The following is a 243793-nucleotide window of genomic DNA, read 5'->3' on the forward strand; positions in this document are numbered from 1 at the left end:
CAGATTTTGAAGCATCTTCAAACTGTTTTCCATAATGATTATATCTGTTCACATTCCCACCGACAGTTTGTAAGGATTTCTTTCCCCCTAATCCATGTCAACATCTGTTGTTCTTTGTAGTCTTGATGATGGGCGAATGACCATGGTAAGGTAGAAGATAGTGTTGCTTTGATTTTCTTTATGGCTAGAGATATTGAGCATTTCTTTGTGTGTCTATTAGCCGTTATTTTTCTTCTGAGAAGTCTCGATTTATCTCATTAACCATTTCCAATCAGGCTGTGGATTTTTGAGGGTTTGCTTTCTTGAGTTCTTTGTATAGTCTGAATATTAGTCTGTCCCGACCCAATGAGAGCAGCGAACCTAAGCTAGAAGGAATGAAGGGACAAGAGACACAAAGAATGACAGCAAGACAAGGGTTCTGATCAAGCTGCTAATTTTTATTTTTCACACAGGGGTATTTATATGCTTGGAATAAGGAAGCTTTTTCATTGGCTGTTAAGGAAGCTTTTTCATTGGCCGTTAAGGAAGCTTTTTCATTGGCCATAGCAGTGCAGGATGTTTGCTTAAGGCAGGGGGAAAGGGTGGGCATTAGCAGTTGCAGGATGTTTACTTAGGCCAGGATGAGGGTAGGATTCTGTAAACTCAGCCTCAAGATGTTCCAGTGAGATAGTCAAGCCTATCATGTTGAAAGACACAACTTTTGGCTCCCAACATTAGTCTACTATACAACTAGCAATGATCTTCCATTCTGTAGGCTGTCTTTTTGTTGTTTTTTTGTTTTTTTGGTTTTTTTTTGCCAGTCATGGTGCCTGAACCTCAGCTCTTCAGCTCAAGCTAGTGCTCTACCACTTGAGCCACAGCACCACTTCCAGTTTTTTCTGCTTATGTGGTGCTGAGGAATCTAACCCAGGGCCTCATGCATGCAAGGCAAGCACTCTACCACTAAGCCACCTTCCCAGCCCCTGTAGGCTGTCTTTTTAATTATTAACTATTTCCTTTCTCATTTAGAAACATTGTAGTTTGGTACAATCCCATTTATCAATTCTCCGCTTGATCTGCCGAGCCCTTTGAACTTTACTCAGAAAGTTCCTGCATGTGTCAGGAAATTCTGTTCCTTCTACTCCTTCCTGTAGTAGCCTCATACTTTTAGATGTAAGATTGAGGTCTTTGATCTATCTGCATTGATACTAGTACAGGGTGACAAATAGGGATCCAGTTTCATAAATTAAAGAAGCTGTCTTTTTTCCAATCATGTTTTTTGGCTCCCTCGTCTATTATTAGATGGCTGTAGATCTGTTGGTTTGTTCTGAGTCTTCTATTCTATTCCATTGGTCTTTGGGCCTGGTCTTGTACCAGTTACCAAGCTGGTTTTGTTGCTGGAGTTCTGGAGTAAAGTTTGAAGTCTGGAATTGTGATACTTCCAGACATTTCTGTTTTTTTTTGAAATTTTTGAAATTTTGTGGCCCCATAGGAATTTTTAGATTGTTTTTTCTACCTCAGTGTAGAAAGACCTTGGGATTTTTATGAGTACTGCATTGAATTTGTAGATTGCTGTTGGCAGTATTGTCATTTTCATGATATTGATTCTGCCAATCCAGGAACACAGGAGGTCTTTCCATTTCCTAACGTCTTCTTCATTTTCTTTCTTTAGCTGTCTGTATTTGTCAGTATAAAGCTACAATTTTATTTTTGTATTATTCTCTTTAAGTAGTTGTACAAAAGAGTTGCCATTCAACAAAACAGTTTTTGAGTACAATGCCTCTTGATCAATGTCATCCTTTTCAACATTCTCAACCATCTGATGTTTGACAAAAGAGCCAGAAAGGAGTGTTGGAGGAAGTATAGCCTTTTCAACAAATAATTCAAGGAAGCTGAAAATCTACATGAATTAGATTGAAATGGAATCCATGTCTCTCACCCTGCATTAATATTAATTCAAAGTGAATGAAAGTTGGTGTAGAGGTCTTACACTTCCTTGGCTAGGTTGATTCCAAACTCCCTTTGTGGGTGATACCAAATCGTTTGAGACTGCCCATAGGCTTCTCTAGTGTGGGTAATTGTATTAATTATTAGTCTGGAGATGGTCTATAACCCTAATTATTGGTCGAATCTGGGACATTGAGTGTTTATGAGTCTGCCTTCTCAAAGAGGCGTGGCCCATAATATTTCCCTGTTCCTGCCTAGGAGCATTTCATCTCCTCAGTTTTGCAAGATCAAAAGGGATTGACCTAGAGGGGGACTCTTCCCGCTACATGTGTCCTTCTCTTCTACTCCTTCCTCTCTGTGGGCAGTATGGCTCACTGTGCTGCCAACTTTAGGTACAGAAGCTCACTACATATTCCTAGAAGGAAGACTGTAAAAGAAACCTTCCAGGCCTGATTCTCATGGGAATGTCTGGGGCTGGAACTCCAAGCTGCCTGCCCATCCTTCCTTACTATGCTAAAAAAAAAAGCCTGAGAAATTGTCTTTTTCCACCTTATTATTGTTTTTACTGAGGCCCTTTTTGTCATTACAAAGCCAGATTTATAATCCTTATTCTCTTGATAAAGATTCAAACAAAAAAAAACTTATTTGGACAGTCAAACTGGAAACAACAGGTTAATTGTTTTAACAGGTTTGTTTTCTCCCTTGAAAGCCTTTGAAACTCATTTCTTGAATGAAGATGAAGCCTTCAAGGCAAAAGAAAAGTCTGAATATGGAAATACATTTAAAAATGTTTCTAATGATACATACTCTTGATGCATCAACACAAAAATGAATATGAAATGTTTGTCCTTCTTGGTGCAAAAACTGTTCTATGCATCTGCAGTGAGGGTGGATATCACATCCTTCAATACTCCAAACAATGTTAAGACAGCATAGCAGCATGTGATTATCTTTAGAAAAGGTAAATGGACAAGCAAAAAGCCTGAGTTTCTTGCCAATAAACTCTCACCCAGGCAGGACTGGACCACCGTGGCACCCTCTACCCTCACATAAAGTGTAAGCCCAAACCTCAGCCTCAAAACTGGTACTCTTCAGAGCATGATATGAATATGGTATCTTCAGATAGATAATTTCCATCAGAACATTTTCTTTGCTACCTCAATATGCATTCCTCAGTGCAAAATTATAAATGTATGCAATCAAATATAGAATTAGAAATGCATGCATCTCTTTCTTTTGTTGATATGGTATCCAGTTTCCCCTCAGACTCATGTCAGAATGGTAGACTAATGCTCTTACACCAGAGATATTCATATTTTTTCCCTATCCTCAACAGTTGTGATGATGGAACTGTGGTATCCCAGGTTCTCCCAAATACCAAAATTCACCAGTGTCCAAGCCATTCTACAAAACCCAGAGGCTCTCTAGTATATTTAAGACATAAGCAGGTTACTCAGAATTTATAGTGTTATCTAAATAGTATAGTATTATATGAACACTTGTTATACTGTATTGTTTAGGAAATAATGACAAGTAAAAGTAATCTTGACAATTTCAGTGAAGATATAAACATTTTATTAATAGTCTCAAACTGGATATGTTGAATTGTCAGATGGAGAGCTCATGGAGTTCAACTAGGGTGGAACAATGGCATATTAGATGTAAGGGAGGAATTAAGATTGCAAAAGTGAAATAGTCAGCTACCTTGTTAATGAGATGATCCAACATCATGGTGGGAGAGACAATATAATCCCAAGGCATGCTGGGAATGTCACAGCTCAGGCATATGTCTGGGAAGTAGAACAGCATATTGCAAGCAGGTGGTAAAAGGTGATTCTCACACAGGGGAGAAGGTTCCCAACTTTCCTGCCACTCCCACCCCTATTCTCTTATAAATTCAGCTACACACACACACACACACACACACACACACACACACACACTGGTTTTGCACTCCTAGCTTGCATTATGAGGGAATGGACAGCTACTCTTTCAACTCAGTGCACCCTTCTTGCCCAGGATCTGTAAGAAATCATTCATTTCATTCCTTATCTCCTGTGGTACCATGCCGAAATATGGGCCCTCCACCTGAAACACAGGGTCCTCAAAGAAGGGCATTTGCTGAGCCAGTGGGAAGAACATAAGGAAACTTTCTAGTGCCACAGTCATGATCAGGCAGCATAAACTGAACACACAAATCAGAGGAGATCAAGGACCACTGCAGAAACACATCTACAGTGTGAAAGATGCTAGGCATAGCACAGAAAATGGACATTGGGCTGTTTGGTCAAGTAGAAGCACTCCAGGAAAGGCACACTATGGACACTCTTATCCAGCCCCTTCACCTCCTATTAGGTCAACATTGCTAGTAGTGTTATACTAGAATGCCATTCTCTCAAAATATAAAGACCCTTTTGATGTACAGAGAAAGACAAGAATTAGCATCAAAGTTGACTCAATGAGAAGATCATCCCTGAAGGTGGAAGAAGGGAAAACAAGCCAATTGAAGTACAGGCAGCTCCTGGAGGGCAGGAGAGGCAAGGCCACACTCATTCTTCTAGCGTACCCAAAGGATTCAGGCCCATTAGCACCTTGATTTGGCCCACTGAGTCCTATGTCAGGCTTCTAACCTCCAGAATCACAAGTTACTACATTTGTGCTGCTTTTAGTTAGCAGGTGCATGGGCCTGTTTTATAGCAGTAATTGGAATCTGGTGTGAATAATTGGAGGATGAAACTCAACACTCGGTGTGAGTTCTAGAAAGGCAATGGCTGTAGATTTTTCTTCAGTGCAGGATCATGAGCTCTGGGTAAATAAGAACCTGACCCAAGATGGGTACAGGTGGTTCATGCCTATAATCCTAGCTACTCATGAGGTTCAGATCCAAAGGATTGAAGTTCCTGAACAAAATGGGCAGAAAAGTCTAAAAGTCTCCAAAATAACCAGCAAAAAGCTAGGCTGCAGGCATAACTTAAAAAGTAGAGCCACCAGTGAAGTAAGACAACTGAGCAAGCTCAAGGCTCAATGTTTAAGCACACAGATAACAAAAGAATCCCTTGGCACCTTTTCAGCTAGATACCTGCTTCCTGCCTGTTGACCCACAGCCACCAAATTTATTTGCATCTTCTCTGTGCCTCACCTGGTAGATTCTCTAGCCTATAAAATGTGGTCTCTGTTTCCAGGTGATATTTATTTCAAGGTTAAGTGTAGTGATGAAAACTTCCTGCTCACAATCCATCAGTAGATATGCAACCTCTCTTCCAAATCCTCAGAGCAGACTCTCTCTCTCTCTCTCTCTCTCTCTCTCTCTCACACACACACACACACACACACACACACACACACACACACACACACACACACACACAATTTGTGCTGGTACTGAGGCTTGAGAGCCTTGAACTCTTACATGGCATTTTTGCTCATGGTTGGCATGTTATCACTTGAGGCACACCTCCACTTTCAGCTTTTGGCTGGCTAATTGGAGATAAGAATGTTCCACACTTTTCTGCACTGGCAGGCTTTAAACCTCTGTTCTTCAGATCTTGAACTCCTGAGTAGCTAGGATTATATACATGAGCCACTGGTGCTCAGCCTCATTCCCCCATTGGCCATCATGTACTGTTGTAGATAGGAAGTATTACTCATGTGTGGATGGCCTAGTCCCAGCTGGTGACACTATTGCAGATTCCTGGAAGATGAAGACACCAGTTTCATCAATGACTAACCCAGTGGTGAGTTTATATTGAATGGGCTATTATGGGGTAGGGCTGGGAGGAGGAGCAAGGTAAGTGAAGGATGTGCCTTTGAAGGTGATAGCTTGCTCACAGTCCCTTCCCACTGCTGTTTTCCAGCTGCCGTGATGGGAACAGCTCTCCTCCCCCACACATTATCCTCCATAGTGCTCCACCTCACCTCAGACCAAACACAACAGAGCCAACTGATCGTGCATGGAGCGCTCTGAAGCTTTAAGCCAAACAAGTCTTTCCTCCTTGTCACAGCAATGGAAAAATTGACTAATACATATACCCAAAGCAAGTCTCCAGCTACTGCAATGTGATGCCCTTGAACTCCCTGCTGAAGCCCCTGGCACACCACAGCCCCCTTCCTGTCCTGTGTCTAGAATCTCATGTACCTCCTAACATTTGTTTCATGACACAGAACCCTGCCTCACGCCAGAATCAGCAGAGGTAAAAGTAGACCCAGGCATCTGTAGTCCTGAAGGTACGCCAATGACAGACAAGTTTTGAGGACTGCTGATTTAGTGCTTATCTCTCACAGACTTTTCTGTGAAGATTTCCCTAGCTGAGAAGTTACATGAAATTTAATGATACTTTAGTTGTACTTCTAGCTATTGGCACTTCAGGTATTTCTGCTGCTATTATAGCTATATAAGCTGTTTTTTCCTACAGTAAGCACCAGATTTCAAGCCCCTGTGGGCAGGGACCTTGTATATTTCTGCAGTGATATTTCCTTCCAGGCACAAAAACACGTTCCCAGGCTTATCATTACATTTCACGCCATGTCCACATTGAAGTTGACTAAAGAGATTTCACATGTCCCTCTTACGAATTTGTCCTAAATCATACATAAATAATAGCATTTAATGATTCCAAAAAGTAAGTTAGAAGAGTGTGATTCTTGTCTAATTGTCTAGATATCTAGACTACTTATGCCATTTGTGTAATCTGAGGCAGTATTCAAACTTGAGTCCTCTTATGCTCATGGGATAGTTTCCCCAGTGTTCCAGGCTGACTCTTTCCTAGCCACACAGACAAGTGAGAACAGCTGGACAAGCTGGATGTCATGACTTCTGTCCTGCCTAGGAATATACAAGGAGCTCCAAATTCATTATTCCACACTTGCAATGTCTTCAGGCTCAATTTCTATTCTCCTGACTTGAACTTTTGACTTAGCTTTCCATCTTTTTCTCCTCCTCAAGAATACAACCAAGACCTCAGAATCATTTTTCACAGGGTGATCACATTGCTCTTAGGTTAGTTTCTAAGGTTAGTTTCTGCCATGTAGTCTCTTAGTACCCCATTCAATCCTCCCAATCTTGTTCCTGAAAGATTAAAAATTAAAAACCTCACTTTACCATTACGATTACTAACTTGCTAACTGCTGATTTTGCTTCTGTAAATATGCTTGCATTCAGACCCCCTTTTCCCTGGGAAATAAAATTGGGCAGTGACTCAAGGATATTGGCCGGCCCAGATGTCCGGATATCAGCCCACCCAGGACAAGGACAGCGTTATAGATAGTACATGTTCTTCAGTTCCAGTTTAGTTCAGCAATCCCTGGGACGGACCTTGACAACGACCACCTGGCAAGACCACAAGCTGAGCCAAGTGTCAACCAATCATGGGCCTGTAACCATGTAAACCCCCCTTAAACCAACCATGGGCCAGTCATTTTACAAAGAATGTTACAAAATTTCCCGCGAGGCAAAGCGATTGTTGGTGTATATGGTGACCTTTAAATGGACCAATCATGGGATGCTTTGTGTTATGCGTTAATCTTGTGGTTTTTGCCTTTAAAAAGGCTTGTACCACTGCTCGGGGCTCCGTCTGCTTGGGACAGAGAGTCCGTTTGCACAAACGTCAAATAAATTCCTCTTGCTTATTGCATCTCCCGGCCTGGAGTCTGAGTTTCCTGGGGCGCCCTCCCATTGACGAAAGTAGCCTATGGGACTAGGGTCTTTCATTCCCACACAGCTGGTCTAGCTTTACCCTTATTCTCTCAGGAAAAGACTTAACCAAAGACAGCTTCTTGCACCAATAGGCACCAACCGATATGCATTAACCTCATGGCTGAGATAAAACAACTGTCTGAGCACCATAAGGAACCATCCTCAATCCTTTACATAACACACTGTGGCATTAGATCCATAACCTCAAACTAGAGGGCCGGAAAAAATCGACAAAGGAATGGAGATTTGTAGGGTTATGAGACCATTGCTGAATAGTAAAGTTTAACTAATGAAATTTTACTGTCACAAATCTGGGAGCAAAATAAATGAAATCAATATCAAAGCAAGCAGTGAGTAACAGGCAATCCAGAGCTAGAAGTGGATTCAGCCTATATGCTCAGAGCCTCCATCCTGGGCTTCTTGCAGGGGAGGATTCCAATGGTGTAATTCCTTTGAAAAACTAATTTACAGTCTAACAAAATCAATACCAGAAAGCTGGAATTTAAGGTTTCTGTGAGAGGGAGATACCAAAGGGAAGAAGATAGACAAATGAGGAAAGGAAGGGTAAGTGGATATAGTCATAATATTCAATATATGTATATATGTAACAATAAAAATAGGAAAATTGAGAGATAAAAATAATGAAATGGGAGACTTTGATCAGGTGCATTTACTTATAAATTGACATATTGAATTGAAAACACTTTGTACAACTACTTCAAGATAATTGTTTAAAATAATAAAAGAAAATACGAAGAAGAAAAAAATGCAAAAGACAAAAAGTATGTACTTGCTCAACTTGATTTTCTCCCTTTCTTGTGAATCCTATATTACCATTGAGCCACTAACATAAAGAAGCATGCTTCTAGTTTAAAGCTTCTGTCTGCTCCATATGTGACAGGAGGGCTTCTGGGAAATCTGTACCCAAAGCCTGTTTGTAGAACCAACCATTTGCATCTTGTCTCTTTTCTTGCCGTATACCTCAGTCTTTTGTAATTTATTCACTAATTCATGCAGCAAACATTGAATGAGAGTTTTCTCTACCTCTGATGCACCCTTAAAGATTGCTCATGCCTAAAATCTTAACTACTCAGGAGGCTGAGATCTGAGGATAGTAGTTTGAAGCCAGTGTAGACAGGAAAGCCCCTAAGATTCTTATCTACAAATAACCACCAAAAAGCTGTAAGTGGATTTGCAGATTTGTGGCTCAAAGTGGTAGAGGTCTAGGCTTAGCACACAATTTCAGGGACAGCACCCTGACTTCAAGCTCCAATGGTGGAAAAAAAAAAAGATGGTAACAACAACAGAAAAAAAATGAAATATGTGGAGCCCCCTTCCAGGTCAAACTTGCAAATGATTTAGGGAATTAAGAAACCTTGTTCTCTCAGGAGTGAGGGATTTCCTCTGACCTCTCAGCACTAAATTCAGCAAAGCCAGGGGCCAATCAGGACACCTGACTACACTCCAGTAGAGAACAGTATGACAATGCGAATGTTCCCAGAGTGTTTAAGAGGTCACAAATCAACTCAGGATCTTCAACTTAACTGTAAGCTACACTTATGAAATTTCGATCCAGATACAATGAAGGGAGAAAACAAAGACTAAAAACAGAGTCGTGGGTCTGGAAAGCCCATAGTCAATGAGTATGTAAGAAGAGGTTTCTCAAAGGCTGTGTCCAACCTAGGGAAATGGGGGTAAATGGAAAGGAACTCCCAGGACAGGTGAGAAGAAAAGATACATGTATACAAGGCTGGCTGCCTACAGACAGAAACAAGAATTCAAGATTCATGAAGAAAAGGCTTGTGCATTAGCAGGACTTTAAGGAAAATATAGAAGAGTATTTTAGGTATAAAAAGAGACCATGAGCAATTGAGACAAGGAACGGAAGAGAGACCTAAGGACAGGAGACAGACAGAGAGAGAGTCCTTTCAGAAAACAATGAGTACAATGATGAGAGAGAACATTGAGGCAGATAAGACAGCAGTTGAAGGCCGCAGTGGAGGTAAAGATGCCCTACAGGTTGTTTTATGTCTTTTTTTCACTTCGACAGTACTGGGATTTGAACTCAGGGTTTCCTTTGCTGGGCACTTTACCACTTGAGCCATGCCTTCATTCCTTTTCATTTTAGGTTATTTTTTTCAGGTAGGACTGAATTTTTAGGTCCAAACTAGCCCAAACACAGTCCTCCTATCTCTGCCTCTTGAATAGTTGGGGTTAGACTTATATCCTACCACACTCAGCTTCTGTATTGAGATGGGATCATGTTAAACTTTCCATTGGAGTGGTCTAGAGTCCTAATCCTCCTAACCTCTGCCCCTTCTCCCACGATGTAGCTGTGATTACAAGGGTGAGCCATCATGGCATCTAACCTTGGGACATTATTCAGACCACCTCTCTAGTAGTTCCAAGAAATACACCTTCTTGCAAGTGTCATGAATATGGAACCATGGAGATGGCACCTGGCCTGTTTTCATTGCCTGCTGATAGTGATAGTATGGGCAGCACGTTGCACACTGTCCCCATCAACCAGGTTAATGCCACCTACTTCTCAAACTTGCTCAGATTTACCTGGAACCTGGCACTGCATAAGAATTACAGCTATAAGCCTTGGGGATCAATGAATAAATTTCTAGCAACACAGCCACAGGATCAACTTTTAATGATAAAGGATAATTCTGTCTGCCCAGCAAAGAATAGATAAGGAAAGAAAAAGGACATGGTTAGAAAGCAACAGCAACCGCAATGATAGGAGACCGGCTCTCCTGGAAGGATCATCAGGCATCTTGCAAGCTTTGGGAAGTAGCCTGTAGCTCAAACTCTGACCCTATGCCATTATGAAATACCAGCAGCCACATGTTGTTGGCTGGCTACAAAACCCAAGAGAGGCCCAAGGTCCCTCTCTTTACACAGAACCTATTCTTTGTGAGTTTCCAGGTATCAGTTCAGGCACCTCACAGCCCATTTCCTAAATCTGAGGTCACTGTGGATGACCTCTGGTAATATTTGCCCCTCATAATGCATGCCAACATCAACACCACCAGGAGAAGCAATTGAGAGAAGACAGAGCCAGTGGACATGGTCAGCCCTTCAATGTGCTGAATTTTCTTGTAAAACTGTGACTACGCAGGGAGTCTATGGCTGCCTATAGGAAAAGAAGAGGGATGTTAGCAGAATAGGAATGAGGTAAATAGTGCAGCCATAAAAAGCACCAGTGCCCATGCCTGTAATCCTATCTACTTAGCAATCTGAGATATGAGGATCAAGGTTCAAAGCCAGCCCGGGTAGGAAAGTCCATGAGACTCTTATCTCCAATAAACTACTTAGAGAAAGCCAGAAATGGCACTGTGGCTCAAGTGGTAGAGTACTAATGAGGAATACCCAGGCCCTGAGTTCAAACCCCAGGACCAGCAAAAAAAAAAGTGGGGGGAATTTTGCATCTTTATTTTATACTTTTTAGGAAACACAAGAAGCAATGATGAAAATACTGTAAACATCCTAAAAGAGAGAAATAAACTGGGTACCGGTGGCTCACACCTGTAATCCTTGGGACTCAGGAGGCTGAGATCTGAGGATTCAAATTCAAAGCCAGCCCAGGCAGAGAAGTCTGTAAGACTCTTATCTCTAATTAACCACCAGAAAGCCAGAAATGGTGCTGTGGCTCAAGTAGTAGAGAATTCACCTTGAGCTGAAGCGCTCAGGGACAGCCCCAGGCCCAGAGTTCAAGGCCCACGACTGACAGATAGAGACAGACAGACAGACAGACAGACAATATTTAACAAAGCCTGGAGGTATTGGTAAGCATTGCTGTTCCATGCTGGCCACTGCTGTTTGAGAATCTGTGAGAATATCTGTTGTGTTGTTAACAAACATAGGTGTCAGAGTCACCTGAGTTTACTCTGTCAGGCTCCTGCCACTAGAGACCACAGAAGTTTCTGGAACACATTGTATCCTCACTCTTGGGAAGGTACAAAGTATGATTGGTTCCTAAAGCAAGTTATTCTTTGAGATTTTCGTATAAATTGATGCTTCATCTATGTATCACTTTTGGTGTTTTATGATTGTCAATACCATGACCCTGTATAATTTGGTTTAGGGTCAAGAAAGTATTAAACCTGCCAGGCACTGGTAGCTCATGCCTTAATCCTAGCTGCCTAAGAAGCTGAGATCTGAGGACCCAGATTCAAAACCAACCAGAGCAGAAAAAGACTATGAGACTTTTATCTCCAATTAACTACAAAAAGTCAGAAGGGGTACTGTTGCTCAAGTGATAGAGTGCTAGCCTTGAACAAAAGAGCTCAGGGACAGCCCTTAGGCCCTGAGTTCAAAGCCTAGGATCAGAAAAAAATAAAAGGAAGTTTTAAATTCTACACAGAATGGCTGATATCTCTGGCCTGCTACTTGCTTTTATACTTTATTCCAATGCAACAGTTTCTCCTCATGAATCACAAACCTGAGCAATAACAATTAAAGTTTAGTCTAATATTCAGTCACTGTATAAACCTGACAAAATCCACAACTCAAATACCTATGACAATGGATAGCCTTCTAGCTTGCTCGCTTGCTTGCTAAGAGTCATTTGTCAAAAAGATTTCAGACTTATCTTTGGTCATGTTCAAAGGAAGCATTCCTTTAGGCTGTTAAGCATTTGTAGAAATTCTGAGGATGCACATCAAGTTTAAGCACTTTGGAAGCCTCTGTTCTCTTTGCCCTAGCTTAATGACTTAAATAGAACCTGGAGGAGCCTGAGTCAGGGATTCACGTAGACATCGAGCACAGTCAGGGGTAATTGAAATGAGAACCAGGAAAATTGAGGAGACCATGGCCCCATTTCTGATGGATCCTAGCCCAGCATGAGAATATCCCACATAGCGAGTGTGGTTGTGACTTCAATAAAGAGAGTCACTCATGGGGGCTTCTATGGACTGTCTTCCAGCTACCTATTCTGGCTCAGTTGTTTATTGAGGCACCGGGCTGCATGCATGGGTAGGGAGAGATGTCTTTCCTCTTTCACAGGAAGATAATTAGGTGCCCTCAAAGACTTGGCATGAAGTCCTTCTATTTGGACAAGAATCAGTCAATCAATAATTATTTATCATATAACAGAACTGGCTTACAGGAGAATTTGGAGAAGTGTGTTCAAGAAGATGGCCTATAGTTTGAAAAAGAGCACATAGGGAGGGAGGGAGTATTGTTCATTGCATAGACATATGGCTAGAGTACTTTATTTAAATCTCTAACATTATGGTGCTATCATTTCAGAGAGGCTTTCATTAGAAAGTTGCAGAACAAGAGATGCAGGCTTAAACTCTTTTATTTACTAAAGTGAAAAATTATACCATCTGTTGTACATGACTTTATGTTTTTTTTCTGGAAAGCAATTTCAAAATATGTTTTGAGAACTTAAAAATTAATGCACCCTGTCACAAAATATTATTTCTTAAATAAAAAATAAAATATATTTTAAGCCATTTTTCAGATTCACACATTCATCATATCTTTGGAATAAAAATAAAGGAGTAGCCAGGTGCATGTGGCTCACTCTTGTAATCTTAATGACTAAGGAAGCTGACAGTCAAAGAACTGAGGTTCAAACCCAGCCTGGGCAGAAATGTTCTTGGAGCCTGTTCTCCAAAATTACCAGCAAAATGTTGGGTTATAAGTGTGACTCAAGTGGTAGAATGACAGCCAAGCCAGCCAAGAAAGAGTCCCAAGTTGAAACCCCACAGTAATTGCCAAAACAAAGCAAAACCAAAAAGAAAAATATAAGTGAGATGTAATAGATGACTAATATAGAATAATGATAAAATAAATTGCATTAGATTCACAATCTGAAATCACAAAATGTAATTAACTGTTTTTTTAAGCAGTAATGTAGGAAAAATTCATCTGTTGAGACACTAACTGAAGAAAATTAAAATGGGGAATTTATAAGGTCAGGAATCCCATTAAAATTACATCTCTATTTCTGAGAAATGGAAATATGATTTTAACACATAATTTTAAATTGTATAAAGAGGAACATAGCACATTTATTTCTGGAACTATTGTCTCAGTTTGAGATAGATAGATAGATAGATAGATAGATAGATAGATAGATAGATAGATAGATAGATAGATAGATAGATGGCTTCCAAATAAAGTACAAGGACTACTTGGAAATGAAGCATCCAAGAGTGCACCATCTTCACACATCTGGGCAAGCTTTGTTTATTGTTTGTTGTAGGGTTTTGTGCATTTTTACAATGGCATAAAGTTGACAATGGCTTATGTTGAGTAAAGTGCATTATTTGAATTATCTGCTTGATGCTTAAGTTCTGCTTATGAAGAGGTTTAATTTAGATAGATGATGATTCTAGTATAATTGATCCCAGATTTATAAGAGCAGGTTCCTCATACCAAACAATTCTGCAAGAGTTATATTTGTGTAGTGAAGGATCTAATTGAGGCCTTTAAATTTAGGGGGAAAGTAGTGTCATTGTTTAAGCAAAATTTTAATATCTGTAACTATGATAGAAAGAATTCTTTTCCTGGTCCTGAATGTGTGCCAAATAAACTGCTATCTAGTGACAAAGCCTCAGAGAAATGATATGATTTTTCCAAGATGGCACACTATGTTATAGAGATGTCTAGCACCTATATCCTCCTGACATTAGTTCAGTGCTTTCCATATGCTATCTATTTAGAGAAGTCTATAGTCAGGAAAATAACATCGAACAAGAAATTATGTGTATAGCACACAATGGAATTCTATGCCTCCATCAGAAAGAATGACATTGCCCCATTTGTTAGGAAATGGAAAGACTTGAAAAAATTATATTAAGTGAAGTAAGCCAGGCCCAAAGAAACGTAGGTCCCATGGTTTCCCTTATTTGCAATAACTAGTGTATGTCTGATACAAGCAGAAACGGTCAGATAAGTTGATGTTAGGTGAAATGAACCCCAAGATAAGGATTCAAATGTTTTTTTTCTTTCTTGCAATTGTTTCTAGCATATTTATAAGATGATTTCTTTGCTGCTTTGTATGTCCCTCCCCCACAGTATAACCCCTGTTTCAGTATATTTGATGTTGGTATAATTTGTGGAGGGGAAGGGGAAAAACAAATTGTATAAATAGGGGGGATACAGGTGGACTCATTGCAACAATGAGATGTACAAGACATTATGTCAAAAAACCAACTTTAGAACTTTGGCCGGGGGCTCCCCCACAGTGTAACCCCTGCTTTCACTATATTTGATGTCAGTATAACTTGTGGAGGAGATGGGGAAAAACAAGTCGTTTAAGGATACAGGTGGACCTGTTGCAACAATGAGAAGTACAAGTTGTCATGTCGAAAACGAGCTTTACTACGTCGGTGGGGGGGGGGAGGATTGGGGGGAGAGGGGGGAGGCTGGGAAGGGATGTGAAGGGTAAACAAAGGAGGAGGCTGCAATGCTTGGTAAGAAATGTACTCATTATCCTGCCCATGTAATTGTAACCCCTCTGTACAGTATGTTCACAAATAAAATAAAATTTAAAAAAAAAAGAACTTTAGCAGGGGGGAGGAGGGTGCGGCGGGCGGGGGTGGGGGGGGGGGGGGGGAGATGGGACGGGATGGGAAGGGGAAACAAAGGAGGAGGTAACAATCCTTGATAAGAAATGTACTCATAAACATAGTTGTGCTGGTAGCTTTAGTATGGTCTTGTTTGTGATCATTTTGGGTAAATGCCCAAAAGTGGTATTGCTGGGTCATAGGGGACCTCTATGTGGAGTCTTTTGAGGAACCTCCATATTGCTTTCCAAAGTGGTTGAACAAGTTTACACTCCCACCAACAATAAAGTAAGGTTCCCTTCTGTCCATATCCCCTCCAGCATCTGTTGTTATTAGAGTTCTTGATTTTTGCCATTCTAACTGGGGTGAGGTGGTATCTTAATGTTGTTTTGATTTGCATTTCTTTTATGGCTAGGGAGGTAGAGCATTTCTTCACGTGTCTATTGGCCATCCTTCTTTCTTTTTCAGAGAAGTTTCTCTTTAAGTCTTTAGCCCACAGTATAACCCTTGCTTTCACTGTATTTGATGTCAGTATAATTTGTGGAGGGAAAAGGGAAAAACAAGTCTTTTAAATAAAGATACAGGTGGACCGTTGCAACAATGAGACGTACAAGACGTTATGTCGAAAACGAACATTGGGAGGGTGGGGTGGGGAGGATTGGGGGGGGAGGATGAGAAGGGATGGGAAGGGGAAACAAAGGAGGAGGCTACAATGCTTGATAAGAAATGTACTCATTACCTTGCCCATGTAATTGTAACCCCTCTGTACAGTATTTTCATAATAAAAAAATAAATAAAAATTTTAAAAAAGAGGAAAAAAAAGAAATGTACTCATTACTTTGCTCATGTAATTGTAACCCCTCTGTGCGGTATTTTCACAATAAAAAAAGAAAAAGAAAAAATATGAGCTCAAGCCAAAATAATAATGGTTTAATATTAGAGGTATTAATGTTAGAAATGCTAAATTATATTAGCACATAAAAATGTGAAAATAACCTGGGGTACTGGTGGCTCATGCCTATAATCCTAGCTACTCCCGAGGCTGAGGTCTGAGGATCATGGTTTGAAGCCAGATAAGGCCAAAAAAAAAAAAAAAGTCCATGAAACTCTTATCTCCAAAAAACTACTCTGAAAAAGCCAAAAATGGCATTGCAGCACAAGCGGTAGAGTGCTAGCTTTGAACACAAAGAGGCTCAGGGGCAGCAACCCAGGCCTTGAGTTCAAGCCCTAGGAACAGGGAAAAAATAAAGATGAGCAAAAATACCAGAATCCTGGAATCCTGTAATCATAATACCATAAGGAAATAGAAATATAAAATGCACAGCCTTTTTCCTGCTTCTTTACCTCAAGTTACATATGTGAGATTGATCCTGTTCTCACATTACCCATCATATCTATCATATTATTATTAGCACAGGCAGGAGTGCATTTTAGATCTTTTTTATGTTGAGAGCCACTTGTTTTTAATTATATGTGATTTTTTGCACTCTTTGCAGGAATTCTTCACTGCTCTCTTGAGACAGTTTTAGAGGTCTGCTTTGTTTATTTCTGGGTAATTTTCTTTTAGTTCACCTTTCATAATACTTTCTCACTATTTTCTTGTTTTCTTGAGAAACTACTTTTTTTTAGAACTTTTTAAGAAACTACTTTTCTTTTTTATATTTCTATTTTTCTATTATCTTCTATTATTATAGTCTCTATTTCTCTACATTCCTGTTTTTCCTATTTCTTAAAATTATGTTGATCCACTCTTAGTTTTATCTTAAACATCACTGATTAGCTTTTCTACAAGCTTAATTCTGCATTTTAATTGATTCCAAATCCAATTTATTTAGTTACTTAGTATTTTCTTTTCAGTACATTTTCTTTCTGTTTCTGCCTATTTGTTATAACACACAAATATTCTAATCTATTAGACAAGAGTAGAGTCCACCATTGTATAACCTTATTTCATTTCATGAAACAAGTATTTTCAAGTGAAAACATCATTTCAAATAAATGTTAAATCTAATTATTGTATTTTTGTATTTGATTATTTGTATTATTGTATTTGTAATAGTTATCTTATCATCTGTACAGGTACATGTTTTTAACAGGAACTTTACAAGCTCCAGGGACAAAGAAGTAAATCATACTCTAATAGGAATTCAGAATCATAAATGATTCAAGATGACACTGTTAGATATTACCTAGCTCACCTTCATAAGATCACATAATAGAGAAATCTTTTAAGTTCAAAATGACTGAATAAAATTGAGAAAGGTTGCAAATGTGTTTCTTAATTATCAAATCTCTATTAGTTTTTCGAGAGAGGTCTTACTCTATTCATTGTTGTTAGTACTGTGACTATTTCACATTGTCTTCTTCTGTTAATGGTTTTAATGGAGTAATTCGCCTTACCTCTCATTTTATCAGTATCAGAAGGATACTTTCACTATCTTGTATCTAGTAGTCTATATTACAATGAGTTAGGAATCAATCAGTGTTCTTGCTGACATATTTCACTGAAGTTTTTCCAAATTAGGTTTTGTGTCACTCACAGAGACTATTAAATAAGCAACTTGTAAGTACATATTAGAAATACTAGCTAAGCACCTGTTACAACAACATACCAATTCTTTGAAACAACTGAATGTTTTTCCCTCAAGTGAAATCCTGTATTAATATTACTGATTGCATTGCAAGCCGTTGCTGTGGTTAGAATGCCACATGGCTCCACTGACTTCAAAGAATGCTAACAGAGGTTGTCTTGTTACACACTCAGGTAAAAGGACACAGGATAAGAAAACGAAGGCAATCTCTGCCAATGTCTACTCTTCTGCAACTCAAATATTCATCCATATTTTCAAGCCAAGGAACGCTTGCTGTTTACCCAAGGAAAGCCTCTCAAGCTCTGTGCAAACCACACAACTAACTCATAGCAAATTTCAAAAGGATAAAAAAGCCAAAGATTCATCTTGAGTGCAAATGTGCCGTTGGGGCTGGTGACTCGTGGTGTAAGAGCCATGCTGTAGGGTGGGTAAAGGTGGACAACTGCAGCAAACACCCTCAGACCCTGGGAAAACACTGTCAAGTGACCGTGACATTCCTAAGGCCCTATCATGAATTGTGTCTCCTGGGATGGAGGAGTTTCCTTGATGAGTCTCTGTTTTTGTTTTGGAGAAGGATCCTTATAATCCATCATTCTCCATGTCTGTTGGCTCCACATTGTGGGGTCCCCCTTCGTTTTTATCCTGTAGTAGCAAGATTCAGGCCATCCTACAGCTGACGTGGACAGGATGGATTTGCTTTCTTTGGTGACTACCAAGTTTTCACACCTAACCTGTAGTTTGTGAACATGCTTTGTTTCCAACAGTTACAGAAAGAGGTGCTTAAGGCAATTAAGGAATATTTTCAAAGGGCACATGATATAATAAAAATAGAATTTTAAGAATTTTTTTCCTTGGGTCATTCACTGTCAGCTCTTATCTATAAGCCTATACATTCAGGAGACAGAGATCTGGAGAATCATGGTTAGAAACTAGTCCAGGCAAAAAATATTATGAGACTTCCATTTTAACCAATAGTTGTATGAAGAGGTACATGTTTGTTAAGAAGTGTAAGTAAGAAGATCCATGTAAAAGCCTTCCTAGGAGCAGGAAGATGATGCAAATCTCTTTGTAAAAATGGCTACAGGAATGGCTCAAGTTATAGAATGCCTGGTCGATAGATGCAAAGCCCTGATTTCAAACCTCTGGACAAACAATACAATGAAATAAATAGAGAAAGGAAGGAAGGAAGGAAGGAAGGAAGGAAGGAAGGAAGGAAGGAAGAAAAAAAGAAAGAATTTTCGGGGGGGGGAAGGTTCTATTGTACATGCATGTCATTTCAAGTATAAGGATGATTATAATCCAAGCCTGGTGCCAGCCAAAAATGCAAGGATAGCATAAAAATCTATGGGCACCGCTTAAGTAATAAAGCATTTGGCTAAAAAGTGCAAATTTGGAGGGGGGACCAAGATGGCGACGGGGCAGTAGGGAAACGCCACAGCTCTCTCCAACCAAAAAGAGAGTTCGAGTTCCAACGTTTAATCTCCCCAAGAGACCGACAACAACAAAAAGACGAACACTCAGAGAAAAACCAGAGGTGGAAAATAACAAAAAAAAGAAAGAGAGGAAAAGAAGAATTTCAGAACAGAGAAGAGCGAAGACCCCTCCCCCAACCTTTACTGGCCGCGCGGCAGTGCGCCAAGCCGCCGGCCAGCCGGCCCGGCGGGGGCTGCCGGAGCCACAGAGACACAGGGGGCTGCTTGCAGATCACCAGGTACCGGATTGCAGAACAGCGGATCGCCAGGAACAGAGAAACCTACCAGCCGGGAGTCTCCAGGAGGATCCCACCCCACCCATCACTCTCCACCGGAGCGGAGAGGCTCCATCCCGCCAAAGCCGCCCGGCACCAGCAGCGCCACAAAGGGACCTGTCCGCAGACCACCCGCCCGATCGGGATCGCAACGACCCGGCGGGGGGCCGCCCAACCCAGCCCGCAACCACCCCAACTGAACTCGGACTGCAACAACAACTGACGGACTGCAACAACAACTGACGACCTACAGGGTGAGTACCCATCAGGGGACAGGGAATCCATCAAGGGAGACCAGAGCTGGAGGGAATCCCCAGACCCTGACCTAGACTCCCTACCCCAACACCCGGACCACAGGACCCACTAAAACTGGGAACTGTTCGAGAGCTCCACCAGCCGGTAGAGCACACTCTGCTGGCCAGGCCAGAGCAAGAGCGCCCCTGGAAGGGAGCTTAAATGCTCAAGCCAGGAACAGTGCCCCTGGGTCAAGACTACCAACAGTAGAAGAAATTTGAACTGTGTCCTCCAGGCTGCATAACCAAGGTGGTATACACATTAGCACAGGCCTAACGAGCGCGCTCCAGGCTGGGGCCGGAACCAGGCCAGGGGACCGGCGCCTGAACAAAGCAAAAAGGGTCAGAAGTGGGGCTGTGGCTCAAATGGTAGGGTGCCAGCCCTGAGCTGAAGAGCTGAGGGACAGCACCCAAACCTAGAGTTCAAGCCCACAACCAGCCCAAAACAAACAAACAAAAACACATCAGGAGCCCATAGCAGACTCCAGTATTTGGGAGAGTGCATCCAGAGCATCTGATCTTCCCAAGAGCACCCGCAGGAGCAAACACAAGCAGTCCAGGCTGCTCAACCCTTCCAAAGGCGGGAATTGCTACAGCAGAGAGCTGAGAATCCTAAGTGAATAGCAGCTGGAAATAGGCTCCCAACAGAATCCAGATCAGGCACAGACTCTCTCTACCAATACAGAATCAGCAACCAAGCAAAGACAGACACACCAAAACAAGATTGAAGAGCAGTCTCCTGAACCCCCATGCGAAAATCACAGAGAAAAATCACAAGGTTTACCACTACCCAGGACAGCAAGCTCACCTCAAAAGCCAGCAGCCACGCAGGGGAGAGCCCCAGTGGGAGCAAAGCAGGAATGGAAGACAAAAACTACATCCAAGGGTTGCTGGAGGCAATGACTCAAGAAATAAAGCGAGAAATGGATCAGAAATTGAAAGAGCACAAGGATGAACTATCAAAAGATATACAGGATATCAAACAAAAATTGGATGCAAAAATAGAAGCTGCACAAACCTCAGTAAGAAGTGAGATAAACGCCAAATTAGAGGTAATGCATACTGATCTCACCTCATTGAGAGGTGAGATCAGTACTCTGAGAACCAACATTGAATCCATAAAGGGATCCATTTCCACCATGCAAACCACAATAGAAGCCACGGTCAACAGAGTGAATGAAATGGAAGGTAGAGTGTCAGATACAGAAGACAGAATACACCAACTGGACCAAAAAGTGACAGATATGGAAAAATCACTCAAATTAAACCAAAGGGAAATTCAAGAGCAAGCAGATAATGCTAAAAAATTTAACCTTCGCATAATCGGAGTGGACGAAGGTGAGGAATTCCAGAGCAAGGGAATGCAACACCTATTTAACAAGATAGTCAATGAAAATTTTCCCCACCTCAAAAACGACCATCTTAACTACATCACAAAAGCTTATCGAACACCCAACAAGCAAGATCCCAGGAGAAACACTTCTAGGCACATAATAGTAACAATGATGGATCTGAATAATAAGGAAACAATCCTGCATGCAGCAAAAATGAAGAAGGAGCTATACTACAACGGGAAAAAAATTAGAATCACTGCAGATCTCTCCACACAAACAATGAATGCAAGAAAAGCCTGGGAAAGCACCATACGAGCCCTGAGAGCCAATAACTGCCAACCCAGACTGATATACCCGGCAAAGCTAGCATTCACATTCGATGGAGAACTGAAAACTTTTAATAGCAAAGAAAAACTAAATGAATACATAAACATTAAGCCAGCATTACAAAGAATTCTAAGAGGGGGGACACAACCTGAAGAAAGCAACCAGGAACTGGGACCTGCCCCAAACAGGCATTACTCAAAGTCTAACTGAGCAAGCACAGGAGGAAAGGAAAGAAGAAAAACTTAGGAAAACGGAATGGCAGGGACAACAATGCATCTCTCTATACTTTCTCTTAATATAAATGGGCTGAATTCGCCAATTAAAAGAAAACGAACTGAGGACTGGATCAGAAAACAAGACCCATCCATCTGTTGCCTTCAGGAGACCCACCTCTCAGCCAAACATACAAACAAACTCAGAGTGAAGGGGTGGAAAAGGATCTACCAATCAAATTCCCCCAATAAGAAAGCAGGTGTAGCTATCCTGATATCTGACAAAATAAACTTTTCATTAAAATCAGTACAGAAAGACAAGGACGGACACTACATATTAATAAAGGGAACAATCCAAGAGGAGGATATAACCATCATCAACTTATATGCCCCAAATATTGGTGCACCCAGATATGTTAAACAAATGCTCTCAAACTTACAGAATAAAATAGATCCCAATACGATAATACTAGGAGACTTTAACACGCCACTCTCACCAAAGGACAGGTCTACCAACCAGAGGATTGGTAAAGAAGCTACCGAATTAAGTGAGGCCATACTTCAAGCGGAATTAACTGACATCTACCGAGTATTTCACCCTAAAACAACACAGTACACATTCTTCTCAGCAGCTCATGGAACTTTCTCCAAAATAGACCATATCATAGTTCATTCAAGGAACTTAAGCAAATACAAAGGGATCGACATAATCCCCTGTATCCTATCTGACCACAGTGGAATCAAGCTAGCTCTCAATAACAAAGCATACCGCAGAAATTTCTCTAATACATGGAAATTGAACAGCACACTCCTTAACAAGGCCTGGGTAACAGAAGAGATCAGAGAAGAAATAAAGCATTTCCTAGAACTCAATGAAAATGAAAACACCTCACAAAGAAACTTGTGGGACACAGCAAAAGCAGTCCTGAGGGGCAAATTTATTGCCCTCAGTGCCCACATCAAGAGAATGGAGACAGACCAAGTAAATAATCTCATGTTGCAACTAAAACAGCTAGAAAAACAAGAAAAAATGGGACCTAAAGCTACTAGACGAAGCCAGATAACCAAATTGAGAGCAGAGATTAACCAATTAGAAAATCAGAAAACCATAACCAAAATAAACCAAACAAAAAGCTGGTTCTTTGAAAAAATAAACAAAATTGATGGCCCGTTGGCAAGATTAATTAAAAAAAGAAGAAAGGAAACCCATATTAATAGGATTAGGGATGCCACGGGAAACATCACAACACGCACCCAAGATATCCAAACAATTCTAACAGACTACTTTCAAAAGCTATACTCTCTAAAGGAAGAAAATCTGGCGGAAATGGATGCATTTTTAGAGAAATACAAGTTACCCAAACTGAGCAAAGAAGAAGTTAACCAATTAAATAAGCCAATATCCTATAATGAGATACAGGAAGCTATCAAAAGTCTTCCAACAAAAAAAAGCCCAGGACCAGATGGATTCACAGCAGAATTCTATAAGACCTTTAAAGAAGAACTAATACCCATACTCCTCAAGCTCTTCAGAGAAACAGAGAAGGAGGGAGCTATCCCAAACTCATTCTACGAAGCCAATATCACACTCATCCCCAAACCAGGCAAAGACCCAACCAAAAAGGAGAGTTACAGGCCAATCTCCTTGATGAACACAGATGCAAAGATCCTTAACAAGATTCTAGCTAACAGAATCCAGAAACACATAAAAAAAATAATACACTATGATCAGGTAGGCTTCATCCCAGAGACACAGGGATGGTTTAACATACGTAAGTCAATAAATGTAATCCAGCATATCAACAGAGCCAAGGTCAAGAATCACATGATTATCGCCACAGATGCAGAAAAGGCCTTTGATAAAATTCAACATTCATTCATGCTAAAAGCTCTGGAGAAAATAGGAATAGAAGGAACATTTCTAAAAACAATAAAAGCCATTTATGACAGACCAATAGCCAATATTATACTTAATGGGGAAAAGCTACAACCAATCCTCCTAAAAACAGGAACAAGGCAAGGATGTCCACTGTCTCCACTCCTCTTCAACATAGTCCTAGAACCCTTAGCCAGGGCAATAAGGCAAGAAAAAGACATTAAAGGGATCCGCATAGGGAAAGAAGAAGTGAAACTATCCCTTTTTGCAGACGACATGATACTATACCTCCACGATCCCAAAAACTCCATCCCCAAACTTTTAGAAATCATAAGTCACTTCGGCAAAATAGCAGGATACAAAATAAACCCACAAAAATCAGTTGCCTTCCTATACACTGATAACGCACAGGAAGAGAGGGAAATAAAGGGAGCAACCCCATTCACAATAACCTCCCAAAAAATAAAATATTTAGGAATTAACCTAACCAAAGATGTAAAAGAACTATTTAATGAGAACTATAAAAAGTTAAAGAAAGAAATTGCAGAAGACACTAGGAAATGGAAAGACCTACCATGCTCCTGGATAGGCCGACTTAATATAGTAAAGATGGTGATACTTCCAAAACTAATATACAAATTCAATGCAATTCCTATTAAAATCCCAATGACGTACATCACTGAAATACAGAAAACAGTCCAAAAATTTATATGGAACAACAAAAGACCTAGAATAGCCAAAACAATTCTAGGGGATAAAGACAATATGGGAGGGCTATCCATGCCGAACTTCAAACTCTACTACAGAGCTATAATCACAAAGACAGCATGGTACTGGCACAAAAACAGACCCGAAGACCAATGGAACAGAATAGAAGATCCAGATATAAATCCACAGGCCTACAGCCAGCTGATATTCGACAAAGGAGCCAAAGACATACAATGGAAGAAACACAGCCTCTTCAACCGCTGGTGCTGGGAAAACTGGGCAGCCACATGCAGAAAACTAAAAGTGGACCCCAGCCTATCACCATGCACCAACATCAACTCAAAATGGATTAAAGACCTTAACATTAAACCTGAATCTCTGAAACTACTGCAGGACAGAGTAGGAGAGACACTTGAACTAATAGGCACAGGAAGGAACTTCCTGAACAGAGTCCCAGGGTCACAACAAGTTGGAGAGAGACTCGACAAATGGGACTACCTTAAAATAAAAAGCTTCTGCACAGCTAAATCTATCGCAACTAAGCTAGAAAGACAACCAACTAATTGGGAAAAAATATTTACCAGCAATATATCAGACAAGGGGTTAACATCCTGTATATACAGGGAACTCAAGAAACTAATCCCTCCCAAACCTAACAAACCAATTACTAAATGGGCAAGGGAACTAAAGAGGGACTTCTCAAATGAAGAAATAAAAATGGCAAAGAAACACATGAGGAAATGTTCATCATCCCTGGTGGTGAAGGAAATGCAAATAAAGACAACCCTGAGATACCACCTTACCCCAGTCAGAATGTCCCACATCCACAAATCAGCCAACGACAAATGCTGGAGGGGATGTGGAGAAAGAGGAACCCTATTACACTACTGGTGGGAATGTACACTTATACAACCACTTTGGAAAGCAGTCTGGAGGGTCCTTAGAAAGCTAAAGATTGACCTCCCTTACGACCCAGTCATACCACTTCTAGGCATCTACCCTGAACAACAGGAACCAATATACAAGGACACGTGCACCTCCATGTTTATTGCAGCACTGTTCGCAATAGCTAGGATATGGAAACAACCTAGGTGCCCCACCACAGATGAATGGATCCAAAAATTGTGGTATCTATACACAATGGAATATTATGCAGCCATTAGAAATGACAAAATAATGGCATTTGCAGGGAAATGGATGGAGCTAGAAGGAATCATGTTGAGCGAGGTAAGCCAAGAACGAAGAGACAAACGGTACATGGTCTCCCTCATAAGTGGATGCTAAATCCAAAAGGTTAGGTGATACGACAAAACTAACAGGACTTAAGAAACAAAGAACTCCCGCTCATCTGGTTGAACCACTACTAAATATCCTCATGCTGCTGATCACAAATATGGTATATAACATGTGAACACTGTTATATATTACAGACTGTGGTAGACAATTTGCTCCAGGGAAGTTAGAATGAACTTGTGACTTTGAAATTATGTAATCATTTAATCACAATCAAAAAAAAAAAAAAAAAAAAAAGAAACTCGGGGAAGGGAGGGAGGGAGGGGATGGTAGGGGGAAAACAATGGAGGGGGTAACAATGTTCAAGAGGAAGTGTACTCATAACCTCACTCATGTAACTGTAACCCTCTGTATAGTAGCTTTACAATAAAAAAAAAATAAAATAAAATAAAATTAGGCAAGGAACGATTCAGTGTCCTTGTATAAAGCCAAAAAAAAAAAAAAAAAAAAAATAAAAAGTGCAAATTTAAACTACAATACCAAGAGGCAACAAGGCAGGAAGGCGGGAAGGCAGGCAGGCAGGAAGGAAGGAAGGAAGGAAGGAAGGAAGGAAGGAAGGAAGGAAGGAAGGAAGGAAGGAAGGAAGGAAGGAAGGAAGGAAGGAAGGAAGGAAGGAAGGAAGGAAAAGGAAGGGAGGGAGGGAAGGAAGGAAAGGAAAGGAAAGGAAAAGGAAGGAAAGGGAAGGGAAGGGAAGGGAAGGGAGGGAGGGAGGGAAGGGAAGGGAAGGGAAGGGAAGGGAAGGAAAGGGAAGGGAAGGGAAGGGAAGGGAAGGGAAGGCAAGGGAAGGGAAGGGAAGGCAAGGGAAGGGAAGGGAAGGGAAGGGAAGGGAAGGGAAGGGAAGGGAAGGGAAGGGAAGGGAAGGGAAGGGAAGGGAAGGGAAGGGAAGGGAAGGGAAGGGAAGGAAAGGGAAGGGAAGGGAAGGGAAGGCAAGGGAAGGGAAGGGAAGGGAAGGGAAGGGAAGGGAAGGGAAGGGAAGGGAAGGGAAGGGAAGGGAAGGGGAAAGGGGAAAGGAAGGGAAGGGAAGGGAAGGGGAAAGGGGAAAGGAAGGGTCTTTTCTCAATATTGTCAAGATTGATGTAAAAACAAAGAAGAATATCTTCATTCATAACTGCAGTGAGAACTATAAGAATCAAACCCCATTTTCTAAATACTTAACAGTGTGAAGACATCTTATCATGTACTTTATCCAAAGCAACACACTAAAACTGAATATAAAAGCAGAAGTGTCACTTCAATGCTCTTCTACCAGCCCAGACCTTAGAGATTTGCACAGATGTGGCATTTATCCTTTCTCACTTTGGGAAAATACACTAATTTTCTGTGAAAAATATGCTATTTAGTGATGGATTCTTTCTTTTATATGAATTTAATATTTTAAATCCACTTCAATTTCTTACAGTAAATTTCACCACTGAGGACACTTACCGACCAAAGCACTTTTGTGGTCATCAACATTTGTTTCTAGGTATCAAGGGACCCTAAGACCAAAGTTAAAGTGTCAGTGGTGAAGAAATAAACTCAGAAAGGGACAGAAATAAGTTATTGATGAATTTACAAATGCCTTACTACAAACATCCTGGAATTCATATCTCCAAATACAATTCTCTCTTGAAAATAAAGTCACAGATTCTTGAAGAAAGCCAGCAACAAACACCTGTGATATGAGAATAAGTTAACTAAAAATAGTTGTTCTGGGTAAATTCATACAAGGTTTGTAGAGGGAAGGATTAGTAGAACATAGAAGCCATAATTCTTCTTAAATTAGCTAAGTAGAGGACAGATTGTCTCTGTACACTGCAGGAACAAAGATAGGAAGGGAAGAGGGGAATTTACAGAAGCCTCTCAATACAAGTGTTATGATTTGCATTATATGGCATGTTTTCAAAGTCCTGATATTTTTCATTTGGGGCTTTTAAATAGTTTGTCCGGAGATACAGTTCATATACATTGTGGTGTGTGTGTATGTGCATGCACATACGTGTATATATGTGGGGGGGTGGGGTACTAGCGCTTGAACCGTCCTGAGTGCTATTTCTAGCACTCTATCACTTGAGCCATAGCTCCACTTCTGGCTTTTTGCTGGTTAATTAATGATAAGAGTCCCATAGGCTTTTCTGCCTGGGATGGCTTGGAATTGCTAGCCTTGGACTTCAGCCTTCTGAGTTACTCAGGTTACTGGTGTGAGCCACCAGTGCCTGGCCCTTGTGGCTGGTTTTTCTAAATGGCAAAATATTAGTTTCAGAGCTGTTTCTAATTATTTGGAAGACAATGATATATACCTAAGATATTGTATTAACCAGGAGATTCATAAAAGAGTTGTCAAGGGCTGGGAAGGTGGCTCAATGGTAGAGTGCTTGCCTTGCAGGCATGAGACCCTGGGTTCAATTCCACATAAGCAGATAACGCCAGATGTGGCTCTGTAGCTCAAGTGGTAGAGTGCTAGCCTTGAGCTGAAGAGCTGAGGGACAGCGCCCAGGCCAAGAGGTGAGGCCCCAGGACTGGCAAAAAAAAGTGGTCAAATCACATTTATAGCCTATCAAATCTGTCATTTCACTGGCTTTTTCAGCTTCTGCTTAGATGGGATTCTTCTTTCTCAGGTACTTTCAGGTCATGGAATGTTACTACAGCATTAGAGATATGCTTGGTTCCTTTCCTATGGAAGTATCAGCTCCACATAGTTCTCAACTTTCATATTTTCTTAGAAATATGGAGGAAACAAATGAGTATCCACTCACCAGTGTGTTAATATTGTTCATCTGAGACAATAAAAATATATGTGTGGAGCTCAGGAGAGGAGGGTTGATTTTAACTCTTTTCTCTGGGTACCTGGATCGATGATAGATGAATGGATTTACAGGTGGATGGAGAAAAAAATATGATTAGATACGTTGATGGATGGATGGCTAGATGGAGAGCTAGATAGAGAAAGAAAGAAATATAAGATAAACACATGGATGGATGGATGGATGGATGATGGATGATGGATGAAGAGACAAAGAGAGAAATATGATTAGATACTTGGATGAGTGGTTGGATGATTTGGTAGATAGATGCTAGATTAGGATAGACAGATTACAGTAGATTATATATTTCTATTCAGGTCCCTACTTAAGTCTAGCCTTTCCATCTCTCTTATCCTTCACTTGTACCATTAAGTGGATATCAAAGGTAAATACCTGGTAGCTCATGCTGTCATCCTAGCAACTCAAGAGTCTGAGACCTGAGAATAGCTGGGTCCAAAGCCAGTCCAGGCAGGAAATTCTGTGCGACTCTTTTCTCCAATAAACCATCAAAAAAGTTGGAAGTGGAGGTGTGGCTCAATTTAGTAAAGTACCAGACTTGATCAAAAAGGCTAAGGAACAGTGCCCAAGCCCTGAGTGGAAGCCCCAGTACCCACACACCAACATGAAAAGTAAAGGTCAAGTATAAACTTGATCATGAAAAGCTCTTATAGAATGTACTGGTGATAGGGACTAGGCCCCATTCTCTGTGGAAGTTACATGTCATTCATGCCTGCTCATGATCCCCATTAGAGAGATGGTTGCCAGGGTCAGCAAGTGAGCACTATCTTCCATACATGCTGTCTAGGATGAAGAAGGCTGAAAGGAATAAATAATGAATACAAGCTAGGAAAAAATCAGTTTGCCCTTACAGCAACTTGGAAATAGGACAGAAAAACTATCTTTACACTACCAGTCAATTAAACTGTACAAAAGTTCATCTTGATTGTCATCTTACCTAGAAAATTAGTAAGGCATCACTCTTGATGGATTGGGAGAGCATGTCTATAGACAGCTAACTAAAGGAGGAAATATAAACGCACAAGGAACCATTCTACAGGCGGATGTCCTGGATGGATTGAAATGAGGAAAGGAAAAGACCCCATAAGCACAGGCATGCTTGCTTTTTGCTTCTTGGCTACCATGAAGAGAGCTATTCTGCCATGCCTTGTGCATCATGATATAACAGGGAGACAAATAATCCTAACTCCCGCAAGTTGTGTTACTCACTCAGCTATTTGTCACAGCAATACAAGGTCTGACTAAAACAAATTAAGAGACTCCCTATATCCATAAGCAATATAAGAACATGGGAGTGAGAGAAGGAGGGGAAGAAGGAGAGAGAGAATGGGAGAGAAAGGAGAGGGACAATGAGAGATATAGAGAGAGAATGAGAGAGAGACAGAGACAGAGAAAGAGTTAGAGAGAATAATGTCAGAATTTCACAAGCTAGGTTGTAGTTGAATGCTGGAATCTGAAAGCTTGCTAATTAAGTTTCTCTTTTTCCGCTTTAACTATTTTCATTAAACTTCCCTTTATTAAAACTGGATTCCGTAATTGAATATATGTATTCATTAAAATTAAGCAACATACAGACATTTGTTGACACAACAATGATCAAATAGGAACAGAAATTTCTGAATTAATCAAACTCCAACAAAGATTCAAATTAGAGGTTAGGAAGAAAAAAATAAGAGATACTTTATTGTTTACAGCATTAGCCTCTATGAAATAACTTATTTGTGCAGGTTCATTAAGCCTCAAAGAATTCTCAGTGGAGCATATTATGTAGAATAGAATTAGGATAAAATATCACAACCTCCTGCTTTTTCCATCCAGCTATGAAAATCACAAAGCTGTGTTTCCTTACCAGCTTATGCTCCAAAAATGTTAATCAGGCCCTCAAGAGACCATCACAGGCTGATGAATGCTGATCCACAGCTGATTCTCTCTGCCCAACATTATCAAAGGTCTTGTGTACCTGTTTGTTAGAAGCTATTTTTTTTAATTTAAAAGAAAATAAAACCAAAAGGCAGTCTGGATGATGGTCAGAGCAAGAATGGCTTCAAAGGATGTAATTTGATTAGAAGTCCTACTGTGTGCAAGATTTATGATACAAAGCAGTGTGCCTCCAGTCTTCATTTTCTTCCTCTTTGCTGGGGACCAAGTGATGGTTTTACATCTCACTTGTGAAAAAAATTGACTTGATGTTGTAATGCAACTACATCAAGAGCTCCAACATGAATGTCTCTGGTTGTCAAAGGAGAAAAGCCCAGACAAATACATGTGTCCACATGAAGACAGGCCCAGGGGTCGGCTCATGCCAGGGGTGTATGCTGTGTTGTCAGCAAATGCATGATGCTATTGAATCATTCAAGGATTTCCCTGAAGATTTCAGTCCTCATCTCCTTCCCCAAATATCACCTGCCCATCAATTTAGAAATTCTGATGCAGTACAAGATGAAACTCAATTATTTCACTTAAAACATTTAAGTAACAAAAAAGTGGGTACATATTAAAGGTTTTCAACAGGATGAGTTGATATACATACACTGGGTACTGTTTATGACAGACCAATTAATAACATCATCCCCACCCACAGTTGTCTTGGTTGAGTCAAAGTGCAGGTAAGGACAGTAAAAGGGTGTTTCAGTATTCAAATAGCACAATATTATTAACAATAGTCACCACACTCTATGTTAAATCCCAGAATGCATTGGTCTTGTAAGTAAAAACCTGTATCTTTCAACAAACATCTTTTGATTCTCAGACAGAACTGTGCCCTTTTGGGTTTTTTTAACCCTCAAATGGTACAAGAGGATTGCTATTTAACATGTCCATATGTATATGGACATATGCATCTTAGCCAGTGTCAGCCTGTCTATCAATTTCTTCCATCCCACCTCCTTACCTCACCAGTCCCGTCAAGTTTCCTACTTTACTTTCCGTATATGCACATTGAGTATTAGGACTGTATTCATCTGCTCCCTCTCACCAGCTCCCTTCCATTTAAACTATGTCCTAGCTCTTCCTGAGTGTGGTGTGTGTGTGTGTGTGTATATGTGTGTGTGTGTGTGTGTGTGTGTGTGTGTGTGTGTGTGTGTGTGTGTGTGTGTGTGTGTGTAGTGGACTTGAATTCAGGGTGCTGTCCCTGAGCTTTTCTGTTAAGGCTAGCGCTCAAACTGCTTTGAATCATGGTGTCATTTTAGATTTTTGGAAGTTAATTGGAGAAAAGAGTCTTACAAACTTTTCTGCTCAGGGGTTATACTGCGGGGAGGGGGGGCAGAGATATACAAAGTAACAAAGAAATCATCTTTGGGAAGGGGAAACAAAGGAGAAGGCAACAATGCTTGATAAATGTATTCATTAACTTGCTCATGTAATTGTAACCCCTCTGTATGGTATTTTCACAATAAAAAAAAAAAAAAAACCTTCCCTGCTCAGGCTGGCTTTGAACCATGCTCCTCAGATCACTAGCTAGGATTACATGCCTGAGCAACTGGCGTCTGACTGGATATTTATTTTAATAAACTCTCTGTCAGTTGTTGAAAAGGTTTATAGCATTGAGTTTCAGTCGTTTCTATACTCTATATTAGTCAGGTTTGAGTTTGTATATAAGCACATGCCTCTTTGTATGCTTATGGAATAGGTTGTATTTTGTGTCTGAGATACACATATGAGAGAAAATATATGCCCTTTGTCTTTCTGGCCTGGCTTACTTCACTCAGGGTAGTATTTTCCAGATCCATCCATTTCCATACAAATGATATATTTTCATTCTTTCTGAAGGTTGAATAAATATATGTATATATATTTATACCCACATATTACAACATGCATATACAGGAGTATATGCATATGTGCACATATATATACACATATACGGATATGCATGCATACATGTGATCATAGTTTTTATCTGTTTGACTATTGTAGGGCATCTGACTGTTTTCATAACTAGGCTATTTTGAACAGTAGAACAGTATATTTTTAATTCAATTACTTTGTTTTCTGTCTCTTGAGAAATCAGAATGGGTTTTTTTTGGTGTTTTCTTGTTTTTTTTTCCTTTGTGCTTCAGTATTTGAGGGACATACACTCATAACAGGTGTATAGTTTCCAAACTTTTTCTCTCAATTGATAGATGGTCTATCTTCGCCCTATTGACTAATCTTCCCTTTTTGTCTGATGCCTATTAATTTGATGGTTTAATTTATCTATTCTCTTCTTGCCTGAGCTTTGGGGATCTAAGAAAAACTTGATTTCCCAGATCAATATATTTTTCCCCAAGTAGTTTTCTAGTTTTTTGTTTAAAGTATAACATTCAAGCATTTAATTCATTTTCACTTGGTGTTTGTGTCTGGTGTGTGATAAGGTACAATCTTATTATTGAAGACGCTCTCTTTTTTTTCCATTTTTAACCTTGGCATCTATTTTTGAAAATAGTTCATTGAGGGGCTTTCTATTCCACTATTTGATTAGTGTGTCTATTATTATGTCAAGATCAGATTGCCTTTAATTATCAGTATAGTTTAAGTCACATTACATTAAAGCTCTAGTTTTGTTTTTCTTTTGTTTTGTTTTGCTCAAGATTGTCTTTGCTACTGGGATGCTTTGCATTTCCACACAGATTTTGTTATTTTTTTCTAATTCCATGAAATATGACATTGGAGATTTGACAGCAATTTTATTAAATCTATACATCATCTTGTGTATTATGAATGTTTTAACAATATTAATTATTTAATTCATGAACACAATGGATCTTCCCATTTATTTGTGTCTCATTTAATTTATTTATTTGATCTGTATTTTATAGTTCACAGTATGCAGATTTTCCATCTCCTTGGTGACTTTCTTTCTAAGTACTTCCTGTAGCTACTATACATGAGCTGTTTTCTTGATTATTCTCTCAGATCATTGTTGTTAATGCAAACTACCTGAACAGACATTTCTCCAGAGAAGACATACAAATGGCCAATGGGTATTTGAAAAAGTACCTAATGTCTAGTTTTCATTGGAGAAATGCACATGGAAACTTCATGGGATGATACCTTAGACTTGTCAGAATGACTCTTACCACAAAGATAAATGATAACAAATGTTGGAGAGGTTATGGAAATAAACAATTGTGTACTGTAGCCTTTACCCAAAGTGTTTGGAGTGTCTTTATGAAATCTAAAAGTAGCACTGGAGTCATGGCTCAAGTGGTAGAGCACTAGCCCTGAACAAGAAAGCCAAGTGAGTGTGTGAGGCCCTGAGTTCAAGCCCAAGTAGTAACAAAGACAAAGGCAGAAAAAGAGAGAAACAGAGACAGAGACAGAGAAGAAGAGAAGGAAATAAAACTAAGAATAATATTACTTCCTGACGAGCAGCATCACTTTGGGGCATATTCTCAAAGGATTTAAAATTATGCCAAGGAAATATTTGTACTCTCCTATTTATTGTAGCAGTATCTACAGTAGCTAAATTATGGAAGTGGAGTCCATCAACAGATGTACAACACACACACACACACACACACACACACACACACACACACACACACACAGGTATACTATTTAGCTTTGCAAAAAGAAAGTATCATTTGTGGTAACACAGATAAACCTTGAAGATATTATGTTGAGTAAACTAAGTCTGGTAGACAATGGCAAAACTATATAATCTCAATTTCTCACAAAATTTATGACAATTAAACCCACAGGATCCTAAAGAATCCTTTGACAGAATCTTTTAGGCATAAGGAGAGTCTAATTAGCAGAGCTGGCATGGGGTAGGTGGGTTTGAGCAGAATGGAGAGGTGCAGTCAAAGATGGTGAAGATGCAGTTAGGCAAAAAGAATCAATGATAAGTATTTCAGGTAAGTAATGTGCCCATTAGATTGATCCAATTATTCCATCGTGTACAAATTGATCATAACATCCTTTTGTGTCTTATAAATATTTCATTTGTCAATATAAAAATAAAAATAATTCAAAAGGAGCAGACAATACTTCCATCATTTATCTTTGCATACAACATTTTCACTTACCGTGTTTGGGAGCGTAAGGATTACACGTGCAAGCTAATTGTTTTCCTCACACAGTATTAACTAAGAGGCTTATGTTAATACATTTTGCTATTATGCTGGTGCCCAGATGTTTACTATGCCAAACAGTATTTCACATGCTTCATAAAAAAATACACAGGTATAATATTCAACTTGCATGGTCTTCTGGTCCTACGGCTATGCAGCCGTAGTGGGAGCTGCTTGTGCTACTTCCTGTGGAAAGCAGGAAGTGTGGGAAGACACCACTCTGATGATTCCCTGAAAGGTGAATAGAGGCACCAATGGCTCATGCATGTAATCATAGCTAGACTAAGACCTAGAGGACCACAGTTCAAGGTCAACCTGATCAGAAAAATTTAGCACATTCAATCTCCAAAATAATCACAAACCTTGGGGCTGGATATATGTCTCAAGTGATAAAGTTCCAGCCTAGCAAGTATGAGGCCCCAAATTCAAACCCAACTAGTGCCAAGAAAAATGATGAGTAAGCAATTTCCTAGAATGATTGAGACCAGACATTGAAATGAGTATGATATGTATTTAATCTTAAACTGATGGTTTCTAGACTGCTTTTTGTAAGCAGCTAACATATCCCCTTATCCCCCAATTAAATAAAAACAGTGTGGTGATAGTATAGAAATCCATAGAACATAGAACAGTGAAACATAGTCTCATTCTGGTTAAAAGAGGGAAAAAATAGCTGCATTAATCCAATTAAATCTGAAGATACCTAGAAACAGGCCACAAGGTAGTAATTCAGTAAAAATGACTTTCACCCAGGATGGATTCTGGGTGACACTGTTGTTGTTGTCTATCTAGAATGTTCTGAAGACAGCTCGGTTAGGTCCTGCTGAAACTCCATTTATAGTTTCCTTTTGGTGCTCTCTCCGAGTTTACATGATGTCACTCTGTCATTTCACACTACCTTGAGCCTCCCTGTATGCTAGCTCTGGTCATCTGTTTGACGTCTTCAAATTAACCCTTTTCTGTTTTAATCAAGAGCACTGTATGGGAGGTTTTTGTCTGCAAGTAACTTAAAATTCTGCCAGTGATGGCATACAACTTCAGGACCTCTTGCTCTTCCATTTCTCTCTGTCTTCAGCCATGCTTCTAACATAGGCATCATGGTTGGTGATTACTCTTCCTCTGCTGTTCTCTAGATAGTCATGTTGTGTCCTCATTTTGAATCTGCTTGTGACTAAAGTGAGATCTGGAGAAGTTCACAGTTTCAGTATGGTATGTCTTGTCCAAAATTCATGTTGAAATTCTTCAGGATTAATGTTTAAGGGAGGACTGAGTTCTTTCTGGCTCAGGACTGGATTGGTTACCTGCAGAGTGGTTTGTTCCCAGTCAAGGCTGTCGTCTAGGTTTTCTCTCCACGCAATTCCACTTGCCCCACTCTCCACTGTGAGATGAAGTGGCACACAACACTCCCCAGTAGCCAAGCAGATTCCACAGCCATGTTCTTGAGCTCTGGAACTGTGAACCAGAATAAACCTCTTGTCTTTGTAAATATTCCAGTCTTGAGTATTTAGTTACAGTCAGAGAGAACAGACTAAGAACACATCTATTTGCACAAGGCAGAATGAGGGCTTCATAACATTTAAGGTAAGACCTTAAACCGCACCAGGAGCTGTTGTGGCAAACCATTGCTTTTCTGTGCATTGTCCCCAAAACCATTGGCTTTGTGGGATCCAGATAACTTGATAGACTTAAGTTCAAATCACAAATTTTCATTTAAACTATTTAGTTAAAGATCAAAATAGGGATCCTCTTACAGGTCCTGTCAGAGGTTTTTTTTTCAACCTTAGCTATGTATTTGAATAACTTGGGAGAAGTTTTGCACAGTTAAAGTATCACTGTTGGGGGAAATAAATTTCCTCTGGGCATCTATTGCTTTAAACACCCACTCAGGTGATTCTGACAAAAACAAAGTACTGAGAAGGTGGCTCAGTAGTAGAGTGCTTGCCTTGCATGCATGAGGCCCTAGGTTCCATTCCTCAGCACCACATAAGCAGAAAAAGCAGGAAGTAGTGCTGTGGCTCAAGTGGTAGAGTGCTACCCTTGCGCTGAAGAGCTGAGGGACAGTGCCCAGACCCAGAGTTCAGGCCCCAAGACCGACAAAAAAAATACTGAATGCTGTTTGACCAAGAAACCTAAGTCCTCAGAAAGATTTTGCTTCATTTTTTCTCTTTTTATATATTTTTATTGTAAAAATACTGTACAAAGGGATTATAGTTACATGAGTAAGGTAATGAGTACATTTCCTATTAAGCATTACCTCCTCCTTTGTTTTTCCCCTACCGTCCCTTCCCTCCCCACTTCCCCAATTCCTTCCTCCCTCCCTCTACCCCAGAAGTTGTAAAGTTCACTTTCAACATAGTGTCTTGTACATCTCCTTGTTACAGTGGGTCAATCCATATCATTATTTCAACATTTTGTTATTTCCCTTCCTTCCCCAAATTACAAAAATGTATATACAAGATGCAGGGCACCAAAATCAAATACAGTATAAACAGGGGTTATACCGTGGAGGAAGAACATACAAAAGAAACAAAAAAAATCACATAATACATTATAAATATGTTTAAAAAAACAATAGCAAGAAAGAAAAAAACACTTGTGTTCCTATCTTAGGGTTCACTTTGCTTAACATCATCTTATATGGTCATATGTACATAGCTGTTAACCTTTTTTGCTTGTCCTAGACATATACCAGTTATTACAAATAAGTGAAACCATGGGACCTATGTATTCAATGGAATTCTATGCCTCCATCAGAAAGAATGACATCACCCCACTTGTTAGGAAATGGAAAGACTTTTTTTTCTCCTCACCTCTCCATCTTCTCAGGCATTAGAAGGGTTCACAGGTGACAAGGAAGGTGCAGTGTCTCAGCAGGACTCATGGCTCATTTAGACTGCCTGCAGTTTCAGGACATAGAAGAAAGTCTGTTGGTACCTCCCAACCTTGCCATCTCCAACGTGGCATCCTGAGGAGTAATTCTGGTCATTGCCATCTGGCTCCTAAATCGATTTCTGAACTGATTGAGAATCCATGAGCAGACAACAAGGGTTTCCCCCCAGGATGGAAATACACCCAAACCTGGTTCCTAGGGGCGGGGAACATGAGGATATGATCAGCTCTGTCTGCAGCAATCAAGAAAGAATGGAATAAGGGGATATGCTCAGCTCTGTCTGCAGCAATCAAGAAGGAATGGCAGCAGCGATGGAGATGTTTCCCCAGAAGAGAAACTGAGAGGACACATGGACCATAAGAGGGCAACACTGCTTCCTACAGGCTGAGCTGGGGATGAAAGAAATCGACACTGCTTGCCACATCGCATCACTCCACAGCGGTGTCCAGGAGACAGTACATCCCTAGAAGCAGACCCAGAAGTCACCTTGGGCTCACCCAGCCACCTTTCCAGCAAGGCATAGAAAGGCAGCAGAATGATCTCTCTCCTGACTCATCCCATAGTAGCTGACCACAAGAGTCAAGGCAGCAGAATATAGTCATTGAGGAATTCACTCTGTTGTTCTATAACCCAGTAGAATAACTACAGTCTGCAACAATTCATGGTACATTTTTAAATCACTAGAAGATTTCTATGGTGCTACATCAAAAAACGAACTTTACAACTTTGCCCAAGGTGGGGGTGGGGGGAAGATGGGAAGGGATGGGAAGGGGAAACAAAGGAGGAGGCTACAATGCTTGATAAGAAATGTACTCATTATCTTGCCCATGTAATTATGACCCCTCTGTACGGTATTTTCACAATAAAGAAAAAAAGAGTTCTATGGTCCCTGGCATACAGAAGTGATAAATGTTGAGGAGATAAAAATCACTCTCATTTAACCATTATGCATTGCCTAGAGGCATCAATTACTATACTGTACCCCATCAATACAGATATTCATAAGTCAACTAAATTTGCAAATTTAAAAAATAGACATATACTATTTAGCAAGATATCAGTAATCTGAGATCTTTTGCTTTATAGTCATAAGAGTTCTATCTATAATTTTATTAATGTTATTTTCTTGCCTGATTTAAAATATTTTTAAAGTTGAAATACATTTTTGATTAAATAAAATCAAAGACTATGCTTAAATACTATTTATTGGTTTGTATTTTCATTTTCTTTTTGTGTACAATGTGGAAGTTTTTCTTGTGATATTTCCACATGTGCATATAAGGTGGTTTGGTCATATACACTCTATTATTCTTCCTTTTAAATATTTGTTCATGTTTACTTCAGGTGATCTAGCTCTAAATTTTTGTTTTAGGTTAATGTCTTACAATTATGCACTTGGATGTTAAGATTTTCAATACACAACAGACAAGTGGCTCATATCTAAAATATACTTAGAATTCAAAAAATTAAATCCCCCGAAAAAAATCCTCAAAGAAGCAATTGCCCAATTAATAAGTGGGCTAGAGACTTAAAAAGAGACTTATCTGAAGGGGAAATAAGAATGGCTAATAAACACAGGAAGAAATGCTCAACTTCTCTGGCCATAAAAGAAATGTAAATCAAAACCACATTGACATTCCACCTCACCCCACTTAGAATGGCTATATTCAAGAAATCTAATAACAACAGATGCTGGAAGGAGTGTGGTCAAAAGGGAAGCTTACTGCACTATTAGTGGGAGTGTAAACTTGTTCAATCACTCTGGAAAGCAGTATGGCGGTTCCTCAAAAGACTACACATAGAGCTCCCCTATGACCCAGCAATCCAACTTCTGGGCATTCACCAAATGACCACAAACAAGGCTACACTAAAGCTACCAGTACAACTATGTTTATCTCAGCATTATTCACCATAGCTAAGATATGGAACCAACCCAGATGTCCCTCAGTAGATGAATGGATCAAGAAAATGTGACATATATGTATATATATATATATATGTATATATATATATATAAAATTACACACATGTACACACACACACACACACACACACACTGGAATTCTATGCTTCCATCAGGAAGAATAACACTGCCCCATTTGTAAGGAAATGGAAAGACTTGGAAAAAATCATATTAAGTAAAGCAAGCCAAACCCAAAGAAACATAGGTCCCATGGTGTCCCTTACTTGCAATATTAGTATATGTCTAGAATAATCTTAGAAGATGAGCAGAATAGCTTGATAGCTATGTACATATGACCATATAAGATAATGTTAAGCAAAATGAACTCCAAGATACGCACACAGAGGTTTTTCTTTGTTGTTGTTTTTAATGTACTATGTGATTTTTTTGTTTCTTTTGTATGTCTTCCCCCTATGGTATATCCTCTGTTGTCACTTTATTTGATTTTGGTGACCTGGTATTGCATATATGTGTATTTGAATTAGGGAAGGGAAGGGGAACAATAAAATGTTGAGACAAAGAACCAATACAACAGCACTATTCACAAGATTATATGTTGGAAATGATCTGTACAACTTGAGCAGGGTTGAGGGAAGGAGGAGAAAATTGAGGGAAGGGGTAACAAGATTGACAAAAAATGTAGTTATTCCCTTACTTATGTAACTGTAACCCTTCTGTACATCACCTTGAGAATAAAAAGCACAGAAAAAAAAGATTTCAATACAGTTTAAACCTATGGAGCAGCAGTATAGTAGGTTTTTAAGTGATTTTGTAAATTTATAAATTTTCCCACTTCACAAATAAAAAATTTTAAGATGAAGGTTTGTGAAATTTGCCCAAAAGACCAACTTTATTTTGAATATTTTTATAATTAATTTGTAGATAATATACTCTTTTGTTTGTATATGATAAATTAGGAATTTATTTTAAGTGGTATATATCATAAATATTTTAATATTAATGTAAACTCCACTTTCTCAAAATATACAGGTTCAGTGCATCATTTTCCTCTAGCATATGTTTGTTGTTTTTATTTTAACTCCTTTATTCATCATTGCTTGAGACTGCAGTTATAGCAATGAACCATACAAAATGTTCAGCCATGTGCTGCATCTCCTTCCTTTAATACTAGCTACTGGCAAGACAGATCAGTGGATCATGGAGTTCAAGACCAAACTGTCCATGAAAGTTCTTGAGACTCCATTTCTACTAATGGCTGTATGTAGTGGCACACAACTGTTATCCTAGCTGTGGGAGAAGCATAATGGCCAGATGCCATGCCTTTCATCCCCAGCAATACAGAGAAGCACCTGTAGAAGGATCATAGTCCAGATGGGTCTGGACATAAAGTAAAACTACTTCAAAAATAATCTGTGCAAAAGAGAAGTAGAGGCACATGACCAAAGTGGCAGAGCACCTGCTTTAGAAACAGAAGGCACTGGGTCCAATTCCTTAGTACTGCCAAAACATAAACAAAAATAAAAAGACCTCTCTGCCTCTCATTATTCTAAGTGAAGTTTACATTCCACTGGAAATGTAAAAAAAAAGACAGGTAAACAAATAACAAATGAATATAAATATAAACTTCTGTATAGTGGTAATCCTGATTTTGAAACTTTAAAAACGAAGACGTACTATAAAAGTTCAGATTTGGGGATCTCTGAAGCTAAATATAATTCCTACATCAACCCCATGTTAATGTAATGAGCATGGGCTGTGCCACCAGTAACATGATTTGAAACTCATCATGGCTACTCCTTAGCTATTTTTCTTCTTTGTTCATTTAACTTGTCTAGGAAACAGAGGTCTTACTGCCTTCTTTCTGGGATTAATGTGGGGACAAATGAAGTCATGACTATAAATTCTCCTGTTCTGTGGCTGGCACATCAGAGATACTAAATTACTCCTGCTGCATTTCTCCCTGCTTAATCATACATACAAATAATTTAAGTGTATGTAGCCAGGCTCTTTGCACAACCCAGTCACCACTCATTTGTCTTCCTAATCCCTTGACTCATGTATGAAAGATCGAGTTGAAGTTTATGACAGCCAAAGATTATCAACCCACCTCAAAAATTAGATGTCAAGAAGAATAACACATAAAAAGGTATTTTCCCCCAATAAAAGTACATTATGAGTTTTAGCCCCAGGAGACTACTACCTGCTACAGGTAGATGCCAACAGGCTAAATGATTCTTCACAAGGATTTCCTGCTCTCTCTTTTGGCAATTAATTTACAAAACACCTGCTGCTAGAGTCCTAGAGATGTGAATGACAAGTTACCATCAATTTCCAGAAATAGATTCTATGCAAAATGCTCTATCCCCTCGATATGAACAATAATAACATAACCTCACTTCCTTCCATATAGCCAATGACAGAAGAAATAATCCTGAGATTATTTCTGAGATTTCCTCCCCATAAAGTATTTATCAGACTCCTGTTGTCTTTAATTTTTTTCTGTTGGTCTTCTATTCATCTTTCTCAGGGTGATTCTGCACCCACACTTACACACACATACAAAGTTCCTAACGTCTAGCAGAATGAGACCTCACAAACTGATGGATTTTAATTCATTTTTAAACATTATTGTCAAGTAGTTGTACAAAGGGGTTTCAATTCCACATGTCAGTTAGTGAGTACAGTGCATCTTGATCAATGTCACCCTTCCATCATTCTCCCCTGTCTCTCCAAACACCACCCATCCACTTGATTCTAGTTCCAGGTTCACATGTGTACATTGAATACTATGGCAGCATTAGCCCCCTCTTCCTCGCTGCATTCTGCTGCACCCACTCTTCTGACACCTCAAACTCTAGCTTCCTGGTAATCAGTTTGTTTAATTGTAAGTTATTTGTTTAGAGGAGTTACACCATTTGAATCCATTTCTGCATATACAATACTTAGGTTAACATGTTTATGTATATATGCATAGGATCCTCCATACATTTACTTCTATATTTATCATTTAGACCTAGTTGCACACATGTCCATAGTCCCTCTAAAACTTATTTACTTCACTTAACATGATTTTTCCCCAACTCTGTCCATTTCCCTACAACCAACATGACATCATGTTTCTGATGATGAGGGAAAATCCAAACTGTTTCCACAGTGGTCACAATATTGTTCATTTTTGCCAACAGTGTAGAGTTACTTTCTTGCCACATCCATGGCAGCATCTGTTGTTTGTATTCGCAAAGACAGCCATTTTTTATTGGGGTGAGATGAAATCTTAGTGTCATTTGGATTTGTAGTTTCCCGATGGTCAGAGATACGGAGCTTTTCCTTCCATTGTTTCTAGCAACCAGCTTCTGAGTGTTGGCAGTGTCAGACACCATCCCCACAGCACACTGAGTGTGTAAACCCACGCCCTGTCTCAGAGCTCAGCTGAGCTTTCCGTGAACCATGCCACGTAGCAGACAAACTGCAACTGGTCACTTCCAGGTTTGATTCCTGGTTCCTTGAGTTCATGGGTCCTTTAAAACGGGTGCAAGTTAGTTGCTTTGAACTTTGCAATGGGTAGTAGGATCCGATCTACAGAATAGTTTTATTCCTTCTGTGATTTTTCTTTCCTTCCTGCATAGATACTGGCAGTTTTGCTCACTGGTCCTTCTCTTTCTTGGTAGTTACTGCTCCTCACCATTGTTTTTCTTCCATTGATGTCTTTCTCTTCTCCTGATAGCATAGCTAGATGATCATTTCAATCTTTTCACTTGGAAAAAACAACAAAGAAATTCAACTATCTTAGATCATCAGGGAGTTTTATGGGCTCAGTAATTGAGCCGTTCGGAGATTGGTAGCCTGATGCTCCATCTGCTCAATACCATCCACACTAATGAGGGTATTCTAATGATATTTCTCAGTTATTCTCTGGGCCACTTGTGCTGTACTCCCTGTCCCCCCACAAGGATGCCGTCTGTAGCATCACATTGGGGGGGCTATGTGTCTTTTCCAATAGCTCCTTTTTTATAGGGACAGAGGTTTCTGAGTACTGAATCCAGGGCATTGTATGCACAAAGTTATGCTCTACCTCCATCCCAAGTTTTTCTTCTAGTAGTTTCTCTGTCTGTTTGTGTGATACCTGGTACTGTGATTTAAGTTCAAGTCCTTATTCCTGCTCAGCTGTCTTGCTTGGTTGCTCATGGCTGGTGTTCTACCACTTGACCCATGCCTCCGGCCCAGCATTGTGCTTTCTAATTGGAGATACAATCATTTTTCTGCTCAGGTTGGATTTGAACTATTATTCCCCCAGGCCTTAGCCTTCTGAATACACAGAATACACTAGCTAGGTGCTAGTGGTTCATGCCCATAATCAGATCAGATCCACTGAACCACAGAACCACAGATTCCATGTTACGAAACCAAATATGACTGTGAGCATCTTCTAATAAATTCCAGAGAAAAGCCAGGCACCAGTGGCTCATGCCGGCAATCCTAGCAACTATTGGTTTGAGGCCAACCCCAGGCAGGAAAATCTCCAATTAACCACCAAAAAGCTAGAAGTGAAGCTGTGGCTAAAGTCATGGAGCACAAGCCTTGAGCAAAAAAGCTAAGGGTCCATACCCAAGTCCTGAGTTCAAGTCCTAGTACTGGCACAGTTCTAGAGTAACTCCGTTGTTAAAACTAGAGTTATCACTGGTAAAAAAGACACAGATTTATGGAAGAGAAAAAATTAGAGAGGAAATTCCACAGCAAGAGAAGCATCACACTAGGCTTTCAAACTCAATCCTTTACCACCTACTAGACAGGCATTGACAAAATACCATGAAATTTACTAGTGATGTGTATTAAGTTGATACATTTTGGTGAAAAGAATTATAATATGATCATACTTATGTGAAACAAACCAAGTCAAACATGTATAGGTGATAGACATAAAAGAATTAGTGTTCAACTTCAAGAAAGGAAATAACATTTTTAATAGTATAGAGAAGCATGAAATTTTAAATTATAGCATACTATTAACATATTCCAAATAGAGGTTGCTACTTATGAATGAATTATGTACAGCCTCTCAGTGAGAATGCTTTATCTGAGTAATATTCATTATATTTAGAAAAAACAAAGAACCAATAGCTAATCCCTCAGATATTCAACATAGCATCTGCAACATTGACCTAATTCATAATTGGACTATGCAGTGCTATTTCACATTCGGTTAGAATATTCTAGTCAACCTTGTCAGTTCTCCATAACATGCAATGATATACAGAAATATAGAAAACATTACATATATATATGCATACACATATGTATATACATATATATCCACTACAATGAACTTTAAAACTTCAAAAAGAAATAAAACTACATCCCTAATTTGAAGAATTCTCATTTTCATCAGTAAAGTTCCACCGAACAGTACCACCTACCAACAGGACACACCACAATTCTATTTTTCCCTCATGAAAACCTGGAGCTCTGAGTTCTCCTTGGCTGAATTCCCAGGTGCTGGAAGCTTGAGGTTTATTACAAACCTTGCCCATTTTAATCTGATTCATTCTTGGTGATACATGAGCCTCTCTTTGCAGGGTAAGTTCATTCGAGTGCAGTTCTCTCATTTTAAATTAATCGGCTGCTTTCCACATTATCTAGATTGAAGTGTTGATTGTGTACTATTTATCTTCTTAATAACAAAAAATTAATCTGCAAAGGAAAGATCAAAGGAGACGCTTTGTTCCTCAATGTGAGAAATAATGTTCTCCTAGAGAAGTGCCTCTGCCTCCCTGTATTTATTTCTTGGTGGCCATTATTTTCTTTAAATGTGTTTTCTTTCTAGACTTTGTATTTTTACATTCTCAGAATACCCATCAGAGTCATTTCAGGTCCCACTGAAGCCAGAGAAACTTGTACTCAAGGGACCCTACTAATCTCTTCCTAATCTCTCTCTCTCTCTCTCTCTCTCTCTCTCTCTCTCTCTCTCTCTCTCTCTCTCTCTCTCTAGTATTGGTTCTTGAGCCACAGCCTGAATAGTGTCCCTTAGCTTTTTCAGTCAACACTGGTGTTCTGCTGTTTGAGCCATAGCTCTATTTCTGGCTTTTTTGGGGATGGTGTAGTTGATGGGAGATAAGGGTCTCACAAATTTGCCTGCCTGGGCTAGCTTTGAACCCTAATCTTCAGATACTTTTCTCCTGAGTAGCTAGGGTTACAATCATGAGAGAACAGCACCTGACCCAATTTCCAGTTTTGAACCAATCCAGCATCCTCTCTAGATCCAACATATACTATCCACACCCAAATCAAAAGCTTCAAAGAGATATGAAGACCTACAAGGCATCCCTCTTTTCCTGCTGATCCATAAAAGCCTCCTCCAACAGTTCCTGGTTTTATTCCCACTTCATTATTCACTGTGTTGTGGTAAAATGTGCTCATTCATATAAGCAGAGAGAACCAAGGAATTCATCTACCCACAATGTCTATCAAATGAGATCAGATGCTCAGCATTGTGCTTCCCAAGATGCCATCTCAGTGGCTTACTGAAGAGCAGCAACCAAGGGTCACTTCAAGGGTAGGATGTAGTAGAAACATAAGTCTCTCTATTAAAGCTGGGCTCAGAAAATAAGTCAAAAGAACAAGACCATGGAGGAAACATCAAGCAGACCCCTGCAGTTGAGTCAGGGTCTAGGTAATCTCTTCAGTAAATTCTACAGTTATTTAATCAACGTGTGCCAAGTACCAATCATATAGCAGGTCCTAGAAAAGTGAGAATAAGGCATAAAGTCCCAGACTTGCCCTCATGTACTTAAAGGACATGATCCATGAGAAAAAAAAAAATATGGTCTTTCAGAGCTAGCTTGTTAGGTAACAAGGCACTGCTCTGTATGATTTACTACTTGGTTCCCATAGATATACTTTGTGAAAGTTATTGTTACTGTCTTGATTTTAGAGAAAGAAAGATAAGCATCAAGAGTCTGCATAAGTTGTCCAAGAACACACAGCCAGCATACTGCAGAGCCAGGCTTTGTGACAGGAAGGAGTAGTCCAGAGTCGGTGCTCAGAGCTTCCACTGTCTCCACAGGCTTCACCCTCCTCCACCCTAGTCCAATCCCCATAACTGCAGAATCATCTAGGGCTAGAAGTCACAGGACATAATATCTCAAAGAAACTCTTCTATCTGTGGAAAGGAGACTGAAGCCAAAAGGGCTTCTGACAGGCACTGAGTCTCATGTCCCAACATTTCTCATTGCCTTTCTTCCTCCTTTAAAATGATTTAGTGCTGAGCACCGCTAGCGCAAGCCTGCAATCTCAAGTATTCAGGAGTCTGAGATCAGAGGATCGTCATTCATCAGGAAAGTCTTACCAAGAGGCCCAATTAAGCACCAAAAAAGTCAGAAGTGGAGCTGTGGCTCAAGTGGTAGTGTCTCAAGTCCTGAGAAAAACAGCACAGGAACAGCACCCAGGCCCTGAGTTCAAGCCTGGCACAAAAAAAGATAGACAGACAGACAGACAGACATTGACCTATGGCCAAGAAGTAGGTCTGTATATGGCCCAGATTCCCAGCCCTATGTGTAGTAGAAGGAGAAATCTGTGGGGGAAAATTGCCTGGATCATAACAGCAGTTTCTCCCATTTCTTTTTCTTTTGCCTGAAGACTATGTACTTAAAACTGTGCATACTTCTATTTAGGCCACACACGGCAAAGGCTTTTATTCACAATTTTCCAAAGCTTCTGCCTGCTTAGCTGATATTTTTCTTTGCTTAGATATACCACAGACAAATCATAGCTAGCCTTCGTGACTTGAAGAACAGGAAGAAAACGTACTATCTGAGAACAGCTGATGAGCATTTCCAACAGTGCCAAGCAGTGGAACCAATCAGGGAGGGAATGGTGTGTCCATGATCAGAGATCTGGCAGAGAGATGCATGAATCTCACCTCTACCAATGGTAGCTTTGGCTCTGCATGTTCCTACCTGACAATAAGCATGCAATGTGTATAGTCTCTAGAACAATGGCCATATCTGAACAAGTGCTAACAAATAGAGTGGTTGTTTTCAGTCGATGAAATTTCATTGTCAGGGGCTACTTAGATGTTTTCACTGGTGAAATTTTTACTTTGTGTGCTTTCCAATATTTTTGACATGCAGCATAAAGGACTCGGAATCTGAGATCCTATCTAAGTCTAAATTTCAAGACATTCTTTTCTCCCTTTGGAGTCTTGGCAAGTCTCCTAATCTGTCGTGGCCTCAGAAATGTTTCTATTTCTATTTCTATTGTTTCTAATAACATTTTCCAGAACTCACTTGGGAAAAGTAAAGTAGCCGCATCTCAAACACTTAGAACACTTTGATAAATTTTGTAAGGAAAGAGCTTGTATTTTCATTCTTTTTTTTTATTTGCTCACATTTCTTGGATGGTTCTGGGATTCAAACTTGCACATCTTTGCACTACTATTGGATGCATAACCTCAGCCTGTTTTATTTTCTTGTAATTTTTTTTCAGATACAATCTAATGTTTATGTCCAGGGAAGGCCTCAGATCATGATCCTCATACCTATACCTACCACAAGCACATCACAACATGCCTCTCTTTGCCCAGGCTGGCTTTGAATTATCTTGCTCCCAAATTCTGCTTTTTCAGTAGCTAGAATTAAAGGTGTACACCACCACACACACCTGGCCATTTTTTATCTATTATTTTTTCACAAATGTCTATTGTGGTAGGTAAACAAAAGTTTTATTTATATTTTCTTCATTTATTTGCCTGAAGAGTAATAAACATACTCATTTTCCCCCAGGAAATAGATGGTTCTTACCAAGTGGATACGAGTTTTATGTAAGACAGCACTTAAGAATACATGAAGACACATACTCTTTACACAATCCAAGTGGTAGATAGAAAGATTCACTAAACAACTGTTTTGTCTCTTATCCAGGTGGAAATCACAAAACCCTGAGGCTTAATACAGCCCTTTAAGACCTGGCTTTAAAATGGACCATCTCTAGCCAACAGCCATGGAGTGAAGCAATGTGTATTTATATCTGTAATTACCTGATTTGCATAGCTAATTGCCCTCTACTGCCTGTGCAGCCTACACTGTGCCAGTCATCTAGATGTGGCTGAGAGCCAACAACAGCCTAGTACAAGCTCTCTTTCTGCAATTCATTTACTGAATGGCTCAGACAAATCATTTAGCACCTCCAAGTCTCAATTTTCCACTATCTTGTAAGTGTGGTAATGGTTTGTATTTATTTACCAATTAGTTGACTTTGTTAATAAATCTAAATTGCCTTGTGGATAGGTGAGATTGAGATTGAGGAAGTATTAATTATTGTGATTTGTGAACATTTCTCAAATAGTGAGTCTTATATGCAAATGAGGCAATAACTGGCCTAATTTGGTGCGAAAAGAAAATAAATGCTAAGTAGGAGTTGTGTCGGCAAGTGCAAATGTTTACATGAAAGCAGAAAGGAAGAATTAGAAGATGTGTTGGTGGGAAATTGTCCTTGGACTGGCAAATTAATGGGCTGCTTGCCGAGTCTAAAAGAGATTGAGAGAGGGAATAGGCTGGCAAGAGACCTCGGGCAGCCTCAACCCTTGGGGAAAGCAAGTAGAAATCTAAACAGTTAGAGCTGGGGAAAATAATAAAAATAAAGACAGTGACAAATGCTTTCCTTGATGGTAATCCATTAGCTATTTTACTCAATATATCTGGACTGGATGTGCACTTCAGTCACATCCTCTATTGGGTGATGGTAGGAAGTTTGTGAACTAAGAGAGTCAAATACTAATGCATTTTTCTCAGCCTTTGGTGAATCCATAAAATCAGAGAGGAAGATGCACATGCACACTGCATTGTGTGTACAAGTGATTAGGCAGTTTGAGTAGGCACCTGCATATGAAAATAGACTTAAAAATCAGGCTTGAGGAAGTGGTGCTATGGCTCAAGTGGTAGAGTGCTTGCCTTGAGCTGGAGAGCTCAGGGACAGTGTCCAGGCCCAGGGTTCAAGACCCACAACCAAAAAAGAAAAAAAAGCCAAAAACGGGCTTGAGAAGGGCTCCAAAGTACGAATTACCCAGAAAAGAATGAGTTTTTAACTTTTATTTATTTATTTTTATTGTTCAATTATCTTTAGGCAGTTTCAATCCAGCATGTCGGTTTAGAAGTACAAGGATGTATCTTGATCAAAATCACCCCTTCCCTCATTCTCCCCCAACTTTCTCCATCTTGTCCCTACTCACAAATTATGTAGTTTAATTTTTACATAATGTACATGGAATACAGTGACTGAATTCGCTCACCTTTCTTCCCTCCACTTTGTGTGCCAGCCTCTGGTTTTCTTCCCTGTCCCCAGAATATGTGTCAGCTTCCACGTACTCATTTTTAAATCTTTTGTTAGGTGTTCAAAGGAGTTACACTGTTGAACTCGTCCCCTATTTGTTTATATATATATATATATATACATATATATATATATACATATATGTGCATATGCATATAGTTCTGTATATGTTATCACATACATTTGTATTTTAGTTCTAATTTCCACATATGAGCGAAGGCATATCACTTGTCACTCTGAGCATACATACTTCACTCAACATAATTTTTTCTAAGTCCACTCATTTCCCTACAAATGACAAAATGTTATTCTTTCTAATAGATGAGTAAATTCCATTGTATGCTTGAAAAAAAAAAAGACATTCTCTTCAACAAATTCTGTTGGGCAAACTGGTACATTTATATGTACAATGAAATTTATATGTAGACTGAAATTGGACCTTGCATTAATAGCAACACAAAATAGATCAAAGACCTCAATCTCTGTCCTGAAACATTGAAAATACTACAGGAAGGAGTAGGAGAAACATTAGAACAAATTGACGAAGGCAATGACTTTCTGAGTTCCAGGGCCTCAACAAATCAGGAAGAGAACTGACAAGTGGGATTTTGTTAAACTAAAAAATTCTGCACAGCTAAGGCCATAGTAAGTAATCTAAAAAGGCTGCCTACAGAGTAGAAGAAGGTTTTTTTTTAACCAGTTATGCATCTGACAATGGCTTAATATCCAAAATGTAAAAGAAGCTCAAGAAACTAACTCCCCACACACAAATCAATAATTAGACTAATAAATGGGCAAAGGAGCTTAAAAGAGAGTTCTCAAAAGAAGCAAGAATGGCCGATAAACACATGAAGAAATGTTCAACATCTCTGGCTATAAAGGAAATGCAAATCATAACAGCACTGAAATACCATCTCACCTCCATAACATTGTCCAGCCTCAAGAATATAAACAACAACAAAGGCTGGCGGAGATTTGGGGGAAGAACGCAACCCAATTACACTGTTGGTAGGAATGTAAACTGGTTCACCCACTCTAGAAGGTGGTATGGAGATTCTTCAAAAAACTAAACTTAGAACCACCCTATGATCTAGTGATATCACTCTTGGGCATTTACCCAGAATATTACAGGCAGGATATAGTGAAAGCGTTTGCACATCCATATTCACAGTTGCACTATTCACAAGTCAAGGTATGTAAACAATCTAGATGCCCTACAATGGATGAGTGGGTCAAGAAAAAATTGTACATGCACAATGGAATTTTACACATCTATTAGAAATAATAATATGTCATTTTCAGGGAAACATATGGCTCTAGAAAAACTCTGTTAAGTGAAGTCAAGCTCAGAGAGACAGTGCATATTTTCTCTCATACATGAAAGTTAGGTCTAAAATACAAATATACACAAAAGCATATACAGCTGTATATACCTACATACATGAACAAATTAACTAAATAGTGGAATATGAAAGGAAGAAGTCCATTTTCCCTTATGCTTTCTTTTCCAGAGATTCAAATGTCTAGCACATAACTATTTGCTTCAGATATATCAAAAATTAATTTTAAAATACCAACATGGTTATTTCTTCAACATTCATAAAGAGAATTGATCCTGGATACCAAAAGATTAAAAGAAATTGTCAGAAGAACATGCAATGTGTTTAGATAATAATATCCCCCAAATTCTTAACCCAGTATTCCAGAAACTGATTGACTGTACCACTTAAAATCTACATTTAGCTTGGTCTTCTTTAATTCTTGTGAAATGTATTTAATCTTGCTTTTCTCCTTGGGAAAAGCAATACAATTAATGCACTGACAGTACCAAATAAAAAATAAATAAATAAAAGACCTTTCCATAGTAGAACAGGTGTTAAATTAACCACAAGAGGACTCTTGTGTTATTTCCCAAATGTAATACAAATAGAATTACAGGGAATGCATCATTAAAGAGGAAAGGCTTTCTAAACTCCTGTTCTCTAGTATAAATTAATAGCTACTAGTTTTATTGGCTCCCAGAAGGAAACAAGCTGAATTTGTTTACTCCTCCATATGAATAATCATGTCCATCATGTCCCAGTAGAAGAAAATGTGCAGAAATGATTAATGACTCTAGTCCTACAAAGTAAACATAAAACACAGAGAGGGGTATGGAAGGAGATGCTTGAAATGCAGCTCACACAATGGAGTTTGGATCTGCAGATAGACAACAATGCAAGGACAAAGTTCAGCCTAGTTACAAAAAGAATGTTACCCAATCCATGGACCAGCAAGCACTGAATAAGAAATACTATCCTGGAAGGGATGGGAGGAGGAAACAAAGGAGGAGGCTGCAATGCTTGATAAGAAATGTACTCATTATCTTGCCCATGTAATTGCAACCCCTCTGTACAGTATGTTCACAATAAAAAAATTAATAAAAAAAGAAATACTATCCTTCCTTACAATATTCAAGATCTCTCTACATCTCAGCAAAGTACAGATTTCTATATTTGGAGATCAGAAAGACCTTTGTAAAGAAAAATATTTAACCTATTACTAAATAATGTTGAGCTGATTAAATTGGTCACAAATCATGTAAACAGAATCTTTTTTGTATGAAAGTTTATGGGTTTGGGGACCGATAATGGGAAACACTGAAGTGATGGGACAAAGTATAAACAAATGCAGCAGTGATACTAGACACTATGTTGAAAATGAACTTTACAACTTGCGGGGCAGGAGGTGGGTCATTCCTCAAGAGGGAAAAACTAGGAGAAAACAAAAGAAAAGGTGACCCTGTTCAAAAAGAAATATACTTATTATGTAACTGTAACCCCTCTGTACATCACCTTTATAGTAACTTAAAACAAATTTTAAAAAATAAAAGCTAAAAACATTATGAAATACTGATTCTATATTTCCAATAAGAATCCTGAAGTTGGAACATTTATACACAAGCTTAAATAGTTGGGAGGGAGATGTCTTACGACAGGGTCTTGTAATTCCCAGAGCCATTTCATAGCCCTGTGGTTACCAGTTTCCCTGGGAAGAATAGGTAGACTAAAGAAAAATCACCCCAGGCATTTAGACCAGGTGTAAAGTGGCATGAGCCCACACTACATGCTTAGGATCTACGGGCCTGCAGAAGTCATTGGAGGAAAACAGTAACAAGTGAAAGGAGGAAAAGCAAAAGAAATTTGCTACTCAGGCCCAGATTCTAGAGTTTATAACAGCTAACTCTTGCTGTGTAACAAACATCCTCTAAAAGGTAAGGAATAAGCCAGGCACCGGTGGCTCACATCTGTAATCCTAGCTACTCAGAAGACTGAGATCTGAGGATCTCAGTTCAAAGCCAGACTGGGCAGGAAAGTCCCTGAGACTGTTATCTCCAATTAACCACCAGAAAACTGGAAGTGGTGCTGTGGCTCAAGTGGTAGAGCATTAGCCTTGAGATGAAAAGCTCAGAGAGGGCACCTAGGCCCAGAGTTCAAGCCCACACCAAAAGAAGAAGAACGAGGAGGAGGAGGAGGAGGAGGAGGAGGAGGAGGAGGAGGAGGAGGAGGACGAGGACGAGGACGAGGAGGAGGAGGACAAGGAGGAGGAGGAGGAGGAGGAGGAGGAGGAGGAGGAGGAGGAGGAGGAAAGGGAGAGAGAGATAGAAAGAAAAAAAGAAGGAAAGAAAGAAACAAACAAAAAACAAAACAAAACAAAGCAAACCCTTCTGATTGTATAGGCGTTCCTGATTGCCCACTGTTGCCCAGTGGACAGGCCCCAACACTACACTCTACAGAAAAATCCAGTCCTCTAATCACTTTATTCTTCATTGCTGATGAATAAACTGGAGTCTGTTGTATAAAATAATTTTCCTCTGCTTGGTTAACATGGGTCAACGGTCTTCAGACTTCATCACTTTAGGATTCTGACCATGTTGGGAATCCAGTGGCTCAAAGCCAAACCCCAGGCTTAGGGTACCTTCCTCCTGATCTGTGCCCCAAATACATCTTCAGCCAGACTGCCTTGCTGAGGGCCAAACATAGCACTTTCCTTAAAGTATCCACTGTTACCGAAAGATGGAAATAATAAATTCTGAGACAAATAAATAATGTTTACCCTGGATCAGTTCTCTCTAGAGAGGAAACTTCCTCTCCAGCTTCATCATTGTCCATCCCCCATCATCTGAGGAAGCAAAGGCCACTCAGCCAACTCCAAGACCTGAATTATGGAGAGTGCCTGGTGTTAACGACACAATGCAATAAAAGTAGTGATGGAAAGGCTGTAGGATTGTTCCCGCCAAAGGTATTATGGCTTCCTTCTGAAGGAGGGGAATGGCCACAGAGACATATCTGAGAAGAAGAATGGATGTGGCAAGAATCTGACTTAAACCCAATGCTTCCTTTGTTGTTGTTGTTTTTAATGTACTATTTGCTGTTTCTATTGTATTTTCTTCCCCCCTATGGTAAATCCCCTGTTGTCACTATATTTGATTTTGACACCCTGCATCTTGTATATGCATTTATCTAATTTGGGGAGGGGAAGGGAATAACAAAATGCTGAAACAAGGACACAGGATGACCCATTGCAACAATGATACTCATAAGACACTATGTTGGAAATGAACTTTACAACTTCAGGGTGGGAGGAGGAGTAGGGGAGGTAAGGAAAATAAGGGATAGTAGGGGAAAAACAAAGGAAGGGGTAACAATGGTCGACAAGAAATGTACTAATTACCTTACTCATGTAACTATAACCCTTCTATGTAGCATCTTTACAATAAAATAATAAAAAGAAGTGTACTGTCATTCATTCCTACAGTAAGAGGAGCAACCTCAGGGGAGGAGGGCATCAGATGTTCGTCTGTGTCCAGTCAGACAGAACCTCTAATTTGATCGCTAGTCAAGGCATATGTCTGTGAATGTGATGTCCATATGCCAGTTTTTGAAGGGCAACTTTAAATGATGCATGCAGCCATGACATCACTCCTTGCAGAAAAAGGAAAATAAAACACAAGAGTGATGATTGATGGTGTGAAAGTATGAGCTGCAATCACTGGAAAAATAAATACGGAGATCGGGAAATAAAATGTATATTCAGCAATGTTTCCTTTCTCCTTCTCAAGATGTAAGTTATAAAGTTGAGTATGGTCCGGGTGCTTCAGACATCTACTGTCCTTGGAAAAAAGATACTTTTTTGACAAGTAAGGCTAGGTACTGGTGGCTTGCGCCTGTAATTCTAACTAGTCAGGAGGCTGAAATCTGAGAATCACAGTTCAAAGCTAGCCCAGTCAGGAAAGTCCATGAGACTCTCATCTCCAGTAAACTACTCAGAAAAAGCCAGAAGTGGCTCTGTGGCTCAAGTGGTGGAGCACTAGCCTTTAGCTGAAGAGCCCAGGGATAGCACCCAGGCCCAGAGCCCCAGCAGCAGTGAAAAAAAGTTTTTGTTTTTTTTTTAATGTGTGCATAAGAAGGAGGTCCACAAAATCCATGGTCAATTACTTAGCTCAGCACTGACCTTCCTTGAGTTGGGCCTTTTGAGAAAGTGCCTTCTGAAAAGATACTAGGATTCTCTGAATAGCTTCCACTGTCCCCTGCATTTTCTTCCGATAACACTGACAAAGCTCAAATTGGAGCTCAGTTCCATTTTATCCATTGAATAATAACTACTGCAAGGCGTTGTAGACTTCTGAGTAATTTCCATGTGGTACTAATGAAAGGAGCCCATTCTAAAAGAATAAAATCTTGAGAATTGATGTATACAGGGAGAATGAAGTCTATAGTCATGACCTTTCTTCCAAGACCCCCAAGGTGTTCAGAATGAGAGGAGGATGACTATCTCATCAGAAACTAATAAATGGGTTAATATCTAAAATATTCACTAGGAAAGAGGTAAGGAAAATATGATATAAGGACAACTGAATCATAGGAAGCTATGCCATAATAAACTCAGGAGTGTCTATGTAAAATGAAATGGGAATAATTATTAGTTTGACTCTTTCAGAGACCTCACATAAACAGACTCATGTAATATTTATGACAGGCTTGTTTCATTTAGCATAATACCATCCAGGTCCAGCTCTGTTGTCACAAACAATCAGGTCTCCTTCTTTTTCAAGGGTGAATACTCCTTTGCATGTCTATCCCACCTTCTCTCTATCTGTTCACCTGTCATTAGGCAGCTGAGTGGTTTCCGTATGTTGGAGCTTGTGACTAATGCTGATATGACCATGGGAGTGCAATTATCTCATTAGGAAAAAAACAGAACAGTGATTTCCAGGACATTGAGGTAAGGCAGGAATATGGAATAGTTCCGTGGGTCCATAATTACAGCTATAGAAAATGAGTACCTTTTAGTACCTGCTATATAGCATTATGCCTACTGTCAACAACTTAGTGTCGTGCACTTAAATATTTGATCAGAGGTAAGATGTCATGTTAAAACTTTTCTTGCAATGATGGGGATCAAATCCAGGCCCTTAAACATACCAAGCAAATTCTTCACTACTAAGCTATTCCTATAGTCTGACATGTTAAAAATTTTGTCACACATACATACACACAAAAAAAACCTTTTAAAACCAAAGGGATGTAAAGAAACTTCTGGAAAGGCTGGATGTGTTTATACCTTGATTGATATCACAGATATATACCTATTTTCAAACTTGACTTTTATACATTAATTTCGTGCAGGTTTTTCAGTAGATCACTTATACTCTAATAAATCTGTAAAAGTGAAAGAAGAGCTACAAGAAGCAAAATGCAAACTTGTGTAAATCAGATGAGAGAGGAGAAATTACATGTTATTTTAACTAAGATACAGTGACACAGAAAAGTAAGCCATCTGAGCTCTAGAGACATGGACAGAAGGAGCTGTCACAAACTTTTAAAAAGAAAAATTAATATATTTGTCTTTTTCAAAATAGAAAAGTACTGCATAGAAAGTATAAGTTTTGAAAATATTTTAAAAATCTGCTACATAAACCAGAAACAAGGAGAAAGGAAAGAAAGAAAGAAAGAAAGAAAGAAAGAAAGAAAGAAAGAAAGAAAGAAAGAAAGAAAGAAAGAAAGAAAGAAAGAAAGAAAGAAAGAAAGGAAGAAAGGAAGAAAGAAAGAAAGAAAGAAAGAAAGAAAGAAAGAAAGAAAGGAAAGAAAGAAAGAAAGACAGCAGGAAGGAAGGAAGGAAGAAAGAAAGAAGGGAGGAAGGAGGAAGGCAGGGAAAGAAGGGAAGAAGGAAGGAAGGGAAGGAGGAGGGAAGGAAGGAAAAAAGGGTAGCATGTAGTATATTTGAAACATGCTAGTAGATATCCAGTGTTCGCTTTTAGCTATGTGGATTTACTGTTTTCTTTTGATTTTTAGTTGAAAGCTTGTTAATGCATGTGTACATTCCTCAGAAAGGGTAATTTGCCAATAACTGGGAATGCCCTGTATGCCACAGGTTTTGTCTTGCATTGGCCTAGTCCCTTACCAAATTTTAGCCTATGGTAGGAAAACTTCATTGGGATCCTCAGGGACAGCAAAGAGAAGGCCAAGACAGAGCAAGATATTTTTCCAAGTTAGACTGGGCCCAAGAAAGAGTGAGTCCAGGTTTGAAGAGAATGAAAAGGTTTGCACAATTTGCATGACATAGAACAATGGGCATGGTGGCTCCTGTACCAGAAGTGATAATGCCGGAGAGGAATATGCATCCGTGGACACTTCTAGAGAGGCAGAAGCACTGATGGTAACCAGAAAGTGGCTAACTATCTGTCATCCAGGGAAGCCACAGCAAAAATCACACTATGATTGGTGTCAACCTTTTCGAAAGCTCTTGGAAAGAGCTGACTAGGCAATTTCCAAGAGCTGTGGGAGAAGCTAACTGGAGAATTCACGTCTTAAACCAGCAAACAGTCAAGGAGGAGAAATAGTGGCTGAGTCTTTTCAGCTACAGCAAGAAAGACTGTGGGGAAGAAATGAATAGCAGGGTAATCTTGTCCATTTGAGATCAGGACCATCAAAATTTTCTTGAAAAGGATTTGCTATAAATACTTCAGTCTTCATGGGCCATAAATGTATGGCTGCTAATTACCTCTCTAATTGTCCCCACAAAAGCCATAGCCATAAATGAATGCAAGTGGCTGTATTCCAATCACATTTCATTCACAAAGTCAAGTGGCTTGATTTAGCTAATGGAGAACTTTGTTAGAATACCTTTGTATTTATGTTTCATTCATTCTTCAGGTTAAAAGAAGTAGATCATCACTGCTCAAAATTGAGGAAAAATAGATAAGCACAAAAATTTCTTAAAATTACTAATACATTACCATTCAGAGAAGCATTGAAATATTATGCTCTTGATTCCCCTCAGTATTTTCAGTATTTTCATCCAAAAATTTCTATGAAATTGAAATCTGAATGTAGAAATGATCCTGTTACTCTTTTTTTAGTGCACATGATCTAAAACCTTATAAAGATCTCAAATATATTTGGATCACTAATGTTCCACCACATGGATAGAATCATTTTTACTTAGTCTATAAAACTAATAAGGAGATGGTTTCCACAATTTTGATAGTATAAGTATTTTAAATTACAAATTTAATTTTAAAAAAGTTTTTATCCTTGGGTCTCTTTTACTTCTTGTCAGTCAATTGCCTGAAGAGAATGTTGAGTACAGTAGCTGGAAATGGCTCACTTCACAGAATTGCTCTGCAGTTCACTAGTTATTAGGACAGAGCAGAGGGCAACTGAAGAATTTTCTGCAATTAGTAATACAATTATGACCTATATGATAATTATCTTACTATTAAAATTGCAACCATAAAATTGAGCCATTTAATGCAGTTAATGCAGCCATTAACTAGAAACCATGACTATATTAAATCATTTCATTTCAATGCATAAATTTTAAATTTGAGTATTTGGGTGAAAAAAATCTTAGAATTCAAGAAACAAAACCATATTTTGAAAATAATTACAGTAATAATTTACCCTCACAATTGATTTATTGACTTTAAAAATCACTTCTGCACAAAGAAAAGGTGAAATGAAATTAGCTGTACATATGTTATTTGTCTCTAGAATCACCACTTTCTCCAGATGAGTGTTTTATGACTTAGATACATGATCCTATTTTTTAAAATTCAGAATTGAACTCTAAATCTGTCCTGTAAAGAGAAGAATTTGGGGAAGGCATTATCTCTAACTTTATTGAATTCATCTACAATGCTAGCCTAGTGTCTCATTGCCTGTATGGTCTCCTTCTCTTCCTTGTCCTTTCTCCTTTGTCTCCTCCTTCTCCTTATTTAGTACCTGGAATTGGATTGAACTCAAGGTCTTCTGTTTGCTATCCATGTGTTTCATCACTTGAGCCACTCCACCAGTAACTTTTTGCATTTCTTATTTCTAAAATATAGTCTCACTTTATGCACAGACTGCCGTGGACTACAATCTTTCTTTCTGTGTTTCCTTTTATGAATAGGATTACAGACACACCCAACCAATCCCAGGCACTGACTGAGATGATGTTTTATGCCCACATAGTTTTATGCTCAGACTGTCCTTAAATCACAATCACCCAATGTCCACATCCCAAATAGGATTACAGACTTGTGATACTGTTCCTGAATGTGTCTTCTTATTGGCATTTGGTTCTTCAAAAACACTCAATAGCAGCATTGGTTAAAAAAAGGCCAAATTGGCAAATACAGCAGTGGTACTCCCTAGACTTTATGTTGAAAATGAACTATACAATTTGTGAGGACAGGAGGGAAAAACTAGGAGAGAGTGAGGGAAGTGGTGACATTGTCCAAAAAGAAATATCCTATTTATTGACCTATGCAACTGTTAAACTTCTGTATATCACCTTTATAATGACAATTTTTAAAGGCCAAATTAGGGTCTCAACTAAATGATATATGTCACTTACATAACACTTCCTTTTACAAAAATCCAAACAAAAATGAAAACATGAGCCATTTAGTTTATGATTCCGGTATTAAAAGCAAGATATTTCTTTTGCTTGTTACCATAAAAATTTTAGTATTTTCTGCTCATGTTCCAAAAATAATGTTGAAATATGATTATGCAAAGTTGTGTATAAAAGCTTTTGTGTTCAGATTCACAGAAGACATAAATGTAATTCACCAAATGAACACTATTTCAAACAATCCAACAACAACACCTCAGATTTTGATTTGCTAATTATTTTAAATTGGGCTAACCACTAGTTAAAAGAAAACACAAGGTACAGAAAAACAGTATTTAGTCATTTGCACAAAAATGATGGATGGACCTGAAAAAAATTACATGAAGCAAAGTAAGTCCAGTGAGACTTATATGTAGAAGTTAGATCTAATTTATAAGTATACATGAAAACATATACAGGATAATTTGCATACAAATATATTGACTGCAGCACAGTCTGTGAAAGGGAGAATTCCAATGGTGTAACTTTTATGAACAACTAACTCATGGTCTAACAAAATGAAGACCAGAAAGCTAGATCTTGAGGTACTGGTGTAGAAGGATGAGGTCATGGCAGTGGAAGTCAAGTTAAAGGAGAGAGGAATGGGGGAATAAGGAAGTTATAATCTCCTACATATGCATCTGAAAGTGGGACTCGGGGTTGGGATAGGGTTGGGAGAGATGGAGGAAATAATGAAAAGGAGAACATTGATCAAGATTCGTTGTACTCATAAATGGACATGTTGAATTGAAACCCCTTGTACAGCTACTTAGTAGTAACAAAAATAAAATTTTAAAAGTGGCACTATCCAACATGTTGCAGTTGGTTTAATGAAGCAGTGGCCTAGAAAATAATGTAAAATTTCCCCTATATGATTAGATCAAAATACAATTATCAAGGACGAAAACAATAAACAGAAACAATTTAGTTTTGTAAAGTTTCAATAAGGTTAATAAAGTTTAAAAAACTCAAGAATCAGATTATATTAAAATTTTTATATTATAAAAACTGAAGCCTACAGGAATCAAAATTCTCCAAACATTTGCAAAAATTATTATGAGGTTTACATTATTAACTTTAATCTCTGTCTTAGAACTCTTGTTTCCAATTAAATGATTAACTTAATGAATTCACATCTAAAGCCCCACAGATCTCTCTACTTCTTACATTAATAGATCTCAGCTTGTATTGATGACCAAAGAAAACAAGTTAAAATAGCTCCTCTATAAACTTGACTGAAAAATTTGTTGGAAGGGCAAAGGGATTTACATCTAAGCAACCCAAAAGAGTTCAATGTAAACAGTCTTTTTCTTAAAAGTGTTTCTGCAAGGAACAGATGTCGAAAGCTAGAACAAGCTCTAGTTTGGGAGTCTAAAAGGTGAGCTATGTTTAGAGGTGAGACATGAAAATCACACCTCAAGTTACATGTTGCTTTTAAGGAAAAAAGAAAAAGAAAAAACAGAGGCAACAGGAAATGTGTTTATAGCTGATGGCTGAATGGAGAGTTTTCTTTCAAATTTCCCTTACCCAATGTAATGAAAGTTTTTAGGAAGAATTTGTGTTACATATATTGTCTAAGAACTTCAGATAGATAAGCTAAATTGGTTAGAGGAATTAGAGCTGATTGACAGCATCTTACCATGTTAGATATTGTAACAAGAATTTGCTAGGAAGATAATATTCTATCTAGAGAGTACCCCTGTATATGGTCCATATATAGATAGTGATGTTGATTTCACAGCTGTGCCCACTTCTTGGCCCTCACCACTTTCTGACCCCTACACTAACCATAGAAGTTTCCCAATGAGGCTCCTTTTTCTACAGATTGAATGATAATCCACTGATGTCATCCACAGGAAAAAAAATAACAGCAACGAGAACCAATGGAAGATCTGCTCATAGGAACTGGTGAAGAAAAAGCCCTCCTCACCAGAAGTTTCTTTTTACTTGTTTTTAATTTAAAAATTGTCCATTTTCAATAGGCTATCCAGAAATAAATTTAACCAACAATGTGAAAGTCATATGCACTGAAAACTATAAAAAATTGGTGAGAAAAAATAAAAGAAGACCAAAATAAATAGCTGTCCAGTGGTCATGGATTGAAAACATATTGTTAAAATAATACAATCCAAAAGGATTTACAAGTAGGATGAATGCAAGTGAAATGCCTACTATTTCCTATTCTATTTTATTTTTGCAGAGTAGCTGCTCTTTAAATTCATTAAGGATCCCTGTAAAATGATTTCAAATAAGAAATAACAACAACAAAAGAAAACCCAGAAGATTCCAACTTAGTTTTATTGCAGAGCTTAATGATCAAAACAGAATAACATTAACATAAGGACAGACATATAAACAATGGAACACAATGAAAATTCAGAATTAGAGCCATACATCCTAGGTAGCATGATGTACAAGTAAACTGCCAAATTCATTCAGTGAGGCAAAACATTCCTCTTCTTGACAAATGGAACTGAGAAGTTAGACATCTATAAGCAAAAAGAGTAAGGTTCAACCCTTGTCTTGCACTATATGGCATTCCAAAATTAATTCAAAATAATAATGAAACATAGAATAAAAATTAGAGCTAAATGTCCATGACCTTTCTTTATGAACTTGGGTTCTTAGATCTTGCCATCAAAAATACAAGCAACTTAAATAAAGTAAGAAACTTAATTGCACCAAAATTAACATCTTATGTGCATCAATTATTAAGAATGTGAAAACATAGTCTATAAAACAGCAAAGATTTGTAAAACCATCTAATGATGGTTTAATATTTGCCATCAAATGGCAAAATGTTAAACATTAATTTTACAGCACACAATGGAATTGAACAGACATTTCTTCAAAACAGATGTAAAGTGGGGCACTGATGGCTTACACCTGCAATCCTATAATAAGGAGGCTGAGACCCGAGGATCTTGGTTAAAGCCAGCCAGGCAGGAAAGTCTCTAAAACTCATCTCCAACTAACTAGAAGTAAAAAGCTGGAAGTGGAGAGTAGCTCAATTGGTAGAGCACCAGACTTGAGCAGAAAAGCTCCTGGGTCCTGAGTTCAAGCCCCAGTACTTAACACAGAGAGAAAGAGAGAGAGAAAGGGAGGGAGAGAGAGAGAGGGAGGGAGAGAGAGAGAGGGAGGGAGAGAGAGAGGGAGAGAGAGAGAGGGAGAGAGGGAGAGAGAGAGGGAGAGAAAGGGAGAGAAAGGGAGAGAGAACAAGGAATAACAACAACAGCAGATGTAAAAATGGCCAACAAGGATACAGGAAGTGTAAGATGTTCAGGACTGCTCCTGGCCTCTTGCCCTTTATATGAATCATGTATTCCTTTCACTCTGTTCAATGGAACATATTTAATAGTTTTTCCTCAATTAAAATTCAGCAAGCAAACTCATTGCATAACTACCTTTAGATATGCAAATCCAACATCAGAAAGAGTACATGCATGCATTCAAAATATTTAAGCACTTACCTGGAAGAGACACTGACCAATTAGAAACAGACATGATCTGTGAGCAATTGCTCTAATTCTCCTAAAATGGACTAGCTGTACTGCAGTCCTGTTACAAAGCAATTCTGCTCAGAAAGGCAGAGTGCTGACAAGGTAATGGGCTTACCTCCAAGCTTAGACTTTTGGTGGTACCAAAAAGCATGAATCATATAAAGTTCTAGATTTACCCAAGCACGACTTGGAGTGGTGTGCTTCAGGCTAAGTAGAAGCAAGTCGCTCAAGTAGTAAATCAGACCAACCCGACAAACAGATTTGCTAGCTCTTGTGTTGTTTCCAATTGTCTCAGCAGTATTGTTATCAAGTAGGTCACATGATGTAATGAATGCACAGCTCCACTTCTGAGTCATGCCCTCGACACTCGCCTTTCGCCAATTCCTGCACTCCCACCTACCTCTACTCACAGGCAATCATACACTTTACCACCATATCATACCATCCATCATAGCACGCCATCACTTCCTTTACTGTATGAATAACAAAATTCATTTGTATATCCCCAAACCCATCTCAGCAAGTAAATTGTCCAGAGAAGGGACAATTATTATTGCTATCATCATCATCATTACCATACCTAATACTATTCATACTACCTAAAATAAATGTGAAATGTGATTTTTAAAAAATGCATAAGCCTTTATTCTCCAAAGCACTAAAGATTCTTAACGATGTTTGAGGAGTTTTAGGGCTTTTTCTTTTTTCTTTTATTTACAGGGAAATGGAGAAAGGATATTTTACAATGCTTCTAATGTGGTGATTGAATAGACATTACTCATCTTAGCTGTGGAAGAAAAACAATTTATAGTTTGCAGTAGTCTATAAAATTGGTGTTTGTCAGATGTCAGATAACATTTGTAGATATCAGGATATGAATATAGAAAAATATAACGTCATAGCTTACTCAAGAAGAAACTTATGGCTTTAAACTATCAGCTTCAATTTTCATTCATTCTGGAGTCTTAAAGTTCAGAAATTGTAGTCTGAAAATTACCTAAATTGACATTTCAATTTATATTACATAATTCATGCTTAGGCAGACTAATTCAAAATTATGGAAAAAAATGAAAAATAACACAAGTGTACAAAAAGTATTTAGTAATGTAAAAGGCTTGTTAGATGCCTCTACAAGTCATTCATAGACAATTAAGGTTAAAATTAATAAATCTAACCAACATATTCATATTTCCTAACTGGATTCACTGTAGCCTGCTCTTTTTCCTTTTCCTTCTTTCCTTAAACCCTATCATCTTAGGCTGCATATTGCTCAAACCTCTATTTGGCAACTGCTTCTTTGCTGTTTCTCTTTGAAGGAACTAGAGGTTTTAGCTACTAGGTTGTTATGAAGTCTCAGCTTACTGAAGAAATGAACAAAAAAGGTTGATTTTGTAGGCTTTCCATTTTTCCCTTTGTTTCAAGGATTGAGTAAAAATTTTCAGCTACTTACATTTTAACCAAAAGCCAGAGAGGCCCTTTGAATTATTCTTTCATGTTCTTCATTTCCCAGAAGCCTTCCATAAGATCTCAGTGATGATTATATTGGCTTTCTTTTTTATTATTAATTTTTTTATTGTGAAAATACCATATAGAGGGGTTACAATTACATGAGCAAGTAATGAGTACATTTCTTATCAAGCATTGTTGCCTCCTCCTTTGTTTCCCTTACCATCCGTGCCCTCCCATTCACTCCCAACCCTCGCCAAAGTTGTAAATTTTGTTTTTCGACATAACGTCTTGCACATCTCATTGTTGCAATGGGTCCACCTGTATCCCTATTTAAACAATTTGTTTTTTCCCTTCCCTTCCACAAATTATACCAACATCAAATACAGTGAAAACAGGAGTTATACCATGGGGGAGGGACATACAAAGCCACAAAGAAATCATCTTATAAGTATGTTAGAAACAATAGCAAGAAAGGAAAACCATGTGAGTCCTTATCTAGGGGTTCATTTCTTTGTGGAACACCTGTTGTTTGATTTTGGACAGAATCTTTAACTTTCAAAACTTTTGTATTTTCCAGTTTTTAGTATTTTTTTAAATGTCCACAATTTTGTTGACATTAAGTTGCATTCAAATTTTTATTTCTACTCTTATGCATAACTACATGCTCTTTGTCAAATATCATACATGCAACATAAATGTGTTATGTATTATGCCATAGAAAACATGTATGAATGCATACATCATTCTTATGAATAATTTTAATTATCTATAATTTATATTTAATTATGTATCACATATTAATGTGTAATATCTTATTTAAAGGTCCTTCATTTATTGATGCAGTGGTTTGAAGAACATTAATTTTCATCTTAATTATATTTGCTTCTTCCAGTATATATTGTTTATCTCTTCCAAATTTTCATTCCTGTTATTTCAGGAAGTCTCTCTTCCATCATAAGAACTTTCTTCAAATATTAGATTATACATGCCTATCTCCTCATAGTTAGTAGAGCTCTGTACTGGCACTTCAGCACATATCTATTATCCTAACTACATAAGAGGCTGAAATCCATAGGTTTCAGGATTAAAGCCAGCCCACACAGAAAAGTCTGTAAGACTTCATCTCCAAAATAACTAGCAAAAAATCTTACCTGGAAGGATAGGTCAGGTGGTAGAGTAACAGCCTAGCAAGCATGTGGCCCTGAGTTTAAACTCTGTAATTAAAAAACAAAAACCAAAAGTAATAATTTTAAAAAGCTCTTTGGAGTTAACTATGTAGTTGAAGATACAGACGATGGACACAGTAAACACAATAAAAAAGAAGAGAAAATAGTAAGAAAAGAAAGAAAGGGGATACTGAGAAGCTAGTTGAACATTCTGAGTATGTAGGTTGGGTTCATTAATTTTGACCTTAATTGTACTTGAACTACTCGTGGGGGCATCTAACAAGACTGTTTTCAGGACCTTTCTACAACAGGGAAATCTTGATAATCTGGGAAGTGTTTTTTTTTTATCCCCTATAGAGAAGGAAGGGTCTGGCTTCCATTACCATTCTGGTCATTCACTGAGGACACGGGTCATGGGGTCCTAGCTCTCAGCATGTAGTGCACATAGCTTCTGGATCCTTTTTGGTGGTCAACTCATGGCTGTGTCCTCTCTTGAGCCCTGCACTCTTTCAGACATCCACAGCCTCTGTGAGTGAACAAAAGACAGAGCTCATGGAAGCATCCCAAGGAATCTCTGCGGAGCACTGTTTCTCATCTAGCCCTAACTCAAAGCTCTTTACTTTTGCCTAGCTCCAAGATGAATCATAGTTCCCTGGGCACTGAAGTTGCTGGCTCAAGTTCATGCAGGACCCTACTGAGGGTTTGGCTTTGTAGGGTCTGCTCAGCTAATCTCATCCATCTGATCCATGGCTTTGATAGTTTCTCCCTAGATTGACTGGTTGCTGTGGCTTTAAACCTCTTCAAATTAACCTTTATTTTAAAGATATATGGAGATGCAACTCAGTGTATTGGAGTTGCCATGGAATTCCAGAAGTCATATATAAAATGGTTAAACTTTTCCCTCTTCTTTGCCATTTGTAAAATATGTTCTGAAATGGAAATGATGAACAACCTGTACCATTCTTTACTGAAATGTAAATTGATGCTGAGAAATTTCAAATAAGCAGTGGAGTAGAAGTTCTTTAAAGTGGGCTTCAGTTCACATAGAAATACTGTGTTAATGTAATATCGCCAAGATATCCAGTTTAAATATGAATGTGTAGATGACTTAAATGTTAAAAGATGTAAAAAGAGACACAAATCCAAAGAAAATGAGAAAACCTATGTGGCTATCAGACAAAATGGCCTACATAAGAAGTGGAGTTGCTAGAGATTAACACTGAAAATCGAAATAGGGAAATGTACAATTATAATTGGTCCACTCAGACACCAATGAAACAAGTAGAAAATATGCATAGATATTCATGACCTGAACTACACGATCAATCACTTCAACCTAATTGGCATTGATAGACACTCCAACAATAGCAAAAAAAATCATACTCCAGGAGGAAGATCTGCATAGAGGAAAAGGTAGGTATTGTCAGGCATCAGAACGAGGCTTCAATTGTATATGAGGATCCTGGCTACCTAGGATTTTATCCTTCAACTGTGGTATAACTCCTATGGTGGCAAGAAATGGTGATTAATACATTGGATAACATGTGATTTTTATTTTGGACTATTCAGAGTGAGGCTTAGTACAGGAGTTTTAGAGTAGGAAGTATCTATTGACATCTCCAGAGTGAAAAACACTATTGCCTGTGAGATGAATGAAGATATATGCTGATTCCTTCCTTTGCAAAAGAGGTATTTAAATCAAGAATGGTAGTGCTGCCTTAAGTAGGCCACTTCAATGGGTGGAATAAAAACTCTGCAAGAATTTAAAAGAATGACAGGACACAAAAGGTTTTTCTTTGTTCTCATTGTTTTTAATGTACTATGTGATTTTTTTTGTTTCTTTTGTATCTTCTTCCCCCTATGGTATATCCTCCGTTGTTACTGTCTTTGATGTTGGTACTCTGGTATTGTATATACATTTATTTGAATTAAGGAAGGGAAGGGGAACAACAGAATGGTGAGACAAAGGGCAAGGGGGAACCAATGCAACAGTGATATACACGATACAATATGTTGGAAACAATCTTTACAACTTGGAGGGAGGGTTGGGGGGAGGGAAAGTCGGAGAAAATTGAGGGAAGGGGTAACAAAGTTGAAAAGAAATTTACTCATTACCTTATTTAGGTAACTGAAACCCCTCTGTATATCACCTTGCAAATAATAAAAAATCAAAAGAATGATAGGGCGAGATGAGTGTGTCTCTTCTACAGCCAGTTTAAGAGGGCACCACAGATGATGTTGCATGTTGCGTATCTAAAGACACTAAGATATTTCTTCATGGGAAACTTCTCTTCTAAGAAAATCAGTGGTTGGGAACACAGACCTCCCTAGGGATTCCAAAGTACTTACTCGTATGTTGGTAAGTCAAAATTTCCCAGAATGCATTTTTTTTAATTAAAAACACTTAGATGTGGCTTTTGGTTACTTCCCAGAATTGCATAAATTACAGAAGATGAAGTTGATACTAAAGCTTTTCTGATTCCAAACTCAGTCGCAAAGTTCCTTTCATTCTACACAAGTCTATCTCCCCTGTAGGAGGACATTACAGCCAGCAAGAGATGGCTAAAGCCAGGTGTCAATAGCTCACAGCTGTAATCCTAACTACTCAGGAAGCTGAAATGTGGAAAATGGAGCTTCAAAGCCAACCAGGACAGAAATATTGATGGGATCTATCTCCAACAACTATCAAAAATTGCTCATGTGTTAGAACACCAACCAACCAACCAGAGCAATCATGAGACCCTGAGTTCAAACCCTCATACTGGCAAGAAAAAATAAGAAAAAACGCAAGAGATGGTAATGAATGTACAGAATTCAGAAAACTGTCATTCCATGAAGGAACACTTTTAGTAGTTACTAGTTATTTTCCATTCACAAAATGTAACTCTACTTTCTGTCTCATGTCAACTCTGTCCTGATTATAAAGCCTGTCCACCTGCTACATGGAGATTTGGATAAATGTTCAAAGGCCAGAGCTTGCTGAGTTAGATCTTAGTATTTTTTCTATATTAGTGAAATGAAGGACCTAGGATCCCTTTGTAGAACTTCATGACAAGACCTAAGGGTCTTAAAAGGTAAGGCTGTCAAGAGAAGGGGCATGTTTGCAAACTCACAGCAACAGTATTGTAACAGCTCCAGCTTCTGTGCACCCATGTTCTCCAGCACCACAGGGCAGTAACTCCAAGTACCTTAGAAACACATGCATACGAGTAGCTAGGAATTTTCTATTCTTTTCTTCACTGCAGTCAAGTATTTTGTTTCCTTTCCCTTCTTTGCCTTTTCTGTAATCTCAAGAAATATTGGTTCATTGAGAAATAAGAAACTCAGTCAAGCAAACCTGAAAACAAAGTTCAACTGTTTACTAGAGGAAAAAAATCACTACTAATACATTGGGTTGTATCTTTCCAGTCTTATATTTGGTGCATGTAATTATTTTGCATGCACAAAAATGAACAAATTTTCTAATATGCATAGCTGCTTTTTCTTCTTAGAATGCAAAGTTTCAATGTAAGAAAAATTAACATTATTGTCTTTAATAGCCTATACTTTCTAGTTTGGTACAATTTACTTAAAATTTTTTAGGTAGAGTCTAGAGAAGACACTTGATCAGTAAGACAGAATTTTGAAGACATAAAATAACCAAAAGACCTTGGGAGATTATGTGGGCAAGTTATTTAATTTTAATAAAAGAATCCATTTCCCCAAAACCACTTACAGTGAATCTTCTGTGTGTGGGTGACCAACTTATAGCTCTGCGAAGGAAATAAAAATGAATCATGGGAAGAATCCGCCCTCATGAGGGTTCCTATGCAAGAGGAAAAGAACTCAGGTCCTCAAACAAGCATTTCTTCAATGAGCTACATAAAAAGCAAGAAAGAATATTAAGAAAATTAGATGCAAGTTCATGAAAAGTGTCATCTGTCACCTTTTATCTCCAATTAGAGTTACAAGGAGGTTTTGTGGGAATGGTGTCATTTTATGGAATGCTTCACATTGGTGAGTCATGGATCAACATTGAGTAGAAAAACAAAAACAAAAACAAAATTTAATAAGCCCCACAAAGAGAACACCAAAGGGAACTCTACAATAGATGGAGAGGCTAACAATTCCCGAGACAGCACCAGTTCCAGCCCCACAGAAGAGTCAGAAGTCCTGCACACAGAGATGCTTGGGTTGTAAACACAGGACTGAACCTTGCTCCTCAAACATTCAGAGAAGTAAAGAACACTGCCACCAACCCAAAGACAGTGGCCAGGCATTTCACATAGCCAAACATAAACTTCTTAAGAGAGATTAACCAGGGGGAAAAAAAAGAAGAAACAAACTCCGAGTGGATGAGAAGATAGATGCTTTATACCACATCATCTTCACAGCCACTATTATTTTTTTTCCTTTTTCCTTTTCTTTGTTCTAGTGGAGGGGTTGAACTCAGGCCTCACACTCACTCAAGGCTGGTGCTTTACTGCTTGTAATATACCTCCACTTTCAGCTTTTTTGCTGTTACTTAGAGATAAGAGTCTCATGACATTTTCTGCTTGGGCTGTCTCTGAACCATGATCCACAGATCATAGTCATCTGAGTAACTAGGGTTACAGGCATGAGCCATGAACACCGGGCTCCCACTATTGTTTTTCCTGATAACAACATTTGAACTCAGAGTCTTTTACTTCCTTGGCTTGCTTGCTCAGCTGGCATTCATAACACTTGATTCATGCCTCCTGCCTTGATTATTTTGCTAGTTACTTTTAGAGGTAGATTCTTGTGAGCTTTTCTACTTAGTCTAACTTTAAACTAGGATCCCACAGATCTCAGCCTTTTGAGTAGCCAGGAGGATGTATTGAAACTCAGTAATAACCACCAACTTGAGGCAGACATTTACTCCCTCTAGTTTTTGAATACTGAAAACTGAGATTCAGGGTGATCAATCTTGTCCTATAATGATACATTCATATGCCGGGAACTGTTGTAAAGTCAGGGGAATTTGATTTCAAAGACTTATACCTTTCAATACCCCACACACTGAACAGAGGATTACATGGAGCCAGAAACCTGAAACAAGCTTTAAATGAAAAAAATGCCCTGAGTTTGTTGAGATGAATAAAAGAGACGATGAAGGAAAAAGAGACACAGAAAAAAATTGTTTGACTGACTGGCACAAAATATTGAATGGTACTCTTCTCAACTCTACTGCCTGGATGGCAAGCCCTACTGTGTCAATACTGACTAGACATAGTAAATATCCACTACTACCTTTCACTTGCATAGATCTTCAGCCCTTGATTACGTGAGGTGGAGGATCACAGGAGTTAAGAAAGAATGGAATTCTGCCTACTTCGCAGCTTCCAACCTGAGGAAAGTTGAGCTTGGGGCAAATTCTGAACTCCAAAAGACAGCAGAGGAAGAAGGTAGGCAGGCAGACACCACACCAAAATCCTGAGGGCATTAACATGTACTTCTCATGCTAATGTCCCTTACCATCTTGGGCTAACTCCCCCTGAAGGCTCCACAGGGAAGGATAGGATCCAACAGCAACTCCTGCATTGCCCATAGGGCAGTTAGGTCTACTGCAAGTCCTTCCTTCCCTTCCAAAGCTGTACTATGTGCACATGGAAGAGCCAGCTCTGAAGGCTGGAAGATATTCACAGCAGGAGATGGGCAAGAGGCTCCGGTCTACATAAATGACAGGTGCATAAATATTTATCTAGTGAACTGGGGACCAACTGAAGAAATGCCTTTGCCTCCCTCTCTCCCCAGAAGCAGTATTATTGAAAGTTTTAAAATCATTTGAATAGAAAAAAAAAATAAATAAAAAACACGACATCCTGTTAATAAAGATGTTCACATTTAAACTCCATTTGGGACCCAGAGAAGGACCTTTTTTAATGTCAAGGTCTTTTTATCATGCTGAGAATTGTATCCAAGGGCTCAGGACTACTAGTCAGACACCTTGCAACCGAGCCATATCCCCTGCCTAGATTCATGTTGGAAGCAGGCTTTTAATTTAGGCCAGGTGACTCTTCAACATCCGTAATGGATTTTCTCTTGATGGGCTTTTCGAAAACAAAGAAATATATACAACCTGTCACGTAAAGATACTGATTTACTCTATGAACTGAGTTACTATGGAACTTATCCACCTATCAATCAATCATAAGGTCACAGACCCCTAGTTTGGCCCTACCAGTCTTTTTTATCACTGCAGTGAAGTTCTTGTAGTTGGCAGTTCATCTCCAAGTGAGAGGAAATCAGATTTCCAAATTGCTAAAATGGCCTAGACCTAATTCCAGCATTCTCCCTGCCTTAGGTCAGCCCTCAGCTATAGATGGACACCACTCAGATAACCCTTGCCTGTTTTGTCATGAGGTAGTAAAAACAGCTCTGCTGAGTGACAGAAGTCAACGATTGGCTGGGCTCAAAGTCACAAAAAAAATCAAGCAATGGATTGCCTGAGGCAGATGGTCATTCTGCTATAGGACAAAAGGAGGATGGTAAATAGAAGGTTGGAGACTACAGGTATCCTTCCAAAAGCAAGAAAACTAGTGCAACAATTGGGAGGACACAAGAGTCCTTAGGTCCTCAGAATTACAAATGTAAGTGCAAATGGAGGGATGGAGTTAATACTTAAAAGTTACTTTGCAAACTATTATGAAAACTCTTTCCTACAAATACAGCCATATTTAATTCTTGTGTACGAGACATAGGGCATATGTCATATGGTGTTAAACACACACACACACACACACACACACACACACATATACACACTTTTATGCTTATATCCAATAAAAGAAGTACATTAAATTGCAAAAGAACCAAGCATCAGTGGCTCATGATGGTAAATTCAGGAAACAGAAACTGGGAGGACCACAATTCAAACCACTATCTCCAATATAACCAAGAATAAAGGGCTTTAGGGTTTGGCACAAATAGTAGAGCACCTGTTAAGTAAGTAGAAAGTCCTGAGTTAAAACCCTAGTTTACAAACAATAAAAGAGGGTCTCTTGGTTATCACATTGTTAGTGATTATTTGTTTCATCTTGTTATAACTTTTGAAATTATATTATCCTTAAATGAGCCTTTTTTTCTTTGTCAGTCGTGGGGCTTGAACTCTGAGCCTGGCCTCTGTCCCTCAGCTCTTCAGCTCAAGGCTAGCACTCTACCACTTGAGCCACAGTGCCACTTCAGCCTTTTCTGCTTATGTGGTGCTGAGGAATCAAGCCCAGGGCCTCATGCATGCAAGGCAAGCACTCTACCACAGAGCCACCCTCCCCATCCCCTTAAATGAGCATATTTTATGAGTATTTTTGGTGGTACTGGGATTTGAACTCAGGGCCTCCTGCTCACTCAGCATGCTTGCTTGGCTGATACTCTTACTTGAACCACATCTCCATCCCTAATATTTGGTGGTTATTTTGGAAATAGAGTCTCACAGACCTTTCTGCCCAAGTTGGCTTCAAAGTACAGTTCTCCAGATCTCAACCTCCTGATTAGCTGGGATTACAAGGGTGAACCACTGGCATCTGGCATGTATTATGTTTTGTATTATATGCTCTTTATGTAAGTTTTAATATCAACAAGAAATGTGTATCCTTTTCCTCAAGGAAACAATAACAGAAGAAGAATAATATAAGAAACTTTGATTCCATGAATTATTACATTTATTTCCTAGATGTCTAGAACCCAGGTTCATAGAGGATTCCATTAACTACACTATAATAAAACCTCTCTCCGCAAAGCTCTGCTTACATTTAAAAGTAGATATTATTGCTTTTTGATTTACAGAAAATGGAAAGCTGTCATCATAATGTCTCGCAGAAAGTCTTTGCATGAAAACAGTAAGTTTCATGCAATGGAAATAGGGTTGTCAGCATAGCAAGTGAAAGTACAGAATGCCCCCATTATATTTGAATTACTAGCAAACAATGGACAGCATTTTTAATACTGTTACGTCCCATCCAACATCTTATGTACTTTATCTGGCAACCCCCAAAGGAACAGAATAAGAAACCTGAAGACATGCTTTGCAGTTCAGACACTACCATGGCCCTCAGGACCGGACTTCAGTTTTCTGGGGGAGGGGGGAGGGTCTAAACAAGAAGACAGACACCTGACTGTAGATCTGGGAAGGGACACTTACAAACTCACTCTCTCTGGAGGTTATAATCAATCAAAATATTTTCCCCAAATGGGACCTGAGGAATTAGGAGCATCTATTTTGAGGTCTTTCCATTGATTTTAAGATGTCCTAATTGTTTTTCTTCTCAGAGTGTTTTAAAGAATATGAGGCTCCCTTCTGTCCATATCCCCTCCAGCACCTGTTGTTATTGTAGTTCTTCATTATAGCCATTCTAACTGGGGTGAGGTAGTATCTCAATGTTGTTTTGATTTGCATTTCTTTTATGGCTAGGGATGTTGAGCATTTCTTCATGTGTCTATTGGCCATCCTTCTTTCCTCTTCAGAGAAGTTTCTCTGTAAGTCTTTAGCCCACTTATTTATTGGGCAGTTGTTTCTTTGAGGATTTGTTGTTGGGGGATTTGATTTTTTGAGTTCAAGATATATTTTAGATATGAGACCCTTGTCCGTTGTATGGCTAGTGAAGATCTTCTCCCAATCCGTGGGTTTTCTATTGTTCTTACCAGCTATGTTCTTTGCCATGCAGAAGCTCTGCAATTTCATGCAATCTCATTTGTCCAACCTTTCTTTGATTTTTTTGTGTTACTGGGTCTCTATTAAGAAAATTTCGGCCTGTGCCAAGGAGACCTAGGGTTTCTCCTATTCCATCCTGTAATGTTTTCAGGGTGTCTGCTTTGACTCCAAGGTCTTTGATCCATTTGGAGTTGATTCTGGTGCATGGTGATATATAAGGATCTAGCTTTAGTTTTCTACAAATGATTAACCAATTTTCCCAGAACAATTTACTGAAGAGGCTGTCTTTATTCCATTGAAAAAATTATATTAAGTGAAGTAAGCCAGGCCCAAAGAAACATTGCAATATCTAGTGTATGTCTGAGACAAGTAGAAACAAGCAGATAAATTGATGTTAGGTGAAATGAACCCCAAGTTAAGGGCTCAAATGTTTTTTTCTTTCTTGCTATTGTTTCTAACATATTTATGAGGTGATTTCTTTGTTGCTTTGTATGTCACTCCCCCACAGTATAATCTCTGTTTTCACTGTATTTGATGTTGGTATAATTTGTGAAGGGGAAGGAAAAAAACAAATTATATACATAGGGATACAGGTGGACCCACTGAGATGTACAAGACCTTATGTCAAAAAGCGAACTTTACAATTTTGGCACATGGGAGGAGTGTAGGGAAGAGATGGGAAGGGAGGGAAGTGGAAACAAACGAGGAGGCAACAATGCTTGATAAGAAATGTACTCATTACCTTGCTCATGTAATTGTAACCCCTCTGTATCTTATTTTCATAATAAAAGAAAAGAATATGAGGCAAGATCCCCTTTGGTTAGTATTAGGTATGAAGTGAAAAACAAAAAGCAATCCCATTTGACCAATTTTTAAAAAAAGTCCAGGATATATCCCAAATTCATTCAAGAGCTATGGATGCAAAGACATTGAAAGAAAATGAACTTTAAAACTTTGGTTGGGGCAGGGGCAATCGGATGGGGGGAAGGGGATGGGAAGGGGAAACAAAGGAGGAGGCAACAATGCTGGATAAGAAATGTACTCATTATCTTGCCCATGTAATTGTAACACCTCAGTACGGTATTTTCACAATAAAAAAAAAGAAAAAAGAAAATGAAATTCCAGAAGACAAGACCACCATGAATAAGCCACCTTCTCAGCCACCTGAGGTAGGGGCCTGCAGGATGGAGGTCAGAGAGAGGAAGCAGCTGGCAGAAGACCAAGTGGTCATACCACCAATCAGTTTACCAGCAGGGAGGTCTGCCTCCTATAAAGAACATATAACTCTGTCACCCTAGGTTTTCTGGAGGTAGAAAGAGTCTGAGTGGTGTCAGCCATAGAACCCAGGTATCGGCAGAAATGAACAACATTGTCTGAATCTCATACCCAGAGATACACATTTCAGAGTCTCCAAATCTGCAGCTCAGCCAACTCAAGTTCTCTCACTTTGAAGGGGTAGAGAGAAAGCATGTCTTCAACCCCAACATCCTAAAACTCTACAAGGTATAGAAGTCTGAACTCATTTGCAAATCATCTGAAGTGACAGGTGATCTAGGTTAGTTAGACAGGTGATCCAGATAGACCTGATTGGCTCTGTGTGTGTGTGTGTGTGTGTGTGTGTGTGTGTGTGTGTCTGTGTGTGTGTGTGTGTGTTTGTGTGTGTGTGTGTGTGTGTGTGTCACAATTTCAAATATTTTAGCTACTGTTTAGGCCAGTAATGAGGGGTCCATCATAACAAGGAGTTTATGTTCAAACAATGCAGTTCAGATCACAGCTGAAAATGTATGAGAGATGGGAGAGAAAACAAGAAGAGGGACTAGATCCCATGACATACCTCAAAGCCATGCACCCAATGACGAGGAGTCCTCCCACTTGTTCCAATTCTAGAACTTTCTACCACCTCCCAACTACACTAATATGGGGACTGAAGATAACACAGGGACTTTAAGGGGAGCTTTGAGATCAAGCTGCAGTACAGCCCTAACTACTAACAGAAGAAAGGATATCCCCTAAGATAGCAAAGATATATCATTTTCCTTTTTTATCTATATCTACCTACCTAAACACAAACACACACACACACACACACACACACACACACACAAACACAAGCGCACACCATGGGACTGAAGACTCAAATTTCAGCAGTTATAGGCTTCAAAGCGACTATGAGAGGATCATCTTCTTAGGTTCCTAAGGAAAGATGAGTAAAGGTAAAGTATTTCAGAAGACATAAGAAACTAAAATAATACCCTAAAACGAAAACATGGAGCATCTGAAATAAAAATTCACTGCAAATTGAACACACACAGGAAAATGAGAGGGACATGTAAATTTGTAATTTGTCAGTAGAAATCATTGAAATTCGACTATTGCCTAAAAACCGTATCTCTAAGATAAGTAGAAGCTGGGCAAGGTAGGACACATCTGTAATCCTAGCTTCTCAAGAAGCAGAGATCAAGAGCCTGAGCAAAAGGATTGTGAGATACCGTGTCAACTAGTGAAAATCTGGGGCAGTGCTATGTACTGTTCATCCCAGCCATGTGGGGAACATAAACAGAAGATCACCATCCTGGCAGGACTCTATTAGAAAAATATTGAAAACAAAAAGAGCTGGTGTCACTATTCAATGGTAGCATGCCTAACTACCAAATGTGAGGCCTTGAGTTCAAACTTGATATCAACAAAACAAAACAAGAATAGAGTTTCAATGGCCTTAGACCAGTGTCAAATATTCTGACAGCTATCATTCAAAACATTAAAGACCAATATTTCTCACAAATGCATATATAGAAAGATTAATTTAATATTAACAAACTGAATCCAACATCATGGGCTAGTAAAAATTTTCCCAAGATGCAACATTATGCTCAGCATTCAAAACTAAATCAATCTAATTCATACATCAAAAGAAAAATATATAGGCAGATTAATAGTTTGAGAAAGTAGATATCCTGGACAAAATTCAACACCCATTCATCATAAAAAACACTTAGCAAAGAATAAACAGAAATGAATTTCTTAGCTCTAATAAAATCTAGTGCCAGCATAATATTTACTCATCAGTTTTGAATGCTTTCCATGTGTGACACTAAGGCTGCTTGTTTTATACCTCATTAGATTGGAGAATCATAAAGAATACAATATTCAGTAAAAAAAATTTAAAGAAAAAAATTAAACAGAATGTGAAGCTCAATTGTTTTATTTAAAATTCCTTAAGAAATATACAGCAATTATTACAACTAATAAAAATCCTAGTCATAGGATAAATGATCAACAGGTCAAACCCAACTCTGCTATTTTATAATATCAGTAAATAATTGAGAAATAAACTTTTAAGCTATAACTTATAACAGCACCTAAGAACAGGAAATACTTTGAAACAAACTTAAGAAATTATGTGCCATTGAAAGTAGCACAGAAATAAAAAGGGAGCTAACCACAAAGAGAGATATACAATATTCATGAATTAGAGTCAATATTACTCAGATGAGAGTCCTTCTTTTAGTGAATCTGTAGAATTGACACCGTCTCTATTTCTGAAAAAAAAATGACATAGAGTTAACTACTCATGGAAATTCAATAGGTAGAAAAACTAACACAAAGTTTTTAAAGGTTACAAGTATTAACATTATCTGACTCCACTATTTAATTAGATACCATATATGTTGGCATAAGGTTGTATCCTTCTCTAGATAGAAATCCATGGAACAGATAAGAAACACACTGAATAAAATTGACAGAATTTTCACAAATTCTTAAAGGGAAGTCATAGTAACAGTTGATACCAAGAAGCCGGGGGGTATTTACATGGAAAATATGATAAAATTTTACCTTTAAATCTGGTAGTACTTCCTGTTCAGTTGTCAAGTAGATCATACATCTAAACATAAAAGATAAACCAAGAAACACCCAGGAGAAAACAGAAAGAACTGTTCCCAACCTCAAAAGAATCAATATTTTTAGAATAGATTTTTAATTACTAATTTGGAAAATACATTCATTAATTGGATTGTTCTTTTGTGTTTGATTTTTGAGATCTTCGTATATTTTGGATATTTGCCATCTGCTGAATCACTAGCACTAGTTTTTTGTAGCTTGTCTCAGTTCTGGTTATTGTACCTTTTGCTTTGCTGAAACATTTAAAATTTACTTCAGACCAACTTGTCGTTCCTTTTTAAAAGGGCAGGGGGAAGGATGGGAAGGGATGGGAAGGGGAAACAAAGGAGGAGGCTACAATGCTTGATAAGAAATGTACTCATTATCTTGCTAATGTAATTGCAACCCCTCTGTACAGTATTTTCATAATTAAAAAATAAAAATAAAAGAAATAAAAAATTATTTTATTTTTATCACCTGTTTGTCTTATTTACTTATTTGTTGTGCTTCACTCAGGGCCAGGGTACTGTCCCTTAGTTTTTTCTCTCAAGGCTAACCCTCTACAACTTGAGTTACACTCTACTACTCTAGCATGCTACCATTTTCAGCTTTGTGGTAGTCAATTGGAAATATGAGTCCTGTGAACTATCCTGCCCAGGCTAGCTTTGAACCTGTGATCCTCTGATCCCAGACTTGTGAGTAGCTAAGTTTACAGTCCTGAGCCACCAGAACTCAGCCCCATTTGTCATTCTTGCTTTAAAAGCTTTTTCACATAAGGCTCATTCTCTACTACTTAAGGTCCAGCTCCACTTCTGGCGTTTGCTTCCCTTCAAACTGCAATCCTTAGAGCTCAGTTTCTTGAGTAGTTAGGATTACAAGTGTCAGGTACTGGCACCACACTAAGTAGCATCAATTTTGACAAGGACGGGCACCACTGGAACGCTCAAAACTTGTTCATGAAAGTATAAAATGTACATAGCTAGCAATTTTGGAAAGTTATTTGATAATTTCTTATAAACTTATTTACAAATCACTGACATAGCAATTCCACTTCTCAGAGAGAATTTATCCATACAATTATATGTGGAAAAAGTGTTCAATCAGCTATAATTTTGATATATATAATGTGGAAAACGCCTAAATATCAATTAGCAAGTGAAAGAAAAACTGAATGGCAATAGCTATAAGGTAAACACTAGATAATGCAACAGAATAGCTTCTTGAGGTTCACAAGAATGAATCTCAAAAATATCATACTGGTGAACCTCAAAAACATTAAATGGAACAAAAGCAGATCCAAGAGAGATGACATGGTAATGCATTCCTCCCTTCACAGAAATTCCTTGAATAAAAGGGGGAGGGGGATTTCTTGGGCTAAAGTGTGTGAAAGGTGAGAAAAGTAGAATAGGAAATTTCTTCAAGAGTGAAAAGGTATAATTTTATTGCTGTGTTAGTTACACATATATGAACATTTGTCAATAACCATTAATGTTCAAGATCCATTTTAGTCAAAAACCACTTTGTGGAATGGCAACTCTTTTGTACAATGACTTAAAGATAAAAAATAAAGTTATTTCAAAAGTCTATCAGTGTTTATAAATAACTACAAGTCTGATGGCTTTGGAGCTTTCCTGGTAAAGCTATTTAAAATGAGATGAGCATATTTTAGTTCCTCAGAGGACCACCTTATGTGAGCTTATTTTCCACCATTCAAAAATGTTTATTATTATGCTGATATGACATTTGGTACCATTTTAATGGTCACAGACTCAGTAAGAAACAGCAGTTAAGTCTTCATAAATAACAGTTGTATTTGTATTAAGTAGAGGCCAGTGACTTTATGGGAAGTCCTGCTAATGAAGCATTGAAGTAGTTTAAAATAGAGAAAAATGTTGGGGAATCCAAGCCCCACTGGGCATAAATCCTTTGCCAATGCTGAGCTCAGAGGAACCAAGGTAATTAGAAGCGTGGGTTTCCCATGCTGGGAGCAGCCTCAAGGCCAAGGCCATGGGGAAACTTCACCCCTCCCCTGACTACTTAAACTAGTCTGACTGGTTTCAATTGCATGGTTTTTATAGTTTATTTTTATATCTTGTCTGCAAATTTATTTTTTATAATTGTCTAAGAGCTAAATGCCTCAGGATTTGTAATGTTTTATGTTTGCCTATGCTTAAGTAAAATTACAATAAAAAGAACGTAAGTCATCATGTGAATGCAATGTGAACAGTATTCTACTCTATGTGAATACTTGCTTCTAAAAGAAAGGCTTTTTCCCCTCCATTATTCAAGGCTGGAACATGCTGAATTTTCTTAATGGTGTTATAACTGGAAAAGACTCGGAAATCTTGATTAGATGATGGATCTGCCAGGAAAATAATTGTAGCTGAGTTGGCAATAACCAAATAACATCTAGACAACTGAAGACTCGCTCTGCATCTGACCATACATAGGCAGCTGTGCTGGATGACAGGGGAAAAATTCTTGTGTAGAAGAAAGCAGATTAGTTTGTGGATGACAGTAAATATAGGTCCCATGCCTGCCTACAGTGTCCTTGTTATGGTGGGATTTTGACATTAGCAGATATATTTGGGGACCGCAATGGAAATTATGATATGGCAGAATTTGGTTAATAAACTTAACGTATCATTTGATTTTTCAGGGCTTTTAATTTGCAGGTGACAGAAAATCTAATTCAAATCAGCTTGAGGTAGTAGTAGTTAGCAGAGAGACTCATAAGACGGCAACTACAAGAACAAGAGTCAGAGATTTCTTTGAGCGTTGGGAAGACTTCACATAGCATGATAGGATGTTGACTTGTCTCCTTCTCTGGTCTCAATTTCCTCTGTGCTATCTTCTCTTCAGGTGGAATCTACCACTTGTGGTGACTTTAGCTGATCAAAGTCATATTTTTTCTAAGATTCGAGACTAAAGGGGAAGGGAAAAGGAAATTTAATTTTCAGATGGGTCAAGGAAAAGTCCTAGTGCTGCCTCTCATCATCTCAATGGGAACCACTTAAAAATCTCTGCAAGCGTGAAGTAAAATACAATTATATGCCACTACAATAATGTCTTGATGGATGACAGATCCTATCACAATGGTAGTACCATCAGACTAGAATAGTGTTGAGTGAGACTAGAATAGTGTTGAGTGGAACACCTGTTATCCTAGCTATTCAGGAGACTGAGAAATCTGGAGAGTCATGGTTCTAAAGCCATCAAAGACAGAAAACCCTATGACTCTATCTCAAATTAACTAGCAAAATACCAGAATAGAGGCATGACTCAACTGGTAGAATGCCAGCCACTAACAAAAATGCCAAATGCAAGTGAAAAGGCCCTGCGTTCAAGTTCTGGTACCAACAGGTACACAGAGAGAGAGAGAGAGAGAGAGAGAGAGAGAAGAGAGAGAGAGAGAGAGAGAGAGAGAGAGGGAGAGAGAGAGAGAGAGAGAGAGAGAGAGAGAGAGAGAAACATTATCATGGAAAAATATATACTATTGCTAAACCACACATACACCTGAAGAAGAGGTCAACAAGAGAAGAAACTACAGAAGAAGAAAAAGCAATGCCAAGATATTTATAGAGAAGGCTTAGCAGAAGCTTTTACAGACCGTAAGAGCTCCTGAAAAGCTTTTGAAACATGGCCTCGAATGTTTTTATTATAGCCCGAGTGGAGCATTATCCCTTCGCAAACAAATCTGTGTTGTGAAAGGAAAATACTAAGCCAGATCCTCCAGGAAAGGGTCTCTGAAAGAAAGTCCTCAGGAGTGATCTAGAGGAAGTTCTTGTCAGAGGAGGGGACAGTGCCACAAGTCACTACCCCTGAAAATCTTCCAGGGGCTGTGATGGAGGCGGAAAACAGCAATATTGATGCCCAGGCCGGGATTGATCTAGGCTATTGTCTGTTTGTGTCTTAGGGGATGAAAAAGCTCGAAAAGTTTAAGAAATAGAGAAGAAAGAAACAAGAATATGGAAATAGTATATATTTTAAAGAAAATACATTTGTAAGTCTAGTCTTGAATTTATGGCCCTCCTTCCTTGGCCTCCGAAGTACTGAGATTAAAAGCACACAACTCTATGCTCAGCTGAGTTTGTGAAAGCTAAGTATTATCATAAAAGAATCAGAAAGTTGAAAGAAATTAAGTGACATATGTTATCAGAAGCTAAGCATATTTTTTTACTAAAGAGAGATAATTTTTTAAAAATAAATTTAGTATAGCCTAAGTATAGTGTTAAGAAAAGTCTATGGTAGCACACAGTATTATCCAAAGCCTGCATACCCAATTAGCAGGAGTTAAATAGTAAGGACAATAATAATAATAATTTCTCAGGCAAAGGAACCTGAGAGAATTTGCTGCCAGGAAACCTGACTTGCAAGAAATGGCAAAAGACATTCATTAGAGAGAAGGAACTTCAAAAACTTCCAGAAGTAAGGCTCAATGGTAGCGTGTCAGCCTTGAGCAAAAGATCTAATCGAGAGTGCAAGGCCCTGAGTTCAAGCCCCAGTATTGTCACACACACACACACACACACACACACACACACACACACACACACACACACACACCTTCAACATAAAGAGCATCAGAGAAGGAATAAATACCTAAAAGTATATAAAACCATTTATTTCTCTTCTTTACTGACCTGAAAGAATAGTAATGAACCACCGTTGCATGGTGAGAAATTCTGTGGTGGGTGACAGACTCTGGATATAAAGGAACTGGTGATTAATAAGCTAGAATGTTGATCATCAGAATAATAGACTGAATTAAATAACTTGATGTAAAGAATGAAATGAGAGGCCAATGATTAGCCTGTACTGTAGACCCAACATATATAAGGCAGAAAAGACTATTCTATCTTCTCAGAGGCTCGTGGACCCCTGAGCCCGATCTGCACTTGACAGTGGTGGAGGCTAGGTGCTGAGTGCCTCACTGGTCCCAGGAAAGATACATTTCCTTGTGATCAAGAGAATAGGAACAAAATCATACCAACTGAGTAACAGAACAGGAGTGGTCCTGAAGCAGAGAGGAATCTTGCTTTCTCTTATGCTTGGTACTAAAGGAAAAAGAGTTTCTTTCAATACCTAGAGATAAAAATCTAACTAGCATGTTCTTCAGTGAGGAACAGAATATTAAATGCCTGGAAATGTCCAGCCAGTAATAAGGAAATTCAGGAGGCTTCCGGGCACACTTAAATGAAAGTGCAGTGTGTTTCTGGGTCTGTTCTGCAAGAATAAACACAGCCTAGAGTTGAGCAAGTAATGAGAGATGTAAGAAAAAGAAAAACCACCTTATTTCTGATTCTTTGTTAATTCATCTGATAAGCCCTTGATATTATCCCTTTTATACACTACATATATGACCTGTGCTAGACACTAGAAATATAGAAGTGATTTACAGAAGTGATTTAGGGTGTCTGGGGCTTAAAGGGGGATGGACAATTAACCCATTACAGTATGTCCTCTATATGGATAGGTTCCATATCGGCATGTTCAACTCATTGTATATCAAAAATATTTAGTAAAGAAACTGCAATTGTACCAAACACCTACAGACTATTTTCTTCACATTATTCCCTAAATACTATAGTATTGCATATTAACATTTCCAGTGTAGTAGGTGTTTTATATAATCAAAAGAGGATGTAATGTATAAGGAAAGGCATATACATATTATATGCAAATAGTGGTTCCATTTTATAGAAGGGACTTCAATAGTGCAGATGTCTAGGGGAATTCTGGATCCAATTCGCTACTGATATGAAATTATGTCTGTATGTTTAACACTATCTCACAAGTGCCCAGTTTAGATTTGTATCCAAAGGATCATGAAGGCTCTTTGGATGATTTGATGGGCTTAGTGCTGCCCTAGCTAAGCCAACCCAGGTCTCTACCCAAGTGAGAAGGGCAAATGGGAGTCTTTAGAACACTCTGTATGCGGGAGGATTCTCTTCACAGTGTTTGGAGATCATCTTGAGTCCATTAGACCCTGACAAGTTTTCTCTTGCTCTTCAGCTTCCCTGGCTTACACATTGATCACCAATCATTTCCTTCATAGCCCAACCCTTCTGTTTTTGGGTTTCGCTTTTGTTTTGTTTTGGTCATGTGGCTTGAACTCAGGGCCTGGGCACTGTCCCTGAGCTTTTTCCTCTCAAAGCCAGTGAATTCTCATGTTTGAATTCCATGGAAAAGGAGTTTGGGGAAAAGGCCTACCTCCATGTGTCAGTAAGTCCATGTTTCTTGGCATATGCTGTCTCAGCCCATGTCTTCAGCCTGGTATTTGAGACCCAGGTAGTAACAGAGCAGTAGGTATTTGGTCATTTACACTCTGGTTCTGCCATTGCTCCAGTAGCTGGTGATATCTAGGAAGGCAGGTAGATGGCCCAGAAAAACTCCAAGTTCCTTGATACATATGAATTGTTGTAGAAGCCAAGCAGCTTATAACCACAGAAAGAAGTCATGCCTGAACGATGTCCATGTGCCACCCATTCATTACCAATTCTTGTTTAAATATCCTCATCCATTTGGGGGTATGGTTTGGGGGGATGGTTTTGACCCTGGGTTTGAACCCAGGGTCTAGGTGCTGTCCCTTAGCTTTTCCACTTAAGGCTAGTGCTCTGCCATTTGAGCCACAGCTCCACCTTTTTGCTGGCTGATTGGACATAAGAATTTCATGGACGTTCCTTCTTGTGCTAGCTTCCAACCACGATCCTCAGATCTCAGCCTCCTGAGTAGCCAGTAGTGTGAACCACAGGCACCCAGCTCTCCCCCTGTTTTTTGGCTGTGCTAGGGATTGAACTCAGCCTTGTGCTTTCTAGGCTGGTGCTACAACACTTGACCCATACAGCCAGCCCTCTTGCTTTCAGTATTTTTGGAATCATGTCTTTTTTCCTGGCCATCCTAGACTATGATCTTCCTTTTAACTCTTTCCACATAACAAAGATGACATATGGCTACTACTATACCCAGGCCTTTATTGCTTGAGATGGGAGTCCCACAGAATTTTTTGCTAGGCTGGCCTTGAGATCCTCCTGATTTTAGCTTCCCAAGGAGAAGTTGGCATTACAGACATGAGACACCATCTCTCTACCCCTCCTTACCTTGCTTTCAGCCATGTCCAGCCTCCACTGGAAACTTAAGACAGAAGGTCTGCATAATGCAACATCTGCCCTGGTGTCACAGCTAGGTCTAACATCTGGTTCCTGAGAAGACAGAAAATCAGTTGGGAGCATGTCCATCCCAATGCAGAAGTGGGATGATTCCAGATTCCCCTGATGAACTCTGAGGAAAAGCCTTCCCCTCTGTGTCTTCATGGGCCATGTACTGCTCATGTCTGCTGGATACCCAGCACATCCCAGAGGCAAATGCCTTTGGAGATTCCAAAAGTTAGAGGAAAGTGTTGGAAGACTCAATCAAAAGCTTTGGACTTTTGCTTGATGCTCACAGGACTTTTTCTACAAGAGCACAAGTGAGCCAGCAAAATTCTGAGCAAAATCTCTGACCAGACCCAGTGGCATAATGATTGTTTCCTTTACTGTTTCGGTGTTATTGGAATTTGAACTCAGACCTGCTATTTAAGCTATGTCTCCAGCGATTTTTATTTGACTTTAATTATTTTTAGAGTCTTGAGCTCTTTGCCTGGGATAACCTCAGGGTCATAATCCTTCTATCCCTTCCTCCTGCGTAGCTTGAATTACACATACACACTATCACTCCTGGCATGTTTGTTGAGATAGGGAAGAAGGGAACTCAACTTATTTTGGGCCTGGGCTGACCACAAGCTGCTATCTCCTCTATCTCCTCCTTTTGAGGAGCTGGGGTCTGGGACATGTCGTATAATACCTGGTTCTACAATAATTATTTTCAAAACATTTTTACCCCACCAATATGGATGAAGTTCACTCATTTAGGAATGGTTTTTATCACATGTTAACCATGGATGTGTGGAAACCCCTTACAAGAGGCAAGCTTTTGCAACTGATTTTAGAATATCTGAGTCCTCCATTTGGTGATCTGAACAGATGTTACTGACTTTTGCCATCCTAGCAGAAGAGCTGAGTCCTCACATCACATTGTAATCAGCCAGCCTGGGCAGCAGGTTGGCCCAGAGGACAGAAACTCTCAACCCCAGACATGCATGCAAAAGGTAAGCAATCACAGAGCTGTGGCTCCTGTGTGCTAGTTGTCTGTACCAGAGCCGATCTTTAATTAGTGGCTCCCTTAACTGCCAGGCCTGCCAGTGTATACCCATAAAAATGCCATCGGAGCAGTGACAGTGGCTTCTCCCACTCATTATGATGACTTCATAATCAATCTTCTTCCTGAACCACTATATATATATATATATATATATACATATATATATATATATATACATGCATACATGTGTGTGCATGTGTGCATGTGTGTAAATCAAGCTAACCCTGATTTCAGATAGAAGTGTCTTTTATTCCCTAATAGCCTTGACAAAGGAAGTTTACACTTCCCTCGTTGGTTGGCCCAAGTCCTGAACTCAAGTTGAATGTGGCTTTATCAAAGATGTGAACTTAAATGAAAGTGCATCTTGTTTATCCGGGCCCAGGACTTGAGCAACCAGCAGGATTAAGTGAGAAATGTCTGCATGTGTGACTGGGCAGGCTGCACCTGCTGATACAGACAAGCGTTCCCAGAGGCCCTCCTTCTCCTCAGAAGCGTCTCAGAGCCTCCTTACCCATTAAGACAAGTACACCTGCAGCATGCCAGGTCTCTCCACTGGCACTCCTAAGCGAGCTCACCTCTGCATCCCCAAGCAGTTAATTTCTTGCCAAGAAAATGCACCACATGCCTTTTCCCTCCCTCAATCTGCTCTCCACAATCCATAAGGGATTCTGTTTCTCAGCCATCATTTTCCGCCACTGCATGTTTATTTCAAAGTTTATTATCCACCATCTCTCTTTCCACTAGCCATAAACACCTGCTACCCTCAAAGTCTATCCTTCTTGCATCCTTCTCTGAGCTCAACTGAGCTTCCTTCCATCTCTCCTACATCCCTTGCAAATTCAATTCTCTGGCCTACCACCCACCCCCACAGCATCTTACCTAGCTCCATGATGAGCCTGAACTTTGCTTCCTCTTCTTCAGGTCCTGTTTCCCATCAAGTTATCCTCTCTCTACCAGGCATCTTTTCTTCGTGTTTCCAATTCATTGATAACAAACACCCTGTTAAAGCAAGCATTAAGGTGCTGACATAGACATGACACTAAGAAGGGAAGGTCTTGGGAACCCATCTCTAGGGCCTCAGTCTCCTCTCAGGGGTCACCACGGCTCTCATGAATGTAAGACTCAGGAGCCAAGGTTGTATAGTGTCAGCTGAATAGAGAAGCCAGGGAAAGCCAGGTTAATTGAGTACAGTGAGTAATTAACACTGAAGGGTGCTTCCAAACAGCAGCTGGGCTGGGCAGAAACACAATTTAACTCTGTTAAACTGGCTCTTCCCATTAGCTGTGCTATTAGTCACATCACAGACTCTTCAAAGTCTTTCCTTCCTTCTCTCCTTCCTTCCACCCATCCTTCCTCCCTTTCTTCATCCTTCTCTCATTCCTTCCTCTCTTCCTCTCTTTCTATCCCTCTCCCTCCTTTCTTCTCTGCCTCCCTTCCTCCCTTCATATGGTCCTGTGAGGACCCTGGGTGCTAAGGATGAAAATAACAAGAAGCTATTTCAAAGGTAAGAACAGATACCCTGGAGCTGTGAAGAAGCAGAGGTTACAAAGGCTGCAACTGAGACATAAACCATGCTCTCGTGGAGAAGAACTAAGATTGCTTCTGCCTAAAGGAACAGGACAAGGGAGTGACCTTTCAAGGTGAAGCTGCATCCTGCTTGAAACCCATTTGCTTTGTCATTTGCTGAGATCTGACCAGGAAATCAAGCACACGCCCTTAGCTTGGCTGGAAGACGATTGTACTTGAGCTGTGTATTGGAATGAGGATGTGGTGGCAGAAGTATGTCATATTCCCAGAATACCTTGGATTCCTATAAATTTGGAATTCTCTCTTGTTGCTTTTGTAGTTGCTAGTACTGATATTATTATAGGGTGGTACTGGGTAGGGGTGGGAGGAGATTGAACTCACTGTTTTGTGCTTGGTATGCAGGCACTCTACCTCTTGAGCTATATCTTCAACCTCTTTTACTTTCATTAGGTTTGAGATCTGGCTTCCCAACTAGACTCACACCTGGATGAAAATTGGTTTATTTTAGTCTTCCCAGTTTTTGATAGAATGACAGGTGTGTGCCACTGTGCCCAGTAATAGGTTGAAATGAGAATCTCCTAAACGTTTCTGCCTCTCAGGTAGCTAGGATTATGGAGTGAGCCACCAGCACCCAGCTTTTTTTTTTTTCCTTTTCAAGACAAGACAACAACCAATGCCCAGTAACACTAGGGGATTTGTCCCATCTTATCAAAATCAGTCCCTATGGAATCTGGATGAGACTCATGTCATCTTATTTCTCTTCTAGACGTTTTCCTGCTGCTGCTCTTTACTCTTCAGCCTGAAAGACAAATAAGAAAGTGAGAGAGGAAAAGAAAAGGGTGAATAAAAAGAGGAAGGGTAAGGAAAGAGGAAGACAGAATAAAGGAAGAAGGGAGGGAAGTAGATCAGAGCCCGGTTGCATTGGCAGTCAGTGAGTGCTATGCATCCTTCCAACACCAGCCAAGTCCTCTTTACTCCTTGGCTAATCCTTGAGTATTCTTCTTCAGGAAGGACAGGAGCCTTTGCATCTTGGCATCCCCCTCCCCCACCCATCTCATCAGCCTATCACATCATCTCTGAGAATGTCTGACAGATGAATTTGGACCCATGGTAGAATAATTCACCTTTAGTTTATCAATCCTCTTCTTGCAAACATAAATGTCTTCTTCCCAGCCCTATATTATGATCAGAAGGTGGGGATAAAATCTCATGTCCCCTTCTGATTCAAAGTGGCCTGTGATTAAAGGGAGACCAATATAGACATAGCCCCCTTTCCTTAAAGGACCCTTAAGCAATTTTTCCATTAGACTCTCACATATACAATTATAGGTTCTTATTTGTCCAGCTTTGGGGGTTTCTCCCTGGTAACCATAGGAGCAAAGAATACTTACTGGCAAGACAGAGCACATGGGAGATCCAATAACTGGCTCGGAGTTAGCTAATCAATAAGCCAAGAGGCAAAAGTTGACCTGATTCTATTAAAAAAAAAAAAACATGATAGTATCACAAGATCCCAAATTATATAGATCCATTACCCCCACACACCCATTGTAACTGTAAAATATGTATGATAAAGAATTCGTATGAGCCCTACATAAAAACACAGACACTGTAACTGATAGCAGTGTGCCCAAGACACTAGGAGAGCAAGCAGACAGGGCCGGGTAGCTGAAGCCTGCAAGAGAAGGCAGTCTTTCTCTTCTGCTGTGAGATACAGAAAGAAGACCCTGGCACTACGAAGGCCCAGAGCCAATAGAAACCTGGACATGGAAACCACATCCAACACTTTTTGGCATTTGTTTGTGCATGTGCTGTTTTTTGTGTGCAAAAGGAAAGAAAAGAATCTCCAGGGGAGATAAGGGGGAAAACCCCTTCCTTAGGACACTTCATTTATATATAAATTGATCACCTTTCAGAGATGGGTAAAAAAAATCATTTGTTCCCAAACCCACCCACCATTCCCACCAGTAGAGTGAAAAGTTATCTGTGTTTACCACTCATACATCTTCTAAGATTTTAAAATAACAGGGAAAAAACAAATCGTTTAACTAGGCATACAGGTGGACCCACTGCAACAATGAGATGTACAAGTCGTTAAGTGAAAAACGAACTTAACAACTTTGGTGGGGGAGGGGGATCTGGTGGGGGGAAGGAAGGAGTATGGGAAGGGATGGGAAGGGTAAACAAGAGGAGGCAACAATGCTTGATAAGAAATGTACTCATTATCTTGCCCGTGTAATTGTAACTCCTCTGTACGGTATTCTCACAATTAAAAAAAAGAAAGAAATTTGATGATAGCAAAAAAAAAAAAGATTTTAAAATAACAGAGGTATGGTTCATGATCTTTGCTTGGAAGAAATGCATTCTTAGAAAAATTCCATTTCAGAAGTGAGTGTGAATAGGTACCACTTTACACACACACACACACACACACACACACACACACACACACACACACTGGATCACAGAGGCCTGAGCTTAACAGTTTAGCATCCTAGCAAATTAATATTTTTAACAAAAGATTTATGATTGTGGTAGATGAGAGAGAATGCCAAGTGCTGTTCGGCATTATGTAAGTTTCCAACTTTTCTGGGTCTCCATTATAGGATTTCTGATTGAAAAGTTTAAGCTAACCCAGCCTTTGGATTCTAAACTGATGTGTTTTCTTTAGGTTTGTTTTCCACTGTAGTAAAAGCAAGCTGTCCCCAGAGAAAAGTCCAGAAGGGAGCCAAATTAGGGAGAAAGAAATCAAAGGAAAGAATAAAGGGGGGTGGGGGGGGGGGGCAAACAGGAAAGGTGCAGCAGAGTGGCCAGGCAGGCTAATGGCAGCGGGGCAGGGCAGGGCTGGCGGGCAGCCAGGGGAGCTGGGCAGGCGGCCGGGAGCGCGACTGACAGGTGGGCTGAGAGGCAGGAAGGATGCGCTTGCGGTGGGAGGCGGGAGGCTGGGGACTGGAGGTTCCCCCACCCGGGGACAGCGCGCAGCTATGGTGGCTACGCCTCCAGAGCAGGGACAGCCCAGGAGGAGGGAACGGGCTGCAAGTCGACCAAGAGGCAGCTGCGATCAGAGGCAGGAGGCCGGAGGCAGATGTGGGCTCGGTGCCAGCCTGCACACCACCGGGCTGCGGCTCTGCCAGCGGGACGCAGTGGGCGCTTCTCCTCTCTCTCTCTCTCTCTCTCTCTCTCTCTCTCTCTCTCCAAGGCTCGGCTGCTGCCCAGACATTCCTGCTGCTTGGTCTGGAGAAATCTTGAGCCCGCTCGCCAAGAAGAGCGAGACGGGACTCAGACTGACCCCCAAGGCGTCCTTCGTGGCCGAGACGCAGGCACAACACCCGGCGATGGGCAACAGAGCGACGCGTGGGCACTGGTGCAAGTTGGGGCCGAGATTACACCCTGCCACCTTGGGATGAGCCAGCCGAGTCAGACGCCCTAGCCGGGTGCACGCGCCCGTGCTCTCCGTGGTCCGCTCTGCGTGGGTTCCCCTACTGGCCAGAGGATGGACACTGGTGTCCCGGGGCCGCGCCCGCCGCGAGCCCGGTGTCCGGGCCGCGTCCTGCGCTCATGTATGTAGGCACGGCGCGGGGTCCTCGGGGAGGAGGGTGCATGTTGGGTGTCCACGTCCCAGCCCTCATTAATCCACTGCGGGACTCTTAGGGAAGACCCCCCCCACACCCACCCACACACACACCTCCCCTCCAAGTTCCTAAATATGGGCGATTCGCCTCTGACTGAGGTGGGCAGAGCCCAGACGGGAGGGAGCGTCAGGCAGGCAGGACCAGAGTCCTGACCGCGAGGGGGGAACGGGAGGGGGACAGATGCCCGCAGAGCATCCGAATAGACACCCCGGGGAGGTGGGAAACGGGGGGGGGGGGCTGGCGCTGAGAAGCTGTGTCCAGACACGGAGCGGTGTCTGTGACTGGAGGCTCATTTGAGCGGCAGAAACTTTGGGGTCTGGAAAGGCTGCCAGGCATGTTTTTAGTGATATAAACTGCTCCCCCCCCCCACCTCCCGCACTTCCCTACACCCCGCCTGCGCCCTGGAGACCCCCCCAAACTATGGCCTCCTCAGCGCTGTCCAATACTGTTCTGTTTCTTCATCGCCATAGACCCCTCTTGGGTAAAAGCAAGTCCAAGACTAAGCGTTATGGCTGGTGACCCGGCTTGAAGTCATCTCTCGGGGGGGGGCCTGGCGCAGGGGGCGGGCGGAAGAGCAAAGTCTCAAAAAAAAAAAATTCTGGGAGGGGCTAGGGGGTTCCTTCCGGGCAGCAGGGCCACAGAAGGGAGGGAGCAGGGGCTCCCCGCATTGGAGGCATTTAAGAAGTTACAAATGAGTCACGGGGACTTGGGAGAACCCTTGTTATCATCTACCCGCACAGCCCCTTCGGCCAAGGGAGGAAGGGTTTTGCTTGGTTACAATCTAACTCCACTGCGGAAATTCTGCATTTAGTAACCTTAGGGAAATAAGGCCAGGACCTAGAGAGGGACAGCCCGGGTGCCTGAGTTGAACGATTTCGGGGCAAGCTACAGGCCCGGCTCACTGCATCCCCCCCCAAACCCCCCAGCCCCTCCCCGGGTTGGCTGGCCTTTAGTGACCCTCTCCCACGCGAATGGTGACTCCAGAAGACCCCGCGATCGGTGTTCGCCCTGGATTTCCTTTGCAGGGTCTCCCACCCCAGTGTGTGATGTCTAAGGCCCTCGGCTGGGCCCCGACACTGGGCAGGCTGCGCAGCACCCCCCCAGCCGCCCCCCGCCCCCCGCCCCGCGCCGCCCCTCCAGGAGTCCAGCTCGTTAACCCAGAGCGATGCGGGTGCCGGAGTCCGGGCGGCGGCGGCGCCCGGCTGGGTGGGGGCTGCGACGGGCCTGGGCGCGCGCGGGCCGCGGGGCTCAGTTGTGCTGCTGTTCTCTCCGCAGGGACGCCGGCTCCCGGCTGGCCGTGGCGCGCCCCCGGGCTGTGAATGCGACTCGCCCCTCATCCGCGCTCCCCGCCCGCCCGCCCGCCCGCCGGGACGTGGTAGGGGATGCCCAGCTCCCCGGCGATGGCAGTTGGCGCGCTCTCCCGTTCCTTCTTGGTCACCTGCTGCCTGATGGTGGCTCTGTGCAGTCCGAGCATCCCGCTGGAGAAGCTCGCCCAGGCACCGGAGCAGCCGGGCCAGGAGAAGCGCGAGCACGCGTCGCGGGACAGCCCGGGGCGGGTGAGCGAGCTGGGGCGCGCCGCGAGAGACGAGGGCGCCAGTGCCCGGGACTGGAAAAGCAAGAGCAGCCGTGCCTTCGGCAGCCGGGACGCGTGGAGCAAGCAGAAGCAGGCCTGGGCTGCCCAGGGCGGGGGCACCAAAGCCGGGGACTTGCAAGCGCGGCCTCGTGGGGACACCCCGCAGGAGGAAGCCCTGGTGGCAGCCGCCCAGGACGCGATCAGCCCCGAACTCGTACCCACCCCCGAGCTGCCCGAGGAGTACGTGTATCCAGATTATCGCGGGAAAGGCTGCGTGGACGAAAGTGGCTTCGTGTACGCGATCGGGGAGAAGTTCGCGCCGGGCCCCTCGGCCTGCCCGTGCATGTGCACCGAGGAGGGCCCGCTGTGCGCACAGCCCGAGTGCCCGCGGCTGCACCCGCGCTGCATCCACGTCGACACCAGCCAGTGCTGCCCGCAGTGCAAGGAGAGGAAGAACTACTGCGAGTTCCGGGGCAAGACCTACCAGACTTTGGAGGAGTTCGTGGTAAGATGCGAACCCGCGACTGCAGGGCGAGTTCCCACCTTCCTAGAAGGGAGTGAGGCGGCTTGGGTTCTGTGTCCCCTCCCCCTCCCCGCCCACTTGGAAGAAGAGCCGGGGGGCGGGGGGGGGGGGGAGGGCGGGCGCTGGAGAGTTGGCCAGCGCTCAGCGCAGGTCCCTTTACACCACCCCACCTCTTCTTTAGGTTCCTGGGGCAGTCCTTCAAAGAGCTACCTTTCCATTCCCAATTCTGGAAAGAGGGGTTTGGACTCCACACCCCCCCCCCTCCGGGGCGTTCAGGGTTTCAAGTGACCAGCACTGCGTTGAGCTGGAATTTATTGTTCCGAATTTGAAAGTGTGGCAGTTGCTTTCAATTTGTTTCCAACAAACAGTATAATATATTTACCTTGCTGCTGGTTGTGGGGGCCGAAGGGGGCGTGTGTATGCTTTAGCTTTTGACTCATTAAGGGAAATCACTCATAAATAAGCCAGATCCCTAGATCCTATGTTTGGGCAGGGCCAAATGTTTCTGCTCCCTAAGTGCTGAAACACAGTGGATGACAAAATTAAGAGGTCTACCTTATGATTAAAAGTGATTTCATTTCAGATGAATAGTGATAGTATGTACACAGCAATAATTTCCCTGAGTTTCTCTGTATTGAGCTCCAGGCTGTTTTTCAAATGCCCTAGCTTCCTTTAACCTCATACCATCTGAGAGATAGGTTATCCTCTCTCTGTCCTCTCCCTCTCCCTCACCCTGTGTCTCTGTCTGCCTCTCTGTTTGTCTCTTGCTTTCTCACCACCACCACTCTCTCTCTTTGCACTGGTACCAGGGCTTGAACTTGGGGTCTGGCACTGTCCCTGAGCTTTTTTGTTCAAGTCCAGTGTTCTATCACTTGTGCCAAAGCTCTACTTGAGGGTTTTGTGTGTGTGTGTGTGTGTGTGTGTGTGTGTGTGTGTGTGGTTATTTGGATGTAAGAGTCATCTTACAGACTTTCCAGCCTGCACTGGCTTCCAACTTGACTCTCAGATCTTAGCCTCGAGAGGTGACCTAGGCTTTATCTATGTCCCTTTGTTGAAGAATGGGAAACTGAGGCACAAAATGTTGAAATAACTTGATGAAGGCAAGGAAGGTAGTAGGAAGCAGATGCATGTATGACACTATGCAATTCTACTTCCTCTAGTTCATACTTTGAACCCCTTCAGCCACTTAAACGAAAAGCCCAGCCTTATCAGGGCATGGGTTTGCCTGAGGGTGCTACCAGCAAACAGCTGCTAGCATCTGGTAAAATCTCCTCTGAGGCCTGGGACCTCAGAGGTGCACTGTTCAACGAGTGCCAGAAATATTTTTTCTCACCTGTAGAGGGCATCCTGGAGCCTGCAGTTCCTAAAGTGGAGATTGGAATCCCTTGTGAGTTCAGCTTCCTGGGTACAGGATGCAAATGGGCATACTACTGAGTTGTAGCAATCAGTTACTCCGTGCAAAAGAAACGAAAACCAGGAAGGACAGGTCTACAGATTAAGTAAAAAAAAGGTGACAAAAAATCTGAGATTTTGAGTCAGAAAAGCTGGGTTGGGATGTCTTCTCCCTGCTCCTTTTCTCTTCTCTGTGAGATGAGGGACGAACTTACTTCACAGAGCAGGGTATAGCTTCAAACCTACCTAATTACTCACAGTCTAAAACTGTAAACAACTTTGTTGAGAATCTCACCAGAACCAACCCCAGGTGAGATTTTAACCCCCTACAGAAATGATTCCCTAAAAATGACTCCTCTTTATAGGGGGCAATGGCAGATGTCTCTCCACATTTTCTAGTGTCCAACAAAACATGTGTTTAAAAATGTTTTAGGTTCATATGATAAATCGTACCAAGTTCAAAGATAGGCAATTGTTTGTGAGTTTGGTGTTTGTACTGTTTATAAAGTTCTACAGTCCTTTCTTAGAATGGTCCCATGCGGTAAAAGAAGTAGTTACAGCTTTAATCCAAGAAGCTTGAACCTCTCAGAGACACTACTCTTCTACCTGAGATCAGACACAGGTGGGAAGAATTCAAACTTGTGATTGTGTAACTCTTTGTCAGGTACTGAAGCAGAGACCATGAATCTTCCTTGGGCTGGAGCGGTAGGGAATCTCTTACTTGCTTCCTGTTTATGAAAGTCTGTAAATCATTAAGGCAGAAAGTGTTTTCAAACTCTGAGGCTGAGACATGATATTGACACAAGGGTGATTGAAAAGATGACAATCTTTGGAGAGCAGTAAAGCTCTGATACAGCATTAAGTGCAAGTTCTCTCTTCAAATACCATTACTTCCTTAACATCCATTCCATCATTACAAGGTACTAGGATGCACAGAGCCTTGAATGTGGCAAAGTTGCTAATAACTTTTAATTAGGTGCTCTCTCAACTAATTGGTAACCTACATGAAGATTTTATTGTAGTGGTATCATATTGGCTAGCTACTTTTACCTCAGACACATTTCTAACCGTTCCACTAATTTACTGTGCCTTGATGCAAATCATGTTGTCCCTATTTTTTTATTTTTTCTTTAAATTTTATTGTCAAGGTGATGTACAGAAGGGTGACAGTTTCATAAGTAAGGTAGTGAATACATTTCTTGTTGAACTTGTTACCTCCTCCTTCATTTTTCTCCCTTTCCCTCCCTCCCATGGCCAAAAAGAAAAGAAAAGAGAAATGATACGAGACATGTGTCTGAAGTGCTTGGAGCTTCTCTCTCTGAAGGAAAGACAAATAATACAAATGGAGATTAGTATTTACCTTAGCACAGAAGGTTCTAAGATAAATCCTAGGAGATGCTTGGCTCTGTGAGTCTGTCCTCTGCTTCCTGGAATTTACTATGGATGTGGGCTGGCCCTACTTGGGGTGTGTCTAAAGCCAGCAGCACACAAAACTCCAAAGCCAATAAGTGCTGGTGTTTCCCATCTGTAATCCTGAGATCTGAGGATAGTTGTTCAAAGCCAGGCAAGGCAGGAAAGTCTATGAGATGCTTATCTCCTGTTAGCTAGCAAGAAGCCAGAAGCGGATCTGTGGCTCAAGTGGGAGAGTGCTAAGTCTTAAGCAAAAAAGCTCAGTGGACAGCACGGAGTTCAAGTCCCAGGAGTAGTGTGCTCATGCACGCGTGCACCCCCACACACACGTGTGCACGCGCGCGCGCGCACACACACACACAGGAAGCTTCCTAAGCTTCCTGGTCCTTGGCACATGTTTTCTCCCTATCTTCAGAATCCAGCCTTGTCTTTCACTTCCTCCTTGGTCTTTCAGCTCATCAAAACTCCTTTACCTTACAGCTAGCTTAATCTTGACTACATGTCAGTAGAAGATTTCACTGACTGAACAAAACAAAATGCCATCCACGACTCAAGATAATGGGAGCAATACCCTTGTTCCTGAAGAATCTACATGTCCAAATATCAATGAGAATCATCAGTAGTAGCATTTTCTCCATTGCCTTAAAAGGTATATGTCTTATTCTTAAATGTATGGCAGCAGACATTCAACTTTGAACAAGGAAATGTATCTATTGCAGATGTGCAGTGAAAGAAAGAGGAGTCAGGTGGACAATATACATTAGTCAGCTAAGGCTCCAAATAAATACTGGATGCCTTAAACAACATAAATGTATTTCTGGTCTGACCTGGAAACTGAAGGTCAAGGTATGTGCTAGGTGGATTCTTTCTTAAGCTTCTCTCTTTGGCTTACAAGATACGCATTTAGTCTCTGTGGCTTTACTTGTTGTTTTGTCTGGCTACGGAATGTCCAAGCCAAAGTTTCTCTTTGGTTTATCCTTCTCACGTGCTGGTGATTAAACCCAAGATCTTGTGCATGCTAAGCAAATGCTCTACCACTGAGCTATATCCTTAAGCCTCATTTTCCTCTTGGTACAATGTTACCAGTCATATTAGGTTGTAGCCCACTCTCATTACCTCATTTTACCTCATGTCCCCCAGGACAGCTGCGTGTTGAGGACTTCACAATAGGAATTGAAGACACAATTCAACCTGTCACATAAGGTGTCAGTATAGAGTGTTATTCTCAGAGAAATGGATTTCAGGTGAAGCAAAGCAAGATGGTGTTGAGAAGAATGCATCAGATCAGCAGCCTGGTGCTGGTGGCTCATGCCTGTAATCCTAGCTACTCAGGAGGCTGAGATCTTAGGACGGTGGTTCAAAGCCAGCCTGGGAAGTAAACTCCATGAGACTCTTATGTCCAATTAACCACCAGAAAACTGGAAGTGGCGCTGTGGCTCAAGTGGTAGAGTGCTTGCCTTGAGCTGAAGAGCTCAGGGACAGCGCCCAGGCCCAGAGTTCAAGTCCCATGACTGACAAAAAAAAAAAAAAAAGAATGCATCAACAAGTGCTCTGGAAGGAAGAAAATGTTTCTAGCAAAAGCACAGAGGGAACAATAATAAACTCATTATTCCATAATGAGTGGGCTACTTTGCCCACTGGGAGCACTGCGTTAGAAGTTCTTCTACTACTTCTGAGAATGGATCCTTGTAGTACATATAACTAAAAGGTGACTATAAGGCTCCTCAGTTGAACCATTTTAAATCCCTCCTGATGGCTGCTATCTAATCAAATCTGAAATTCATGAATTAAAAATAATTCTATTTTTTTTTTTTTAGCAACAGGACAAGTTTTTCCCATAAAGGGAGTTCTGGTCCTCTAGGGAGCTCTCGGGGCCAAATGGGTGGCTGCAAGCTTACCCAGTAGGATCCATATGACTCTCTGAAGAGGTCTATGCAGGATAACTAAGACTCTCTTTGCTTTTGATCGGGATGATATCAATTCAAGGTGTCAACGTTGATGATCATAGCTGTGCTTGGAAATTGTATTTGCCTTTGAAGAAAGAGAGAAAATGAATTATTAATAAGTGCTGCATGCTAGACTATCTTTCAAAGTGTTGGAGCTATTGAAGGAGAGAGAGCCAACCGAATGGGGGGGCTGTAGACAAATTGATCTGGGACCACTGTTGCACCCAGAGCTCACCCGCAGCTTCACCATTAAACCATTGCAAACTCTCACTTCTAGACCTTTATCCATGGAAAAACTACAGTTACATGACATTTGCAACAGATACCTTCATCTGCATAGACCTCTGCTGCAGTTTTGAGAGAGGACAGGTCACTGTGCCTTCAAGTTGAATGGTATCTGTACTCTCTTGGACATGACTTCACCCAAAACACTGATGGGCCCATTCCCCTTCACTTGGGAACACACGTCACTTCCCAAGAAGTTTATACACTTTTCTGTAAGCCAATGGAAGCATGGGTTGTAGCTGTCTCTGCCTTTGTTTTGGTATAGAGACTTGTTCTTTTCAAATTTGGCAATTCTATTTCCTTGCCTAAAGCCACATGAACTCAGGGCCATCTACTTGGAAAGCAGGCACGCCTCCACCTAAGTGGACACCTCCAGCCCTATTTTGCTTTAGTTATTTTTCAGGTAGGGGTGCTAGTATTTCCCTGTGGCTAGCTTCAGATCACCATATTCCTGCCTGCAGCCACCCCTCCCCAACACTCCACCTCCCACCCTGCCCCAAGAAACTGAAATCGCATACACACACCACCAAGCCCAGCTTATTGATTGAGATGAAGAGCTTGCTGAATTTTTGCCAGGTTGATCTTGAACCATCATCTCTTTATCTCTGCCTCTCCAGAAGCTAGAACTACTTGCTTGACTGGCAGCAATGACTGGAAGGGGTACACTTGCTCACATGCTCTCCCCCAGTAGTTCTAAGAGGGTTGAATTCAGGGCCTGTGAGCTGTCTTTGACATTTTTTGCTTGTTGTTGTTGTTCAAGGCTAGCACTCTACCACTTGTGCCACAGCTTCACTTCCAGCTTCTTTGGTGCTTAATTAGCATGAAGATTCTCACAACTTTTTGGCTTTGAACTACAATCCTCGGATCTCAGCCTCCTGAGTAGCCAAGATTACAGGCATGTGCCCAGCTCAGTAATGACTTTTAAAAAGGAGAAAGCCATATGACTTCTTTGGAATTTGCAAATGTGTCCCTAATACAGGAGTGTATCTAGGAGGAAGGGTAACCTGATATTAAAGATTTCTATTTCCACACTCCAGGAAATATTTGGTACTTAAGTATAATGGAACAAGCCAGAAGTAAAGGTGTGCCTCAAGTGATAGAGTGTCAACATTAAGCAGAAAAAGCTCAGGGACAGTGCTCAGGACCTGAGTTCAAGTCCCAGTACTGGCACATGTGGACCCCCCCCCAAAAAAAAAATTGTTTTTTTTTTTTTCTACTGGTGGCATGAGCAACCAGAATCTGGCTGATGCATTATTTTTCAATGACAAAGGTGTTCTGAGTCAGGAGGCAAGTGTCTTAGGGAAGAGAAAAATGTATGTCCTAAATCAAACAATTGTGAGTTTGGGTGGAGGGTGTAATTTGCTGCCCAAGCCTGTAGGTCCTGTCAACATCCTTTTCTGACCACATAGCTGGAAATCCGTCTTAATGATCATCTGTTCCAAGGCTGAGATCCTGCCATCTGGATCTCACTTCTCATTCTATTTCTGTCAGGCACTGGGGTGCAGCCAGGACATAGAATGCCTTTCAAATCTGCAGGGGAAAAAAAAATCATGTCACACATCTGCCGCTGGCCCTGTGAGTTCTCTTGGAAGCCCCTAGGCCGGTGGCAAAGCAGAAAGATGGAGAATTAAAATGCCCTGTGGTTCCACACACAAGGATGGCAGACGTGGTGCTGCTACAAGCATAAAGAGAATACTCCTTTCCTTGGAACATGGAAGACAGCCTGAACACCCAAAACACCTTTTACAGATCCATTAAATCCTGGATATTATCTAAAGCACAACTGTATTTGTCAGTGGCCTGTGTCTATAACAAAATTCCTGATGTATATGACTTATAAAAGACAGAGATTCATTTTGGCTCTGACGTCTGGAAGTTTCTATCTACTGTTAATCAGCCCTATTGTACCAGGCCAATGGTGAGTCAACACGTCATGGTGGAAGCGTATGGCAGAGTATGAACCAGGGAATAAGAAGAGAGGAAAGGGCCCAGATCTCACAATCCCATTGAAAGGCACATTCCCCGTAACTCAAGGATCTCTCACCAGTCCCAGATCTTCTATCACACCTGGGACCAAGCCTTATACCTGTTGATATTTGGGGGATATTGAAGACCAAACCACACATAACTTTTATTTTTAAAGCAGAGCTGAGATGGGAAGGAAGTAAATAATTAATTCCTAGAAGCAGAAGTTATAATCCATAGAGCACTGTCTATATGTGGCAGATATCCAGAAGTTTCCATTAGCCTCTGCAGCTGTCCCTTTGGTACTCAACTGGGCCAGGCTAGGACATGTAACAAGTCCAGATCCATGCTCATGGATAAAGACCCATCAGACTAGGGTCTCTTAAAGGTCTTGTCCTACAAAGAGATAGTTTGGGTTCCTCAATGGACCTCAGCAAATGCGCAGAGGGGAAAGAGAGAAAGAGAGGGAGATATGCTGTCTTTGAGTATAAGCCTGTAGCTTGCATGGCTTCTTATGAACACAGAGAACAATTCTTGCTTCTCTACATGATCTGAAAAACCCAGTGGAATCCACAGATATCTTACTTAGCAAACACACAGTCAGAGGATGCACTTTGTACTTAGATGGTAAATTTCCTACAAACAGCATCATGTCTCATAAGCCAGACAGATGAGATTAAAAAGTAGCTAAAACAGTCCCAGGTATTAATGTAAGATAAAATAATTACCTTGCTCATGTAACTGTAATCCCTCTGTACAGTATTTTTATAATAAAATATATTAAAAAGGATGAAATATATTGGATACAAATAAGGTAATGAATGTGAGAATAAAATGCATGGGTAAAGAAGAGAAATGTAGCCCAAATTTTATTGCTAAAGAATTAAATACAACTTGTAGAAATGACTAATATCAACATATAAATCAACATGGGCAGACTTAACCACAATAGATGTTCTACTGATGGAGAACTAATTCAATGAGCCAGAAATTGGTTTGAAGAAGTTAGCCAGAGAGGTATGTAGACATACGGATAGACATAGAAATGACACCTTTCACACATGCACATCTGATGTAAATTCAGATGGAGATAATAGAGATGGAAGAAATCAGACAACAGGATCCAAGAAATACTAGTTCAAAGAACTTTTGCTGATTCAGAAAACCCAGCAAATCTAAAGAATGAAAAACAAAAATGCAATGATTCCTAGCCAAATTCTAGCAAGACCAGTGAGCACCCAAGACAGAAGAAAGATGCTCAAAAGCAACAGAAAACATCCGGATGGGCAGTGAATGGCTGACCTCAGACACATGGTCTGTAATAAAATATGGGTGCAATAGGAGAACAAAGAAGAAAGAATGTTAATCCATGTGATGTATCCAGCAAAACTATCTTCAGAAATGATCCTGAACAAAGACATAGTTGTAAATGATAATAAGTGGGCATAGTGGGGTGTGTGTGTGTGTGTGTGTGTGTGTGTGTGTGTCTGTCTGTCTGTCTGTCTGTCTGTATGTATGTATGTGTGTATGTATGTCTATATGTGGGGGGGGATGGGGGTGCCTATAGTCCAGGTGCTTGTAAGGCTGAGGCAGGATCCCTTGAGCCCAGGAGTTCCAGGCTAGCCTGAGCAACAGAGGAATTCCCCTTTGCACTTTTCTCAGGTCAAAAATTGGAAGAGGACCCCGGTGTTGGTGACTAATGCCTGTAATCCTAGCTACTCAGCAGGCTTGGATCTGAGGGTCAATCCTAAGCCAGCCTGAGCAGGGAAGGTGAGACTCTTATCTCCAACACAGAAAAAGCTGGAAGTGGCGCTGGAGCTCAAGTGGTAGAGCACTAGCCTTGAGCAAAAGAAGCTCACAGACAGGGCCTAGGCCCTGCATTCAAGCCCCAAGCCTGACAAAAATAAAGTGAATGAGCTCACTTCCCAAACTTCTTTTTATTGGAAGAACTTTAAAATAGAACCTACAAGATTATTTCCAAAGAGGGAACTTGGCTCCTCCCAGAAGGAAAGTCATAACTAAGGAACACATAAAATCCATGATTTCCTAAACTGAAGACTAGGGAGTTCTCAAGTGTGGGTGGGGGAGGGAAGGGCAGTGCCTGCCTTCCCGGGGGGGGGGGGGGGGGGGGGGGGGGGGAACACTTGAAGAATAGGAAGAATCTTTGACTATCATGAGGATGGCGGAGCAATGGGTGATGCGTCTGGTATCAGCAGGTATTCAGGGGCTGGAATCTGTTCTTGGGCACACTAGCTTTGTCCATGCTAATGTGCAGTGCAGAGGCAAATGAAGATTCAAGGATGTGGAATTACGAGGCCTGTCCTAGGGGTAGTTGTTTCTAGAAAGTGTTGCTGGGCCTCACAGGGGTTTGCTTTCTCCTGAGTTAAAGTTTGAAATGGGAAATTTAAGTAGAAAAGACCTCTAAATGAAACTTCCAAGTATTCATCAGAAACAAGGTCTGGGAGGCCAGCTAAGATTGAGGACAATGGAGGACATGTTCAAAAGTCCCTCCTGTCCCACCGGCCCAGGTTCCCTTGATTTTCCACAATCAAGGTCTGTTTCCTCTGTGTACAGGGCAGCTCAGAAGTTGATACTGCTTTCAGCCACAAAACAGACCTGTTCTTCTGTACTGACTCTTAGCCAGACACAAACTACATGTGCGGTGCTTTATGTGCAAGTTCTTTGTGTCTTTGCTTTAACAAAACAATTTCTGGTTCATTTTCCTTTCTAATTTTGTGTGTTCTGTGTGAGTAGTGGCCACGGGGTGGGGTGGGGAGACAGGAGTAAAGCTAGTCCTGGGGCTTGAATTAAGGACCTGGGTACTGCCCCTGAGCTTTGTGTGCTCGGGGCCAGCTCTCTACCATTTGAGCCACAGCCCCATTTCTAGCCTTCTGGTGGTTACTTGGACCTAAGAATCTCATGGACATTCCTGCCAAGGCTGCTTCCTACTGAGATTCTCAGCTCTCAGCCTTCTGAATAGCTAGGATTATAGGTGTGAGCCACTGATGACTGGCCTTTTGCTTTTAAAGGCCTCCGATAAAATATAACCAAGGAAGTTTCAAGTGAGCCATCACTCTGATTTATGAATTCCTTCGATTGTGTCAGGAGCTAACCCTTCCTCCTCATTTGGCTCTTCACACTCAAGACAATGTGGCTCCAGCCAGTGGGAAAGCTGACACTGGACATGTTTAATCCTCTTTAATGATGGACAGCAGGTAGCCTGCAGAAAACTCGCAAATGCTTTTCAAATGATGAGCGACTCCCTGAATCCCTTTGCAAACACTCACTAGTGGCTGGGATCTGTGACACAGGCAAACATATGGGTAAGCTAAAAAAGAAAAACATCCTGGCAAAGCTTTGCTTTCCCTTATGGAAGCAGTGTCCTGTGGCTACATAGTGCCCCAAAGGTGACCTCTGCTCTGCTTGGGGACAGCCTTCTGCTTTTGGCTGAGTTCACTTCTGAGTAGCTAGAGCTATAGGCCTGCCACCATCTGGCCTGGAAACCATTATTATCTCAAGGAACCCTTATTATCGCCAATGGAGAATGCTAAAAGGAGGCAGTGAGGCTCTGTTATTTTTATGCATGTGGTCACATGGTGTAAGCAAATGCAGATAGGTTTCAGGGTATTACAGTTTCCCAGTGAACCATAAATCCCACCATTCATTATCATACTTCCTCATTTTCTTATTTGACTCATCCATGAATTTGACTTTGTCCCCAAGAGAGAAGCAAACTCCCACAGCTCAGCCAGCTTTATAAAAGCCTACTTACTCTTTGGAAGATGTCTGTGTTTAGCTGTTCAAGTACTAAGTAGAAACTAAGTTCTCGATTTCATTCTCCTAAGAATTACTTCACTTCAGGGAACGACCCTTCAGATTTGGTTTAGGAATGAGAAAGGCTAGGTTTTTGACAAAATTTAACAGATTTCACTCACAGTGGACTCACGTTCAAGTCATTTGTCATACGCATAGTACTTAAGGGCTTTTGGTTTAGGAATTGGGGTGAGAACAGATTATCCATAAAAGCAATTACAGAAGAATCTCAACCCCAGCCGGGGGCCCTCCCTTCCCAGGCCCTCTGCCTCAGTGGAGCCTTGAGTCTGGCTGCCTATGGCCCCATAGATGTGCCATTTGTCTCTTCCCCATCTTCCACTGGCATGTCAGAGGGGACACCAGCACTGTCCACACCCATGTTCCCCTTGCCCTGGAGGACAGAGATGGGGGTATGACTCAGACCGCACCTGTGCAGCCTGAGTGTATCCTTTCTAACTGTACCCTTTCCAGCTTCCAGAGCTGGCCTGTGAACTGCACCACCAACACACCAAGATCTCCCCCCTGCTCCTTTAAGCTATTCACTTCTTTGCCACTAAATAAATAATGCCACCTAAATACAGACCACCTCCTCCCCCCCGCAAGTTCCCCTGCTAGTTCCTGCAGAATCTAGACTAGTCTGGTGGCAATATTCCCAAAAAGACCTTAGCAGATGAGCATCTGGACTCAGGCACAAAGTCAGCAATGTGGCCAGTCGGTGTCTGAGAAAAAGCTGGGCCTGTCACCTCCCAGTGTCGGGCTGCTGTTCACCGAGTGTGCAGTGTGGACCATGGGAGTTGTTTTCTTTCTGACACTTCCTGACAGCTTCTAGGGACAGTTCTTAATTAAGTCTCTTTGTGTGCAAATCAGTTTTCTGACTAGAGCAGGCAAAGACATATAAAGACAAAAGTACTCTTTTCTGAAGGGCATAGGCAGCCAGGCCCTTTGCTGTCTTTGTTGGTTTTGGTGTGTGTGTGTGTGTGTGTGTGTGTGTGTGTGTGTGTGTGTGTGTGTGTGTGTGTGTGTGTGTGTGTGCACATGCCAGTCCGGGGACTTGAACTCATGGCCTGGGCACTGTCCTTGAGCTTTTTGTTCAAGGCTATCACTCTACCACTTGAGCCACTGATCCACTTCCCTCTTTTTTTGGTGCTTAATGGTAGAGAAGGGTCTCACAGACTTTCCTGCTAGGGCAGGCTTTGAACCACCATCCTCAGATCTCAGCCTCCTGAGAAGCTAGGATTATAGGCAGGTGTGAGCCCAGCTTTATGGAAGTTTAGTCTGCATTAGAGGCATTGGCAAGGGAGGATTTTAGGACTGGTCCTGGTAGAGGAAGGAATCTTGACAACAGGGCCACCGGCTGGCCCTCAAGCCTTTGCAGACCCAGGTGTAGTGGGCAAGGAACCTCCCTGAAACAGGCATGGCTCCATGGCTGGCCCAGTTCAAAGGGAAAGTGTGTGATTCTTTGGAATAGACTGATAAAACAGTTTCTAAAGGCAAAGCAAAGCTAAGGAGAGCTATAACTCGGGTCATTGTTCTAAAGAAGGCTGAGACAGGTGGGTTGCCTTACAAGTACGTATATTACAAGTAGAAAGTACAGTGATGTGGCCCCTTGTGGTCCAAGATGCATGCAGATTCTTGAAGCTGGTAGCCAAGTTATTTTCTAAGTAAAGCTGACGGCTGGCTATCTTGGCAAGTCACCAGACCTGTGGGTGCATTTTCACTCTCTCATGGCTGAGTCAGAAGGCCTCAGTTCTGCCTATCAGAAGGCCTCAGTTCTGCCTATACCTACAGCTTTAACACAACATAGGTCCAGGTTATCAGATAGTAAAGAGACATTGCCTGCATAGAAGGGGTCTGGGTGACTTTCTGTGCACTATTCTGAGCACTTTGATAGATTAAGCAGTTAGAAAGGACATTTGCGCCCCCTGGTGACAAACCTCTGACATTCAGGTTAGTCCTCTGGCCAGGTGAAGGGGTCTTTTTAAAGTTCTTTTTGTTTAGTCTGTGCTCTTCCAGAGCAGGTTAGAAGAGACTATCACAAAATTTAGAGACATAGCAACCATTGTGTTTTTGTTTTTGTTTTTGTTTTTTGGGTCCGGTCGTGGGGCTTGAATTCTTGGCCTGGGTGCTGTCCCTCAGCATTTCAGCTCAAGGCTAGCACTCTACCACTTGAGCCACAGCGCCACTTCTGGCTTTTTTTTCTTCTGCTTATGTGGTGCTGAGGAATCGAACCCACGGCCTTAAGCATGCAAGGCGAGCGCTCTACCACTGAGCCAACTTCTCAGCCGAAGCATTGTGTTTTATTTCAGGGAATTTCTTCTCGATTCCTGGCTCTCAGTCTCTACAGAAGGCTGAAAACATTTGTGAAGGCTTTCTGAGTCATTTTTGGAATTGCCAGTCTTTGAAGGATCAGGAGCTGCACGGCTTTGGGAGGGTCACTACAGGGAATTTCAGAAGTTCTCCCCTGCAGACACCTACAGTTTATTCATCCCAAGTAGAAAGGACTCCATAGTGCCAGAGTGTGGGGAAAGGCACCATATCTTTGTGACAGATTTTTGTCTCGCCCCTTATTGCAGTTTGGCCCTGTGTCCAGGTGCCACAAGTCTGAGTTTCTTTGAGATCACTGTTCCAGCCCTCATGGCTGTGGGTGTGGGCCTCTGCTGCACCAGATGGGTTTTTACTCTCTCCCAAATCCCTCAGGACCTTTGGTCCCCCAGGGATTCTGCTATGTGCTATGTTCTGTGCCCCAGAGTTCTTGGACAGTACTGTCATCAGTCATAACACCTGCAGGACTTCTGTGCCTGCTGGTCCTAAAACCAAGCTGAAAGCCAATTCTCTGTCTCTGTCTCTCTGTCTCTCTCTCTGTCTTTCTCTCTATTTCTCTCTCTATTTCTCTCTCTTTCTCTCTCTCTCCCCCCCCCCCCTCTCTCTCTCTCTCCCATCCCCAAGGGTCCAGGGTCCCCATCCAGGAGACCAAGTCCTCAGACCCCTCAATCATAAGGTATGTTTCTGTTTGCTCCCTCCTGATTGACTTAATGTGGGAGGTCATGATGTTTGACTTCTTGCTCTTCCTTCCTACTTGGGTCCTTGTTTCTAAATCCAAAGGTGTTTTACCTTCCTTCTGATGTGGTGTTTACCTTCCTTCTTTGTTCTTTTCACTGTGCAGTAAGAAACTCCATCCTTTTTGACTCTTCTTTTTTGGCAGGATTGGGGATTGAACTCAAGGCCTTGTGCATTCTAGGCAGGCGCTTTACCTCTTGAGCCACACTCCAACTGCCTTATAGTTTACAGTTTTATTTCTTTTCAATACTTTTACTTTTTGGCAGTATGGGAGTTTGAACTCAGGGTCTTACACTTGCTAGGTAAATATTCTAGCTCTTAAGCTACATTCCCCAGTCATTAGTTATTTTTCAAAGAAGATTTCTCCTTTATGCCCTGGCCAACCTGAATCAAGATCTTCCTCCTTACATTTCCTGAGTAGTTGGGTTGACCGATGCATGCTACTATGTCTAACTATTGGTTTAAAAATGATTTCATAAACTTTTCACCCAGGCTGACTTTGAACCATGATCCTCTCAATCTTTGCCTCATAAGTATTTAGGATTAAGCCACTGTGTCCATCTCAGATTTTGACTATTGAGATGTGCAAACCCATCTCCAGAGGTATTAGAAGTGACCACTTTCCCCCTGGAAAGACTTACCTGAAGAATTCTTAATAAACAATTGGGTACTTATTTGACCTTGGGTCTGCTCTCTTGAAAACTAAGACTTGGCTATTCTAATGAAAGGGTGAGAGGAGGAGGGAGACGCTGGTAGAAAGGAAACAGACTGGCAGGGATGCAAATTCAGCCCTGTGTGTTGTGAACTCAGCATCTGTGGAAGCCACCACTGTGCATTGAAGAGTCTTGGAGAAACTACCAATTTTTTCTTCCAAATTCTCTAAACACGGTAGAATAATGACTCGCCTAGCATTTGGACTGTATTAGCCAGACGTGGTGGAGCGTACCTTTAACCCCAACACTCCAAGAGTCCTAGGCAAGTATAGACAATGTGGTGACATCCCATTTCAAAAGCAAAACAAACTAAACCAAATACAAGTCAGTTGGGTGCCTAGCTCCTCAGAAGTTGGAGACAGGAAGGATCAAGGTTCAAAGCCAGCTCTGACGTTAAAGTCCATTAGCTTCCAACCCAGACAACTAGTTAGCCTAAAGCTCTGAGTTCAAACCCCAGTATGACCAAAAGTATAAATAAATAGATTATAGGAAAGGATGTTGCATAGATTCTGTGCAAGCACTACACCATTTATAGATAGGACTTGAGCATCCATGTACTTGGTTATTTAGAGGAAATAATCCCATATGGGTACTGAGGACCATTGTGTCAGCCTTCTCTGGCTGATACAACTACTAGTAATTCACACCTGGTGAGGACCAAACTGTGTTGTCAACATTACACTTATTTAACTAGTCCCATTTTTCTTTAAAGATAGAGAGAGATTGAGGTACAAGTTCTAGCAGTAGAAAGGAGCATGACCCCAAAGGCTATTTGTCCACTCCATCAAACACTTTTACCCATGCGCCCCAGGCACTGCTTGGTTTCCTAGGTTACATTCCTTCTTCCCCATTGGCATTAAGAAAACATGAAGGCTCAAGGCGAGTAATAGGCTGAGATGATGATGAGTCCCTATGAAGGGACTTCTTTTCTGGGGCACTTCAGCCCTGTCTCCTCTACTGACATTCCTAGTCCTTGAGACTTAGTAGGAAGAGACTAGGACCCTCACAACCTAGTGGTCAGAGGCCTGCCCAAGATCATGGCATCCAGCTTTGCATTTGGCTAGACAATGCTAATATCTGGAACTACTGGAAAGCTCAATTCCCTGTAGGAATCACTGCTAGTTCCAAGGACAGAGAAGTACATGAAATTCTGCCTGAGAGGACAATCCTGGGATTGTTATATAATGGTGGGCAAATGAGGTCGGGGAGCAAAGTCTGGGAGCCAGTATCCTGTTTCTCTTTTCCCACTGCCTACCTAGATCTTTTTTGGAAGCATCCTTAATTTTTTTGTTTTTGTTTATGTGTGTGAAAGAGGGTCTCACTATGTAGCCCAGGCCAGTCTCAACCTCAAGATTCTCCTTTCTCAGCCTCCCAAATGCTAGGATTAGAGGAATGTGTAACCCTGCCCTGTTAATAGAGAACAGTTGAGTCATTAGGTCCTCTGTGCTTAGTGCCAAGCACACCCTCTGAGAGAACCCAGCAGAACAAGGTCAAAGGACAATGACCTCTCCCGCAGAGACCTCATCTCAGTGGAAGATTCAAGTACTGTGCCTAGAGAAGCATTAAAATACATCAGTTGAGCTGGACACCGGTGGTGGCTCACGCTTGTGAGCTAAGATCTGAGAATCACAGTTCGAAACTAGCCCAGACAGGAAAAGTCTGTGAGACTCTTATCTCCAGTTGATCACAGAAGATGTCAGAAGTGGAGCTGTGGCTCAAGTAATAGAGCCATGGCCTTGAACAAAGGAGCTCAAGGACAGCACAAAGGCCTAGAGTTCAAAGCTCCAGGAGTAGAAAGCAAACAAACAAACAAAAATGTCATCCACTGTTATGAATTTGGGGTGGTAGAAGAGACAAAGGGTGTGTTCTGGCATGCTTTATGTGTTTAGAACATACTGTTCAGTTAGTGAAGAACAAGTATGCATTTGAGAGTTTCTGTATAAGGTATAGCAGAAACACCTAAATAACATACAAATGTTCAGGAACTGTTCAGTGCTGTTCTTACCTACATTGGTTTATGATCCTCTACATCCGTGAAATGAAAGGACACAGATACAATTAAATCCCTCTTCCCCTCCACTCCCCTTCTCTCCTCTTCACACATCCCTGGCACAGGGAGGTGATCGTGCCAATCTCTCACACTGAGGGCTTTTCTCATCGGTCTCATGAGTGCACTGTGTGTGTGTGGCCAACACCTGTCAGCTGTCTCCCCGGGTTCTGCACAGGCATTGGCATTTGTGAACATCGCTGGATGTCTAGTGTGTGATATTGCAATTTACTGTTTTCCAGCGTATGCATTTGAGAGTCTTTGATTCAGTGCCACACATGGTCATTCATTCATTTTTGCCACTGTCTCACTCTAGCTGACTAGTACAACAGCAAGCTTACCAACAAACCGTGAATTGTTTCTAATTTTCTCTATGACAAGCCACTAGGTTTGCAATGAATAGCATTTAAATGGCTCTCATTATTACATGTCCAAGATTTTGTTCTGTTTTGACGGTACTGGGTTTGAACTAAAGGCCTGGTGGTTGCTAGACGGGCATCCTCCAACCCTATTTGGTTTTAGTTATTTTTTTCAGGAAGAATTTCCAAGTTTTGGAGGCCTTTGATTGTGATCCTTTTACCTGCAGCCTCCTGAGTAATGGGGAACTCAGGTATATGCTACTGTGCCCAGCTCAGTGGTTGAGATGGAATCTTACTAAGTGTGGCCTGGGGTCACCTTGAACTGGAATCTTTCCAATCTCTCTCTAATAGGTGGAATTACAGTCCTGAAACACCACCACTTACATCAATTGTTTAGCTTAGTTTTATTTTTTAAAGGAGGAAGCCCTATGGCTGCTTTGGACTTTATAAGTGTCGCTAACAAGGTAAGGACAACACATGTTTAAAACTTAAATTTGTATGATCCAGGGCTGGGAAGGTGGCTCAGTGGTGGAGCGTTTGCCTTGCATGCATGAGGCCCTGGGTTCGATTCCTCAGTATCACATAAGCAGAGAAAGCCAGAAGTTGCGCTGTGGCTCAAGTGGCAGAGCACTAGCCTTGAGCTGAAGCGCTGAAGGATAGCGCCCAGGTCCAGAGTTCAAGCCCCATGATTGACAACAATAACAACAAAAAATTGTATGTTCCAGGTAATGTAGGGTATTTAAGTATGCCAGAATAAACCACTATAAAAATTTGGGCTAATAGAGAGGGTAGTGGAAGCCAGAATTTATTTTATAGTTTTTTTTATACAATGCATTTTCTTCCTTTGGTAATTTACACAACGCGCACACACACATATGTCGTTGACATTTATTTCATGGTAGAAGAAAATGTTGTATAAACAAAGTTAGGTAACTTGAGCTAGGCCGTAGAAGAATAACTGGTAGAAGCAGAATTTGAGTCTTAGTTGGTTTTGCTCTAAGATTTTGCCATTCCATCCTCTGATGAAGTGGATGTTTTATTTCTGGCAATACTAGATTGAATTCAAGGAGTTCTTCCACTTGAGCCACACCTCCAGGCATGCATTTTGCTGGCTATTTGGAGAAGGAGACTAGTGAGCTTTTCTGCTGGGATGTCTTTTAATTTCAGTCCTCTAGCTCTCAGCCTCCTTGAGTAGCTAGGATTGCCAGTGGGGGCCACTGGGCCTGGGTATGCTTCCTAGTTTGTATCTCACTAGGAAATGACATCTAGGCAAAGAAGTGTCTTGAGTGGGTTGGATGTGTGGTTAGAAGTTGCTGTGCTCATAGACCAGAGGCTCGTCTGCTCCTCAGACATTTTAGCAACTACATTGATTCCCTACAGAGCGCTACCTGCAAGCGTATGAAAAAGAGAAAACAGATGCCCTCACCTTGTAGCTGAACTGACACGAAACGAAAGCAAGAGCAGAGAGGCCCTGTAGAGTTGGCCAAAGTCTCCTTGGATACCTCTCCTAGAGAGATGTGACTGAAGGCAGGAAGAGAAGCTACAAACATTTTTTTTTTCATGCTTCATTCTCCCATCATGACTTCTGTGCATTATGACCTAAGTAAAGCTGGGTGCTGATGGCTCATTCCTGTAATCCTGGCTACTCAGGAGGCTGTGAGACCTAAGATGCCGAGGGTTGTGGCCGAAAGGCAGCCTGGGCAGAAAAGTCCTATCTATCTCCAATAACCAGCAAAAAGCTGGGGAGGGGGACATGTCTCAAATGTTAAGGTGACAGACACACAAGCAACTGTGAAGCTCTGAGTTCAAACTCAATTGCTACCACTGACAAAGAAAATGTCTTTTAGACAAAATTTGATGCTGTTAGATATGCTCGTTTGTGCAAATAATTATTTGACTTGTGACTTTCCTGATTCTTAATGCAATAGAATATTCTTTCCTCTATTAAATTGGCTATTCAGATGATCTCTTTTCTAAATTTCCACGTAATAGACTTTGCTCATTTTTCTTCTCAACTGACAGAAATACTTTACAATTGATTCACAGAATTTATTGCACATTCTGGGTTGATGTTAGTTAGTGCCTGCAGTGACAACCAACCCTGATGATGCTTCTAATGTCTTCATTTCACCCCCAACAACAATCCCATGTGCTACATATGATTATTGTGTCTGTCATCTTTCCATCAGTAAAAGATACCTGAGGCAATCAACTTATGAAGAGAGAAGCTTACTTCTTTGGGCTCCTAGAAGTTCCAGACCATAATCAGTTGGCTACATTGTCTTTGGGCCTGGGGTGAGACAGTACATCACTGAAGGAGTGTGTGTCAGAGCAAAATGGCTCATTTCATGGCCAGAAACACAAGTGAGTGAGGAAGATACTGGAGTTTCACACTCCTCTTCCAGGACACAAGCCCAATGACCTAAAGTTCTCCTATTAGCCTCCACCTCTTAAAGGTTCCACTACTTCTCAATAACCTAACCTAGAATCCAAATCTCCAACACATGGATGGTCCTTTAGGAGACATTTAAACCCTCGCTTTTTTTTAAGCAGCTCTGATTTTCAATTCACAGTTGTAGACATTGAGGCAAAGCTGTGCTAAATGATTTGTTCAACACTGAGACCAATCAATATGCAGGAGATTGAAGCCATGCTGCTTGGCTGCCCTGTCTTCAATCCTTGAAGTTTAGTATGTGAGTTGATGAGGGTGCTTGCTAGAACTAGAAGCCAATGGGATAAATGTTGCCTATGATTTAACAGTTACTGCTGCTTATTGCAAAGAGCAGGTTGATCTTGTCTGATTATGCAAGGGCCATGGTGTAGGTCACCCATCCCTGCACACCACACCCTGCAGCATGTACAGAGTAATTGTTATAGTAATTAGCAATCGTTACAATAACTGAGCCAGTAAAGTGCTGAGCACACTTGCTAGAGTTTGGTTTTGGTTTGTTTCCCAAGTGTCCATGCGTTGGACTCATCAACTCCACAGAAGCACTGAGCTGGTGGAATCTTTAAGAGACAGGACCTGGTGGAGGGTGGTTAGGTGATCTACTGCTCCTGAAGGGAATAAAGTAGCTCAGTGGGATCCTGGTTCTGGTTAGTTTCCTTAAAAGTGACCTTTTTCACAAAAGAGCAAACATGCTCAGGAATTCCATTCCTCTCTGTGTCCCCAGTCTCCCCCTTCTCTGCCTGCTAATTCTGATCTGCTGCTCTACCTCATCATTGCAGTTATATTCTGCTAGGGTAGAATAAGCAGCTTCCTCTGAATATATGTCTCAATCCTCATCCTCTGTTTACACAGCCCTCTCCATTGCCTTAGCCCTCTTCACCTTACTTAACACCTTCCAGCATGTTCTCTGCCGTCATTCCACCAGCAGTGAAAACCTCACCTTTGAAACTTTCAATACACAGGCAGCTTAATGAATACTATATTTTCAGCCATATAGAAGCCAATAGCTTCTCTGGCATATTTCCATGTTCATCCCCAAGAAACAGGACCAAAATTAGAAACAATCTTGATGCAGCCTTTGTATTTCTAGCTCCATTTCCACAGGTAACATTGCTCATTGCCAGACCCCTTCCACAGGCAGCCATTTCACTGTTCACAGCACACTGATAACTACAGACTCTAATCCATGTGTGGAGTAAATGTCCAGTCTTCATCCCACTCAATGGGATATCTAATCTTTGAACACTTGATAGATTTCTTGGGGCAAGCTGTAGATTTCTTTTTCATCTTTTACTTCATCTCCTGTGCTACCTAATCTTAACTTTTGTTATATCCTTTCCAGTCATTTCTTTCTTGACTCTACCAATATTTATCAAGTCTATATTACCTTGTTTTCCTATGCTATAACAAAATGCCTGGGGGCTGGGAAATGTTTCAAGAAAATAATTTTATTTAACTTGGATGTCTAAGATCTGGGGCTCTATTGTCTAGCCTCTGACAATGGCTTCATGGTGGATATCACTGCTATTTCAAGAGTCCATGTGAGATAGACAGACAGACAGACAGAGACACAGACACACACACAGACACACACACATACACAGACACACACAGAGTTACCCTTGGGGTAGGCAGTCCCAGAGTAAAATGAAATTCCTGGGGCACATTTGCTTTTTTGTAAAAAGCTCACTGTTAAGAAGAAACTAACCAGAACCAGAACCCCATGGAGCTCCTTTAATCCCTTAAGGAGAAGTAACCCAAATGACCTAGCTACCCCCTAGGTCCCACCTCTTAAAGGTTCCACCAACTCAGTGCTTCAGTGGAGTCCATGGTTCCAAAACATGAGCTCCTGGGAAACAAACCAAACCCAAATTATAGCTCAGCATTTCACACTGACTGTTATTATAGCAATTACTAGGTATGAGCTAGATGATAACAGTTTATGCCTATAATCTTAGATACTTAGGAGGCTAAGATCCAGAAGGATTGTGCTTTGAAGCAAGTCCAGGCAAAATCCATGAGATTCCATCTCCAACTGACCAACAAAAAGCCAGGCTGAGGGTGTGGCTCAAGGAGTAGATCAGCAGTCATTAGCAAGCAGGCTTAGTGAGCAAAGTGTCCTGAGTTCAAGTCCTAGCACCAACAAAAAAGGAAGGAAGCAAGGGAGGGAGAGAGGGAGGGAGGGAGAACACCAGGAGGATTTCAGCATTCCACTTTGTTTTCATAATAATCTCATTTGGTATCATTTCAGACTCAAACAATTGGTGGTTAGAAAATAAATGGAATGTCCCTGCTGATAAAAAGAAATGGGGGAAAAATGAAATCACATTATTCAGAGTAGTTTTAGTGGAGAACGATTTAGGTCGAAGCCTATTAGCTCCTACGTTTCTTTCATCCCTGAGTTTAAACTAATCCCCTCTGTGAAAACATTACAGTGATTTGGGAAGTTGTTCCAGGATTTGCATGCCTCCAGTTAGCCTGTTATGGAGTTAGCACATACAAGCAACATGGTATTGCTCTCTAGCTATCAAAGGACATTGCCTGCCACCGCAGTGAGATTTTGTGGTACCCACTCCTGTACTTCACTGGAGCGATCTCCAGATTGGAAGTATGCTGTCAGATGCTCTATGGGCAATGGAGTTGTTGACAGGGCCCTCTCTCTCTTCCCTTGCATGTCAACATCCTTTCCTGACAGAATGGAAGAGGAAAGTGTGTGACGCTGGATTTGAGAAAAGTTATATTGCATTCCCAAGCAGGTGAGCACTGTGGAGGATGGTGAGGAAATGCTGTATATAGCCAGCAAAGAGCAAGAGAGAGTGTCCAGGAAAGAGTTCCTCCTTTCTGCAGGAAAGAGATTTGAGATAGGGAAGAGTGGACTGTAAATTCAACTAGCTTTCTGCAATAGTTAAGAGTCTTGTCCTTGACTTTCTTGAAGTTGTAATGATGATAATCACCTTGATGAATTCAACTAAGGCAAATCTTGGTATAGATAGTTACCTAGCGGTATTTGAGTTTGTTAATGTAGACTGTGGGCAGTAAAACTTACCATCCTTTGGAGTGCTGTGTTGAAGGTGTGGTCTCCATTGTGGGTATTTTTAGAGGTGGTGGATACTTTAAAATGCAGGGTCTAGCTGGAGATGGGCCTGGTGCAGGGAGGGGGGTACTTAATTTACAAATAAGACACTTGATTTAAACAGTATTCATTTTTATGGCTCTTGCTTTACATGTAAATTTTTTTTTCATATTTAAACTACATAGTCATTCCTACCTCATTGTTTAGAAATCGGTTCAATATTCTACAATCCTTGATGTCTATGTACGTATGATCATTTTATATATTTTATATACATGTATATATATAAGTATTGAGGATAAGGACCTAGATAATTAAGGCTAATTCCATTTTAATTACCTTCAAATTAGTATCATTAGTATCTTCATGTATTTCATTTATGTTGTAAATAGAATGATTTGTTAGGGTCTTTTTTGTTTTTTTGTTTGTTTCTTTTTGGTTATGGGGCTTGAACTCAGGGCCTGGGTGCTGTCTCTGAGCTGTTTTTTGTTGTTGTTGTTTTTTGCTCAAGGATAGTACTTTACCACTTTGAATCACAGCTCCACTTCCAGTTTTCTGGTGGTTAATTGGAGATAAGAGTCTCATGGACTTTCTTACCTGGGCTGGCTTCAAACCTCAAGCCTTGACCCTCAAATCCCAACCTCCTGAGTCATTTGTCTTTTTAAAAATTGTCTTGCTTCTTTTTCCTTAGCTCCAGCAAGAACTGCTGGTTATAAGCAGCAACTTAAACTTGTAAGTCACCGTGTAAGCCATGTGTATGAATGTCAGCTCAAATTTTGCAATCAGAAGCTAGGACCAGCATGCATCCCTTTGTTAATCATCCCTGTCACCCACAGAGCTCTTCTCTTTTTTCACCTTACCGAAAGATGGGCTCAGGACTGAACAAAAGAATAGATAGAAAACGTCTTTATTCTCACTCCCAACTGAGAGAAATCATATCCTTTTCATTCAACAAATTTTGACTGCTCTTCGAATATAGCAGGTGCCTTGGGGCCCTGCACTGGGCCCTGTGTTGGGATGGTGGGTACCAAGGCTGTATTGGACCCAGGACTGTGAGAGAGGCTGGCCTGCATCCTTTTGAGTAACTACCAGGTTCCCAGGAGAACTCATGGCTCCAGGGTCAGTGGTAACTTCTTTTTGTTGTTCCTGTCCTGGGGCTTAACCTCAGGGCTTGGGAGCTGTCCCTCAGCTTTTTTTGTCTCTCTCAAGACTAGCACTCTACCACTTGAGCCATAGCTCCACTTCTGGCATTTTGGTACTTATTTGGAGATAGGAACCTCTTGGACTTTCCTGTCTGGGGCTGGCGTTTAACCCACTATCCTCAGATCCCAGCCTCCTGAGTAGCTAGGATTACAGGTATGAGCCACTGGCACCCAGCTAGTCACTACTTTTTTTTGCACGTGGCAGGGTGAAGCTGAGCCTGAATGCTTCTTCCTTCAGGGTTTGATGAGTACATAGACACCTGAAGTTTTGTGTTTGCTTGATTATATTTTTAACTTAGCTACATTGTCTAGGCAATATGAGGGCCATGTGAGGCCTAGGTACCAGCTTAGGTGATGGTTTTGTGGAGGGACATCCCTCTGTCCATAGTAATGACAGAGGTAGCTGCCCAGATGAGCCTGTGTTTTAGCTAGATCTATATCCAGTAGAAATTTATCAGATGTGAACTTCACCAAGGACTTAGGTCAGTTAGAGGGGGCAAGGGAAAAGTCAGGGTGGGTTATGCCCTGTGGAACTGTGCTAGTGAGTTTTAGAGGTCGGACTTAGTGTTATTTTGGTCTGCTAGGACAAAGCAGGCCTGGTTAGTTGTATAGGACTCAGTAAGTGACCAAGGCCTGACTCAGGAGGGGCCAAGTGGCTAGTAGAAGTTCTGATCACAGGGATGAGGCTTTACTGGAAGCCATGGGTTAGGGTTGGGGTGTCTGGACCCTGGGCTATACTGTGGGGGCAAGAGACAGAACCATGGTGAAGGCAGATTCTGTTAGGTGGCTGAGTACTAGCAAGGGTGTTGAGAATGCCATTATTAGATGAGAAGACTTGTAGAAATCAACCGCCTGTGGTCATCAAGAGGGCTTTTGCCTGGATGAGATTAACAGGGCACAGAGCTGGCATCTGAGGGGTGGCAAGCTCTGTCACTTGTTCTTATGAGCCTTACTGTGGAGAAGCTTGGAGGGGCTGAGCCTGGCAAGGGAGTAAAGAGAAGATGAATGCAGGAGCTGATGAATGCAGACCCCAGGGACAGGAGAGGAGGGAGGCAGGCTCATGGTGAGCTCAATGGTAGATATCAACTAATGATTGTGGAGGACTCTGGAAATAGTCCAATCAGCGTTTCTCAATACTTAATGACTTTAAAATACACACTACTCGCAAGCTGGCATGGGAATACGCTTTGTGGCCTGGGGCCCTGAGGTTTCTGCTGGAGGAGGAGAGAATAGTAAGGAAAGTCCTTTCCAGGCCAGCAACCTCGGCCCCATTTGCCTGGCTGAGCCCATCTTGGGCTCTACTGCTGAGCTGCCTCAGGCTTCCGGCCCAGGTACCTGAAGCCTTTTGACTTGTCATGGTACACATTGCTCTTCTTCCTAAAGCCTTCCCTGGAGATATGACATCCAGCCCATTCTGCTTCCTTTCCAATTTCCAACTTGTTATGCTTGGTGCTTTGTCCCCCGTGGAGGACAGCCCAGGGGAGGGTGGGACCTAGGTTTCCTGCTCGAGGGCAGACCCCACTAGGCAACTATCTGAACTTCATGCCTTTTGCTGGCTCCACTGCCCATCCTGGAGGGCTTTTTTCTCCTCCGCTCCTCTTCCTTCTCTTTTTTGCCCTTTTGTCCCCTTCCCCTGGGGCAGCCCAGTGGCCTGGCTTTGTATCTTTAATCCTCACCATCTGGGCTTCCTGGCCTATGCCTGAAGTTCTTCCACTTGAAGGCTTAGGACATGCACTAGACTGTGACTCTTGCCACTCAAGGCTTTTCCCATCCTGCGTGCTGTGCATGTCTGCTCGTAAGGCAGAGGTGCTACAGTGTGAACAGGAGAAAGGGTGGGATATAGAGGGAAATAAAAATGAAACAACAGTGTAAGAGCAACACGAGGGTAACAAAGAAAATACTCAAAGCCTTATGGTAGCCAAAATACTTAAAATTAATGTTTTCTAGATAAGGGAGTATTGGCCCATGCCTGTAACCCCAGCATGCTGGAGGCTGAGGAAAGAGGAATATTCGAATTCCAGCTCCCTAGGGTTACACAGAGAGATTCTAACTCAAAACAAACAAGAAAAACAATCCAAATCATGTCTTTATATTGCTGGAAGATTGGCTTTCCCTTTGAAAGCTGCATTGCTAACCAGGTCAGTATTCTGTTCTGAGTGACTCTGAAACTTTTCCAAAGCTTTCTCTTTTTCTGCTCTCTTTCCTTTCCCCTTCTTCCTCTCCATTTCTCTCTTCCCCCATTTCTTCTCCCCCTTTCTCTTCCTTTCTCTCTTCTTGCCTCTCCTCTCCTTTCTGCCAAGTATATCCACACAGAGAGGCTTCTCCTAAGTCTTTTCCCTTTATCCTTTTCCTTTCTTGCTTCCATTTTCCCTTCCATTCTCTCTTCCCTTTCCCTTGTCCCTTCCTTTTCTCTTCCCTTTTCCTTTTCCCTTCCTCTTCTCCCTCCTCTTTTCCCTCCCACTTGGCTGCTCCCCCCACTCCCTTCTTCTCCATTCCTTTCCTTTTCTTTTCTCCTTTACTTTCTCCTTTTCCCTTTCCCTGTCTTTGCATTCCATTCTCCCTTCCCTTCTCCTTCCCCTTCCCATTTCCCTCCATTCCTCTATTATCCCCTTACTCTTTCTCCTTCCTCCCTTCTTCTTCTCTTCATGCTTCTCATCTGTCCTCTTCCTTCTGCCAAGGATGGACAGACAACCCCCCTCCTAAGTCCTTATCCATTATTCTTTTCTTTCCTCCCTCCCTTTTCTCTATTCTTTCTCCTTCCCCTTTCTCCTTCTCCTTTTTCTTTTCCTCTTTTCTTTCCTCTAAGTACACATCACATACACAGGTAGACACATTTATCTAAAGCCTGGTGCCCAGATAGCTTGACTATGGCCTCGAAACATTTATTTACTGTCTAAGGGAGTTTATTCTTACAATGCGCAGTCCTTCTTTTCCTCATTGCAAAGACAGAGGAGGCATCTGTGAGTTCTGCTAGTACTTTTTACCTGGCAAGTGACATTCACATCACGTTGCTGGGCACAAACCAGCTGGGGTCTCCCTGTTCCTAAGAAAGCAGAAAACAGCTTGACAACACCTTCTCTGCCATTTCTGCTACCTGTTAACTGGCAGATTTCTACTTTGCAATTTCTGGCTCTGTGGGTTGGGGATGCATCTGCTGTTTGTGACTTGCACAGATCAGAAATCACCTCCTGGGAGGTTTCTAGAAACATTCCCCGTGCCACACCCTGCATGAGGGGCTGGAGAGGATATGACCGATGCAGCTGTGCAGCCTTTCCAAGAATGGTAGTGGTGGTGGTGCTGCACTCTTAATGGTTCCAGAAGTGGAGTTTGGCCAATGGCTGAGAAGTCCAGAGACTAATTGGAGCCCCAAACCTACAGGAACATGGTATCAATGGCCAGGCCAAGCCTTGGAGGAAGGTAGATAAGTCACTGAAGCACAGACAGGAGTCCTCTGGAGCAACACATCTCATTTCTATATGGAACATCAGACGAAAAGCTTGCCACCTCAGATTTGATGCCTTTGGGAACATCAGACAAATCCTGGCTGTCTCACAGTTTCCTCCTCCCTAAACAGCTTTGATAAGGACTGCTTAGAGTGTTATGGGAGTTCAAAGACCGAATCTTCACCTTCTGGCAGAGAGCCAGGCTCAGAGAAGTCTCTATTTCCCCTTTCCCCTTCTCTCTGCTTCTCTGTTATAGCATCTTATCTGAAAACCCTGGGAAATCTCCATGGTAGATTGGGTGGCAACCTGGCTGGGCTACTGGAAAGGAATTAGAGTGGATGGGGTAAGAAATCAGTAGTAATTTATTATTTAATTTTATTTATTTTTTATTGTGAAAATACTGTACAGAGGGGTTACAATTACATGGGCAAGATAATGAGTACATTTCTTATCAAGCATTGTTGCCTCCTCCTTTGTTTCCCCTTCCCATCCCTTCCCATCTCTCCCCTCCTCCCGTCCCCACTCCTGCACCAAAGTTGTAAAGTTCGTTTTCGACATAACGACTTGTACATCTCATTGTTGCAACGGGTCCATCTGTATCCCTATTTAAACGATTTGTTTTTCCCCTTCCCCTCCACAAATTATACTGGCATCAAATACAGTGAAATCAGGGGTTATACTGTGGGAGAGGGACATACAAAGCAACAAAGAAATAATCTTATAAATGTGCTAGAAACAATCACATGAAAGAGAAAAAACATTTGAATACATATCTTAGGGTTAATTTCCCTAATATTATTTAATTTTAAAGCAAAAAAAATCCTTCAAAATGAAGCTTAAGAAGAAAGCTGATTAATAGATCATTGAAAACCAGAGCTGTGAGGCTGGGAAGGTGACATAGTGGTAGAGTACTTGCCTCACATGCATGAGGCCCTGGGTTCGATTCCTCAGTACCACATAAACAGAAAAAGCCAGAAATGGCACTGTGGCTCAAGTGGTAGAGTGCTAGCTTTGAACTGACGAGCTGAGGGACAGCATCCAGGCCCAGAGTTCAAGCCCCATGACCACTAAAAAAAGAGAAAAGAAAAAAGAAAAACAATACCAGAGCTTCCCTGGCTGGAACTGAGAGAGACAGCAGAGCCCTCTCTCCCCCACTGAAGGTCTACACACCCAAAGCAGTCTACTAAACACTCCAGATGCTTGGGGCTGAGCTGAGAAAACCAATGGCCACACCTACTTCCTTTTATATTTTTTAATAAGTTTTTTTATTGTGAAAATACTATACAGAGGGGTTGTAATTATGCGAGCAAGATAATGAGTAAATTTCTTATTAAGCATGGTTGCCTCCTCCTTTGCTTTTCCCCTACCATCCCTTTTTTATCGTTAAAACACACCTGGATTGTCCTGAACAAGAAGAGCTTAGCTGTAGGCATGTGAGAGGTTTAACTCTGATTGTGGCCCTGTGTTTCAGGTATCTCCATGTGAGCGGTGCCGCTGTGAAGCAAATGGAGAAGTGCTGTGCACAGTGTCGGCCTGTCCCCAGACCGAGTGTGTGGACCCTGTGTATGAGCCTGACCAGTGTTGTCCCATCTGCAAAAATGGTAGGTGGACTGGCCACTGGGCCAGGGCGGCTTCCAGCCCCCAGCCCATGGGTCCTGGAATAACGGATGGAACTTTTGCAGATCTGTGAGTTTGAATAGCTCTAAGTTGTGTGCTCTCTTTCTCTCTTGCTCCTTTGTACTCTCTCTCACACACACAGTCTCTCTCTCTTTCTCTCTCTCTCTCTCTCTCTCTCTCTCACACACACACACACACACACACCATCTTTAAGTCTTCCTGCACAGTTGGGAGTAGCTGTGTACCTTAGCATTTTCTATCTCATTGATGTTATCGCTACGTTTTTATATATATTAAGGAGTTCTTCGGAGAGAAATTCAATTTCCACCATGGAGAAGAGTTGCTTATTTTAATTTAACGCTGTTTGTTCTTACAAAGCTGTTTCTGTCTTTCCAAGACAAATCAAACACAGTGGTTGACCTCATTTACTTTTCATTAGTAAGTGAATGAAACTTGGAACATAATTGAATATTTTTCATAAGCGAATTAGGCAGGGAGCGAGTCCCCTGTTATTCCCAACTGAGTGTTAATGGTGAATCAAGAGCTGAGCAGGCTTTAGGAAATGAAATGGCAGGAGTTCTCAATCCTTATTTATCCAAGGAGTGAGTGTCTCCTCATCTAGAAAATGAAGCGTCTTCCCTACTGAGGTGCCTTGCTGGACATCACTTTCTAGCAGGTATTGAATAAAAGTGTTTCTTAGGTGACGTGGGCCTGCTGATTAGCCTCCTGAAAGTAATCTGGCAAAGAGGTTGAGAGGGTCTTGGAAGAAAGAAGAGTCAGGAGACAAGATCCCAGTCTTCACCTATCTGAGTATCTTTCCTCACAAGGTAGATGTCAATCTATTGCATAACATGTGTTTCTAGTTGCACGTTATAGAGCTAACTCATGACGCTACCACCTGTTAACTCTGAGCTGTTAGACCCAGGCTTTGAATGGCTGTGTGGTAATAAGATGATAATGAGAATTTGGGTAGATGTTTCCATCTGGGTGATAGTGGTGCCCTAACTTGGAACACTATGGACTAAGGAAGTCTTGAGTGTGGCATTCATGTCAGGAAAACTCTGTGTACTGTGAGGTACCAGGAACCATTATAAATCTGAGTTTTATTACAGGTCATTTGTAACTCTTTTGAAATATATAAATGAAAGGAAGAAGGCTGTTTCTATTCAATACAGTTAGTCCTGAAAGGACAAGAACACTGTGCTAGGAATGTAATCATGGTATGTTGAGTCCATAAATGTGGAAGTAGACAATGTCTAAGGAAAATTACTAGGAGTTAGGCTTTGCAGGGAGTTCTCTGTGCATGGCTGTTCATGATGTGTAAATACGTTGTGTGGCACTGGGAAGCCTTTGAACATGGAGTATGTTCTTTTTAAAATATAATGCTACCGTTGGCCACGGTGGCTCACCAGTGCTGAGATCTGAGGACAGTGGTTGGAAGCCAGCTTGTGCAGGGAAGTCCACGAGACCCTCATCTCCAATTAATCAGCAAAAAGCTAAGTATTAACCTTGAGCAAAAATGCTAAGTGACAGGGCCCAGACCCTGAGTTCAAGCCCTAGTACTGTCACATACAAGAAAATAATATACAATAGAATGCAAAAACACTCCCGTGATTTAGAAGGGAGTCAATATAGTTAAATTAGGAAAAATGGATGATTTGGGGGAAGAAGTGTGTAGGGAGGTCAGAAGAACCTCACTGGTGGGGGCTGGCATCACACCAGGCTGGTCAGGAGTGACGGTGACTCTGGACTGTCAGGAGCCGAGAAAGGCCACCTTCAGGCTACAGCTCCCCACCTGGGGAAGCAGGAGTGGAGACCAAACTCTCATTGGGTCGTGATATTTAGTGAGTCACTTGAATAGTGGCATTTGAAGTATTTGGACTCCTAAATACTTATGATAGTCTGTGATTAGGAGGGATGCGCTGGTCTTAGCTATCCCTAGAATCCTACTTTGAATAACTCTAGTGGGTGAGAAGTCAGGATTGCAATCTCTCAGTCTTCCTTGTGTGTGTGTGTGTGTGTGTGTGTGTGTGTGTGTGTGTGTGTGCTGGTACTGGGACTTGAACTACGACTTGCACATTCCCTTGGCTTTTAGGCTCATGACTGGTGCTCTACCACGTGAGCCACACCTCTACTTTTGGCTCTTGATTGGTTAAATGGACATAAGAATTTTTCACATTCGCCTGTCCAAGCTAACTTTGAACTGAGATACTCAGATCTCAGCCTCCTAAGTAGCTAGTATCAAAGGCACAAGCCTCTGGCACCTGGCTCCTCAGTTTTTCTTATGTGTCTTTTCCACTAGACAAAGTTCAGATCAACTGAAAAACTGAGTTGTAGAAGGACATGTTTTACATACCCTCTAATAATATGTTTCTGTTGTTATTTTGCTGTTATTTGCTTTATGTTTTTCATTCTCTGTGCTTCTTATAGTCCAGTTCTGCACATACAAATCCAGCTCCTCAGCATATTTACTCTTTCATTCTTTTCCATGGTATGCCCAGAATAACTTCTATTTGTCCCATGCTGATGAGAAACTTACTGAGTAGAGATCAAGATTTCCTGACAATTATTTTTCCCCCTTAGGATCAATATCAACAGCTATGGTGCAAGGTCATGTAACTTTTCTGTTTGCATTCAACCTTTTTATTTTTTTGGTCATAGACTTTAACTCTGGGCCTGGGTGCTGTCCCTCAGCTCTTCAGCTCAAGGCTAGCACCTACCACTTGAGCTACAGTGCCACTTCCAGTTTTCTGGTGGTTTATTGGAGATAAGAGTCACACAGACTTTTCTGCTTGGGCTGGCTTTGAACTGTGATCCTCAGATCTCAGCCTTCTGAGTAGCTAGGATTACAGGTGTGAGCCAATGGTGCCTGGCTTTGCATTCAACCTTTTTGACATTTGACATATAATCTCTAATTGTTCACCCCTGTAATTACCAGTAACTCAAGTTAAGGAAAGCATGATTTTTTTTTTGTGGTAACATGGTAATGATTTTTCAAATGGTGACTATTTTTAAAATTTAGATTTATATTCTAGAAGGTTTTGAGCTGGTTATATCAAAATATCTAGAACTTATTGTCAGGGTTACAACTAAAATATATTAAAATATATGTAACTATATACCTACTATGAAATTTTGTTTTATCACCTGAGAGAATTTTACTTTGAGCTATCTAGTGGTAAAGTGTTGGGTTTTTTGTTTGCTTTTTAGCTGGTACCAGAACTCCAAATCAAGGCCTCACACTCTTGCTTGGTCTTATTCATGGTTGATACTCTACCATTTGAGCTATGGCTTCAGTCTGGCATTTTTTTGGTCAGTCAAGGGGCATGAACTTAGGGTCTGGGCATTGTCCCCAGGCATTTCTGCTCAAAGCCAGCACTCAACCACTTTGAGCCACAGATCCACTTCCATTTTTCTGGTGGTTAATTATAGATAAGAGTCTCATGGACTTTCCTGCCTGGCTTCGAACTGTGATCCTCAGATCTCAGCCTCCTGAGTAGCTAGGATTATAGAGGTGAGCCACCAGGGTCCAGCTCAGTCTAACATTTTTATGGTTAATTGGAGGTGGAGTCTCCCAGATATTTCTGTAGCTGGCTTTGAGCCTCAATCCTTTGGACCTCAATCTTCAGAATGACTAGGATTATAGGCTTGAGCAGCCAGTCCTAGGTGAGTTTGTAAGGTTTCCTGACTCTGAATGAACAAAATGGGTGTCACACTCTGAGGAAAAGATATTTGCTTGGAAAAAAAAAAAGAGAATCATTTCTGGCAGAAAGAAAGCTCTGTAGAACTTGATGGAATTAATGGATAATTTACAATAATTTATCATGCTTCCCCCCCCCAGAAAACTATATTTTTGTAAGAAAAGATTGCCCGATATATTTCTGATTAGAGCACATTGAAAGCAGAAGTTTTATATGGAATTGAATGCCTGGGTAGATGTGGATGGGATGGAATAGGAAGGTTTTAATTTTTGATCTCAGCAGAGCTGCCTGCTTTTCACCCTGGCCTGCCTTGACCTATAGTATTAACTAGCTCTTTCTCCCAATCCAAGAAAATTTACAGTTCACTTGTTAACTGCCAAAGTCACTTGCATCAAAGGAGCAGAAGTTGAAAACCAAGAATGCCTTAAATATAAATAAATGATCACAAATCAAATACGGTTTAATATATTCACTTTGTTGATGGATAAAGATCAATCTCCCAAGGTTTTTCTTTTGATAAAATGAATGTTCTATAGCACTGGCATTCTTTCTTTTTCTTCCCCCACAATGATACTGTGAACATTACAGTGACTTTCAAGAATTAAAGTTTTCTCTAGTGATAGAGGCACTTCAGAAGTGCATAGCGCCCTTTCTTGACATCCCTGGATCTTGGACATGCTTGTCAGCCTCGTCAGCATGAAGCTCTCATTACTGATCACATCTCTGTTCTGCTGTCGTCTTATTCATGGAACATCAGTACAGAAATACAGGGGCCTTGTTGGATGAGCAGTGAGTCTCTTAAGGGGAGACAGGAATCTGTGATGAGAAAGAAGACACAAAGGCACTAGATATAAAACTTATATAACTCTCTGAAGGCTCCATGATACTTAATGATATTTCTTTGCAATTTTATTTTCGCAAGAAAATAAACATAGCCACTTGGAAAGAAAAAGCAACCAAAAACATTAACAGAATTTTAAGATAAACACCAAAATTTCAGATAATTAGATGTATTCTCATGGAAATATGAGAGAAGCATTAGCTCGTACTTAGGCAGAGTTTTGTTTGATTGTTTACTTGTGTACTTCAGAGTAGGACAAGATTGCAGTTAAAATTTATGGAGTGAGTTGGGCTAAGTTGAGTGGTATATGTGAGGGCAGAAGGTTTATGTCAAGATTCTCTCACAAGGAAAACTGTACTCCTATATGGCCTTACCAGTAAATTCTTTCAAAACTTTTGCCAGAGAAATACTGCCAATCCTTTGGGAACTCTGTCATTATTGGAGATGATATGGTTGTGATCCATAAAAATAAAGGAATTTCAAAATATCTGAAAGTTGACCTTAACAAGGTAAAGGTTATTGTTTAAGGCAAGATCATTGTTTAAAAGCCAGTTATTTCCTAAATATTATTTTAAAAAAAAGGAATGAATTAACAACTCCAGCTTTAAATAACATCATAGGTGACAAAGATGTAGAAATTTTGCTAAATTATACCAGCTCTTCATACTCAAAAAAAAATCACAAAGTTTTATTGACAGAGTGCAAGAAGATAAGTAAATAGAAGAAACAAAATGTCCACAAAGGTAGACTCAATAATGTAAATATATCAGCCCGCTTGCAATTGATCTATTGATTCAGTATAATTCTAGTCTAAAATTTAATGGTTTTTATGGAAATTACCAAGTTGGTTTTAAAATTCAAATGGCAACTCAAAAGTTAAAATGGGTCAGCCAAGCACAGAAAAGCTGGAATAATCAGATGATTACTAGACTCATATCTGTAATCTTAGCTTCTCAGGAAGCTGAGATCTGAGGATCACAGTTCAAAACCAGACTAGATAAGAAATTCCAATGGGGCTGGCAAGGTGGCTCAGTGGTAGAGCGCTTGCCTTGCATTCATGAGGCCCTGGGTTCAATTCCTCAGCACCACATAAGCAGAAAAAAAAAAGCCGGAAGTGGCATTGTGGCTCAAGTAGTAGAGCGCTAGCCTTGAGCTGAGAGACAGCGCCCAGCCCAGAGTTCAGGCCCACACCGGACCCCCCCCCCAAAAAAAGAAAGTCCAAGACACTCTTATCTCCAATTAACCAGCATAAATTAATTAATTAATTAACTAGAAGTGAAGCTGTGGCTCAAGTGGTAGATCACTAGCCTTGAGTGTAAAAGCCAAGCCTATAGCACAAGGCCCCTGAATTCATGCCCCATTACTGCTACACAAAAACAAGTACATGATAAAATACTGAGATTTATTGCAAGTTATTGTCATGAACCCCAGTCCTATGATTACAAATACAGACAGATGAAAACTGGAAAGGAATAGAGCAAGAAAAAAAAGTGGATTGAGATTACCAGTGTAAAAGTAAGCTGATAATCACAGCACAGTGAGCAGGAATTATCAACCCAATAGCTAGTGCACAGCCAAATCAATAGCAGATGACAGTGAAAGGTATCTCCACTTAATTTTTTTTTTTGCCAGTCCTGGGGCTTGAGCTAACTCAAGATCTGGCACTGTCCCTGAGCTGCTTTTGTGGTCAAGGCTAGCACTGACAACTTGAGCCACAGTGCCACTTCTGACTTTTTTTGTTTATGTAGTTCTGAGGAATGGAACCCAGGGATTCATGCATGCTAGGCAAACACTCCTCCACTAAACCACATTCTCAAGCTATCTCCCCTTTCTTCACACTCCACTAAGCAAATTAAAAAAAAAAAATCCCAACAGACTGCAGATTTAAACACGAAAGCAAAGTAAATGAGGATTGACCAGAAACCATGGGAAAGAATTGATCAGTTAGTCTTTATTACAGTTATGAATTATCATTCAGCAAGTAAAATTATTTAAAGGTGCCACATTATCCACACATTTGGAGAAAATATATGCAGTATATTCCAATTGTCTCTTTGAAGAATTCGGATGCACCAAAATAGAGCAGAGATACAAAGATGTAATGGAAATTTCCATTTCTGTTCACTTCTACCTTTTTCCTAATTCTTTTTTATTTAGGGGGGTATGTTTTCTCATTGTGCATTAGGTACCAGGCTGCCATTATTACTTCTGTCAGATTGCACTCTGATAGTGACCTGTCCTTTAGGCAGATAATGCAAAAAAAAAAAAGAAGGAAGGAAAAAGAGAGGGGAGAGGGAGGGAAGGGAAGGAGGGAAGGAGGGAGGAAAGAAGGGAGGGAGGGAGGAAGGAAGGGAGGGAGGAAGGAAGGATGGAAGAAGGGATAATTTCCTTTTGTAAGGCAAATAAATTAATATTAACCTGAGGAAGACTGTTGTAAAATGAAATACACCTTGTAATTCTAAGAACAATGAGTAGAAAAGTCAAGAAAAGAATTAAACATGATACATTAAAAACTGTGTAAAAATGTAAATGATGCTCAGGGAGAAAGAAAAAATACGCCAAAGAATACAAGAGAAAGCAAATGAAAAACATAGTTTTTCATTTTTACAAAGTAAAAATTTGGCAGAATTCAAAGGAGAAAGTAGATGCTAAATATTGCATAATTGGAAATTTAAATAAACTTTGAGAAATGCATAGACAATTCAGACAGACACTTAGCAAGGCTGTTGAAGGCTTGAACAAAAGCCTTGAACCAGCCTGGCTGAGGTAACATTAATACAGCATGTACAACTGAATTACTGCAAAGACTAATTCATGTCAACAGAAGGAGATATTCTCTAGCTTAGACTGAACACCACACTATAATACAATTCTTAATTCGTTCGGAACACTTAATCATACAAAGTCTTTTTTAACATAACAGAATATGATAGACTTAAGTGAGAATTAACGGCAGAAAAGATCTGAGGAGCATGAATATATTTGGAAATTAAATTAGTATCTTTTCAGTAATCCATGAGTCAAAAAAAAAGAAATTAGAGATTTTAGAGAAAAAAAATGGATAAAGAGTGAAAACAGGACTGGGGTGCAATTCGTTTTTAGAGTTTGGTATGAACATGTTCAAGGACTTGGGTTTGATCTCCAGCATTGAGAAAAAGATCATAATTGATCAGGTGGATGGTAAAGTAATGTTTCATAGGAGATTTAGCTTCTAAGTCAATAATGCATGCTTCTACCTTAGTGAACTGGTAAAAGAACAACAGATTACACCAAGAGCATACAAAGGAAAAAAAGAAAAAGAAAAAAGGGACCTAATGAAACTGTAAGTAGAAATCAACTTGAGTAAAAAAACATTGAAAAGATTAGGAAGAATTTATTACAATGAAGTTAAGTTAGTTCTTTGAATCTGACCAGGAAAAAAAATTCAGAGAAGCCATGAGTCAAGAATGAATGTGGGGCCATCACCAATGATACTACCAAAAAAGAAAAAGAAAAAGAAAGAAAAGAAAGAAGCCCTATACCAGCAAATAGAAAAGTTGGTTGATATTTCCTAGGAAAATACAAAAGAAAACCCTCAGGTTAATACAAAGAAGATCACCACCACCACAAAAAGAGGCTCATGACTTTTTGCTTTCCTAGTGAATTCTGTCAAGTATTTAAAAGAAGAAACTCCTTCTTCACAAACAGACTCAGAAAAGAGAGGCAAAGGGACTCTTCCTCCCAATGTAGTCTCCACATTAATTGTGACCTTCAGTAAAGTGACGCCAGAACATTATATATATATATTACAGATAAATGTCCTTTAGGAACATAGATGGAAAATATTTTAACAAATATTAGAAAAATCAGAATACATCATTAAAAGGGATACACACTTCAACAAGTAAGATTTATCCCAGAAACAGAAAGTTGACTTAATATATGAATTAAAAATTAGTGTAATATTTACCATAGTAATAATATAAAGGAAACAAAAACTACACATGATCTCAGTGGTGGCATTTGACAAATTCTTGTGACTAAAACTCAGTGAATTAGGCATAAGAAGGGACTTTTCAAGCTGATAAAGCATAACTGTTCATAGTCATAATTTATATGATTGTTCTCATAATACTTCCAAGATTAGAGAGAGAAAACAAAGATACACAGTTTCATTTCTTCCAGTCATTAAAGTAGGGGGGAGGGAAGGAGGGAGAGAGAGAGACAGAGAGAGAGAGACAGAGAGAGAGAGGGAGAGAGAGAGAATATGAATTAGGAGATGCCATAAACTTAAATGTGAAGATTCCAAGCATTACACATTCACACACCCTCATTTATGAGAACTAATAAAGACACTAGATGAAGAGCCAATTTATGTGGTATGTAATGAATAACAAAACTGAAATTTTAAAATAGTTCCATTAGAATAATATCAGAAAGAATAGAATACCAAGTGCAAGAAAACACAAATATTTAAAATATAAAATATGGGCTAGCAAGTATGAGACTGTGAGTTCAAACTCACATTGAACAAATATTGGTAGCTCAGATCTGTCACCCTAATGACTCACAAGGCTGAGACCTGGAGGAAAAAGGTTCAGCGCCAGCTGAAACATCTGAGAGATTCCATCTCCAATCAACCAGCAAAATGCTAGACCACAGGCATGATTTGGGTGGTGGAGTTGCTGTGAACAAGCAAGCCAAGCAACAGCATGAGGCCTCAAGTTCAGCCCCAAATATTAGCAAAGAACTGCTACAAAACCACCTAAGATATATTCAATGTCAGTAGACTTTTGGAAAAGAAAAATTAAAGGCACATTTAGATACTGCCATATACTACAAAATCGGTCCAATAAGTAAGACCAATAAAACTAATGTTGGAAAAGATAGAGTAAAACAAAAATCTTCAGCATAGCTACTGGGTTTGCCAAATGTACAATTTGACATGTTCCTAAAAATGTAAGACAATTCCATCTTAGAATTTTGTTCCAGAAAATTGAGAGCATATGTTTATACAACTGTTCATTGCAGGCTGGTTCTCTGTAGCCAAAGAATGGAAATCATCTCAATGTTCACCAATTGCTCAGCCTATTAAAACAATGTCTTGTGGCTTATGTCTATAATAGAAGTGTCTTCATACTAGTGAGCAATGAATGCACTGATGATACACACTACAGCATGAGTAAACCTCAGTAGCCAGTTGCAAAAGATCACGTATTTTATGGCTCTATTCACTTGAAATATCCCAAGAAGGAAAAGTTACAGAAAGGCATATTCCATTGGTAGTGGCCCATGGCTGAGTTCAGAGTGGAATTAACTTCAAACATGCATGGGGGGATTTATTGATTATATATCTGTGAGTTGTCATGATGTTATGTTATGAAATAAGTTTATCAACACTAATATATTATATAGTTCCAATGAAGGAGTTTTATGACTTGTAAGGTATGTATGAATAAAGCTGCCAAAACAGTGTTGATCTCTTACAAAGACAAAGGGAAATTCTGATAATTTCCTTTGATTCCTAAAGATAATCTTCCAGCTCCTTCCCATGAATGGTTCCCAAAGCTAATTGTGCATCAGACACCTCTGGGGCTCATTCCAGCACCCTGCTGGGCCCCACCTTAGAGGTCCTCCTCCTGAAGGTTCAGGCTGAGGCCTGAGAGTTTGTTTGTTTGTTCTCTTTATTCTGGGGCTTGAACTCAGTTTGTTAAGCTGTGTAGGATTATACAGTTGCTCATTGTTGGTGCTCTACCCTTTGGCCATTTCAACCACCACTCCAGTCTGGCTTTTTTCTAGTTAACTGAAGATGGAATTTTATAGACATTACTGCTCAGAGTGGCTTCAAATCGAGGTCCTCTGACCTCAACCCCCTGAGAAGCTAGGATTGTAAGTGTGAGCCACCAGCATCTGGGGCGTCTGGCACAAGTCTCAGTTTTAATAAACTCTAAAGTTTTTCTCTTGCTGCTGGGTTGGATCTTATCCTGTGAGGGCCTTTGCTTTACCCAACTCTTCGTTTTATTTTTGTTTTTTTTTTAAAGAGTTTTGGACATTTTCTCCTGGTTAGATTTAACATGGAATAGGATCTTTTTTACTCATTTTTCTTTTGGTTGGTATGGAGCCTGAACTCTAGGCCTGGGTGCTGTCCCTCAGATCTTCAGCTCAAGGGTAACACTCTGACACTTGAGCCAAAACACTACTTCTGGCTTTTTCTGCTTATGTGGTGCTAAGGAATCGGCCCCAGGGCCTCATGCATGCAAGGCAAGTGCTCTACTACTAAGCCACCTTCCCAGCCCTCTTTTTTAACTCTTGAATGTATTTTTAAGTGCTTCAAGTTACATTTATAATTTTTTCCAGAGATTTGAGAGTTTATAGCAATACGATTATATTTTAAAATGTGGAATTCATCAGAGCAGAGATAAATTGGTAGTTGAATACTAAATTAAGTCAGAAACAAGATAAAACAAAAATGTGCCCTTACTTCTGATGCAGAGAATCTACCTTTGAGCAAGCACGTGGTCCTGAGCTCAAACTTTGGTACTACAAATAAATAAATAAGCAAACAATAAAATGTGCTCTCTATTATCTATCATAAGCAAACAATAAAATGTGCTCTCTATTATCTATCTTGCAATTAAATATTTAAGAGCAAAAATAGAAAATGAGAAGTGTAATAAATATTAGGAACAAATAGAAATATTAGGAACAGATAGAAAAAAGAGTATGCTGGGCTGGGAAGGTGGCTCAGTGGTAGAATGCCTGCCGCACATACATGAGGCCCTAGGTTCGGTTTCTCAGCACCACATACGCAAAAAAAGCCAGAAATGGCGTAAGTGGTAGAGCACTAGTCTTGAGTTGAAGAGTTCAGGGACAGTGCCCGGGCCGAAAAAAATAAATAAATAAAATAAATCTAATTTTTTTAAAAAAAGAAATAGACTATGCTTTTCTTGGTACTGGAGACTGCAAGAAATGATTCATTAATGATCAGATGCCCTGAAACTTAAAACACAGATTTTAAAATATTTAAAAGCTTTATTCAACTTCTTCGATTAGCATTTTCGAACAGAAGAACTCAAACCCAAAGAGCTAACATACTTTCACATGTCTTAATTTGCTAGCATTTTGCGTTTGTGACAATAATTATTCAGATGGCATTTCATTAATCCTCATATAGCCCAGTGAGCAGCAATTTTCATTTTTATTTTTACTTAGAGAAGCACGTGAATGCCTTGGCCTTTCATACACTATTTTCATACACTATCTCACAATCCTCCAACTAGCATGAATTCTGGACTTACTGTTATCTGTTTCAAGCTTCCATAGTCAGTACCAAAAAGCCCAGCTAGTGCTTGGATATTATGAATGACAAACTAGGAGAGATGGAGAAAGCCTTAGAATTTCATCTCGTGAACTCAGGGCCTGGGCACTCTCTAAGCTTTAGGTGCTCAAGGTTAGCACTTTACCAACTTGAGTCACAGCACCACTTCTGGTTTCCTGGTGGTTAATTGGAGAAACTTTGCTGTCCAGGCTGGCTTTGTAATGCAATCCTCAAATCTCTGCCTCCTGAATAGGTAGAATTACAGGTATGAGCCACTGGTACCTGGTAAGTTTGATTTCTTAAATTCAGGTCTTTTGATTCATTTCCAGCTCTTCTAGAGGTTTTTGAATTAGCGGCTCTTTGCAAATTTGAGAATAATTAAAAATGATCTTTTCCTAGATTGTAACCTAGTTGATCAAAGGAATTATACAATTGGTCTCTTCCCCTGCATATACCATATTTAGTTAATACATCTGAGTATATATGCATATGACCCTATATATGTTTGAACAAATAAGTATATATACTTGTAATTTTAATCTAACTTCCACATATAAGAGAAAATATGTCTCCTTTGTCTGAAACTAATCCACTTCACTTGATATGATTTCTTTCAGATCCATCCATTTCCCTGCAAATGACATACTGTCATTCTTCCTAATAGATGAGTAAAATTCCATTGGGTACATATGCTATTTTTTCTTGATCCATTCTTCTACTAAAGAGCATCTGGGCTGTTTCCATAAGATATCTATGATGAACAGTGCAGGAGTAAACATGGGTGTGCAAGTGTCTTTATTGTATCCTGTACAGCTAACAAAATAAATACCAGGAGCTGGAGCACATGTTGTTGAGGGGGGGGGGCGTGGTAGGAGGGGTAGGGCGGGCATGGTGGGGGGAGACTGTCAAGGAGTAAGGAAGGAAGCAGGCAAATGGGGGGAGAGTAAGTGAATGAAGCTATTAATATTCAATGTACATATGTGAACATGGAACTAGGTAACTTGAGTGGATGGGTAGGATTGGGGTAGATGTGGGGAGAACGATGAAAGGGGTGACCTTGATCAAGATGCATTGTATTTACAGACATGTTGAACTGAAACTTCACTGCATACTACTTAAGGATAACTTCTTTTTTGGGGGAAGGGGGATAGTTTTGGAGCCTGAACTCTGGGCCCTGTCCCTCAGCTTTTCCGCTCAAGGCTAGCCACTTCTGGCTTTTTCTGCTTTATGTGATGCTGAGGAATCGAACCCAGAGGCTCATTCATGCAAGGCAAGCACTCTACCACTGAGCCACCTTCCAGCCCCGGATAACTTTTTTTTAAATGATGCTTTTTTTTTTTTTTTTTTTGCACACATTGCTGTTGCATTTTGTTTATGTATGTATGTATTTATTTATTTATGCATTTGGTCAGTTGTGGAACATGGACTCAGGAGCTGGGTGCTGTCCCTGAGCTCTTTTACTTAAGGATAGTGCTGTACCATTTTGAGCCACAGCACCACTTCCAGCATTTTGGTTGTTAATTGGACAAAAGTGTCTCACAGACTTTCCTCCTCGGGCTGGCTTTGAATGGTGATCCTCAGATCTCAGCCTTCTGAGTAGCTAGGATTACAGGCGTGAGCCACTGGCACCTGACAGAATTTAATTTTTTAAACAAATAAGTTTTTAAGACAGATGGCTTCAAAGTCGTTGCTCTAGCTTATTGAGAGGAAGTGATTCTGTGAATTAAGTGTACTTCTAGACTTGTATCCGTGTGTGTTTTTTAGGACTCGGTTCAAAGGTTAGCCTCCACTAAGCTCTTTCACAAGATGCCCTTTGACCTTATTGAGGACCAATCCTGGAGTCTGTTCCCAATTTCTGCCTCTTTGTAATGGTCTTTGAATCTAAAGTCATGTGCTCAAATGTCCTTGTGAAAACTTGCTTGGTCTATATTCTAAACAAGTTTGTCTTATTGTCAGCTACACTCAGCACCTATAGCTCCAGTCATATTGTGTTATGGGTGTGGGGATTATGGGAATAATATGTTCCAATGTTCCAATGTGGTTTTGTTCAAACTTTGGTCCTCCTTTTAAAGATTGTTGATACAAGGGTGTATGAAGGTGCACATTTTTATTATTACTAGAGAACACTTAGGTATTTGTTGTTTATTTCTCTGCAAATATGAAGTTGAATCAAGTTATGGTACTTGCCTCTAAAGAGCTCATAGACTAGAGGGGAGGTTTCTTCTGAAAAAAATAAACAAACACTTGTGTTTGCTGTTCTATTTTAATTAAGAGGAGAGTAGGGAAGAGAGTAGAACACAGTGAGCAAAACTAGAGTAGCATCAATTGTGTGTGGTACTGATTGACTTTGGAATTACTTCATTAGGATAAATTCTCAGGAGTGAGACCACCAGATCAAAGATTTGAAACATTTCTTTCTTTTTTATTTGGTCAGTCATGGGGCTTGAACTCTGGGCCTGGGCACTATCCCTGAGCTCTTCAGCTCAAGGCAAGCACACTACCACTTGAGCCACAGCGCCACTTCCGGTTTTTGAGTGGTTTATTGGAGAGTCTCAAGGACTTTCCTGCCTGGGCTGGCTTTGAACTGTGATCCTCAGATCTCAGCCTCCTGAGTAGCTAGGATTACAGGCATGAGCCACCGGCGCCTGGCTCTTGAAACATTTCTTATGACTCTGATATTACCAGACAACTCCTTAAAAGTTCTGGCTTTATTGTATAACCTTATTGAAGTTTTATTAATTTAATTTATAGGATATAATACCTTGTTATTCAATATTAAGCATATAAACTTTGAAATATCTTAGATGATATTTTTCTATAATTGTAATTATAATTTTTTAACTTCTTAAAGTGATTTTGGACATAATTGCAGTGATTTTGGTGACTAAATATTGACTGAACTGTAAAAACATAAGACCTTCAGAGTAAAGTTTTGATAAAGCAGCCTGATTTGTTTATCTGTACCCTTTATGTACTTGTAAAAGAGCAATACTAAACAGAGTTGTATCTGTGGATGTTTAGTGACAATTAGTATGGGAGAATTTGAAGCCTTGTGTTAACTCATTCAGCAGATATTGATTGACTCTCTGCTATGTGCCTCAGGCAATAATATGACAAATAACAAATTAGGTAAGAGATACAGTGTAAGAAGGGCTCAACTGCTGAGCACTGGTGGCTCATACTTATAATCCTCATTACTCAGGAGGCTGAGATCTGAGCTAGGCCAGGCAGGGAAGTCCCTGAGACTTTCATCTCTAATTAGCCACCAGAAAACTCAAAGTGGTAGAGTGTTAGCTTTGAGTAAAAAAGCTCAGGGATAGTGCCCAGGCCCGGAGTCCAAGCCCCATGACAGACCCCCAAAAACGGGAGGTGGGCTCAACACTATTCAGTGAGCATGCCTGTGGGATATTAAAGGTAACAAAAGAAAAGGAGGAATGAGCTGGCCTTTGCCTAGAGCAAGTCAAGCTTGGAGCTTTGCTCCATTGGTGCACTATAATAGTTCTGAGGTAGAAGAGACAGGACGTGAGAGGCAGGGGTGAGCATGGTCATAGGTGAGCAGAAGGGGAACTCAGAAAACGCTGAGGAAATTAGATTCAATTCTGAGGCGATGTTGAAGCCTAGTGATGGGACTGCCATTATACGTGAACCTTCTAGTTTTAGGGTTCAGGATAGAGGCTGTTGCTCTACCCATGAAAGGGTAATAGTACTGAGCTTAGCCAATGGACAGTGGCCATGAGGAGAAGCAGATCCATTATGGAGATGCTGCAAAGGTCAAGTCCACTGGCAGCGACGGGTTATTTGAAGTAGGGTGCATGAAGCATCCCCCACATTTCACATTTGGACAAGGGCAGCAATGCCAGAGTAGGTCCTTGAAGCAGGAGGAACAGAAGAGAAGGTCATCTTAGACTTGATGGGAGATCAAGGCTTGTAAATGCTATTTTTTTCAAATGCTCTGAGCTGTCAAGTTAAGCTAAATTTCCTGAAGCAGTGTGAAAATCCCTGGCTTTTGAGCTAGAGAGCTGTGACATTCTATCTGAATCTCTGCCATGTTGCCTAATTGGCTTATTCTCCTCACTTTCATCACCTGCAAAATTGGGATAATCATCTGTATATCCCTGGCAGGCTCACGATGAGGATTAAATAAGTCAAGTGCTTTCTATTGAGTCACACGTCAGAAGAGAGTTTCCTTCCTGTCTCTGGCTTTCTTGACCTCCATCAAAGAATTGAACTTCTTAAAAGCAACACTTAAGTTAGGACCAGCCTGGACCATACAATGAGACTCCATTAAATAAATAAACAACTAAGTAAATAAACAAATAAACATCCACTACCAAAATTTCTTCCAACCAGCCCCCAAAATCTTGCTCCACACACATATGGCACTTTGCCCAGCCTCCTGCAGATAGAAGCTGTAGACAAGGTTAAATTTTTAGCTGCATTTCACAGCCAAAGTCATCTTAGCCCTGCTCTATTCATGTTCTTTCACCATTATTCATCTGGTCAAAGCTGCTTGGTCATTAATACAGTGGCCTAAAAAATCCCTCCAGCCTATGTCCACAGAAAAAGGGAAATTGATTGTCACCGTATACAATAAAGCTATTCATCCCAAGGATAGCTAACGTTGCCACAACCACAGGATGATCAATGGTACCATTACCAGAGGTAACTTGAATTGTGTCCAAAATACTTGCACAGGATACATTCGGGTAGAAATAATCTGCCAGTGGTAGACGAGTGAAGACAAATAGGCTTGAGAATGCATTGCCCAATCTGTCTGTTTGCAGGAGAATGAGCCAATGAATAGTCTTAGGCAGGACTTCTCAATGGATGTAAAACACACTCTTTGTTGGTCGGAAAACACATTCTGCTCTTATGCCAACTGCAAAACCCATATCATGTATTTGTCTTTCCAAAAGATAAACTTAAGGTACAAATGAGTCCATTAACCCAGAAGGTATCCATAAACTTCTAGTTCTGAAAACTACACCTCATCCCCTCTAAAACAAATGCTTTTACTTAAGAGCTCCTGCTGTTTTGCTAATCCTGACAGCTGTGCACTGAACTTATTTTTAATCACACATTTGCTGAGAGTCTTCGAAAGCATGTCAGCCAGCATTGAGTAAAGCATTATCATATGGGTGAAAAACAGTGCCAATATTTTTAACTGGGAACTCTGAAGTTTTTTCCTCTATAATAGGGATTATATGCTTCTGAAACCAGTGTTTGTCATTACTATAAACTGACACTTCTATAGTAGTTAAGGATACTTGAATAACTATGGTTATTTGAGGAGCAGACCAAGGTAAGTACAAAAGAACATACTAGACTTCACTGCCAAGGCCAGCCACTACTGCTGGGCATGCCTGAATCCAGGTGAACTAAGGAGAAAAGGAAAAGGAGAGCTAAGAATGAGAGGAAAGTGAAAGAAGGAACAAATTTGTCATCACTTGCATTACTCCTCTGAAGTATGAAGACGGACAGCCAAATGGAGAGAAACATTTCTCCCAGGGTACACCAGCTGGCTTGAGTCCTTTAACACTAACAATTTATTATTCTTAGACACTAATGCATAAATATCAGAGTCGTGATAATTCAATGATCCATTCGGGCACGCACATAGACTGACTTTTCTGCAGTTCACAAGTTTCATTGTTCATATTCATCTTGTTGTACTTATCATCTTCCTCTAAAATAGAAGGAAGGGAAACACTAGCCTCCTCATAGAAAGAAAAGACCCTGCTGATGGATCTTCCCCTTCATTTTTGGGGCCACTTCACTTTCTTCTTCTGTAAATGGGATCAGTAAAATAAGAGACAATATATATGAATTGGCCATACCTTTTCTTAAGGGTCTTTCTATGGAAGGTGAATGCCTTCTCAAGCAAATGTGATTAATGTTCATGGAAAGTTTCACACATGTCACCCTAACCATAGCAAACTTTACTTATCTTGGGATTGGCCTTTAAAGTCCCTCTACCTGGTCCTTGGAGACGTGGGACCTTGGTAAACAAAGAGCTTCCCACCTGACCTGCAGTTTCTTCTGTCACCAACGCACCAGCCCTTCTTCCTGTCTTGAATCAACACATCTAACCATTTTTCTCAGTTGCTCATTTTACCTAGAATGAGTTGAAGTTGCTCTGGAACAAACAAACTTCAGTTGGTTTCCAGTCACAATCAATGTCTTATCTTTTGACTTTGGGTGCTTGGCCCCAAAGCCATCCTCATGTTTGTGTTCACAGGAAGTGCCTAAGTGGCACCTGCCAATCTCAGGTGCTGCCCATGTCCACCTGCTTTGTCTCCCAGGAGTCAATGAACAACTCTGAGGCCAGGAAGCTAATTTTCATTCCCCATCATCCACAGCCACATCCACCAAACATAATGAACTGCCCACAGGACATCAGGTACAAAAGAGATTGACAATAACTAATGTGTATATATGGAAACACCCTGGCAATGAGTTCTCAGAGTGGTGGCTTTAAATTCTATTACAGAATCCTCAACAAAAACAAGGGCATTATTAGAGAAGTGACAAGACAAAGGATATAAAGTTCGAGTCTCTGTGGATGGCAACTTAGGAAGGCAAATAAGTCCTAGCTGTTGACAAAGCTTCTTCCCGTAGATTCCTCTGAGATTTTCTCCATGTTTGTGGGGCTCTGGAACTGTCATCTGTGCTTAGCATTTGTCCTCTCTGATAGAGTTAGCCTGAAGTGTCTTTTGTCTATGTTCCACTTTTAGGCAAAGAAAAGAGCAAAGAGCTCTTGCATCTGTTTCTTATTTTTTGCTCAATCTTCCTTCCTATTTAGGAGCGGGTTCTGGTCTCTCCTAATACATTTCTAAGGGTTGAATCTCTTTTAAGTGGAATGAGGTGGGAAATACCAAGTTTCCTATCTTTATCTGGAGAGAGATTGGCCCTATTAATTGCCAAAGACTCGTTGAGGAATTTAGGCCCATTTACCTATTTCATACAGCCCAGGAACATTATACCTTGTAAGGTCTCTGGGACTCTGAGCCTAGCTGGAGAGACAGAAACATCTAGACAAGCATGGCCTTTGGCACATGATCACCAAGGCAGCCTGACAGTCACAATCTAAAAACCAGCATCCGAATAATGAAGATAACAGGATTTTTTCCACAGCTTTCATGGATAATGAAAGTCTAAAGGAAGGGCTCATCCATTCAGATTTGGTAAGCAGAGAACGAATGAAAGGATATTTGTTTTAAAGAAATTCATTTCTGTTCAGCCTATTCTTACTCTAGAAGAACTTGGTTAGGAATGTAAAAAAAATTAATTAAAATGAACTTCAGTTACTACAAATGAGTCTTTTAACTATTCTTGATAGTGTCATTAGTTAATGAATTCTAATCCAGAATTCTAATCACCTGAGAAAACTTGATTTTTTTGCTAAAGGAATACAAAAAGGATATCGTGTATACTGGGAATAAGAGAATAAAGTGCTCCTTGCACTATTGACTCTTCCCATCAGGTACTTCATACCTTTGTAATTCTCCATTGAATGGGTTATTAGTCATCATGAGACTCTTGGCAGAAAGCAGACAATCAACAACCATGCTCCAAAGAAACAGAGCAAGAATGGACAGAGGAAGTCAGAGGGACAGGAAGTCAGAGGGACAGGAGGAGTGAGGAGACAGGTACAAAAGAGATTGACAATAACTGATGTATATATTACATCTGTCTTTACAGCTGCCCTGAAGAAAAGGTTGGACTAGACTCCCAAGCTCTCCTAGACCAGGGTTCTAAATTAAAAGCTGATTTTTCTTGTTAGATAATAGCAAAAACAGCAGCAAGTATCACCCCTTGAGGGTAGGCACCAGGACCTTAAAATCTGCAGCTGTTCAAGTCATTTATATATAGTGATACATGATTTGATTATTATCTGCCTACTCCAATAAACCTTAAATCATACTTGTTATTGTTTGGGGAGTAATGTCAAGAATAATATCTCTATATGTAGAGTAGAGAGTCCATTTTCTAAGATGTATTTTGGATTTTAAATGTTCCCCAAAGTCTCATCTGTTGAAGCCTTGACCCTCAGGGAAATGGACAGTGAAATTCTTGAGGGGATGGGGCTTACTGAGAAGTTTTGGGATCTTTCTCTTTATTTTTGCTTCCTAGCCATGTGCTAATCAGTATTTTGCTGCATGCATTTCCCATTATTGCTGTCCAGAGCCCTAAAAGCAGTGGCTCGCCCAATCATGAAAGACACCTAATAAATAGAGCTGTGGAAACTCCCTAAACTGCAGACTGTGTTTATGAGTTGGTTTTCTCAAGTATTTATTCCAGTAACAGGACTGACACACCCAGGCTGGTGGACTCCATGGCTTGCAGAATGTTGGATAGGGTAACACATTTCATTTGTTATTTTCCCATTTTACTAGTACTCTTATCTTTGGCAATGAGGAAGGAAGAAAAGTGAGAAAGAAGGAAGGGAAGAAAAAAAGTGAGGGAGAGGTGGGAACATTCAATTAGTTGTTGTTGTTCAATTTTTCAAGGCTTCTCATGATAGAATGTCTAACTTGTACAAACTGTCCTTTTGTCAATTGGAAGTATAGTGAATTCACTGACCAGGTACAGACAAACCAAAAGACATACCCTGCTGACAAAGCATAGGTTTCTAGTTCAAAGACTGGTGGTCAGTTTTAAGAAGACAAAACATCTCTAACTTATGAAGCAGTAGGAGGCCCTCTCTCTTCTCTAAACTGTGCATTTCTCTAGGAGAGGACATGATTTCTTTTCTGGACAGTCTTTGTTCACTCTCAACCACATATTGTTTGAATAGTTATACACAAAGAAAAACAACAGATTTTAAAATGTTTACTCCTGCAGCACAAGAAAAAATATAGTAAAAATTTAAGAAGAATAATAATTAAATTAAATATCAGTGCCTCAGTTGTTTAAAGTAGAAACTCATTTCAATAAATGTCAAAAACAGAATTAGACTGAGCAGCAGTGGCTCACACCTATATTCCTAGCTACTCAGGAGACTGAGATCTGAGATCTGAGGACCATAGTTTGAAGCCAGCCTGGGCAAAAAATTCATGAAACTATTATCTCCAATTAACTACCAAAAAAAGTCATAAGTGGAACTGTGGCTCAAGTGGTAGCATGGCTAACCTTTATCCCAAAACCTCAAGTTCAAGCCCCAAGACAGGCAAAAAAAATCAGTTGTCATTTTTATTTTTTAAATTTTTATTCAACTCTTAGAACCAAAAAAATCTTTTGAATCTAATTTCAGTCTAATGCTATTGCTAACTCTATCTAATTCTACTTAATTCTGTTCTATTAAAAATCCAATTCTATTACGTTCTAGCTTAAAATTATTTAAATAATTCAACATCAAAATTAAAATTGCTTTTTGGTTGATATGGCTACAAACTTTTTGGCACAGCAAAGAGACATTGTAAACACTACAATCATTCTAAGTGAAATTCAAAAGTGTAGAAATATACTTGGATTTCATTGTGTTGCATGTATTATTACTGAGGGTAACCAAACAAATTGATATCTTAGAAATAAATATAGAAGCTATAATTCTCAACACTTAAAGCCTTTATGGGCCCACTAGGTGCCAGTAGCTCATACCTATATTCCTAACTAAAGAAACTGCGATCTGCAGTTTGAGGTTCAAAGCCAGCTCAGACAGGAAAAGTCTGTATGAGCCTTGTTTCCAGTTGGCCATAAAAAAGCCAGAAGCAGAGCTATGGTTAAAGTGGCAGAGCATCAGCCTTGAGTCAAAATGCTAAGGGACAAACCCTGGTTCTGAGTTCAAGACCCCAGTACCAGCACAAAACAAAAACAAACTTTAAGAGCCCATCTTGTGGAAAGTAGGGCGAAATTCAGCTTGAGAATAGTAGCTTCTACTTGGAAAAAATATACTAAATGAAGTAAGCCAGGCCCAAAGAAACATAGGCCCCATGGTTTCCCTTATTTACAATAACTAGTATGTGTCTGATACAAGCAGAAACGGTCAGATAAGTTGACGTTAGGTGAAATGAACCCCAAGATAAGTATTCAAATGTTTTTTTTTCTTTCATGTGATTGTTTCTAACATATTTATAAGATAATTTCTTTGTTGCTTTGTATGTCCCTCCCCCATGATATAAATGCTGCTTTCACTGTATTTGATGTCGGTATAATTTGTGGAGGGGAAGGGCAAAAACAAATCGTTTAACTAGGGATACAGGTGGACCTATTGTAACAATGAGATGTTCAAGTCATTATGTCGAAAAATGAACTTTACAACTTTGGCGGGGAGTGGGGGTGGGGGGGTGATATGGGGGGGTGAGGGAGATGAAAAGGGTTGGGAAGGGGAAATAAAGGAGGAGGCAACAATGCTTGATAAGAAATGTACTCATTACCTTGCCCATGTAATTGTAACTCCTCTGTACGGTATAATAATAATAAAGAATTTTTAAAAAGGATAGTGGCTTCTTTCTTATCAGCTCAGCTTTCCTTAGACCTGAGAACTAACTGAAACGGCTGGCAAAGTTTTTAACTACTGTTTTTGTAAGGGCATTTTGAGTATTTTGAATGCCTGGTTCTTTCAAATTCAATTGGAAATCCTTATTCACAGTCCTCAACAAATAGAAAGTTTTTCAGAAAGTTTCAGGAAGTTGCAATTATTGGACCAATTATAGGTTATCATATAGAACTTGTAAGGCATTTTAGTTCCTTGTCTAAATCAAACTTACTGAGTTATGAATTACATGTAATAAGAAGCTTCTCTGTTTACTATGAAATTCCTTTCTCAGACTCTCTTTCCTACGCCTTGGCACCTGCTGATCTGCTTTCTGTCGTGATGGATTCTTTCTTACCTGCCTTTTCTAGAACACCATGTGGATGGAGAGCAAGTTGAGCCTTTGTGTTTTACTGTGCTCCTGTGTCTGTCAGCCCCTTCATTTTCATTAGTGAGTAGTATTCCACTTGATGGATGGGACTGAGGGGTGCAGAACATGACACATAGCACAAACAAGACAGGCTGCCACTTGGAACTTCACATCCAGTGACAGAGTTACAGCAAGCTGGACCGAAAGGAGGCATCCAGGGATGGCAAATTGGGTTTTGAGAGTGTAGTGGAGTTTGACTAATTCTGAGTAAAAAAGCAATGGTCTGGCTACTAGGTATCATGGAGCCTCTGGCCAACTGGGCACATGTGTATTGTAAACTCAGAAATTAGAATCTAGCAGGGCAAGTAGGTGGGATAGGAGTTCAGCCAATCTGAGAAGTGGATTGAGTTTAGGAGGCAACACCAAATCTGGGAAAAACAGAATTTGTGAAAAAGTATATTAGCCAGTTACCCCACATCAGTGAAGAAGATTGCTATTGGAATTCTCAGTGATCTACTGGATTTTCGTTTGCATTTCCGTGATGATTGATGATGAATACTTTTTTTGTGGTCCGTGGCCATGTGTATAATTTATTTTGTGAAATCTCTATTCTGATCTTGACACATTTTTATTGAATTGTTTGGTTCTAATTATCGACTTGCTGAGGGTAATAAAAATTCCATCTTATGTGTGAGTGTGTTTGTGTAAGACTAGGAGAATGTGCCTTTGAGTGTGTCTAATATAAATACAAGCAAGCGAAGAGTCTGAAGAGGCAAATCCCATCAACAGAATTTAGGGCTCCTACAACAAAATAAATATAATGCAGTATTTAAATAAATTCCTCTTTAGAAGTAGAATGAGGGGCAGACAGTCTCCCATAAGGGAAGTCTATGGCGGTACATGAGCACACCTATTTTCTCTTCTCAGGCAGATGATGCATCTCAATGTGGGTTGGGAAAGCAGTCTGTTCACTTCAAAGTCTGGTCTCAGTGCAAGAAGTGAGTGGTGTGGAGCCTTTCTCTGCAGTAGGCATGGCTGGAGCGAAACCTTCAATTTTCTCTACACCAGATTATAGTAGTATGTTTACCACACTGTGAAACACTGTGCTGTTAGGATATCATTTCTCTGAACCTGAATAACATAGTCTCTATACTATGTAACAGTGTAGCTAGTCTGTTTTTGCTTTTATTTCTATGTGGAATGGAACAGTAGTCATTTATTTTTTATATCAGATGGAAAGTTGTTGAATTATTTCTAGAATTGAATTATGTTCAAAATAAGATGCTTTCTTCCAAGTACTATATCAGCTCATGACTGCAATCCTAGCTTCTGAAGGCACGCAGGCAGAAAAGTCTGTCAAGTCTTTCCATTTCCTGAGCAGTAGAGTGCTCACCTTGAGCTGAAGAGCACAAGGACAGCGCCCCAATCCAGAGTTCAAGCCCCATGACCAACAACAACAACAACAACAAAAAGAGTGCCAGCCTTGAGTAAAAAAGCCAAATGAGAGCTCAAAGCCCCAAATTCAAGCCCCAAAAGCCAAAAAAAAATAGATTAGATGCTTTATTTTCATTATTTTCTGCCAGTCTTAACATTATATCCCATTAGTTATAATCACCATTTTAGAAGTCCATATAAAAAGCAATTCTAACCCTTCAAAGTATTTCCCTATTCATTCAATACTTCCTACCCCTTATTCTGTGGTAACTTTGGAAAATTGGATTTTTGGACAGTTTGCATTGAACATTCTCGCTTACTTATTTAATTCCTTATATTAGGGTTTGAACCCAAGATATCCTGAATGCAAAGGACGGACCCCACTACTACTCTATCCCATTCTTCTGTTAAGTCTTGGTTGTTAATTATGTTACTTATTTTGAACTATAATATAGAATTCTTACACAATACTGTTCTGTCAATATCTCTTTTTCAGAATGAAATTTGTTTATCTTGATCAAGCCTTTTATGGAGGCATAATTCACATGTACAAGACTGCACAGATTATTTTGCTCTAAATACCATATTAGTCAATGTTACTGGACATATTTTCACTTCTTTCATCCAACTTACTACTACTGAGATCCATCCATGTTGTGCTTATTTGTATTTTGGATCCTTTTACTTGCTGAGTGATATTCTGTTGCACAGAGACCACAATTTGTAGATCATATTTTTGCTGATGGACATTTGAATTGATAATGAGTAAATTGTTATGAACATATTGATCTTTCAGTACTCTTAATTAAAAACTAAGACATGAGTCCCACTGTAGGCTTTTTTAAGGTTATATGTAACTGTCAGTTCCTAAAGCATTTGTTCCAATGTAAACTTCTCCCTGAAAAATGTATCAAAAGTCCCAGCTGCTGGCTTTCTAGCAGGTCTGTGGTGGAGTCTCACCTATACTGAGCTGGTTCTGGGATTTGTTGAGGCTTATTTTTTTATTTTTTTTTCTTTTTCTAATCTTTAAAAAAATTGTACAAAAGAGTTACCATTCAACAATATACCTTAGCCAGTGTCATTCATCCATTTCTACCTTAGTTTGTTTCATCTCTGTGTTTAGCATGTCTTTTATTTTCTTATCCTCATGTTTGGTTTTCAGAGGCCTTTCTTGCTAATCTGGAGGGACTGAACTTCTTGTGGGGTGTTAGGAAGTTCCAAGAGACAGGAAATGACATGTCTGTGATTGTTTTGCTCAATTACAAACCAACCTTTCAGCTCCTCTACAGTAGGTCTTCACAATCTGAGATATAATTTCCTTCCATATCTGTCTATGGCAGGAAACCAGATGACCAGTTAATGCCCCACCCCCATCCCTAATGGGATTCAAACTAGACAGTTTATACTGCCCCCCCCCCCCATTCCTTCCCTTGAAAACCACATCAAGGGATTCTGCCCACCATTGCTCCCTCTTATAACCTTCACCCAGTGTGGGCCCCCAGGGGTGGCAGAGCCCCTCCCCTCGGGAACTGTGAATAATGAACAACCTTTTCAGGAAGAATTGTCTCCTGATCTATTAGCCTTGTTGAGACCCAAGTTTCTATCAATACATTGTATGCATATGCGTGCCTATATTGATGGATGTGTGCTTGCTTGCAGGCTTGCATGTACACGTGTGTGTGTGCACACGTGTGTGTGTGTGTGTTTGTGTGTGTGTTTTCCAGACCTGAAAACTCAGGATCTGGGCTCTGTTCCTGAGCTTTTGTGTCCAGTGCTACCTCTCTACTACTTGAGCCACAGCTTTACTTCTGTCTCTTTGGTGGGTAATTGGAGATGTGTCTCATGGACTTTCCTGCCTCAGCTGGCATCAAACAAACATCAATCCTCAGATCTCAGCCTACTGAGTAACTAGGATTACACGTGTGAGCCACTGGTGCTAGACAATGCCCTGTGTATTAAAGCAAGCTCCCTACTGGCTTCAAATGTTTGCAGGGTTAGAGGTTTAGATCTGAATTTTCCCATTAGCAGTGTTTGGTAAGTGAACCACAATGAATTGAGATTTTTTTTAAAAATATCCCAATTGGCAGCTTCTTTAGTTATTAGAGTCTGTATAGGACTCTAATCTGGATATATCTAATCTAGTCTGTATAGGACTCTAGTCTGTATAGGCAGCATGTTGTAATTGGATCTCTGGAGCATTCACTTTGAGTACCAGCTGTGTTCCTGAGAAGGTTGGAGGTCGCACTCTGCTCTGCTTCCCTGGCAAGACAGACATCCCAGAACATGCAGTTAGGGTCCTCACAGTGTAGCAGCTATCTGAATGTCCCTCACCCTCCTCATAGGTCCCCTGTTCAGCTGAGGAAGCTCATACATAGGACCGAGTTGGTACCTATGTGTGGGGTCACTCCCTGGTTTGTGCTCCTGTTGGGTCTAAGCACCATGTATCTGTTCTGCATTCAAATCTTTAGTCATTTTGCTTTCTCAGTACTTCTGCCAGAATAGCAGCCATTTTCCATCACTCTCTGGCAATAAAGCAAGTGTGTATCTCTGTTCTCTTAGGAAGGCATTACCCCTTTCATTTAGGTTTCTGCATCCTTAGCTCCCTGTTGGTTAGATGTGTTAAACCAACAAGCAACAAGAACAGAAACCTATGGTTTTACAGTTACCCAGTTCCTGCTTGTGAGGATGGGGTTGACACTCACTGGAGAGACTTTCTGTGGGCTAACTAGAAGTGAGATTTTATACTGATTGATTTGTATACCATTTCCTATCTATAGGATATTGTCATCATCTTTAGTCAGTCTACCTGTTGATCACCATTGCTGCTGGTAATGAATTGGACAGCTTTGGGACTGTGGTTATAGAATTTTCTCATATCCTCCAGCTATTGAAGCTTTCTTCCTCCACCTTCAAAAGAAAACAACCTCACACCATACAGCAGTTGGAGCGATAACTGTCTTTTGACTATGCTGGGATCTTTTGGCTGCTCCTGACTCCTTTATAGTTTCCAGGACAAAGTCTGAGGCCTTCCTCTTACTCTTGTCCTTGGTATGTCATTATGTCATTTTTTAGTCTTTTTTATTTTCAGCACTATGAGACTTTGAACTCAGGGCCTTGTGCTTGCTAGGCTGGCACTCTTGAACCACACTTCTAGTCCTGCATTTTGCTGGTTATTTTTTGAGATGGTATCTAGTGAACTTTTCTGACTGAACTGTCTTCAAAGTACAATCCTCTGGAATGCAGCACCCTGAGTCACTAGAATTACAGGAGTGAGCCATAAGGATCTAGCTTCCCTCCAATGTTTAATTTGAAAATAAAAGTAAACATAAATTAGCAAATGGGAGTCCTGGAAAGCAGGAGTCAATTCTTTCTTCTGTGAGATATCAGGTGCCTTGCTTTGTTACAATTTTCCAATTTCTCTGGAACTTGATTACCTGGATAATATTTCAAAATATGTGGGTTTGCCTTCTCTCATTCTTGTTATGCTTATCCACTTGGCCAGTAGTGAGGTATATAATACAGTTCTCTCGTTCTTTCTTTTCATTGTTAAACTTGTAGAAAGTTCATGAGTTTCTAGTTCACTGAGAACTTGCTTATTGGCCCTGGATACATAGCATATATTGGTCTACTTCTTCCAAGGAGTTGACTGCTCTCATTTTGCCTTTGGCTGGGGAAGTGTCTGACTGAGCCCATATCCAGGGCTGCTGGCAACTCCTCTTGGTCAGTAATGTGATCTTGTCTGTTGTTATTGTTGTTGTTGTTGTCCGTTTCTCATTGCTCTTTGGAGTGGTTCTAATTTACTAAGACGTGGATTTTCTTTTTAAAGTGTTGCCATATGCTTTAGACTATTAATATTATTTTTATTAAAAATCATTGAGAGCAGCAGATGTAAACAGAATTATCAAGATACCAAGATTTATGAATGCTAGGACAAAAGTTGTATTTATTAGGATAATTATTTAATCAAGAACATAATTAATGTGGAAAAGAGAAGAGGTTTATGTTTCATCCAGAGATGACTTAAAGTATATGGGAGGGTACCATATGTTGTATGCAAAGCTATGTCACTATATTAGGGACTTTGGGCATCCATGGGTTATGGTATCTGCAGGGGCTCAGGGGCTGCTAGAGCCAGTGCTCCACAGAGACTTATTACAGCTGTTTGTTATACACAGCTTCTAGGGGCCATCACAAATTGGGGATACAGGGGATGTTTTTGTTTCTTGAAACAAGACATTCCTAATGGAAAGATTAATCCATTTGAAATGGATCTGACTTGGACAATGAAAATAAATATCATTCTGTTCAGAAGGAAGGAAGGAAGGAAGGAAAGTGAATTAGAGAAGACTTTTGTTCAAAATTTTATTGCAAAGTTGGAGGATGATTGCAATAAAGAAAGAGGCTATTGTGACTGAAGAGGGGCTGTTGCAGTAGGTGAGAGTCTGTTATAGTGTAGGAAGGTAAATATTGCAATAATATCTTGACCAAAGGATCTTTAAGCAACCTAAAGGAAGAAACAAGTTTCTTTATATAGATAGGAGATACTCAGATGGAAAAAAGTGGGTGTGGGTATGTAGAATGAAGGTGTAGCATAACTGGTTTTAGATGACAGTATTTTACCTGAAGCTACCTGTTCTCAGGTAGGTCGAGGCTCCAGGTTAATAAATATTCTTTCTTGGTTGACAGTGGGTACAAAGCAGTTCAGCTCACCACTTATGAGGCAAAGATAGGGGAAGAGAACGTATGGAATCAATATCCTGTCTTGTTCCAGATAGACAAAGGGGTATTCTAGGTCTTGTCTATGCCACATGAAGAAGCATGATTGTATGGTTGACTAGTTTTAGGAAGATAAAATGGTAAGAAATTTACTGATATTGTTAGATGATACAATTGTAACCAATTATTTGTTGATCTTAATATCTTTTACTCAACATTCTAGAATTCAGCTGTACTTTATTCTGTACAAGAGGTGTAATGTTCTCATCAACTAAGCTCAGAAGTTTGGCTATATATGCATGAATGGCTCAGAAAAGCACAGAGAACAAAGGATGGAATGGCTAATTTGAAATTACTTTCCTTAGATGGATAAAATAGGAAGGATTTCATTATCAGGCTAACATGGGGTGAATGCAGTTTCCTGGTTATTGGACAACTGACTCATTCTCAAATTCAATTTAATAACCTGCCACTTAGTTCCATTCTGATATGTTCTTGCCTACTGTATTTCATTCAAGAGCTTAGTCTAGAACAATGGCTGTCCATAAACTTTAATATCACCCAAGTAAAATTTAACATTGTCAAGACCTGTGTAGTTTTGTTTTTGTTTGAATGAGTTGGTGAGTTGCCATTTTTGTTTATTTTTTATTATTATTATTTTGTTTTTGAGACTGGCTATGTAGCTTCAGACAAGGGCTGACCTCAAGATCTTCCTGTCTCAGCCTCCTGAGTATGGAGATTATAGGAGTATACCTGCTCTCATGGCTTAAAACTGTCTGTGAGCCATGTGAATTTCATTTCCCTTGGTCATATGACAATGTCTGACCTGCCAGGCATTTATTTTTTATTTTTTTGGTCGGTGGTAGGTCTTGAACTCTGGGCCGGGGCGCTGTCCCTCAGCTCTTCAGCTCAAGGCGAGCGCTCTACCACTTGAGCTACAGCGCCACTTCCGGTTTTTCTGGTTGTTTTATTTGGAGATAGGAGTCTCACGGTCTCTCCTGCCCGGGCTGGCTTTGAACTGCGATCCTCAGATCTCAGCCTCCTGAGTAGCTAGGATTACAGGCATGAGCCACCAGTGCCCGGCTCTGCCAGGCATTTATTTAGGCCCTACAGTTTAAAATCTAGATCAAAAACTGACCTTGCTCTAAGGACATTAGAGTCTAATAACATTCATCATAGCTATAGACCATGTATGTTATGTTAGCAATTTGTGAAATCCAGTTTATCCAGATGACCTGGTTCTCTCATTACTGTTTTTCAAGTGGAGAGAGAGTTGGAGTCTAGAACTCAGAGATGGACTCCCCGTAACCTAAGAGATCAATGTGAGGTATGACATTTTGAACACCATACTTAGGGACATAAAGTTGCCAGTGTATTGGCTGAACAAGGCTACAAGTGATTCATACTAGTGGGTTCTAGGCTAACATGAGTAGGATTCAGATATGAGGGAAGACTATTCTTTTCCAAAACAATCTAGTTTTCCAAACCAGCTCTCTCAGGTCTCTGAGCAGGGACCACATTGGCTACAGGTTATGATGGCCTTTGGGAAAACTTCAAGGATGACTGAACGCAGTTCTTCACTAGGTTTTTTTGTTCCTGTAGTCATTGCACTTGGTAGTTAATTCAACCCTGGGGGACTCTGTGTGAATCAAATAGTCCATTATGGAGAAGGAATCTGAGCAAGGAGGTTTCGTCATACGTTTTTTAAAAAGACCATGCTATAAACAAGATACGTAACTATACAAGTAGGATTTTTAAACTATGTAAATCTATATTCATGCAATGAGTTAATATGCAAGCTGACTATATGACAGATTTATTCTACTGTTTTTACATTATATGTTATATGCTGATTTAGTCATACAAAGATGGGCTTGGAAACATTGTTGATGGACAAGACTCATGAAACCCTCCTCTTACATATACAAAACTCTTGACAAACACAGGAAGAGTCATTTTATTCTTTGTGATATGTATAACCTAGTTTGGGACAAAGTTAAACTAAGTTAAACTAAACTAAGCTAAATAACTAAAAATCCCCCAGGAGCTAAAAATGAGACAAAAGGTAAAGTCGAAAATAATAATCCCAGAGACAAAAATCTTAGGGTTCCCTAGAAGCCCTAATTATTAAATTTATGATTCCAGGGAAGGAATAAAATTTGTTAGATAGAAATCTGTGAAAACTTGTGAGTCGGAGGGCCTAGGAAACAAGCTGGGCATGAGTGGTTCATACCTGTAATCCCAGCTACAAAGAATATTAAGGTTTGAGGACCATCATTCAAAACTAGACTAGGCAAGAAAGTCCCTGAGACTCATGTCTCCAATTAATCACCAGAAATCCAGAAGTGGAGCTGTGGCTCAATAGTAAAGCTAAGGTAGAGCTGAGTTACAGACCTAGTACTTCCCTCCCAGCCAAAAACTTAGAACATGTCCCATGAAGATTCTTTAATCTAGATTATGTATACAATGGTGAAAGGGAAGTTTGCAGAAATGTTTACACTGGTGATGTGCATGGGTCTGACATGCATGGTGGAAATGGTGAGTATGGTAAGGCTCAGACATGTTCAGGAAAAAACAGCACTATACACTTGTTAAAGGGAATTAGGCCAATTTTATTCAGACAGGTGCCATAAGAGAAGAGAACTGAGTATAAACTGAGCTCAACTCCAAACAAGACACAGGGAAAACAGAGAAAGAATAGAAAAAGTTAGAAGAAAGTGAAAAAGGGAACGGAATTGGCCAGCAGGCTTTGGGGAAATGGAATTTCATCAAGGACTGACTGAAAAGGGATATGAAATGTGAGTGTGTCAATGTACATTTTAAAGTTTGATAGTAACGAGTTTTCTTGAGTAAAAGATCAACCATGGGGTCTGGGTTTATCTTTACAACACAGGTACTTCTGAAATCAGATCTGTTACCAGATCTAGAGATTTTAGATCCCAGGCCCTAACTCTAAGAGTTTAACATATTGGGGCCAGCCACTCTCCCCTATATACCAAATAAAGATACGTGCTAAAACACACAGAAAGGACCTATATTACTTGGCAGCCACAGAAGGTAGTACTTCAGTACATCTTCATCCATTTTCCATGTACAGACACAAGCTATAGATTTTATATACAAAGAACCAGGGGCAAAGGGAGAGAAGCGTGCACAATTATTAGTCCTAGTCAAAGCATGATAATGATAATAATAATGATCTTGGTGGATTAGTATGTCAGTCATTGTTTGGGGAGGTGTTCTGGAGAAATTATCAGTCTCCACTGGTCAGATGAACAAATCTTCATTTTCCAGTGGGTGGTCTATCCTGAGGAAGTTTTATTGTTCTTTAGCCTTTCCCTAATCATAAAGATGTTATGGATTTGTCTTGTCCTTGCCAGATTCCAAAGGTACTGCAAAGTGACTGTAGGGAGGATGTTTAGAGCACAAGCACATACTAATGCAGGTAGAGATGCCAATCTGTCCTTCTGCTTTTTATTATTTATAGGCCCAGCAAAAAAAGACATGCTTCTAAGCATCTCTCATATTACCAGAGAGTACAGTTGCTTGAGCATAAATATACTGCAGTAATGTATAGAAGGAAAAGAAGATCTGGAGTCTAGTTATAATTATAAACTAAAGTTCCTGTGTTTAGCTAGAAGAACACAATACACATTGAATAGTTTGGTCACGATACTGAAAAACTGAATGAAATAATTCTTGGATAAATGCCAAAATCTGAGAAAAGGCCAAAATTGATCCAATAAGAAAATAAAATCTAGGTAGTCATGTAAATATTAAAGAAATTAAATCATTTTTTAACTACAAAGAAAAGAAAGAAACCAACAAATTTTGAGCATTAAATGTTTATAAAGGGCTGGGAAGGTGGCTCAGTGGTAGAGCCCTTGCCTTGCATGCAGGAGGCCCTGGGTTTGATTCCCCAGCACCACATAAGCAAAAAGAAAAAAAGCAGGAAGTGGCGCTGTGGCTCAAGTGGTAGAGCGCTAGCCTTGAGCTGAAGAGCTGAGGGACAGCGCCCAGGCCCAGAGTTCAGGCCCTACGACTGGACTCCCCCCAAAAAATGTTTATAAAGTATATATTAAGAGTTTATAAAGTATATTCTTACTATTAAGAGTTTTAAAGCCAGACACTGGTGGCTCACGCCTGTAAACCTAGCTATTCAGGAGTCTGAGATCTGAGGATCTCGGTTCAAAGCCAGCTCGGGCAGGAAAGTCCTTGAGACTCTTATCTCCAATAAACCACTAGAAAACCAGAAGTGGCGCTGTGGCTCAAGCAGTAGAACGCTCGCCTTGAGCTGAAGAGTGCAAGGACAGTGCCCAAATCCTGAGTTCAAGCCCCATTACCAAAAAAAAAAAAAGTTTTAGCAGGGCTTTATTATAGTAAAATAGAGTTAAACTAGGGAGAGAGAGGGAGAGAAACATTTCTTACTTCATATGCAGGAAAAGGGAAGTTAAAAACTAACCATGGCAAGTTCTACATGTACCTCTCTTGCTTTCTGAGCTAGAGGAAGGCACATTAGTTTAGCAACTCATCCTTAGACAATGGTTTTGGATAAGTAAGATGGATGAAACCCACTCAAAACCTAGATGACCAGCAGGACATTTGGGGGGGGGGGAGGAGAAGACAAGTCTTTGCATTATTTCTGACTCTACGTGTTCATGAAGAGTTCCCAAATTTTTACCATTGCAAAGGGGAAGACAGAGGTAGTTAGTGTCTCCCTTATCTCCTATTCCATTAACTTCACATTAGAAAGAAGGTATGCTAGGAGAGGTGCTTACCTACTTTTTCAGTTTACTTCCTGCTTGTAACTTCTGAGTCTGACCTTTTTTGCTATTTATTAAAATAATACCATGTCCCTGTCTCCCTATCTATTCTTCATTTCTCCCATAAATGACTAAAGAACATCTTTATCAAGGATATATTAGACTTTGCTCGTCACTATAACAAATGAATGGCAGAAACCATTTCAGGAAGGAAAGATTAATTTTAATCATGGTTTAAGGTCTTGGTCCCTCATAGATAGAAGGCCTGGTTATGGGAGACAGAAAATATATTGGAGCTCCAACAGAAAGGAACCAAGACAAGATACACTTTCTGAGGATGTAACCTCAGTGACATGGTTCCTCCACCCAGACTTTTACTTTCCGCAGTTCCATCTCCTAATAGTCTGTTGAAATTTTGAATCCCTCAGTGAATTGAGCCATCATTAGATCACAGCCCTAAACATCTTATCACCTCTGGAAATCCCCCCTAGAACACCCAAAGATTTGATTCACTAATCTCACAGATATCTTTCAATCCTATAAATTGAAACCAAACATTATTTGCCTCAGTCTATTCTCCGGACGTGAGATGAAGACAATGGTCAAAAGCATGCAATAATGACTCAAAATCAAGCTGCCTTTCAACAATGTATTATAATGATTCAAACTAACATTCCTACAAACAGGTAGTAATCACTGCACAACAAGCAGGAATACGCACTAACAACAACAATGGGACAAAAACCAAGCAAGACAGCAGCCAGTCACCAAAGGGAATACATTGCTGCATGGAAGGAGGCTGGGAGAAGAGGCAGGCCAGAATGGCAGGAAAGGTTCCTTGATGCTAGAGTATAAGTCTGGAGTGTGGAGCTTTGAGTCCACAGAGAACCCAGCTCTGAGTTGAGCATCCACTGCTTGAGTCTTTATAGCCCATTGTCAGGGTCTGATCCAAGTCACTGTAGGGCTAGCATGTTAACTATCAAAACCACCACCTAGTCACCTTAGTGTTGGTTTATTAGCGTATCAGAGCCACCCCTCACCACTTTATGATTGGCTCATTAGCATCTCCAAGCTACTCCCAAACACTTTGGATTTTGGCTCCTTAACTATGCTCATGTCATTACACTGTCATGGATGCAGTGTGGGAAGAGGGAAGAAGGGGAGGCCCAGGATAGGACAATTGCTGTGGTCATCTAGCCATCTGATCAGCAGGACAGCTGGTCCTTGTGTGGAGTATGCAGACCAAGGGTGAAGTCAGTAAGTCCACAGGCTGGGTGTTTGTGAGTATTCCCTGTGTTCTGATGATAACAGACTTGCACTGCACCAATAACCGGCTCCTTGACTGTGAGAGCCATTATCACAGCTATAGAACCCTTCCATCGCCTTATGAGATCAATAAAAACTTTAAAGACAGGTTATGTAACCCAGTCTCACAGACATAGATAAAACAATTCAGAAAATCGCATCAAACTAAAACCATCCATATGAAACAAGCAACAAAAAATCCATTAGAATAATGCTAGAGTTTATCGATAAATTAAGTGATGGTCAAGATGAGAAAATCAATTGAAGTGATCAATCACATGAATAGCTTATGCCACCACGGTGACAACACTATTGTAGGCAAAAATAAAAGAAAGAAAAGAAGGAAGGAAGGAAGGAAGGAAGGAAGGGAGGGAGGGAGGGAGGGAGGGAGGGAGGGAAAGAAACCTCAGTAACTCAACCTATTTTTCTAAAACCAAACTGACAAACTTTCTACCAAAATGAAGAGGTAAATGTTTAGGTTGATGGATTTCCTCACTATTTTTACACTCAAGATTTTATCTCTAACTTTTACATTGAGGTACTATGTTAATCAATACACAGTTAAGTATGCACAGAATTTATAAAATTGCTTGATGCCTGGAAAAATCTTTCAAACATGTTTTATACAAAGAATGTAAATGCGCTGACAGGCTGCCAAGGCATATTCTGGTTATACATGTGTGTATCACATGTCCTCTTACAGATAGAATCTTCTCTGGAGGAGTTGGTCAAGCCAGAGTCTTACACCATCTTTGTCCTGACCTTCAAAAACATGTCAAAAGGTCCCGGAAATGTGTACATCACTGATTTCTATCATCCAATGTCACTAATTTCTTGTGCTTTTAACCTTTGATGTGTGGTATTCAAAGTTGAGTTCACAGAAGATAATACAAGGCAACTATTGAACTGAGTTGAGGACCTTCAGAAATGACTCAGCTTTTTGCAAACATTTGTATTAAACATATACCATACAGATATGGGCAGTTTAAATTAAGAATTGCCAGTCATGGCTGGGAAGGTGGCTCAGTGGTAGAGTGCTTGCCTTGCATGCATGAGGCCTTGGGTTCAATTCCTCAGCACCACATAAGCAAAAAGAAAAAAGCCAGAAGTGGCGCTGTGGCTCAAGTGGTAGAGTGCTAGCCTTAAGCTGAAAGGCTGAGGGATAGTGCCCAGGCCCAGAGTTCAGGCCCCACGACTGGACCCAAAAAAAAAAAAAAAAAAAAGAGAATTGCCAGTCATAACCAGCAAGAGATTACTTTAACTAACGCATTCTCCAGGACTTAGTGGTCTGTGTAAATATTTCTCATACCAGTTTGAGTGAGAGCTTAAATTACAGAGTCATTGCTTAAAATTGTGTTACCTTTTGGAAAATAGTATCGTTAAAATGCAAAAGAAAACAAAACAAAAAGTAACCTGTATTATGTGCTTACCTTGCCTGCTTAGCTAACTTTTCACTTCAACTACTTGCTTCAAAATTTATTTTTCTTTCTTCCTCCTTTCTTCCCTCCTCTTATCTCTCCCTCCCTTCTTCCCTTGTTTCTTCCTTCCTTTTTTTCTTCCTTCTGTTCTTTTTTTTCATTTTTTCCTTCCTTTATTTCATTTTCCTTCCCTCCCTTCCGCCCTCCCTCCTTCTTTCCTTCCTTCCTTCATTCCTTCCTTCTTTCCTTCCTTCCTTCCTCCCTCCCTCCCTCCTTCCTTCCTTCCTTCCTTCTTTATTTGCCAGGCCTGGGGATTGAACCTGGGTCTCATGCTCTTGCTTAGCATTCGAGTCCTTAAGCCATGCTCCCAGCCAACTCATTTGAGAGATGGAGTCTCCTAGATTTTTCTACCCAGTTGGCTTTGAACCCTGATCCTAAGATCTTATCTTCCAGAATAGTTAGAATTACATGTATGAGCCACAGGTGCTAAGTTCTTGAAATTTCTTAATGGTGGAAGAGCTAGTACTAAAGAGTACTGGACCAGGACCATGGAACTTACTCAGAGCACAATGGTGGTAGAAATCACATGCATTGGGAGGGATGCAGTGAAGTTATTGGACATTATTATAAAACCTATTTTACCCATGACATCTCACTTTATTTCAAGAAGGACTTGACTGGATGAGGTAAGACAAGGAATACATTGAGTTTAAAAATAGTTAAAGTTAATGTAATTTGAAAGGGATAATGGAAAGATAAATCCAATTAAGCTTATGACCCCCAAATGCTTTACAAAGCTTATATAGATGTATTGGAAATAAAATAGAGATTCCATTTTAATTTTTTCCTAAATCTAATCAATTGCACAGCTCAGCTTAGGGAAAACATGTTTATTTCCTACTTTTAGATTGGCAGAAAATTTCCCATTAGTTACTATGATATAATATGATGACATTATCTTTCTAAACCTTAGAATATGAATGTAAAAACTGTGTCCATACTTGATAATAATCAATGAGTGTATATATATAATATCAATGAACTATATATAATATCAATGAACATGGAAGTAGGAAAATTAAGGGGATGGGTGCAGTAAGGAGAATTAGAGGAGAATGATAAAAGGGGTAACACTGATCAAGATTCATTGTACTCACAAATTGACATGCTGAATTGAAACCCCTTTGTATAACTACTAATTAAAAAGGTTAAGTACCGACATCAAATACAGTGAAAGCAGGGGTTATACTGTGGGGGAAGGACATACAAAGCAACAAAGAAATAATCTTATAAATAAGTTAGAAACAATCGCATGAAAGAAAAAAAAACATTTGAATACATATCTTAGGGTTCATTTTCCTAACATCACCTTATCTGACCTTTTCTGCTTGACTCATACACATACTAGATATTGCAAATAAGGGAAACCATGGGACCTATGTGTCTTTGGGCTTGGCTTACTTCACTTAATACAATTTTTTCCAAGTCTTTCCATTTCCTAACAAATGGGGCAATGTCATTCTTTCTGATGGAGGCATAGAATTCCATTGTGTATATATACCACATTTTCTTGATCCATTCATCTACTGAGGGGCATCTGGGTGGGTTCCATATCTTAGCTATAGTAAATAATGTTACAATAAACATAGTTGTGCTGGTAGCTTTAGTGTGGTCTTGTTTGTAAACATTTGGGTAAATGCCCAAAAGTGGAATTGCTGGGTCATAGGGGAGCTCTATGTGGAGTCTTTTGAAGAACCTCCATACTACTTTCCAAAGTGGTTGAACAAGTTTACGAAGGGGAAAAACAAGTCCTTTAAATAAGGATACATGTGGACCCGTTGCAACAATGAGAAGTACAAGTTGTCATGTCGAAAAAAAAGAAGTACAAGTTGTCATGTCGAAAACAAACTTTACAACTTTGGTGGTGGGAGGGGACGGGGAGGATTGGGTAGGGGGGGTTGGGGGGAGGATGGGAAGGGATGGGAAGGGGAAACAAAGGAGGAGGCTACAATGCTTGATAAGAAATGTACTCATTATCTTGCCCATGTAATTGTAACCCCTCTGTACAGTATTTTCACAATAAAAAATAAATAAAATTTTTTTAAAGAGGTTAAGTAAACATTTAGAACGTTGCCCATAGGGTTGTCTCATGTACTTTGACGAGACAGTGTAGTGTATATGCAGGCTTGTGGATGGAAATAAAGGAAAGCAAGTCTCTAGTGGTCTAGCTAATAATGAGTAGAAATCCACAACAACTAGAAGACAGAGGGCCCAACATGGCAGACTTCCTATCTCTCACAAATATGCTAGCATCAATATAAGAATTGGAAGGCAGATAGAAGGGCATAATATCTCATAAGCAAGTGTCAGAAGCACAACACTGTGAAAGGTAAAACACTTTACAAATGATAGTTCTCAGCCAAGAATCTTGAACTGGATTGTGTGAAAGACTTAGTTAAGAAATTTATCTGTGAACTCTTTGTTAAGGGGTTTCTTTTTCAGGGAATTAATCTGGGTTTTCACATCCTGATGAAGAGCTGGTGGATTTTAAGGGGCATCTGTGTGCTGACTAAGGAATGTCAATAAGAGCTGGATTTTGTCAGAATCCATCTCTGCAGATTGAGTCAAGGAGGGAGGAGGAGCCAATAGACTGCCTGCTGCTGCTGGTGATTAGGCAACTCCCAACTGGGATTGTTCCAGCAGTCCTAGGATCCCCCAGCCCCTACTCCTTCCAAACATTCTGCCTTAGAAATTGGGGGAAAACAAAGGAAGGAGGAAACAAAGCTCAATAAGAAATGTACTCATTACCTTGCTCATGTTACTATAACCCCTCTGTACGGCATTTTTACACTAAAAAACATACCAAAAAAAAAAGAAATTGTGTAGCGTTTCTGACTGCTCTTAGAGGAGACTTACAGCAGGGAAGAAGCAGGTTTTGCTTTGTTTTGTTTTGTTTGTTTTGTGCCTGTCTCAGGGCTCGAACTCAGGGCTTGAACACTGTCCTTTAGCTTTTTCACTCAAGGCAAGCATTCTACCATTTGAGTTCCAGCTCTACTTCTGGGTTTTGTTTTGTTTTGTGGTTCATTGGAGATAAGAGTCTGATGGGCTTTTCTGCCCCCATCTGGCTTTGAACTACAATCCACAGATCTCAGCCTCCTGAGTAGCTAGATTACAGGCTACACTGGGGCTTGCCTCAAGCAGGTTTTGGAGTCAAGAACTAACCAACAACTTCACAAAGTTGCAATGTTCATAGTAATATTTGACCTAGAGGTTTCATGGATTTTCTAGGAGCTTTGAATCTATCATTTAAGTTTCAAAGTATCTCCATGAAATAAATATAAAGGACATTTTACCAATTTAAAAATCAAGGTTTTGCCAGGCAGTGGTGGCTCATGCCTGTAATCCCAGCTACTCAGGAGGCTGAGATCTGAGGATCAAGGTTCAAAGCCAGCCTGGGCAGGAGGAAAGTCCATGAAACTCTTAGCTCCAATAAATCACCAGAAAACCAAAAGTGGCTCTGTGGGTCAAGTGGTAGAACACTAGCCTTGAGCTGGAGAGTAGAGGGACAGAGCCCAGGCCCAGAGTTCAAGCCTATGGTCGACAAAAAAAAAAAGTTGTGGGAAAAAATTAAAAAATAAACAGTAAATCTTAAAAAAGAGTGCTGTGGACCGAACAGTTTCACAACAATTTAACCCCTTTTGTGACAGAATTTAGACAAAAAAGCCAAGCAGAAAGTGATCTCTTTTAAATGATATCATAAAGATGATGTTCTGGCCTGGTAGAAATGGGGTCCTGATGAGAGGAGGAGGAAACACTGAACATTCCCTCTGTCTTCAGGATGAAGGAAAATAAAGAGAAGGCTTCTGACTACAAACCAGTTGACCTGGTTTGTGGACTTCACAGCCCCCAGATCTGTCAATAAATTCCTGTTGTATGACCCACTCATTCTGTGGCATTTTGCCTTGGCAGCTTATAGACCAATACCAGAACTCAACGGCAGAATTTAAAACTCTTTTCCTTATGTGCCCTGAGGTCCAAATGATACGCATCTCTGAGACATCCATGGTAGAGTAGGTGGTACATCATCTAATCCTACCTTTTCAAACACACTCTATCGCGGTACTATCAAAGCTAGGGGTCATGAGGTTTTGCTTGTTCGGAAATATCTATGAGGCCACCAAATTTTGTTTGAGTTGCATTTCACATTCTCATGACAGAAGCCAAGAAAGACCAGCATAGTAATTATAAAATACCTAAGGAGTTTTTCACTTAGAGAGGATGTGAGTGGAGGATAATCACTTTTGAGCAAGAACAACAACAAAAATCCTTTCCTCAATGCCAAAGATCTGTTGTATGGGGGACTTTGGGTTAGAAAACAGCCACACAGTGACACTGAAGATTCCTTGAGAAGGATGAACACCCCAGAGAAAAAGAGTCACTGGACAAAGAATAGGATCTTTCACATTGGTGTTTGAATCATATAGTTGTGAATCCCATGTTTCTATGAAGGTCAGAAGCATCCTCAGATTTGGTGGTTCCTAATGGAGTTTGGGTTGATGTTGTTTTCCCAGGTGAATGATTTCCAGGAGTACATCATGTTTCTCAAGTCAGAGCCATGATGGATCCTGGAAGAATGATAGCCTTCAGCATCATGGGTTACCTCTTGCTCCACACATGGCTGTATGGGCTTCCTGAGAAGTCTACTTCCTCATCTTATTGTTATATGAAAAAGAGGTAGGATTAGGGGACTCTGTCAGCCTCTTGATTTCCATGCAAGTCACAGGAAGTTGAGACCCTTGAGGAAAAGAATTTTGAGGGCACTCCTGGAGCTGGGAAGGCCCCAGGAGAAATTTTCTGTCTGGCCATTAAGGATTTTTCACACACACACACACACACACACACACACACACACACACACACACACACACACACACACAAATTTGAGGATCTATTAAGGAAGAAATCACAACATTTTATTAGTATATCAAGCAAATGAAAAATAGAGAGATAGTACACATCCAGGAATGGGTACAGGCACATCTGATAAGAAGTAGAAGTACTTTGATGTTGGGTATTAACGTGGGCTGGGGGCTCAGCTTACATTGCCTTAGGAGTGCTCCTTTGTTCTGGACACAGTACATTTTATCTTCTTGTTATTACATTGTTTTATCAATTCAACACAAAGACATCAAGGTTGGCCTGTTTATTTAACTTGAGCCATAATGACATAGGTGTCTAAATATCTCTGGGTCTGAAAATCCTTGAGATAAATGTGTGTGTGTGTGTGTGTGTGTGTGTGTGTGTGTGTGTGTGTGTGTGTGTGTGTGTGAGTGCGCGCGTATTTGGCCGGTTGTGGGGCCTGAACTCTGGGCCTGGACATTGTCCCTCAGCTGTTCAGTTCAAGGCTAGAAACCTACCACTTGAGCCACAGTGCCACTTCCTGCTTTTTCTGCTTATGTGGTGCTGAGGAATCTAACCCAGGGCTTCATGCATGCAAGGCAAGTACTCTACCACTGAGCCACGTTCCCAGCCCCAATCTTTAAGATAAATAACTTTGAGATAAATATTTTCCTTGAAAAAAACACTTTTTGAGATAAAAAGAATAATTTTTCTTTAAGGCATCCAGGCTCATCTTTCATAATATAATAATTATCTGAGCAAATGGCAAGAATAGAGTCCCAAAGAGAAAGAGAGTGAGAGAGAGAGTTTCCTATTTTTTCTTTTTTCTCTTGTTCTCTCTTTTCAAACTATATATTGCAGCTTAGTGAGGGAATAGGATGCGTAAAGCATACAACAACAAAAAATAGCCTGTGTGTTTTTAATCAAGCTGCTCACTTCCAAATTCCTGGTTCCTGTTTTCCAAGCCTCAGTTTCATAGCTGCGAAAGATCTTTTAGAAATGAGAGTCTCACACAGTGGAAGACTATCAAGGATTTATTTAGCAGAACAGGGTAAAGTTGGGAGAAGCAGAAAAGAGGAGAATCTCCTGCTTGACACCCAGGGAATGTGAATGAAGAAGACACCAAATAGTGGTTCTTGCCTAGGGTTCTTCATGCTTTCTGGTCTGGGGGCTCCATCTTGACTTCTCATTTAGACACACAGTCATGGCCTGTACTCACCAGGGGTGACTCTGCTCCTTTTCCAGGCATGGAGACAATTGGTTTGGGTGGTCTATTGACCAGAGTAGGGCTAAGTGGGTCTTACCTGTATTCAAAACGCAATCATATCTTTTATTTTTCTTCTTCCTCTGCATTCAAGGAGTTGGAAATTGATTTAAAAACTAAATAGAGAAAGCAGACATTTCATTTATTGAGTCCCTCTGTTTATTACTTAACAACTAAAAGGAAAAGTAAAGGTGAAGGCAGGAAAGCTTGCTGTTTCAACCTTTAGTTCCTGAATCTGACCTTTGAAATCGTTTTTATTTAATAATTATTTTTCATTTCCTGTCTCCCAATCACCTTGCAGGTCACATTCCATACAAGGGGACTCTTTTTTATTTGGTAGAAAATATATAGGCAACAATTTCCTAAGATGAAAACGTATTTCCTTGTACACCAAACTGAAAACAATGATTAGCATCTAAAGCTACAGAAAAGGGAAGCGGGCAGCAGGGTACTTCCAACACTGATTATAAAGAACCTTCCCATCATAGTACGACATGTCTACCAACAGTGCTATGGCTCTTATTGTTTTCATGCCAGGTCTGCTTTAGGACTTCAACCAAGCTTGGAAGTGACTGATTTTTGGATATGGCCATTTCCTTCACAGAAGGCCTGGGTTGATCCTTTCACCATTTGGTGAAATTCAAATGCGGTGTGATAATATTTAATGGTGGAGGGAGAGATGATGGAATGCTGAATCCCAAATCAGTGAGTTAGTTTCCAAGTCAGAAAATGTCTGGAAACTCCTCTGCTTTTATTTCTTTTGTGAAAAGCAGGGGATATTGCTATCTACATTTTTCCTTTCTGAATCACAAGAAAATTGCTTTCGTGAATCATCAAGAGCTTTGTGTGGGGAAAAAAATGTGCTTATTCATGGTTTTATCAGACACTCAAGAAAACTCCAAAATGTTCACTTAGAGCATAGATGTATTTCAGGTTCATAAGGAGTCACATCTGTCTTACATCTTGATTGTTGTAATTTCTCTAACTCCTGAGGTATGGTATAGCTCAGACCCCGCCCCCACCCCTACCCGCCAAGGCTGATTGCATCTAAGTCCAAACTGGTCAGTGTGAATGAACCCTTGGGTGTGAAAAAGAATCACAAATTCAAGTGACATCAGGAGGAGGAAGGATGTGCTTCCTGATTAGACTGCACTCTAGGACAGAAAATTAAAATATTTGGTCTGATTAGTGTATGCAGGGAAGAATGTGGGCTGGGAGTCTTTCTATCCAAATTATAAGACATAATAGATTCTAGGGAAACTGTTCGGACTCTGAAGGGATTCAGGTTTTGGACTCCAGGTTAAGTAACCAAAGGCAAGAAAGAGCTAATGATGGTTTCTTATGGACAGAGATCCATTCAGCCACAGTATGAAAACCAGCATTTCCTGAAATAGCCTCAGATATTTACATAATACATTTTCTTTTTATTTTTGAAGAGGATCAAGCAAAAACAGGAAGCAAACTGTCAGCTCAAAGTGCAATCACCAAGGAAGTAATTTCTTTTTCAGAGTAGAGAAAAATTAAATGGTTTGATAGAATTCATGGTAGGGATTCATGGTTAAAATGTTCATATGCAGGGGCTGGGAAGGTGGCTCAGTGGTAGAGTGCTTGCCTTGCATGCATGAGACCCTAGGTTCGATTCCTCAGCACCACATAAGTAGAAAAACCAGAAGTGGTGCTGTGGCTCAAGTGGGAGAGCGCTAGCTTTGAGCTGAAGAGCTGAGGGACAGTGCCCAGGCTCAGAGTTCAGGCCTCACAGCTGACAAAAAAAAAGTACATATGCAATTCTCACTCAGACACATCTGAACAAGTGTCAAGACTGTAACAGTAATACATTTTTATAAATCTCTGAGATGTGGAATAGAAAATTTTCTGCAAAGTAAGCATGGAACTTTCCAGATATTGACAGATGTTATATATGTGATGCCCCAAAGGTCCTGCTGTAGAGAGTTACCTACTGTGGATGGGTTGTTGTCTGATCTTTCATCCCATTTAATATCCACACATTTCTTGAGATACACTATTCATGGAGACATTTTTTAGTGACCTTTGTTTTAGTGGGAATCAAGGTTTGTCTCCTTTTTTTTTTCTTTTTGTTGGTCATGGGACTTGAACTCTGGGCCTGGGCACTGTCCCTCAGCTCTTCAGCTCAAGGCTAGCGCTCTACCACTTGAGCCACGGCCCCACTTCCGGTTTCCAGTGGTTAATTGGAAGTAAGAGTTTTGTGGACTTTCCTGCCCAGGCTGGCTTTGAACCACGATCGTCAGCTCTCAGCCTCCTGGGTAGCTAGGATTACAGGTGTGAGCCGCTGGCTCCCAGCTTGTCTCCTCCTTAGTCCATCTATCTGTTATTGTAACTGAATGCCACAGGATGAGTATTTTATGAGAAAGAAAGGTTTGTGCTGCTCACAGCCCCAAGAATTAAGTCTAAGGACTAAGTATAAGAGTAAACAGCCACATTTGTTTAGTTTCTTTTCTGCAGAGTTCCACGATGTCTCAGTTCAGGTTTTATTTATGCATGCCTGAATCGGAACTTGGACTCTTGTTTATTTTTTTCACTCAAGGCTGGTGTTCTACCACTTGAGCCACATCTCCACTTTCAACTCTTTGGTGGTTAATTAGTAATAAGAGCTTTAAAGGCTTTTCTACCCCAGCTGGTTGTCCTGTGATCCTCAGATTTCAGCCTACTAAAGAGTTAGGAGTATAGGTGTGGCCACCAGCACCAGCTTATGTCTCTCATCTTTTTAACATAACTACCGGACCATTGGATCAAGGCTCCTACACTTAATTTCTTCATTAAGCCTGAATTACCTCTCCAATTTCTCATCTCCAAATGTCATAGTTAAATTACATTGCCATTTTCTTCACATCTCATAATGGGGAATTTAACATGAGATTTTTATCTTTAGTGGGAATAGTCAAACTGTTAACAGAGGGTGGGGTGCATGTAGTGTTTGAATTCACGGCCTCATACTTGCTAGGCAGGTGCTGTACCACTTGAGTCATGTCCCCAGTCCTTTTAAGCTTTAGTTTTATTTGGATACTGACTTTATGTTTTTGCCACTAATCCTTCTATTCGGGCCTCCTGTCTAGCTAGGATTATAGGCACACATCATGACTCCTAGCTTCCTTATGAGATGGAAACTTCATAACTTTTTGTGCAGGCTAGCCTCACACAGTGTCTTCTTGATGTCAGCCTTCTGATTCTCCGAGATTACAAGCGCGAGTTACCATGAACACTTACTTTTTCCCTTTTTGATTGGTTGAGCCTGATAACTCCAGGTATGGCATGTATAGCTCTCAGACTGTATAGCAGAGAAAGCACATCCAAGACCCCCCAAATTAGATGATTCACAATTTAATGGGTCACCAACTGATGAAGCAAAAACCTCTGGTGTTTCCGTTTGCAGCCTTTTCTTATCATCCAAAAGACAGGAGTATCTCATTAGGGATCCACCTGGATGTGGCCCAGCTCAGACCAGTGACCCAACTGACTTCTTCTATTCCATTGAACCACGTACTTACATAAAACAATCATATATCTCCCAACCCCAGAATTACACTTCAATGAATCATTTTATTTCTTTAAACACCTAGAAGGCTTTCCATTTGTATCACTCACAATGTCGATAAAGGTTTATATTTTGTTTTAGTCAATTGTGAGTGTATGTATATACACACACACACACACACACGCACACACACACACGCACACACACACACTGGCTCACTTACTCTTCTTCCTGCCTAACATATATTCGCTACTCCAACGTGGTCACTCTTTTGTGATTCTAAGACTCATCATAAAGACAAATCATCTAGCATGACATTCTAAAGTCTGGCATTTGAAAGGACTCTCTGGTTTCATTGTGTTCAAATCTTAAGATATTTTATAGGAGTGATATTCTGTCTCTAAAATATCACTAATGGCTGGGTGCCAATGACTAATGCCTGTGATCCTAGCTTTTCAGGAGGCTGAGATCTGAGGATTGCAGTTCAAAGCCAACCTGGGAAGGAAAGTCCATGAAACTCTTATCTCCAATTAATCACAGAAAAAGCCATAAGTAGCACTGTGGCTCAAGTGATAGAGTGCTAGTTTTGAGCAAAGGAGCTCAGAGACAATAATGGTTGGTGCCTGAAGTTAGAGAAGTCTGTGAAGGCTGAGCTCTATTTCATGAGAATTCCTCATGGTCACAAAACATCTTTGTTAGCATCTAAATGATTTCATCCAGGCACCTTGCCTGTCTCTCACTGAGATATTTTCCCGTGCCATCCTGTATCTCACTGGTCTACACCATTTTACATTCTTTTTTAAAGCATAAATTCCTATCCCACCAGTGTGTTGATGGCTATAATCACAACTGCTGCTGTGGAAATTACAGGTTGTTTACGAATGCCTGTGTTTCTATAGAAAGCACAGTTACTTGACAATAGAGACCTAGAAATTGTGTAGTTTAATAGCTTCCTTAGTTGGTAGTATAAATGGGAATAGAAGTGAAATATGCAGGGTAGTATGTCCAGCACTGCATGCTGAATCCATTGACCCCAAACCAGAGAATCTTAAATGCCATCACTCTTCCATGCTTACCTCTCTATTTTAGAACTTACTTTCATGGCCTATTGCAGGGAGAAATTTATATTCAGCAATGTATATATAACTAATTGAGCAATGTGGAATCAATTGCCCAGAGAAGTATTTATAGGGCAATCTTAGAGATGTGTTTTATCTGTCTGTGTGTGTCATATCTGTGTTAGGTAACTGCTGGAGGAAAGCCGACTTGGCATGGCTTATCTTGAACTGTGAAAATGGAAAGGTTAATAACTTAATGAAACTTCCTCAATGTAAATATCACAGTGTTTTAAATGGCTTTTAAGGCCAAGAGGCTAGAATGAATACCTTCAAAGGACTCGATTCATCATTAGCCATATTGATGAACTATCCCCATACCAACAATCCCCAAGTCCAGTGTGAAATTCATGTCTGATCTAATCGGCCTCTCTGCTCAGCAATCCCAGTGCATCTTAGTCACCAATAATTGTTCTCCCTTTTGCAGTGAAAATGACCTCTAACTCCCCCACCTGGATGAATTATCATTCATCCAGTTCCACAGCAAATCCAGAAATCTTCACCAATTTTGCTTTTACAATTCACACACCTACTTTCTTCCCCAAGTGGATGGACATAGCCTTCAATCCTCTTTTCCCAGTCCCACAGTATCTCTACCTGCCTGTCGGTCTTTCTGATCTCGGCATCCAGTGTCCCTTTTCTATGGATCCTTACCACTTGGCTATCTGACTGATTTCTAATACTATGTGATTTCTTTCTCTAAGGTCAAACACAGCACATCTGCTTACACCCTTTCATGACAGCCTATAGTACCCAGTATATCTTCCTACTCTTGGCTTTTTGGTCCAGGGCTTCTGGGATCTGAGATCTAGATCTCAGCAATCTGTTTCCCTGGCCACATGCCAACTCCATCCCCAGCTTCCTGGCTTGGCTGGGCCCTAATGAAAGTCAGACAGAGAGCCCTCTCCTTTCCTTTGTGTTACATGGTGGTGCTATTTTCAGGCTGCTTATTTCTTGTACTGTACTTACAGTACCCTATAGACATTTTTTACCTCCATATCCAGTGTCTAAAGTCTAGATTGCAAATAAGTACCTGTACTACAGATGGTCAGAGTGAATTCACAATTTCCAACATAGGAATGCATACATTTTTTTCTCTTCTTGATACATATGTAAATTTTCCCCAACATCATTTGACAGCTAGAAAAAATAAGTTTTCTAATCACTCTGACACCTTGGCAGTTTAGCCTAGATGAGGTAAAATATTATGATACAAATATCTGATTGTTTTTCTTTGAAGAAATAATTAGCAGTTTGACAGCTTGCATAAGTGAGTTATTCAGTGTGAGGCTGTAAATTTCCTACCTGCATAATTTAACTTTGGCTTTCAGAAAGCCTGTGCTAAAGCACGGATATCTTGGAAAATATTGGCTTGTTATTTGCAAAGTGTCTTAAAATAACAGTAAGCTGCAGAGACAACCTTATTTCAAGAAAAATATATTTTAGCTAGCTAGTTGGGGCTCATGCCTGTAATCCTCCTTATTCCAGAGGCTGAGATGGGGAGGCAGTTTGAAGTCAACTGAGGCAGTAAAGCCCATAAGACGTTATCTGCAATTAGTATAAGCAAAAAGCTGAACTGCAAGTATAGTGCAAATGGAAGAAAACCAGCTATTAGCAAAAAAAAGGAACAAGAGCAAGACCCTGGGTTTAAGCCTCAGTATAGACAAAAATATATATATTAAAAGAGGCCCTGCTAGTGGAATATAACATTACAATTGTGAACATTGTATAAGATAAGAACTGATTAGATTGCCAAGTGTGACCGTTATCTGTCATGGATAATAACTCAGTCTTCCTTCATATTGAACTTGACATAGTGATGTTGTCTAGGCTGCATGACTGTGGTAGTGAAGGTCACACAGGAGATAGGGAGCTAATGGTCCCCGAGCATGATGAGTGCCATCACAGTGCCCCTCCCGAGGGCATCTGTTCAAAAAGGCAATGTAACCAAAGCCCCCGCACCCAAGTCTGAATGGCAATCATCAAGAAAACACACAGTAACAAAGGCTGACAAGGATGCAGAGGAGGGAGGAGGAAAGGACCCCCTTACACTGTAAATAGGAGTACAAACCAGTGCAGCCACTAAGGATGGAGCTTCCTCAGAAAATATAAAACAGATCTGTCTTAAGACATAGTGAGACTGTTCTGGACATAGATCTGAAGAGGCATGAATCAATATACAAGAAAGATTTGGGCATAGATGTGTTTATCAAAGCTGTTCCCAACCGCCAAGTTGTGACATGCCCAACAACTGATTAATGGGCAAAGAAAAATAATATATAATGTAAAATAGATTGATGTATTTGTATGTGTTATATGTATATTTTATATATAAATGCTACATAAGTGTATGTATGATATATATGTGCATGTATATTAACATGTAATGTATATATGTATATGTATATATTTTATATATGTATTTTACATCTAGACACACACATAAAAATGAAATTATGACAAATATAGGAAAATGAATGGAGCTGAAGATTATCATGCTGAGTGAGATAAGTCAAGATCAAAAAGCCAAACATCCCACGTTTTTCTCATATGTAGAAGGTAGACCTAAAATGATAATGAAGGTGTTAAGAATAATAATATGAGGGTAAAAAGAATAAAAGGAGGAAGGCTAAAAGAATTTTTTAAAAGGAATACAAAAGAAGGACATCTAGAGGGATCATCAGGAAGAGGGAAGAAATAAGAAATAGACTTTGTCAATATTGGCTATGATAAGGCCTACAGTTCCAAAGACAGTTGACATAAAAAAAAAAGGTAGTGTTTTACCCACCGAGAAGAAGGGCCCACATAACAGGACAGTTAGAATAATTTCAGCAGGTTCTGGGCATAGAACTGTCCCAGCATAGAGCTGTTCTTATTCATATAGTACCTGGTCATGCAGTGAATGGGGCTGATAGAAAGGGCTCCGCGTGGTAAGGTAGGCCTGGGTGAGATGGGGTGGACTGATTGGTTGGCATATGAAAAGCAGTGGGAAGTTGTTTGGGATCTCTAGGAACTGGCTGGTCCTACAAAGGCAAACCCTTCAAGTTGGCAAGGCAAGACATCAGATGTCACAGCACCAGAATACCAAAAAAAATGCAAGTTAAACGGTAAGACTCTTCCTGTTTCGGGGGTCCCAGCTACAGGTGTCAGCCACAACCCAGTTCTGACCGGGGTTTGTTTTGTGTAGGGTTTTCTGCCTGATTCACTGGTGCTCGTGAAACTAGAACATCGGGGCTAAGGGATTGAGATGTACTTGAAATGAAGGATGGTTCTCGTGACACAGCATTAGCGGCTAAGATCGTGGGGTGACCCTCTGCCTCCACTCATACCTTCCGGTGGCCAGATCTTCTCAAAAACCACTCTTTCCATGTGGTGCATCCTGACGTGTATTTGCTGATAAGCAGCAGCAGGAGATGTTCTGTGGCCCCTTGAGAGCCAAGCCACTGACTCTGGAAAAGGTACCCAACTATACCCCCTGTCTACACTGCCTAGTTGAAGGCCATACATGGACAGGAGTAATTAGGACCCTGTAAAGCTCAGACACTGGATTATATTCTCATTTTCCAATTTATCAGCCATCTTTCTTTCTAGCTTCTTTTGGGAGCCATTATCAGCCTTTTACCCACTTGTAAAACCTTGCTAAAAGATCTGTGCAGACAATCCTTCATATACATATCTCAGGCGTCAGTCAACCATGACTGGAAACAATTTTGGGGGGAAAAATCAATCAGGGATTAGATTTTCCTTTCTACCCTTATTTCCTAAATAACAGGGCACAAACAGCACTCACCTGACAAGTCAGGTAAACCAGGGATGAGTTTATAAATAGTCTAAAGAGGAGGTGAAGTGCATTGGAAGGCATCCTTAGGGGAATGCAAACACTGTCATTTTACACAAAGGACTTGAGCCTCATGTGCTAGCCACAGGGTCCCTGCAGCTAGCACCCCACACCTCAACAACCGCACATCTTAGAACTGACCACTCTTATTCCTCCGAGGCCCCAAATCTTCCAGTTAGGAAATGCATTTTTGTAAGAGTAATATTTTACACATGTCAATGACATAAATGGACATGTTGGTAACTATTCTCTAGTCCTTTTATTATTTTCTCAGACTGTACATTAATAACATTAAAATTTATAGTCAAGATATCTAGATAAGTACATATCTAGATCATTTTTCACAAGAAATCTAGACAAAAATATACTAATATACTAAATATAAACATAGGATGTACTAAAAATCTACTAAAATTATACTAATACAAATACGCACTTAGGCATTTTACCCTTGTGTTTCTCTCCTAAGAATACTATATTCTCTTTTGGTCCCACTGTGTATATCTAGAATCCTATATAATTTATCATACCCCAGTGTATTTTAGATCTAATTTCTGCATATCAGAGAGAACATGTGCCATTTGTCTTTCTGAGTTTGGCTTACCTCATTTAACATGATTTGTTCTAGTTCCATCCAATTCCCTGCAAATGAATTATATATTTTATTCTTTTTAGTGGCTGTGCAAAATTCCATTGTGTATAGGTACTACATTTTTTGGATTCATTCATCTATTGTAGGGTATCTGAGCTGTTTCCATAGCTTGGCTATTGTAAATACTGCGGTAATGAACAAGGAAGTGCAGGTTTCTTTATTATATGACTCATGATCTTCAGGGTAGATGCCCAGGAGTAAAGCCATTCTCTTTATTCCCTGTTAAGGTGGAGAAATCTTCCCCTTTAGCTTGAAAGCATTCAATAATTGAGTACATGCAGTAAACTGGCAGCAGGCAGATTACCAGAAGCAAAGTTATACAAATTTTGTGTATGTACAAGAGCCTGACATAAGAAGCCAGTGAGAGAGAGAAGCTTGCAGATTCTTCTCTCTCTTCCTAGGGATCCAGAGGGAAGCATGCAGGCCCTTTGGAGGCCAGTAGATGGTTTAGGGAAGGCAAAAGAGGCATCAGAAAAATAGGTCATATCTTGTGATTTCTGGATCTGGTCTAGTTCCCCTCCCTTCCCTCTGGGATCTGGCTTATGGGGGAGGGGCCCAATGCAACTGTCTTGGAGAGCCAATGTGATCTCATGTGAACCCCTGCATTTGCTGCTTCATGGGGGGCTAGCGGTGTCAAGGAGTCAGCATAACAAAATCATAAGGATTTGTGCCTAGGAACCTGTGTTTTGCTTTAGTTGTAACTGCCATCTGCAGAGTTCTATGGCTTCAAGATGAAAGATGTCACTGCCTGTTGCAATGACAAAGCATTGGATCAGTGGAGGAGGCCGCCATCTTTTCACAGTCCTTGTGGCCTATTGCTTCTGGAACTATGGGAACAATACTGGAATCCCAAAGGCAATGGACAAGAGCTAGGCAACAAGTCCTTGGGGGAAGGGGCATGTTTGCTACTTGTGTGTGCACAGATGTGTGTAAGTGTGTGCATACACAGGCACTCACTCCAAACTCTATGCAGATTTTTGATGGTCCCAGTCACATCAAACTTACAATCAATTCTTAGTAGATGAAATGTGGTCTCATGGAAATGTCCAAGGATCAGAAAACTGTATTTATATATTGGTCCAAAACTATCTTCCTTATATGATTTTCCTCAAAGCAGTTTGCTTTGGGCACCTGCTTATAATTCTAGATATTTAGGAGGCTGAGATCAGGAGGATCATGGTTTGAGGCCAGTCCAGGGAGAAAAGCTCAGGACACTCTCAACCCATAGCTCTCTCAAACTATGTGGGAGGAATGAGGCTCCCAGCTAGCTGGGGCAGAGAAGTTTGAGACTCCATCTTAATGGGAGAAACTGAAGATGGTGGCTCCTATCTGACATCCCAGCAATAAAAGGAGGTTTAAGTAGGCCGATCAGGTGCATGCCGTATGGGAATGGTATCCCTATCCCAGCAATAGCAAGTGAAATCGTCTATCAAATCAAGGCCTTGAGTTCAAATACCTTCCCCCACATACAAAAAAAATCTCAGTAATTTCATGTGCACCTTGAGGTTTACCTATTTATTCATCAGATACTTATTGTTGCTTCTCTGGCTACAAGGAATAGACATCTCAAGATGGCTCCATGTGAAAGCTGCATGAAATAATACAACAGAGGTTCAATGCTGGGACCAATGCCTATGTCTGCCCAAACAAACCACCACCACAATTGGAGTGGCTGAGAGCAGTCCCGCAGGCCTTGCCTGTGAAATCAGATTTGTGGGCAGGGTTGGCTCCTTCTGGAGGCGCTGAGGGAGATCCCACCTCCTGGCAGCTGCAGCACTCCCGGCTTTGTCTGCTTGAATGCTTTCCTCCCATGTCTGATTCTGCCTTCATACAATCTTCTCTGTGCTCGTCTCTTCTCCCTTAAGGACAATTGTTATGAGGTCGGGGGCATCCTGAAGCAGCCAGGATGATGTCTTCTTGAGATCCTTCACTTTATCACACCTGCAAAGACCCTTTCTGAAGAAGCCCTCCGTCACAAGCACTCACTGGGAATGAACTGGGAAGGTCACTGTGACAGGGCCACATAGCAGCAGGCCCCCTGGGGACCAATGCCCAAATCAAAAGTCCTGATGCAATGTGACCAGACCCATGGGATTTCCTCTCCCACCTGTGGGGAGGGCTGATTCCACCCACTCTCACTCTGATGACTCAACAGGGAGGTCAGGTGACATCCTCACTTCCTGAAGGTGACAGCTGCAGGTCTGGGATGGAGGTCTAACCTCTGAAGCCCAGGATTTCCAGGAACAGGCAGGATGCTGGGCGCAGACAGAGGCCAGCAGACCTCCTGTCACCTGTCCTTGCCCTGAGGGGTCATCAGGCCAGTTGCTGGTCTCCATATGTTTGGTGGTCACTGCTGTTCTGGCCTTTGTGAGAAGTCTGATAGGCAGCGCAGCATTGGAGGGAGATTATTTTATTCCATCTTCAAACATGAATTTTATAATGATATCAACATTGAGAGGCTGAATTACTGAAGGTTATCCCGGGGCAGACATTCTTTAAGTGTTGGCTTCTATGTTACGGTGTTTTGAGAAATGCTCATTTTAAGGTGTGAGAAATGATGGGCTGGTCGGCCACCTTTTCACTTAGGCTAAGCCTGCCATCCAGTGTGAGTGGACTTGGACACGCCTCAATCCTACAGACTTGTTTCTGAGGGATATTCTGTGTCAACTTCTTCTAAAATCCTGCCCTGACCAGGGCTGGTTCAGCTCTCCTTAGGCAATCTGGTGTTCTCCTGCTCCCAGGAGGTCACCATATTGATGCTGAGCTTTAATGTGGACACCCATCATCATAGTGAACTGCGGCCCAGAACTCCTGGAGGATCAAGTGATCCTCCAGGCTCAGTCTTCCGAGTAGCTGGGATTACAGACTTGTGCCACCACATTAAGTAAGCCAGACCCAAAGAAACTCAGGCACCATTGTTTCCCTCATTTGTAATAACTCGTATATGTCTAGGATAGTCCTAGCTGAAGATCACAACAGCTCAACAGCTATGTACATATGACCCTATAAAATGATGCTAATTGAAATGAACTACAAGATATGGAAACAAGAGGGTCTTGTTTGTTTGTTTTTGTTTTTTACTGTACTGTGTGAAGTTATTTCTTTTTTCTTTCATTCTTTATTTCTTTTCCTTAGGTTTATTGCCTGGTGTCACTGTTTTTGATTTTGGTATCCTGTATCTTGTACATACATTTATCTGATTTGTGGAAGGGAAGGGAAATAACAAAATGGTGAGACAAAGAACAAAAGGTGAACCAATGCAACAGCGATACTCACAAGACAATATGCTGGAAGAGAACTTGGAAGTGGGAGGGAGTCAGGAGGGAGGGAAAGTGAGAGCAAATAAAGGGAGGGGTAATACTGTTTGACAAGAAATGTACTCAGTGTACTCATCACCTTACTTATGTAACTGTAATCCCTCTGACATCACCCTGACAAAATTAAATTAAATTAAAAAACCAAAACAACAAAAACAAACAAACCAAAAAACAAACAAACAAACCCTGCCCCTCCCTTGGCTTCCAACAGCTAAGGAGACTATTTGGACATGACTTTGACTAACGCTCCACCTAGTGTGGGCATCTATGAACTACAGCTTGACATGGAAGCCAACATCTCTAAAACCATGACCACTGTTGACTTAGGTAAAGGAAATGAATTCAACATCATTGCCGCTGTAGCTGCCTCCTCCCCCTCCCCCTCCTCCTCCTCCTCCTCTTCCTCCTCCTCCTCTCTCAATGCACTAAAAACAACAACAATAATCAAAATACAAAGGACAGAAGTACAAGCCACAGGACCTCAATCCAGCCCAAATATTCCTCTTGCTCTGGGCTTGGCATCTGGATTGAGTAGGCTCAATGACCTCACAAGGATGAGGTCATTGAATAGAAGTAGCCACAGGGCTTCTTGGGCATTCACACCTGTGTGAGGAAAAGATCCCCCCATGACCAGCCCCAAGCTTGGTGTAGAGTGGACTGTTCTGCAGGTCGTCTTCCCCTGGGTACTGCCAGATTCTTACAAGGATATGTAATTGGCCCCTGGCTACCAGTTCTGCCCACAGAGGTGCCATTGTAGCCTTCTCTAAGGCTCTTGGTGTCATGCTCAGAATCTAAGCTGGGCTCTTTCTCAGGAAATGCTAGTGACCTGTCTACTCTGTGCCAAGTGCTATCCTGGGCCCAAACTCAGCCTCTGCCTCCACATTTCCTTCTGTTCAAAAGACAGAGTAGTCAAAGCAGACCCCAAAAGTTGTCGTTATTGTTGTTGTTGTTATTATTATTGCTGATACCAGCATTTGGATTCAGAGACCCACATTTGCTCATTTGGCTGGTACTCTATCAACTAAGCCACATCTCCAGCCTGGACTTTTCTGATTATTATTTGGAGATGAAATCTTGCAGACTTTTCTTCCTGGGCTGGCTTGGAGCAATATTCTTCTGGATCTCAGCCTCCTGCTTAGTTAGGATTAAAGGCACGAGCCAATAACACCAGCCCAAAATTACTTTTGATTATACTAAAATAGAAAGCATCTATGGGATTACCTGAGACAACTTACACAAGGTCTGTTTATGACCATTTGCTTTTCTATTTGCTATTCTTTAGTGCACAGTCAGCATAAATGGCATTGTGCTACATTCTCTAGGTCCATAACAGGAAGAAATGACTACCACTGCTTTTAGTTTCGTACAGTCTACTTGTACACTGCCATTCAGCATGTCCTAGACAGACAAGTTGACAAATATTAGCTATTGTCAGAAGAGAAATCTCAAGGGTCAAGAAGATGTAGAGAAAGATACGATGAGAGAAGGACATTGTTGGGTGGTTCTGTTGTCATGGAAATGTCATAGTGTGTACACAGATCAAGGGGGACAGCCTTTGCACACACGGGCTGCAAACGCACAGCATAACCTCAGATATACAATATCCGAGCCTCCTCCTTATGAGTAACTGAGATTATAGGCATGCATCACCATGCCTGGCTCAGGTTCCATATTTAAAGTAGGAACATGAATGTATTCCTCAGTAAATCTTTTAAGCATAGGAATAAGTGAGATGTGTATGTAAAAGGCTTGCTCATGTATTTCTTAGTAAGTAGGGAAGTTGCCATATTTTGGCTCTCCAAAGGACACTTCATCCTCTCTTACAGAAGGGGGGATGCATTTTATACTCAATAGCTGAAGAAAACTTTAGGTTATAGTGTTGTGACAAAGTATTTCCCTGCTTGGTGATATTTATTGATATGCCTTATCATCACTGACAGGTAAGCTTCAACTTGTGTGTGTGTGTGTGTGTGTGTGTGTGTGTGTTAGCCAGTCATAGGGCTTGAATTCAGGGCTTGAGCTCTGTCCTGAGCTCTTTTGTTCAAGGCTAGTACTCTACCACCTTGAACTATGGTTCCAGTTTCAGATTTTCTATGGTCTGTTACATGTCTGCATAATCATATGGCTAAAGGTTGTTCATCTGTCCATTCTGGGTGAGTTAGATAAGCAGACAGTGCCTTATATTGGTCCTCAGGTAGACCCAGATTGTTTCAATGAGGCAGGAATGCTTGAATCATTTGCTGACACCGTTCCCTCTGAACCTGGGCTCAAGCTGCGTGCAAACTATGAGGAAGGCTTGGATGCCACCTCTACATGGAAGTTGAACCTTCAGAAGGTAAGATTCTGCATTGACTAGGAGCAGTGAGTGAGGCAGGGTGCTGCCTGATTGATTCCAGAAGAAAAAGAAGACCCCTGAAGAAGAGTTAGTCACAGGGATTAAGACATGGACACTAGCTGGCCATTTGGAAGTCTGTATCCCTTTAAGTCAAGGCAAGTCTCATGGAGAGTCACTGAGGACATTCTGTTCAGAAGTAGAAGCAGTATGTAGGGCTGGGGGTTAGCTCAGTGGTACTCAGTAGCAAAGCTTATCCTCAGCAGCATAAGAAAACAAGAGTGCAAATAACATGCAAAAAATCTGCCTTAATAATAGTGCTATATAGCATAAATAATATGCTTCACCATTTATATTATGTTCTCCACCCATGTGTTTAGTTTTTGGAAGTACTAGGGCCTTTGAAATCAGAGCTGGTACCCTGATTTGCTAGGCAGGTATTCTACCACTTGAGCCATGCCCTCAGACATTTCAGGCTTTATCTTTTTTTCCAAGTAGGGTCTTACCTTTTGCTTGGGGCTGGCCGCTATGATCCCACTTCCTATGTCTCTCACCTAGCTGACATGACAGGTATGTACCATGACATCCAGCTTATTGGTTAAGATAGGGTCACTGTAACTTTATTGCCTGGACTGGCTTTGAAGCTCAATCTTCCAAGTCTCTATCTTCTGAGTAAATGGTATTACAGGTGTGATTCACCACACTCAGTACATCTGTGTACATTTTGCTTTGTGTTATACTGTGTGAATTAGAGTTTGGGTAAATTTGTCTCCATTTCATCATTGGAAACTGATTTAGTAGCTTAATCTAGTAGATGATGAATCCATCAATATTGATGAATCTCAGAAATGTCTAGATCAAAGAAAAATAAGTCTATGGTAAGTTGAATGCAAGTCTTGGAGAAAAATAAGTCTATGGTAAGTTGAATGCAAGTCTTGGAGCTCTAGGGAAATGTTGTGATGACCTTCTTTTTAAAAATTACTATCTGGGTACCCAGGGCTAACACTTATAATCCTAGCTACTCAGGATGCTGAGATTTTAGGATTACAATTCAAAACCAGCCCAGGCAGGAAAATCTATGAGACTTAGATCTCCAATTATCCACCAAAAGTTAAGAAAAAAACAAAACAATAAGTGGAGCTGTGCCTCAAGTGGTAGAGTGCTACCCTTGAACCTGAACCTGAGTTCAATCTCCAAGACAGATACACACAGACATATTAGCTGGGCACCAGTGACGCAGGCCTCATAATCATTCATAGCTACATAGGACGTTGAGATATGAGGATTATAGTTTGAAGCTAGACTCAGTAGGAAAGTAGAAGAGTCCATAAACTTCTCTCCAATTAAGCGCCACAAATGAGTAGAGCTGTGGCTCAAGTGGTAGAGCCACTAGCCTGAAGCAAAAAATCTCAGGTACAGTGCCAAAGGCCTTACTTCAAATCTCAGAACTCTCTCTCTCTCTCTCTCTCTCTCTCTCTCTCTCTCTCTCTCTCTCTCTCTCTCACACACACACACACACACACACACACACATTAGTGTAGATCATTTCATTAATGTGAAAGAATGTCTCACATAGAAGATAATATCAAAACAAAGTGATAATGAATAAACTGATGAATCACATGGAGGAGTGCATTAAAAACAACTAAACATCTTCAATAAACTTAACTTTTCTAGAAGGAATCAGGTCCAATTATATATTTATCATACATTTATTTAGTTTTAGTTTTGTCACTTGTGTGGGCATTCTTTTACATAGTTTATTTAGGGCTTGGTATGTAGCTCAATGTAGAATGTTTGTCTAGCCTGCATGCTATGGTTTAGGTAAGTATCTTTCAAAGCCTTTTCTTAACTTGTTGGAATAAGCTTGTTCCGATTTAATGCTGTTTTTTCTTTTCATATTTTTTAGGTACCACTTTCACTTCTGATTTTAGTACTGTTTCTTTACATCTTCATTCTAGCTACAAGTTCATCCATTTTGATGATCTTTACCAAGAACAAGCGCCTGACAGATTTTCTCTTTTAATTTTTCTGTGTGTGTGTATGTGTGTGCGTGTGTGTGTGTGTGTGTGTGTGTGTGTGTGTGTGTATGTGTGTGTGTGTTAGCCAGTCATAGGGCTTGAATTCAGGGCTTGGGCTCTGTTCCTGAGCTCTTTTGTTCAAGGCTAGTACTCTATCACCTTGAACCATGGTTCCACTTTCAGTTTTTCTATGGCTAATTGGAGATAAATTTGTCACGGACTTTACTGACTGGACTGGCTTTGAACCACAATCCTGAGATCTCACCCCCCTGAATAGCTAGGATTGCAGGCATAAGCCACCAATTTATTTTGTTTATGTCTGCTATAATTTTGAATATTTCCTTATAATCTTCTGGCTTTGCATTTAGACTATACTCTCTTCATACTAGTTCATTTAGGTGTACAGCTAGGTAGAAGGGTAGAGATGAGTTTTCTTATGTTGTGGCTCCATTGACTTTGTTGGCAATTCAAACATCGGAGTTACAATGTAGCCAACTTGGAAGTTGGATTTCCATCTTTCCAAGATACACTGGCTTTTCATTTATTGTGAAGGTTGGGGGTCATTGGTTTGTTCAGTGACTTTTCAGGCTATATTTCTAACACTTGTGTTTCTGAAGTGTCTGTCCTTTGGCTCCATGTTCCCTTGGTGTTTTGACAAAGATTTCTTTGAATGGTAGGAGAGAGAAGGTGGGATAGAGAGAGGAAGCAAGGTGAAAGAGGAAACAAGAGCAAAAGAGAAGAAAAAGGAAGAGGAGGGAAGGAAGAGAATGGACACTCTTCCTCTTCTACTCCATACTGACTGTGTGCTGGGTCTTTTCCACTTCTTAGCTTGGCTTTGACTAGCCTTAGGTCTTGACTGGGGGTGAAAACTTAGGAATTGCTCAGGTATTTTTCTGAGCACGCATGCTGCTCAGCTTGTTTATGGCTTTCAGTACTCCCCCATGTGCCGACATACCTTAGGACACCATAATTTCCTAAAGAAACATTTCTGCCCTCCATCACTGGGATAGTCTGGTACATGTCTGCATAATCATATGGCTAAAGGTTGTTCATCTGTCCATTCTGGGTGAGTTAGATAAGCAGACAGTGCCTTGTATTGGTCCTCAGGTAGGCCCAGATTGTTTCCATGAGGCAGGCATGCTTGAATCATTTGCTGACACTGTTCCCTCTGAACCTGGGCTCAAGCTGCATGCTGGGAGTCAGACTTGTTTTGTGGACAGCTAAACTCTGGAAGGTTGAAGAAAAGGCAGATTCAATGTCCCAATGCTTTTCCCCACTTCAAATCTGTCTCATTCTTGATTCAGTGGTTGTGTGGTTGCTATAAAACTTTGACAAAGTAGATTCTGGGAGTTTTCGATTATCTTTCTGGGTTTACGGTGGAGATGGGAAGTTGGAACTGTGTATATTCCTTTCTATTGTTTGCATTCTTCTATATTCATTCATAGAGACAGTTTTGAAGTGGTATATTTTCATGCTGCATTTTTAAACTGAAATCTGTTGTGTGGAGCTATAGGACTGACTTTGTATAAAGAGTGTAAGAATATGGCCTTCAGCTAAAGGGGTTTTGTTATTGGGGTGTGTGTGTGTGTGTGTGTGTGTGTGTGTGTGTGTGTGTGTGTGTGTGTGTGTGTGTGTGTGTGTGTCCTAGGGCTTGAACTCAGGGACTGGGAGCTCTTCCTGAGCTTCTTTCGTATAAGGAAAGAACAGCCCCACTTCTCCAGCTTTTTATTTCTCTTTTTGATAGTTTAATGGAGATAAGACTCTCACAGAGACTTTCCTGGCCAGGCTAGCTGTAAACCACAATCATCACATCTCAGCCTCCTGAGTAACTCCATTATAGGCATGAGCCACCAGGCTGTCATGAGAGGGGTTATTTTTTAAAGTGGTTGAAGGATAAGGAGAGAAAGATGGGATTGTTTTTTGATAGTTGCTTTGAAATCGCATTAATTTGGATTACATAATAAGTTCTCTCCTAATAATTTTATGATCTTCAATAACTTAAACTTTTAGCCCTGTATTTTATCAGCTGAAAGAGGTAACACTGTATCAGGTGTCTTTGGCTACATAATCTCCTGTAAAATGCATGACCTTAGTAACAATTACTTTATTTAGTTCTTAATTCTGTATGTGCTAGCAAGCTTATGCTGGTATAGAGGTTTCCTGGCACATGATCCTTCATCTTCTAAATGACTAGCCCATGGAATTTGAAAACTGGGCTCAGAGTTCACTGAGGTATCATGAGGGGGAAACTCTCATTATGCAAATCTTTTTTTTTTATTTTTAGTGTGTATGTGTGCATGAGCATATGCATGCTGGTACTGGGGCTTGAAGTGAAGGCCTGGGTATCATTCCTTAGCTTTATTACTCAAGGCTGATACTCTACCACTTGAACCACAGTTCTACTTCCAGGTTTTTGGTTATTATTAACTGCAGATAAGAGTTTCATGAACTTTCCTAACCAGGCTAGCTTTGAATTGCAACTCTTAGATCTTAGCCTCCTGAGTAGCTAGGATTATAGGCATGAGCCACCAGCACCTTATTAGACATCTTTTCCAAGTCTCTGCTCAGATGTGGACTGCTTATGTCTGTTCTATTTTTCGAAAGCAAGTCACATGTCAAGCTTTGATTTACATCAGTGGGAGATCACCCACGACTGGTTCAGAGACCTGCCTAAAGACAAGATGGCTTCTGATGACACAGTTCAGGCCAGTTCGTTCTCCACCACCAATGACCAGACACACTCCTAACATCCTAGATACATCCTTTCCCTTACACCTCAAAGTCCTCATCCATGGGACATCAGATATCTCTAGGTTGGTAGCATGTAAAGATACAATAGGAAAAAGCTCTTAAAATTCTTTTTTAATAAATAGTAAATTTTTATTAAAATTAAATGATAAAAATAGAAAGGAAAAACTCAGCAGATAACATGCAAGGTTAAGAGAATTTCTCTAAGTGCTTGAGCTGGTACTCAGCAAAGCTCAGGAGTTTCTAAGTCTCTAACTCCACACCTGAAGTTGTGCTCCCAGTTTTAAATTGAAATCAAACTGGGATATATCTGCTGGAGCTAAGTTTCCCTCTGTGAGTAAAGGTGGGTCAGTATCAGGCAAAGGCTATAGAGCCTGCTAGATATCTAAGGCGGCAAGGACAGTCAGAGATTGGATGTCCATTTGTTCTACGTGATGTGGGAAACTTGGAGATGGAGGTCATTTGAAATGTTGACTGTCTCTTCAGACATCAGCTATGGGTGGAAGAGGATTTTCATCACAAGCAGTGGTCAAAGACACCTCCTGATGCCAAAGTGCTTTCCCAGGCGATAACTTTTCCTCTTCCTCCTCTGGTGGAATGGATTCTGTATCAGATATCATGAACAAATCCAGGTTGGCTGCACCTTGTCGTGGCCCCTCATCTTCTGACACAGATGCAGGATAGTCTGTCTCAGATGCTGCTGACCAGAAATCCTCCTGATGGAGATCAGCTGCTCTGAGTTGTAGATCTTCAGCTGCCACCTTGGGTGGAGGTTGTTCATCCTCAAGTGGTGAAGGTGAAGGCGCATCAAGAACCAGGTCAACAGCACCCTGGGAAGTTTCTTCGTCATCTGATGCCAGTGGCGTGGTGTCTTCATCATATGCCTCAGGCAGGAGCATAATCAGATGCAGAACTCTTCTCCTGTGTTGTGGCTCTTCAGACGATGCCTGTGGTAAGGCTGGGTCTGTCTCAGCTGCTGTGGACAGATCCACTGGGAGAGCCACATGGGTACACAGCAGCGGTGAATTTTCTGAAGGCTTGGCTGGAGATTCATCTAACTGAGATGAAGTGGACCCTTCCATCCTGGCATCCACAGCAGCGGGAGCACATGCTGATTCTCCAGCCTCACACAGCTTCGTCTTCCGTGGAGTGGGCACAGCACACAGGGCATCCGCCGCACTTGACACCTGGGATTGGCATGGAGGAGTCAGAGCAGTGTCCACATCCCTGCTGACCTTGCCTGAGCTGCCTCCTGTCACTTGCTGGTCTCTCCATGTAAAGGGCCAGAATCTTCTTCTGGGTCTGGTTTGAGGTGGGGGTCTGGGTCGGGGGTTGATCCAGTGTCTGCAGCTGTCCACCAGGCGCTCTCTGCAGGATCTCCTGGAGTCTGAACCAGTAAAAATCGGAGAACAGCAGGAAAACATGGCGTCTCTTTGCTATCTCAGGATGTTTGCCAGTTGGGGCTGGCTCACGTAGTTTCCTGGATACCTGTGTTCCAAGTTCTCTCTGGTCTTTTGTTAAGGATGAGGTCACTTCCTGGGATCCTCTTACCTAAATCCCTTCCTCCAACAGAACACCCACAAATTACCCCTGGACTTCTGGCTGGTCCTCATAAGACATTCACTATTTGCACAACCAGACACAGTGTTCCCATTATACCCCACCATCCCTGAAAAAGCCTGGGTGCCACCACTGCCTCCATTTTCAGGAGATGGAGGGGAATTCAGACTATTTAATGTTGTCACTCTAAAAGGCTCAGAAGCCCTGTGGTTTCCTTAAGAGACAGAGCACTCACCTAGATACCATATTAGATCTTTCCTAGGTTTAAAAATTTTTTTAAAAGAGCTTAGAATCAATTTTACAGCCAAAGTATAAGAAAAAGAGATTTATTTTGCTCATGGCTCTGATTCAAGGTTGAGAGACATCTGAGGGTTGAGTCATGAGTAGTACCAGGTATCCCATGACAAGGGACCAAAGGCCAGAAAGAGCCCTAGTCAAGCAGGGTCTTTTGGCAGGTCCACCTATGAGGTAACATTAAGTCTCTCATTAATTCCATGAATGAAAGAATCCAATCCTGAAGCAGTGCCCTTAACATCTCTTAAATGTCCCACTTGGCCCCAACTCTCAGAGTAAATAGATTTCAATGTTTTAGGAGCCTCATTAAATCAGAGCACAGCCATGTCTTGCTTTTATGACTGTTCAGAAGGCCAGGCCTTCCCTTGATAATCTTTTGCCAGTTGGAGAGAATAGAAATGTGAATGTTTTATTCTTTCACCTAGCCAGTCTGGGCTTTACCACGTTTCTCCAGATTTGCTTCTAAGCCCATCAGCTCCTTCCTCTGGGTATCTCTGTCTTGCCCAGTAGCATATCAGACACAGCTGGGGAAAGCCACTGACCCTTGGGCAGATCCAGAAGTTTCTTGGTTTTCACTTTCCCTCAAGTTCCTCCAGATGTCAGTTATGCCAACTGCTCCACCACAGATCAACTCTGGGGACCATTTTACTGCCCTTATCATCAGTTTCCTTCCCAACTGCTTGTCCAATGTTTGCCTACCACCCACTCCAAAAGCTTGTGACACAGGCCAGCTCAGATCTCTTCTGTGATAGTGCTAGCATAGCATGTACAGATAGAGAAGCATATACCCAGGAGCAAGCCCTGTGCCAGACTCTGCTTTTCATTACCAATGGGCCATCGCTCAAGGAAAGTCCTTTACAATGTAAGTACACAAAACTGTCTGTCTTACTTCTTAACATAGCCTCTACCTGGCAAGCATAATTGGGCTAAGACTCACAAACTACAGAAACCAGTAAATACCTGGGAAAGTGTTGAGCTATTTGTTGAAGAATATCTTTGGTGCATAAATAAGAGCGTAAACTTAACAGATAATCCTGTAATATATGGGGTAAATGGATATAGATGTTGTACATTTCTGTGTCTTATGCTAAATCTAAGTAGAATGAAGAAAAGCCAAACTCCTACCAAAAAATTTATAAAGAAGTAAGTGAGATGAATAACTTTCAGAAACAAAACATAAATTTGCATGTTGAATTCTTAAAAATGTGAATTTCAATAGTGTAAAGTGTTTAAGAAACTGAAAAAGACATAAAATATGCTCTAATAAGTTAGTTTTTTTAAGAAAAGGAAAAAAAACCCAGACTGTGGGTTCCTAGGCTGATAGACAAAGTCATATATAATGGTGTGATTCCAGCATCTATTCCCCAGTCCCCAGTTTGTGAGATTGTGGTGAACCATTATGTCCTCATTTGTGAGAAAGTCAACATTAACAGGCACAGCTAACTTTTTAGCTTAATCAGACACAGCTGTGGCAGGCCAGAATTCTCTGCACAGCGAGGTCAGCCTGTGCGGCACAATGATCCCTATATTTGAGTTGTTGGACTCAGATAACCTCAGACAGAAACATACTAAACAGGCCCCAATGAGCAGAAATAAAAAGCGAAGCCACCTTTTCCCTGAGGACAAGGAGACCTGGGAAGCTCATTTGCGTTCTCTCCTTGCCAAGAGAACAAGTGTGAAACTATAAAGCAGAACAGGAATGATCATGAACTGAACATTTTGTCTTTCATCTTCTAATGAACAGAAAAAAGTAGGATCAGGAAGTTACAACACTCTTCCCCAGAGTTTCTGCAAATATCAGGGGCCAGAAGAAGATGCATGTACAGAAGAGAATATGAGGAAAACATTTCCATTTTAGTTCAGTTCCTATGAAGATATTTCAACTTGGTGATTCTTTTACAATTTCACAGGGAAATAACCTTGGTCCGTATTATCACTGAAAATGTACCTAATGAGTTTTCATTCCTAAAGATTGCTAGAAATAAAGGAGGTGTAGGACAACCAGAAAGGCGGTCTTGCCATTGGTCCATGCAGTGTCAGAGTTGGCTGCTCCACACAGACAGGAAGTGAAGACTATGGAAGTGAAGTGTTTGTGTTCTTTGCTGGCTTATCACGGTTCCATTTCTAACTTTTAAACTTTAGGGTGGTGCAAAGACAGAATGCATTCAGAAGTTCCTGAAGATTTTGAGTCTTGATCTTCTCCTAGGCTAGCAATACAAGCTTGTATCATACATCGCTGGAGATACCAGCAAACTTAGCTCCCAGACAGCCACATGATCCTGAGGAGAAACAACCCACACTGTACAGTCTACTGTGCTGCCATCAGGTTTATGGATACACATAAACACATATATTCAATGTATAATATAATTATATGTTCAACTATATGAATATATTAATATATACTCCTATAGTTAGTATATTCATATCTATTAGTATATACGCATATGCGATCAATATATACAAAATATTCCATGGGATAGTCATCAAAAGAATCTTAATGCCAGGCATAGTGGCTTCACACTGGCAACCTAGCATTTTCAAGGGACGTTTGCAAGTTCAAGGCCAGCCTGGACGACACAATGAGACTCTATTTAAAAGGATAACAGCTGGGTGTGTTGGCTCACACTCACAATACTTAGATACTCAGGAGATGGAGACCCGAGGGATCGAGTCTTAAGGGGTCATGATCGTGGGCCAGCAACAAGTGTCAATCTCAACAAGCAAGCTGAGTGTGGTAGTGCAGGTCTGTAATTCCAGCTTTATGGGAGCCATAAAAGGAGATCATGCTCCAGACTGTCCTGGATATAAAAGGAACACTTTATTTGAAAGTCACAAAAGTGGAAAAGGACTACTACTATCGGCTTGGCTCAAGCTGGATAGTATCCTGAGTTCAAACTCTAGTGCCACCCAAACAGTAACAATGATAACAAAGCAAAAAGAGAAAAGAAAAGAAATCTTTATCTTAGATGTCAAAGGTGTATGAATGCAAGGGATCTGATTATAAGGTAAACCAAGCTAAGCTAGGGTGCTCAGTAAGAAAGTTGTAGTCAATGCACTTTTCACTTGGGATATTTTCAGCAAACCATAGGCTTATTGGGATATAATCCCATCTTAAATCAGTAGAGCTATGTCACTTAACTTTAAGGAAAATAGTACAGTATGTTGTATGTGTTCACGTGTACTAGTCACGTTTTTACAAGCTTGAACAGGATATTTAGGCTCCTGTAAGGTGCCTAGGACTGTGTTGTGCTGGAAATATATGGAAGGACTCAGACTTTTCTCAGTGTTGTATCTGCCAGCACTTGGGCTTAAGTGATGGAAGAATTCTGATCACAAGGTAGGTCAGTCAATGCCAGGAACCAGTAGTTCACACTTGTAACATTAGCTACTTAAGGGGCTAAGATATGGGGATTACAAGTCAAAGCCAGCCTGGGGAGATAAATCAGAAAGACACTTATTCCACTTAGACTCAAGTTGTAGAGCATGAAGTGAAAAAGCTAAGCAAGTCTGTGAGGTCCTAAGGTCAAGGCCCAGTCCAGGCACAAAAATGGTCTACCTGCAGTAAGCCATGAAGAACATGGAGGCTGGGAATGATCCACGAAGCACAAATGCAAAGGGCAAAAGCAGAAGGGCTGCCTCATGCTTCAAGGCTACCACTCCCCCGAGCTTCATGGCTTTTACTGAAGAAAACATTATAAATGAAGAAAACTCTATCATTAATCTATCTTTCTTATAACAGCTGTCCTTGATTTTTATTTCTTTCTTTATCTATCTATCTATCCATCTATCTATCTATCTATTTATTTATTTATTTTGTCCTTTGTGGGGCCTGAACTCTGGGCCTGGGCACTGTCCCTCAGCTCTTCAACTCAAAGCTAGCACTCTACCACTTGAGCCACAGTGCCACGTTCAGCTTTTTCTGCTTATGTGGTGCTGAGGAATTGAACCCAGGGCCTCATGCATGCAGGCAAGCACTCTACCACTGAGCCACCTTCCCAGCCCCTGTTCTTGATTTTTAAGGTAACGTGAATTGTACTATCTCCCTGAAGTGTAGAGAAAGATTCAATTATATTAATGGGGCACACAGGTTTTTTTTTTAAAAGCAGAAACCTGCTATTTTTGTTCCTCTTGTATTGAGCTAATTTCATGCAATGTTTCAGTGTCAATGGCTGGCTCATTTGTTGGATCACAAATCAGTTGAGAGGACACTTAGTGCTTATAAGAGGAAACACTTCTAATCTAAGCTACTGTGTCTATTTAGGGATGTTGTTTATTTTTTTTAATCATCTGAATTACAAGAAGTAGAGAAAATGTCTCAAGATAGTTGCCCAGGTGGATTATCATATGCTTCTAGTAGATGTCCAATTTTACAAAGCATTAAGAATGCTTTTGTTAGCATTCCTTTTGTTAGCACCCCATTACATTTTCTCCTGCAGGGAGGTCTTGAAAGATTGTTTAATAAGAAGATATTTTCCTGTCTCAAATATATGAATGGTTTTCTGGACTATAGTTGCCAGAAGGATAAGCTATAAATTGAGAAAGTATAAGTTATACCCATATCTATATTGTTCTGAGTTGAAAGAAGTTCTGATAACCCTATAAATAAAGGGTCTTGATAACCCTACAAATAAGGGGGCATTTATAGTTGCAGTTACTTTTGTCCCCTAGGACTTTATGGATCACCAGCTGTGTGGCATCCAGACCTACAAGGACTGACTTTTATGCATCTATATGAATAAAACATGGTCTCCCACAGCTTCAGAGATGAGGCAGACACTGACCATAATTCCATGCATGTAATTGGTATAAAATAAGCATTTGAAAAATTTCCTGAGAAGGAAGGAAATAATTTCTTTTCAGGGATCTGGAGAAAAAGGGTAAGAGAAAGAATATTGTGCAGGGTCCAGAAAGATGCATTTACTAAGCTGGGGTGAGCAAGGGGACAAAGAGAGGGATCTAGTCACCAAAGACAAATGATGCATTAGCTAGAAAAAGAAAATAATCTGCCATTCTGTACAAGCCAGTCTGTGGTCACTGCACAATGCCGTTTGTAAATTTTAAGTATCTTGATTCATTGGCAAATTTTACAGCTTTCTTTTGAGATGTTTGAATGAAAGTCATTAAAATAAATAATAGTCCTACACAAGAATATATGATGCATATAATGGTTGAAACTAGAAAGATCAACTGAGATCAAGTATGAAGAGCACCAAAAGCTCTTAGAATTTGTGGTAACCAAGTTAAATCTACACCCAGACTACCATTTCTACCCCCAAGACGTGCACTAAAGAGAAACAAATCACAAATCTACACAAAGACTTTCCCCCAAAATGTGCCTGTATTTAGAACCGCTCCCGAGTGGACACTGACCAGTTCCCATCAAGATGGGAGTCAGTGAGGAAGTTATGTCATATTCACACAGCAGAGAACTCCTCAGATGTCAAAACGAATGGACCACATGTTATATTCTTTAAATAAGGGTGCATATGAATCTGTTAAGCTCAAGTTCAAGTACAGGCAAATAAATCTGTGATGCTGTAAGTCATAGTATTAGGAAGGGCAATGAGATACTTGCTGAGTTGGAAAATTCTCTGTGTCATGATTGGGGTGAAATGTACAAATATAGATACTACCAACCTAAAAAAAATGTTATTTCATGTATAGAACAGTGAAGATTTTGAAAGATGAGTCACTGCGGGTGGTGATAGTCCTTTGGATAATTGGATATATGGTCTGTTGTGATGGTAGGATTTTTCTCTCCTACACAGCTGACCCGAGGCCAAGATCCCACATGTAAAAAGGATAAAAATGGGCTTTGATGGAGCAAGAGTTGGGAAACTTTGAATAGATAATCAAGATAATTCAGAAAATTCTCCTGGGTTGTTCAAAATAGAGTTATGCACATGACTATAATACTATCTGACTATTGCTGGGTGCCGGTAGCTCACACCTGTAATCTTAACTACTCAAGAGGCTGAGATCTGAGGATCATGGTTCAAAGCCAGCCCAGGCAGGAAAGTTCGTGAGACTCTTACCTCCCAAAAACCACTAGAAAACTGGAAGTGGCATTGTGGTTCAAGCGGTAGATCACTCACCTTGAGCTTAAGAGCGTGAGACAGAGCCCAAACCCAGAGTTCAAACCCCATGACCAACAAAATAATAATAATAATACCTGACCGTTGATGCAGCTCCTTTTCTACGAACTTTTGTGAGGTAAGCCACTATTCAAAATGTTATCCAAAAGCAGGTGAATTCCACTAGCCCAGGCACAGCATCAGAGACCCTGTGAACTCCAGGATATATGTGGGACTCTCATAAGAGAAAACTCCCTTACAGTAAGAATTGAGAATAAAAGTTGTTAACAACCAGACATGATGGTTCCCACCTATAGTTGCAGCACTTAGAAGACTGATGTAGAATTAAGTGTTCCAAGCCAGTCTGGGATATACAGAGATCTACAACTACCTGGACTATATGATGGGCTGTTATCCCTTTTTAAAAAAAATTGTTAAACCTGAAAGCATTCTGTAGATACAACCAATTGGAGGATTAAACCCGAAACACTTAGAAGCAGTGGAACATTCCAAAACAGCAATTACAAACTATATAACATGGTTATAAGTGGAGAGCCAGATCACTGGGACACTGTTCATTCTTGGTTTCACCAAGAAATAATCGAGGGTAGAACACACAGAGACATTTTATACTATATGACAAGGTTCATTAAACATAATCAAAAACCAAGCAAATGAGATTTACCATGAAGACACCATCTCCGGCACCACCACCATGACAATTCCTTCCCATGCCTTCCAATAAAGCTGTTCTCAACTCACTCACCAGCCCTCCTAAATAAAAATCAAAGCACAGTGCATCTTCAGAGGAAATGGAGGGCAGGCAACTCAGCCAAGCACTCAAAGGCACCAAGCTTTCCTGATATCAGGCTCTTTTGGACCACACAGTACATATGTGTGGAACTTACTAAGGAAGAGCAAGGTTTTCCATGGAAAGGGTTGGTTTTACAAGTTCTGTTGGGAAAAAGATGGCAGTTTGTAAAGTCTTCCATTAAGGACATGCTAATGGATCAAAGAGCCACAAGACAGGGGATTCCCTGAACGAATCCATTGACAGAATGTGTAACAGGTGTGAAAATCAGTGAGAGAAGACTAGAAGGGCTGGGGGGGTGGGCTGCTATTGGGCCTGATTCTATCTCCTTGGCTATTACATACTCATCTAAGATGACAAATGAATTATTATACTGATTTATATAAAAATTTGAGCAATAAAATGAATAATAACTATTGTTAGTATCTTAATGGAACTTCTTGGTCTTCCATGCAGACAATTGAGCAGTATTGCCTAAAATTGAAATCTCATCTGGAACCACAGGTCAATTAAGATCCCAGCATAGGTTCTTCCTGGCAAAGGACATAGCTAGTAAGATAAAATAGAAAGCCCATGCACTGGGAGAAGAACTTCACTAACCATACAGCAGACAGGGGTCTCATATCTAAAATATACTTAGAATTCAAAAAATTAAATCCTCCAAAAACAAATCCTCAAAGAAACAACTGCCCAATAAATAAATGGGCTAAAGACTTAAAGAGAAACTTCTCTGAAAGAAATAAGAATAGCCAATATTCACATGAAGAAATGCTCAACTTCTTTGGCCATAAAAGAAATGCAGATCGAAACAACATTGAGATTTTACCTCACCTCAGTTAGAATGACTATAATTAAGAAATTTAATAACATGCTGGAGGGGATATAGCCAAAAGGGAACCCTGCTACACTGTTGGTGAAGTGTAAACTCGTTCAACCACTCTGGAAAGAAGTATGAAGGCTCCTCAAAAGACTACACATAGAGACCGAGAAATCCCACTTCTGAGCATTTACCCAAGTGATCAAAAATAAAGCCATACTAAAGATACGAGCACAACTATGTTTATCTCAGCATTATTCACCATAGCTAAGATATGGAACCAACCCAGATGCCCCTCAGAGGCTGAAAAATGTGTTATATAGCTAGCTAACTATATGTAATGGAATTCTATGCTTCCATCAGAAAGAATGATACCGCCTCATTTGTTAGGAAATGGAAAGACTTGGAAACAATCGTATTAAGTGAAGTAAGCCAGACCCAAAGAATTATAGGTCCCATGGTTTTCCTCATTTGCAATAATTACTATACATCTAGGATAATTTTATCAGATGAGCACAAAAGATCAAAAGCTATGTACATATGACCATATAAGATGATGCTAAGCAAAATGAACTCCAAGATATGGACATAAGAGGTCTTTCTTTGCTGTTATTGTTTTTAATGTACTATGTGATTTTTTGTTTCCTTTGTATGTTCTTCCCCCTAAGGAATATCTCATTTGTCACGCTACTTGCTTTTGGTTCCCTGCCTCTTGTATATACATTTGTCTAATTTGAGGAGGGGAAGGAGAATAACAAAATGCTGAAACAAGGACACAGGATGACCCTTTTGCAACAAGAATACTCACAAGACAGTATACAGGAACTGAACTTTACAACTTTGGGGGGAGGGGGGCCGAGGAAGAGTGAGAGGCTGGGGAGGGAGGGAAGGGATAGTGGGAGAAAAACAAGGGAAGGAGCAACAATGCTTGACAAGAAACGTACTCATTGCCTTACTCATGTAATTGTAACCTCTCTGTACAGCATCTTTACAATAAAGTAAATTCTTTTTTTAAAAAAAAAAGAAAGGGAGCTCTAGGTGGAGGACCACTGGGAAATAGCAAGAAAAGATGATGACTGGTGAATATGATGAAAATGCATTGTGGGCAAATACAAAAATGCCATTATGAAGCTCATTTCCAACATGGAGAAAAAGGGGAGAAGGGACCTAATCTTGAATATGGTGGCATATAAAAATAACATAGCTATTCTTGTGATTATAAAACCAAAAAAAATATCCCAGCATAGGAAAGTGCATTTTGTGGGTGTTTTCTTATTATAGCATTGTTTGTAGTAAGAGAAAGTTGTGGAGTTATGATAAATACCTGGATGGAGCAAAGCTAGGTACATTCATGAACTAACGCACTGACATGAAATGGATTGACTTCTCTGTAGATGATGTGTATTTTTGTTGTTGTTGTTTTGTTTTTGTATTTCTGCAGTGCTAGGATTTGAACTAAGGGCCTCCCATCTGCTAATCAGGTTCTTTACCAGTTGAGCCACACTCCAGTCTCTTTTCTACTTTATTTGTGCTTTTGCCTTTGACTGTTCTCCAGTCATGATCCTGCTATCTATAACCAGCCTCTTGTGTAGCTGAGACCACAGGTATATGCCCCATGGCCAGATTATTGACTGAGATGGAAGACACTGGATACCTTTTTGCCTAGACTGGCCTTTAACCACATTCTCCTTATCTTTAACTCCTTGGTAGCTGGAACTGCAGACATGGGGTATTGTACCTAATCTTTATGATAGGTTTTTAAGTAGAAAAATAAATAGGAAAAATCATGATGGAGTATCTTATTTTTCCTAAGAGAAGCACTGGAAAGAAATGAAATAAAAAGGTGTATTCTTTCTTTGGTGATGTAAAAATGGAATGATGTAGAAGAAAAGCACTGGGTAGGGATGCCTTCGGTCTATAAATTTGACCAGGAAATTTGTGTCGGGTAAGGAAACGAATTAGCAAATAAATAGTGTTTTTAAAAATTAAATTGTCCTCAGAGGCATTTTATAAAGAGATCTGCAGGAAATGATCCACTCAGTGAGACATAAGCGTACATGTACATATATTCATAAGAGAGAGACTAATGGAAGGAAGAATAAAAGGAGACAAGAAACAACAAAAAAAGCAATGTCTGGAAATCTTGAATGAAAAAGAAGCAAGTAGAAAAACAAATGGAAGACTGACATTAAAAGGAGAGTAGACTGAAACACAAACAGGTAAGGTATAGAATAAAGAAAAACTCCAACAAAAGAGAAGAATATTGTTACTGAAAATCAAAATCCAAATGATTAGTCACAATTAAATAGCGAATTAGTAAGTTGGCATGGGCATTGTTAAGAGGCAATGAATGAATTCATTTGAGAAATCAGTGAAAGTCCTGGAACTTAAATTCCCTAGCAAGTATTAAGTTGGACATTTGGGGATCTGACATATGAAGGACCTCATATTCAGCTTCTTCATCATGAAATAATGTTCAGGGAGAAAAATTAAATTCCTATAAGCCTCCAATAATTAAAGTAACAAGAAATAAAATAGAATCAAGTATTTAAATATCTAAAAGACCTAAGTTCTGCTGGTTCACATCTGTAAATCTTAAGTACCATGAGGTTGGGATCTGGAGGACTGAGGTTGAGGCCAGTTAAATCAAGAAGTTGTTGAAACTCCATTTCCAAAATAACCATTAAAAATCAGGTGTGGAGGTGTAGCTCCAATGGTAAAACTCTTCACAGTGTTCAAACAAGACAAGGGAGAGTGAGAGACCCTGAGTTCAAATCTAGTACTGACACACACAAACCACCATCATAACAGAAAATACTTGTGTATTCTAGTTTTGCTTTAGTCATCTGCATTCTCATTTCTAACTTCATTAGAACTAGAGAACATCAGCACTGGAGATTAATTGCACAGAATAGCAACACGCAAAAAGAGAAGGCATGCTTAAAAGGAATCTACATACAATGTTTGATAAGTGCCCTGGGAGATGCTATTGCACTGTTACCATCATGGCTCATTGGCTGCCTAGAAGCAGAGACCAGAGCAGAGGCCTCTGTAAAACTAGGAAAGCAAACTTCAGTTTTTGGTGCTCAAGAGGCCAGAAGCTGTCAGCCTGGAGAGGCACCTTATCCTTTCTTGTCCTTGCTTGCTCCCATCTCTGCTGGGGTCCTTATTGGGCAACTTCTGCCCAAAGCCCAAGGGGTCCTCTTTGTGATTCTGTAGTCATTTCTTCCAGAGCTGAGCAAAAGGGAAAACAATGGCACCTTTGAGTTTGTATTGCTCTAAAAATAATAAGAGAAGTAAAATGGTTTTTATATGTAACAAGAATTACTTTCTAAAAATAATAACTTCTAATAACAAGAGTTGGTCAGGTCTTCAGGGGAAAGTTAAAGAATAACTTTGTCTGTTCTTCAGGAGACGCTAGAAGTTAAGGTTAATGCTAGCTCTAACTCTGTTAGGAAATTCAAGGTTGGAATTGCAGACTAGTTAATGAGACTACTAGTATAAACAAATAAAAAGATTGTAAGAAATCAGCACCACAATGGAAAGAGAAATTACAAAGCATAAAAATTAGATTGAAATACACTCCCCTCCAAACCAGGAAAATAAATCTGAAGAGACTTTGTTACAACTAATTTAAAAGTTAATCCTACTAAGTAGGCAGAGGACCTTACATTGTCCTAAACAAAACTGATTTATGCTCACCCCCAAAAAGATATCCTATTTATAATAGTAACAATAATAAGAGATCTTATCAACTATGTCTATGATGACTCAGTTAAAAAGGACATCCAAATCAGTGCACTCATCACACTGTGGATGGGAAGATAGTATTGGTTCCCTTTGGGACACATAATGTGCTTGTTAGAACCCCGGCAGCTGACTTGGAGCATGAGATATACCTGAGCAAGAAAACATAGATGTGGGGATACATAAATACAGGAAGAACCAGGCCTCTGTCCTATTGCCTCCTGACTCACTGTCATGAAAGAACACTCAGTCTAAGCCTGTTGTTTGTGACAGGACAGGACATTACTGGTGCTTCATAATTGCTGCTGAGAAAATTGGGTTTCCATATCACCACTGAAGCAAAACAAATCCCAGGTGGTTTGCAAACCCTAATATAAAAAGCAATTGAATCGGTAGCTTGTGGGGAGTCAAACTTTTGTTAAGATACTAGTACAGTACACAGTACAAAGGTGAGAATCAATCATGTATTTCTACAATGAGATAATAGTAAAGATTGTGAAGAAAGCTGGGCACCAATGGCTCATGCCTATAATCCTAGCTATTTAGGAGGCTGAGATCTGAGGGCTAGGATTCAAAGCGAGCTTGTGCAGGAAAGCCCTTGAGACTTTTATACCCCAAAAAATCACCAAAATGCTGGAAGTAGAATTGTGGCTCAAGTGATAGAGTGCCAACCTTGAACAGAAAAAGCTAAGGGACTGTGCTTAGGCCCTGAGTTCAAGCCCCAGTACTAGAAAAATAAAAGATCATGAAGATAAGCATCTAGCATCCAAATAGACAAAATTTTAAACCGATCATCCAAATAAACAACACTTTAAATCAATCAAACAATATTTGAGAAAGGAATAGGGATAGAACAAGAAATACTCATAATAAGAATTATGAAAAAGTATCCAACTTTTGTAGTATAGAGGGAACTACAATATAATACAGAAGAAATCCAGTTCTGATCCATTGTTAGGAGGGTGGGAGGAGGGGAGGAAGAAAGGAAGAAATTGGAGAGCACAACTTATCCTAAAACACCTGGGTTGCTATGACAAATCATGAAAGACATTGTTGATGGAAGCCACAGTAGTTATTTTACATGGTTCTGGAGATCAGAAGTGTGAGGTCTGATTGGCCTGGGGAGAGGCGTGTCCCTTGTTTACAAGTGATGCCTTCTGACTGTGCCCACCCTGGGCTACAAGGGAAAATGAGTAACTCTGGGCTTCTTTTCTAAGGGCCTTAATCTCACCAGGACCTACTCACTTCCTCAAAGACCTAATCCCCTAATGCCTTCACCTTGAGGTGGAGGATTCCACATAAAAAGTTAGGAGAGACCTAAGTTTCCAAACTATTGAACACCTATTGGTCAGGTGTGAAGAAGAGATTTTGCACACAGCTGGTTGGTTTGCACCCAGCTAGTTGTCCATTGCTTTCCAAGAAAGAGGCAACTTGGGACAAAGCTTTGACGGTATATTTGAAGTACGAGATGTGCTGGGGGTATAATTTACAGTGATTGCCATATGTGCTGGGCAGATAATGGACAGTAATTGCCAATTTTGCTCCTGGGAAAATAGAGCTCTCTTGGATTTTTTAAATTATTGAGACCTCCCCCTGCTCTCCCTCATGCTCTCACACTCCCTCTCTGTCTTCCTGTCTTTCTTGTACCCCATCTGATGGTAATGGGGTTTAAACTTAGGTCCTTGCACTTGCTAGGCTAGTGCTCTGCCACTTGAGTTAAGCCTCTATGCCCTTTTTGCATCAATTATTTTCAAGGTAAGGTCTCACTTTATACTGGGTTCAGATGTTTAGAAGTCCTTATCCGTGTGTCCCTAAGGATGAGAGATGCATACCACTATACTCAGCTATTGGATGAAATGGAATCTTAAGAATTTTATGCCCAGGCTTATCTCAAACTGATGATCCCATCCATTTCCCAAGTAGCTAGGATTATAGGCTTGAGCCAATTCACCAGCTAAATAACTGTTCTTAATGACTAAAACCAAACTAAGCAGCATCTATTTGGCATCCTGTGAGGGTCTGTCTGTCCTCAGGCAGAGGGCAGAGGGTACTGCTTGGTGAAGGAAAGAATTAAGCTTTATAACAAAGCCCCTCCCAGAGTAATCCATTAACCCACTAATATGTGAGTGTATTAATCCTTTTACCTCTAACAGTTCCTACCTGCTAAAATACTTAGTAACTGGGATTAAATTTCAACTGGATGTTAAACTTACAGTTTAACAAGAAAACACAATATTATTTATTTAAGGTTAAAAAAAAACAACCTAAAACAAGTGCAGTGTGTGTGTGTGTGTGTGTGTGTGTGTGTGTGTGTGTTTTGGGGTTGGTTTTTTTTTTGGTCAGTCATGGGGCTTGAACTCTGGGCCTGGGCACTGTCCCTCAGCTCTTCAGCTCAAGGTTAGCACTCTACCACTTGAGCTATAGCACCATTTCCAGTTTTCTGGTGGTTAATTGGAGATAAGAGTCTCAAGGACTTTCCTGCCCAGGCTGGCTTTGAACTGCAATCCTCAGATCTCAGCCTCCTGAGTAATTAGGATTACAGGTGTGAGCCACCAGTGCCCAGCTGTGTGTGTGTCTAATGAGGCAGTGTTCATAACTTATTTTAGTAGACTAACTGGAGTAGATGGAAGCTTTTGAGCAATGAAGACACTGTCTCTGTTTGTATTTAAGATTCTTAAAAAGTAAAACTAAATGGGGCATTGGTGGCTTACACCTGTAATCCTACCTACTTGGGTGGTTGAGATCTGTGGATCACACTTTGAAGCCATGAGCCTACTTCTGAGTAGGCTGAGATCTGAGGTTCAAACAGACCATGCCACACTACCTGAGACAGCTCCACTTCTAGCTTTTGACTAGTTATTGGAGATAAGAGTCTCTCAGATTTGTCTGCCTGGGCTTACTTTGAACTGTGCTTCTTGGATCTAAGCATCCTGAGCAGGTAGGGTTACAGGCCTGAACCACTGGTGCCTCATAAAAATTCCACTTTGGGCACTCAAAAATTCAGACTTTGAGTTTGGAATTTCAGGATGTAGCAATAATCAGTTTGTGAAAGAGTATTAATGGGATGGTACCCATAGTAAGAATGCTTAAGTAGCATCATGGTTTGATGTGGTACTGCTGCTCCCCTTAGACTCTGCAACCGTTCTTCTGTAAGGCTCCATGTAAGATGGAACTCTGGCTGATTTCCCTCAGACCACAAGTCCTTGTCACCTACACCGTGTCTTACCATTGCAGATCCTTATTATGTAGTCACCAAAATAAAAAATAGAAGAAATCGATGTTGTATTTTGCTGACACATCTGTTCTGTGCTGTGAATTCTGAATCTATATCACCTTTCTGAAAACCCACTTGGCAAAGTAAATCAAGTATTAATGGTGCTAAAAATTGATTGTGGCTAAAAGACTAATTCTAGAAGCCCATCTAAGGAAAGAATTCAATGTGTAGGGTAGGATTTATGTAGAAGCCATCCCAGCTTCTTAAGAACCTGGCAAATCCAGGTTCAGATGGCTTATACCTATAATCCTAGCTACTCAGGAAGCTGAGATCTGAGGGTGGAAGCCAGCCTGGACAGAAAAGTCCATAAGACTTCTATCTTCAAGTAAACCGGAAAAAGTCTGAAGTACAGCCATGGCTCAAGTGCTGTGACTTTGTCTGTTTCACTTCCCAAAGCCTTAAGTAGAAAAAGTTAAGGGACAGTGTCCTGATTTCAAGCTCTAATACCAACACACACACACACACACACACACACACACACACACACACACACACACACACACACACGGGACTTGGTAAAGAGATAGATAGATAGATATTTTTTAATTATAAAGAGGATGTGCAGAAGGGTTACAATTGTATACGAGTACATTTCTTGTTGGACAATGTCAACCCTTCCCTTTCCAGTCTCCCAGTTTTTCCTTCCTGTCCCCACCCACAAGTTGTAAGGTGCATTTTCAACATAGTGTCCAGTAACAATCTATATATTAACATAGTGATTTGAAGTTGGGTACAGGTAGTTCATGTCAGCTCAGGCTGAAAAGTCCATGAGACTTTGATCCCCCATGAATCAGCCAAAAGCAAGTGGTGGAGGTGTGGCTCAAGTGGTAGAGTGCAAGCCTTAAGAAAAAAAGTCAAGTGAGAGCTTAAGGCCCTAAATTCAAGCTCTAGTACTGGCACAATGAAGGAAGAAAAGAACAGTCTCAAATTGAGTAAGTCATGTACACCCACAGAAAAATACTGAATTGAACTACCTAAGATAATTTATCAATATTGGCAAGTTCTCTTTAGGAGGAACAATTGTGCTTGGTTCTGTGAAAAAATCTACATACATATTTCAAGTTAAAGACCTGACTTTGAATTTTCTCCCTGCCATTTTGTGTTTGAAAGGATTGGGCAAGTTGACTTAGGAACTATGGGGTTCAGTTTCCATATCTTAGGTAAATTAATACCTGCCTTGTAATTCTAAACATAATTAATTGCACATAAAAAGATGTTTTAAGACCACAAACATATATTCGATTCCCAAAGGGAAGTCAAGGATATGCTGTTGGAAGATTTGTATTTAATTCAGTGCTTCAATCAAATGCCTCCTTGGAGCACTTTTGTGAGTATAACCTCATGCAGCACCAGAAAGGGGAACAAGGCAAAAGTTTCCTCACTGCTTTTCAGAAGCCTGCGTATTTATCCTATTTTAAGACTTTGTCCCTCCTCCTTTCTTCCTGACAGACGTGTCTGCATTCAATCATTACTTGTCAACACAGTTTTATTTGGTATGAATAAATATGGCATAATTAGCTTGGAAACGATTTTCTTAATTACAGTTGTAGAACTTCCTTATTTGTTCAGTCTTCATATCAGAAGATGATGACAGAGCCTGCCAGGACCACCTCAGACACAAAGTCTAAATTTAGCACTGCAATCCCCCGATGGGCTCCTGCTATTGTAGCTTTGCCTGATTCTTCCTGACAGGTCTTCAGAGGTTCAAATCCATTTGAGCATGTTTCTTCCTCAGGACAAGCTAAGGGTGCAAGGCTCCCTACTTGACTGTCAATCTCTTCCAGAATTAAAGCTGACACCCCAAGAAATAGGAAAGAAAGACACAGCCCACATCCACCACTGCAGTGAAAACAGATGGGAAGACACACAGCACTATCCTGGCATAGAGTTACTATTCAGAATATCCATTTGGTTGCTTGTTCACTCTGAGTCTTCATTCTCTGTGGTCACTTCTGTGATGAAGGCCCAATATCCATGCAGATAGATTCAGGCTGGTCTGTAAATACTGTCATTTACCTGAGAAAGGTGTAGGACTTAGAGAATCCTCACGTGGGAGTCATGGTCCTTTATGTCTATTTCTAACATTGTGATTTAAATAGTCATGATCATTTTTCAGGTATAAGATGCTTTTATTTAAGAGCTCATACTCTATTTGATAGGTAGCCATCTCCTAGGTTGCCTTATGATTTTTCTCCTCCACTGGCAAGCACCTAGTATATCTGATCTGCTCTTAGATTTGAACTAAATCTGCCAGGTGTGGTTGAGAAACCATTCTGTGCTAGTGAGGTTTGGCATCTTACATCCTTAAAGGTAGATTTTCCATTCCTTCCTGGAGGTCTTTTGATGATCAGGAGAATTTTATCCAGCTTTTTTCTTCCATGGGCTCATAAACATCGGGATTTTTCTCAATGAGTCTCTAGACTCACTTACCTCCCCATAACACCATGGCTCAGTGGGAGTGTGAACTGGAGTTCCTGCCTACTGCCTGGGCAGTGGGAGCTGTAGGGGACTTTACTATCAGAGATCTAGCCACGGGGTAGTGAGTTAATGCTGATGATCCAATGCTGTGCCTCTCCCTGTTCCTTGCAAGATGTGCCTTCTGCCTCAAGAAGACATGCATAATGTTCAATGTACATATGTGAAAATGGAACTAGGTAAATTGGAAGGATAGGTGAGGTTGGGAGAGACGGGAGAATTATGGGATGGATGACATTGATCAAGATGCATTGTACTTGTGAACTGTCACATCGAATTGAAACTCCTATGTACAACTACTTAAGGGAATTTAAAAAAGAACACAGATAGGCAATAGTGGTGTATGCCTATAACCCTAGCTACTTAGTAGACTGAGATCTAAGACTTGCAATTTGAAGCCAGCATGGACAGGAAAATCTGTGAAACTCTTATCTCCAATAAACCACACACACACACGCACACACACACACACACACACACACACACACACACACACACACACACAAAACCAGAAGTGGAGCTGTGGCTCAAGAGGTAGAACATTAGCTTTGAGCAAAAGAAGCTCAGAGACAGCAGCCATGCTCTGAGTTCAAGCCTTGGACAGGCACAAAAATAAACAAACAAACAAATACATACATACATACAAGAAGGACTCAAGAAGGCAGTCATAATATTCAATGCACAAATGTAACAATGGAACTTGCTAACTTTGGATAATTGGTATTAGAAGAGACGGAAGAGAATGGTGAAAAGGGTGATATTGATCAAGACACATTGTTCTCACAAATAGATACTTTGAATTAAAACCCCTTTGTAAAACTACTTAAAGATAATTTTTAATTTTTTAAAAGAAGACCGTACAGAGGTGAGGTTAGGAGGGCAGAATTTTCTTACTACTAAATCACTTGAAACTTATTCCATTTTGTTCCTGCTCTATACATTTTCCCCATCTATACCTGCAGTTTATTTTCTTTCAAATCTATGAAGACATTTTATTCCCTTTTGACATTCAGACTTCAGCTTTCCTCTCAGTCTACTTTTTGATCCTTTAGAGGTAATTTAACAGTTTTTTTTTCTGTAACTGCTATTCATATGTTATCTTTTTTCCTGTAGTTTCACAGTGGTATTCGAAATTGTATTTTATTATTATTTAAAGTGTTCCTCTTAGGCTTTCTTGAAAGATCTTTGCTGTAATCTTTTTTTTTTAATGGCACATGCCCTTTTTTTTCCTCCTCTACTGGTAGCATTGTAATTTCCCAAAGGTTAGCCAGCAATTGTGATTCCCTGGCCAAATTCAATTTCAGTGGCCTATGTTTGTGAATAAAGTTTTATACACTACATTTCCTATTTTGTGTATTGTGCATGGCTACTTTTATGTTACAATGGCTGAGTTGAATTTACCTCAGAGCTTGTAGGGTCCAAAAAAGTCTAGAATGTTTTCTCTGCTCATTTATAGACATGTGTGTCAAATTCTGAGTCAGATCTTGTCAAAGTAGTTTTTTTATGTCTCTTAGATGCTTTCCACATTTTCTAATCTTTTCTCCCTTTGGGCTTCATTTTGGATATTTTCTCCTAAATATCTTCAAGCACATTCACTTGTATTTTCAGGTTGGTGTTGTTTGTCTGGTTCCTATCTATTGTCCTCTTAATACTGGTCATTGTAATTTTATTATTGTCTTTAAATACTTGTACAAAGAGTTTTCACTATTCAACATTTCACTTTATGAGTACAATGCTCATGAGTCAACTTATGAGCAACTTGTCCATTTATGTGTACAGTGAGTACATATCTAAGCTATGCCCACCCATCTCCCTAAGGTACATGATTCCATTTTCACATATATACTTTGAGTATTATGACTGTATTCACTCACCAGTTCTCTCTGCATTTGTCTGTCTCTACTCTAAACTTCCATACACACAGATAAGACATGTTTCAGCTTCAGTTTTTTTGTGTTTTTTTTTTTTTTTTGTAAAAATACTGTACAGATGGGTTACGGTTACATGAGAAAGGTAATGAGTACGTTTCCTATAGAGCATTGTTACCCCCTCCTTTGTTTTTCCCCTACTATCCCTTTCCTCCCCACTTCCCCAACTCCTCCCTCCCCCTCAAGTTGTAAAGTTTGTTTTCAACATAGTGTCTTGTACATCTTATTGTTATAATGAGTCAACCTGTAACCTTATTCCAGCAGTTATTTCCCTTCCACTCTCCAAATTGTAAAAATGTATACACAAGATTCAGGGCACTGGAATGAAATACAGTGAAAACAGAGGTTATACCATGGGGGAAGAACATACAGAAGAAACAAAAAATCATACAGTACATTATACATAAATTAAAAATAATAGCAAAAAAGAAAAAAACAGTTGTGTCCCTATCTTGGGGTTCATTTCACTTAACATCATCTTACATGTATGTACATAGCTTTGGACCTTTTCTTCAGCTTCAGTTATTTTGTAAAGCTGTCTATTGTTTGCACAGGAATTATATCATGGGATCCACTCCTGCATATACCGTACTTTACTCAGGTATATACATATATATGTGCATATGATTGTGTATATGTTTTCATGTATTTTTATACTTTATATCTACTTTTCACATATGAGAGAAAAAAATATATCCTTTGTATCTTTGAGCCTGACTTACTTCATTCAACTTTTTTTTCAAGCTTTTTCTAGGTTATTATATTTCTACCTCAGAAAATCCCATTGGGGCCTTTTCTTTCTATTTTCTGGTCCTCTGCCTAAATTCTTCCTTTTGAACTTTTTACCTTCTTGCCCATAGCACACACATTTGATTCAACTCTGTATTAAGTCATTCCAATATTTACAGCAATGATTTTATTGTCTTATTGTTCTTTTCTGATCTCATGTGTTTACTACTTTTTAAAATTATTTGCTAGGTGTTGTTTTGCACGTTATAAAGAATGACTAAAGAGGATGCTTATTCACAAAGGATTCATATGTGAATTAACCAAGTTGTACCTCAAATCACCTAGTGAAACCGAACCTTAGTCCCAGAGATAGCCTGTCTACTTCTGTTTTATCTAAGTGTACAGAGTTCAGAAAAAAGAGGCAACAATGTTTGATAAGAAATGTACTCGTGTTCTCTTCCAAGGCATAAGTTGGACAATAAATCCTCAAAGAAACAACTGCTCAATAAGTAAGTGGACTAAAGACTTAAAAGACAAACTTCTCTGAAGAGGAAAGAAGGATGGCCAATAGACACAAGAAGAAATGCTCAACCTCTTTAGCCATAAAAGAAATACAAATCAAAACAACATTGAGATACCACCTCACCCCAGTTAGAATGGCTATAATCAAGAACTCTAATAACAGATGCTGGAGGGGATGTGGACAGAAAGGAACCCTACTACATTGTTGGTGGGAGTGTAAACTTGTTCAACCACTTTGGAAAGCAGTATGGAGGTTCCTCAAAAGATTCCACATAAAGTTCCCCTATGACCCAGTAATCTACTTTTGGGCATTTACCCGAATGATCACAAACAAGACCATACTAAAGCTCCCACACAAATATGTTTATTGCAGCATTATTTACCATAGCTAAGATATGGCTTATCATTTATTTTTTTGTCGCTCGTGGGGCTTGAACTCTGGGCCTGGGTGCTGTCCCTCAGCTCTTCAGTTCAAGGCGAGCGCTCTACCACTTGAGCTACAGCGCCACTTCCGGTTTTCTGGTGGTTTATTGGAGATAAGAGTCTCACGGTCTCTCCTGCCCGGGCTGGCTTTGAACCGAGATCCTCAGATCTCAGCCTCCTGAGTAGCTAGGATTACAGGCGTGAGCCACCAGCGCCCGACTCATAGCTAAGATATGGAACCAACCCAGATGACCTCAGTAGATAAATGGATCAAGAAAATGTGGTATATATACACAATGGAATTCTATGCCTCCATCAGAAAGAATGACATTGCCCCATTTGTTAGGAAATGGAAAGACTTGGAAAAAATTATATTAAGTGAAGTAAGCCAGGCCCAAAGAAACATAGGTCCCATGGTTTCCCTTATTTGCAATAACTAGTATATGTCTGAGACAAGCAGAAACGGTCAGAAAAGATGATGTTAGGCAAAATGAACCCCAACATAAGGACTCAAATGGCTTTTCTTTCTTGCAATTTTTTCTAACATAGTTATAAGCTATTTCTTTGTTGCTTTGTATGTCCCTCCCCCACGGTATAACCTCTGTTTTCACTGTATTTGATGTTGGTATAATTTGTGGAGGGGAAGGGGAAAGAAAGGAGGAGGCAACAATGCTTGATAAGAAATGTGCTCATTACCTTGCTCATGTACTTGTAACCCCTCTGTATGGTATTTTCACAATAAAACCTTATTTAAAAAAAAAAAAAAGAAGTCCTGAGTGCTGACCCAAAGAGGGTTCCCAGTCAACTGTACCTCAGTCTCTGCTGTGAGGTCTTGAACTACTGTTTGGGAAATTACATCTTTCCATGCAGCATACACTGTACTTTCTCTTCCATCCTTGTTTCTTTCCATAGTTGTTGTTGTTATTATTATTATTATTTCTGGGCCAGGGCGCTGTCCCTCAGCTCTTCAGCTCAAGGCTAGCACTCTACCACTTGAGCCACAGTGCTACTTCTGGCTTTTTCTGCTTATGTGGTACTGAGGAATCAAACCCAGAGCCTCATGCATACAAGGCAAGTGCTCTACCACTGAGCCACCTTCCCAAACCCCATAGTCATTATTTTATGTGGGTTCTTTGCTACCTTTTAAAACTTTATTCTCAGAATTTTAGAGACAGTCGTAATTGGTGGTGGCTATTTTCTCCTTTTCTTTACCATGCATGGATTTTCAAGCCTTAGAAAGCTATTTGGGCTTTCTAGGAATCCAGTTTTCAACAGGATTCTTCGTCATTGTTTTCCTGGTATTTACCTAAGTGATTTCATTCTCTCTGGTTTTCATTCTCTACAGGCTTTAAGTTTAAAGAAAGCAATGATGACTTTTTTTCAGTTTTTTTTTTTAATTCAAAAGATCTTCCTGTCACCCCATCATCTTGAATAGTAATTCCCATTAGATTTTGATGAATCGTTTTTCTTTTCACTTAAGAACTTTTCTACCTCTGTGATGTTTTACTAAAAGTATCTGCTAAAATTTTATCAAAGGCCTTTTAAATTTTTTCAGATGTTAATAGTTTTTTCTCTTATATTTATTGATTAAAAACAAGCTGGTAACTATTGACCTATTTTTCTTAGATTTCTCAATGTATTATTCTATATTTTAACATGCCATGATGAGTTCTATATGTTTATATGTTCCTTTAAAATGTTTTGGTTATATTTAATGATGAATTGGTGGTTCTTTCGTGCAATAATTTTTATTCTAGTCTTTATTAAGATTTTCCTCCACGAATTATACCAACATCAAATACAGTGAAAGCAGGGGTTATACCATGGGGGAGGGACATACAAAGCAACATAGAAATCACCTTATAAATATGTTAGAAACAGTTGCATGAAAAAAAAACATTTGATTACTTATCTTGGGGTTCATTACCCAAACATCAACTTATCTGACCTTTTCTGCTTGACTCAGACATATACTAATTATTGCAAATAAGGGAAAGGGCAAAAACTAGTTTAACTAGGGATACAAGTGGACCCGTTGCAACGATGAGATGTATAAGTCGTTATGTGGAAAACCGAACTTTACAACTTTGGTGGGGAGGAAGGATCAGGTGGGGGGTGATGGAGGAAGTATGGGAAGGGATGGGAAGGGGAAACAAAGAGGAGGCAACAATGCTTGATAAGAAATATACTTGTTATCTTGCCCATGTAATTGTAACCCCTCTGTACAGTATTCTCACAATTAAAAAAAAGCAAATCACTAGCGAATTCTGAACAGAGGAGTAGTTTGATTTTTATGTATGTTTCAGAAGGATCATAGAAGTTGCTGCATTGAAACTGACTGAAGTGAGACACAAAGCAGATCGAGGAAGGGCACTTTGCATGCTACCCCAATAATCAGAGTATGTGATAATTGCACCTTGGACTAGAGGATAGTACAAAATTAAAACACAGTCTAAGTGACAAGAACCCCTGATGAATTGTCTATGAAACAGATAAAAAGGACATGCATCTGAGGATTTTAGGGGCTAGTAAAATGTTAAAATAAAATGGGGAGAGGGACTGGGAGTTAGTTCAAAGGAAAAGCACTTTCCCATCATTTGCAAACCCCAGTGTTCAATTGCCAACATTAGGAAAACAAACAAACAAACAAAAAATATTTTCCTGGCTTCATTATGTGACTGAGTTTGATTCTCAGTGCGACCAAGTAAACCCGTGAATAAATAATCCTAGGGTTAAAGAGTTCATGAGTCCATCCTTATCCATAGTCTTGCTTTTCATAGGTTTATTTACCTGTTGTTGACTGGGAACATTTTAAATGGGAAGCTCCAGAAATAAAGGAGTTAAATCTCATGCCATTTTGGGTGACATGAGGAAATGTCACACCATCCCAGCTATTCTCATCCAAAATGTGAGTCCATGCAGCATTTGCTACCTGCTTGTTAGTCTTTTCGAACCCTCCATTCAAGTTTTTTTAATCTTTAAGTAGTTGTACAAAGGAGTTGCCATTTAACAAAGCAGTTTATGAATAAATGATTGACTGTCATGGTAAAATTTGTGTTAAAGTGACCCTTAAAATGACTCAAAAGTGTGAGTCTCATGTCGGCAGTTTTATTATAGGACAATATTACAATTGGTGAGTTTTATTATTAGCTATCATTGTTGCTCTCTTCTATTACCTCATTAAATTTAAACACTAGTAATTAACAATAAAAGAACTTTTGTTGGCACAGGGGCTTGAACTCAGGGCCTTGTGTGTGTTCATCTTGGTTGCTCACAGCTGGTACTCTACTACTTGAGCTAAACCACTATATTGGCATTTTTTTCTGGTTAATTAGGGAAGGTATCTTGAGGATATTTCTTCCTAGGCTAGCTTCATACCACAATCCTCCAGATCTCTGTAACAAAGATTACAGGTATAAGTCACTGGCACCTTCGTTATAAACTTTTATTGAATATATGTAAAAATATGCAAAAATGCATATTATACACACAAAATATACAAAAATGCATATTATATCAGTGCCATAAACATATGTTGGAAAAAAGCAGTCACTTTAACAAATGGCATTGGAAAAACTGGATATCCACATGTAAAAGACTGAATGAAGCTAGGTCCCTTTTCTCATCCTGGACAAACAAATCAACTCAAAGTGGACCAAAGATCATAATGCAAGACCTAAACTCTGAAGTTACACTGGGGAAACACTTGAAAACATAGACATAAGTGACATCTTTCTAAATAGAACTTGGAATAAGAATTGACAAATGAGAATACATCACCTGGATAACTTTTTGTATATCACTAGAATGAAGAAACAATATATAGACTGGAAGAAAATACTTTCTGGCTAAAAAAGTTTCAAGAACAATTGCTCATGCCTATAAATAGTAGCTAGTGTGGAGAGAGAATTCAAGAGGATCATGGTTCAAGGCCACCTTCTAGCAAAAAGTATGCAAAATCCTATCTCAATTAACAAATTAAGATATAATTCCAGCTACATAGGAAGTATAAATAGGAGAATTGTGGCCTGGGCAGACCTAAACACAAGTACAAAACCTGTTTTCAAATATAACTAAAGCAAAAATGGCTGGAAGAGTGTGGCAGCTCAAAAGGTAGTGTCTGCCTTGCAAATACAAGGCTCTGAGTTCAAATCCAGTACTATCCTCCCTCCAAAAGAGGAAAAAGAAACAAAAGAAAAATCTCAAAAATTTGAACACAAATGATGCAATGATACAAGTGAACAAATGATACAATTACTAAATCAGTCAATAAGTTGAACAGACAATCCTCAAGAGAAGTAAAAATAGCAAATAAAAATGTGAAGCATTGTTCAACACCCTTAGCCAGAAAGGAAATAAAAATCAAAATGACACTGACATTCTACATCAGTGTGGCGATCATCAAGAAGACAAGCAACACCAGACTTGATGGTGGGCATGTGAGAGATAAAGGAACCTTTACACACTGCTGGCAGGAATGTCAACTAGTAGAGCCACTGTGGAAATCAGGATAGAGGTTCCTGAGTCAGGAATCAGGGTGACTAAAGCTATCATATGATCATGCTAGTGGGCATATAGCTGAAGAAATATGTTAGCATACAACAGAGATGCTTGCACATCCAAGCTTATAGTAGCAACAAATATTCACCGAAGGTAGAATCAGCCTAGGTATCCATCACCAATGAATGGAAAAAAGAGTGTTATAGATATTCATATTTAAACTATGTATATATTTATTTGTGTTTATACTAACACATAAACATACAATGGCATATTTAGTCCAGCCACAAAGAAGAAATCATATTGTTTGTGTGGAAATGGCTGAAATGCATGGATTATCATGGTAAGCAAAATAAGCCGGACTCAGCAAGACAAATACCATGTGCTTTCTCTCCTAAGTAGATGTTAAAAAATAAATAAATGACATGAGTGTTTGAAGGGCAGAGATTTGTTTTGGAAAAGATGAATATCATCAAACTGCTTTATATGCATGTATAAAATAGCATAATGGAACCCATTTAAAAGTCTAATAACAAGAAGATAGGATAAAGAGGGGAATAGAGGGGCTGGATTTGAGTGAAGTATGTCATATTCATGGATGGAAATGTCACCATGAAGCCCCTGTAGACAGTAAGTATACTCGAATGAGAATACTTACATTTGGTAATGTTTGAGGCTTCCGGCATCCAGTAGGATTTTGAGAGTTGGCCTTTATGATTGTGGGAAACTACTGAATATGAAGTCCCATTTGACTGCCTTTTTACATATTTTTCTATGGCCATCCGTCTACTATCTGTGAGCTAAACTCTTTTGCTAAGTAACTTATTCTGGTCATTGTTCTTTAAAAAAAATCCTTAAATAGTTATACAAAGAGGTTTCAATTCAACATGTCAGTTTGTGAGTAAAATCCACTTTAATCCTGGGGCACTGCCAGAACATGCAAGACATTCTGAAATATGTGAGTGTCTCGAGAGACACAGTGCTTTCTTTCCACTAGAAACACTCGTCCAGATCACCCAGCTGGTCCTCAGACTGGAAGTGCAGATCTCAATAGTAAACAATCTATAACTTAAAAACCTCACCAAAGACAGAATAGTGAACTGTTTGAAAAGCATTTTGTGTGCGGGTGTGTATGTTTAGGTGCAAAGGCGTCATTGTTTTGCTTAGGTTGTTTTCATTTGTTTGGGGGTTGAGGGTTACTTCTTAATTTAGTTTCTTCATTTGAATTGATTTTGCTTAATTGTTACTTTTCCCCTCTTATTTCCTTCCCTCTTTTCCTTTCTTTGTGTTTGCTTTTCTTCCTCCCCCACAACTGTTCCTTTCTGTTAAACCTTTCTACCCCATGCTTCCTTTAATCTAGAACTTCCATTTTATCCCTTGCATCATCCCTCCTCCTCACACATGATCTCTGTAGCTAAAGAGAGTCCATCCCGTTCACCATCCCACCAACTACTTTAGGTCATATCTCTTCCCTCATCCCCCTTACTGGCCACAATTCTTTTGGCCCAAGGGAACCATATCTGGTTTCACCTGAATTCATCTGTCCAAGCCCTAGGGCTTACTAATCTCAGGAGTTCAAGCTCATGAGAAGGAAGAATTACTTACGTTCTGTAGTTGAACCAGCCAGCTCCTATCTGCCTTTGTAGATAGTAAGAAATCCACTCATTACCCATTCATCTGCTGATTCTGCTTCAGAGAGTTGGGAACCACAAAAGAACATTATGGAAGGACATTTGGAATAACAAGAAGTCTGGAGTAGGAGAGATTTAGTAGAACGTAAGAGAGGAGAGACAGAGAAAGTTAATTCAGTCTGTGCCTCCCCAACTGCTCCACCCATGTACACACCCTTTTTTTTTAACCTTCTTGTTTGGGGCCATACTGGTTTATTATATCTTAGCACATCGTTAGAAGAATCCTCAAGACCTGTTACTATCCCAAAAAGTGTGCCATGCCTTGTGTGTGTTATTCTCTGCTTATCTGTCTTGACTGAAATAAACTACCACAGAATTTCTTCAGAATATATTTATTTCACCTGAAAGTATTTGGTTCCATTGTATTTAGTAGAATGAAAACAAAGGGGTATCTGAAGGGCAGATTTTCTTTTCAAAATGCTTATTGAAATCACTATAAAAATGAATTGTTTATATTCATGTTATTGAATAGGTACATTTCCAAGTTGAACTTGCAGTTACATTTCTAAAGGATGAAAAAAAATATTAAAAATAAAAGTCCTTCTTACTTAATATACTCAATCTTCAGTTGAGTAAAAATTTCATTTTCTGTGCTTAAACCTGTCTTGAAAAACAAATTATATTTTCATAGCATTTTACAAGCCCCAAAGAAAATGAAAACAGCTTTTAATGAGGATCCAAGTGCCATCTGCTCACTTATAACATGAACACAGATTTTGTTTTATTTTGTTTTTTAAGATTAATAAAACAGAAAATCATTGTATATAAATACTTAAGAATAGGTTCACATGTGCCATAAAACTTGAGGACAAATTATTGATATAATCAGTATTTATTTTGTTGTTCAGTTGATCTAACAGAAAACAAGTAAGTGTAATGCTTTTCTCATATGAAAGTTATTTAAAGGTTGAAAATAAGTACATGGAGAGAGTTCTAAAAAAGTTCTCTTTTCTAAGCCTGCCTCCCTCTGCTTTATTATGTTGGCACACACATTATAGAAATATAAAGCAAATTAGAGCCAAGTGATAGAGATTCATCCTGTAATCCTAGCAATTCAGAAGGCTGTGATCTGGAGGACTTCAGTTCAAAGCTAGTCTGAGCAGACAAGTAAATGAGATTCCATCTCCAAATAACCAGCAAAAAGATGAGATGGATGCCTGGTTCACGTGGTAGAACACCAGCAGTAACCAGGTAATCCAAGAAAGCTCCAGGCCTTGCGTTCAAAGTCTGCTACTGGCATAGAAACACATACACACAAAGACACACACAAATTTTCAAAAGAGAAGAGACCATTTCAGGGTTTCATATCTAAATACCATCCACTGTGTCTTTATTTTTGTTTCTGAAATCTTTCCATGCATTGCCCATCATTTTGTTATTATAAAAAGGAGAGAGAAGAGACAGAGACAGAGACAAAGAGGCAAAAGAAGAGGGAGACAAAGAGGGACAGAGACAAAGAGTTAAAGGAAGAGCAAGATAGAGAAACTACAAACCTGATACAGCTGTCTCATACTTTTAGTTTTCCCATCCTTAGATGTCTACACAAGAGGCACAAAGAAACAATTACTTAAAGGAATCTAATTTTCTACTTTTATTCCTAAAGCGCTGGCAATTTATAAGCTTCAACTCCATCTTATATTGTGTGTGTGTGTGTGTGTGTGTGTGTGTGTGTGTGTGTGTGTGTGTGTGTGTGTGTGTGTGTGTGTGTGTGTGTGTGTGTGTATGTTGTCTGAGTTTCCCTGTACCTTCAACTTTGAAGCAAAAATGTACTGAAAGCCTCAAACCATTCCAGGTTCCTGTCTCCACATGCCCCTCCTCTTTGTCTCCTGGATTCTTGCAGGAGTGCTCCCTAGTCTGTGTCATCAGAGACAGAGAACCACAAACAGAATAGGAGGGAGACTCCCAAAGAGTAACAAGCTTGAGGGGAAATGAGGAGGGCAGCTCTGGGAGCCATAATCAGACTAGGAAACAACTGGAAGGTGCTAGAATATAGGAATAATGAAAAGAAGATTAGGTGAAGGGAGCCTGATGGTTGAGGCCTGTTGTAGAATTCTATTCCAAGGTCAGTCAGTCCTCAGAGCAGCTGCCTACAGTTGACAGTGCCAAGTAGAGGTTGCACTGAGGATAAAAAAAAAAAAAAAAAAGAAAAGACAACCGGGTGCTGGTGGCTTACGCCTGTAATACTAGCTACTCAAGAAGCTGAGATCTGAGGATAGAGGTTCAAAGCCAGCCACGGCAGGAAAGGCATGAGAACCAATAAAACACTAAGAAAACTGGAAGTGGTGCTGTGGCTCAAGTAGTAGAGTTCTACCCTTGAGCTGAAGAGCTGAGGGACAACACCTAGGCCCAGAGTTCAATCCCCATAACAGACACAAAAAAGAAAAGAATAGAAAAGCTGGGCACTAGTGTCTCCTGCTGTAAATCCTAGCTACTCAGGATGCTAAGATCTGAGGATTGGAATTTGAAGCCAGTCTACGCAGGAAAGTCCATGAGACTCTTATATCCAGTTAACTATCAAAATGGAAGAGGTAGAAGAGTGGTTCAAGTGGTAGAGCACTTGTCTTGAGCAAAAAGCTCAGAGACAGCACCCAGACCCTGAATTCAAGCCCTAGGACCAGAACCAAAAAGGGTGGGGTGGGAAGCAGTCTAATATCCAGTGATACATAAATATATACATAAATTATATACATATTTACACATGTATGTAATATCATGGTTCATAGGCAACCCAGGCAGGAAGAATCCATGAAATTTTTATTTTCAATTAACCACCACAACACTACACTGGAACTCAGTACCCAAGCTCTGAGCTCAAGCTCCACAAGTGGCAAAAAAGTAAAAAAAATTATTTTAGGATCAGTGAAATGAAAAACATAGACAAAACTGTTAAAATGAAAAATGAATTTCCTGGACAAACTCACAAAACAATGCATTTTAATAAGTCAAAGATTAAAAGTATAAAATTAGGAAAAAAAGTATAAAATTAGGAAAAAATAAAGCAGATGTAATACTTGTCATGCTCAATTTAAAATTATAGAAGCTTTTGTGTAATTGTAACTTTTGTTTATAAAATATTAAAAAGTCAATTAGGTGGATTATTCTACATTGACTAAAACTATCTTAAAAAGAGAAGGAAATAGAGTGGTCTACAAACATATGAAATATTGATATGTTTGTTAAATAATTTAGTTTCAGACAAGTTTTAATGGTAACATTTCCAAGTTTTTGTGAAACAGATATAATACATATCAAGATAAAATCAGCACATGAAAGAATAGGAAACATCTCGATAAATCTCATAAAATTAGGATAATTATAAATGACAATCTGATTTTTAGAAAATATCTGAAAAGCAAAACAGAATCCACTTATTGATAAAATGCATTTTGAAAAGTAATGTTGCATGAATATTCAGAAATTTTTATAACTTTTATACTATAAAGATAATATATGTCAATTCCAGTTCTTATTGATAGAGAAATACTTTAATGAGATTCCATATCAACAAATAAGCTGGTCATGTTGTCTTGCACTTATAGTCCCACTAGGCAAAGACCCTCGGTCTAATGGTTGAGCATATATACCACATTTTCTATAGTTTCTAAACCATTCTCTAATATGCTTTATGCTAATGTAATTTTACATGATATGATAAATTTTTATTCCAGATGGATTTTAAAATATTTTAGTCATATACTTTTTGGCAAGTTAACATTTACAAAATGTTTTCTTTATTATGTTTTCAGTTTCATTTGTTATTCTAAACTGCTCCTATTCATTCCTTGTATAATGTTATAAACATAACAGCATTTTCTAAAAGAAATGCTGCATTACCTAAAAATTAATCTAGACTTTTCTGAATTCTTACATTGCATTTATGGTCTTTGATAGTCAAATTTTGGTTTCCTCCTTTAAAAAAATCATAATATTTTGGCTCAAGCAAATAGGAAATTATATATGCTCTAATCACTGGACCTGGCAAGACTTCTCTCTACCTTTATGGATCCTATTTAGTGAGTATCCTTTTTGCATTCCCTTTGACTATGTCATTTACCTCTATTCTTTATGTTTTATGTACAGATTTTTAAGTAATTCTTTGCAGAAAATTTATTTAAAATCATCCCAATTTCTTTCTGGAATCTTTGCATACAAACATGAAATGAGTGGTTATAAAATCCTTTACCAACAAGATCTTGGATATTTTAGTATCAGAGATGCTTTATGCTGGCTGTTGAGAAATTAGATATGATGGTTTGAATTTTTTCTGCTAGTTTCAATATTGCTGAATAGAAGCTAGATTTGTGGTCTGCCTCTAACCTACACTTATTCATCAGTCGTTTTGTGTCAGATTGTAATAATTCATCAGCACTAATTTTGAATTGAGGCTATCCTGCATCATTTAAAAGATTTGCAGTTGATTTGCTTTATGTTACCTCCTTGGATGAGGATGACATTTTCTACTCATCAAGAATGACTGACAAAGATGTCGGCAACTTTTGGGACTAATTTTAAATGTGGTTAGAAGGCCAGCTTCAATATGTGAGGTCACAGAAGGCTTCTCTCAAGCCCCAGGAAAACTGACATCCTAGCTAACTTGCTGGCCTGAGAATAGCTCAGAAATATGCCTGTATACATGGATGGGTAGGTGGATGGATGAATGGATTGAAGGATAATGGAGGTATGAATTGATGGATGATAGATGGAGGTGTGGTACATGGATGGAGGTGTGATGATAATCCATTGACCTAGAGCAGAGGGATGGGAATGCTTGAAACTGGCCTCAGGATGTGAGCTCTGAGTATGACTATGTGTGGAATTCAAAAGTGAGACCAGAGAGAGTTCTCAAGATGGCGACGGGGCAGTAGGGAAACGCCACAGCTCTCTCCAACCAAAAAGAGAGTTCGAGTTCCAACCTTTAATCTCCCCAAGAGACCGACAACAACAAAAAGACGAACACTCAGAGAAAAACCAGAGGTGGAAAATAACAAAAAAAGAAAGAGAGGAAAAGAAGAATTTCAGAACAGAGAAGAGCGAAGACCCCTCCCCCAACCTTTACTGGCCGCGCGGCAGTGCGCCAAGCCGCCGGCCAGCCGGCCCGGCAGGGGCTGCCGGAGCCACAGAGACACAGGGGGCTGCTTGCAGATCACCAGGTACCGGATTGCAGAACAGCGGATCGCCAGGAACAGAGAAACCTACCAGCCGGGAGTCTCCAGGAGGATCCCACCCCACCCATCACTCTCCACCGGAGCGGAGAGGCTCCATCCCGCCAAAGCCGCCCGGCACCAGCAGCGCCACAAAGGGACCTGTCGCGATCGCAACGACCCGGCGGGGGGCCGCCCAACCCAGCCCGCAACCACCCCAACTGAACTCGGACTGCAACAACAACTGACGGACTGCAACAACAACTGACGACCTACAGGGTGAGTACCCATCAGGGGACAGGGAATCCATCAAGGGAGACCAGAGCTGGAGGGAATCCCCAGACCCTGACCTAGACTCCCTACCCCAACACCCGGACCACAGGACCCACTAAAACTGGGAACTGTTCGAGAGCCCCACCAGCCGGTGGAGCACACTCTGCTGGCCAGGCCAGAGCAAGAGCGCCCCGGGAAGGGAGCTTAAATGCTCAAGCCAGGAACAGTGCCCCTGGGTCAAGACTACCAACAGTAGAAGAAATTTGAACTGTGTCCTCCAGGCTGCATAACCAAGGTGGTATACACATTAGCACAGGCCTAACGAGCGCGCTCCAGGCTGGGGCCGGAACCAGGCCAGGGGACCGGCGCCTGAACAAAGCAAAAAGGGTCAGAAGTGGGGCTGTGGCTCAAATGGTAGGGTGCCAGCCCTGAGCTGAAGAGCTGAGGGACAGCACCCAAACCTAGAGTTCAAGCCCACAACCAGCCCAAAACAAACAAAAACACATCAGGAGCCCATAGCAGACTCCAGTATTTGGGAGAGTGCATCCAGAGCATCTGATCTTCCCAAGAGCACCCGCAGGAGCAAACACAAGCAGTCTAGGCTGCTCAACCCTTCCAAAGGCGGGAATTGCTACAGCAGAGAGCTGAGAATCCTAAGTGAATAGCAGCTGGAAATAGGCTCCCAACAGAATCCAGATCAGACACAGACTCTCTCTACCAATAGAGAATCAGCAACCAAGCAAAGACAGACACACCAAAACAAGATTGAAGAGCAGTCTCCTGAACCCCCATGCGAAAATCACAGAGAAAAATCACAAGGTTTACCACTACCCAGGACAGCAAGCTCACCTCAAAAGCCAGCAGCCACGCAGGGGAGAGCCCCAGTGGGAGCAAAGCAGGAATGGAAGACAAAAACTACATCCAAGGGTTGCTGGAGGCAATGACTCAAGAAATAAAGCGAGAAATGGATCAGAAATTGAAAGAGCACAAGGATGAACTATCAAAAGATATACAGGATATCAAACAAAAATTGGATGCAAAAATAGAAGCTGCACAAACCTCAGTAAGAAGTGAGATAAACGCCAAATTAGAGGTAATGCATACTGATATCACCTCATTGAGAGGTGAGATCAGTACTCTGAGAACCAACATTGAATCCATAAAGGGATCCATTTCCATCATGCAAACCACAATAGAAGCCACGGTCAACAGAGTGAATGAAATGGAAGGTAGAGTGTCAGATACAGAAGACAGAATACACCAACTGGACCAAAAAGTGACAGATATGGAAAAATCACTCAAATTAAACCAAAGGGAAATTCAAGAGCAAGCAGATAATGCTAAAAAATTTAACCTTCGCATAATCGGAGTGGACGAAGGTGAGGAATTCCAGAGCAAGGGAATGCAACACCTATTTAACAAGATAGTCAATGAAAATTTTCCCCACCTCAAAAACGACCATCTTAACTACATCACAAAAGCTTATCGAACACCCAACAAGCAAGATCCCAGGAGAAACACTTCTAGGCACATAATAGTAACAATGATGGATCTGAATAATAAGGAAACAATCCTGCATGCAGCAAAAATGAAGAAGGAGCTATACTACAACGGGAAAAAAATTAGAATCACTGCAGATCTCTCCACACAAACAATGAATGCAAGAAAAGCCTGGGAAAGCACCATACGAGCCCTGAGAGCCAATAACTGCCAACCCAGACTGATATACCCGGCAAAGCTAGCATTCACATTCGATGGAGAACTGAAAACTTTTAATAGCAAAGAAAAACTAAATGAATACATAAACATTAAGCCAGCATTACAAAGAATTCTAAGAGGGGGGACACAACCTGAAGAAAGCAACCAGGAACTGGGACCTGCCCCAAACAGGCATTACTCAAAGTCTAACTGAGCAAGCACAGGAGGAAAGGAAAGAAGAAAAACTTAGGAAAACGGAATGGCAGGGACAACAATGCATCTCTCTATACTTTCTCTTAATATAAATGGGCTGAATTCGCCAATTAAAAGAAAACGAACTGAGGACTGGATCAGAAAACAAGACCCATCCATCTGTTGCCTTCAGGAGACCCACCTCTCAGCCAAACATACAAACAAACTCAGAGTGAAGGGGTGGAAAAGGATCTACCAATCAAATTCCCCCAATAAGAAAGCAGGTGTAGCTATCCTGATATCTGACAAAATAAACTTTTCATTAAAATCAGTACAGAAAGACAAGGACGGACATTACATATTAATAAAGGGAACAATCCAAGAGGAGGATATAACCATCATCAACTTATATGCCCCAAATATCGGTGCACCCAGATATGTTAAACAAATGCTCTCAAACTTACAGAATAAAATAGATCCCAATACGATAATACTAGGAGACTTTAACACGCCACTCTCACCAAAGGACAGGTCTACCAACCAGAGGATTGGCAAAGAAGCTACCGAATTAAGTGAGGCCATACTTCAAGCGGAATTAACTGACATCTACCGAGTATTTCACCCTAAAACAACACAGTACACATTCTTCTCAGCAGCTCATGGAACTTTCTCCAAAATAGACCATATCATAGTTCATTCAAGGAACTTAAGCAAATACAAAGGGATCGACATAATCCCCTGTATCCTATCTGACCACAGTGGAATCAAGCTAGCTCTCAATAACAAAGCATACCGTAGAAATTTCTCTAATACATGGAAATTGAACAGCACACTCCTTAACAAGGCCTGGGTAACAGAAGAGATCAGAGAAGAAATAAAGCATTTCCTAGAACTCAATGAAAATGAAAACACCTCACAAAGAAACTTGTGGGACACAGCAAAAGCAGTCCTGAGGGGCAAATTTATTGCCCTCAGTGCCCACATCAAGAGAATGGAGACAGACCAAGTAAATAATCTCATGTTGCAACTAAAACAGCTAGAAAAACAAGAAAAAATGGGACCTAAAGCTACTAGACGAAGCCAGATAACCAAATTGAGAGCAGAGATTAACCAATTAGAAAATCAGAAAACCATAACCAAAATAAACCAAACAAAAAGCTGGTTCTTTGAAAAAATAAACAAAATTGATGGCCCGTTGGCAAGATTAATTAAAAAAAGAAGAGAGGAAACCCATATTAATAGGATTAGGGATGCCACGGGAAACATCACAACACGTACCCAAGATATCCAAACAATTCTAACAGACTACTTTCAAAAGCTATACTCTCTAAAGGAAGAAAATCTGGCGGAAATGGATGCATTTTTAGAGAAATACAAGTTACCCAAACTGAGCAAAGAAGAAGTTAACCAATTAAATAAGCCAATATCCTATAATGAGATACAGGAAGCTATCAAAAGTCTTCCAACAAAAAAAAGCCCAGGACCAGATGGATTCACAGCAGAATTCTATAAGACCTTTAAAGAAGAACTAATACCCATACTCCTCAAGCTCTTCAGAGAAACAGAGAAGGAGGGAGCTATCCCAAACTCATTCTACGAAGCCAATATCACACTCATCCCCAAACCAGGCAAAGACCCAACCAAAAAGGAGAATTACAGGCCAATCTCCTTGATGAACACAGATGCAAAGATCCTTAACAAGATTCTAGCTAACAGAATCCAGAAACACATAAAAAAAATAATACACTATGATCAGGTAGGCTTCATCCCAGAGACACAGGGATGGTTTAACATACGTAAGTCAATAAATGTAATCCAGCATATCAACAGAGCCAAGGTCAAGAATCACATGATTATCGCCACAGATGCAGAAAAGGCCTTTGATAAAATTCAACATTCATTCATGCTAAAAGCTCTGGAGAAAATAGGAATAGAAGGAACATTTCTAAAAACAATAAAAGCTATTTATGACAGACCAATAGCCAATATTATACTTAATGGGGAAAAGCTACAACCAATCCTCCTAAAAACAGGAACAAGGCAAGGATGTCCACTGTCTCCACTCCTCTTCAACATAGTCCTAGAACCCTTAGCCAGGGCAATAAGGCAAGAAAAAGACATTAAAGGGATCCGCATAGGGAAAGAAGAAGTGAAACTATCCCTTTTTGCAGACGACATGATACTATACCTCCACGATCCCAAAAACTCCATCCCCAAACTTTTAGAAATCATAAGTCACTTCGGCAAAATAGCAGGATACAAAATAAACCCACAAAAATCAGTTGCCTTCCTATACACTGATAACGCACAGGAAGAGAGGGAAATAAAGGGAGCAACCCCATTCACAATAACCTCCCAAAAAATAAAATATTTAGGAATTAACCTAACCAAAGATGTAAAAGAACTATTTAATGAGAACTATAAAAAGTTAAAGAAAGAAATTGCAGAAGACACTAGGAAATGGAAAGACCTCCCATGCTCCTGGATAGGCCGACTTAATATAGTAAAGATGGTGATACTTCCAAAATTAATATACAAATTCAATGCAATTCCTATTAAAATCCCAATGACGTACATCACTGAAATACAGAAAACAGTCCAAAAATTTATATGGAACAACAAAAGACCTAGAATAGCCAAAACAATTCTAGGGGATAAAGACAATATGGGAGGGCTATCCATGCCGAACTTCAAACTCTACTACAGAGCTATAATCACAAAGACAGCATGGTACTGGCACAAAAACAGACCCGAAGACCAATGGAACAGAATAGAAGATCCAGATATAAATCCACAGGCCTACAGCCAGCTGATATTCGACAAAGGAGCCAAAGACATACAATGGAAGAAACACAGCCTCTTCAACCGCTGGTGCTGGGAAAACTGGGCAGCCACATGCAGAAAACTAAAAGTGGACCTCAGCCTATCACCATGCACCAACATCAACTCAAAATGGATTAAAGACCTTAACATTAAACCTGAATCTCTGAAACTACTGCAGGACAGAGTAGGAGAGACACTTGAACTAATAGGCACAGGAAGGAACTTCCTGAACAGAGTCCCAGGGTCACAACAAGTTGGAGAGAGACTCGACAAATGGGACTACCTTAAAATAAAAAGCTTCTGCACAGCTAAATCTATCGCAACTAAGCTAGAAAGACAACCAACTAATTGGGAAAAAATATTTACCAGCAATATATCAGACAAGGGGTTAACATCCTGTATATACAGGGAACTCAAGAAACTAATCCCTCCCAAACCTAACAAACCAATTACTAAATGGGCAAGGGAACTAAAGAGGGACTTCTCAAATGAAGAAATAAAAATGGCAAAGAAACACATGAGGAAATGTTCATCATCCCTGGTGGTGAAGGAAATGCAAATAAAGACAACCCTGAGATACCACCTTACCCCAGTCAGAATGTCCCACATCCACAAATCAGCCAACGACAAATGCTGGAGGGGATGTGGAGAAAGAGGAACCCTATTACACTGCTGGTGGGAATGTACACTTATACAACCACTTTGGAAAGCAGTCTGGAGGGTCCTTAGAAAGCTAAAGATTGACCTCCCTTACGACCCAGTCATACCACTTCTAGGCATCTACCCTGAACAACAGGAACCAATATACAAGGACACGTGCACCTCCATGTTTATTGCAGCACTGTTCGCAATAGCTAGGATATGGAAACAACCTAGGTGCCCCACCACAGATGAATGGATCCAAAAATTGTGGTATCTATACACAATGGAATATTATGCAGCCATTAGAAATGACAAAATAATGGCATTTGCAGGGAAATGGATGGAGCTAGAAGGAATCATGTTGAGCGAGGTAAGCCAAGAACGAAGAGACAAACGGTACATGGTCTCCCTCATAAGTGGATGCTAAATCCAAAAGGTTAGTGATACGACAAAACTAACAGGACTTAAGAAACAAAGAACTCCCGCTCATCTGGTTGAACCACTACTAAATATCCTCATGCTGCTGATCACAAATATGGTATATAACATGTGAACACTGTTATATATTACAGACTGTGGTAGACAATTTGCTCCAGGGAAGTTAGAATGAACTTGTGACTTTGAAATTATGTAATCATTTAATCACAATCAAAAAAAAAAAAAAAAAAGAACCTCGGGGAAGGGAGGGAGGGAGGGGATGGTAGGGGGAAAACAATGGAGGGGGTAACAATGTTCAAGAGGAAGTGTACTCATAACCTCACTCATGTAACTGTGACCCTCTGTATAGTAGCTTTACAATAAAAAAAAAAAAAAAAAAAAAAAAAAAAAAAAAGCTAGAAGCGGAGCTGTGGTTCCAGTGGTAGAACACTAGCCTTGAGCACAAAAACTCAGGGATAGTCTGAAGCCTGAATTCAAGCCCCAGCACTGGCATCAAAAAAATAAAAGGCGGAAATAAAAAAAAAAAAAAAAAAAAAAAAAAAAAAACAAAAGTGAGACCAGACATTGATGGGAAGTTTGTCTTTTTTTTTCCAGTCCTAGGCCTTGAACTCGGCCTGGGTGCTATTCTTAAGCTCCTTTTGCTCAAAGATAGTGCTCTACCACTTAAGCTACAGTACCACTTCTGTGTTTTGCTGTGATTAATTGGAGATAAGGGTCTCATGGACTTTCCTGCCCTGGCTGGTCTGAACTACAATCCTCCAATCTCAGCCTCTGAGTAGTTAGAATTTCAGCTGTCAGCCACTGGTGCCTGGCTCACCTTGGGCTCTTGACAGTGACCACTAAAACTAATGAAAAAAATCTTAGTAGGAGTCATGAGCATGTTTTTAAAATCTTGATTAGCATTCTTGAGAAATCATGTTTGAATTCAGAAGGCCTCAGGTGTTCTTTATCAAGAACAAGGAGATGTCCCTGTGTGCCCTCTTTCACACTTGCAATTTCATAACACTGAGACCATCTGGCATCTGACATCATATCAAAAAAGTCCGAGAGACAAAGACATGATTAGCAAAAGAAATCAAATCCACTTCCAACTCAAATCCCATGTGGTTTTGGGTTTCAGATTTCCCATCTAAATGTAGAGTCTATCAGGTCTGAAATTTTGGGGTTTGAGCATTACAAACCTCAGTCTCCCAACCTGGCAGTTAACTCCTATGCATCATCCTTAACGAACAAGAGAAAAACCAGGCCCAGTTGACCTCTGAGGTCTCAGCAATGAAGAGCTACATAAACAGCACAGATACAATGGAATACTATGATAACTCTAAGATAAATCCATTTACTGTAAGCATTAACATTCCATTATTGGATGAATTATATTTAATTTGCTTATGATAGATTCAGTAGGGAGACTAAAGAGCTAGTTGAGAAACAGGATTTATACAGGCAGGTGGAAAAAGAATATATATGGAAAGATATTCAATTGGAACACATGTTGTTTTGCTTTTATAGGCCAATATGTTCATCAGACTGTAGATTTGTTTAAGGCTATTTTAGATCTATCCCTTCTTTGCTTTTTGTCTGAGATTGGGACTTGAACTCACTATCTGGTGCTTTAAGCTGATTGGCTGCCCTACCACCAAGCCATGCTTCCAACCCAGATCTATCACTTCTCACTTGGAATGAAACAATAAATATCTTTGAAATTATGATCCCACATTCTGCTTTTGCCTTGACAGAGTTGGGTGTGAGCAACCTTCCTACAAAAGATAATTCTTGGTTTGTGGTCCATTGGATAAATGCCCAGGAGTTGAATTGCTGGTTCATAGGCCAACACTTCCATGTTCATTGCAACATTGTTCACCATAGCCAAGATATGAAATCAGCTCAGGTGCCCAAATGATCACAAACAATACCATACTAAATCTACCAGCACAACTATGTTAATTGCAGCATTATTTAGCATAGCTAAGGTATGGAACCAACCCAGATGCCCCTCACTGGATGAACGGATCAAGAAAATGTAGTATATATACACAATGGAATTCTATGCCTCCATCAGAAAGAATGATATTGCCTCATCCATGAGGAAATGGAAAGACTTGGAAAAAATTACATTTTAAACCAAGTAAGCCAGACCCAAAGAAACACAGGCTGCATGGTTTCCCTCATTTGTAGTCATTGTAATATGCCTATAAATCTACAAGTAAACACAATGGCTAGCAAAAGACAGAATATCTTACACTTGGACCTGATAAATTAAATAGGACTCTAAATATTTACACAGTGAAACCAAAGGAGGACATCCTTAGGAGAGAATCACAAATACACAATAGCATGTGCATATGATCTTATAAGATGATGTTTATCAAAATGAACTCTAAGAAATGGAAACAAGAGGTTTTGTGTTATTTTGCTTCTTGTTTTTGTTTTTCTTCTTTGTCACTGTTTTGGATTTCTGTACCTTTTGTCTTCTATGTAAGTTTGTTTGGAGGAGGGTAAGGGTGCAACAAAGGGTGAACTAATGCAGCGGCAATACTCACTAACCACTATGTTGAAAATGAACTATACAAAACTTGTGGGTGAGTGGGTTTGGGAGGAAACAGACTGGGAGAAAATGAGGGAAGAGGTGACACTTCAAAAAGAAATGTACTCATTACCTGACTTATATAACTATTACCCCTCTGTACATCACCTTTACAAAAAAAATTTTGGAAAAAATAAAAGAAAATAAAAAGATAATTCCAAAGTGTACACACTTTATGAAACAGAACAAAAAAAACTAGATAAAATGTCTGTATATAGGGAAAACTAAATTCCCTCTGATCTTGCACTGTGTCAATCAATCCAGAAGACTTCTATGACCTCAAAAACCTCCCAGTCAGCAAGCACAGGTTTTAATTCTGTGGTGGATGCCAGACAGTGTCTTCTAATTCAGTTCAGTTATTACACTGTATATCTGGAGATACTGTAAGCTCTCACAGGTAGAGAGCTTAACCCCATGCCTACTTTCACTCCCCATTTGAGTTGTCAGTGGCAAGCCCCAGATTGTTTTACCTATGTTTCTGACTATATAAATCAAGGTTATCAGGATATTCCATGCTTTAGAAGTGCTGTAAAAACTCAAAGAAACATGTATTGATTCAATGTAGATATGTTACAGAGAATGCAGAAGGAGAATTGCACAGGGTAAGGATGTGGGAAGAGGAGCTTTATCCTCCAGGACCACCATGTTGTTCAGCTCTGGACCCTGTCCTTAGTTTTATAGGAACTTCATTATTTGGACATGACTGATTAAATCACTGGCCATTGTTTATCAACCTTACGCTTCTGCCCCTCTCCCCTCTCTAAATGATTCAGTTGTAAGTGGACAGCAGCACTGAAAGTCCTAACTCTCAAGTCTTACCTTGGTTTTTCCTGTGACCAGTTCCCATCTACAAGTGACCTACGAGCTGCCATCCATCATTCAACTCATTGATGTACAGAAAAGACCCTTTATCAGTCTAATGGTTCTAAAGATATCAGTTCTGTGCTAGCAAATGGGGTGTGCAGACCACAAACACACCCCCACAGTATCACAGGACATCAGAGAATGATGGATCTGGAAGTCTGTCTCAGAGAATGGCAGATGTGCTAAGATAAGCCCGATAGGTATTCACTCCCTCACCTTTTTCCTGAGAGCATTCACCAAGTTCATCAGTTCAAGACCATTCCTTGTCCAGCCAAAAGCAGGAAGCCTGGGCTGGCAGCATCTTCACAGAGCTGATGAAATAGTAGATTGTATTGGGGGTTTTATAGGGAAATCAGAACCTGAGGATCTGGAGTTACAGACACAGGGGTGTACACAGAAAGGAAGTCAGAATTCTGCGGAGAATTTTCTTTCAAGGTATTTGGAAACTTACAATTTTCACGTGTACCAAGCAAGACAGAGACCCAGAAGTAGCTGGTAACAAAAGTCTGGAGAAGAGATGCTGTCATGCCCCAGAATCAAGGAGAGAAACAGAGTTCAAGGTCTTGCAAGGTGGAAGTACCCAAGACTTATCAGGAGCTGTCAGCTACCTTCACAGGGCTGTACCCAACAGGGCTATACCCTAACATGGAGCCAGAGGAGCCCTAACCAAACCTAAGACCTTCACTCAGTGAATTCTCTACTCTGCTTGCAGCCACGGGTGTCATTAGCACTTTTTCTTTTTTGGGGGTGGGGGTCTTTTTTCTTTTGGTACTGGGGATCGAACCTAGGACATTGTACTTGTTAGGCAAGCACTTTGCCACTGAGCTACATCCCAGCCCTAGCATCTTTTCTTTTTTGGCTACACAGTGCATGATATTTGATTTATTAGAAGCACCAGGAAGCCAAGAACTAAGACCTCATATCCCCAAACCAAGAAAAAGAATTAGACAGAAAAAATTTAAAAACAGGCCTTCAATGTATAAATATAAGGTAAATATCATAGTTTTTAAATTAGCTGATGAACAAATTGAGAAATGAGAGCATTTTACTGAGTACTGGAATGTATTATAAAATTCCAGAGTTTAAAAATGCAATAATAGAAATGAAAAGTTCAATAGAAGGTCTGATGAAAAGAACCTGAAAAACTGATCAAGTAGAAAACAACAGAACTTTAGGCAATTATTTGAAAAGAAAAATTTCAGGTACCTATATAACTTGGACTTCAGAACACATGTAAAACATGCACAGGACGAAAGCAAATCTGAAGGAAAATAGGTCAAAGCATATTAGCAGAGATTCCAGATCCCAACTCCAAGAAGACTAATATACCTTAAAAGAAAACAAATACAAAGAAAGTCACTCCAAGATAATTATAGTAACATTCTGAAATCCAAGAACAAGAGGGAAAATCTTAAAAGCAAACAGAAACAAACATTATCTTCAAAAGAACAAAATACCTTTCAACTGGTTATTCAACACTGGCAGGTGTTATGAAAAGAGGATGTCATGTGTAAGTACAGTAAAACTTTAGTATCCATGGGACTACGGTTCCAAGGAGACCCACATTAAGGAGAAATTGTGCATGCTTACAATGTTTAGAGTACAGCCTTGTACAGAGATGCTTGGATCATTTCCCCAACTACCACTACAGACATGATGGCTTTCTGCCTTGCGACAATCTCAAGGTTGCACTTCAATAGCTCTGCAGTTGTATATGGAAGGTTTGTCTGTGATCACACATCAGATGGGGCTCATCCAGAGTATATTTCTAGCAATAATTAAGAAAGTCTTGGAACCTACTTGATGCCTCTGCCTGAGGCCATCTAAGTGATGGAGTGAACAAGTGCTGGTTGTTAGCAGAAAGACAGAGCTGCTGTCTTTGTCCTTTCATCCAGCAAGATAAAACTTTAGGCAAATTTATCAGTAAATGAGTACATCTTCAATAGATTTAAAGTGGGTCATTGCTAGCCTGAGGACACAGCTTCATCCTGTCCTGAGAAAATGTAGGAAGAGGGCTTCATTTTGTAAACAGGACGTCAAGCCCTACTGAGGGAACCTGCACCCTGATCTTTGGCTTCATTTTCTCCAGAGTTTGAGAAATTAAGTTCTGTAATTTGTCAGTGTGTGTGTGTGTGTGTGGGTGGGTGTGGGTGTGGGTGTGGGTGTGCGCTCGTGCACGCACACACACGCTGGTTCAGGGGTGTGAACTCAGAGCACTGTCCTTTAGTTCTTTCACTCCAGGCTGATGCTCTACCACATGAGCCATACTACTACTTCTAGTTTTTTGCTAGTTAATGGGAGATAGGAGTTTTATGGACTTTTCTGCTGGCTTCAAACCTGATCCTCAGATCTTAGCTTCCTGAATAGCTAGTATGTAGGATATAGCCACCAGTGCTGACCTGGAAGTATTGTTTGGACAAGAGAATGTAGAAGTGCTTATACCCCTTGAAGATGATGATGAGCTTCATTCTTGAACTTGAGTGTAGACTGAGTGGCTTATGAAAGGACTGGAATGAGGGAGCTAAGGAGAGGTACACTAGATCCCAGGAATCTAGGATGGGATGTAGGGGGCAGGAGTCTGATCCAAAAGAAGTACTCATACTCCCTGAGAACCTCCAGAAAGAGAAGATGTGAATTTCCCAAGGTAGTTTGCTGATACACATTTTCTTTTGGTGGAGATTATTTCTTCCACAGAAGCCAAAGTCATCTCATTTTTATGCTTATTTTGGTGTCAGCTGTTATTTTTATTCATTTTAACTGTTGTAATTAAAAATTATTTGGGCCTTGGTGATGGTGGCTCATGCCTATAGTTCTAGCTATTCAAGAGGCTGGGATTCAACCGTTATGCTGCAAAGCCAGCCAAGGCAGGAAAGTCTGTGAGACTCATCTCCAACTAACCATCAAAAAGCCAGAAATGGAGCTGTCTCAAGTTGTATACTCTAACTTGAGGAGAAAAGCTCATGTACCGTGTCCAGGCCTTGAGTTCAAGTCCCTGGAATGTCACATATACAAAAGAAGATTTTTGGCTGGGCACTGGTGGATTACATCTGTAATCCTGCCTGAGGCTGAGATCTGAAGATCAGTTGACTTAAAGCCATCTGGGCAGGAAAGTCCATGAGCTTCTTCCAGAAAGTGGTTCTGTGGCTCTAGTGATAGAGCCTTGAATGATAAAGCTAAAGGATGGTATTCAGATCCTGAATTCAAGTCCCAGTACACATTCTCTCTCTCTCTCTCTCTCTCTCTCTCTCTCTCTCTCTCTCTCTCTCATACACACACACACACACACACACAAACACACACACACAATGATTTTGTACTATATGGTCAGGTAACCACAAAGCATGTTGGTGCACAGACATAGGAATGTACTTTTAATTTCTCCATTTGTCTTCAAGGTGAAAGAAAGTCCATCTTAGGATACCAGTTTTCCCTACCTGCAGCTACTAGTGCTCTATGAATCTAAGTTTATAAAGTGTATAAATATATAATCATATAAATGAGAAACTGAGATACAAGAGGCAGTGCTTTGTGCAAATATCAGTGGGGATCAGGGTAGTGCTGAGGCACAGTCAGAGGAAGAACACAGAAATAACAGCTACTTCAAAACAGAGCTGGGATGTGCAGTTCTGTACCTGTGCCAATTATTTTGTTCTAATTTCATTACTCCAAGGGAACACTCACCAACAATCCTAACCCTAAAATAGAAAATTGATCTCATAAATGAGTGCTGCCCACTCTCTTCCCCTCCCCCCACCCTCACCCCCCTCCCCGGGGCTCCTGGATGGCCTCCACTGTTCTGCCTTTCTGGAGTGCTGGAGAAATTCTCAATGTTTAGTACTGGGTGGAAGGAGGGAGATAGGACCCCATACCTTTTTTTTTTGGTCAGTCGTAGGGCTTGAACTCTGGGCTTGGGCACTGTCCCTGCGCTCTTCAGCTCAAGGCGAGCGCTCTAGCACTTGAGCCACAGCGCCACTTCCGGTTTTCTAGTGATTTATTGGAGATAAGAGTCTCACGGACTTTCCTGCCCAGGCTGGCTTTGAACTGTGATCCTCAAATCGCAGCCTCCTGAGTAGCTAAGATTACAGGCATGAGCCACCAGTGCCCAGCTAGGACTCCATACTTATTATGGTCTTTGTGAATCAGCGCTCTGTTTTCTATGGCTGATCACTCCCTGTGGTAAAAAAGTTTAAAACATACTAGTGACTTACCCATCAAAGCTGTAGTTAGTGGTTAGTTTATATCAGTAAGTCAATTCATTATTTCATTAAAAAGTGTTTATACCCTCAGGCCTAGCTCTGTGCTTTGTAGTTACTTAACCCTCGGGGGAGTTGCAGTGTCTTTGTAGGTTCTGTCCCAACGAGTTCCCAAGCAGGGCACAGCATAAGTGGACACCATTTATGAGACTGTTCATAGTGTGAACAGGATAGGAAGTCCAAAATGATATCTCTGGCAAGTTCAGTGACACTAAGAGATGTCACTTTGAAGGGCAGTTCTGTTGGAGATGGGCAGCGGCCAGAAGGCCGGATTGCCTAACTCCACAGGAAGATGCCGGCTGACTTGAAATTTGTGAGCCTTTACTCAATTTATTTTCTCCAGGTCACTTTCACCTGTAACGTAATCTTAGCTACAGAGGAGGCTGAGATCTGAGGATAGCAGTTTAAAGTCATCCTGGGAAGAAAAGTTCCACAAGACTCTTATCGATCATTAACCAGAAAATGGCTGGAAGTGGTGGTTTGGCTCAAGTGGTAGAGCAGCAGCCTTGAATGTAAAAGCTAAGTAAGAGACCCATGCCTTGAGTTCAAGCCCTAGTACTGGCACAAAATAAAGCAACAATGACAACAATTTATGTCCTGCAGTACACATGAAGTCAAAGCACCTATCATGGCCCCATTGCACTGGGAAGCAGGGCAGCGTGGGGGTGGGTGCAGGGTGGCACAGACCCTATTTATTCAAGGAGACACTGTGGAGGATCTTCAAAGGTTAAAAAATGGCTCCCGTCTGCACACATCCATCCAAAATGAGCTTCTGCTCACTGAGCTAGGCATTAAAGCCCATGTGACCCCATGTGTGTTAGTTCATTCTGGCTGGCATAGTGATATACTCTAGGTTTGTAGATGTAGATGTAGAAATATGAGAAAGTTACTTTTTTCATGGTTTGAATAAGATGGGAAGTCCAAAATGTTGTCTCTGGCAAGTTGAGAGTCTAGAGATGACCTGCATCAGAATGGCATCTTCGCACGGACGGTGTCATCTTCAATGCAGAAGGGACTGTGTGGGACAATGGCTCCCTAGAACCTCTTTCGTAGGATTACTATGCTCATGCACAGGGCTTCCCCTAATTCTACCTCTCCTGATTTAATCACATACAACAGGCCCACCACTTAGCCCTATCCACTGCTCAGGAAATTTCATTGTATGGATTTGAGTGGATACCAGCTTCCAAGCCATAGCACTGTGGGTCAGCTGGAGTGGACACACTCATGGCATCTAGAATGTGCATGTCAAGCTTCACAGTGGTGAACCTTCCTGTCCTGAAGGCATATTAGCCTGGAAAAGTGCAGTAGTTCAATGTTTATCGTGTCCCTGCAGAAAGGAAAGCATTACCATTATAGGCTGTAATCATTTTGAAATTAGCCTTTTTTGACTGAACTGAGGCCAAATCAACATAATGCAACATCAATAATGATTAGCCATGTGTCTTGGACTAATATTATTCTCTCTGAATCTCATTTTCCATGTTGATAAAATTGTTCTGCCTGTTAGAGAGCATATGAGTTAGAAGCTTGGATATTGTAGCTATAATTAATTAATTAGGCTTAAAAATTGTTTCCTTCTATTCCCCTACTTACTGGTACAGCTTATCTACGGAGTTTCATTTGTCATTCATTGACAACCATAGCAGCGCCCTTTTAAAAAATTTTTTTGTCAGTTCTGGGGTTTGAATCAGGATTGTTTGGATCCTGCATTTTCCAGGCAAGTGTTCTTGTGTTCATTTAACTCATGGTCACTGCTTTTAATTTCTTTAGTTTTTCAGATAGGGTCTTTTGTTATGACAAGGGCCAGCCTTGAACTGTGATCCTCCTAGGGATTCCTCCTACATACCTGGGATCAAAGGCATGTACCTCCATGCCCAGTCTGTTTGTTGAGATGAGAGTTTCACTAACATTCCCATGTTGGCTTGTAATGCAATCCTCTTGCTATTCTTTTCCCAAATAGCTGGGATTACAGGTATGAGCTGCTACCTACTTTCAACCTAAAATCCCTTTGTTTGTTGTTTGTTGTTGTTGCTGGATTTTGAGACAGTCTTGTTATGTAGCCCATGCTGCCTTGAACTTCCCACCTTCCTGCCTTCAGCTTTGTAAGTGCTGGGATTACAAATGTCCATTTTTTATATATTAGGATTCTTTTAAGTAATGTAAATGTGAATGATATTTTCCCTAGGATTCTAGTATTCTGTTTTACTGGAAATAAATATAGCGAATTGTGCTATATTATGTATTGTGTGGTACACAATCTTGTTCTCTATCCATTTACTTTAAATCTGTATCTTTATCTCTAATGTGGATTATTATTTGCAACAAATAATTCTGTGTTTTTTGTTAGCTACTCTGAAAGTCTTTATCTTGAATATTTAGATCATTGACATTTAAAGTGACTGTTGATGTATTTTGATTAATATCTACCATATTGTCACTATTTTCTATTACTACTTTTGATCTTTTTATTTTTATTTATTTTTAATAGTTAAGTTAAAGTTGTGAAAAGGATTTATAATTCCATAAGTCAGGTTATGAATACAATGCTCTTAACAATGTCACCCCTTCCTTCCTTCTGCCTATGTTCTTTGCTCATATTTTGATCTTACCATTCTTTTCCTACATTTGGTCATTTGAATCAGACTTTTTATGATTCTGTTTTTATGTTTTGTTAGAATACTTGCTACTCTTCCTTTTTTAACTTTTCTTAGTGGTTGCTCTAAAATTTGTAATACATATTTATAGTGAGGGTGAAAGGTATTAATATGAGAAACTTTTTTTTGTAGTTTGAATAGGATGAGACGTCCAAAATGTTGTCTCTGGCAAGTTCAGAGTCTAGGGATGACCTACACCATAATCAATTCTCTGAAAAGACCAGCAGTCTTCACACATACATTCTGCCTATAAGCATGACATCAAAATACAGGTTTCAAAATCATGCAGAACAGTTTGTTGCCAGTGTCTTGTGCTTGTAATCCTAGCTGCTCAGAAGGCTGAGATCTGAGGATCATGGTTTGAAGTCAGCCCAGGCAGGAATCTGAGAGTCTTCTGTTTCCAATTAACCAGCCAAAAGCTGAAATGGAGTTTTGACTCAAGAGGTATATAGCCCACATTGAGGGAAAAAGTTAATAGACAGCGCCTATGCCACATCTAAGTTCAAGCCCCAGTACTATTGCAATTCTGCATTGTCTGTTTTTCTTTTTGTAAGAAAAAAATGAGTCAACTACTCTTTTTGGATACTCTAACAATTCATGTATACATCAGGCAAAAGCAGCAAGCTTGGGTTGACTAGAAAAGCATCAGCAGTCACCTGGGTACTGCCGACCTGTGCTGATGACTTTATCCAGCAGCTATGTGAAATAGTGATATACTTTCATTCTCAAGAGTCATATGGAGTATTCACAAGGAAAGACTAGATTCTAGGCCATATAACACACTTTTGCAATCATAAAGCAATGAATATTATACAATATCCGCTCTCTAACCAATATAAAATTAAAGAAACAGAGCAGGAAAATCCCAAAATATAGTGATGCTAAATACCACACTTCTAAATAAGATAAAAATACCACATGAGATCTCAAGAGATATTTAATAAACTTAAACAACTGAAAATGAATACTCTTATCAAAACTTGGCTATACTAAAAGCAGAGCTTTGTGGGGAACTCCTAGGATTAAATTAGAAAAGAAGAGATTTGAAATAATCTAAGCTTCTATCTCAGGAAACTATAAAAAGAACAAATTAAATCCAAAGTAAGCAGAAGAAAATACAAGAAAAATGCTAATCGTTCAAAAAATGATGCTGGAACAAGTGGATATTTATAGGTGACTCTCAATATAAACCTAACCTTTTGTGTTACAATTTTCTTAAAATGGTGGATAGATTAAACTATAATATTCTCATAAGATAACTTAGGAAGAAGTCCTCAAGAGCTCAATGTATTTACTTATGAGTTTGCAAGCTAAATAAACTTCCACATACAAAATAATTGATTTCAAAAAATTCTGAAATCAAAAGGGGGTGGGGGGAGGATTGGGTGAGGGGAAGGGAGGAGTATGGGAAGGGATGAGAAGGGGAAACAACGAGGAGGCAACAATGCTTGATAAGAAATGTACTCGTTATCTTGCCCATGTAATTGTAACTCCTCTGTACGGTATTCTCAAAATTAAAAGAACACACTCAATAAAGTCGTAGAAAGCGTTTCCTTCAAAAACAAAAAACTTTTGATTTTGAAATTGTGGGTTTAAGTCAAACCAAGAAATTGCAAAGGCAGGAGAGAGGAGACCTATGCTAGTAGCTCCATCTTGTACAATTACAGAGTGATATAAAGGCCAAACTGACAAGATATGACACATCTGTCTCACTCACATAATATAGTTCTGTGTAATTTACCACTATCAAAATCAGAACTTTCCCATCACCACAAAGGTCTTCCCCATGCATTTCTTTATAGACACATTTACTTTCCTCCCCACCCTTTAACCCCTCAGAACAATTAATATGCTAACCACTATAGAAATGGACTAACACAATAAATTGGAGCTTGACTTATCTGTTGTTTTATCCACAGATCATTTCTTAGTAGCAAGTCAAATGACATGGTACAGATGTAATACCCACACCATTCATCTATTGAAGAATGTTTCCTTTTTTTCTGCTATTTTGGAGCTATAATGAATGAAAATGCTGTAAGCATTGTCCTGCATGATTTCAGTCAACAGATCTTCTTATCGCCAGGGTAAAATCTTCAGAGTGTAATTGTTAGATGTAGGAAGGTGGTTTACTTTTATGAGAAATTCTCAACTAAAGCCATTTTCTAGAGTGGTTGCAAAAATTGCATTCCAATGGAAAGAGATGGTGAGGGCCTGGCTGCTGTCCCTGAGCTTTTGCCCTCAAGACTAGTGCTCTACCACTTTGAGTCACAGCACCCATTCCTGGTTTTCTTGTGATTAATTGGAGATAAGAGTTTTATGTGCTTTCCTACTCAGGCCAACTTCAAACCACAATCATCAGCTCTCAGCCTCCTGAGTAGCTAGGATTACAAGCGTGAGCCACCAGTGCATGGGTGTATGAACTTAGGATTTTATAAACTTCTCTGTGTATTGTGATTTGCCCAACAGGAGAGGGAGTGGAAGCCAGTACAATGAGCACACACAACACCCAGCTCTTAGGTCTAATACATTCCCTATCAACTCGACTCAGGGCCCCTGGAGAAAAGGACAGTTAAGCAGAAGCTATAAAAAGTTGAATGCTCAGTCATTCTAGCAGCCAAAGTTGGGGTAATTTAAAGATAAAAAAGAAAGACTTCAATGAATTTCAAAACATTAGAAAATAAAAATCCAAAAACCTGACAGTTGTATGAAAAATAAAGACATAATGAGATAATGAAATTTTTTCTGATATTTTTATGTCCTTGACTTTACTATGGAACGAAGCATAGATGTGACACCCTAGTTTACTGGTAAGTGTCATAGTTGAGTTTGTTGAATGAGAATTATAGACAGTTAGTTATTAAGGGACATTGTCAAAAATCAACCGTTGATGTCTGCTGACTTGGTGTTTCTTAAAGTGTGGAGCCCAACCAGCAATATGTGTTACCTGGAAACTTTGCAACTCCCTAGGCCCTGAGACCTCAGGAGTTGGAATCGCTGAGTGTGGGACCTGCAAGCAGCATTTCAATAGCACTCCCCATGAATATATCTGATAACATTTGAAAGTTTCCACTGGATGATTGTGCTACTCCAGGCTGGCTCACCAATTTGCCCTCTGCATAAATCTTAATGTTTTCACTCATAAAAAATTTAAACACCACCAGTTTTGTTTCAGAAAAAAATGTGGGTGTACTTCATTTACTGAAGTTACCACTTTTCTACTGTCCTGCATAAGAGGAAATAAATAAAGCAGAATCCAATGCCCATTGCCTAATTATGCACATTATATATATTTATGCACACACATAATGGAAAACACTCTTGTCTGCATTTCAGGTCCCAACTGCTTCGCAGAAACTGCTGTCATCCCAGCTGGTCGAGAAGTAAAGACTGATGAATGCACCATCTGCCACTGCACTTACGAGGAAGGCACATGGAGAATTGAACGGCAAGCCATGTGCACGAGACACGAATGCAGGCAGATGTAGACTCTTGACTGAGCAAAAACTCACGTGGTTTTTTTCTAGAACATCTTCCTGATGTGACACTGTAGATGACGCTGGGAAACATATCAAAAGAAGACTTTTGATGCAAAGTCGTGGAAAATGGTTGATCCTTTTGTTTTCTTTGGTTACAATTACTGCAAGAGAAGGAAGTGGATTTATTTCAGAGCATCGTCAAGAACTCTGGGTGTAAAGACCCTCTCTAAATAAATGTGCTATTTTCACAGTAAGTACGCTAAAGTACACTGTTATATATTAAATGTATTTCTATAATCCCTCTATTAGAGAGCTTATATAAATGTTTTCTATAGATACAGATTAAAATGCTGTGTTGTCCACCGTCTTCACTGTGTATCTGCATATCTTTGTTACTTCTGATTGCATTGCAGGGACGCTACTGGCTGCCACCCTCTTCCCCTCACATCTAGCCATGGAATAATGCGACCATTAATGCACCATAAGATGACAGGACAGATTTCTACTGAAACCTCATCCAGATTCTCTTTAATTACAGACACGTATCTGATGTTTACTTCTTCACATAAATGTAATGTTTCTTTCTTATGAAAACAGACTGCTTCATGTCTTATTCTCAGTCATTTGGGAAATGCACACAGAAAGATCACTGAGGCACACTTTCTCCATTCTTATAGCTTTCTGATGTTGCAGCCTATAAATAAAAGCATATGTCTATTTTAATTATATTATCCTCTCTTTGCAAAATGACTTGAATTCAGTCCCTACAGTGAGGAACAAATAAGCTGGAAAATACGTATGATTGTTCCACAAAAGCTGGAATATGCCATAAAGGAGAGGGGGAATCTGCTTCTCTGGAGGAGAATTAAGGAAACAAATTCCCAAATAAGCTTTTATCTGATCCAAACACAGTGCAGACATCTCAGCTCTCAGTTCTCTGTGGCCATATTCACTAATTAAGCTGAGTAGTCTGTCCTCAATTAACAGACATAATACAATCCATCTTCCACCAGTAAGAGAAGGCCTTTCTACTAATTCACCTGTGTTGAAACAAGCAAAGCTGAAAGTAATAGACCACTGCTAACTCAACTCCTGCCAATCTGACTTATGCCTGTGGAATAGTTGCACCTATAGGGATTACAGCAAAAATGGCAAATGATGGAAGAGATCATCAGGGTCTTAAGCAGTGCAGGGTGAAAAAAACAAAATTATAATCACTATCTGAAGTACATGAAGTACTTCCATACGTTTATTTATTTCATATTTTGAAAATAAATACCTGCAAACTATTGTGATGGCAAAAAAGGAACAAAAAGGGATGGTGTCTTGACTATCATGTGTTTTAGGGCTTTAGGGGAAGAACAAATTACAATGTATTATATGAGGAACCAACTGAGATGCCAGGAAAGACCCCCTTATAAAGCACAGAAAACAAACCAATAAAAATTGAGTAATATTCAAGAAAATTGATAATATTTGACATGACTGAAAAGATGGAACATTACAGCCCTTAGTAAATATAAAACCACCATTAACCTTGTGTCATCAGAGCAGTCCCATATACTCATACTTAATTGTATAAGTTTTTCTTACGTAATTTTATAAAGATTATCTTGGGCTAAGAGGACTAACATGAAATACTCAGGGGATTTATTAGCTAGTTGCTCTCAGGTGTAATCAGCTGTCCAAAACATAACTTTTAGTTATTGGAGACTGTTAGGCATTAGCTATCATTCCGTTATTCAAGGGTAGGTTTGTTGTGACAGGTTATGTAAGGTGATCTGTCATTTTGCCATGTCCCTGTCCCCCTTAGGCAAGTGGACCATTCAGGTTTTTCTAAAATCATAGGTAGCCTCCCCATCAGATGTGAAGTAAGTAGTGCTTTGGTCTAGTCTATGAGGTTATCTTTTTCTACCTGAATGGACAATGGGCTCTGAAATCATAGCAATGGTATGACTCTTAAATGCTGTGACAACTTCAGGAAGCCTGGTATTTCACTGGCAGAGGAAGTTTTGCTTGATTTAAACTACTGTGACCCACACTTTGACAGGCACACTCCTTAGGATCTGGAACTTGGTGGCTGTTACTGTATTAAAGTAACTTGTTTAGCCTCTCATTTCAACTCCTACATCATTCTGACCTCCACACAGAAAACAATAAACCCAACATGGCTGAATAACCTGAATAACCCTGCACATATTCAGTAATAATGGGATGATTTCCATTATCGTTAAACACTGACTTCTCTTCTCGCAGATCAATTGGAGTTTCACATCTGAATAGCTGACTCAGGTAGACATTTTCTTCCTCCAGAAGTTTTTGCTGAGATTTCCAAATGAGACTGTTTTACTCAAGTAGCACAAAAACCTCAATAACTGCACAATAAAAGCACAGCAGTAAGTGTCCAAGTTCTCTGATTCCAGAACATTATATTTTGGACATATTATTGTAAAAGCCTCAAAATTAAAGCTATAGAAGCTGTTGAAAAGTTTTAAGTCTTTAAAATTCCAGTATGCTTGTTCTAGAACTTGAATAAACTTTTATTCAAGAAAGGTAATTACAAATGTATTACTTAAATATATTCAAAAAATTTCAATCTGTATTTAGATTTGAAAATATGAAGCTATTTGTGTAAGCCATAAAAGTATTTTGGAGATTATCTAATCTGATATCTTAGACATTTTCAAGTTAGACCCATACTTTCATTTATAAGTTACTTCCTTGTTGAATAGATTCTTTTGTACTTGGCATTTACAACTCACAGAATTCACAAAGTAAAGTCAGAACTTGTACAGCAACATTAGATGCACCATAGTCCTGTGTCAGGACCTGACTGGTCTCCAATGTTACAGAGCAGACATTCCTTGACTGTCTGGGAGTTTATATACCTTGAAATGACGTTATGTTTGATTATGTTACTTTTAAGCCTTTCATCCTTACAATATCATCATTTGTGTTAGTAATAAAGCAGGTTAAGAGATGAGTTTTCACATATTCTGAGATTATAGTATCACTAGTACGGTATGCTTAAGTGACTCCACTTTTCCAACTTAAATATTGATGTATATAGTGTTCAAGTCTTCAAGTGTTCAGAAAATTTGGTATTTTCCATTTTGTTTTGATTTTAAACACAAAATGTTTGAAACAAACAAAAGATATACCATTTCTAGACAGCATTGTTGAAAGTGACATTATTTTAAATAATAGCCTATTTAAACAAAAAGAAAATAATTATAGACACTAAGCATGGCTGGACAAATACTAACAATTGACTAAATTTGTTTCAATAAATTGGTAAGAGCTTATATACTTTTCATTTTTAAGTCAATACTTTTTCTTCAACATGATGTCATAAGAAAATGTTATCTACATGCCATTCTACCTGTAAACTGGGCAGAATCAGAAATACAAATATGCACTATTGGTGATTGCATCTGCTTTTCTCTGGCAACCTCTACAAGGTGCAGGCCCTCAGCATCCAGCCACTGCTCAGGACACGGCCTTCACATTCCTCTGCTCTTGTCCCGAGAGTCCTGTTATAGCATGCTCGGATGCCACATATGTTTCAATGTCCAACTCAAGTGTCATGGCTTGTGAGAAGCTTCTGTAGTCATTAATGAGATTCTTATTACATGTCCACAACATGGTACTAAGTTGGTGTTATTTACCATGAAAATAATAAAGGCTGGGATATATGTAGCTCTGTGGGAGAGCACTTTATTAGCATGCACAAAGCTCTGGGTTTGATCCTCAACACTGCCGAAAATAAAAATAAAAAATAATAATCACACTTTGCTTTACAATTAATTTTATGTGTTCTTTCTCTTATTCATAAGTTTTTTTTTTCATTTGTATTATGAGACATTCAATCCATAGGACATCAGCCAGTTTCTTTATGGTAAAGGTTTCTTGAATTGTATTCAATCTACTCACACAAAGGTACTTACTATCTTTGGTTAATGTAGGCATAAAACTAAAAGCTCCAACTCTTTTATCATTTGCAGGTCCTGTTGTCTTTTGTTTTCTCAGTTTAGTAGAAAATTTCAGATACTCATGTCACAGCAATCTGGAATAGACCAAATACCTCTGGGTTAGAATAGTTTAGGATAAACTTGGGTAGCTATTGCCATTTCTGATGCAAATCAGGAAAAATCCTTTAGTGCTGAAGTTCTGATGTTGTAGAAAATTTCTTATAATGAAAAGTCATGGTATTTAGGATAAAATAAGTTGAGTTCACAGTATTGCTATTTCTTTGATTATTCCAGTTTTCATATACAAATTTCTTATTTCATACTTTATTTTATGGTTTTGAGTATTTCTACATATTTTTGTCTTCTTGTCTCACACAAGTAAATAACACCTTATGTACGCAGGAAAATTGATAACATAAATCAGAACCCAGTTGCCTGAGATATACAGCGTTTTGCACATCCTGTTGGAAAATCCAAAGGTGATGGTGGTCTAGATTTCATTAGTGTCAACTATAACTAAATTGTATAAAGTACCTGATGTTTTAGCTCTAACACAAAATATGAAGAAAAATATAAGTCCAAATGTTGAATGTTTTGTGTCTATGTATCAGTACTGGAGCTCCATTTAATGCAGGGCCTTCGAGCTCTCCCTTAGTTTTTTGTTCAAGGCTCATGTTCTGTCATTTGAATCCAGCTCTATTTCTAACTTTTGGCTAGTGAATTGGAAAGAAGAGTCTCATGAACTTTCCTGTGTGGGGTGACTCTGAACTATGATCCTTAGATCTCAGCCTCCAGAGTAGCTACAGGCATAAGCCACCAGAACCCAGCTCTCACTATCCAATTTTTAATGGCATAGATCCCATTGAATACTAAGCAACACTAACAATCAGGCTGAGTTAGTGCACCCAAAGTTTCAGTAATGAGAAATCTTTAATGCAAGTGTGTTGAAAATGCTTGGCCCATGGGCAGTCTGTGGTGGAAGAATTGGACATTGCTTTACTCCTTCCTCCTGGGTCCTGAGAAGTCCAGGAAATCCATTCCCAACCCATTGCACAGGCACAGAACTGTCAACAGCTATCAATGAATACACCCAAAGCAACTTCAATACTCTATTGACAGAACACGATGACTAAATCCAATTTTAAGTATAACTACTTGAGTTTTAAGTTTACTTTCCAGGCAGTAGAAACACACCTTGGCTTTTTAAGTATGTAATAACATTTTATTTAATAATTAAGTACTCATATTAAATCACCTACTTTTAACTCCTGGTATTTAAATATTAGGCAAAACTGTTTGTATTCCTTTTGTTGTATTTACTTCCCATTCCTTTTGTTGTATTTACATTATGAAAAGAAGTATAATTGTTTTTTTGTTTATTTGATTTCAGTTAGTATTTGCTACCTAAGCATATAATTTTCACAACTGAAATGGGAAAAAGTGAAATATATCTAATAAGTAATGTCTTTGAAACTACTGATATTCTATATAAAAAAACTGAGTTTAATTCATTTAAAAAATCCACTTAGGCCAGGCACCAGTGGCTCATGCCTGTAATCCCAGCTTTTCAGAAGGCTGAGATCTGAGGATCGTGGTTCAAAGCCAGCC

At 40.2% G+C, this 243793-nt stretch overlaps 1 protein-coding gene across 1 annotated transcript; it reads left to right on the top strand.

The window, feature by feature from the left end:
* The first annotated feature begins 92714 nt into the window (after positions 1-92714).
* Positions 92715-238621, top strand: Vwc2 (von Willebrand factor C domain containing 2). The gene is made up of 3 exons (XM_042685069.1): positions 92715-93517; positions 122161-122290; positions 238072-238621. The coding sequence occupies exons 1-3, from the start codon at positions 92822-92824 to the stop codon at positions 238221-238223; spliced, it is 978 nt and encodes a 325-aa protein (XP_042541003.1). The 5' UTR covers positions 92715-92821; the 3' UTR covers positions 238224-238621.
* The last annotated feature ends 5172 nt before the right edge of the window (positions 238622-243793 follow it).

Source organism: Dipodomys spectabilis, unplaced genomic scaffold, assembly GCF_019054845.1.
Source record: "Dipodomys spectabilis isolate Male_0828 unplaced genomic scaffold, ASM1905484v1 ptg000092l, whole genome shotgun sequence".
Classification (NCBI taxonomy): domain Eukaryota; kingdom Metazoa; phylum Chordata; class Mammalia; order Rodentia; family Heteromyidae; genus Dipodomys; species Dipodomys spectabilis.

Coding starts and splice junctions, on each gene's coding strand:
- Vwc2 (XM_042685069.1), top strand. CDS start 92,822: ATGCCCAGCTCCCCGGCGATGGCAGTTGGCGCGCTCTCCCGTTCCTTC. Junction 93,518..122,160: donor AGACTTTGGAGGAGTTCGTG/GTAAGATGCGAA, acceptor CCTGTGTTTCAG/GTATCTCCATGTGAGCGGTG. Junction 122,291..238,071: donor TTGTCCCATCTGCAAAAATG/GTAGGTGGACTG, acceptor TCTGCATTTCAG/GTCCCAACTGCTTCGCAGAA.